Raw genomic sequence first — 252275 nt, 5'->3', positions numbered from 1 at the left:
CTGCAGGGGAAAAAAAAAAAACCAAAAAAACCCCAAATACACATATTTAGCAGTTTGAATTCCCACGGGAAAAACCCATCCTCAAGGAAGCAAGACTTTGGGAAAGGAGCAACATCACTGCCCTGCCCTGGAAGAAACAGCAAACAGTGTCCCTAATTCTGGACAAGTTTTCTCAAAAGCCTTGCAAAGCAAAGAATCAGCAGTAGAGTCTGTGTTTGCCCTAGCAGGTGTCAGGCAGGTGGTGCTGGCTCTGTCCTGTCCCTGCAAGATGCCAGTGCAGGAGCTGCTCCTGCACAGCCCAGCAGTGGGGAAGATGCCAATGCCAGGGGTGTTGGCACCAGAATGGGGAGCCCTGGTGAGAAATGGCAGGGTTTATCCCACAGCCTTTGAGGGGAGAAATTGGATTTAGCCTGTGACTCATGGGGATCCTGCGTGTTACCCAGGGAGAATGAGGATTGTGGCTCACTCCTTCTCTGCTTGCAAGAGGGGCTGGGCTCTGCCTAGAGATGAGAACAGGCTGGGCCGTGCCTGTGCTGCGTGTTCAGGCTCTCCTGCTAGGTGGGGTTTGACCAGGAACAATCTGTGCTTGGGCTCTCCCTGGAGCCACAGTTATTGCTGCCTGGGTTTTGTTTTTTTTAATAAACCTGTAATATGAGAAGCCTGCCCAGGAGAGCAGAGGGATTATTGGCAAATATCACTTCCCATTTGCCAGGCTTCGAGGGGCTTTAGCCACATGGATTATCTGGGAGCAGAGAGAGGGACACAAACCACCGGGATGGGACAGAGCAGAACTGAGTCCTCTTAACACAGGGCTGCAGCAAAATCCCGCAGACAAGTATCCTCCAGCCTCCAAAGGAGAGGGCTGGGTGGGAAGGGCTGTGGAATGCTAATTAGCTTTTTGATATTAATGAATTGGCACTGAAGCAAACAAGCCAGCAACAGTGCCTGGCACAGCTCCTTCTGCCACATCCCAGTCCAGGCAATGGGCAGCCCGCACAAGGGGGCTTGGTGGCACAATCCCTGCAGTGGGGGACAGCCAGGGACATGGGGACCCAAAGAAACAGGGACAGACCACAGTGGGACAGGAACTGCTTAGGGACAATGGCACAGGGAGGATGCAAAGCATGCAGGATGTGAGGGCACACAGTGGGACATGCCATGGTTTTAGTCACCATCACCACAGCTGACACCATGAGATGCCACCACTTGCACAGGGCCACCTCCTCTGCCAGGGGCTTTCTGCAAGGCCAAGGCTGAGTTACTTCTTTGCCAGGTGAAGCCAGCAAGCCCAGGGATGGGGCACCTCATCATCAGCTATGCCAGCAGGTGCTCGCTGGCTTGGAGACCTTCAGGCCAGCATCTGGAGACACAAGGTGTGCAAATAAGTCCTTATACTGGACATCTGCGTCCCAACCCCTTTTTAAGGGCTCCAAAAGCCTATGAGGCACCTAGCAGGTTAACCAAGAGGAGCTACAGGGTGGAGAGCCAGGGGCCTATGCCATGGGTGCTGGGGACATTCTGTAATATTAATGAGCACTATTAAATATTAAATACTGCTGGGCAGTGAGGGGAAGGAGCCTCCATCTTGCTCGGGAACAGCCAGTGACCAACAACTTCTTGTTTCCAATGCTGACAGCTGCTCAGGAAGGCAAAGGGGCTACTCACACATCACTTCCAGCACTCTGAGTGCAAACATGAGAGCCACCCATCAGCAGCTGCTGGATGCACAACCCAGCCACAGTCCCACCACAAGCCACCTCTGAGCTGCATGATGCCAAAACCAAGCAACACAAGCAGTTCTGTGCAGAAGCACCACTTCACCTCTCCCCCTGCCCTTACCGGTGTCTCCACCAACAAGCCCAGCCTGGGAGGGCACCAGCTCTGCCCCAACACCTGACTAACTAAACTCTACTCATCAGCACAGCCCCACGAAGGCCACACCACCTTCCCCTCTACCGCTTTAACCTCTTATAAACCTTCCTGGAAAGGCAGGAATCACTGTGTGCTGTGCCGAGCCACCAGAAGTTGATTAAGCCCTAATTAATTGCATTAAGGTCAGCCAATGTACTCTGTTAAGGAAGAAAGCCAATAATTAAACTCCACGTGTGGTGTGCTTCTGCCATTAGCTCTCCAGGCTGCAGCGGCGACGTCAGGCTCGGCGGGGTCACAGCCAGCGCCGCTCGCCAGCACATGGCGGTGGCAATCGGGGAAATAATTAAGTGCTGGGCATAAAACCATCAGCACTTCAGCTGCCGGGTGACACAACCCACCCGGCAGCGCTGTAGGCAGCGGGGCTCCCCGGGAGGGGACAGCGGGGGGACATTTGGCATGGGGAGCATCCTCTGCAGGGCACCCTGAGGAGGATGCGGCCGTGTCCCGCCAGGCTGAGCCATTTCCCCGGCAGCGCTGGGGGCTGGCGCGGGTCCCTGCCCGGGGAGGGAAACCCTCCGGCTGCCGACAATAGGGTTTTGTGTGGCCCAGACAAGAGCACCTGCCCCGGCGCTGGGAGCCGGCCAGGGCCACCATATGGAGGGGACCTGCCCCTCTCTGTGGCGGTGCTGTCTCGGCATGGGGCCAGTCTGGATGGGATGCAGCCCCTGGCATGGAGAGGAGCCATGCGGGATGGGGCAATGCAAGCCCATCACCACTCCAGCCTGGAAATGTAACCACCAGGCGCAGAGATGATGGATACTAGGTGGGTGTGAGCGGGAGTTTGTCCCTGGCCACGCCAGCCCCAGGTGCTACATGTCCTGAGACACTGAGGGTGCTGCAGGGGACCCCAGTGGAGCCCAGCCTTGAGGCAAAACCTTGCCTGGCCTTGGGGCTTTGCAGCAGAGCAGGAAATGACAGGACAAGGGATGAAGAATGGGATCCCGCGGCACCTGGGGAGGGGAAGGAGCACAGGGCACTTGGGGCTCTGCCCCCTCAATCCCTCCCTGGCAGCAAGCTCATTTAAGGCTTTTCTTTGCTCCCAGCTGAAAAAATAAAGGCCAAGGTAATCTGCCTGCCTGTCCCTCTTTGTCTCGGGGATAATAGCAGCCAGTGCAGTGTGGAGCCCCCCAGGGCTTTGCAGATTAGAGCTTTCAGAGATGTCTACAGTGAGTGCCTGGACAAAAATGAGATGTGGTGGAGGAGAGCAGGACGAAGGGGACCTCACAAGGTCAGCCACTCCCAGCCTACCTAACTGCATCATGCTCTCCTTCCCCTGCCACTGGCCAGGTGGGCAATGGGATGGTAGCCAGGAGATGGGATAGTGGCAGAGTGCTCCTTTGGGCCTCCCAGCTCCAAAGGCTGACCTTATTGAGGGCTGAGTTACGACTATGTCACAGCAGCTTTTTGTTTTATAATTTACGCTTTGATGATTTAGATAATTACACTTCTGAACTGGGGAGGGGAGGAAACAGAGACAAAACCATGTAACCTACCACAACAGTGGTAACTCACCTCAACAGTGAGCTGCTGCTCTTGTCCTCACAATGACTTCTCTGCAAGCCACCTACCGACCCAAAATGACTGGCTGGAGACACGGGAATTGCTGTACAGAGCTGAGCTGCAGCTGGCTTTTCAGTAACTCAAAGGGTCAAGACACGGGATCAAAAATCCCAAACCAATTCCCCTATTTCTCATGAGTTTTGTCTGGCAGGAGGCATCCCAGCCCCAGCAACGAATATCCGCTCAGGAATGTCTCATGTCTAAAAGCACACACAAAAAAGGGGGAGGTGGGAGGAAATCCTACGCCCGGCCTTCTTTCCCTGTGGCCGAGTTCAAACGGTTTTGAGAGGGCAGGCAGGGGCTCGCAGCAGTTGTGCTGGGGCTCAGCAGCGCAGAGGCAGGCAGAGGGAGACGCCATCCCTTGTTCATCGCCCTCCCCGACTCTCTGTCCCTGCTGTGGATGTCCACGGCGGCCCCAGGATGCGGCCAGGCTCCGGCTCCTCATCGTCCCCTGCTCACCCTCCCTCCTTCCCGTCACCGCACACGTCATTCCTCCAAACACAGCCCGTGGAGCTGGCGCGGCCGTACCGACACCGGTGAGCCGGAGGGGCTCGGCCAACGCTCCCCACGGGGCTCGGTGCCTTCCCGTTCTGCTCCCGCTCCGCCCGGGTTTATTTAGTTGGTCATCACCATCGGGTGCCCAAAGCCACAACAGCATGCTCCAAAAACAACTTCCTGGGGACAAGGAAGTGGGTGTTTTGTAGACTGTCGTGTGTGCTTACCCCCTGAAACACCCCGCATGCCCTCTGTGTGCTGCCCACCCCGAGCATCACTTCTTTCCTGCCTTTTAGAGCCAGCCTAGAGGTGAAGAGGGAACCACACAGCAGAGGGGAAGCAGAGACACCAGACAATAAATCCATGGCTAAACCCATGGTCCTCAACAGCCCAACTCTGGGCTCAGCAGACCCCATCGCTGCTCTGCCACCTCGGGGTGCCCACACCTTCCCCTGGGCACCGCATCCCCTGGGCGCAGCACCCACGCCGGCTGCCGCCCAGGGTGATCCACAGCATCCCACTGAAATTCTAGCTCCGGCCTCCGTAGCAGATGGAGATAAAGACAAAACTACTCCCTCGCTTATAAACAAGGGGCCAGATTCTGCCGCCAGCATCCGGCAGGCGATACCCGAGCCAGCGAGGCCAAACGCAGCCACAAAGCGGCTTCACGCAGGGATCGCAGCCGGGATCCGGCAGCCTGCCCGCGGTACGGGGAGCGGGAAGCACAGAGCAGTCCTGGCTTCTCCGCTTACCTGGGGCTGGTGTGAATCCCAGCAGCGCAGGAGGAGCCACGCAGAGCAAAGGCGGCTTGGGGAAATGGGATCCCCTCCTGGGGACAGTATCAAAGACACATGCAAAAGCGAAAATAAAAGATCAACCCCACTCCGTCCCTCATCCCCGTCCCTGCTCCAAACAAAGGCAAACCTGGGCATAGCAGCACATACCTGAAACACAAGCCCCTGAGACCCCAAGCCCCCTGAGACCCCAGGCCGGCTGAGGGCTCCCCAGTCCCCACGGGACCCCCGGGGACCAGCACGACACACAGACCTGAGTGACAGAAGTGCCCAAACAGAGACCCGGGGCCCATGATCAAAATCATGCTGGGAGAAAAACCCACCCTGGGGAAAGCAGCTCCGTGGAGGTACCTGTGCCAGACCGCCAGTGCCCCCAACCGCGGGCCATCCCAACACCGCCCTGCCTGGGAGGTGACAGGTATTTATTGGGGCAAGTGGCTGTCCCCCGCGCTGGGGACCGCGGCTGGAGGGCGGCAGGGGCTGCCATTGGCTCCCGCGCCACCCGGGCAGCATCGCTCTCCAGGGGCTCGCTCTGCCAGGGCCAACTTTACAAGGGAAGCAATTATTTCTTTCTTTCTTTCTTTTTTTTTTCTTTTTTTTTTTTTTTCCCAGCTGAAACAAAGACAAGGGCTTGAGCGAGCAAGAGCACGGATGAGAAAACAGGAGGGGAGGGGGGAGAGTGGGCTGGAAAAAAAAGCCCACACAAACCCACGGATCTTGAAACAAGAGGGAAGGATAAAAAAGAAACCAGAGGCTGCAGAGGTAGACGTAGAGATGGGAGGATGAAAAATTGCAGAGGGAAGAGGCGGCATACGGGAACGGAGTAGGGAGCTCAGCCGTGTCACATGTATCACATCCCCGGAGAGCCACCGGCCACCCCGACTGCACCCCGAGGCCACCCGGGACGATGCGGTGAACCTACAGGGAGTCAGTCCCTCGTGGGCCGGGGCTCTGCAGGGAGAGGAGACAAGGGCTCGGCCCCTCTGGACATGACTCCTGCCGCCCAGGGTGCTTCCCACTCGAGTGGGCTCTCCCCCACAGGCTCCCCCGGCCCCACCAAGGTGGCCAGAGCAGTGACCGCTGGGGAAATGGGGGGCCACAGCGAGCAGCCGAGGGGTCCCCCCGAGGTGTCCCTCTCCCGGATCCACCTGCCGCCCGGCAGCCGGCGCCCGACCCACGCCCACGCCAGCCCCTGGCATCCCCCGGCCTCGCTCTCCGTGGGCACCCGAAAAGCCCCATCACCCCGAGCGGTCCCCGGGACCACCGATCGTCCACCCCGGAGCCTTTCCTCCCCGGCCGGCCAGGCAGCCGCCTCCCTCCCGGCAGGATCCAACCCCGGCTCCGGCCCAGCGCCCCCGGCCAGCGGGGACACCCCCGCGCCGGGCTCCGCCGCCCCCATCCCCGGGGCCGGTGCCGCTCCCCGCCGCTCCTGCCGAACCGAGCCCGGCGCACCTGCCCCGCCGCCCGCTCCCGCTCCGCACCGAGCTCCCCCTGCCCCGGCCGCGCTGCCGGTGCCGCTGCCGGTGTCGGTCCTACCTGCGCGGCGCCGCCGTCCCCGTCTGCAGCCGCCGCCGACTCGCGCTGCCGCGGGGGCGGGCAGCGGGAAGGGGGGGCGAGCGCCCCCTCCCCGCCCCCGGCCCTGCCCGGCACCGGCCCCCAGTCCGGCCGGGGCTCCCCGCCCCCTCCGCAGCCTCCCCCGGCCCCCTCGCCCCCCCCCGCACAGCCCGACATCCCCCCGGGACCCCCCACTCCCGAGGCCGCTCTGAGCACAGGAGGATGTCCCCGGGATGGGGACACAGCCCAGGATGGAGCTCACAGCCCAGATGTGGGCCTGGCGGGGAGAGGCACAAGGGACCCGGGACAGGGATGTCCACCCTGGGAGACAGACCAAAGCATCTCAGGCAGGATGGAGCATCGTCACTGTCCTCTCTCCCGTTCATTCCCACTGAACAGTGGCAGATCCAGGGAAGGGTCTGTGGCTGTCCCCACACCCACGGCAATGGGGTGCTGCAGGTGCACGCTGCACTGGGCCCTGAGATGCACTCAGGTCCCACAAACCACACACGTATGAACATCCCTCAATGTCCTCCAGCTGAGTACTGCCACCTCTGCCAAGTGCTCCCAGGCATGGTGGCTGTCACCCACCCTCCTGGGTAACACCAACTCAGCGGCGACACTGGGGCTGGTGTTGCACCCCGTCCACATACACCCATCCCCCTTTGATGCCTCACAGCTGATTTGGCTCCCTCTTCATCTCTGAGGGCTGGGGCAAAGGTGGCAGAAAAATCCAAGGGAAAAGGGGAAAAATGCAAGGGGAAAGCGCAGATGGCACCAAAGCATGGTCCCATTCATCCCCTGCTCACTCCCAGCCCCACAGTGCTGCTGACTGGAGCGTGGCACAGATGCCAGCCTCTGAGCCATGGTTGTAGAGGTGGTCTTGGGACTTGTGCTAGAAAAGGATGGGGATGGAAGTGTGTGGGAGCTGTGTCCCACCAGTGCCAACCCCCTGGGACAGCTTCAGACTTTGCCTTGACACCCTGGATTCACCCAAGGTCCCCTGCCCCTCATGTCCCCAGTGCCAACCCATGCCATTCCTCTAGTATTAATAAAGACATTAATTAATAGATTGGAGATATGGCTCAGAAATGCCACTTTGCAGCGAGCTGGAAGTGCTGCAATTGGGATCACAGTGATAACAGGTTCAAGGAAGGAGAAGGTAACTTAATGCCAGGGCCAGTGTTTAATACAGGCAATTCCTCCCCAGGCCACTTCTGGAGCCCAGTGCACACTGAGCACAGGCCCGACAAGAAAGGCAGAGTGAGAGATGAGCTGGGTCTCCCGGGAGAGAAGCCGGAGAGGGGAGAGCGGAGCCGCGGCTGCCGCGCTGCACAGAGCTGCCTTTCATTACAAAGGGCCGGGAAGCGGCTCGGAGCTGCCAGCAGCACTGACACGATGCAAGAGGGGATTTTTCAGGCAGATGCAGCAACAAAGGCAGTTAAATCTAGCCAGGTAAGAGGCTTTCGAGGTTAGCCGGCTGTTCCCACAGCACAGGCTTTCTTTTCTTTTTTTCCTTTTTTTTCTTTTTTTCTCTCTCTTTTCCCCCTCCTTTTCTAGGGGGAATTATTTTTGGTAATCCATGTGTTGCTGCTCGTTGGGCGCTGGAGCAGAAGTAAGCAGGTAAGCGGCACTTTTATCCCCAGCCTGGCTTCCCACCACAGCCAGGACTCCAGTGAGGGGCTCTGAGCCTCAAAGGCAAGCGGCAAGGCTGGGCCAAGGCAGCTGGAGTAGCGCTAAGCTCACGGCAGCTGGGAATTCCTTCTCTTTTTTTGATTGAAATTATGGCAAATGGGAAGCTACCTGGAGAGGAGCAGCTTCCACAACAAGCACCTGCTGCACTGGCGGAGGCTGGGTGCGCTAAGGTGTCACTGGGTTCAGGGTGCTGGCACCCACCTGGAGTCACTCACTGCCTGGCCCCTCCTGGCAAGGCAGAGGGGTGCTGGGTGTGGGAAAGCCACCCATGATACCCAAGTCCATCACTCTGCAAGGAGCCCAGCACCCTTGTGTAGGGAGAGGCAGGTGCTGTGGTCCTAGGGCAGGAGGATGCTCCCATCCCTGGCTCTGCAGGGAGTCCAGGTGCTTCAGGAATCTCGGTGGGACATTTTGGAGATGGACCAGGATGAAGCTCAGATCCTGGAGCCTGTTGGAGTCCAGGAGGGTGTTTCTGAAGGGATCTGTGTTCATGGAGATGTGCATGCCAGCCCCAGTTCTCCCTAGGGGAATACCGTGGGCCAGAGTGGGCTGTGCCCTGGGCAGCTGCCTCCCCATAGTCCTGCCAGGTGGAGGATGCACCAGTGGCCTGTGACTCAACACATCCTCCCAGCGCTTCACACCAGCAGGTAGGATGTGTCACGACCCCAGAGGCTGCAATGAGCCGTGCTGGCAGAGGCAGTGCTGGCTCAGTGAGCTGTGCTGCCATGCAGGGACCCACGGCCCCTCTCCACCCCAGGCTTGTGGCCATGACGAGGGGTGGCCACAACTCATCTCCCTGATGGTGCTTGTCATCTCATCCTTCTTCTGGTGGCAGTGCCTCAGACATCACCCTGCTGAGCCCAGAAGACCCTGTGTTGATCCAGCTGGTGCAATGATGTCAGTGCTCCATTCTCTTGAGATGCCTTTGCACCACCCTGGGCCATGTGCTGTGATGGTGCCATGCAGTGCCGGCTGCTTCCCGTAGCTTGTGCCCACACCGTGCTCTGGTTAATGGTGCAACCACACCGAGGTGCCCAGCACCCTGCCCAAGGACCTGAACCCTGCCCCAGTGTCAAGTGAAGGCAGTTGAAAATCCCTTTTCCTCCCCATCCTCCTCCTCTTCTCCCCCGGCCAGCCAGCATCCACTGCCGCAACAAGATTAAACCAATTGCACCGTTATTTGTTTCATATTTAATAAGGGTTTGAGGAGCAGATCTCCCAGCAAGCCCCTGCTATCAATCAAACCCGCACAGAGTCCCCCTTCGCACCCGCCTTTCCAAGAAGAAAGAAAACAAAATTGGTCTAATTTATTATTCATTTGTTCATTAAGCCTGTATTAACCAGATATATTATAACAGAAAACAGGATTGCGCCTTTTGATCAGCGAACTCTCTGCTCATGAATATCCATGAGGCTCCCCGTTACCCCAGCACCTCTCCCATGTGTGGAGCAAGCCGACAGAGGGTGTCACCGGTGGGTGCTGGCACCAGGCTGGGTCCTGGCACGCCACAGGGCTGGGAAGCTGCTCTCAGCTCTCTCTGCTGGCACGGCGTTGGGGATCAGCTGTGCCATCCCGTGGCGCTCTAGAGCTCAGGCACCCATGGGTGCCCACAGCTGGAAGGGAGAGGCCAAGCCCTGCTGGGTGCAGGGGGCCGTGGGGACATGCTGGGGGGCACTGGGGCGATGGGCTCCCCTCCCTTCCTGCCTGGGGCTGAGCAGGAAGCCGAGCAGGTGGTGTTTCCGCGGCGTGAAAAAGCAGCATATGTCCCTGGATCTCTGGCGCGTGGCGGCGGCGGCGATGCCCGCGACTCCCCCGATGCTGCGGGGAGGCACAGAGGGACCCCAAGGTGCCAGTGATGCCCTGCAGGACCAGCACAGGGCTGGAGCAGCATGTATCCCTGCTCCCTGGGGCATCCCCCATGAGCCCCGTGGTCCAGTCTGAGGAGGATGGGCCCGGGCAGGATCGGGACCCTGGGATGTGTTGCAGGGACTGGCTGGCGCTAGCTGATAAGCTCACAGTGACATGCACCCAGAGCCAGCAGCATCTCGGGCAGCAGCGGAGTGTGGAGAGCCATGTCCCAGCCCAGCAGGATGGTGGATCCCAGCCCTGCCCAGGAGCTGTTGCAGCTTGCAGCAGCAATGGGCGTGCACGGAGAAATGCCACATCCGCATGGCTGTCCATGCACCCATGCAGTCCAGCCAGACCTGAAAATAGGTTGGTTTAAAAAATGCATCACTTTGAAGTTATGTAAATGAAAAGCAGCAGCAAACAGAGCATGCTGGCAAAAGGGTTTCCAATTTTTTTTTTCCTCCTCGCCAGCTTCCTCCAGTTAAAATTGGGTTGCAATTCATTAATAAAGGAACAGTTGTACTGAATAAGCTCCCGTGCTTAAATCAGGACAGAGAAGCGTAATTAACCCAGCTCCAGTCTGATGTGATGGAAGAGGAAAATGCTCTTCTGTTTTGGTCCCTTCTCTTAAAAGCCCGCTGCGTTCTCCTGGCCCCTTGGGAACGGAGCTGAGCTTCTTATTTAAAAATGAAGCTCGCAGCCTGACAGAGCGGGTTCATGTATATATATATAAAAGCTGTCATGATGATATTTTATTCATACCCCTCTTCCCCTTCCCTTTGCTTGGAAAATCCAGGAGCAGCCAGCAGGCAGTGTGGAGAGAGAGAAAGCAAGAATCCCCTTTTAAAAGTAAATTACAGATGCAAGTCACATTAGTTGAAGCCCCACGAGGCGGCAGATTCCTGAGTACCAGGGCTGGCCCTGGCGGCTTGGCCATCCCGAACACCACCCATCAGAGAGCAGGAGGGGACAGGCAGGGGGTGGCACCAGGTTTACACCAGCGATTGGTACAAGATGAAGATTTGGCCTCAGTCCTCTAAATGGAGCTACCACCTAAATTACAGCCTAATTACAGACAGGGACACAAGGAGCTCCCACTGGCAGGTCCCATGGGTGGGATTCAGCCCATTGTCCCAGGCTCGAGGTGAGGGGATTCCTTCTCCACCATTATTTCTGGGGCTGAATTTCCACCTTTCCCCACAGCAGTTTGTCTGGATGAGCCAGACGCTGTCCGGCCACCGTCAAACTGGCACATGGCTCTGCATGTTGATGGAGCATCCCTGCAGCTCGGCTTGGCTGTCTGGCCATGCTCCCCCCCTTCCTCCACCACTGCTGCTTCCTCACCTGCTGAAAAATAGCTGGCTGGTTTGGGAAGGCAAACTGTATTTTGGGTGGTCTTTGGGTGGGGAAGAGCTGCCCACAGCAAGAGTGTTTGATTTGCTGTGTGGGGCAGGGAGTCCGGCAAGACAGAGCAGGACAGTGCAGTGCACTGGAACTGGGAGTGCTGCAGGGCTGGCTTGCTGTGAGAGACAGATGCCGAATTCCACATGGGACCAGCCACAGACCCATCAACAACTCCTCTGCTTCTGCTGAAGCCACGTTGTGTCACCTGTCGCTGTCCCTGAGTCACCTGGGGTGAGCTGAGGTGAATGCCAGAGGGATGCAGGCAGTCAGCACCAGTGCTGGGGAGCACTCCCACGGTGGGGACAGGCAGGAGCAGCCCTTAGATGGGGACATGCAGAAGGACCTCTGCAATGGGGAAGTGCAGCAGCACCCCCATGCTGTAGGGCTGCTCAATTCCCACTGAAGCCTGCCTGAAGGGCTCCACACCAAGTACGGAGCTGGAGCAGGGGTGGCATTGCCCCACAGCACCACTGCCCCACGGCACCACTGCCCCCACTCCATCAGGGACATCCCTGGGGACCTTCTCCATATTTCTTCTGTTTCACTCCCAATGCCTGTCCATGTCCACCCCCTGTAGCTCTGCCCTAGGGGATTTTGAGGCTTCAATAGTTTTATTATCCAGGTTGGTTCCCAGAGCACAGGGATGCTGGACCCCGTCATGTACCCGTCATACACGCCATAAATGGCTGGGCTGGCACCACTGGGCGCTGGTGTGGAGGAGCAGGGGCATTGCCAGGGTTCATCCTGCCCTGCCACACACCAGTGAGCCTGGAAATCCTTGGTGGGGCAAACTGAATCCCTGGGGCTGGAGATGTGGGTGATACCAGCCAGGCCTTTTGTAGCAGAGATGTTTCTGGTGAGGAGAAAAAAAAAGAAAAATCAGTGTTTGTTTCTTTCGGAGAAGATTGCTCTCTGCGCGCTCCTTGTATTTAGTTATTATTAAAGGGTTGTTTTGCTGTCAGTGAAAGCCTGCAATTACAGGCTCTCTCTTTTTTTCCTGGCTGTCACTATTCCCCATGAAAGCATTGCCCACAATTTTAGCATTTCTGCATTTCAATGTAAAGAAAAAGAAATCGAGATTTGGGCTGACACTTTCCGTGTGTGCATGACTGGTTTCAAACTCCTCTGATTGTCCCCCCAACCAAAAACATAATTTTGGGGGCTCAGACCAGAGCAGAATGTAACTGTGCACTGGGAGAAACTCTTTGGTCTTTACCCTCTTGATTATTCAACCCATATTCAGGCAAAAAGCTCACAGGAATCCCACCAATGCTGATACTGTGGTCGGGAAGCCAACACCACCTCACGTCCTGCTCCCATAAGAGTGCTGTGCAGAAAAAGATATACTATTTTCATGGAAGGTCCTTATAAATTTCCCTTGGTCGAATAATTAATGGCTGATGGCTAGAAACACACTTTGTGCCCTGTATCTCTCCACGCCAGCTCCACATTTTGCCTCCCACACCATAAATCCCTTCCTTGACCCCGGGAAACATGGGATATTCCCAGCCAGAACCGGCATCCCTGTGGAGCCAGAGGTGCAGCAGATGGGGCAGACCTGGCTCTGCTGGAACCCAAATCCTCAACATTCCTAGAGGAATTCACCCAAAGTTCATGGGGATGCTTCTCCTCTCTCCGAACCCTCCTTCCTGGCTGTATCACCGCTAATCTAATGTGGCTAATTTTAAACGAAGCTGCCCTCCCTTGACATGCATCTCCCCGTGGCATTGAAATTAAATGTAGGCTGTAATTTGGCATTTGAGAAGCGAAAGGGATGGTGGCCCTAAGGGAAAAGATAACAGCTTGGCTGTTTGTGTTAAATAGCTGTCTGCGAGCTTCAAACTGCAGCCGGAGATTCAGCTCACCGCGGGCAGGCTGCCAGCCCCCGGCCTGCTTTTTGGCTACAGCTCCTTCACAGCAGGAAGCTCAGAGGGGGGATCTCAGCCCCGACCCCCCCATCACATCTTACAGGGCATCTGCTTGTTCCCCACCCTCCGTGGCTTCTGCTAAAACTGTCTCACAGGCTCCTTGCTCCAGCTCCAGGGGCCATGGCCACCAGGAAAGCACCAGACATGGATGCACAGCCATGGGGGGAAGGAGAAGTGTGGTTTTTGGGGCATTCTGAACCTGGCATGGGGCAACACAGCCTGGTAGGGGCATCCCAATTCCATGCTGCACCTTGTGTGGTGGTGGCAGCCCATCAGGGACATCCCTGCCAAATGCTGGGCCAGTGTGGATTTGCAGCTGGTGATGCTGGGATTTGGCCTCAGCACAGCACAGAGGTCTCTACGTTGGCTCCAGACCCCAGATCTCCTTGCAGGGAAAGCTGTCTGCCACCTGAGGACTTTGCTTTAAATAAAACTTTGCTTTGCTCAAATCAAATGTTTCTCTTGGCCTGAAACAAAAATTAATTCTAATTTCAAGCTCGCTTTTTTAGAAAATATTTTAATGGATGCTGTTAATAAAAGGGAGACTTTGAGATAGCAATTTCCGCAGCAGAACATGCCTGTTTTGGGGGTAGTTTGTTTTAAACTGGAGAAATTTGCCAAGGCAGTGGGAATTTGCCTGTGCTCCCAGGTTCCCCCCAGTCACCTGTGCAGGGGACACTGGGGCAGGCAGGGGATGAAAGAGGCAGATGTCCCCGTGGCCAGGGCCAGCTGGAACCCAGGGATGGGGCTCCCCAGTGGGGTGGTTACCTGGTGCACCCCACAGCCCTTCTTCTTCCAGGGGAGACCCAGCCCACCCACCTCCATCCCTCTGCCCTCCTCTTCCTTGCCTGCACCCAGTTACCATTTCCCAGGAGCTGCTCGTCCCTCCCAGCCTTTTGTACCGCTTGTCTCCATCCTCCCCTTTGTTTAGCATTTTAATTATTTTAATTACCTTGTTTGCCAGCTTATCGCGGCGCTCAAACCCATCTGTGTGCGCGCGAGCAGACACAGACTTTTATCTGCAGCCCGCCGTCAGCCCCATTAGCATTTTTTACTCCGGCTTTGGTGGAGGAAAGGAGAAATTAGCATTTCTGCCTGGGCCGGTGGGGCTGGCACGGTCGTCCCTCGCCTCACAGGGTCACTTCATTCTTCCCAGAAGAATGGGACTAATTTATCTCTCCCCCCTCCTTGTATCCATTTCAAATGAGAGATTAATAAAATGACAAAGATAAAGCCCAGGCGGGGGTGATGCCTGAGCCCTGCCATGGGGTTTTCCCTCTCCAGGGAGGCAGGCAGTGGTGTTCAGGTGAGGTGGATGCTGGCCCCAGGGAGCACCCTTGGGTCACCAGGAGCAAGGTGTCTTCAGGAAAAAGCTTCTTTCTGTTGAATTTAGATGCCAAAATGCTGGTTGGTGGGGGAGGCAGGGATCACAGGCAGGGATGCTGGACCCGACTGCCAGTGGGAGGGGATGAGGACACGGCTGGGGGCTTCAGGCCGTGGTTAAAGCAGCCAGGCTGCTGCAGTGGCAGGTGCTTTCCAGGTGGGCTGCAGGGCTGGAGCTCCCCACTCTCCCTTAGGGACAAGTGGGAGATTTCACTGCTGAAACCCTCTCCCAGCATCCTCTTAGCACTGCTTAAATGCCTCTCCCAAAGAGGCCCAACCACCCATAAATCTGTATCAGCTCACCTTCAAACGCACTTCAGTGCCCTATTTTCTCTGCACAACAACAAATTAACAGTCCCAGTTTTGGGAATGGCTGCCATCCCCCCCAGCAGGGCTCTCCTGAGTGACCCAACACCCCCTTCTACTGCATCGAAGCATTGCTGTAATCTGCTGTGAGCTGCCTGGGGGAAGGGAGGTGTAGTGAGGGCAAGGCTGGGTGAGCAGTGGTCCCCTAGGGAAAACTGGGCTGCCAGGGGTGTTTATGGATTTCCAGCTCTGCCAAGGAGTGAACAGGGTGGAAAACATCCCATGAAGTGAGGCTGGGGAGCCAGGAGCTCCACCTCAGACAGGATATCTGCAGGGACAGGACACCTCATGGAGAAAGAGCAACCCATGGGGACAAGACGTTCCGTGGAAACAGAAAACCTTTTGGAGAGAGGACATGCATCCAGGTCAGGATACCTTGGGGACAGGATGGTCCTTAGGCACAGGACCATCCTGTGGATGTTTAGGACAGGGTGTTCTGCAGGAATAGGACCCCTGTCCATGACAGGACATCCCTCAGGAACAGGATCCCCTGCTCCAGGATAGGAATGCCTCTTTGGGACAAAAGTACCATCCAGAACAGGATGTCCCTTTGCGATAGAAATCCTCTTAAGGACAGGATGCTCCAAAGGACAGGACAGGTCCTTTGCTGTCAGGGCAGCAGCCAGGACCCTCAGACCCACCTCAACATCTGCTTCTAAACCCTCCTTTAAACACTCAACACACTTAAATGTATGAATAAACGGTCTCACACTTCTGATTTGAGTCATCAGGAAAAATGGAGTGAATTAACCAAATTCCAGAGCAGAAGAAATCTCCTAAAAGCCTGCACACCTTTCCTGTACCCAGCAAAGTGCTTTAAGACCCAGGAAAGGCAATAAAGGCCAATTTATTGATCCCAAATCTGTTAAACAAATGAATCAAAGACAAAAGGATCCATCAGCCCAGAGAGTCTCCAGGGAGACAGGTGGGGTATCCTGTGGGATGGCATGCAGGGACAGTGACCCCAGCAGCCAGGGATCCACCATGTCTGCACCACAGCCTGCCCTGGAAAAGTAACAGGCCAAAGTTTTGTTAAGGTTTGGGCTGCAAAACTTAACAAGAAATTAGAAAGAGAAACTTTACTAAAATAGCTTCAGGAAATCATCCCAGCAAAGGGATGGGATGAAGCACAAAGGAAGGTGGAGGGGCCAAACCCAGGGGAAGGTAATATTGGGACATAGCACCATTCACTGAATCTGCTAAGGTGAGGAGGAGGAGAAGGAGGAAGAACTGCCCGAGTGCTTCAACACAGCCTGGTGCCACTTGCTGGCAAGGCCAGGTTTGGCTGTGTGGTGATGGTGGTGGCATCACAGGGCAGGTGAGAGATGAGCACCAACCCCACAGTGTCCAGCCATGCCATGCTGTGGGAGACAGCCACTTCCTTCACCAACACGTCATCAGCACTGTGCTCCACTGTGGCTGGAAAGGATGGAGGATTCGATCTATAATTTACAGTGATATCCATCTGGGAAGAGACTTGACAAGCCTGGGAGAGCAGCACTGCCCTCCTGGCTCGTGCCCTTCTTTTAATTTAAAAATTCTTTACATTGAGGCATAGTATGAATAAGGGCCAGTGACAGGCTCCATCCCCTCCTACCCTGTCACTGCCTCCTTGGCTTGCCACAGCAGGTCCTTGCTCCCTGCTTTCAGCCTCCCCAGGACACAGCTTGGAGGTGTTGTCTCCTGCACCTTTAACTCAGATGCTCGGGACAGGCTTTCTTAGGAAGCCCCCAGAGATGCCGCAGCTGCTAGGGCCGGGCTGGATGATGCTGGTTGCTGTGGAAACAGCAGGGCCAGATCCAGGGACCGCAGCATTTTCCCTGCACCTGGGACCAGCTCCTCTCACCTAGTTTGCAGCTGGAGAGCACAGGATGCAGGAGAGCTGTTCTGGTGGCACTGGGCTGTACCCAGCCCCAGTCTGCTCCAGTCCCATCTTCTCCAGGGATCGATGGGGTTATGCCTCCCACCCTGTGTATGTCATGCACAGCGTGTTTCATTGCATGGGGTTGCCTGGGATGGACACAGTGCTTTGGACCTGGGCCACCACTTCTCCTCCAGCCACCTGCAGGGCCAGATCCAGCCATCCCACCGGGAACTGCATGGCACAGCCTGGCAGCTTCAGGCCACCATATCCCAGGAAAGTGCACCACCACAGGTGCTCCTAAATGTCACCCAGATCTGGGGAAAGTGGGACACCGTGGGACAAGCCACACAGGGTCCTCCTTAAGTGTAGCCAAAGCCTGCCATCAGCCAGGCAGGTGCCACTGGGTGCCAGGCTGCCACCCATCCCAGGCTCATGCCCTCTCCACTCATGGGCAGCTCAGCTCGTTAGGGATGCTGGGATGATGGAGTATCCTGCTGGAGTAGAGGAAGCCAGGTAAACCTCTCCATCCATCAGGGCCCCCACTTTCTGCCAAGCACATTAGGGGATAATTAAGTAAAAATAGGCCTTCCGACCAGTGTAGCTCATTAAGGGCTAATTAAGTTAATTAGTGCCAGGTGTGGATTGCAGCGCTTGCGCGTGTGGCTGTTGTTTGCTGTAATTGCATTTTCTCAGCAGCTTCCTCCGCCAGGCTGGTGCGCTGCCAACAAGGAAGGGATTCAGTGCCCGCTGTTGGTGCAACACGGGGCAGCTGATGGGCACCCAGCGATGGCACCACACCAGGAGCTGTTAACCCTTCTCTCCCCATGCCCCCTGGGCGGCTCTCCCACCCCAAAGCCAGGGCCTGACCATAGGGAAGCACCCACTGCCCCTGCCTGTCCCTCTTGGTCTGTTCTTCCTCCCTGCATGCAGGGGAGGGACAAGGGTCTGTGCCACAGCAGTCCCCAAAAGCAGCCAGGAAGGCAGGGAACAGCCGCAGGAAGCACTTCCCAAGGACCCAGCACCGAGACCAAGATCTCTGAAGGTGTGTTAAGGTGAATATAGGCAGGAATGAAGCAGCAAAGACAGCCACGTATGCTGGTCATATTGGTGCTGAAAGATGAAAGAGAGATGGTGGAGAAGAGGGTGGGGAGGAAGAGAAAAAGGCGAGAAGGAAGCATGAGAGGGTGAAGAGAAAGACGCCAGGCTCTGATCTCTGCTTCCCACACCCGGGAGCAATTAGAGCTACTCTGCCTGTGCCCCGCAGAGACACTGAAGGGATGAAGATGTGACAAAGACCAGGCTATTTTTTGCTGAGGTTTCTGTCACTAATAAATGGAGACTCTCCCTTGACACGTGTTCCTGTTCCTTCCAGCGTCTGGGCATTTGGCATCCTCCTCCAAGCACAGCCTTGCTGGTAGCAGCCTCACTTGGAGCTGACCCACGCTCCCTCCAGGGAGGCGAGACTCATAAACAGTTCTGTGAAATACGGCTGAAAGCCATTGGAGAGGCTGTGCAGGCACCCCATCCCTCTCCCCATGCCATGAATCAATCCCCAGTGAGGCAGGAGCAAGGCAGAGAGCTCCATCCATAACCAGGATGGATACTGGGGAGCACAGCCAGCATTCTGGGGGGCTGCCATTCCTGCAGCCTCTATCCGATAGAAAGTTCCTGCTGCTTGCACCACTGAGGCATGTGAGATGGGGAAAAGGGAGCTGAAGGGGAGGCGGGAGGAAAGCTGGGTCCTTGCATCCCCACCGTGATGTCTCAGCACCGAGATAATTGCCTGCTGGTGACAGCTGAGGTCAGGCATGACAGATACCTTGGGAAGAGCTCCCGGCTCCGAGACCTCCCTGCAGCAGCCCAGTTCAATACTGGGGTTGAGAGCTAATTTTCCCAATCTCCCCTAGCACAAGCTCTCTCTGCGTGGATCCAGGTTCAGGTGATGATCCTTCCATCATCCCTGCCTTCAAACGGCACACAGCCCCATCAAACAGCTCCACACATGGGCTGTGAGCCCTGGAGAGGGATAGGGAGTAGTAGGGTACCAAGCCTGAAGGGTTGGAGCTCCCATGGGGTGTGGTGAGAACACCCAGGCAGGAGCAGTGCCCACCTGGGGGTCAGTGGGGCACAGATGGACCTTCCCCTGCCCTCTATCGTCCCATGACCAAAGGAGGCTTTTTCACCTTCCTCTCCCTGCTCCTTGCCACCCCATCCGGATGCACCAGGGACGTGCAGAGCACCAGGCAACCCCACTGCATCTGCCATGGGAAAGGGGCTGGTGAGGGAGTGTCTTGCAGCCCCCATCAGATGGCCAGGAGGCCGTGGGCACATCTTGCGCCTGGCAATTCATCCCCACTTCCCCCTGCACTGGGCTCGCTGCAGTGGCACTTAGCTCACCTGCCCCAGTGGTGGGAGTGGGGCAGGGCAGGAGAGCTGAATGTTGGGCATGAAGAGGCCAGGATGAGACATGGAGCCTGATGCCTCCAGCTTGGCACCTGCAGGAGCGAGCATGTGCCCAGGCAGGGGAGCAGGTAGGGGAGCAGGCAGGGGAGCAGGCAGGCAGCGCTCCGAGGCGCTCCGCAGCACCCCTGGCTCCCCTCTCCCCGGTGCCGGGCGCGGGGCTGACAGGATCATTACAGCCGCTATCTGGGCTCATGGGCTCATCCCTCTCCCTTTCGCCTTTTGCATAATGGATAGGCTGTGAGTAATGGGAAATGGCAGCCCAGCCGCGCTTGCTGGCAGCCCCTTAATGAAGAATATGGAAATCTCATCAGTCCAATCAGGCCAGCAAATGAAACTGCTTTCCCCCGCCGATGTGAGCAGAAGGCTAACGACCCGCGCTCCCCGGCTCCATCCCGCTCCCAGGAAGCCCCCCCTTCCCTTCTCCATGTTGACAAGTGAGCTGTGAACTTCATTTTTTCTGGCAAGCAGAGCCCCAGCTCATCTTCCCGGCTCCCCCTCCCCAGGCTTGGGCCAGCAGGTATACCTGTCCTGAGCCTTCCTCTTGCTCCTCAAGGGCTTCACTCCCCACTCATGATGGGTCACCAGCTGGGTGGCACCATCTGCAGGTGCTCCCCATCCCCAGCTCCTGGTCCTCCCTTGTGTCCTCCTGCTGTGCCTGAGCATCCCAGCATCAGCTTTGCCACAGTTGCAGGTGCAAGTCATGATCCCACGGTCGAGATGTGGGACACATCTGGTCTCCCAGCTGCACTCACCTGATACCACTGTGTCCCTGCAAACACTGAGGTCTTTCTTGGGCTCATGTCCATAGAATCCCAGCACAACTGAGCTTCATGGACTTGTGTCTTCTCCTGCAGTGACACCTGCAATGAGCTACAGTGTGGAGAAACCACTGTTTCCTCTCTTGTCTCCCTTGTCCATCACCCACAGCCTTGAGCCTGGTACAGAGCACAGGTCCATCTCCACTCACCTCCTGCAGTATGCACTATCTCCAAGCAAGACACCTGTACAGTGACACTTCTAGTTGTGCCAGAATTGGAGCATCTTCCAATAAACTATAGCCCCCAGTCACACAGGGGCCAGCTACCCTGCTAGGAGCTGGCACCAGCACCCTCCCCACTCTAAACACATCCCACTTCGGTGTCATCTGCAAGCTTGATGATGTACCTTTTGTCTCCTCCTCCCTATAAGCACTATCCTGGTCCTGAGCACTCTGAAGTCCCTCCAATTCAGGTCCCACAGGTTTTGATGTTGCTCTGGGCATCTGAGTTATTGTCTCCATGGAGCTGTGAAAAGCTGTCCATCAGCTTGGCTACTATGGTGGCCTAGAAAAGTGGCTTGTGTATCTTGGTAAGATGTGTGGCTGAGGAAGCCTGACTTTGTCCATAGTGGGGCACAAGGCAAGGTCAGTACTGGGATCTCAGTCTACACTGGGATCTGTACAAGGATGGTCACCTTGGATAAGAACCTGAGGGATGCAGGTTCAGCTCTGCCTCGGCTCACTGCTCAGGCTGTTTACCCAAAATCTGCACCAAGGTTTCATAGCTGGACTTGCCGAGTCCAAAATGTGGCAAAAAGTTAATGTCTGCACAGCAACTCACACCAGCAGGTCCTGACCTCCACAGCAGCATCCTGTGGCCTTTGCAACACTTCAGGCAGGAGAAAGCAGCAGCATCCTCCTCTGCATCTGTCTGCTCCATGGGCAAAGGCAGGAGGCTGGCAGGGAAACGGCCGCTCGCTGGTTTGGGGGAATGTTTAATTATGGGCTTTCACAGCCAGTGTGTAGCTCCTAAACTCATGGTGTGCCTCGGCTCTGAATTTGCCCAGAAGCACCGAGGTGGGTATAGGTTTTAATAAAATCCCCAGCTCTGTGTACACCCAGGGCATTCAGCCATGCAGAAATACACCCACAGCATACGCTCGTGCTACGGCAGAAGATGCTAACTCAGGGCTGGAGGAAACCATTCGTTTCCGTGAGTTATAAGATCATATCTGGAAACACCTCTAACAAGCCAAGATCAGTGCGGCGGCGGAGCTGGCGCTGGTCCCTGGCGCAGGCTGTTTGCACACACCAGTAATGATGTGAACGAGCGGCTGTTCAAGGGGCTGATCAACATCAAACCATTGAAATTAAAGGCTGAGGAGAAGCAGAGCCATAAACATTTATTGCAACGCTCTGCGTATCATCAGCTGCTGATTTGGAGGCAGTGGAAATGTGCAGCTGAAATAATAGGATTTATCGGAGTCTGGGATGAACTGTCCTTGATGGATGGTTGTAGAAGGGAAACAATGTGCCATCTCCAGCACAAGGCCATTCTTAAAATACAGCAAGGGGGTGAGGGGCTGTTGCCTTTATTAACACTAATCCCTCACGATTTTAGAGCTCACACCAGCCGTCAGACCCAACTGCAGCTGGATGAGGAAGCCAGCTTAAATACGATGCCCTGGAATATCCCGGAGGACTGGAAATCAGAGTTGTGGTCTCTAAACGCCAAATGTGTAATTTGCTGGAAAGTTGACACCCTTTCTGTTTCATCTTGATGCATTTTCCATTTGTTTGATCCCCTTTACATTTTTATCTCTGTTCTTCACACAGAAAAAGCAAATCTAGGAATTTCTGCAGCTGCTCTCTCTTTGCTTCCCATTTTTTTGCTGTTGCTTCACTGACAAAACTCAAGTTCATTAATAATGATGCCGACAGTTTGCCTTTTAAAGCAAGCTCCATCTCGTGCCACCCACCAAAGCAATGGAACCCCACCTTTGAAGGGGAAACACAATTGCTGTGCTCCCCCAACATAGCGGGCTAAGGCAGGAACTGATGGCACTCAGCTCTCAGCTGCTGTAATCAAATCGTCTCCTGTCACCTTGAGCACCCTGTAATGCTCCTACAGCTAACAGGCTGGGAGGAGGAGAGGGCTGAGAAAAGTAGTGTCAGAAGAATGTAGGAAGAGAATAATTTGATAGATTTTTTTAGGGTTTTTTTTTCACATTGATCTGAAAATTGAAGTTATGGATTGTTTTTTAAAAGGGAACTTCAGAAAAAACCTCTCTCTTCCTCCCTCTCTCTCTCTCTCTCTTCTAGAAGTGATCCAAGGGAAACATTTCCATGCAAGAGCCTCTGACCTACAGACCATCCAAGGTGTTTTATGCACATCAAAGTACCTAATATTTGAAACAGGAGAAAAACCCAACTTGACTTCATCAGATTTACAAACAAGTTAGCTTTGGCTACATTGAACATCTGTTGCAGGCCCCATGGAGAGGAACTGTCTTGTACCTCTCCTGGGGACCTTTGGGCAAGGCTGGATGCAGAAAGGCCACTGCTGTAACAAACTGGCCCTAATTTGCCCACTAAAAAGAAGGGAGCAGCGTTACTGTTAACCCCTTGTCAACACTCTGGGTCACTGACAGGACAAACCCATCTGGATTGAGGCAAGAGGAAATGCAATACTGTCACTGTCCCATCTGAGACATCCCTGAGAGCCCCAAATTTAGTGCACCATTCATACTTCATTGGTCTCTATACTACCCCCTCAGCACCAGCATCTCTGATAAAATAAGCCTCCCGAGGAGCCTCTACCTCATTTTTCTTGCTCAAATGGGTTGCAGAAGGGACTTGCTTTTGTTTCCACCAACACAAAGCTGAAAAAAACCCTCAAAGCTACATCCGTATGGGATGTGGGTGGTTGGAGAAAAATGGGTTTCCTGCTGCTTTGTATGTCCTAAAGCCTATTAACTGGTACTCTGTCTCTACCACTTCTTGTTTTGCCTGACAGGTTAAGCCCGCGTTGGCTTGATGAGACATTAGTGGCAGAACTTTTCCTGTGCCAGCCTGACACAATTCCCACTCCCACAGTTCCGATGTCCCCGATTGGCTGCTCTTGAAGGCACCATTTGAAGATGTTGCACAACATCTTCTCACTGAGAACTCAAAGGGACCCTGTAACCCTCTGAAGTTTGCAGTGAACTCTGTAGAAACAAATCTGGTTTCTTCAGGGTTGATGCAGCGAGGGACAGAGGCAGAGTGGGGAAGCAAAGACACCTAAGGAGAGGTTTTCTCCCTGTTCAGCTGCTTTGGGCATTTGGCTTCTTCCTGCCCAAGTTCCTCTATTATCAGCAGTGAGAACTGCAGTCCTCATTCTTTCTTGTGGTCCACAAGCACCTTTCTTCTGCTGCACCTCCTAACAGAGGTCTGTTTCTAAGTGCACCTAAGCCTGCTTCCCCTTACCTGCCCTGACCTCTTCTCTGTCCCACAACAAGGAAACCTAAAAAACATGAATGCTAACACTCCTGCAAATGCAAGAAAAGGGACCTTTCCAGTGTGGCTTCACATCTCAGGGTTTCTCAGGAGCCATTTTCAGCACTTCAAGTTGAAGTGCTTTTGAAAAGGAAAATCAATGCTGAGGCAACCTGCCCAAAAATGAGGGGTCAGCAGGGTGGGGCGAGGGAGGTGCAGGTGATGGAGGAGCAGTGGGAGAGTGCCTGCAGTGTGTGATCCCTCATTGTGGCTGAATCACTAACCCTAAACACATAAATCAAACCCAGCTTGGGGATCACGCCTGCAGGCACACTCTGTTTGATCCAGGAAGGCTCATTTCAGCAGCAGCTTTTGGAAAGACCTTGCCAAGGCTGGACAATGGGAAGGGCTGCTGTGTGTTTCTGTTAGCATTGACACATTTGCCCCATTATTCATGGCTGGTCTGCATTTTGCTTCCTCTTGGTTCCCAGCCTAGTTTTTCACTGGGTTTTCATGCCTTTGAGGCAAGCAGCACTGAAATGGTGCCAGTCCTTTGTCAAGAGCCAACTGGGCATACCCTGGGCTTTAGTTTTTGCTGGCAACAGTCCCAGGAGAAGGTGTCCTGTGGTCCTCCATCGTCTGCTTCGCCTCTCCTCTCTGCTGTCCAGCTCACTAATAACTTTTTTAATCTATTAGCTGAATTTGTCTTTAAGTAGACATGATGGAAGAGTGGGAGTCTCAAAGACAAGTGTTAGGAAAACTGGTGTCCGGATCTTTTTCCTCCATCTTCTTGCGGCGCCAACTGAAGTGAAAGGCTATGATGTATGAGCTCACTTTTAATCAGGTAATCCAGCTGGGAGAGAGCAATACCATAACAATCCATTCAGGATTAAAGAAAAGCTTCTGGCAGTGTCTTCCACCATACATAAGACACTCATTGTCTCTGCTATGAGTTGCAGGCCCTTCTCTGCTGGGCAGAGTCCTCCAGGACAGCCAAGCACTGGGACATTGCCATAGCAGGAGCCACTCATTTCTCAAGGGGTCTTACCCAGTCAAGCAACACCAGCTTGGGCTTTATCTTCTGTTTATGCCCCCAGCAGAACTGAACAAAACCCAGTGCCCATCCTTCCCAGCATCCCATCTCTGCCCATGCCTTTGGCTTTGCACAGGTGCCCTGAAAGCAGAGCAGTGTGGGGCAGGGTGAGTGGGAAACACAACTGTGTTGCCAGTGATAGGTCCTCAGAGTCTTCTGCCCAAATTGTGGATTTATTTGTCTTCTCCCAAGACACTGAAGTCTGAAGGCCAGGAAGAGTGTGGTGCTATGGGGTTCTCCTCTGAAATGAGCTGCCTGAACCCAGGCATGCATCTGGTCAAGTCAGGCTAGGGTTTCTCCAGGGGTTCTGGCCACTGCTGGAGCTGTCAGTTGTGCAGGGGGACAAGGGGAAAGATTTGCTTGCCTTTCCTCTATAAAGGCACCACTTGGTCTGTGTCCACATCGCTTCTTCCCTGAAAAGCAGCGCAAGGAAGGTGTTGCTGCTCTCCCAGTCGCTGGCACGAGGAAAGCAAACTGGCTGTCCTTGGCATTTGATATAAGGCTTTCCACAAACACCAGCTAATGGGAATTCCTCAGTGGTGTCCCTGGGAGCTTCAATATTGGATGTCAAGGCAGACTTTTGTCTTCTCAGCAGGCAGTTGGACCTGATGTGTTTAACCCTTTCCAGCCCAAACCAGAGGGCAAGAGACTGAGCATGGCAGGGTCTCAGAGTGGGCTGGGGTCCTGCTCCAGCTCCCTGCTGTGCTTGGCTGCTCCATGCCTCAGCCTCAGCTGCACAGCACTCCTGCTCCTGCAAACTCAGTGCACGTCCAGCTTTGTTTTATTGTCAAGGTGCCTCAGAGCACAGGGATCCAGGAGGATTACTGAATGCCTTGCAACTTGGAGCTGGCAGGCACACGGGGCACGCTGAAGGGTTTTGTTTGTGCCTGGTGAGAGCAGCTGTGGGCAGGAGTGGGTGAGCAGGGAAGTTACCAAAAGAGAAATAAGGAAACAAAAGGGGAGCTGGGGCAGGGGGGGTATGTTTGCATGGGGGAGGGCAGGAATTTCTTTTCTTTGTCGGAAAGTCTAAAGTGCCTTTCTTTAGTGCCTCGGTCGCTGCATGGGGCCTTGGTCAATAACATTCCTCCCTCACCCTGCGGAAGGAGACGGGCCAAGCAAGACACGGCTGAATGAAATTCCTCTCACCTCACCCCGTAAACATCCCAAGAGTCTGGCCCCATTATGGCTGGGTACAAAAGTCTGGGTCCGAGGCCGAACAAAAGGATGGGGAAGAAAGTGCAGGTTGCCAGGGCAACGCTGTCCAGGCTGCCTGGTTTTATCAGCAAGGGGCCTGGGTTTTCTGCCTGAGTTACGGGAATCTGAGGCAATTTATTTCCACCGCAAGACAGAGGCTTTAGAGGGCAGCGTGGTGAGGCTCCGGCTTTGCTTTTGGTGTTCACAGCAGGGCAGGTGAGGTGGGAGCAGCCGGCACAGTCTCCAGGGAAGCCGGGTACCCAGACAGCCGGCAGCAGCCCGGGAGGCATGGGGAGCAAAGTGACGCCCAGGGAGTCTCCTGCAAAGGTTAACACAGAGTGGTGACCCTCCAGGGGGTCCATCCAGCCTGCCCCTTACAGGATGGGAGCTCTGTCCCAGACTCCTCTGCAACATGTGGAGTCTGCTTGTCCCTCTGTTCAGAGTTCATTCATCTCCCTTGACTGAGGATGGAATTCTCCCTGCTTGGGGATCCCAGTACTCTGGCAGGTTGGATTAAATTGGGGAAAACTGGTTTTTTTCCATAGCTTGACAGAGAGGGTTTTAAAGTTTAATTCAGACAGGCTTTGTTATTTGCCTTCCAAATGAAGGTTGATTACTTCTAGGTCTAGTGTTGTCTGCACTAGGGAGGATCTGGTCCACTCCCAGAGAGCATTGAAGTTGCCTCTGGCAGGCTTGGATTGCAGTGGGAACATCTGTAACCCAGTGCCTGATGGTCAGAAGAAGTGGGATTGCTGGGTCCCCCAGCACAGCATTTAGCAAAGCTAATGCAAAACCTTAAAGCTCCCTGAGCCCCTAACTGAGGACTGGATCTGAGACGTGTTGGCTTCACCTTGCAAAGAATAAGTTCAGCTATGGGAAATTCAGTTCCAACTGGATTAATGTCCTCCCCTTCCAGTTTTGGTGACAAGAAACAGAATACTCTAAAGACCTGGAAGCAGTAAGGACAACATAGCAACCGAGCTGACCCAAATCTTATAAAGGGTGTTATTACACTGGGGAAATATCATTCAGACATCCACTCAACATAGTGGCTCTACTGAGTAGCAAAGATGTTCGTGATGTGCCTCCCAGTCAGTCTGAGGAGGATGATAATGCTGGGTGTAGGGTCAACATGCAAGATAGAGAATGACAGTACACAGCCTGAATGGTATAACAAACTAAGATACAAAAGTCAGACATGTTGGTGTGTTACAGCCAGGACAAGCAGGTATTTGTGGTTTCCAAACAAACCAAAATGCCAAAATGCAGGTGCGATGGCAAGGTTTCCACAGGCAGAACCTTTTGAAGAAGAGAAAGAACCACACTGAAGGTTGTGAATGCAGTACCTATTCCTCGTTTGTTTGATGTTTTTACTGTGGGACTTGGGGAGTTTGTAGGATGGGTAGGTAGCATGCAAAGACCTGGAACATAACTTACAGGCCAGCTCGGTTAAACGGCTGGAGCAGAACCAGCTCAGCAGGCCATGGAAAGCATTCGGCCGAGACAGCCTGCTCATCTCAATTCATCTAGACAAATTTCTAGACAAATGCGCCAAGCTGTGCTCAATGGAGTGACGGGGAAATTACTAATTAAACTGAAGATGATGGGATTAGTGGGAAGAAATAGAAGTCGGGCACAGAAGCTGTACCTCTGGACAGAGGCAGTAGCAGGCTAGGCAGAGTTCACCACTGGAGTTTCTCTGGAATCGATCCTGGGATTGATCTTGTTTATTCTCTCCATGAATGATGTTGTCATAAGAAGTGGAAGCGCTTAGGTTAAGCCAGCTGATGACGCAGAAGGGGGAGGCATTGTGAATGCAGAGGAGACAGGAGATCAAACAGAAAGCGGCAGACAACCTTGAGCACGAACGAGTTGAAATTCAAGAGCACGAAATGCAAGACTAATCACAGGGTTGGGTTTTTTTGTGCTAGACAGGGAGTGTGTCAGTTGGACATGACTGAGGAGGAGGTGAACTTCGTTGTAGCAGTCATGGGTGATTATGAACCACCAATGAGCTAAAGGCACAAAAAGGCGAACGAGACCCGAGGGGTTTGGGATATTGCCAGTAGAAGCAGGAAATTATTAATAGCATTTGCGAAGTACTGACAAGACCTCATCTAGCATTGGGTAGGAGTCCTGGACAGGTAGGCTGAATTCATGCCAGAAGCAGTGCAGAAAAATTCTCAGAATTTGATCAAGAGACTGGAGATCCTGTTTCACAAATAAAACAAAAGATGGAAGGAGTTATCTTCTCCACTGGTTTGCTAGTGATGTCCAAGCACACCAGAAATACTTAGCAGTTAGAAAGCAAGGATCCTGACAACCCCTGACACCCTGTGTCCCTGTGTCTCCCACCCACCTGAAACCACCTGAGCACTTGTCCTCCACAGAATGTCTTTTGCAGAGAGACCATATGTACGCTGCTCCTTCCCCCTCCTCGCCTTCGTGCCTGGAAACTGATCCCCACTTCAACTCTAAATAGGCAAAAAGAAAAGGAAAGCCAGTAGACTGGGTCTTTTGTACAGCAAAAGCAGATTAGGGGCCTCCCAGGGACTTGCAGCTTGTAAGAGGGAAGGGCTGAGAGATGCAGGGAGGTAGGGGGGTGGCCCTGCTCTCCCCCACGGACAGTGAAACTCAGACCTGCCTTTGGTCTGCTCCTTGCAAAGTCTTTTTTGTCCACCTTCCTTCCTTCCCCCCCACCCGCCCGCTTGACATTGTGGACCAGCTTTTGGGGGACTAGGATCTTTTCAGTTCCTGCAATGGATTTAATTCCTGAAACGTGTGTCCTGTTCCTCGCTCCCATGCTGAATCAGGAAAGCATTCACCCAAACAAAAGCCAAATCTCCCTCCTAGGGGCAATGAGGAAAAGGGGTCCCTGCAGTGGTCTCTGGTTTGAAGACAAAAGGTTCCTTGGACTATAGACAAGTGGGTTAGTGCCACCATGGATTATAGAAACAGCTGTGAAAGCAGGGATTAGCCACCACCTGTGTGACAAAGGCTACAGGTCTCCATTGCAGGGGCCAGGTGGACACATGGCCGATGCTCTGTGCTACCTGTCTGCCTGAGCTTGACTCTCAAGGTGCTTTCTTTTTTTTTAAATTTGCCTTCCCTCAAATGCAAAGTGCTTAGGCTAGGATGAGCCAGATTTGCCTAGACCCAGGTTTGGACAATCCTGGCCTCTTTCAATTTGAATTGACTGATCCCCTCTTTGCTACAGCCCAAGCCCTCTTTGGCTGTGGGCTGTAGGGAATGACTTGGTGTGGTGTGCACACTAAGGCAGAGCAATGCCTGGGCACAGGCCAAGCACAGACCCTGCCACTGCCACCCAGGCACTGCTCTTTGTGCTGCAGCCTGGTCTGCCAGGGGGCACTGGCTTTCTTAAAGCCTCCTGACCTGAAGGGAAGCTGCAACACCTTTTTAAGTGCTCTGAAATGTTCCACTTGTGGTCTGTCCATGCAGTGTCCCATCCTTTTAGCCCTTCTGGGCTCAAGCTTTGTCCTCTGTAAAAAAGCCATAATGTAGACCCATCCTCTGGCAAGGGACTTGCAAAGCTATAATCATTACCAGTTTTGAAACATTCAGCTATTTTAGTGAACTCAGTTGAAGAGCTTTTTAGGAGACTAATAATTCTACCTCCCTAGCAGAGATTGAATAATGTGCAGTAAATCCTGCCTCAGGCTTCATGCGCTGAACAACACAGTGGAAAAGCCTTGTGAGACTTTTTGCTAATGGTGCAAAGTCTGTCCTGTGTGTGGGATGAATGAGGGTCCCCTGGAAAATAGCTCAGCTGTGGAATTAACACTAAATTTGCTCCAACCAGATTGGCTTGGGCAATTTCATGTGTACAGGGCATCAGGTGCATGTTTTGTTCTGTAACAGTCACCTACACAGTCCTTTTTGTCAAACAGTTTTTGAGTTAAACTTTAAACAAAAAACCTCAGCAGAAGGGTAATCCAACACTGGAACTGTCTGCCCAGGGAGGTTGTGGGGTTGCCATCCTTGGAAATACTAAAAATCTGGTGAGATGTGGTACCAATCAACCTGCTTGAGCTGACTCTTCTTTGAGCCAGGTGGCTGGATGACACGGTGTCCACAGGTTTCCATCAACTTCAACTGTTCTTTAATTTTTAAAAAGCTGTGGAAGGATTATTTAGCCTCTACATTTCATAACACGAGGTTTGCCATGGGAACTGACCATCCAGATGCAAAAGCACTGAGCCTGCAATCCCTTGAGCTGTGGGCAAGGAGACACCCTGCTACCCACAGAGCATGAAAAGCTTCTTCTCTTTGCTTCTTCCATTTGGCCAAGAGAAAAAGACTGGTGGTGGCCTGAATTATGGCACTTGTGGGTTTTTCCTGTTGCTGACAATAACAAGGGGCAGAATTAGTTTCTAGGCAACTGATTTGGTGTCTTTCCAAGGGCCTCTGGCAGTGGGGTTTCTCACTGAGGACCCTGTTTTCTTCCCTTCCCTTTGTAAGCATTACTTGCAACTTGGACCTAAATTGCAGACTACATTCTCCTGGCTGCAGGTTTTCTGACATCCTTGCCTGTGATTTTCAAATCCTCACAGTTCCTTTTTAAACAGGGGCTCTCCTCACAGAAACCCCCAGAGCGGGTGGATCTGCAGGGGCAGCAACACCATGAGAGTGTGGGAGAAATTAAAAACTGGGATGGTGAGGGTGGCAGAAGACAGAGTTGTAAGGTACAGCCCCAGAGAAGGGCATGTGAACTTGATGCTTCTTGTAACCTGGAGTGATAAAACTAAAGGAGAAAGACTGGGAAACTAGGATCAGCACACAGCTTTGACAGACCTTCGTATCTACAAATGCTACAAACTCACTCAAAACAAATTTATCTGAACTTAACCAAGTCCTCATCTTGGATGGTGGTGCTACTGCAGCAGGACCTAAGGCAAGAGGCACCCATGATCTCCTAAATGCCACAGCATATTCCCTGCTAAAACTGGGGCTACCTCACTGCTGAGCCTGCGGCTTCTGAAGGAGAACAAAAACAGTGGTCTTTACCAGATAAAGCTCAATAAAGCTAGGTATTTCCAAGAACAAAGGAAATTAAACTCTCCAGACTGCACTGTAGAAGTGACCCGCAATGTTCTGTGGTCCAAACCTGTGCAGAATTGTAGGTATTATTATTTTAGGCATTGACTTGACTTTCTAGAATCAGAATTATGGATTTTTTTTCCTGGAACTTCACTTTTAGTCTTTCAAATGGAAAATTCCAGAAGAGAAGGAGAACTGACAGGTTTTTAGGAATATCAAGGATCAACTCTTTCCTAGCAGAAGGCAAGCCAGGAGCCAAAGGTGACCCCAGTACAGGCACTGCCCTCACCAGTCAGGGCCCTCTTGTGTTACAATCGCATCCTGGGCAGAGCGGGAACTGGAGCTGGGAATCAGAATGTACAGATCAACCCCAGGGAAGCAGCAAACATACCATTCCATGCAACATGAAATGAGATCTAACAGGGAAGAGGAGAGGGAAGGTGGAGGGGGATCCATTATTCATGAAGGCAACAGTAGTACAACAGAGCTTGCACAGACCCATGCAGTGCTGGATAAGGTTACTGCAGAAACAAGGGTTTGTAATAGCATGCCAACGCTCTGCTTCTTGGGTGCAGAAAGCAGAGAGACATTAAGTCCTTCCTTTTTCTTTCTTTTCCCTTCTCTCTTTTTCCCCTTCCTTTCCCTTCCCTTCCCTTCCTTTCCCTCTCCTCAGATCATGCTCCCCTGGGGTATATGACAGCAGAAACAAGCTTCCTTGGAAAGCTCTACTCACAATCCTTTGAGGAAGATTTGGGAAGTTAGAAACCCATAGAGCACAGGAGGAGGGAGAAGCAGACCCTGGAGACAAGTGAGATCAAGCTTCTCCGCCTCTCACCAAGGCTGATCCTGATTTCCTCGATAGGGAAACCTATCAGGGGCTTGGCACTTGTCTCAAATGACAGCACATGTTTGCTATGGCTCTATGGTTTCTCACAAAGCAATGATTTCTCTTTTTTTTTTTTTTTTTTTTTTTCCCTGTTTGCTGCTCTCTCTTTCTTCTCCTTGCAACCAGAGCCGCTGGCTCCTGTCTGGCAGGCGGGCTTTGGAACAGCATTTACAGACGGATGGGTGAGCAGGTACCTCTGTAACACTGACTGTTACAACATGGAGGACATATCCCAGCAGCTGTCCTGAGGAATTAAACATCCCTGGCTGTTTGGACATGAAACTGGCCTTTGGCTTTGCACTGCTTGGCTTGGAAGAATCCTGAGAGTAAAAAAGAGGGTGAGCCAGAGCTGGATTGATTCACAGAGGAAGGGCTGTAGCATTTATAGCTCATAATGGCATCACCTGCAGTGGTTTATGGGGCTTGTTTATAGGGCTACCTAAACCGTGTATGATGGGCTAACTCTAGCCCTTCTTTCAGGCAGCAATGGTGGCTATTACCTGCATCAGTGTTACTGCTGGAACACAATCAGGTGTGTGGGTCAAGGAAGGGATTGTTTCCTGGGCACTTGGTGGTGTGTATATACAACACAGGTGTTGGGCAGGACAGACAGTGAGGCATTTTGCTTAAACTGGTACATTCCTGTTCATCTTTTGGTTGATGTGTAGGGGAGAGGCAGTGGGGAGAGGATTATCTATCTATTCAAAACACTATCAGATGTTGAATGTGAATATGGACTGTGGGCTATGATCCAGGAGAAAAAAAATCCACCACTCACTTGCAATGCCTTTGTTTTGCCTTGAATAGAAGTAGATCTGAAATCCTGGAGGTGGTAGAAAATGAAGTGTTTCCTACCCTGGGCAGCTTGTGCAAGGCAGAAATGTGTGCAGGCTTGTGCAGTGAGGGTAATCCCTCCACCCAGCAGCTGAGGAGGCAGCAGGAGCTGTAAGCTCATGCTAGCAGCATGGTGGCCCTGGGATTGTGATGCCCTTGTAGTGGCCACTTTGATGGACTAGAGCATGGGCTGAATCAGGCCCTTGTGCAAAAAGAGCTCTTCCTCAGCTGAGGGAGGCTTTGCAGGATCAGATCCTGCTGGTGCTGCAGGAGATGCTGACACAAAATCAGTGCATGTCATCATCAGGCTGTGCCTGGAGGGAGGTATGGCTTGAGCACACTGGCTTGGATCATGTCCCATGTGTAGTACTAGAGCTGCCAGGCACTGCAGCCAGAACATTTAGTGCTCACCTGGAATACATTGCATGATATATTTAGAACGCCTTTTTTTTTCCCATTGTTTTTAATTGCATTCAGCTTTTTTGATATTTCTGCTGGTGGTCGGCCACATGGTTTTGCAAAAAAAAGCCACCACTGAGCAGCGTGTGGGCCCCGTGTCTGCCTGTGAGCCAGGTCCCATCTGGCTGTAATTACTAGCTTCACATCAGCAGAAGAGTGTAATATTTAAACACAAATGTTTGATGTTTGCATAGCAAACCTCAGGATGGAAAGCTCTTGATAATCAGCCTGCAGGGAGGAGGTGGGCTTGCTGCAGGTGAGCACTGTGGTGTGTGGGATGTAGCAAGACTTTGTGGGGTTTTATGGGGATAGAGAGAAGTGCAACACTGAATCCAGAAGCCCTTCATGCCCCACTCTGGGAATAAGCTCCACACAGCATTATAATCCTCATTCTTAGGCAGACGAGCTCCATGCATGGGCTGTGAGCCAGGCAGAGCAGTGTGGTGCAGGGCAGATGACCCTGGCATGGATCTCCTATCTCCTCCCATTCAGGACATGTGAGGAGGTCACTGAAGCTTGCAAAATGGTAGAAGAGCTCCTGAAATCAATACATGCTCCTTGCCCTGAGCAGTAGCCATCAGGATGGGTAACAATGCTTGTTAGGTCTCATCAGCTCAGGGACAAGCTATGCCTGGAGAGCAGGGAGCTGGAGCCAAACTCACAGAAACATGGACAACCTATTGCACTGGCCCCTAAAAATTAAGATAGAGACCTCAGCAGTCATTAGCCACTTTCTCTGGCAGAGATAAGATCCAGCCGGTAATACCCTTCCAAAGAACCTCCCCCTGCTTGCAGTGGACACAGTGTGAGATCTCTTGCATATGGCACTTTGCTTCTCTGCCCTTCAATCCCAATCCTTTGGGGAAGGAAAACAACAAGCTTGTACCTCACCCTGCTCCAATTGGGAGGACAAGTGAGAAAACGGCTTTATCTGCTCCCAGGCACCTCTGGAAGGTGACAGACACGTGTGCTGCCTGCAGCATCCTCTGTTTAGCATTAAGGGCCAAGCACGACCATGCACAGCCTGCCAAATGACAGTCCTGGAGCTGCTGGTCCCTGTGCCACCTCCTGTAGGGTACACAGCACCCTTGTATTGTTCCTGATGGGGAAGAAAAGCCATGCCTGCAGATGGCTTTCGTTCAGGATGCCATCCCAGGGCTAGCAGCTGGCTCTTCCTGAGCTTGTCCAGACAGGGTTCAACCTGTCACAACTTGTCATTTTATAAGTGCAGGAGGCTAGAGCCTAGGATAACAGGATAATAATAGGATAACAAATGCCTCTTCACTGTCTCAGGGGGTTTGGGGACCTATTCTCTGCAGCTTGTACACCCAAGGTGAGCCAGCCCTACTGTCGTCACTGCCTCTGAGGAGCATTGCTCATCTCGACAAACTTTAAAGCTGCATCCTGACAGACCAAAATAAATCAATCAATAAATAAATCGTCCGTCTCGTCTACTGGATTCTGCAGTTTATTTCCTCGGCGCAGATGAAAAATAGTTGGATGCTTAGTAGCTTCATGAGACTAATTATGATAAACGGCCCCATCGCTGCTAATATCCGGACATTAATTCCCAGATGGAGCCGCAGAAAATGTCAGGAATGGAAATGTCAGCTCTCTAAAAGGACCTGGCAGGTATTGAAGTGGGGACTGGAACGTCAGCAGAGGAGGGAGTAGGGGGAGATCTGGGAATTAGCAGGATGTCGGTACACATTTGGAAGCTATAATTCTTCTCACTTGATTGCCCAGTTCCTCCCAGCAATGCCACAACCACAACTTTCTTCGGATTTTGCCTTCTCTGAGCTCTGCTCCCTGTACTGAGGCAAAAGGCTGGCACTCACTAAGCAGGTGACACTTTCTTTGGGCAGAATGAGCTCAGCCTTAAGCTTCAGGAATCTCCTTCCCACTGAGATCCCCAGAAATGTCATTCTGCTCTTCAGGATGGACACACCAGTAATTCCCTTTACAGTGAGCGTGGGGCAGGCAGGCTGACAGGCAACAAAAGGTCACACCCAAACTCTGCTTCCATTCTCCTCTGGGTTTCAGATCTGCATTCATATTTACAGCCTTACAATTATCAGCTATATACAAAAATATGATGGAAAACAGAAAAAAAAACCCCAACTTGCTTGGGGTTTTTTTGGGTTTTGGGTTTGTGTTTTTGTTTTCTTTCCACCAACAGTTTTAAATAATTTCTTGTATTTAGGAAGGCTATTTATGGAGAATATTCTGTGCCAAATGAGAAGGTACTTCAAGAATAGATGGACCAGCCAGACAAATGATATGAATGCCCAGCTACTGACAACACTGTGTCAATAAGTCAGGCTGGCACCTGGTGCAATAAATCAGCAAATGAACAAGTTCAAGACAGCAGGTTTTGAAGCCATTTTATATAAAAAAATGTTGGGTTGTCCTCTTGTGGTGCAAAGTCATGCACTGGTTTTGCTGCTCTGTTCAGCCTGCTGGCTCAGGCCCTGTTCTGTACAGCATCTGAAGTGGTGGTGTTCAGATGATGAACTATTCCAGCTTTCAGCACATGGTTTCCAGTGGAAAAAATCTGAACAGGTTGGGGATTCCTTGATCAGACGCCAGTTGGTTGAAAGAAAGGCTTTTCACAGGAGTCTGTTACTGTTTGTCAGTAAAGGCTGGAATTTTTGCTCAAAGCCAGATTGTTTCAACATTTACCTGCTGAGAGGAGATTTAACATTGAGCCTGACAGGCCTGGTTCAAACTGCAGACTTGAACCAGAATTCTCCACACCCCCCAGCAAGTTCTCTCGTGGTAAGGAGCCAAGATGCCTCTGTCTCTCATGGAAAGCTTGAAGTTCCTCTGGAAGCTTCAGGGGAAAAATTCTAGCCTGTCTAAAAGCAGGCAAGTAATGGGAAAGTAGCTGCACCATATTTGCTGTGGAGCTACAGAGCTCCAAACCTTCTGTGTATGTTCTGACAGATGACCTGTCATCTGCATGAAATCTGGCCACTGGTCTGCCCCAATTTCTGAGGAATTTAAGGGTCTAACTCCTGGGGATTTGGGAGTCAGAGGGTAGGATACTTGGAAGCACCTCTGCCACTAACCCCCTCTAGAATCAGGGTCCCTATAAAGTATATATAGGCTCTTCTTGGAAAAATCTCCCAGCTTACTGGGAGCTTGCTGGCTGACAAGCTCTTTCTGTCCGCAGCCCCATGGAGAACATGGCAGTGTTACATTTGTGGCAGTTCTGACCAATTCAGCTGAACCAATTGTATGAAAATGGCTACTGCAAGCTCCTCTGCCCACCACTGCTGAGATCTCATCACTGAGGCTTGTTTATCTTCTCCATCCTCACTGCTCCTGGCCTCTCAGGCTTGGCCCTGGTAATCCTCACTGTCATCTTCCTCCTTTTTGGACAGCCCCACGCTTTTTGCCTGCTTTCCTTGGGGAAGTAACCTCTGCCTGCAAATTCCCTGGGGCAGCCTTCTGGCTGGGTTAATGGTGTGATCCCCAATGTGAGAGAACACACCCTGGGGAGATGATGTACTGTGGCACAGTGGTGGAGATGAGGAATAAAGTTAACTAACAAGAATGTCACTATCAGAGTCAAAGTCTCATTTGCTTTCTGAAGCAAAAACTGGCTGCAAAGTACAGAACTTGCAGCTACAAACTGCTCACTGGTCCCAGCCTGCCTGAATTCAAGGTAACAGCCTTGTGTCAAGAGAGCTGTTGAAAGCAGCAGGAATATAAAGACAATCTGGCTTGATATTCCCGAGGATCAACCTGCCCCTTCAGGAGAAGTGCTCAGGCAACAAGAAGCCAGACCTTGTCCTGACTCTCCCTGCTTTATGACTTTTTCATGGCTTTGTGTTTTGGGGTTCAATCTGAGGACTTTCTGTCAAATGTACTGTCAGCATTGTCAACATGTGGTGTTTTACTCTAGATTAATGCTGTATCTTGTGTGTGGGAACACACGTAGGTGTGGAGACACAGAAATCTAGGACCTTATTCTCCAGTGGCCTTGTGCTTCAAGGATCATTTACACCTTCAGCAAAATGTGTGGGGGGTGGGTATGGAAACACTGCTAAATCTGATGGGGCCTGCCACCCACGGTAGGGGGGTAGGTGCAAGTGATGAAACAAAACAACCAGCACATCATCTCTGAGGTCCACGGGAGTTGGGATTTTTGCTATTTTATTATTCCTCCCATGACTAAGGGCAGGCTGTTCTCTGTAGAAGAGTGGTTTTGTGTGATATGGGGTTTTCTGAGCTACTGGATTGGGATAGATGCATGAGAGCCAAATGTGTGAAAGTGCAGGGCAGGAAAAGTGGCTCCAACAGCTCAGACCATGTAGGAGAAAAGCTGCTCTCTTCAGCCAGAAAAGAGCCTGAGAGACAGAATGAGCCACTAGCATGTTTCACATATTTCTCCTTTCCAGTGCCAGCTCACATCCTAACACCTACTGAAACGGGTTTGATTCTCATGTCTGGTAAGGGTGTGAACAGAGAGTTCTCTCCCTCCCTGTGAGCCCAGCCTCTGCTAACCTTTGCTCATGCTTTCACTCCAGTGGTGTGACGGGAGACAGGGAGAGTAGTGTTTTTCTTCTCCTAAAACAGCCTTGCACTAAGGAAAATACTGGGTAAGTCACAGACCAGTAGGTTTCAGCAGGGACTCAGGAACCTCTTCTTGGTGAATTATTTTCTTGGGAACTCAGCATCACCTGTAAGTATGGGTGAATCTGTGGCTTCAAGTGAGCCCATGGTAGAAAAGGAGAACTAAGAAGAACTGTCAGAAGGAAGGCAACACTAAACTGTTTGTGCTGGCCTAGCTGGAGACAGGATCTCAGCTCAGACTGATATGAGAAGGTGAAAGCTCAGCTATGCCAACCACCACAAATGCCACTTTGAACCTGCCCTTTGCAAGTGGGTAGGTATGACATTCCCCCACCTGGTCATCCTGGGCTAAAGGAGCACCCATGGAAGCAGGGCACAGTGCCAGCACATCCTGCTGCAACACCTGGGAGCAAGTCTTTGGAGAACAAGAGAGGCCTTTTGAAGGTCAGGGAATGGATCAGTCATGGCAGCACATGGATGGAGAGTAGGTAGCTCACACACCTGTCTGCTCTCTGCTCTGGCCTGGTGGGTTTGTGAAGGCCCAGCCAGTTGAATCATGTGGGTTTTACCTCGTGAGTCGCTGAAGCACTTTGTGGCAAACTTTGAATGCCTGGTCAAAAATGAAGCCCAGCTGGCCACAGGGAAAGCAAGACCTGCTGTGAATCCCAGCCCACTGCAGGGAGGATGAAGCCAGCATGAAATGGATGCACATTTTCCCCACGCAAAGGGCAACGGGGCTCCACCATTGTTTCCTCTCAATCAGAGAAGCCATCTGGGATGTGACTCCAGGGAACTCCAGCAAGAGCTGTAATTATATCAAACATAATTGAGGCAAGCCAGCAGCACTCCTTCCTTAAGTAAAGAGATGAGGCCAGCAATGTGACAGAGGACATACACCTGGGAGTTTCCCCAGCATTCACTGCTTTCAGTAGGGCTGGAAACAGTTCAGCATGGAGTGCAAATCAACCCAAAGACCTCCTTGCTGCATAAGGCTGATCCAGTGAACACCTTGGCAGCAGCTAAGCATTGCTGTTAGGGAACTTGCTTATCTGGAGAAGCTTGTGTTTCTTCTCTGAGGCTCTGCCTGTCCCACCTTTCTCTGTCCAAACCTCACATCCCCTAACATGCAAATTTTCGGATGGCACAACTGCTTCACTACCCTTGACCAACAGGCCCTTTGCCCCCAGCAGGTACCCAGACAGGGAGAGGAGCCAGTGCTCATGGCCTGGGCTCTACTGCCTCCCCACAGCATGCCCCCAATCCTGGTGCCTCCTTGCCTGACCCTCTGCCCCCATGCAAGGCCATGTGGGCATCCCTAGGGCCAGCTTGCCAGCTGCATGGTCCTGCTCCTCTGGCCCTGCTTTCTAGGACTTGCACCTCTCCCAGGTGCAGAGCTGGGAAGCAGCAGGACCTACTGTCAGCCTGCATAGGGCCTGCAGCCATTGGGGGTCTCAAAAGAGCTATGAAGCAGCCCCTGCCCACCTGCCTGCCACAGTCCTCCTGCAGGAGCCTCCACTCATCTCCTGTTTCATCCTTTCCTCCTCCTCCTCTGCCCTTTGTACTCCTTCACAATAGATCTCTTATGGCTTTGCTTTTTTTCTCTTTAAATCTTTTCCTCCCTGCTTTTCCACCTCCTTCCTCCCCACAAAAATAATCCAAACCTGTTCTTCCTCACTCCCCTGCAGGGCTGGCACTGCTTGTCCCTTCTCCACCATTCCCTCTCTGGGGGACCAACCTGTTGGGGCATTCCCAACAGGACTCAATGCCACCTTTCCTTCTATAGGGATGACAAATTCTCCAGGGCCAGTAATCCCCCATCCCCACCCAACATGACGTTTTAGTTCAAGACTTTCATGGGTACACAAGGTTGATTTAGACAAGCCACCGTGCAGCTCTACATCAGCAACCTGCCTGCCCGCACCAGTTTTGGGGATGGGATGGAGGAGGGACCTGCTGGACCTTCCTGGACAGTGGCCAGCAGGCTTGGTAGCTAGCTGGTGCGGAAGGTGGCACTGGGGCAGGGGTTATCCAGCCCCTCACCTTCCTAGCAAGGGGAATAGGGACTGTCCCCAGTGGTACTCGGCGGCTCCTTGGCGGGATGGCTGAGCACCGCACCCTGGGGCTGGCAGCCCTGGAAGGCACGGGTGGCTGGTGGCTCGGTGGCAGTGCTCCACAGTAGTAGCCTCTGCTGGCAGCTCTGCGTTGGCCCTAGTGTGGTGACTCAGTGGTGACTCTGAAATAGCAGGGGCGGCTCTGTGGTGTCCCCGCGGTGGCAACTCAGAGACGCCAGGGGTAACTCCATGGTGGTGACTCTGAGGTGGCTCCAGGGGCTCTGCGATGTCCTTGCGGCGGCAGTTGAGGTGCCCCGGGGGTTTTGCGGTGTCCCCGCGGTGGCTCGGTGGTTGCCCCGAGGTGGCACCAGGGTCTCTGCGCAGCCCCGCGCTGGCAGCCGCAGGTCGGGGCAGCCCGCCTCCCCAGCAGGGCGCTGCCCCCCAGCTCGGGCGTGGCGTTGCCCGGCCCGCGCTGCCCCGCGCCTCCTCCGGACCAGCCCAACGGCCCGCGAGGGGGGAGAGCCGCAGTCTCCAGCCGGAGCCTTCTGCCCGCCCCCTGCTCGCTCCCGTGGCAACGCGTACGGCGTCGGGGCGGACTCGGATCGGTCGGGGCAGACTCGGGCCGGTCGGTGCGTACCGCCCGCAGGCAGGGCCGGGCAGGTCCGGAGTTGCGGGGTCCGAGGAGCGGTTCGGGGGCTGGAGCGGGCCCCGCCGGGCTGGGCCGTGAGGGCGGGCGGGCGCGCAGGTGCGGCTCGTGAGGGAGCCCCTCGTACTCTCGGGACATTGGCAGGGTCGGCAGGGCCAGGATTGCTCGGAGCATTGGAAGCGGGGTGTCCCCCGCGGCTGGAGCACGGGGTGGGCGCTGGCAGCTGCTCGTGGCGCTGCCCCGTCTCCCCATGTCACACGTTAACAGCCCCCGGCCTGCTCCTCCCGCGCCCCGGCGTCTTTCGGAAGCGAAACCGCTAACAGCGTTTCTTTCAACCCTGCTGTGCTTCGTCAGTTACACAAACCCTGCTGGAGTCACGGTGTGGATGGCTGGCGGGGTGTCTGGCAGCACCCAGCGAGGCTGTAGCCCCGGACGGTGCCGCTGAGCCCTGGGCATAACTAGCACCACCGGCCGCCATCCCTTCGCTGCTTCCCCCGCCTCAGGTGGTGCTGGTGTGGTGCTTCCCGTGGAGAAAAGAATGCATCTAAAAACCCAGAGGAAAATCAATTTTAAACCCCTGCAAAATTGTTGGAGGGAATGGGCTGCTATAAAACTCCAAATTGCTTTCAACTCTCTTTTTAAAGTAGGAGAGATTTGAAGTACAGGATAATGTTTAAAGCAGTTTGTTGAGAGTGCATCACCTTGTCTGAGCTTATATTGTATGGCTTAAATTATAGGAAGAAGGAATTTCTGCATGTTGGTGTCCAGATGGTGTAGTAGCTGGTGTTCTGGCTATCCACAGATAAATAAATTTTAGATAAATACTAGATTTCAATCTGCAGTTTTGCTTAGGGGTTAGATGATATTTAAAGTACTATTCTCTTGTTCTGTTGCAATTTTTAGCCATTTTGAGCCTTATTTGAAAGAAAAGAGTCCCATTTTGTCAAAGCTTTGGATCAAAGAATTGAAATAGAGGCAACAGATCAAAAAGCTCGTACCAGACGTTGAGCAAGACATGTGGGAGTTTGACTTCTTGGATGTGTAAAGCCTGAATTTACCGAGAAATTGTAATTATAGTTTTGCCAAAATGACACACAGACACTGTAGCTAATGTTGTGTCAGCAGTGCCATAAGAATATGCTCTCACTTTGAATAGTTCAATTTAGCATAATACATCGTACCTGGTATATCTAGGAAATATGCTTTTCAGGTGTGAGGGAGCATGACTGAGCAGAGACGGGTGTTTCAGCAGCGGGGAAAAGGTTTTCTAGCTAAAGCTGGGACAGTTTGGTGCCAGGCAGATGTTTGCCAGCAAAAAACAGGGAGATGCTCCCAGGTGTGCATGGGCAGTGGGGAGAGAAAGGTTCCTGAAGAGGGCAGAGAAGCTGCTTTCAGGAAGACATCTCATCTCGCCCTGGGTCTGCATGCTGCTCATTCTTTCAGGGGTAGGGAAAGGCTGTTGGTGTTGGAAGCTCGGAAAGAGGGAACTGCTCTGCAGTAAACCACTTGGCCCGGCAGCTAGGCTGAATAAAAGAGAAAGGGTGTCTCTTCTTCTCTTTGAAACCAGCCTGGAGACTATTCCTGAGAGCTGGATGGGACCAGCCAAACCATCTGCTAGCTGCGAGCTCCCCACCATGCTCTGAGAAACCTCCTTGTTGGAAAACCAAGCCACATCCCAGCAGCTGGGGTGGCAGGAGAGTAGGATTCCCTTTGTGCTTAGAAGTTCTCCCATGTCTGCCTCAGCTTTAGTGTGCTCAGACAAGCTGTTTTACTAATTTGTTTAGGGAATTGCTGGGAAAACTTTGGATGCCTAGTTTTGTTCTTTATTTTGAGTGGTGTGTGTCAGGGATTTTTTGTCGTTGCAAACACAGGACCTTCTCTCTGTGCAGCTGGGAGAGCATGACAGATGTTTTTTGATCTGGATACTGAGTAGGGGTTTGTTTTATTTTGACATAAGTGCTCAGGAAGGACTTTGCAGAGGTGTGAGTGAGTACACAGGGAGCAAAGTGGCAAATAATTAGGCCTGCTGTGAGCTGGCTTGGTGCACTTTTCCCCAATCATGGGAACTTGTCCATCATGGGCAGAAGCCATGTTATTTTTGTTCCAGGCGAGAGATTGCCAGTCCTGCTAAACTGGGAGTGGGTTCAGTCACTCACCTTACTAAAGGTTCAGGTGAACCTTGTGTCCTGGAGCTGGCTTCCTTAATTGGATGGGTTTAGGATTCTGGTCATAAGAGGCAAAAGTACAGCAAGTCATGTTGCTGCGTTGCCCTGCTCCCAAGAAGAGGATGCTCAGGTGACACATCAGGAGAGGCACCGCAGGGTTGTTCCGCCTTGCTGCTGTTCTCTGTGCTGGTGCAGGAGGCACGAAAGAGTCCAGCAGTGATTCATCAGGAATCCTTGGATCTTGGCTGATTCCAATCAGTCCTGCTGGGCTGCTAAAATAGATATGGTCAGAGCATAAAATAGCTAATAAAAACAAAATCCTCCATGGAAAATTCATTCTTCAGGGTGTGAGGTTCCAGTTGCCATGCCAAAGCAAAGCTGAGAGGAAAGAGATTTGAGATTTTCTAGCTTGAAGCAGAGGAGGGGGTATTATTGATCTCATCTCCCAGGTCTTTCCAATCTGTTCGTTTACTCCATTTCACTTAAAAGATTCGCATCATGGTAACCTTGATTTATTATCTGATTTCTTTTTTGATTCAACCTCTCAAAATTGTGCACTGGCTTGAGCCTACAGTAATAAGCCAGCACAGTTATTCCCTCTTATCTCTGGCATGCATGTAATGCTTTCTCTGCTGCCTGTACCAGATTCATTCTCACAGACAGCAAGGTGAATTTTTAAAAAGATTGCCCTCTCTCATCAAGAGTATAGGGTGAGCAGAGTGTTCTCTCCATCTAAGAGCAGAGCAGAGAGGGCATGGCAGGAAGGGATCCTGTGGCATTGTCTCCAGGTCAGGATGAGACTCCAGACAAGTACTGTGCCAGCTGCGGCCCACTAGACCAGGCAAGGTCTTTCCACCACCCACCTGTGGGAAGCTGGAAGACTCCTACTGCAGAGGCTTGGCTTCCAGAAGTAAGCAAGGTCCTAGCAAGGGTGCAGGAGACAAACCACTAGTCAAGTAGGGCTGGATGAGGAGTCTGTGTCTAGCCCTGAGCAGGAATTGATCAATAAGCTGTGTTGCCCTCGGAGTACCTTTGAGAGACACTGTGGAGAGCTTTGACTCATAATTTATAGGAATAAGCTACTCAGGTATGTGTACATCATTGTATCAGCGCATGAGTGTGCAGGCTGGTGGGGTTTGTGTCACTTTAGCTGTTCTAATTAGTTACAGTATTCATCTCTGTGTTTAGACAAGCCTAAAATCAAGGGTTGCATTATCCTCCTGCCAGAAGTCTGAAAGCTGTTCTTAATTGGTATCTCTCAGTGCACAAACGTTTTTATAAAATAAAGCTGTACAGCTGTGATATTTGCCTGGACTTGTGTCTCCCAAGGTGGAAGAGCAGAAATTATTTGTGAGTTGAGCAAAAATATCCCCTGCAGGAGGAGAAAGAGGGGAGCTTCTGGCTATATTTTAGTATGTATTAGGCAATGCTTAAACATCTATCATGAATTATTTAAATGAAAGACGCAGACTTTCACCTGGGAGTAGCTGTGTTGGTATCCTAAGCTGTAGTCGACTCCCACTGGAGTCAAGTGTGACAAGATTTTTAAGGGATTCAGGTGCAGCAAAAGTAGTACTTCTCTTGTAGTCCCAGTTTACCCAAATTCTCCTGGCAGCCTTTTGAATGCTGTCACAGATCCGGGAAGCCCCTGCTGCTTAAGGAAAGCAGCTTTTCTTGTGTATACTGCTGGTTTTTCCCCCTCCAAAACCCATCTGGAATAATAAAGCGATCTCTTTCTCCAGGGTTAGTGAGCCATTGAGGCAGCCATGTGAGTCCACCGGCCCCCGGGCCATGAATGCAGTGGTTGGCATCGAATCAGGGGATCAAACCTTCCGTGTTACCCACTCATTGTAGCAAGTCAAGGACAACCAGCACTGTGGGAGGGTGTGGAGGATTGCCAAAGATACAGTGTGTGACAGGATCAATGTCTTTCCACTCATAGCAAGCCCAGGGTTACGTCACAGCATTGTTCTCCAGAGAAGATGGAGAAAGCAAGGAAGGAATTGAGGACTTTTCTGGGTAGGAGCCGTCCCAGTATCAGCAATGAGGCTTCTGCTGATGTCCCTACTGCAGGAGCCTCCAGCAGCGCAGGGGTAAGTGCAAAGAGCAGTTCTTTTTCCAGCACTGTCCTAAAAGGAAAAGACTGATGGTATACCTGGTGTGGACATGTATAGGTTTCATCCCAGGTCCTAGCCCTTCCCTTGCTCAGAGGCCTTTGTGCAAGACCTTGACCTTTACAAAGGGAAGCCCTGAGGCTCATCCCAGTCAGGGTTGTGCTGCCTTCCTCAGTAGCCAGTGACAGCACTGTCACAATTGCCTGGGTTTAGGATGCCTGTATGTCAGGGCAGGCTTGTGGTTGTGACTGCAGGTGATATTTGGTAGTAAAACTAATGACTGGCTGCCTAATCAGCCCCCAGCAGGCATCTTAAGCTGACATCAGGCCACACTCTGCTGACAGATCCCCTGACCTTGTGCACTGGGCTGAACTTTCCAGGTATTTGTGTCTCTGAGCCTTTTCTGACCATTACTCACAGTTTCACTTGTCCATAAAGATCTGGTTAAGTCAGCCTTACAGTCACACTTTCTCTCTGGACCTCTGTGACCCTCACTCACACTGTGCCACAACTGTGCTCTGTCATCTCTGACACTTCTCTCATATTCCAGGGTGCTACTGCTGGCCCCTATGTGTCCCAGTCTTTGGTGAGCCAGGCAGACCTGGAGCCGCACACCCCTAAAGGTAAATACACGCAGAGAGAATGAGGCCATAACTGTTAAAGTTGCCTATAGTGGACATGCTGGGGATTAGGCTTCTGACTCTGCTTTCATTCTCCTCTCAGTGCTCAGGAATGGTGCTGAGCTGCTTGAATATCCAGTGAAAAGTGAATTTCATTTAGAGGTGCAACAAAATGATCTGAGTGGGTGGTAAAACCATGCTTCCTTTTCTCCTGGATACATCCACTTCCCCCAGGGTTCAGGGTGGACTGTGCTGGTGCCTGTGGGAGTTCTGGTCCTGCTGCCAGAATAGTACTGAATTTGTATGTGTTCTTATATATGAAGCCAGCAATGTCCCTTTCCTGTGAAAATCATAGAATCATAGAATATGCTGAGTTAGAAAGGACTCTCAAGGATCATCAAGTTAAACTGCTGGCCCTGCACATGACTACTCCAAAAATGGGACCTGCCTATGAGCACTGTATCTGTGATTTAGGTACCCATAGCCAAAATCATGGTCCTCTCTCATGTATTTATTCTGCACCCAGCTGCACCCCAGAGCAGATTATTCTCCCTAAATGCAAGGGCTCTCTGTGTGTACAGAGCTGCTGGTGCCACCTGCTTACAAGAACTTGTGTCATGGATGCTCAAATATAGGAACAGAGACTGGTTGAAGGTTTGCCAGCACTCTCCTGGCCCCTAGAGCACTCCTGGGGATATGGATCATAGACTGGCAGCGGGTGGGAAGAAAGTGTGTGTGTGAGAGGATTTTAGAGAAAGATGGGAACTGTATATGCCACCCTCCTGTGCTTAGATGTGACATTTATTTTCATGAGTGAGGACAAATGACTGCTTCCTCAAGTGAATCTTGACAAGCTAGACTCATCTTTAACAAGTGGAGACAGAACTCTATTTATGATCTGCTGTTTCTTCAAGGGGGAAGAAGCCATCAGGTTGGAAATGTAAATGCAAATGAAACACTAAGTATTGACATAAATAGTTGATAGTGCACAAAGTGCCATAATGGATGGTGCCATGGATTTGGCAACAATGAAGTGACAAAATTGGAACAGCTGTGCTCCTTGACAACAAATACAAATCAGGGCCATTCTGTAAAGACCCCAAGCAAGAGATGTGCATGAGGATGAAGAGCTGCATTTTAGGGATTCCTCAAAATTATGTTACAGACCATGCAAGTGTTTAAGAGCACATTCATGCCAGGCTAGCTGCCCTCCCCAAGGGAGGGAAGAAGAGAGATGAGCCAGTTAGTGGCCGTTTCCTTTAGTCTCTAAGCAGACAATGTACAAATACAAGGGTTGAGTCAGGGACCATTTAAGAAGGACAAGGGAATGACCTCTTAGAGGACCCTTCCTGTACCTAACCATCCTGAAACGTGTCTGGCTTTAGCATTATTGGCTGCTCTGTGCAATTGCTTTGAAATCAAGGGTCACATCCATGACTCCAGAAGCACATGGAACATGGTGAACAATTGGGTTCAAAGCTTGACATTCAAAATACCCAATTACAAACCAGAACCTTAAGTTTCTCCTTGATAGAGTGTGAAAGTTCATCAAAGGAAAAGCTCTCACTCCACTAAAATCTATTTTTAGTTCAATGCTTAGCTCTGTCTAGGGAATAGTGCTTTTTAAAGCTTGCATGCAATTACTTAATTTAGGTTAAGCTTCAAATTCCCAGTTTGCTGCTGTTCTATTATTTGCAACTTGTTTAGCAATATAAACAGTTTGGTTTATTTATGGGGTAAATGACATGGTTTAATTTCTGCCAGTTCTTGGAAATGTATACTTTTTGCTTAGTCCAAATTTCCATTGAAAACATTTGGCCAAATGGTGAGATTGTTGGCTGTTTAACTCAATTTTTTCTCATACCATTGCTGATGTGAGTGGGTGGTTTGCTTGAGCAAAAGCTGAGAAGAGAAAGGTTTGTCCCAAGGTGTGAACAGGCACTTCAGCAGACAAAGACGACCTGAGCATCTTCTTTCCCTCTACAATATTCTTAAACCCTTTATCACCACCTTGACCAAGTTCCTCACAGCTATGACTGACTCTTGGACTCAGGGCTCCCACAGAGGCAGGAGAATCCCATTCCTTTCTAAGGGTGATGGAAGCTGTCCACTAGAGACAGTAACTTGCCTACTATCATGTCGAGAATCTGTAGCAAAGCTGGAAACAAAGAAAAGCTCCTTAGAGCCAGATTAGTGCCCTGCCTCCTAAAAATCTGCATGACAATAATTGTAAGAGGAGATTTCTTCTATGCCATCATTTTGAGACTGGAAAACCATGATCACATATTGTAGCAGGGAAAAAAGGTGTTTCTTTCTGTTTCTCACTTGATGTCTGCTTGATTTCTCTTACAAATCTAGTGACGTGACTTCTGCAGACAACCCAGTGGACAGCAGAGTACTCCTTTGTGTGTGAATGTAAGGCAAAGTGATGCCTGGTGGTTTCAGACATGTGTTTCTCTTTGTCTCTTAGTCACAAAATTCAAGATACCTGAGAACTTCAGAAGTCTCCTGCATAATCAGATGGTTGGACCATCCACTGAGATCCTCGCTGAGTCAGATTTCCCTGTGCAATCATTTAAGCCCAAAGTTCAGATGCCTTTCAAACGGATTCCAGGGCAAAACCCTCGGAAGGTTGAAGAAGAGAGGTAAGTAACCAGAAAATGGCTAGAGGCATCACTGTGGAATGGATACAGCAGATCAGGGTGTTGATTTTTGCTTTCAAGACATAACATGTCAAAAATCCTTAAGAAAACCTTATCCTGTAAGGCAATGATCTCCAAAGTGCAGCATGCATGCATTGCAGAGGGTGCAAAAGAATTCACTGGGATGCAGGAAGAAAATACTGGTTTTAAATAATGTTTATTCCATCTTTTTGTCATTATTTTTTAAAATTTCTGGTTTTGTGCATGCTCTATAATAGGCATAATAGTACAGTAGTTCATGTGTGTAATTTATAGGTTGGAGTAACTGATCATTCTAGGTCACTTCCACTGAACTATTTTGTGCTATAAATGAAGATATAGATATGAATGCAATGTGTACTAAAAATGTTTTTACTGATAGGGGTGCACAGTAAAAAAGTGGAGGGAATGCTTATAGACACATTCTGTGATTATTTCCTCTTCTGATTTAAACCAGGCGGAGACGGCAGTATCTCACCTTTGATATTGCTGAGCTCTTAGCCAGCAAGGGGATAGACTCCAATCAGCTGATGCCAAGGCACTATGACCCTGACAATATACCACCTATTGAGGAGACAAAAGATTCTGTCTTTCCCATCTACCTCCCACTAAAGGTAAGAGAGTATGTTTGGTACTTGTGATCTGCCTCATTGCTTATACCACAGGAGGTTTCTGAGGATGGCAGGACACTCAGCCAGTATTGACACAACAAGCAGCAAAACAAGAAAATGCTTTGGAGCTGGCTTGGGCCCTGAAGGTTTTCTACAAGATGCAGAGCGTCTTCTGCAGGGTGTCCACTACTTCTGTCGGAACTAATAGTCCTTGAGAGTGCTCCTCACTGTCCTTTGTGTGTCCATATGAAAGGTGTCTCATGTTTCCTTCTGAATGCAGTAGCCAGCAGTATTAGTGCATGAGACCTCTTCAGGTGGTGGGTGGTCTGTTCTCCCTAGGAAAGGGTTGGAAGTACAGATAATGCTGTTTGGGAGAAAATTGTTGGCCGAAGATCAGCACAGCTTTTGCACCTGGGCTTGTTTCCATATTTTGTAGCCCATTTGGGAACTGAATGTTAACGTTTTCCTCTCATAAAAATTTTTATTGGGTGTTTTCTTGTTTCTGAAGTAAATATTAATTTCACTCGTGTCCTGCTTTTTAGGTTTTCGATGATGATGAATATGACTGTCGAACTCCAGAAGAGTGGATGTCACTAGGACTGGAGCCAGGATCTTTGGACAGAAAGCCAGTGCCTGGAAAAGCACTTTTACCTACTGATGATGTACTTGGACATGGTAAAACTTGACTCAGTTACAGTTCAAGTGAGGCAGCACTAACAGTTACAGGCCACTTCAGCAGAAGGGAGCATGTAGTTTCTGATGAATGTAGCTCTGAATAGCAGAAAAGCCATATCTCATTTTGACCAGGCTTGGGCAGTTGGAGCAAGAGAGCAGAGATTTCACTGACTGTCAGTCCTGCCCTGGACTGTTTCCACTTTTTTAGAAGTAGCCTTTGCCTTTTGACTTTCTGGTTTTGTGCCAGGATGTCAGCACAGACGAAATTTCTCTATTGGCACCTAGCTATCTCCATGGAGTTAGGTAACTTGCACGCAGTATGTTTTGCCTGGATTTCAGAGCAAGCGCAGGAAGAGAAGATGAATTCAGACTATAGTGAAATACAAGTAGTAAACCTGGGCCAAATTAATTGAGGTGGACATTGTTTTCCCATTACTTGGAGCCTTCTCAATGAGAAGGCATTACTAAGTGCAGTTTTAGTGATGTCCAGCTGTGGCTGCAGCTCATATTAACATATCTGCAGTAGCTTTAAAGCATGGGAACTGGCATCTGCAGCTCTGGTGCAGCCTCCAGAGGTTTAACTATCTGCAAAACTGAAGCATAAAACATAAGTTCTATGTATCCTTGGGCAGCCAGCATGTGGTGGCTGAGTTCTGCTTCCAGCTGTCTTGGGAAACACCCCACCTGATCGTCCCTCAGGCTAAATGAACAGCATAATGCTGTCCTGACATGTATCCATATTGATATCAATATAGATGCATATGTGTCTGGTGTGTGCAAAAAGTTGAAAATTCTAAGATGTAAGACCTAAGTTTATTATTTAACTGATCACAGCAGAAACTATGTGAGATTGAGATTCAAATGAGCAAATGGATTTGACTGTAGCATCACCACTCTGATCAGGAAAGTCCCTTTGCTGTAGCCTTTGGGAGAATGGACTAACCCTGTTTTAATCCTTGGCTCTCTCAGAGGACCCCAAAAGCCAGGAGTTGATCTACGAGTGGATTGATGTTGGTGTTCTGGATTATGACAAGGAGACAGATCTCTACTTAGTCCATAAAACAGACAAGAAGGGTCTGGTGCGTGATGAAGAAGGAAGACCCATCCTCAATGGAGGAATAACTCCGGAAGGTGTGTTTCAAATAAGGTCTTTTGGGACCTATCATACAGTCTGAGAGCCAGTTCATTACCCATGCTTGTCCTACCTGGAGATGGGAAGGACACCAAGAAGTTAATTCCTTTCCCTGTTATCACTCTTGATCTGTTTAAATTGTCTGAAAAAACTTCCCGGGAAGAGAACTCCACACCTTAGTTTGACACCCTGTTTGAAATTTTCCTTTTGGAGACACCTTTCTTTTTAATCCATCTCCCATCTTTACTGCCTTCAAGTAAAATGTTGGTCTTTCTGGGCCAATGCCATTTTGAAGGGGAATGTGGACAGATTAAAATGAAGTACCCTTCTCTTGAAAGGTTTGGAGATGCTGCTGATTCCCTGCTCCTCATCTCTTGCTGCTCTGAGCTTTGGTCCCTCATGTTGATCTCCTGCAAGCAGCCCAATTATCCTGTCTATCAAAAAGCTGCTGTCAGCACTGCAAGCCATTCTGAGTTTTGTTTTCCCTGCAGACTCTCATAAGCTGTCCTTTCACTTCCCAGGAAGACCTCCATTGTTGCCATGTCAGTACTGGGTGCCACGAGTATGCCTGCAGTTCCTGGCCGAGGATCCCCAGGTGTTTGCGGAGCGCGTGGCCTCTGCCGAGAACCTGCGTAAGAAGACACAGGGGCTGCTCATGTACCACTTGTATGTGGACTGTATGCCCACAGAGGGACCAGATACCATCAGTGAGAAAAGCCTGCAGAGGATGAGGCGCTTGGCCATGCAGACTCCCAGACTGAAGGATGAGGAGAGGTAAAGACATACATGTCTGGGGGCTCAGCCTTCAGTCTGTAAATATTGTGGGACTTCATAGGGCTACAAAACAAGTGTCAGTGGAGGCAGATCTTGAGCAGCCAACTCACAGACTGTGGATCTCACCTGCCTTCCACTCTGTGCACAAGCACAACACTGTATTGCCCAAAGTGGCATCAGAAGTAGGCAGATGGGAGGCCCAGGGACACATGTACAGAATGGGTGGTCTGTCAGTGTTCCCAGATGAAGTAGGTTCCATATGCAGATCCACCAAGCCAAGCTTACACCTGCAGTTAAGTGGCCTTCAACAGCAAGGAGGTTGACAAAAATGGCATGACAGACCTTGCTGTGTCCCTGTGCTTTCAAGGAACAGATTAGTCATTGCTGTACTGATCTGCAGACCACCCTTCGTCTCCAGAGACCCGACTGTTGTCTGCTGGTGACTCTTCTACCTATTAACAGCTGTTAAAACCAATAAAAAAAAGATCTTCATGAGGAGGGGGGGGAAACAAAACAGGAGATCTCCACCTGGATCTAATGGAGTATCTCTTTGTGATGCAGTTCATATCAGGGAGGCATTTTAATGTCCCTGAGCTGATGAATCATGAGCCATTGGTGGTGTTGCTGGGAATCAGCCGTGACTGATTGCCTTGCTCAGAAACAGGAAGGTGTGAAGGGCTGCATGGTCTGCCAGGCTGAACTAAAGAGTAGGAGAGTAATTAGTCTCTGTGAGCAGAAATATAGGGATAAAGAAAAGTACTCTGCCTTCTTGAGGTGAAGGATGATGATTTCCTAAGGCAAGCAGAGCAGGGTTTCAGCACTTTTGTGAGTGTTCTGGCTGAAGAAATGGGCAAGAGGTGTACAGCAGGAGGCAAATGGGAGGACAGCTTGGATAGCCCAACTTTTCCAGACCTGCCAGCTAGTTTCCTCAGTTTGTGGTTATTTCTCCTTCCCTCTGTGATGCTTTTCCCCAGTGGAGATTTTGCTTTGATCTGAAAAGGCACTTAAGAAGGCTACAGTCCTAGTCCTCGATCCCCACTTGCCTCTGCCTTTAAAAGTCCAGCTGATGGCTTTGCTGGCTGCTTCATTGTCTACACAATTCTTCAGATGTATTCTGTGGGAGGTGAGCTTCTGGGTTAGCAAATTTGGGAGGGAGGGAGGGAGTGAGGGGCAGAGTTTGCAGAAAAGCTACAGACATACTTGTGCTCAAACACCATGGGTTCTCAGTGTTATTGTGTCTTGTAACAGCATATTAGACTATATGGGCAGCCTGGAGAAAGAAGTGAAATTAGAGTATAAACACACCATGAACATGGTCAGCTTTGACAGAATCGTCGCTTCCAAACCCCAGATGTTTTCTTATGTCACCCTGCCAGACAAAGAGGAGAAGGAAACACCAGAGAAAGGTAGGGGACACAGTGAAGCAGTTTGAATTCCATGTAGTTACCTCTTGTCTTTGATAGGATTTGTGGTTTTTTGTAGGAACTCTCAAGTTCATGGTAGTGATTATAGCTCATAAGGGGCAGCAGCAGGAGATTATGTGAGACTTTTGAGTATGTCCCCTCCTTTAGGGTATATTTGCATGTTCATGTTACCTCAGTATAATACATGAGAACCATCAGCTAAGCTGCAGTAACTCTGCAAGTGTACCCTTAATGCCTTGAATTTGCATGCGCTTGTCAAATTTATTGGGATATAGGGAAAATGAGATGAGAGGGTCATGCTGCCCTGGTCAGGATCAGCTAATGCTGACCATGCTCTTAGTCATGTGTTAAACAAGTGGCCATATAGGGCTGCAGCTCTTCTTTCCTGCCCTTGGTTTATACACAGATAAGAGTCCTGGTTGGCACTCCAAAGTTTCCTTCCCCCTTCCCCCCCACCAAATGATTGGCAGTGTGATTAGTTTACCACTGTGTTGTGGCTGACTGCCTTACCTTTGCTGTGCCCAGCTGGGAAATGTCTCAGGTGTGGAAGAGGGCTCAGGCTCTTTTAGAGTCCCAAACAGGAGGAAAATGGCCACAGTAAAAGATTTTGGGATTGGGGGGTGGGGGGGTGGTGGTGTTGTATTTTGTGACTTCAGTCATCCAAAGGCTGGAAGGCCTTGAGGTGGTTCACAAGTGGCCTCTCACAGATGAGATGACTCAGCTGTGCCTTGAAGCCTCAGTGGGAAGTTTCTTCAGTTCCAATGTTCTTTCTCATGGAAACTTCATGAGCCAAAGCCTGTGGAAGGTCAGGCACCAAGATAGCCCTTCATCCCCTAGTGGGAGGCTGCAGAAGGTCTCTGCTGCAGAGCAGAGATTCTCTCATCCAGTCCTCTGCTGAAGCTGCTGCATGATAAGGCCTGGGCATTATAGCAGAGTCCTTTTCACAAGTGTTTCCCAAAGGTGCTGTACTCTAAAAACAGAAGCTGCAATGGCTGTTGCAGGCAATAACTTTTTTCCTCTTTTTTTTTTTCTTTCTTTTTTTTCTTTCTTTTTTTTTTTTTTTTTCCTTTTCCACTAGGGCTCTTCCCTATCCCGGACCATCCTTTTGATAAACAAAAAAGTGACTTCAACATTGCCTCACTCCTGACCAGGCCTGAAGTCGTTTATCTCCTTGCAGAGGTGCAAGATGAGTGCAACAAGGTAGCTGTCATGTCTCTGTTTAACACAACCATAACCAAACTTGTCTCTCTGGAGGAGTTTGAAGAGATCCAGACTGAGACCTTCACTCAGGTGAGCAGAGGGAGTGTCAGGGGTGAACACATGGAGCAGCCAGCAGTGCTGTCAGTGTGCATTAGACAGATGCAGCAGCTGCAGATTGATTTTCTGGAAACTGATGAGCTGTCAAAGGAGATGGGCAGGGGCAGGGAGGAATTTGCATGTGCTTGTGAAATTTATTGGGATATAGGGAAAATGAGATGAGAGGGTCATGCTCCCCTGGTCAGGATCAGCTAATGCTGACCATGCTCTTAGTCATGTGTTAAACAAGTGGCCATATAGGGCTGCAGCTCTTCTTTCCTCCCCTTGGTTTGTATACAGATAAGAGTCCTGGTTGGCACTCCAAAGTTTCCTTCCCCCCCCCCCACCCTTCTATTTCTTTTTCTTTATTTCCCTATCCATCCAGCTGCAAGACACAAGATCTTTGATTCCTCCTGAAGCACTCATGGGGGTAGTACTTTTCTACACTCTATATTCTTTATGTACTTAATTAAATTACTCTGCTTCCAGTGCCAGCAGACAGAGTAGGACAAAATTTTGCAACTCTGTGGTAATTCCCACCAGCAGATCTTCGTGTCCTATAATTGAGGGCAGCACATGGCACCCTGGATGTGACCACACGGAGTAGCTTGCACAGGGTTGCACACTAAATCAGTTGCAGGGAATGTGCTGATCCTTCCCAGTCCCATGCTGTTTCAGCTAGGCAGTGTTGTCATCCACTCGGTGACTAAGGTTCTTTTATTACACACAAACAGCAAGCTGCCTGTGGAGCAGAAGTGACACTTGGTGGTATTTTAATAAATTAAAATATTGCAAACTGCTGATGCCCTTGGCTTCTTCTGCTCTTTCTTCTCACTTGTCAAGAGAAGACAACATTCTGTCCTTTACGTGCTCATCATACTGTCTACACAACTTTTTGTGAGGGACCCTGACACAGGCAGCTCCAGGGATACTGCTCTATAGAAAAGAGAACACAAAGGAATATAAATCAGAGAATAGAGCACTCCCACTTTTTAATATAAGGCTTTCTTTTTGTCGGTCTTTTGTCAGTGAAGGAGATGCATGACCAGGTTCAGATGCCACGTGTGTGTGTGTGTGGGTTTGAGAGTTACTTTTAGCTGCCACAGCTCTGAAAGAACAGTTTCCTTTCACAGCAAAGAAAGATCCAGCAGCACCAGTTAGTAGCTCACCTTGCTATACTGCTTTCCCATCAGCCCTTGGAAGATTACTCAGCTTGCTTTTTTCTTTGCCCTAGGTTCAGGAATTTCTCAAGGATACTTGGATCAATACCATAAGCACTGTGATTAAGAGCAGCCTGAAGGATGCAGGCAAAGGGTTCAACCTGGAGCAGAGTAACTGGAATGCCTACCAGAGGTCCAAGCTGCATAAGCTGATGGAGCGCATCAGATTCATGCTTCAGGACTCTCTGCGGTACCTGGTTCAGAAGTCACTCATCAGCTTCACCCAGCTTGTGCTGGATGCTTGCCAGTGTGTCCTGAATTGCTCAGAGGGCATGGAATGGGGTGATGATATCACCAACAGTCCCTACATGTAAGAAAGAAAGAAAAATAAGGGATGGAAAGAGCAGAAAAGTGTAGTGCTGTTGTCTTTTTAACTAGTGTTCTGCAAGCAAGCTGTGTTCTTTATGGGGGCTTTAAGCTGGGCTGTTTTCCCCAATCCTCCACACAATCCTGACACATTCATGGGAGTATGGGAGAAGGACACAGAGCTGGCTGCTCTGTTAGCACAGCTTTCCAGCTGCTGTTAGTGATATGGGGCAGCCCATTATAACCAAGGTCTGCTGTTTTGATGTACTGTTCTAAAGATCAGCCACCTCTAGCGTTCTTGGGGGAGCAAATTGTCACTGCTACATTTTTTCTGAGTGCCAGGACGAAGAATACCAGGAGCGTGGCTGCTTAATTCCATTCTTAGATGAAACCTCAGAATTAGATTCTGACCTGGGATGTCTAAAGAATAACAAATTTAGGTTATCACAATGCCTAAAATTTTATTCCACTGGGTATTGATTTAAGTATTTTTGCATTTTGTGGTATTAAAGAAGGAACATTTAGAAGTGGAAAGGCAGAAAAAAGGAAAAAACCCTGCCACTCACATGAGATCTCTTTCCTTTAAATCAGTAGAAGTCTTGACTGTGACTTCAGCTGATCCTGAGCCATGCTGGTCACATGCAAGCTTGGAGATACTAATATAACTTCCAGAAGGTGCATTTTAGGAGTATAGTGGAGGTACTGAAGGCCTGGTTTGAAGAGCACCTGCAGTTTTTTCTGTAAATCAGCCCCAATTCTCAAGATTTTGGGGATCCTGATATGTTGTGATTGATAGAGAAGAGTTCTCAATGTCTCTACTGATAAATTTAGAGCACAGTGTTTCATGTCTTCATCTGCATGAGACAGTCCTCTTCTCCTCTGCTTTCCTTTCCTGTCTGGGTGGTGTTTTAGTATCAGCACCAGAGCAATACAGTTGTGTATCATTGTCTGAAAAAGCATCCCTGTTCTTTCTTATCTCTTCCCACCACAGGCCTCCAAGGAATCCACTCTTTATAACAGACATTGAGCTAGACATCAGTGGCGTCATCTTCAGCCCCTCTGTGGAAGGCTTTGAGACATCCCTCATTTCTCTGTTCGACGAGGGAATCCTAGCGACTCACAGTATCCCACAGCTGGAGCAGGTGAACACTTCTGCATCAACAGTGATACAGCTGTGCATGTGTCAGTGCATTGCAGCTCAGCACAGACACCTCTGAGCTGGTACTGAGGGATAGAGGTGCAGAAGTGGGTACTTGGGAATTCAGTTAAATTAATCTGGGCACAGCACTGTGCCAATGCAGTTCTGTTCTGATAAGATTTCTTCAATCTCCCCAACCTCATAGCTCTTTTTTCTGGTTGTTTCTGCTTTGGTGCTGCAGGTTCTGTGGACACATGGACATTCTGGTTGCCCTAAGTGCATATGGCTGGTAAAAGCAGACTCATAGAGGAAATTGCACTGTTTCTAGTTCTGTCAGTTTGATGCAGGTCTCTTCTGCATATGCATCCTTTTGTCTGCTACTGTAAAAGCCCTGTCTCCCTAGATCCTCATTCTTTGGGGCAGGGGGCACATAAAACTGATAAAACAATTCCTGACACAATGTAGAAGTATGGACTGCAGGAGTTCCTAAAGCTGCCACCAGAGATTGCCTTGCCCCTCTCCTAAGGAGGCACAGTTAGCTCTGTTAGTCCTGAAAGACCTCTCTCCTTCCTCTTCCAGTACGTATTGGAGAACATGGATATCACAGGCACCCCCATGCTGGAATCAGTGGGTTTGCAGGAGCCAGAAGTGGAAGAGCTACGTGAGGCTCTACGCTCTGCCATTCAAAAGACTCAGATCCCTCTCCAAGCCTACAGCAAGAGATATGAAAAGTTCTTAGAGATAAATAACAATGACATCAATTACTTCCTAAAGTAAGTGGCTTCTGACAAAACCCCTCTGACCCCAGCGACAAGCCTTTGCGGAAGCTGTTGTGTGGATGTGCGTGAGAGTGTGGGGCCTGTTCTGAGACCACGTGCCTCAGATGTGAGATCAGACACTGTCAGAGGCTGCCTTCAGTCATGGGCGACAGTCCATGCTTTTAGAGGACATTGGTGGTGGCACTGGGAATTTCTTCCTGTCTCTGACAGCAGTCACATTCCTGTCATGCTTGTCAGTGTAATTGGAGATATTAATGGCCTTAAAAATGAATCATCCTGTTTGAGAATCCAGTTAGCATACTTGACTCTGACCTCCTTCATATAGTGTCAGCTCAGGCTGGTAGTATTCTGTAGAAAGTAATGTTTTCTTTTGTTTCAACCTCATTGTTTTCGCTGCCTGAAGTCATTGCACCTATGCTGTCCTTTAGTCTCTGTTACTTTAATGGACTTCTGTTTAAGTCTCATGTTTTCTCCAAACAGTGGGAATGAAGCCCTTTTCTCTTTTCTTATTCCAGCTTAATCAATTTACAAATCCCATCCGACAAATTCCTGTCTCTTCCCAGAACACACTGAAGTGCCTGCCCTCCCCTGAAGTGCCTCCTAATCTTGCACTGTTCACACCAGTGCTTTTATTTTGTCTCTCCCTCTCTTCTTGCCATATTTCCTCTTTCATCTCTTTTTTCTACTCCCTTTTCTGCAGCTAAAATATTTTGTGTTCTTTTTCCACTCCACACCTAATATGTACACATATGCCTTATTAATTTCATGTCTGGATCCTTTGAGTGAACACAAGCAGCCTGAATGCTCAAATATTTTTAAGGTCTACACTGCCTTTTTTTTTTTGTTGGTGTTTTAATTTACAGAGGCTATGAAGCACAATTTCCACCTACCCAGGAGGTAATGACAATAGTAAGCACGTACTTGTCTGAAAAGGAGACCCTGGACCACATTCTGCCTAGTTCTATTGTCATTGGCCCTTATCAAGTCAGGATAGAACATATTAGGCATAGTCTGTCTGATAAACACAAAGCACTTGCCACTTCCATGTTGGACATGCTGGCTAAAAACCTCCATGCGCAGGTGCAGAAAGTAAGTTACCTGGTTCAGTGGATTATCTGTCTGTGTCTTGTCTTGTCTTTCTGCTTTTGAAGTCACTGTGTTTTTGTGAAATGGCCAAAAGGCCATATTAATGAGGATATTTTAAAGATCGCACTGGGCTGATTATTTAAAATTATAGGGGAGATATGCAGACTCAACCAAATCAAGTATTAAACGTACTTAATAAATTACATGCCTGAAAGCTGTAGCTCTTGAGATGATATTCTTCAAGACCTTGCCATTTTCCAAAAGTGTGTTGGTGAATTGAAAAAATCTGTCTAGTAGACAACTGGAAGGTCCTTCTGCTTTCTTTGAGGATAACTGGAATATAGGCAATTGCCTCTGCCAGCTGGTTGTCTAAATCTGTTATTATCATCATTTCCACTACATACCTGCAGTTCCTCTTCCTCTTTTTTTGGCAGTCTCATTCCACTTGAGCTCAAATGAGGTGGATGGGAAAAGACTGTAAAAAGAAAAAGACAGAACAGGGCTGTGTACTCATCACTTAAACTACCTTCAGAATGGGAAGTGGGTGGATCATAGGTTTTCCAGTTTGTCTGTTAGCAGTTAGTGACCTTTTGATGGTCTTTGCTGTGTCCTCTCGCAGATCTGTGAGGCATATGAAACCATCAGCACCAAAATGCATGAGAAACCAAACAACATCGAGGAGCTGACTGAGCTGCGGGACTGGCTGAAGGGAGTGCCTGAGCAGCTGGTGGTGCAGGAGGTGGGGCAGGCTCTCCTCTGGACAGGGACATCAGGGGAAGTGAGGAGGAAATTTGCCAATGCAATGTGTGGTGTCTCAGATGCAGAACGCCATTTTTTTACTTGCATGTCTTTGCATGTAATGCCATGAGATTCCTGGCTTTGTATTTTTATAATTCGTAAGATTTGTATTTTTAAATACATGTATCAAGAATTTAAATATCTTTGCAAAACAAAATAGCAGTTAAAAATCTTGCCTAAAATATTTATGTATGCATTTTGCTGCCTTCATGATCCATTCTGCATTTGTGTACTGAATAGCTATCTTCTAAAAATGACTGCTGTTTTCAAGAAAATCTTTCTGTTACTCAGTGCTCAAATTGCTGTTAATATATTTTTTCTAATAGGACATTTTAGTACCGAGTTGTTTCAAAGTTATTTGAAGTGTAAGTCTTTTCCCAGCTGAACAAATGGGGAACAAAGGCATCAAGCTGTAAGCTGACTTGTCCATGCCAATGAGGGAACCGGGAGGATAACCTACAACACTCGATTTCTGTCCAGCACTTTATCCACTAGGCACACTTCTTTTCATTCCCGTAGAACAGACAGTGATGATGGCGCGATCATTCACAGAACAAGGGGTTGTAAATCCATTCCCACTGTTCACACAGCACAGAAGCAGCCCATATCACATTAAGCTTGTGTGACTAACGCTCTTCAAAGGCACTTCATGAAAATGAGGTGTACACCACAGACTTGGAATCAGCATGGTCTAAAGGCATCTACTTTTTGTCTCTTTCTCTCACCCTGTGCAGCAACTGATTGAGGAAGTCATGGAAGATTACAAGGTCTTGGAGGAATTCCTTTACAATCTTACTGAAGAAGATTTCAGTGACAAGTGAGCACAAGGCATTTCTCCTACTGTCAAAGTGGGGCTCTTTGCAGCAATTAGCATTCTCAGTGCTTCAGGGGCCATGTGCCTATCAAGGGCTCCTGCCGAACTTTTAAGTGTCTCTCAGGCTATATGGGCACTGAATTCTTGAAATGAAGTTTGTAGACAAGAAGTGTGAGTTCACGCTGCCTTCTGGCCTGGGGCAAGGCAAACTGGTAGCTATTAACCTGTTTAACATAGTAAAGCCCTTTTCTTTGGGTAGTTTTTTTTTTTTTGTTGTTGGGTTTTGGGTTTTTGGGGGGTGGGATTTTTTTTTGGGTTTTTTTTTTTTGGAGTTGGATTTGTTGGTTTGTTTTTTTCTTTTTTAGATACTTTCAAGGTCTCAAAGTGCACAGTTTAGTCTGTCTAAAACTAAATGAACACTTCCAAGATAGGAACACTCCCAGGGTTTTTTTATAGGACTAGGAAGGAATTTTAACCCTTATTATTACTGCAGCTCTTCTCCAAGCAGCCTCCTCTTAGTTTTATTATTCCAATTGTGGTCTGACTATGCCCCAATAGCAGAGTCAGCTCACAAACACAGCCACAAGGCTTCTTAAAGCCTGCTCAGCTCGGGAAGCCTTTATCTTATGACATGTACTTGGTCCAGTATGTCTGCAACCTGAGTGAGTCTCTTCAGAGAGCTCCTGAGACTAGAAACTTGGGGTACAAGGTGCAAAAACCCCACAGAAACTGCGGGAAAGCAGCTCAGCCCCAGGCCAGCTTGAAACAGGCATGGATGTATTCCCGCTGACCAGACCTGCCAAAGGCAGGACTGGGAAGAGATGGCTGCATCCCCAGGTGCTGGGAGGGGTGTGACCTCCAGTGCAATGTACAAACCTTGTACCTGGCATTGCACACAGGCTGAGGGTCCAAATGGAGGTAGAAATGGGTGGGCTATGGCTGAGCAAGACCCGAGAAGCCTGCCTTGGCATGGGCAGCCGCTTTGTGCAGCCTTTCCTGGATCTACAACGCTCTCCCCAGGGCACAGTGCAGAATCCAGGGCTTCCCTGTATCTGGGTTACGCTGGCCCCTCGCTGCCCTGCTTAACAGGAGACTGCCTTTTTCAGTAGCCCTGAAAAGCCATAAGCCGAGACTCTGACCCCATTTTTTTCAGTTCCTTGCAAATACATTCAAAGACAGGCATTCCCTCTGGATACCAACTGTTATTTTGCTGTCTCCTAGCTTTTCAGCAACGTAGTGGATTTGTTCCTTTTAAAAAGGCCCTCCACTTCTCCCCAGCTCTCTCCAGCTGAATAGCCTAGTCACAAGGACTGCATATCAACAAGACAAGCTGGAAAAAAATGTTTTGTTGAAACCACATGTGTTTCTGTTGTTGTAAAGCTTCCTTGTTTAGTGGGATTTGGCTTTCTCATTCTGTTATTTTCAGCATTTCAAACATATGCTCAAAAAGCTTCTCTCTTTCTCCTATTTTTTTCCTGTTTGTTTTCTTGTATCATGTGAGTGCAGGTGGACAGCCAGTTACTGGCCAACAAAAATGGCTCAGGACTCAGAGTCCATTCGTCTCCAGCACATAGAGGATGAAGACAGATTTCGCAAAATGCAGGTTCTGGATCAGAAGGCATTTCAAGAAAGCCTGGATGATATGCAGGTATTAAGCCCCTGACAATGAACTGTCCATAGAAGGGGGTCTTGAAGCTCTTGTGATCAGCCAGGTGGGAAACTTTTAGATGACGTTTTGCTCAAATGAGTTCTGAGGTGAATACATTGTTGACCAAATATTTACACGCCCTCCCTTGGTTTTTTGTTGGTTTTTGATGAAGAGTTTCCTTTTTGTGTGAAAGACAAAACTCTGCAGAAATACTCATTTTTCATTGAGAAGGTGTTTATACAATGTTCAGCTCTTGGTGCTCGGGCAACACAGGCACCTCCTTTTTATTTCTTGTGTACTCAGTTCCCTGCAGAGCATCTCCTATGATGCGCTGCCATCAAGGGGGAAAATACAGCATTCAGCCATGAAACTCATCTTGTGGGAAAAGACCCTGAAATAATTGTAGAGTTTTGGAGCTGAGATACCTCTGGTGTCTGCTAAAACAGTCTGAATTTTATTTTTTCCTCAGAAACTCTTAAATTCGGGAGAAAAAAGCCATCTTAGAAAGGTGTAATTGCTGACGTAGATTATCTTGGTAACAGGTTCCCAAAATGATAGTACCCCAACACTGGATTAAAAAGCCAAACCAGTAAAAAACAAACCCACACAAAATACCAAAACAAAATCTAAACCAAACAAACAAACCCAAGCCACCAAAACAAAACACAAAATTTATTAGAAAAGCTCTAGATATGTGTTGTTAAACAATTCTTGGAAAAAAACTGAGTCACTAGTAGCTAAAGAGCTATCACTTGCACTTTAAGGGTTCTGTAGCAAATGATAATATAAATTCAGCCTCAAATTTGGGCCCACTTATTGTTCCTATTCCTTGGAGATTAACTATTGTCACAAAGACAAGCAGCTGGTCATCACATTCGCAGTTTTGTCCACCTGACCAGTGGTTACTGCTTATCCTCACCACTTCATCATGGTCTTAACAGAGCTGGAATTGATTTGCGGGAGGTGAAATTGTGAGCATAAAAATCCTGCCTTTGAATGTAATAAAGACAATACCAGGAAGCTGAGATCTCTAGAAGCCACACTCAGCTTCAGAGTCTCAACTCATGCCTGCCTTTTTTCTTGCAGCTGACTGTAGGTGGATTTTCTGTCCAGTCAGATGTTAACCAAGCCCATGAGCTGGCTGGAGATGCAAGGGATGTCCGAAAGCAGCTGAAGGAGCTTCAGGATTTGGCAGTTCTGTACAACAACAGGGAAAGACTCTTTGGCATCAGAGTTACCGATGTAAGTATCAGGTCCAGTACCTACAGGACTCTTCTCTTTGTTGGGATTTCTAGGTGGTAGGTAGAGCAAATAATGAGATATGGCTCCTCAGGAAGAAATCCTTCATGCTGTTTTGGTTTATCTGGGGAACTGCTCCTCAGTCCTATAGAATGACCACACTGCTTCATCGCTCCACTGGACTGCAGAAGAGCTGGTCCCAGGTGAATGTGGAAGGTGCTCAGGGTCTGATATTGTCACTTCTGTGAGGGACTTTGGATGCTCACAGTGAGATCTGAGGGATGTTCATGAGGAGGAATTGGTTGGGGGAGGTCTTGAAGCAGCAGTTAGGATGCATCCGTTTCTGTAAGGTTGTTGCTGCAGGTCTATAGATGTGAATGCGAGTGGTTGCATAGTGGGTGCTGGCAGCTGGCTGGGCTTGGAGTGTGGTGTTCTCCTAAAGGCAACAGTTTATAGAGTTGCAAACATTCATTTTGCTTGTAGCTGCTCAGCTGCCAATGAGTCATTGTCATCCATATCCAGCCAAGTCTGGCTGCAGACCAGAAGTGGAGTTCACATGATCCTTTCCTACCCTTCAGTCTGTGGTTACTTCTCTTTCCTTGTAAGGAGCCAAGTTCCGATATGATGTGTGGTGTGTGCTTTCAGTGACTGTGCGTGGCCTGTCCATCAAAATCACCTCATTCAGCAGGAGAGCTTTGTAGAGGCAAGTGGAGAGAGTGCTTTTCATGCCACACACACGGTGCAGGCAGAGCTCCACTGGATGTGTTTTGACCTGAATGTGTCAAGCCCAGCTCTGCTAGTTGCTATCCCTTGGAATACGTATTGTTGTCCTAGGAGAAGGTAGTATGATATATCCTCTTGGAATACATGTTTTCTCATTCCTGGATTCAGATCCAAAAAAACAGGTGGGCTTTTTTGGCCTTTTGATATGTAAGCTGTCATTTAGAGGTGAATGCACTTGTTGCTTATGTTGTTTTTAATCTCCTTCTAAAGTACAGTGTGCTGTCCAAGATGCTTAAGGAGTTCCAGCCATACTATGATCTCTGGACTACAGTGTCAGACTGGATAAAGTGGAATGAGAGCTGGATGAATGATTCTCTCCTTAAAATTGAAGCTGAGGAGCTAGAAAAGAATGTCAATGAGTCTGTTAAGACAATGGCAAGATGCGTGAAGCAGTTCAAGGATTCACCAGGTAGATAACACGGTCTGAGGAAAGGAAGTTGGTGCATATCAGCATTTTGATGTGAGGCATGTCACAGAGTGCTCTAAACAGGGATTGTCGGGATGTCACGTGTGTATTAGAGACAGCTGGGAAAATGCTAACAAAGTTATTTTTCTTTTTTTTTCCTGGAACTAGGATGATTCACATCTAGATACTAGTTAGCTGCTTGAAGTACCAGTTTGGCATGGAAACTACCAGGCTGCAAATCCCTTTTATGCTTAATTCCCAAGACAGTCCTGAAATAAAAGCCACCCTCTGATGTTGCAGTTAGTATTTACTCATATATATATACGAGTAAATATATATATATATATATTTATAAATAAACTGCAATAATCCAGGCTAGTCACAGAGTGTTCTTATATAGCTCACTGGCTAGACATGTGGGCTTAAGCCCTTGTGCAAGTCAGGCAGGAAGGGATCTTGAAGCTGGGTCTTGCAGGTACTGTTTTCTTGGCCAATCTTATTTTCTCTATTGGCCAATGCGTTTAATGGAAAGCCAGAAGATGTTTTGATTTTGTTATGAATAAAATTAAATTGCAAAATCTGGAAATTATCTCTGCAGTATAATAACAATTTTCCTTCTTGCCTGAATGTGTATGAAATATAGATGATTGCAATTCACATGAAGGTCTTTGACCATTTCTCCTAATAAAGCTAAAATTGAGACTTCAGTTGTAGCTTAACTTCCCATTCCCTGATTCTCAGAGATATATCGGTCATTCTTCAGAGCTAATTCTAAAATCTCCTGCCAGATGGCTTAGATTGAAATATATCTTGCTGTGGGTGATTTTTGATTCATCCTTTTTAACTTGAACTTGCTCTTAAACAATGCCATGAATCAGCCCCAATGGAGGAGGTGATGAGTGGATGCGTGAGTAACTATGAATCATTATGATAAACAGAAATACTAAGAATACCTGCTTATGTTCATTGCAATATTCCCTGGTACCTGGTAATACATTTGTTTTGTCCTTGAGTCTGACTTGCCTTTGCATATCTCCAGCAGGGAGTGTGAGGTGATCACGTACTCGTGAGTGCGCAGTGCAACCATGTAGGGTGCAATAAAAGGAGGCACATGCTGTAGCCAGATTTTGGAAAGGAAGCAAGTCCCGTGTTCTTTGCCTGCCCATTGTGTTACAGTAGCACAAGCTGAAAAAAGGGCAGGATGTGAACAGTGTGAAGACTTTCTAGGATGCCCCCAGAGAGAAAAACCTTTTCCCTCACTTTGTCCTTCCTATGAGGCAGAAGTACATTTGTCTCTAGCATGACCATAGGCTGGCAGGCCGTCTCCTGCACACTTTCCATTTCCAGTGCTGTCTGGGATCCCAGCCTGCTTCTAGCTCCTGGGATGGCCTGAGCTGTGGTGTGAGATAACTTAAAATACATTTCAATATCTTGAAATGGTGACCAGAACTTCTAAAATGTCTACTGGCAGATGATCGTGCTTCAGTCCACATCAAGTAGTTAAATTTGTCTGCTTCTCTTCTTCTGGTGAGCTCTAGCCTAAGGCCCACTTCTGCTTAGCACGGGCTTGCCTGTTAGAGGCTTTTAATAATAGGCAGATCTGCTTCTGGGAGTGGGCTTGAATCCTGGCTCCCAGGACTATAGACAGAGCCTTCATGTCCTCTTTACTTCAACCTGCATTTTCCAGCGCTCTCTTCTGCTGCTTACCTACTCCACACCATGTGACTACATGCACATCAGGCTTTAGACAGCTTCTAGAAGTTCCTTAAGGCAACTTCCTCACACACTGTTGTTGCTGATGTTTTTCTGTTTTTCTCCCTGAAAGACTGTCAGAGTGTCGCCATGGACTTTCGAGAAAAGATGGATGATTTCAAACAATATGTGCCCTTAATTCAAGGGCTGCGCAATCCAGGAATGAGGAGCCGGCACTGGGAGATGCTGTCAAGCCAGATTGAGGCCGATATCGAGCTGGACCCCAGCATGACATTCGGTCGCTGCTTGGAATTGAACCTGCAGGACCACATGGAGAGTGTTCTCAAAGTAGCTGAGACAGCCAGCAAGGAATACGCCATCGAAAGTGTAAGCAGAGAGGACTTGCTGTGTCTCTGCTTGCTTCTCAAATAGGTTTCTGTTGAGCAGGCAGTTGTTGCCTTGGGTGATGTTCCTGTTGTCCCAGAGCGTTAGACACATTCTGCAGTACAAGTAAAAAGGTTGCTGTCCTTACAGAGGGGAGGAATGGCCACACTACTGAGTTCACACCTGAAACGAACTTATTTCATCTTGTGTAGAATTTCAGTTGTGGCATTAATAGCACTGCCTTATGATTGTGTTGATCCACAGCTTGGGTTTCACTCCTCACTATCAGATTAGTGACTGGCTAAGTAAAAATAGATTGATTGTCTGCACTCTGCCATTCAAATGTTATGTCGGGGGAATTAGCTGTGACTGGAAACATAGATGGCAAATCCTTAAACCAGTAAACGTGCAGGGAAAGCTTTCTAGCTCTGGAGATTCATAGGTTAGATAGTCTTTCAGCTTCAGTTCATCAGTTCAGATGTGATCTAAAATGGTCTTGACCTTCTGGCAGTTCTTGTTCTCTGAAATCTCAGGTGAGTTCCTAATGGATAGCTCCCCTTTGACAAAGCTGTCATTAACTCTAGTCATTAATAGGCCCTTTGCTTGCAGCCTCTGTGCATCTAGAGCATAAACAGGCCTGGAGGTGAAATTGCCATTTTTTTGCCTCAAGGTGTTCATTTCTGCATTGGTGTTGAGGTGCTGAACCTGTGGGCAATGCAGAGGAAATGTGCTGTTGCTGAGTGTGTCATGCATAAAATGCACAGCTGCAGTTTCAGGTGGAATCCAGGAGCAAAAATCTGTCATTTTCTACAGAGTGTCATTAAGAGAGTTGTGAAAGCTGGGATAACCATTTGCACAGGTTGTATCTGAAAATTAAATTGCTTGTCTCTCTGTTCCAGGCACTCAACAAGATAGAGAATGAATGGAAATCTGTTTCATTCGTTGTGGTGCTTTACAAAGAAACAAAAACCTATATTCTGAAAAGCACCGATGACATTTCTCAGCTCCTAGATGATCATATTGTCCTGGTTCAGAGCATGTCTTTCTCACCCTTCAAGAAACCTTTTGAGGAAAGGATGAACTTGTGGGAAAGTAAGCTGAAGATGACACAGGTACAGGTTTTTACCCACACATGTGGGTAGGCAGCTGGGCTGTGCTGCCATGCTTGGATGTGGACACGGTGCAGTTGCTGCTAGGGAACTGGAAGCACAATTATCGAGAGAGTATCACTCTTTAGGGAGGAATAGGGCCTGTGAAAGCCCTCTGACTCTAGTAAAAATAAAGCAGCTGTTTTGCTGCCTAATGTGACTCATTTTGGTGGGGCCAGAACTTGCCCATTGCTGTGAATAGTCTTACTGGTCTCTCTAATCATGCTGTGCTAAGTGGACCTCACAGATTGTTACAGACCTTGTGAAATCCATGTTAATCATTCACATCTCAGTGTAGGAAAGCACATGGAAGACTGCTGTTTAAGTAGGATCTGGCAAACTCTGCTAGGACTTGTTCATCAAACCAGTAGCACCCAGCAGGACTCTAACAGCAAAATAGCAGTGCTGTGGGAGAAAAGTTCCAAAACCTTTGGAAAGGGAAATGCTGTTAATTATGAAATGTTAATTATTTGGAAAGGAGATTCCAGCTCCTGACCCTGTAGGTAGATTTTAGACGTGTGAAAGGTCTAAGTGTCCATCACCTCTTTTTTTTTTAACCTCATTTTCTTAACCCCATTCTGGTGCACAGTTTGAATGGCTTTATTCAACAGGTTCATAGCATGGTGTCCTGATATGCTTTTCTTGCGTCCCACCAGGATGTCCTGGAGGAGTGGCTGAACTGTCAGCGTGCATGGCTCTACTTGGAGCCAATCTTTAGCTCAGAGGACATCAAAAGACAGCTCCCAATAGAAAGCCAGCGCTACAACACCGTGGATAAGGATTGGAGGCATATCATGAAGAAGGCTAATGCAAACCCTGAGGTATGTGCCTTGCTGAAACCTGGTGCAGGTATCTGAAACTCCTTGGAGCTGTGTTCGCACAAGGACTGTGTCTTTCAGTCATTGTTTTCGTAATGGTGCGGACAGGAGCAGCACTGTGCTAACTGTGTAGCCTTGCCCAGGGCATCGTGCTGAGTTTCTTCTCTTGGAACTTGGCCTTTGTTCTGGTGTCTGAAAGGACACAGTGCCTTCCACCCCACCAGATTCCTCCTCCTCAACACACAGACTCCCTGCCTCCTATGACTCTTGTAACCTGCTATGGTTGTAATCCATATGGTAACTCCTTCAATTCCTCCTTAAGACCAACTCTGAGTTTTTAGAGCCATTGGTTTTGCCTGGTTTTGTGTTCTGGTAGCAGTTCTGCTTTATTTTGTTTTCCAATCTCCACTTCCCAGGACTCCATCACCACTTGTATTCCATATTACAAATGTTGGTATTTAGGGGAACCCAGAAATGTGCTTGTCTCCATAAAGGCTGTTTACCCTCCTTGTCTACAAAGCAAACACCTCTCCAGATCCCTGAGAATTCCTGTGAATGAGTCATTTAAATCCTATCAGTATCATCACTGGGCAACCCAATTATCTCCACTGCCTTATCTCCCACATGCTCAGAATACTGATGCTTCCTCTGTTACACATTCTGTTCTAGGTGATTTCTTTGTGTCCTGATCCAGAGCTACTGGAGAAGCTGCAAAAGAGTAACCAGCTACTTGAACTTGTGCAGAAAGGGCTGAGTGAATATCTGGAGACAAAGAGAGCCGCTTTTCCCAGGTAACCCCAGATTTCAGTGGGCTAGATCACACTCCCTGGTTCAGAAAATATGAGAGGCTCACTGCAGTTCATTCTGCCAACAAAGAGCAAAACCATCTAAACTTAGGATTTATTCATGACCTGCAAACATAAGCAAAGCTTTGCCTTTCAATGCTGCCATCTGATGGGGAGAAAATAGGCACACACAAATGTGGTGAGTTAAGGGCAGTCTGGCAGCATCATTGCATATCTGTGCCTCAGGATTTGTGTTGGAAGGGTGGGGTAAAATGAAAATCTCTAAGTAACTTTGTCTCTTATTCCTGAAGGAATATTTCTGTTCTTTGATACTCATTTAAACCTTCTTTGCTTGGGAATAACTGACTTCTGCAGGGGGAGAAGTCCTTCTCTACAGATAGAGAAATGGCTGGATGGTGGCTGCTCATCTCCTACACAAATAAGAGATCAGTGAGCAGTCAGAAACAGTGTCTTTAGCAAAGAGCTTGTTCCCCATCTTGCCAGGGCTTAGCCCTTGCTGCTGCAGTAAACAGAGCCTCTCCATGTCTCTCTCTGTGTTTGTAGGTTCTACTTCCTTTCAGATGATGAGCTGCTGGAAATACTGTCTCAGACAAAAGACCCCACTGCTGTACAACCTCACCTACACAAGTGCTTTGAGAACATTGCACAGGTAGGCAAAGCAAGCACACCAGTGGTTTCGCCCACCTTTGGAAAGCTGTGTCATAGAAACTTGGAGGCATTCTGAGGTCTGGAGGAATATTCACATTCTGCTGTATGGAAATGTATCTCCTGGGAACCTGTAAGTGTACATAGGCATTGCAAGATGCTGCCTGTTCTGAAGTGGGATTCAATCAACTTCACTTTAGACATTTCAAAGCCAGGCACCTGCCCATGAGCTGGGTACCCTTAGTTGTTCCTTCAGACAATGCGGGGAGAAAAGGCATCTGCAAAGGGTGACCTAGAGAAATTCACTTAGATATCCATCCTAAGAGGAGAGGATGCTCCCTCTGAAGATGTCTCTCCATCCCACCATGAAGACCAAGACAAATAGCTCTGGCTTAGCTGTCTACTCACAGGCACCTGGTTAGGACGGAATCTCATTCCTGCTGACAGCTCCAGAAGGGACAAGGAACGAGCCTGAGCTGAATTAAGTTTCTGCCTTCATCCTTGCTTAGGAGCTGGAGCTAACCTGGCTATTTTTCCTCATTGTTATTCCTAATAGACTTCAGACTCCATAGCTAGTCACAGCTCGAGCCACCACAATACTCAGAGAGTAAAACCAATCTCCTAGTCATTAGTTTGGAAAAATAGAAAGGAAATTGAACTGGAAACATGGTGCAAAGCCAATGGAATAAATAACGGGACTTTCAGTGATATGCTGGGGCATTGAAGAAGCTGTTAAAATTTTACTCTTAAAACCAGGCACTGTGACATCAAGGGAAATTATTTGAATCTACAGAATTGAGCAGGAGTCAAGGGTCTGAATCCTAGACAGGCGACGAGAAATGTTCATCCTACCTATAATTTGATTTGCTTCACTCAAGTCACACCAGCGATGTGAATCTCTTGTTTTCATACAATCATTTTCCATTGTTTGGAGAGGTCATTTTGCACATCTGTCACACACTTTATTATCACTACTAACAACCAAGTTTGGCACCAGGTTTATAATGAGCAAACACTGGTATAGGCTGGCTGTCCCCCAGGGGCAGGAAGGCAGAGATAGAAAGGAAATCTTCCACTCATATCTCCTGTTGTGCTTCTTCCATTAGCTGAAGTTCCAGGAAGACCTACAGATCACACACATGTACTCTTCTGACAGAGAAGAGGTGCAGCTGTTTACTCCCATCTATCCCAGTGAGAATGTGGAGGACTGGCTGCTGGAAGTGGAGAAATCCATGAAGGCTAGTGTTCGGGACAACATAGAAAGATCAGTTGGTGTTTATCCAGAGGTAAGAGTTTTATCACAGACTGGCAGGTCTCTGATGTGTTGGTTCCAGGTTTGCCATAGAAGTCACCAGAGATGGGGCTGATGAACTTGGGATGTATTCTGCTAGAATATTCTATTCTATTCCACTTTCAAAATAATCCACTTTAATTCAGTTTTATGTCTGTAAGTGCAGAATGGGCAGCTGGGCAAGAAGCTAATGGTCCAGCAGAATGCAGACCCTGCAGACTCCCTCACAGCTTTCCTATAGCATAGAACAGCCCTGCATGAATCCATATCTTTCATCTCTCCAGACTACTTCTTCTTTGTAAGGATTTTCTGCTTCAGCTCTCAAGTCTCACACAGTGCACTAGGGGCTGGTAAAAGTAATCAAGGCACATGAACCATTGATTTCAGTCAGTGCATAGGGGATGCATCTTGGCTCTGCTTTCTGTCTAAAAGCGATGGTGGTGTAAAATTGAAATTTCTAATCTGGGGAGGGAGAAAGACTGAAAAATAAAGAGGCCTCAGATATTTATGTTACTTTTTTTTTTTATTCAGACTGAAAATTTGAAAGTGGGGAAGTTAGAACAGGTCAGAGGAGGCAAAACATTCTTTTGGGTCTCACAGATTCCTGCTCCTCACTTGCTGCTGGCTACTTGAAACTAGTTACTGCAGGTGGCATAGTGGAGAGAGGATACCTCCTGTATCCAGTGGCCAGAGAGCCTGTGCCTGAAGAAGATTTCTTCACAGCAACTGGAGTGGGAAAAAAAAAGGAAGCCTCTTACACAAGAATTTGGTGCTTATTTGTTAATCATGCATCTCAGAGCAAGAGGACATAGAAATAAATATATCAATCAATAACTAAATCATTGTCTTTTCACCTTTTTTCCCCCTTTCTCACACTTATTTTTTTCTGTTTTAAGACTCCACGTACCACATGGGTCTTGCAATGGCCTGGCCAAGTGGTCATTGCTGGCTGCCAGATTTTCTGGACAAAGGAAGTGTCTGAAGCTCTGGAAGCTGGAGATTTGTCCAGCAGGCTTTACCCACAGCTGAGTACCCAGGTATGAAAATAAATGGATGGATGAGATTTTGCCAGATGGAGACTTTTCAATCATCAGACCTCAAACAAATTATAAATACAGCCAGGACAATATTGTAGGGGAAGCAGAGACACAGTTTTGCATAGCACTGTCCAAAACAGGTGAAAAACAAGGTTATCTTCTTAATAATTAGAATATTTGTCATAATAAACCTCAAATAATATACAGGATTAATAATATGATCACCACCTGTACACTATAAAAAGTTGAAAGATAACTCCTCCAGAGTCACCCAAGAGGCCAAAGGTGAAGAACTGAAGTGATGGACAGTGGAGGAAACTGCATCCTTCAGATCAGTTCTGTGCATCAAATCACACCTAATACCTGGGAGTTACTAGTTCTGGACTTCATTGTGGCTCTAACTCTTTCTTTTCACCTGAGCATGGTAATGGTGTAGGCAAAACTCAGCTCTGAGCCAGCCCTGAATAGTATTTGCTTTCTGAGCCATCATTTATACTTCTGACAAGAGAAGAGTCAGAAGTTGCCTGAGCAGAGCCTCTCAGCACATCTGAGATTTTGCATGCCCTGAGTTTGATTGCATTGTGTTGGTACAGAATGGATTGCTTCAGAGTACTTTCCTTTCGTTCCCCAGCTGGCAGATTTGGTGGCCCTGGTCCGTGGGAGACTGTCCAAGATGCAGCGAGCTGTGTTGTCAGCTCTTATTGTGATTGAGGTCCATGCCAAGGATGTTGCAGCAAAGCTGATTGAGGAGAATGTAACGAGCATGAATGATTTTGAGTGGATCTCCCAGCTCAGGTTAGAGAGCACAGCTGCTGAACCTCACCTAGCCTCCCTGGCCAGTCTCCATTGTCCTTACCCATCAGCTGTGTCCATGACAAATGGAAACAGGAGTTTGAGACAGATGTAGTTTTGATGGCATCCTCTTTGGCAATATAGACTAACACACACCATGACGTTTCACTGTGAAAGGGCGTGTTCCTGCCCAAGGGGTGCAGTGCTTGATCTCAGGTCCTGTGAGAACTCCTGTCCACCCTGTTGTGTTACCTTACCCTTTCTTTTCTCAAGATGAAAATCCCTTGACATGCGGGTCTCCAAACCTGCAGGCTGTAATTTCATGAGCTGCTGTTTTGTCTGCCAGGCAGTGTTTATCTTTCTGATGTCATGTTCACTCATCATTAGATACTACTGGACGAAGGGGGACCTGTATATCAGAGCAGTCAATGCTGAGTTTATCTATGGCTATGAATATCTGGGGAACACTGGCCGTCTGGTTATCACACCCCTCACAGACAGGTAAAGACATTGTTTTCTGGGTAATAAGTGCATATTTTTTCTCTTTATTTTGTTTTCTTTTTTGTTGTTTAAAAAAAAGATTGGACATGGCATTCAGTGCCATGGTTTAGTTGCTAAGGTGGTGTGAGGTCATAGGTTGGACTTGATGATCTCAAAGGTCTTTTCCAGTCTAGTTAATTCTGTGATTCTGGATTAACAGGATTAAACCAAGGATCTGACCATGCAGGTCTTACAGCTTAATGTATGTAAATAGAATCCATTTGTATAGTAAAGAGCTACCTGAGATGAGTGCACAGGAGCACCCTGGCATTGGTTGCTACTGTATTCCTAGTGATCAGAGCTCAGACTGATTGCTTTCACTCTCCTAATTCTTAATGTAGTTCTCTGACTCATATAAAATGCCCACCTGATAGCTAAAGAGCTTTTCTAGAAACCAGAAGGTAGTAGCTAGTACTCTAGAATATGCAGCAGAAATAATAGTTTTACCCTTCTGTAACTGTCCTTTTTTCCAGAGAATGAATTTGTAGCCAGTGGCAGAAGGATTTATCCATGCAGGCCCCCATGAATACTAATCAAGGCCACATAGCTCTAACTCCTTTGCAGAATGCTGCATATCTAAGCAGTTTTGTAGAATAATGAATGATGGATTCCTCCTTGTCTCCATCTGGATAGATCATATGTCTCCTTGCTGAAGTCAGTAGTACAAATGCTTTTTTTCATCATCTGGTCTCTTCTTTGTTGTAGGTGTTATCTGACACTTACAGGAGCTCTGCACCTGAAATTTGGAGGAGCACCTGCAGGACCAGCAGGAACAGGCAAAACAGAAACAACAAAAGACCTTGGCAAAGCACTGGCAATCCAAACCGTAGTGTTCAACTGCTCTGACCAACTCGACTTTATGGCAATGGGCAAGTTTTTTAAGGGACTAGCCAGGTACAGTGAAATACTGAGTGTCATTATTGAGGAGTGGTTAGGATACAGGGATTCTGCATGCTGGGAATTGGTGGGTGTTTTTCATAGCAGCTCAAAAGAACAAGCAAAACTCTAGCAAGGCGGTTACTGATTCCTGGAATGAGCAAGGTTACAAAATTCCAGCCAGAAAGGAGGGACCGTTGATCCAATTAAAAAAAGAGAGATAAAAGAAGATCCTTGTTCATTTAAGGCAAAATTAAAATGCTTTGCGCTAATCCACAATGCACTAATCCACCTGTGCAAATGTTTGCAGCTTTGGCCTTTATTTTAATATCATACATGTTAGACTGAGATTCAGCCCACAAGCTGCTTAATCTTAAGAAGAAGAGAATCTGCTGAGAGTATTCAAAATTGAGCAGCCAAGAGAGACTGCACTAAGCCCTGAGGGATCCTCTCAGAGAGGCTTCTCTCTTCTCTACATTTCAAACAGAGCTGGTCCAATTAGTCTGTTGCACACTGGTGAATCTGAATTAGTTACTCCAACAAAAGCTGATACTCTTTTCTCAGATGTTTTCTTTGTAAGTAATTTAACTTCTTTCTTAAGCCATGCCTTGTGGGAAGATCACCTTCCTCATATGCATGCTTCCAGCTTTATGCATAATTTTCCAAACTCTGAAAAATGGACTCAAGAATTGTCTAAACTGTATCTGCTACACTTACAGCTCAGGTACAAACCAGGAATTCAACGTGACACCTCTTTGAAGCTCAAATCTATAACATGCAGAATTTGTCCCAGGCTATAGGATCAGACACTGCCATGGTCACTCATCACATGGCCTGGGATGCGCAGTCAGGACATCCACGGAACCAGGACACTGTGGCTGTGTCACTGTTTGCCAAGGGATATCAGGGCTCTTTTGTGTTCACTTGTAGTCTCTATTATGCCTACCCAGTATATGGATATAATTTCTAGATCTAGCTGAACTTTTGACTGCAAGTTTGTTCCTGTGTGGTGTTCCTGACTCCCTTCATTCTTCCTTCTTTGCCCAGCTCTGGTGCCTGGGCTTGCTTCGATGAGTTCAACCGCATCGATATTGAGGTGCTGTCTGTGGTGGCCCAGCAAATCACAACCATCCAGAAAGCACAGCAGCAGAGGGTATGTAAGGAAAATGTGGATGCAAAGGCAGGCAAAAATGTCTCCACTTGAGCTAGTTCAGACAAGTCCTTGTCTCTGCACACACCTTCATGGAGGACAGGCTTCACTGCTCAGGGGCAACTCAAACAGACATCCTTGAGGAGAGGTTTGAACAATGTCCTAACTGTGGCCCATCATAGCAGTCCATTACATAGTCAACATCCTCAGGGGAATTTTTAACTTCACCCTAGTTTGTGCTTCCGGATTTGCCCACACTCTCACGGGCTGAAGTACCTCTCAGCTTGAGCTGCAGTGCCAGCAGACTTTGGTATGGGGGACACTCTGATACAGATCCATTGAGCTGATAAAAATTGGAGCTGTGATAAAGGCAGCCAGTGTTCTGCCATGAGTTGCTCAGCACCAAATTTGTCTAAATGTGTTAACCAAGCTTTGGTGGATTCACAGAACGTAGTATATGCAGAAAAATGCATATTCGTGCACACACAGAGTTGCATTGTAAAGTGAATTGTTGGCTTTAATGGAGATTCAGCTGTCAGCCAGTCTAGCAGCCAGCCTCTGCTTTGTTCTCTGGAGGCCCAGAAGGGTTAAGACCTGAATCTCCTTGACTTTGGCTTGGAATTAGAAACTTGCTCTCTGTAAATTCTTCTGCATTACTTTATCCCCCATCTGAAATTACTACCTACACAGCTTTAAAAAGGATTTAGGTTTCTCTTTGCCCTCTTTGCCACGAATTAATTCAGGTCTGATCTCTAGTGCAAAATAAATGGAAGGCATTTGTTTACAGCTGGAGGGATAGAAGTCTGTTCAAGAGTAAAAAAAAAACAAAAAAAAAACCCCTATCAGTAAATCTTCCACAAGCCCAGTTTTTATACAGGGAAAAATATTGCTGGTAATACTGGATTCCTGCAGTGGGACCAGACTGAGTCACTACAGCTGCAGGCAGCAGTGTGTGTTTGTGCTTGACAATTTAACTACTAAAACCCATTGTTATCCTCTTGGAAGATTCTGCTACATTATTTAGTTTGCAGGTCAGGCTCTGTTCTTCGAGGGTGATCATCTTTTGAATTTTCCAGGTGGAAACCTTCATATTTGAAGGCACAGAGATCCCACTGGTCCCATCCTGTGCAGTCTTCATCACAATGAACCCAGGGTATGCTGGGCGCACTGAACTGCCCGATAACCTGAAGGTAAGGAGGGCAGGCTGCACAGACAGAAAGAAGAGGTGCAGTACAGGTACTGGATGCTAACTGGACCTGTTAGTGTGTCCATGACAAGGGTTAGAATGTGATCCTTTTGGAAAGTCTCTGGGATTACTCTGAGGTTTGAAACACGTGTAAGGAAATGGCACTGTTCAGATTGCGGTCTGCAGGGATACTGCAGTGGCAGGTGCCAGGCACACTGGTGTCCTCTAAACAGTCTGGGATGAATACTCAGCCTTTTCAGTTTGCTGGGAGAAAAGCAAGAAACTGCAGTGTTTTTGATGTTGTGTTGGATCTGTATGTTCCAGGCTCTCTTTCGTCCCGTGGCTATGATGGTCCCAGATTACTCCATGATTGCTGAGATCTCACTCTACTCCTTTGGGTTTAATGAAGCCAAAGTCCTTGCAAAGAAGATCACCACAACTTTCAAACTATTGTCGGAACAGCTCAGCTCCCAGGTAGATGCCTTAAAGTCCATGAATGTTGTTTGGATGTGGGATTTTCTCAGCCTAGGCATGAAGTACCTGGATGGTTTTCTTAGTGCCTTGTCATAGCATATCTCAGAATGGTCACCATATCCATTCTTCATCTTCCTTCCTTCTCTCTAATTTTCATTTCTGCTCCTATAGCTGGACTTAGATTCATCACAAATCCTAAACAGGATTACAGTGGCAGGATAGTTGAGCCAAACAGCCCTGGCTGATTTTCTTTCCATCTAGGATTTTTCATCATGCAGTTATTCTCATCTTCCTCACTAATAGACTGTACAGATGAGAACTAATTAGTTGTTTGAAGGATCCTGAGAGCAGACTTGGATAAAGGAGTTCTGAAGGCGTAACTCTCATTTTTCTTTTGTTGCCTGCTAACTGAGTGTATGCATAAGTTTACTTCTTTAGGTGGTGCTCCTCTATCTGATGACATCATCTCCTTTGTGCCTTTTTCAGGACCACTATGACTTTGGGATGAGAGCTGTGAAGACTGTCATCTCAACAGCTGGCAATCTCAAAAGAGAGAATCCTGATATGGATGAGGTAAATGTGCTTGTACTTCATGCTGCCATAGACTAATTGTGGCCTTTTCTGTAGCCTCATATGAGGAAAGATCTCTGAAATCCTGAGTTCTAAAATCCTTGCAGGAGCTGATCTGCCTGCGAGCTATCAGGGATGCCAACGTACCCAAATTCCTGCAGGATGACCTCAAGCTCTTCAGTGGTATTGTCTCAGATTTATTTCCAAATATCAGAGAAACACCTATTGATTATGGCATCCTGGAAGAAGCCATCCGCCAGTCCTGCATCCAAGCGAATCTGAAGGATGTTAATGGTGAGTGGAAAGGCTCTCCACAGATCCCTCTGGGCCTGGACTTTTAGTCCAGCATGCTGCTGTAGGAAAGAGATGTGTTCCCATACCCACTCTGCATCATCTTCCTGTACAGGTTTTGTGACTAAGTGTATCCAGCTGTATGAGACCACTGTGGTTCGTCATGGCCTTATGCTGGTGGGACCAACGGGTTCTGGGAAGACAAAGGTATTGATGAAACACTGCGCTGGTTCCAGCAAACCATTGCCTACTTGGTGACGCAGAGGTTTGAGTTTCACAGAAGACCCACACTCTGGCATTTAAAGCTTCTCTCAGATAGAAGTCAGGGCACAAAGATGCTGCCTGTTAGTAATAATTTATAGCCAGGGGGAGGTGCATTACTGGTTCACTCCTTGGAGCTGTGAGATTAGACTGAGGCTTATTAGTTCTGCTGCAGATTTCTAAGGCATTCTTTGACCTCTTGAGGTGCTTCAGGCCTCTTGCACAGGAGATCTAACTTCTTCCTTCCCTGCATGTAGAATGTTTAATTTCTGTGCTTTTATTTCAGCCAGACATTTCCTTACTATGATATAACCCTTCACTATCTCTCCTTTCTCACTGCCTTTTGAATGCAGTTGCTGTGAGAGCAAGTGGCTTTGTCGTTCTGGAGCCATGGCCGTTAACTCTCTGGCTGTCCTGCTTTTGCAGTGTTATGAAGTCCTGGCAGCTGCAATGACATCACTGAAAGGTCAGCCTTCAGCCAGTGGTGGGCATTACGAAGCAGTCCGCTACTTTATACTGAATCCCAAATCCATCACAATGGGCCAGCTTTATGGAGAGTTCAACTTGCTAACGCATGAGTGGTAAAGTACAAAACCTTCTTTCCTTTCTTCCAAACAGAAAACACTTTTCTGATCTTGAGCGTCTTCTCTTCAAGGCTGAGAACCGTTTGGGGTGGTGGCATAAAACCAGAAGCAATCAAGTCCTTATCCCCACCAAGCTACAATAGCTAGTCACGGCGATTTAAGCTGACATCCCTTATTGTGCACTTGGCCCGTCTGCCAGCACATGCTCAGACAGTTCCTGCAGCTCGGCTCTCAGCATTAACTGCAGAACAATAATTCAATAGCTTTGGAGCACATGCCCCTTCTCCTAAGATACAGCAGCTTAAAAACACTTGCTTTGCTTCTGAAGAAAAGTGACCTCTGTACTGCGCACTTGAATTGTTCTGTATAAATACTCTGGTAGCCTTGAATGATGAGGAATGACTTTCAGGCATAAAGAGGCATTTCATTCCCGTTGCTAGGGCTCCTGCCTGCTTACATGGTTTGGAAACAAGAACCAATAGCCCATTTGCCCTCTTTACAGCCAGGTCCTACTGCTTATGTTTCCATATGTGACCTCATGTTGATTTTGCAGCTCACTTTATCCAGAGGCTAGGATATGAGAAGCAGTTTGAATCTCCCTTTGGCCCTGTCAGCCAACACTTGTTTCCAGGCAAAACTTAAGATTGTGTTCTCTAAAATGAGGGAAACAAAACATATATGAAACTAACTACCTCTAGGAAAAGTGCAAGCAAGTAAACATTACTGATACTGAGATCCAATTTAGGATCTGGCACATATTTACTGAAGGACATTTTATAGGAGTTGCAATAAAGCTAAACAGTTTATTTATGATGTGACTCTACCCAAGTGCGGCACACAGGCATGTCAACGTGACAAAAAGAAAAATACAGCAGTCATGTAAAATATATTTACAGACAAATCCATCTGTTTTAATCAGCTGAGCTTTAGAACAGACTGTTTTCTCTTGATCTCAGTAACAATATCCTGGAATTCACTGGTACTATAAAAACAACAAATAATTATTTAATAGCAGGAGTAGAGTCCAGGGTCTGAATGGAAACTGCTCTCCAGGTTTCCATGTACAGATTAAATTCTTGCTATCAACACCCAGCATTCTTTGTGTGTGCTCTCCTGGTCACCAGCTCCAGCACCACCTGGGTTCACAGGTAGCTGAGGATGGGGAATTTCAGTTATAAAGAGGGTAGGGTCATGCTCCTTAGCCTGGATTTATCCTTGTAACCTTGAGAAAAAGAGAAAAAGAGGCACCTCCAGAGAGCAGATAACCTGCCTATGACCTGAACTGGATGCTAGCAAGGCCTCTTCAGAGATGACAGAGATGTTAAAGGGAAGCTTGACATGTTATAGCTAAATGACACAAATTTAAGATCCTCATGCCCAAAGAAATTGTTTCATGGAGTCACTCAGGCTGAGACGTGTCTCAGTAAAAAAAAGAATGAGGTGGGCCTTTTTGTAGCTCATGGATAAGGGAGGCACAGGTATCCTTCAGCACATGAACCAGAGTGAGATTCTGGCTCTATTGCCTTTTCTGGTGGGAATTTTGCCATTTATTTCAGCAAAACCAGAACGGGCCAAGCCCTGCCTTCCTCTCACTTTTCAGGACAGATGGGATCTTTTCCACACTCATGCGTCGGGGAACCACGGCCCCTGGCGACTTCAAGAAGTGGTACATGTTTGATGGGCCAGTTGATGCTGTGTGGATTGAGAACATGAACACAGTGCTTGATGACAATAAGAAGCTGTGCCTCAGCTCAGGGGAAATCATCAAGATGACAGAGGTAACTCATCCCTCCCGCTTTTGCTGCATGTTTTTTGTACTCCTTCCTCCCTGTGCTGAAAGACGTGTCAAGACTGATCAAGTCCTTATCCTTTCTTTCCTTTTACAATTTCCAGAGCATGACCATGATGTTTGAAGTCCAGGATCTGGCTGTTGCTTCCCCTGCCACAGTCTCCCGCTGTGGCATGGTTTACCTGGAGCCCAGTATTTTGGGGCTGGAACCCTTCATTGAATGCTGGCTGAAAAACATGCCAGAGATCATGCAGCGCTTCTCACAGCAGCTGGCAACTCTCTGCAAGAAATTCCTTAAGGTGAGCTACCATGCTGTTCCAGCCTTTCCATGTCAGCTTGGATATCAACCAGTCCAGACTTGTCAAGGCCTGGATTTAAATGCCAGTGTGGGAACATTTCGTACCAGCATAATATCTATCATAGAAACTTCTCTGTTAATTTCGTGGCTTTAATAGAGGTTGCTCACTGATCTCTGTAGATGTGACTAAGTCTTATTGGTCATTATAGTTGGTTTTATTTCATTTTAAAATTATCTTCCAGACAAAACCATCCCTAGTGCAGTTCCATAGCTTACAGTGGAGTACCTCCAGGGAGAGGGTTGTACAAACAAGTCTTGTTATTTCTACTCTGCTGATAAGCCATTATTTTAATGAAGAACCTGGAGCTGCAAAGAAAGCTCTGAAGGGAGCAAACCATTTAACAGCAGTGATAGCACAAGATGCACATAACTGTTGCACAGAACCAAAAGGAAGGCCCAGAGGTTTCTTGGTGTTAAGACTGAACCAAGGGGTTCAGCTCACTTTTTTTCTGTCAAAATAGTGGTAATTGGGATGCAGTTGGAAATGGCAGCATTTTCAGTCACTTTCTCCCTGCTTAACATAACATGAGGGAGGTGAGGAGAAACCAGAACAAGAAGGTAAAACCAAAGAGAACTGTGCTGGGTGGTGACACTGAACTGTCCCTGCCTATCCTTACAGGAGGCCATTGACGTGGTACGAAACTCTGTGAAGGAGATAATTACCTCAACAGACAGTAACCTCACAAGGAGCCTCCTTGTTCTCTTGGAATGTTTGTATCAGCCTTTCATTCCCATTAAGGTAGGTGTTGCTACCTCTATCACTGTTACTTGTGCCTGTAACTCTCCAGGACACTAAGTCATGGAAAGGGTTACTCACCAGAGAACAAGATGTTGGTGCAGAAAGGTCATGCTGTCACTCATCTGTGTGGCAGAAGGCAATACAACATCTAGCAAAGCACAGGTAAACCTGGAAGGATTATGCTCTGCCCACTGAAGGAACACAAGATAAGCTCTGTGCCTACCAGGCTGGAGGGCAGAGGTTCACTTTTATTTATAGCAGAGGGAATTGGAGAATAAGTGGAAAGCAGAGATCAGAGCTATGCAGTGATGCACTTCAGATTGCAGGTCCTTTGAGAATTAGTACTGAAGAAGGCTGGACAATTTTCAAATTAAAAACCTAAGACTAAATTCTTCTCCCAGCTCCTGTTGAGTGACGTTAGTTCAGCAAAGGGAGTCTCTCAAGTACACCAATGAAACAACAAATTTTAATACACAGAATATATTAACAAGGCCTGTGAAGAACTGGCTAGAAAAAGCTACATAGAAGCTGAATAGAATTATGAGCAAATTAAGAAGAGTCTGAGGTTTGTGTATGTTAATTATACCTGAGAATTTTTCTTCTGCTTGTCTCTGGTTCTAAGGGACTTAAGACAATTCCCCGGGAGAAGATTGCTCGTATGGGAGAGCTGATTGAACCTTGGTTTATATTTGCCTTGGTCTGGAGTGTGGGCGCCACGGGAGATTCTGCAGGTCGTGAGGCCTTCAGCACATGGCTCAGGAAGAAGATGGCAAGGGAAAGGGTGAGTAAAGGAAAAGCAGATTTTCTCTCATTATAGAGGAATTAGTAATGAGGAATGGGGATCAGAGCTGAATGCCTGAGGGCTTTGGATGGACTTCCTCTTGGCATCTGGTATGCCACTGTCTCAAAGGGAACCCTGGAGCTGGAAGTTCTGGGAGAGAGCCCCCTGGCCGGGGTACCACCTCATGAATAAAGTCTTCCTTGAAGTAGCACATATCCTCCTGTGAATTCAGCTGAGTGACAGCCAGGTTCACCACAGCTTTATTCTCACAGATCCAGTTACGTTTCCCAGATGCAGGATTGGTTTATGACTATAAACTGGATGATGCTGGGCTTAGCAGTACTGAAGAAGATGTGGATGAGGAAGTCGTTAGAGAGGTAAAATATTTCATTTTTTATTCCAAGCTGGGTAATTTATGATGAGGGACCAGGAAGCAACACAGTCCTATGGGATTTGGTAGAATTTTCTCATCAAGGGCAAATAAGAAAGGCCTATAGGAACCAACAAGAATGTTTAAATCAAAATTAAGCTTTTCATTGAATCAAGAAAACAGTTTCTTGCCTTCAGATTTGTGAACCAGATTTTTCAAAGCTGAGCCAAGAGCTGGTTGAGACCTGAGTGCCTCTGTCAGTGCTCAGGAAAGTGAGAGTGCTCTACAGTGTGGCTGCTGGAGAAGGACAGGGAGAAGCTCAGATGGATAGATCTGTGTTAAAAGCAGTTAACAACAGGAGAAGAGCTATGTGCAGCAGAGTCTGGAGTAGCAGCAAGGCAGACAAATACGCCATCTCTGTCACAAGAGACAGCAGTGTAGGGCATGTCAGGGTCATCTTGACTGACAGTCACCAGACTCTGGACTGAAAGGAATTTAAAAAAGGAGGGAAAATGCTTCCTCTTCCTGAAATCAAAGGAAAAAACCTATATGAGCAGCAGATGCTTAACAGGAGGTGCCAGTGTGGTCTCTGTGGGAAGACCACATGGAGTGGTCAGGAATGTAGATTTTCTCCTGTGTTATCCAGTACTTCCCTGGCAGAACCTCTGTCTCATTGGTATAGTGGCCTCTGGGAGGTTCATCTGCAGCTTCAATCTAGCACAAGGGATCTATGTCTTGTAAAAGTAGAAAACATGTGTCTCTGAGTGCAATACGGCTGGTGGCACCAAACAGGAAGACAGGATCCCAGATAAGCCCCCTTTGGCACTCTGCTGTGGGCAGAATTCCTATTCTTGCAAATATCACAAGTGCTCCATTCCACTGTGATCCCAGTTCTCAGAAGGGAGGGCAGGTATATTGCTGCTGGCTCAGTAACCTCTAACTCTCAGGCTCTGTTTCTCCCAAAAGTAACAAGCCAAACACTCCCAAGCATTGCCATAGAGAAAGGTAAGGGTGGCAAGATTCAACAGAGGGACTGGAAACCTGAATTTCTCATCAGAATCCAAGCTATTACCCAGGGAGCGGTGACAGGGTAAACAGAAATAGTTTTCCTTTTCCTAGAAGGGATAGATGCAACTGTCCCCTCTAAGCAGACTCCAATCTTTCAGGTGCGCTGGGAGGTGTGGCTGGATGCTTCAGCAGAATTCACCATGGTTCCAGACACCAACTTCTGTGACATTATTGTGCCCACAATGAACACAGTCCGAATGGCCTACCTGCTGGAGCTGCTGCTCACCAACTATAAGCCAGTACGTGCCCAGCCTTGTCCTTGAATTTTTTATTCAACCTCTTCCTCTCCTAGTGCTGTCAGAGCTTAACAGCTACCTAATACTTTGAGATTATTTCCCACTCCCACGGATTTGTGTTTCTCTGCTCCAAATCCGTGCTTAAGCATTAAGAGTTCTCCATTCCATCCCCAGACACCATGCCAGCACCCCAAAGGAATATCAACACTCAGTTGTTCAATCAAAATGCAGCAATTGCTAGATAACCTGTCCCCGTCCCTCTTTACCTGTTTCCTACAGTTCCGTTTCATACCATTTCATAATTCTCTGGTTGGATTCCATCCACACCAAGAAATTTTGGTGTCGGGCAGCTGACCTTACTGAAGAAGCTAGCCAAACAGTTCTCTCCCAACCTTTAAATGCCTAAATGAGCAGTAACATGCATTTCCTCCAGCAAACGTCACAGTTCTGGGAAACATACTGCTTGCCTATGGTTATGCTGCATTGCTGATTGTGCTTCTAGGTTCTCTGCATTGGTCCCACTGGCACAGGGAAAACTCTCACAATTATGGACAAGCTTTTGAAGAACTTGCCTAACAAATACATCACCCACTTCCTGATGTTTTCAGCACGTACCTCTGCTAACCAAACTCAGGATCTCATCGACAGCAAACTGGATAAGAGGCAAGATTCTTTTCTATGTGTGCAGAGGCACTATCCCTGAGCTCAGTGTTGCTATCAACAACTATTTAGTTTCATCCCAAGACCTGAAAGGGCCCTGAGCACGCACAGCTGTGGATAACAAGTAGGACACACAGCACATCTGAGCTGGGATTGTGAGAGCTAGTAATAGCTTAATATAATGGCAAGAAAGTGAGACGGATTAGTGAGGGTCTGCAAAATTGCTCCAATTCTAGTTATTCCAGAAATACCACATTTCACAGCACAGGTGTTTGCAAACCCTGGTGTGGGATCTTTACAGAAAGTGATGAAAAGAGAAAATGTGGCTGCCCACCCGCAATCCCACTCCCCACAGTAAACAGCTTCCATTTCACCTCCCTGGTCAGCCACTGGTTTGAAGTTTCCCACAGATTTCATGGGCTCAAGCTTTGCTTTTATTTGCACCCATTTACTCCTTGGCATAGTGCATAAGTAGACAAAATTTCTCTTGTGCTTGGAAAGAAGCCAACACCTCAAACATGGCTCCAGATCTTTTCCATGCAAAGGCCCTTACAAAGGAGTGTATCAAGTGTAAAAATAGATGGAACTATTGACTCAGGAAGGATCCAGAGAAAAAGAAGATGCTTTTGGATCAAGTTAGTAGTACCTTTGCAATAGGCATTGTCCTGTGTCCTGACATGGGTTTTGTCCTTGCAGGCGGAAGGGAGTGTTTGGGCCTCCAGTTGGTCGGTACTTCATATTTTTCATTGATGACTTGAACATGCCCATGCTGGAGCAATATGGAGCTCAGCCACCCATCGAGCTGCTGCGGCAGTGGATGGACCACCGGGGCTGGTACGACCGGAAGCAGATCGGTATGATTCAAATCCTGTGTCTAGAGCTCTTGGCAAAAGTTGGCCTGTTAGATATGTGTACCTGCTGTGGAGATTTGTGGCGAGGGTTTTTTGCTACAACTCAGCACTCATTCCTGATTTTGCACTCTCCAAGGTACTTTTAAGAAGCTGGTAGATATTAATTTTGTCTGTGCTATGGGACCTCCTGGAGGGGGAAGGAATCCTGTCACTCCACGCCTCACTCGCCATTTCAACTACCTCTCCTTCACTGAGATGGATGACAGCAGCAAGAAGAAGATCTTCTCCACCATCCTGGGCAGTTGGATGGGTAAGCCTGCAGAAAACTGCCACCTTCTTCTCATTTTGCAGCTCAAGCTGACGACAATGGAGGTTGGAAGGGGAGGAATTAATACTGATGATCTGATCAAAGTGTTGAAAGCTGGAACTCACAGTAGTCGCTTGAAGATGCTTTAGGGAAAGTGTTTTATGAGGCTTAGCAAACAGAGAGCTCATACACTATTTAGTCTCAGGGCCAAACTCTGCTGGTGCAAAGCAGCAAACTTCAGCTTTGGCTTTCACAGTTGCATATGTTATCCTATAGCCTGGGCCTTTCAAAGAGGATTTTGTTTGTGATGGATGATACAGATATTCTTAACCTCAGCAGGTAAAGCTGGAACTCTTTTTTTTTTTTTTGTCTTTTTCTAGATGGACTCCTAGGAGAAAAAAGTTACAGAAATCCAGTGCGTAAGTAAGAGCAGAAAGATGAGAAAGACCATGAACAGAACAAGCTGGTGGGCACAGCATGGCACAGCTTACCTGTGCTTTCAGTAGACAGACACTTGCCCAGACAGCAGCATTCTGTGGAAGCAGAGCCTTCTGTTACTCTCCATCTGCTGCAGCCTGTGGACAGCTGAGCAGGATGGATATGAGCATGGTGCTACAGCCACCATGAAAAAAGGGTTCATTTGGAGTGAAATGAGTCCTCTTATCCTTGACAGGCTGGGAATTTAGGATCATCTTTGCAAATATGCCCTCATCTGCAAATCTGCCAGTAGAAAGGAGTGAGAATAGTCAGCTATGAGAGAGGCAAAGCAGAGCTTTCTGAGTGCTTGCAATATACATAAGCACCAATACCTGACTGTGATCTCAGGGGCACACTAAAGCATCTAGCTGTGATTTTGAAAGAAATTAAAGGATTTTTGAAATAATGCAAAGAAGTGCAAAATGCTGGGGTGTCACTCTCCAGGAGTGTTTGCAATAAACTTCATTGGGAGAAAAAAATAATTATGGTCTAAAACTGGCAGCTGTATTTAAATCTTGCCAGACTATTGCATAAGAAAATATTCCTCAGTGGCTTTGCATTTGCTGAGCATAATGAATTGCAGGGTGTTTAGCTAAGAGGCACTCACACCTTCTAGCTGAAAAGTAGCTGAGATTTCACTGTGGGAGTGCAAGGAGGGTGAAGGAAAACCTGTCTGGAATATTTCAGGTAGGCATCAATTACCTGTCTGGCAGTACCTCCTCTGTTCCTGGGGGGCATGAAGTCTTCACACCACAGAATCATTGTAAAGCATTCTTCCACCCCCAAATCTGCTTCCCATTAGTTGATAAACCGATTGGCAGCTGACCACTGCAGTGAGCAGGTGTTTGGTCAGATCTCTCACAGTCTCTGCAGAAAAAAAGTGTGTTCCTGCCCAAGTCCTAGCCTCTGCCACTCACTGCAACCGTCCTGCAGTGAAAGGACCTTCTCAGCCCAGAGTCACCATCTTAACTTCCTCTCCAACTTCTTCTGTCTCTGCAGCGGGAGCAGATGCAGTAAAACACTTTAACGAGCCCTTAGTCAATTCCACAATCTCAGTGTATTTGACCATCACATCCCAGCTGCTGCCCACACCAGCAAAGTCACATTATACCTTCAACCTGAGAGACCTCTCAAAGGTGTTCCAGGGCATGCTCATGGCTGAGCCCAGCGCAGTTGAGGTGAGTCCTCCCATCAGCACAGCCCTGCCACCAAGGGCAAGACCAGCAATGTTCTAGTTGAAGCCTCATTGACAGGCCTGCAAATAGGCTTCAATTTGCCATTGAAGATGCATTTTGATATTGCTCAATGGGTGTGGTGGCCTCCCCTTTGGTTATTGCCTGGTACCAGTAGTACACCCCCCCGCCCCCTTCATCATGGTCCTTCCCTGGCATGGAAGCAGGTGAGTGGCCACAGGGAATCAGTGGGACACAGCCCACCCATTCAGGGCTGGATGGAGCCACGGGGGATCAGACAGGGACCAAGCAGGAGCAAAGATTTGTCCTATTACATGCTTCTGTTAGTGGAGGCTTCTGCCCCTTCCACTCTCCTGGGGACATTGCTGTGGCTCCAGCCTGGCCAATAGAGATTGACTGATCGCAGGAAGTACTTAGGACCCTAAGTACTATAGGTTCTGTGCTATCAGCCAAATAAAAGGATCTTTCAAAAAACACACAAGAAAACTGTAAAAATTAAATCAAACTGGGGAAACATAAGAACAAAGAACATAAAATTTAAATCTCTCAAAGAAAGCCTGACATATGGACAAGTGGAGGGGGATAAACTGAAGCTGTAATGAGCTCTCTGCAAAGCAGCTGTTTTGACAAGAGTTGTTTTTGAGAGGAGAAGGGAAAGTAGCTTCCTCCGCCCAGTTCTTTCTCCGCTCCAGCTGCCTTCTAACAGGAGTGCAGATGGCCACATGCTGGGCAGGAACCAGCTTTCCTGACAGCAATGCTCATAACACTTCTCTGCTTCTCTCATGGGGGCTGTTTTGCTGGGATTTCCTACCAGAGCAAAGAGCACCTGCTGAGATTGTGGTACCATGAGAGCTGCCGGGTCTTCCGTGATCGCTTGGTCAGCGAGGAGGACCGGACTTGGTTTGACAGCCTAATGAAGGAGAAGATAGAGGAGTTTGACACCACTTTTGAGGAGGTCATTCCCTTCCAGCCAGTTCTGTTTGGAGACTTCATGGAACCAGGTGCCAATGTCAAAGTATACCAAGCAATTAACAGCCAGGATAAGGTAAGGACACCAGGAATCATGTTGAGAACTACGTTCACATCTTCCCGGTCTTATGTAAACAAAGGAAAGCAGTAATAGTAACAATAGGGGTGCTTTAATTGGAGGTGCCTGAAACCAGAAACCCTCCCAGGGGTCTCCTGTGAAATCCTACCCCATGTGTGGATAGTGCTGTATTTGTTGTGATGGGCAGTTTAGGTGGAACAAGCTGTCTCTGCATTGCAGTCCTGGAGGCAGCCTGCTATGCCAAATCTCCCAAATGAGCCACACTTGGGACTGAAAAGTGAAATTTGCTGGAAAGAAATGGCACATTACCCCCAAACAATACTACTTTTGCCATTAAAGACTCCACAATTGACCTTTACAAGTAATTAATGTTAGTACCAGACTCCCTGTTGGAGAAGATACTGGGAGTACTTGGGTAGTGGTAATTAAGCAAAGGCAATGAGTGGTGCGTTTTGCACTCATTATCAGAAACAGATGATTATTCTGTCGTTTCTCCTCTTGTGATAGCTGTGTGACAAGGACTGGTAATTAACTGAACTTTCCATTCCCTTTTGCAAAGTAGGTAGGCCCGTCCCCCACTGAGGTGAGCACAGCTGAGCCAGCCAGACTTAGAGGCAGCTGCACAATCCCCACTGATGCACACAGGACTTTGGTGTCTAGGCAGGGATCTCAGCACTGTATGAATTCCAGCTGGTGTTGCTTTCCCAGCTTCACAGTGAGATTGCTGAGGGGGTAGGATCAAATCCCTGGTGTCTTCATGCTTCATCTCCTTCTCTGGCCTGAGGGTACTGTTGAAGAGAGCCCTGGGAAGTGCAGGAGAAACTGCTCCTGCAGCTATTCCATGTGATGGCTGGACTGGGAGGGGAGTATTGCTCCTCTACCCATCTGCAGCCAGTGTTGTTTCCTTCCCCAGCACCTGTGCTTTCCAGCCAGGATCCTAACCACAGGATTCAGCAGCAGGCAGTGGTCAGCTATAGAGCAAGGAAACTAACCCAGAGGGAGGCCCTGGAGCAGCATGGATTAGGCAGCCATAAGCTCTTTTATTTTGAACTGCACCCTGCTGTTTCTTCAGGCAAACAGAACTGTTGGGAGCAGCAGACCTTAGTCACTGGCCTGAGTTAGTTTAAGGTCACCATTGAACAGCTGCTGCCACTACCACTAACTAAATTCAGCCCATCCAATGGCACTTCTTTAGAGGACCATGGAGGAGAGCGGCTCCCAGACTCTGTTGAGCACTAGGCTGTGCCCTCCCCTAGTCCAGGCTCTGCCAGCAGACAATAACCTCCCCCCACCCAGTTTTATCTGGTAGCCACAACTGAGTATTTCTATCCACAGATGAAGCTTGTGATTGAAGAATACCTGGAGGAGTACAATCAAAGCAACACCCCAGAGCTGAAGCTTGTGCTTTTCATGGATGCAATACAGCACATCTGCCGAATCAGCCGGATTCTGCGGCAGGCTCCGGGGAATGCTCTTCTCCTGGGTGTTGGGGGAAGTGGGAGACAGTCTCTCACCAGACTGGCATCTCACATGTAAGTAATGCCCTCCCACCTAGGCATGTAATGTGGAACAGCTCCATTGGGGCTGCCTTCAGAGAATCTCTGTTTCTGCCCTTCCCATTGCCAGTTACATGTTTTTCTGGCTGCTGACTCCTCTAATGAGTCAAGAGCTAGGACTCAGTTAACATGCACATCTGCACTCGGTTTCTAGCAAACTCAAGTAACTCTGCTATGTGTAAAACCTGCTCCTGGGCTGGTGGCTGTCCTTGGTGCACGAGGACAAGCGAGTGCTCGGGACTCATTGTAGGAAAATAACTTGCTTGAGCCCTTTCCCCCTGAGTACACAACACATACTGGGAATTGACAGAAGAGGATATTTAAATTTGATGTAACTCCACAGGCTGCTTTTTCCTTTAGGGCAGAATATGAATGTTTCCAGATTGAACTGTCCAAAAATTATGGCATTGCTGAATGGCGAGAAGATGTGAGGACGATCATGATGAAGGCAGGCCTTCAAAGTCTACCCAAGACGTTCCTATTTGTAGACACACAGGTACAGGAGTATTAGCATGGTGGATTCCATCTCAAAAGGAGTCAGAAACACATCACGAAGCTCAATAAATTCCCCTATGGGATATCAAGGAGCTTGACACAAACCAGACACACCTTATATTTCTTCAGTAGCCTACGTTTACCATCTTATAAAAGAGCCCCAGGGAAACTAGAGGTGATGCATTTATTGGTAGAGGGTCGTAAAGCTGTGTGTGACTGGATGGATTCATCTCTTGCTCAAGGAAGCTTCTTTCAGCTCCATCCAAGGGTTTGGTGGGTACATAGATTTTAGACCGAGCTGGCTGAAGCTAAGCACTATGTTGGCCACTGAATTTAGAAGTCCTAAGTAAAATGATTCTTTTTCTTTTCAAAGACAGAGTAGATTTAGGACCTTATGTGTGCCGGTTCCACAGGGTAATGTTGGCTTGTAACTGTAAACTGTAACTTGCTAATGACTAGGCCAATTTCCACTTCTGGAATCACAGTTATGTTCCCCATGGGCTTTTGTACTGCCTTCATTATCATAGGAACCATTCCCTTGTGGCAGAGCCCTAAGCAGTGAGATGAGCATCAGTCAAATGCTACTTGTTCTTGCAGCCTTTTCCCTGCAGTGAGAAGCATATGTGGGAGCAAAGGGGCCCAGGGGGTGCATTTAGTCAAGGAGATGGATGCTGTGTATTTCTGATTTAGCAAAGGTGGAGAGGTGAGTGTAGCGCTGGAGGGAGATCGTCCCACAGACTGTGACACATCCCTACAATTACTCTGTCTCTCACATTGATAAGCTTTTTTTTAATGATGAACTGTTCTGTGCTGGAGGAGCAAAGACCTGGAGCAACCAGGTGTCTGTGGTCTGACTGCAGAGGCAGGGAGCAAGAGCCCGAGCACAATTTGTCTGTAAGGAGACAGGGAATGGGCAGGAGGAGGTTTGTTCTCAGACACACCTCCCCACCCCTGAACATGGCTGTTAAATTGGAAGTGCTGGACAAGAATCAGGGTGTGCCTTTCTGGAGCCAAGTGATCACAGAAATGGTTTCTTACAACAGAGGGTGAGAACTGTATTTATGCAGAAATTATCTCCATGGCATGTGAGACATGACTGTCTTCTGACTTAAGAAACTGCTTTTTTTTTACCTATCATCTACTTAGATTAAAAGTGAATCCTTCCTCGAAGATATCAACAACCTGCTGAACTCTGGTGACATTCCCAACATTTACAATCCTGAGGACGAAGACCAGATCATGACAGCTATGAAGCCTATTGTTCGAGATCTAGGGCAGCAGCCCACCAAGGCCAACTTGATGGCTGCATACACAGCACGGGTTCGCAGCAATATCCACATGGTCCTGTGCATGAGGTATACTTCAGGCTTAGGACTCCGTGCTTTTGATGTTAATTATTCCCTCCATATCCTTTGCTTTGCATCACTGTGTAATGGGATCTTTACTTCCAAGCCCCAGACTTTGGAGGAGGAGGAACAATAGGAATATGGTTTGCATAGCACCTTCCCCTAGGATTAGATACTTTCTTTTGGTGGTCTCAAGATGAAGTTTGAAATTTTCCAGTGTATGATTATGTGTGATTCAGATTAAATACAAGGTACCTCTTCTTTCATGCACCATTGAGCCATTTCTTACAGGCATGTCTTGCTTGAATTTGGGGCTCAGTTGCACCATGTTTATTCATTAATCCAGTGCATAGTCCATAAGCAGCTTGCTCCCTTGCAGGAGGGATACCAGAAGGTACAGGGAATTCTCAGTGCAAGAACAAGTAGAAAAATCAGGACCATGATTCTGGTTTGGTGATGTGATCTCTGCACCCACCTGTTTGAAATAAACATCAGAGCACATTTATTTCTTATCCCTTAAGTGTTCTCCCTAGGGAGGGACCCATAAAACATCACCCTACTACCATCTTAATACTTCCAGAATATTCCAAGGACTGCCAAGGAATGAGCTCAGACATGCACCTTTGGGCATGTCTGAACTTTCCATCCCCTTTTCCCTCCTTCTTTGGGTGTATTCCTGTCCCTCTTATTCTGCAAGGCTTCAGGGTGGTTCTCTAGAAGGAAAGCTATTTGTCCTTCCATTTAGAGCCAACTGTAACACATGTTCTCTGCATGCCTTGCCCTCAGCCCAATCGGAGAGGTGTTCCGCGCACGCTTGAGGCAGTTCCCCTCACTTGTGAACTGCTGTACCATTGACTGGTTCAATGAGTGGCCTGCTGAAGCCCTGCAGAGCGTTGCCTTGTCCTTCCTGAATGAAATCCCACTTCTTGGTAGCGGTAATGAAGATATCAACGGGATGGTAGGTGCCACACTCGAGAATACTCTGCTCCCCCATGTGTGCAGTGTCTCTGGACACATCAAGATAATGGATGCTGGGCACACCTTCAGAAGTGTCCTACCCTGCAACAGAAATGTTCCATGGCAGGGTCATTCAAATGCAGAACTGCATAGCTTTTGTATGCCTTGAAACAGGCTTGGCCACTTGTGGACCCCTCTGTGGCACTGAAGCCCACATGCTGATATAAGATCTGCTCTGACTGTATAGTAGACTGTATAGTTTGGCTCTTCGTAAGCCCCTTTTACTCTCTCTGGGCATTGCATAGCTTTGCCTTTCACATGTTCAGTACCGAATCAGATTGTTTCTTTCCTTTCTCCTTTTAGATTCAAGTATGTGTAGCAATCCACCAGAGTGTGGCAAAGAAGTGCCAGCTGTTCCTAGCAGAACTGGGCAGACACAATTATATTACTCCCAAAAGCTACCTGGAGTTCCTCAGCATCTTCACTTCCCTCATTGGAAAGAAGCAACAGGAACTGAAGATGGCCAAGAACAGGATGCAAGGTGGCCTGGATAAGGTTTGTCCCTCACACCCAGGAGAGCTTTGGGGCCACCCACTACCCACTCTGAAAAGTGTATTTGTAGCTGCAGAGATGCAGTGAGGTGTCCTACACATGTCCTGTGTAACAGGAAAAAACTCAGGCTAAAGCAAGTGAGAGCTATGCCTTCTGCCAGGGCCAGTCATTCTGAAGGTCTGAGTCTATGACAGCTCTAAAAAAATAGTGATCCCCAGTCTTTGGGGACCATACACCTCTGTGTAGCTCATCTCTCAGGATATTCCTTATTAATCTTGTAATTTAAAGTCCTCTAACAGAAACATTGTTCTGCTGCCTGATTGCCATGAGCTTATGAAGTGATGCCCAACATGTGCAGGCACTGTTAGGCACTACTGTTTATGAGCACGCCACAGTGTCAGATTGTTGCTTAAGCAGGGACCAGGGCAAGAACTGCTTTGCACAGTCCAATACTGGGCAGGGAGCACCCTCCAGGGCAGCACAGCCCTTTCCTAGGGCTTTCCATGGCTGCTGCCCCTGCTCTCACTCTGCTTTGCTCCCACAGCTCCTGCGAACAGCAGAGGATGTAGCGAAGATGCAGGAGGAGCTGGAGTCCTCCCGCCCTCTCCTGGCACAGGCAGCCAAGGACACCGAGGCAACCATAGAACAGCTGAAGGTACTGCTGCTGGGCAGCCCTGCCCTTTCTAACTCTGACTGCTCAGACTGGACTGAACACAGGCTGGGGGGGCCTGGCAGGGATTGTGCAAAATCCTTCTTGATCAGAGGTAAAAATACCTCACATTGGCATGGCAGATACTTGTGCAGAGCTGCTCTGACAGCAGGCTCCTGCTGGGGTCCTGCTCTGCTGCTGGTGAGCACCAGTTGTTGCAGAAGCAATGGCTCCCATGCCCCTGTCTGAAACCACTGCACAGGAGTCAGCCAGATGAGCTCCCAGCTCCCAGGCCCTTGAAAACACAGTTTAGCAACACTAGCACAATCCTCAGGTGGCCTGAGCAGCTCTAAGCCAGACTGTTGTTGAGCAGGATCATTGCCCCACAATCCCATCCCCAGGGAACTGATCTAGATGCAGCCTGCCCCACAAGCCCAGACCTCAGGGATCATTACACAGTCACTCATGCCACTTCAGAAGAGGGAACTGTTCTGTGTTGGCTGTCATTGTCTTCTCTCCTTGTGTTCCTCCCTGCCCTTTTCCTACTGTGGGATGGCCACACTGGGACAGAGTTAACAGGGACACTAACATCATGCAGCTCTGCATGCAAAGGGGAAGGAGTCTGCAATCTCCTAAATTCCCACACAGGAGATAAAACTTGGCTATATTCCACATTTCTTTTATGCCTCCTGGTAGTGTTTTAACCCTAGGGACAGGCAGAAGTGTCAGTTTTAGAAACAAACCCCTAAGCTTCTTCTTATTCTTCCATCTCCCTGCAAATTTGCACCCCTATCCATCCTCTACTTGTGCCAACAGGAAAATGGGTAGAACAGCTAATTCCTGCAAGATTAACACAATTCCAGGCACAGCCAGAGCTGGAGCTTGTGGATAGTTCATACAGGTGGACAAAAACCTTCTCTCAGTATAGTGCAGGAAAGGGCATCCTCTGCAGCAGTTAGGTCCCTGAGGTCTGCTGGAAGAAGACACAAGCTGCCAGGATCCTTTCCTAGCAGTGCCAAGCCAAGCTATGCTTCTGAGATTATCTCTGGTGTTGCAGGTAGACACAGCTGTGGCTGAAGAGACAAGAAGTGCTGTGCAGGCTGAGGAGACAAAGGCCAATGAGAAAGCTCAGGCAGCCCAAGCCATTGCAGATGATGCTCAGAAGGACTTGGCTGAAGCCCTTCCAGCCCTGGATGCTGCCCTTGCCAGCCTGAAGAACCTGAACAGAAATGATGTTACAGAGGTAACTGTGTCAAGAGAGAGAGGGTGGCAGAGCTGGGTCTGGTCAAGAACAGCCTCTCCTTTTGCAGACATTCCCTTTCAATAGGCTTGCAACATCCCCAGCCTTTTCCTCCATCCATCCCCCTTGGCTCACTCTGGGCAGCTGCCCCTGCAGCTTGTCACCTTCACTCCTTCAGATGCAAACTGAAGAGCAGAAAGGCAGTCAGTGGCTCCTGGGTGTTCCCAGCATGTTCTGGAGAGACTGTGGAGGAGGGCTCACCCCATGTGTCTGTCCATGCAGGGAAGCAGCAGGTACCACCAAGCAGCCCCAAGTACTGACTGTGCAGCACAGGGACAGAGCTGGCAGCACACTGAACCTGCCAGCTCTTTGAAAAGGGATCCAATACAGGCAGAAAAGAGGCAGCAGCCTGAATTTAAGGCTTGAAATAGGCTAGTGAGAGAAAGAAGGGTGATTCTGAGCCTGCAAGCATCACAACCCATAGCCAAGAGAGCACACTCAATAAGTACAGATTTCACCACACAGGGACAGGCTTATTGCTCTGCAGCTGTGAGTAACAGACCTTTTTATTCTCCCAAACACATACAAAACTCCTTTCCCCAGAAAGTGGGGAAAGACACAGTGTTGGTCCACTTGCCCCCAGCACCCATCCTCTTGTAGAGTTGGTATGAGAAGTGCCTTGTCTATCCAAGGCATCCAGTGCCACAAGATGCATCAATTTCTTACACATCATCTAAACCAGCCCCCTGAAACTCTGTAGTTAAGGAATGAGCTCCCAATTTCTTTTAAACCCAGCTGCCCAGTTATGACCCAAGTAACCTGTCACTGGAGCAGGGACCACCAGAGTTCTCTCCCAGTCCAGAATTAAGGACCCAGCCCAACCAAAAGAGGACACCACTGCCATAGCAGGGAGCAAGGATCCCTTTGACCTACTCCTTTCCATAGGGCAGCTCCCTCACAGGTCCCTTGGAGGGAGCTGATGCCTGCTTCTCCAGCTCCTCCACCACCTCTCTCAGCCGATCCTCATCGCAGTAAAAATACACATAAAGGTTGCGCTCTGTCTGCAGGATGGGGTTCTCCAGAGACTTGCGCTTGACCTCCAAGTCACTCAGGAGGTCTGTCAGCTTTTGATAAAGGTCATCCTGCATGATGGTCAATTGCTGCATCAGCTCAGTGATCTCCTAAGGGACAGAGCCCAAGCTCATGTGAACATGGAGAAATAATGGGATTTTCCTGATACCTGTGGGACAGCTCAGCCCCCCAGAAACAAACTACCCACCCAGCTCTGGCCTCCAAACCCTCCCAGTCCAAGGAGTAGAGGTGGCTTACTGGGACACCTTGGTTAAGGCACCCCAGTCTCAACACTGAAAAGCACATGTGAGGCAGTGAGAATCACCTTTGTCCCATAGCCAGCCACTGCTTCACTGGATGGTTTTTGGCACAAGGCAAGGATCAGGCCAACTTCCCCTCCCTCTGTGGCTAAGAGGCAGCAAAGTCTCCCCTCTCCCCCCTGGGAGAAAGGCAGAGGCCTTCCTGTGCTCACCTGTTGCCACACCGCAAAGCCCAGGGGAGCAGGAGTGCTTCCTTACCGGCGAGGAGAGCTGCAGCTGGTTGGAGCTGTTGTACAGTTGGTGGTAGAGCACCTCGATGGAGGACTCCAGGGCAGACACCTGGGGCATAGGAGCTTCCAGCTGGGCTTCCAGTGCCCTCTTTTCCTGAACCAGCTGGGAGCACTTGACTGCCAGGGCCTCATAGCTGCGAAAGGACTGCTTCTCCTGATCTTTGCCAATCAGCATGTCCCAGAGCCTGTGAGAGGGGACAGCCAGAGCTGTGAGTACAGCATCAGTGCTGAGGAAGAACAGGGCTCTGAGGTCATTGTGCACTGTGAGACTGGGGTGCAAGCAGATGTGGGTCAGCAATGAGAAGACAGCCACTGCTGGTGAGCATCCCACGTCATGGACCTCTGGATAGAGCACCATAACAGACCAGGCTGGCTTAAGAGCCAGTCTGTGACTTCTTTTTAGCAGACACCAACACCAGCTACTCCAGAACTACGTAGGGAAGACTGAGGAGACCCAGTCAATACAAGATGCCTAGCCAGAGAAAGGTCTTGCTCTAAGTACCTTGTGCTTCCTTGTGGCCCAGCTCTCCTTTTCCATGGCTAAAGATTTGCCTCTACACTCTCTACCTTGACATTCTAGAAGAACTTCAGTTCTTTGTACTCATTTCATTCTCCAAGCCCATACTTTGCTTCATCAGTCCAAGCCAGACAGAAAGAAGTAGATCTGGGGAATTTCACAACACCATGGAGTCACAGCGGCTCTTCCCTGGCAGAACGCTGCTAGTCTATGTGGTAGCTTGGGTCTGCTGCCTGGCTCAGCAATTCCCATGTCACTGCCCCATGATCTAATTTGTTCTTCATGCTCAGACGCCCCAGGTCCTTACCGTACAGCAGTGTGGTCTTTGGGGTCTATCCATTTGCGTGGATGACCCTTCTGGGAGCACCTGGCGTCTCTGAAGTAGTTCTGCTGCTTCTGCAGCTTGGTCTGGGATTCCCTCGTGATGGTTTCAATCTTCTTCAGCCAAGCAGCCTTCTGTTCCAGCTCCTTTCTCTCCCATTTCAGCTGGAGCTCCAGCAGATCCAGGCGGCTCTGCTGGCTCAACAGCCATGCAGCTGCCTCCTCCTGCCTGCTGGCAGTGTTCTGGAGGCGGGCAGCTTCCAGGCTGAAGTGCTCATGCAGGACAGGCAGGCAAAAGCGGCAGGCCTCTGCCTTCAGCAGGGGTGGCAGCTGGTGGGTCAGAGTATGTGTGATGTCGTAACACAGGGCATGAAGCTGCCTCTGGAGCTCGGCCTCGACTGCCTGCTGTGCAAGGGGACACAAGACAGGCTGGTGACACTGCACTGCCTGGCTCTGCCACCCCCTCCCAACGTGTCAGCTGTGCTCCAGTGGTCAGCAGGAAGGACTGCCTGTACCACAGGCAGACCCTGCCATTAAGGATGGTGAAGGAATGGGGGCACTGCCCTACCTGGTTATCTTCACGAGCTTCCAGAGTCCTCTGGGCCCATTCCAGTGCAGCACGGGCACCTTCCACTTTTGCTGCTGTGACTATAACCTCCCTACGGGCACAGATATATGCTGTTTTTATTCGGCCCAGCTCCTTCCAGTAGCTCTCTTGGTCCTCCAGTAGCTCAGCTTCATCAGTCCCAAGGTTTTTTGGCGTTGATGTTTTCTTGGTGTCCATCTGCCTGCCATCTCTGTCCTCCTCATGCTCCATGCTCAACACCTCTCTCTCATTCCCCCCCTCCACTAGCAGCTCTGCCTTTGAGCCTTGGACCAATATTCCCCAGTTTGCTGGTGCCACCCCCCATGGTGTCTTTGTGCATTCTTGATAAGGAGCTCCTCTTCTGTCTTCTGGAATTTCACAGTAGGAGTCCATCTGTGTCTCAGCCTCCAGCCTTTCCTGCAGGCTCCTCTCTCCCTGTGCACTTGCTTCCCAAGCATCTGGAGCCTGGAGACTCTCTGGTAGGATCTGCTGGATGAACCTCTCAAATGCATCAGCAGCTTGTTGTTCTTGCTCCAGGTAAGGGCCAAGATCTACCTGGCACAGCAGTGTTGGCAGCTGGCCCATCCCCGTGTTCCCATGACACTCTGACACCTGCTTTGCAGCCTTGCTGACCTGGCTCAAGAGAGCTTTGGTTTTGAAGATCTTCACTTTCAGGTCCATATGAGCCATCCTCAATTCCTGATGCACCACTCTCTCCTCCTCCTCCAAATGCTTCTGCTTCTGCTGTAACTTGTCCGTCCAAGCCAGCAGCTTCCTGTACCTCCAGAGCTGATGGTCATGATAGTCCTTCAGCTCCTGAAGCTCCTGCTGTAGGGCCTCTTGAGATGGCCCCTCATCCACTACCATGCTCGGCAGCCGTGGGACCTGGCAGCACATCTGCAGGGCCTCCTCCAGGGCATCGCCTTCCAAGATGGGTTTGCCTGCAGCCAGCAGGGCCTCAAAAGCCTCCACCTCGGCTGGGCTCAGCACATTCTCCTCACCCACCGTGCTGCAGAACCACTCAGAGAACTGCCTTGCTTCAGGGCAGTCAAAGAGCCACTCAAAGTCCTTCTCACAGAGGGTGTCTGCGTGGGGGTAGATCAGCCTCAGTGTTGCCATAAAGACTGCTGCTCCGTTGACAGTGTCCCGTGGGAAGTCCTGGGAATATCTCAAGCTGAACATGGCAAGGATGGTCAGCACTAGAAGGGAAAAAGCAGAAGTCATCCTCAGAGGTCCTGGCACCCACAGCCATCTCAAGGGTGCTGCAGCAGCACTCCTAGGTGCCTGCATGAGGAGAAACTCAACCAGTCCTTCCACAAGTGCTGAAAATAGCTCATGAGGTGTGGCATTGCTGTGGTGGGGTACAAGGCAAATGAGAGCCCATAAAACAAGGAAGAAAGCCTGTCTGTGTCTCTCTTCCATACAGCCCTGGAACCATAAAGATTTAGCCCCTTTGCTAAGATATTTTCAGCCCATAGGGACACAACTATCAGAGTATCTGGGCAGGCTTTTTCAGCCTACATTTAGTTTGCTCCATGCCCTTTCTGATAACCAGCTTTTCCTTCAAATACCTCTGTCCTTCCTGCCTGTGTATTGCATCCTCTCAGTGTCCTACCTCTGGTCCAGCTGAGGGAGGATGACCGTCCCATCTCCCAAAGAACCAAGTTAACCTGCTGTTTCCATTTGGGTTTTTCAGGTACGAGCCCTACAGCGGCCTCCCCCAGGTGTGAAGATTGTGATTGAAGCTGTCTGCATTATGCATGGGAAAAAGCCCAAAAAGGTGGCAGGAGAAAAGATAGGCACCAAGGTGGATGATTACTGGGAGCCAGGCCGGGCCCTTCTCCAGGACCCAGTGCAGTTCCTGAACAGCCTGTATGATTATGATAAGGTAAGTAGTGGCAGAAGGAAGCTGTGATTAGGATCAGGTATTGCCTCACAACTATCCTTCTCACAGCAGTAACAAGTTGAGCTCCTTGTGGGCAACAGCCTTCAGCAGCACTGAGGATGAGGCTGTATTTGGCCTGGAAGTCCTCATGTCAGTTGGGTGCACTTCATTGCCTTGGGCAATGGGACCTGAACACACAGATCTTCCCATCTGTCCCCCTGTTCTTTCACGTGGAGGAGCTGGATGGAGGTGGCATGGTAAGGGATTTACCCAATCGCACAGTTGTGGCTCCCAGACCTCAACATGCAGCAATTCCTCTTGCTCCAGTGTGATGCCCTAACGACTCTGTCAGGTCCTGGGGTGCTGCTGCCTCTGGGGGAAACCCTTAGGAGTTCAGTGATGAGCATGCTAGAGATATGACTGAGGAATGTCTCTTTCTCTCCCACCATTCTTTGCAGGACAATATTCCAGACACTGTGATCAAGGCTATCCAGCCCTACATTGACAATGAGGAGTTTCAGCCAGCTGCCATTGCCAAGGTCTCCAAAGCCTGTACCTCCATCTGTCAGTGGGTGCGTGCCATGCACAAGTACCACTTTGTGGCCAAGGTCGTGGAGCCCAAGCGGGTAAGAGACTGTGTGACCCAGTTGCTCTGGGTGTTCAGGAAAACAGTACTAGCAGCTTCCTCCTCCAGGAGATGCTGGGAATCACCACATTCTGCAGGTCAGGACATGTCTTTGTCATCCAGGGATTGGATTGACTGAGATACTGAGATAGCAGTAGCTAGCACTTACGAGCTGGCACTTTTATGGAAAACCAACTCTTACTCCAGGGTCTCTGGGTTTTGGGGGAAGAGCCTGACCACATGCCCAACATACCCACTGTTTCCTTGTGCATCTCCCCAGCAAGCATTTCGGGAGGCAGAGGAGGACCTGCGTGCCACTCAGCTGGTCCTTGACGAAGCTAAGAAACGCCTGCAAGAGGTTGAGGATGGCATTGCCATGCTGCAAGCCAAGTATGAGGCCTGCAAAGCCAATAAGGAGGAGCTGGAGATGAAGTGTGAGCAGTGTCTGCAGAGATTGGCCCGTGCTGATGTGGTAAGGGACAGAGCTGGGTTCTGCCTGCTTATGTGGAACAACCCATCTTCAGATCAAGCAGCACAGTAGTGAAAATATCCATGTGCCTGCAGCTCATGACAATGCTAGGCTGAAGCTGCCTGGCCTGATCTCAGCAGTTCAACACAGCTGGAAAGCTAAGCTAGCCAGGCACTGATGTGAAAAGCTGCTGTCCTCCTGTGCACAGCATCTTCAGCTAGCAATGGATCTCCAGGACAGCTGAGACCAGCCCAGTAATCCCAGGATTAAGTGCTCAAAGCCAGGAACAGAATTCAGAATATGTCAGGGGCCACCCCAACCTCTGGTTACCAAAGTCACCTACAGCATTACCCAGAGAGCAGCAGGTCCAGGACACAAGGTTAGACCACACAGCAGCTCTCACGTGTGTTAACTTATCCCACAGCTCATCAACAGCCTGGCTGATGAGAAGGTGCGCTGGCAGGACACTGTGGAGAGCCTGGATGACAAGATCAACAACAGCTCTGGGGATGTGCTGGTTGCTGCTGGCTTTGTGGCCTACCTGGGCCCTTTCACAGTAAGTGTGCAATGTTCCCTGTGAGGCACTCGGTTTGCAGCTCTGCTGTCCTGTCAGGGAGAAAGGAATAGGACACAAGGGTGCAAGATCCCTCCAGGATCTCTCTCCACACGTGCCAGAGGCTGCACAGGGCATGTTTGAATGAGAACAGGAAGGTTTAGATGCTCACAACAGACCAGCTGTAACTTAAAGAAAGGCTATGATGGTGTTTCTTGTGGCAGGCAGACTACCGTGCAGCACTGTCTGAGGAGTGGATGAGGGAGCTGTCTGAAAACAACATTCCTCACTGCAAGGAGGCAAGCCTCATCAGCACCCTTGGAGACCCTGTGGAAATCCGCTCCTGGCAGGCAAGTTGCAAAAAAACCCCAAACCAAACAATACTTGAGGAAGAAGCAGTCTTGGGGAAAGACTAAAACACTCAGCTTACCACTCACTAGGATCACCTGCACCAATGGGCAGCCCCCAAACCAAGCAGCTGATCAAACACCTCCACACTAGAGAGCTGGAATTGCTACCAGGCCTGGGTAGCAGCAATGAGGGCATCAGCCTTGACCTGTAAGGCTTGTCCTTTACAAACTCCAGGCCTAGAGCCAAGCTCTGGCCATAGCGTGCCCAAGCCTGACCCCACAGCACAGCACCATCCCAGGGCTCAGTTGCTGCTCTGGGTTAAGCTGCTGGCAAAGGTACCTTTATCACCATCCTATGTCCACCCACTGGGAACACTCAGGGGCCAGGGCAGCAAGGGCTCTCTCTGGTTACCTAAGTGTGCTACCAGGTGTCCCAACAACTTTTTCTACCCTGTTAGATTTCTGGTTTACCCAATGATGCCCTGTCTGTGGAGAATGGGGTAATAACTCGATTCTCCCTACGCTGGACTCACTACATAGACCCACAGGGACAAGCAAACAAGTGGATCAAGAATCTGGTAAGAGCTGTGGGGAAGAAAGCCAAGTCTGCCAGGATAGGGGAAACAGCTTTCTGTCAGGAGCTATGCAGAGCAACCTCAGGTTTTGGGCTCTAGAGCTGCAGAACCCCACACTATCCCAGCACCAGGCAGGCTCCACATCCACATTCCTCCCATGTGGATTTCCCTTCTGGGGAAAGCAGCACAGGGCAGGAGGAGCCCCGATGTAAGCAAGTGAGGCATCAGATTCCCACTCTGGCTCTCCACTAGCATTCTGGGAGCCTTACATCTTTCACCACACAAAACAACACCAGCATCTCCCATAACAGGACAGAGGGGATCAGAGTTGCATTACCTGGCTAGTGGGCACAGTCCCTGCTGCCAAAGCTCTGGAAACACTGACCACCACCTTTTCTCCAGAGGCACTTACTGCCCTTTTGAAGAGTCAGGGAGGAGGCTCAAGCAGCTGCTCCCATTTTGCTCCCTGAGGGCTTTTCCCACCCACCTGCTCTCACTTTGCAGGTTCTGCCCTGACTTAGCAGTGTGGGGCTGCAGAGAGGTATGGCTCTGTGAAGGCGGTTGTCCCCGTTTGCCACCTTTTCTGCTGCCTCATTGAGCTGTCTCTGGTGCTTGCTGATGTGGGATAAACTTGCCAAAATAGCCAAAGTCTAGTGGAGCATGAAAAGATACTATTTCTGCTGCCCCAGGGAGTTAAATCAGTCCAGTGGGAGGTGTACTGTGCACCAGAGCTGGATGTGAAGGTGGCAGGACACCACAGGAACCTTGCCCTTCCCTGCTGCCTTTCAGGAGAGGGAAAACAGTCTGGAGGTGGGCAAGCTGAGTGACCGGGACTTCCTCTCCACTCTGGAAAACACCATTAGCTTTGGGAAGCCCTTCCTGCTGGAGAATGTCGGCGAGGAGCTGGATCCAGTCCTTGAGCCTGTCCTGCTGAAAGAGGTCCTATGTCTCACCTTGGCAAGAAGGGCAGTGGTTACCTGGCTGAGCTGTAAGGGGCCTTCTGGCAAGGGTGTCATGGGGTGTGGTGCTTTTCTAGGTCCCTGGACAGGCAGAACTCATATGGATGAGTCCCCCTGCCTTGGCCAGGGCTCCAGCATACTGACAGCCTCCTGCACATGCTGGTTTTCTGCCAGCAGGTATCTTTGCCTGGGTGGCAGGGCCATGAAATACAACTGCTGTATTCAGGGTCAGGCCTTTAGTTCTGCAGGGCAGCCTAGAGCTCCTCTGTCCTGTGAGCCTTCAGACTGTCCTCACTGCAGAGCCCAGGGCACAGCAGGATGCCTTCGCTCACAAGAGGTAACCATCCCAGCCTTCCTGTATATGTCCTTCTCTGGTACAGACCTTCAAACAGCAAGGCAGCACAGTGATGAAGCTGGGTGATGCAGTGATCCCCTACCATGATGATTTCAAGATGTACATCACCACCAAACTGCCCAACCCTCACTACAGCCCTGAGGTCTCCACAAAGCTCACCCTCATCAATTTCACCCTCTCACCCAGGTACCTGCTTTTACCTCATTAGTTGCCCATGCTGCTCAGCCTCATTGCTTGCCATCCTCAGACCCTTGGGCCTGTTGCCACCTCACTTGCCACCCTCACTTCCATGGCTTTTGTTGTAGTGGCTTGGAAGACCAACTTTTGGGAGAAGTGGTGGCTGCAGAGCGGCCTGACTTAGAAGAGGATAGAAACCAGCTAATTGTTAGCAATGCCCAGATGCGTCAGGAACTGAAGGACATAGAAGACCAGATCCTGTATCGCCTCAGCACTTCTGAAGGAAACCCTGTAGATGACTTGGAGCTGATCAAAGTGTTGGAGGCATCCAAGCTGAAGGCAGGAGAGATCCAGGTCAGAGGTGAAAAGTGCTCTCCCCTGGAAGCTGTGCATCCCCTGCCAGCACTCCACTAACCATGACATGGCTTCTGTCCTCCAGGCCAAGGTTGCAGTGGCAGAGCAGACAGAGAAGGACATCAACATCACCCGCATGGAGTATGTGCCTGTGGCTGTCCGCTCGCAGATCCTCTACTTCTGTGTCTCAGACCTGTCCAACGTGGACCCCATGTACCAGTATTCACTTGAGTGGTTCCTCAACATCTTCCTCTTGGGGATCCGTAACTCTGAGAAAGCAGGTGCCTGCCCAGAACAGCCCCTTCCTACCCTCTCGCTCACCCCACATCTGCGCCAGCTCTGTGTGTGAGAGCAGCATCTGTCCTTCCCAGGCAGAGTGTGGGTGTGCCTCTGCAACCAGGAACCCAGAGCTGACGTGGAGAGCACTCTCCACATCCCCCGTGACACCCACCACCCTTGTCCGGTTGTTGCCTGTTTTTCAGATGTGCTGGCAGAGCGGGTGGAGAACATCAACAACTACATCACCTTCAGTCTCTACTGCAATGTGTGCCGCAGCCTCTTTGAGAAGCACAAGCTCATGTTTGCCTTCCTGGTCAGCGTCCGGATTCTGATGAATGAGGGGCGGATCAATATGGTGAGCAAGTCACCTTAGTCCTTGATGGGATCCCATCAGGGCAGCTCAAGCACAGCCTGATCAGCCCCTAGAATAGTGTGCTGGGTGGAAAAGAAGCCTTGTTCCCTTGGGGTTGGGGACAGGCTTGGCAGCCTGGTGGGCAAACACAGGGCCTCTGTCTTTATTCAGCTCCCAAGCTGTTGTCTGTGTCTACATGCAGAGCTGCCTAGCCTGAATCACCTGCAGCTTTTGCCAGTTTGCTGCCAGACTGCTGCAAAAGTTAATGAGTTCAGAGGGAGCAGGCGGGGGTTAGCAGAGAGTGGCAGCTGAGCAGTCACTATGTTGATCTCACCAGACCCTCCACCTCACTTACTCCTTGACATACACACCTGGCAGGAGAGCAGCCAGAAAGATACTACAGGATTTTAATTGGATATGGCACCATGTGCCTTGGGCTCAGGTGGGTAGGCTATTATCCATGACCAAATCATATCCTGTTCCCAGGATGAGTGGCGGTACCTGCTGTCAGGGGGGGCTATAAAGGAGATGAAGGACAACCCAGCTCCAGCCTGGCTGAATGAGAGAGCATGGGGAGACATCCTGTCCTTGAGCAGCTTGAAGAATTTCTCTAACTTCGACAACGATTTTGTAGCCAACCTTGAAGGGTTCAGGGCCATTTTTGACAGCCAGCAGCCTCACAGGCAAGTGTCCCCAGCTTTGTCAGCTTAGCTATACTGCACATGGCATCACTGGGAGAGCAAGAGAAGCTGATACATCCACAGTGCCAGCTCTGCTCCCAGTGCAGTGCCACACAAGGGAAAGGATGAGGCGCTGCCTTTGGCTCCTCAGGGGTGACCATTGCTTGCCCAAGGCAGAGCCGCACAATGCCTTATCCCAGCAGCACTTACTGCTTCCCCAGTGGATGCAGTTTCTGTTTGCTTGCTAATGGTTTCAGAGCTACAGACAACAACCTAAGCCAAGGGACTGGAAGGTCCTTGTCCCTTATGAAACCCCAATGGCTGCCTTCAGGCAACTTGGGTACTTCTTGTGGAGTGCGGGATCTGGCACATCCCCCCAAAAATGCACCTAATTGTTTTGCAGAGAGGCTCTGCCCGGGAAGTGGGAAGATGCACTTGATGCCTTCCAGAAGCTGCTGGTTCTGCGGTGTCTGCGTGGAGACAAGATCACCAACGCCATGCAGGACTTTGTGGTGCTGAACCTGGATCAGCGCTTCATTGAGCCGCAGGTAACCAGCCAAGAGAGGGTGCTGGAGGGGACAGGAGTAGAGCAGGAGGCCTTGAGCTTGGGATAACTGGGCCATCAGCATTTTCCAATTGCAGTGAGGGTGTTTGTGCCCCTCTGCAGCCACAGTGTTCCCCCCAGTGCTGGTGAAATACCTATGTCTTAAACAAGGGATAGCCTTTCTAATGCACTCCAGTTAAACCACACTGGGAGGGAGCAGGTACTGCAGAAGTGCAAGGCAACAGTTCGAATGACAAATGGGAAAGTGGTTCATGCCCTGACCCTAACGTGGCTGGAGGAGAACTGTACATGATCCTCACTGAACGTGTTCCTGGCCTTGGCACCCAAGAGGACACTGGTGCATTGGAGGGGAGCTGGAGGCCAGGAAGGCTGAGGAGGTACTGCACGGTTCCACTATGGCCCCTCTACTCTGACCAACTCTGTTGCAGACCACTGACCTCTCAGTCGTCTTCAGGGACACCACTGCCCTGACCCCCCTGGTGTTCGTGCTGTCCCCGGGCACTGACCCCGCTGCTGACCTCTACAAGTTTGCTGAAGAAATGAAGTTCACACAAAAACTGGCTGTCATTTCCCTGGGCCAAGGACAGGTAAGCTGTCAGTGCATACCTGGAACAACAGTGTCCTGGCATTCACAGCAATCTCACCAAACTCCAAGTAGGTAAAATGCAGCACTGTGAAAACATCCTCGTTCCCCAGAACTCTTACTCACCAGCCTTCTTCTTCTACCCCTTGGGGTGGGAGCCACAACCGCTCCCACTACAGTGTCCTCTAACTTCTCAAATCCATCTGCAGTTCTTCGATTCCCTCCACCCTTCCTCACTGTAGGCTTGTAAAAGCTGTTAAAAACCTTTGCTGTGGCATCAAATAGCAAAAATCCACCTGAGCCATGGGGCAAAGCCAGGCCGTAGCTCTGGACAGTGGTCCTTCCACCCAACACCAGGGAGCTGCTTCCCTATCCAGCTCAGCAGGACACAGCCCGACATGGGACAGAGTCTCTGAGTTCTCCCTTTCTGCCTCTGCAGGGGCCCCGTGCTGAAGCCATGTTGAACAGTGCCATGGAACAGGGCAACTGGGTCTTCTTCCAGAACTGCCACCTGGCCCCCAGCTGGATGCCCTCACTGGAGAGACTCATTGAGGGCATTGACCCCAGCAAGGTGAGATGTTTTACTGAGCAGGTGGCCACTCTGAGGATAACAGGCAGGAGACTGGAGCCCTGTGAGGAGCTCACCTCTAGTCCAGTCCCACCCATAGGTTCCTGGTAGAACCAGAGGGTTAATGCAGGAGCAGCTGCAGGGGCTGTGCCTGCACTCTCTGAGCACTTGCTGCCTTCTGGACTTCCAGGTGCATCCAGACTTTCGCCTCTGGCTCACCAGTCTACCAAGCAACCACTTCCCTGTGTCCATTCTCCAGAATGGCTCCAAGATGACCATTGAGCCCCCCCGTGGTGTCAAGGCCAACCTGCTCAAGTCCTACATTAGTTTCACTGATGACTTCTTGAATTCTTGCTCCAAGGTAAGATCTAGATTGTGCTTTGGTTTGCTGTCCCTATTCCATGCCTGCTCCAATGTATGCTTTCCACCTGGATGTTGCTCCTCTCCAGGCACAGATCTTCCTCCCCATTAAGAGATTCCATGTGCTAGAGAGAGGTATTTCTCATAAACTCACATCTACTGTGTGAAGAGCCACTTGGAAGTTTTACTTTGAGAAACAGAAGCAACAGGATTTTGGAGGCCTGGAGTAAGGCACTTGCAGCTCTCTTTAAGCAAGGAACAGGGATGGCCTTCCCCACCACAGCAGCCTGACTGAGATTTCCCCCTCTCCAAGCTCTGGTTGGCACTCCTGAATTGGCACATTCTCTCTGCTGGGTCCCAGAAGGATCTGACTCTCTCCAAGGATGCCTCCTCCCAAGCTGAGTAACTCCTATCCCTGCTTCCTACAGGTCACAGAGTTTAAATCCTTGTTGCTGTCACTTTGCTTCTTCCACGGAAACATGCTGGAGAGGAGAAAGTTTGGGCCTCTGGGGTTCAACATCCCCTATGAGTTCACAGACGGAGACCTCCGCATCTGCATCAGTCAGCTGCAGATGTTCTTGGATGAATACGCAGATATTCCCTACAAGGTGAGAGCTGCTCCTCCTGCAAGGGATCAGGCTCACAGATGCACACGGGATCAGAACCATGGTGGGCTCTCTTGCAGGTTCTGAAATACACTGCTGGGGAGATTAACTACGGGGGTCGTGTGACCGATGACTGGGACCGGCGCTGCATCATGAGCATTTTGGAAGATTTCTACAAACCTGAGGTTTTAAGTCCTGATTTTGTCTATTCCGAATCAGGTATCTACAAGCAGATCAGTACCTCTTCTGACCTCAGTGTAAGTACTCAAGTCACAAATTGTAGCTCACAGATCCAGGGAGATCATCACAGTGTGAAGGGGATTTCCATGCTCTGAAACCCAATGCATTTTCAGGTCCCTGGGGGAATATAAGTTTGTAAGAACCTGGGGATCTTCAGCTGCTCTTGGCCTGACAGTCTGTGTGGATTTCTCTCCAGGGCTACCTCCAATACGTCAAGGGCCTGCCTCTCAATGACAGCCCCGAGCTCTTTGGTTTACACGACAATGCTGACATCACCTTTGCTCAGAACGAGACCTTTGCTCTGCTGGGGGCCATTTCACAGCTGCAGCCCAAGACCATCACGCTGGGAGGCCGCAGCAGGGAAGAGGTGGGTGCCCTAGTTCCTGTCAGTGCTCTGGCACCAGTGCCCAGTGTAGGCAGTGACCACAAGCACCAGCTCTCAGCAGGTGCCACCCTGCCTGCAGGGTGCCAGCAACGGCACTGCCATCCCAGCATTAGCCCTCCCCCTTCTCACCAGCCATAGGGCTAGATTAGAAGGATGCTGCCACTTGCTGCCTTACTTCCAGATCGTGGAGGAGACCTCCAAGGACATCCTGGCAAAGCTGCCTGACCCTATGAATGTGCAGGAGGTGATCCGCAAATACCCACTGCGCTATGAAGAATCCATGAACACAGTCCTGGTGCAGGAGGTGATCAGGTGAAACTCCTGTGGGATCACAGCCTGGGGAACAGCAGAGATGTGCAGGCCAATGCTGCCACCCATCTTTGGGAACCTCAGTGCTGAGCACAGCAGTGAGGTTGGCAGTCATACTAACAACTGTGTTGTCCCAGCCAGGACCTTTGGCTGATCCTGTCTCCATCTGCTACAGTCAGCAATTCAGGGCTGGGGGAGCAGCTGTGAGGCCCCATTGAAGAGAACTGGGGCTGGGGGTAACATGGAGGAGCTTCACACATGTAAAGAGATCCATACCCTGTCTGGGCAGGCATGGGCAATAAACCACTGCACAGAGTCACTCTGCTCCCTCTGCCCTTTCCCTGTAGGTACAACAAGCTCCTGGAGGAGGTTGCTCAAACTCTGAAGGATTTGCTGAAAGCTCTGAAGGGCCTAGTTGTGATGTCCTCTCGTCTGGAGCTGATGGCCAGCAGTTTGTACAACAACACTGTTCCTGAACTGTGGAATGCCAAGGTACATCCCCCAGCCAGCCTAGCTGCCTGCCAGAGCTCACCCAGACCAGGGCAATGGGTCATCAGTCACTCTTGCTGGACTGGGCTGTCTCAGAGGGAGTTTGCTCTTGCTCCCCTGGCATGGAGATGTCTCCTGCCTTGTGCAGCTCCCAGCTGTTCCCAACCCCAGGTCAGGTGCAGGCTGTCCTTGACTGCATTCAGCACCTCCCTCTGTGGGCGCCCCGCAGGCCTATCCGTCGCTGAAGCCGTTGGCATCGTGGGTGAACGACTTGGTGCAGCGGATTGAATTCCTGCAGACCTGGATCAGCCAAGGGATCCCTTCCGTGTTCTGGATCAGCGGGTTCTTCTTCCCCCAGGCCTTCCTCACCGGAACACTGCAGAACTTCGCCAGAAAGTCTGTCATTTCCATTGACACCATCTCATTTAGCTTCAAGGTCAGTGAATCAGGTGAAGGCTCTGAATTTTTTTTGGAATCTCCTGCTAGAAGGCCACAAAGACCCTGACCTGCCCAAGAGATGATGCCACCAGGCTACACAGCTGTCCATGGCCCCATCATCCTCTTAGTTCTTGAATAAGGGATGCCAGACACCTTCCCAAGGCTGGCTGCGGCTTCTGCTTCCCGACCTGCCCACATCCCCCTTCACGAGCTCTGTCCCATGTCGCCCCTGATCATGTGAGCTGCCAAAAAAATGCAGCCCGGCCCCTCTGAGAGCTGGAACAAGCTCTCCTTCGGCAGCGCTAGCTTAACTAAGAGCCGCTTAAGAGGCTCCTTGGCACTGAGCCAGGGACACACCTTAAGCGGGGACCCCACGGGCACTCCTCTGGGCAGGTCATGAAGGAGGCGGTGAAGGACCTGAAACGCCAGCCCGAGGTAGGCTGCTACATCCACGGCTTGTTCCTGGAGGGCGCTCGCTGGGACCCTGTTGCAGGTCAGCTGGCTGAGTCACGCCCCAAGGAGCTCTACACGGAGATGGCTGTCATCTGGCTGGTGCCTGTCGCCAACCGCAAGCCTCCAGAATCCGGCTCCTACCTGTGCCCAATCTATAAGACTCTCACTCGCGCAGGTAGGTGCCCTAAAGACAGATTTCCAGAAGCACTGGAGTTGTACGGGCAGCTAGGAGGGGCAGCCCGGGAGAGGCAGTAGTGAATTCCTACTGCCATACACGGGCATGGAGCAAAAGGTACTGTTGGCAGTGGCCAGCCAGGGAGATTTCTCCTGCTGTGGTTGAGGAGATGGAGCAGCCAGGCACCGTGGCTCTGCAGCAGTGCCCCTGGACAGGCTCCCCTCAAGCCCACAAGCCTGTTTTCCCCAGCCCTGCTCAGACTGTCACCTGGCTTAGGGTGGGGACAAGGGCTCCTGGATGGGGTCACTTGTCTGGTCAGTGTGCAGCAGCGCCACACTCTTGCCCTTGCTTTCCCCATTACAGGCACGTTGTCAACAACAGGCCACTCCACCAACTATGTGATTGCTGTGGAGATCCCTACGGACAAACCAGAGAAGCACTGGATCAAACGGGGCACAGCCTTGATCTGTGCCCTGGATTTCTAGCCAGGAAATGTAGCCAGAGCCCAGGAACCCATTGCAGCTGAGGGCCTGAGCCGGGCTGCTGCTCTTCCTGCCCTCCTTCTGTTGAGGTGAGTCCTGCCCTTCTCCTGTTGAGGTGTGTCAATAAATTGAGCCTGTTGTTGTTGCACTCCCCATGATTACCTCAAATCTCTACATCACAGAAGAGCAGCCAGCAGGGATAACATGGCCTGGAGCTGGTACGTGCTGCCCCCTGCCCCCTTCCCTTGCACACCTCTTCCCTGGCTGGCCATTACAAGATAGCTTTATTCTTTCAGACAGATCCATTATTTACAGCACTTGATATAAGACACAGCAAGAGACGGAAGGATTTTCTTTCCTTCAACAAATACCAAAAGAACTGTTTCATTCCATAGTCAAGATCTGTACACATAGTGAAAAATTCAGTCCTCTCCTCTGGCAGCTCCGTCCCAGGACATCTGTGGCGAGCAGTGCTCATTTCTGATATCTCAGACTTCTGCCAGGCTCCTGGGGGCTGCCAGGAGGCAGTGGACAAGAGGCAGACAGGCTGCAGGAGCAAGCTCTGGTTAGCAGTTAGCCAGGGAGAGGAGGAGCTGTGGGCTCCCTCTACTGCTGGCCCCGTCCCACCTCCACCATTGCAGCAACCAGCCACCTCTCCCCCTGCCGAGAGGTTTCACCAAGCCACATCCAGTGTCCACCCTGGTGCTGTGCACTGCACCACCAAGGACACTACATGCACCTGGTCTGTTCATAATTCACAGGGTTTCTCTGGGGACTGGACCTGGTGCAATGCTGTGTACCCACAAGCACTGCCAGGGCCACAGATCTGCTCCCAAGCAAGAGGCACAGGCCACCCCCAGCACCACCACAGAGGGCTAGGCACAAGGCTCAGCTCCACAGCCAAGCCTACCTGCCCTCCTCCAGCAATAGAGCTGCCATGGCCCACGGGGGAGCCAAGCTACACTGGGAAGGTGTCACCATTGCCAGGAGCTCGACCAGGACTGGGCACGGGGCAGTGCAGTGTGGGGTGGGTGCAGAAGTGGCTCTGTCCTGGAGCCACCTTGCTCAGAATGGCCAAAGCCTGGGTTAGGACCAAAAATTAGTTTGGGAAAGGGAGGGAGAAGGATGGAAAACAGACATGAACATCCCAGGGAAGCACAGAGCTGAAGGCCCAGATGCAGGAGGACACAAGCCACAGCCAGCTGTGGCCAGCATAGCCTCACATGGGTATTGCCAGTGTTCCCACAACACCAGACCCATCCCGAGCTGGGTGGGCTCTTTCCCTCCTGTCACAATCCTCAGCCAGGGCGCTGAGACAGAGGCCACGGCATCTGGGTGCTGCCATGGCATGGTCAGGCAGCTGAGCACTCCAGATTTCTTTCTGCTGCAGGGACTCCTCCAGACAGGTTTTTGCCTTTCACAGCTCAGGCACAGAGAAAAACCCCATTTTCCTTTGTCCCCAGGCTCCACGCAGGTCAAGGGCTTGTCACTGTGGTCCCTCTTCCTTGGGCAAAGGGTAACATAGATCCAAGTGCCCAAAGCCACAAAGCCCAGCTGCTGTTTCTCAGTCTTGGCTCCCTGGCTACTGGCGCTTGGCTTTGTAGGGGCGAGAGCGTTTCCGGCGGTCTGGCTTCCTCTGCTTGTGCAGGCGGCCAATGCTGACTCCCTGCCGCCTGCGGACCGAGATGTTCTGCTCCACGAGGCTGGCCAGCATGCCTGCAGGGAGAGCATACACACTCATGGACCTGGAGTGCTGGGATTATGCATGCCAGATGGCAGCCCTCCCTCTCTCACTTGAAAGCCATCAGTGGGCACCTCCTGGGACTATAAATCAGAAGGACAAAGCAGAGACCTGTGGCTCCCCAAACTGAGCAGTGCCCCAGGCCTGGCAGAAACCCAGAGCTAGGCAGTGTGAGGTTCCCAGGCTCCCAGGAGCTGCTCCACCATGCTCAGTGCAGCTCCCCAGCTGAACCCAAACCCTCTGCCTCATGAGCACAGCTCACCTTCCTGTGCCAGCATGGATATGAAGGTACAGATGAACTCATCATAGTTGTGGGTTCTCCGCTGGTCATCGATCTACAGAGACAAATCCACGAATAATCCACAAGCAGGTGGCAGGAAGAAGGGAGAGTTCAAGGTTAACGGGACAAAGAATTGGCATGCCTGACCCAACCCACAGGCCAAGAAGACTGAAGCAGGAAAGGATGCACCTCCCAGCCCATCTCGGGCCAGTGCACAGCTAGGACTGTCTCCATCCCAGTTCAGATACCAGCATGTTCCACAAAGGGCAGCTGGCAAGACGTGAGGGTGGGCAGGGGAGGCTTCTCTGCAGACTCCCCTCTGCCTCCTATCAGTGCTGATGTTCATCCCAGCACTCTATCACCCTCCCCCAGGTTGTCAGTGCTGCCCCAGGGCTGTGGTCTGTCCTGGTCAGAGCTCTGCCCTGTTGGACTGTCAGTAACAAGGAAAGGACGCTGAACGCTCCTCACCACCATTCTCAGCTGAACCACTCTCCATCCATTTTTATATAAAAACACCCCTGACAAAAGCCTTTGGGGAGCTAAATCAGCAATGCAAACAAGCCACCAATGTACCTTGAACTTCTTCCTCTTCTCTACCTCCTCCTTCAGGCAGGCCTCGTAGTTTGCAATCTCTGCTTCCACACACTTGAGTAGCGCCAGCAGCTCCTAAGGGGATCAAGCAGACCAAAAGTGAACACAGACCCAGCCACAGCCCAGGAGCCAGCAGGGTGAGCTGGCAGGTGTTCCTCTCTGTGCTAGGAAACGGAGGATTCATCAAAGTAAAAACACTGACCAGGGGAAAACAAAGAGATCAGTTAATGTAGGGAATTCACTATGGCCAGTCCCAGGGGAGGTGGGTTCTGCTCCAGCCCCATATACCAGATTTTGGGACAGGGGGAAGGGCTGCCTGTGTGCCAGAAAACTGCCCCAGGGCCTGCCTCCCCTCAGAAACAAAATCTGAAGACTTTCCTTTGGAGTAGCAGTTTCCTGCCAGCTCTCCTCCAGGGAACCCTTGGTGTACTTGTGCTGCCTGAGCCTGGTGCTGTCCCTGGCTAGAGATCACAGACAGGCCGTGAAGTTACCAGCAGACTGGGACTTGGGGATGTAGGGTCTCACCAGCCCCTGGCCCAGAGGAAAGCACAGCAGGCTGAATGTCTCAGCTGCAGAGACAGGGGATGAGCCCACTGCCGAGGCACAGGTCCCCGAGATGACGCAAGGCACAAAACCTGCACTGCCCTGTGCCTTGAGAAACGGCTGCGACGACACGCGAGGGGACAGCGTGCACATGCGGTTCAGTCACTGCCAGCGCTGCTGCGCCTCCGGGTGAGCTCCACGTTCCCAGAGCTGTCGCAGCACAAAACTCACCTTGGGAGAATACTTTTCCCCCCCAGGGTGATCACTGGTCCTGCCAAGTCCCACCTTCTCTTTGCTGTCACTGGCCTCACTGCCCTCCTTCTCCTCCAGTTTGATCGCGACCGGGACCTCTTCACCAGGTTTGATGGAGGAGGGGGAGTTTTTCCCCCCATCTGCACACAGGGGAAGGAAGCTGGAGCTGTTGCAATAGACTGGCATCCACTCCCAAAGTCAAAGGACACTGTCCTGTCACCACAGGCGAGATGCCACCCCCCAAAAGCTGTCAGGCACTTACCTACAGCAGCCAGCGGGCAGAACACACCGTCCTCAGTGAGGTGCAGCAGCCCAGAGCTGACGATGGGCCCCAGGTCCCTGACGGCACGGTTGTAGCGCATGCAGTCGACACGCAGCAGCCCATCCTCCTCGCCAAACAGCACCTTGGAGATGTGGGAGGTGACGGGGCTGGAGGGGCGCGTGGGGTTGGCTGAGCGGATGGGAGAGCGCAGCGGGGAGTTGAAGGCGCTGCCGATCTCCGAGGCAGTATCTGTGCTCTCGTTGCTGGGGGTGGGAGAGGGCTGGGAGTGGGTGACGACTGCCACAGCGGCACCCCCGCCACTCGTCTTGATGGACAGGGGAATGGAAAGATCCTTTTGAGATTCCTTCAGCTTCTCAGCCAGGACGTTGATGGTGTTGGGTTGCAGGACGGAGAGCTGGCCATCTGCAGCCCCTGCCACATGCTCTTGCTTCACTTGCCCTTTCCTCTTGTACCTGCCCAGGAACACAGCAGGGAAGATGAGTAGCTGGTAGAACCAGGTGGGGGCCCAGCACACACACTGCCAGCTCTGTGCTCAGCTGTCCAGGCTCCCTGCTGGGATTAAACAAGGTCTGAAACACTTCCAGGTCACTCCCAGTGCCACCAGCCTCTCTTGCAGCACCCCAGCACCACTGAACCAGTAAGTCCCAGGGACCCTACACTGCTGGGCGGCATAGGGTGCTGTGTACTCCCTGCTCTTCTTCCAAAGCCCCCAAAACACCCTTACTGTGACCCCAACTTCCTGGTCTCTGCAGCAGTCCAAGCACACCAACACTGTCACCAGGAGCTGGACTGGCAATCAGCACTGTGGAACCAAAGTTCCTCAAAGCCCCAAAGCCTACTGCCAATACAGTTACTCTCAGGGCAGCTGAAATTGAGAGTTGACTGTGAAGAGCTACAGAAGGACTTCCCTAAATCCAGGAGGTTAAAAGGAAAATGGCAGGTGAAGAACTATCAAGTGCTAAAGAAAGAGACATGGAAGTCCTTGCTGACAGTTCTGCAAATGTCAGCTCCCCACCCCCTACCCCTTACTCAGCTCAAGCTGTCACCTGATGGCTGAGTTGGTGTTACGAACTTCCTCCTCATCATCATCATCATAGTCATCCTCATCATCCGAGTACTGCTGGTGCTGTCGGACCGGGACCCGGTTACGACCCACTCCTGCTGCAAGATCTTCCTCCTCCTGCAAAACACCATTGCTGAAGGCCTGCTGGCAGCAGGGCAAGAAGAAAGAGCCCAGTGGACACTTCCTTGGTCCAGCCCAACAACAGGACTTGTTCCTTTTGAGAGGTAACAGGGACCCTTCCCTAAGTTTGCTCAGTTGACCCACATTAAGGTTAACCTCCTTTGTCAGGTTAGTCTTGATTTACCCTCTCCCCTTTCAGCCTGGGTTAGTGCTGGGCCAGGCTGGCTGCAAGGCAGGGCCGAGCTTAGGCTGGCTGACAGCTGTGGCCCCACAGAGGTGAGGGAATACAAGGCAAAGAGCTCAGCTTGAATCAGGTGTGCTGCTGGCCTGGAGCTCCGACCTACCTGCATGGGGGACTTGGCATAGTTGTGGTTATCCAGGAAGGCTGGCAGTCTCTGCACAATGGGGTTGGGGTTTGCTGGAGGGGCCCCGTTGATGCCGCTCGCTGACGTCTTTGGCACTGGTTTGGATTTGCTGGGTGGGCTCTGCGTGGCTGCGGGATGGCCCTGGTTGGTGGGTTCATCAGTGCCGTCTGTCACACAAGCACAGCACAGCCTTTCATCACCAGCACTGTCACCTTTTACCCATGTCCTCTACCACCCCTTACTCACCCCAGGTGAGAGAAGAGCTCTTACACTCCTCCAGAACACCACACCCAGCTCCAGCTGTCACCCATGTCCCCAAGCTCCAGTCTTCCTACTTTCAAGCTTCACATCCCTCCAACACCCCCCCAGGCACAGAGGCATTACCACAGCCCAGCACAGTGTGCATAGAGCAAGACTTGCAGAAAAGAAAGTGAAGCTGACAATAAAACTGCCCCCACCTCCAAGTCAGCCAACTGCTGTCACCACCCTGTGCTCACTCCACAGCAGGCCAGGCTGGCAACACTGCTGGTATGAGTTCCTACCTGGATGGGTGTTCTCTGGAGTCACGGTCTTGCTGCTGGCTGGCTTTGCATCTTCAGCAGGCTGAGACTCCTGAGACTTCTGGGTCTGGATCAGCTCAGGCTGAGTTACTCGGATGAGCTTGAAAGCAAATGACATAGAAACTGCATGCTGGACCAGGAATGACCCAAACCACATTCCTCCCACTCAACCACAGCAGAGCGCATGAGGGTAAGCCAACCAAGTGCCCAGGCACACAACCAACAGAGCCACAGGTGAGCTACCTCCCAGGCCTGCAGCAACAGCCAAGCAGAGAGGCTGGTTATCTCCTCTTCCCACAAGACTTTTCCCAAGGCCACACAACCCCCAAAACCAGGGTCCTGGCAGCACAAGTAGATGCCCTGAAAACAGCCTATTCCCTCCTGCAGGCTTGCACTCCCTCAGGGCCTGAGCTGTCCTACCTGCTGCAAGGCCTCCAGCACAGTCTGGCGGTTCATCTTCAGGATGTGCAGTTTGGACTCGTACTTCATCCTCCGGTCGGGCACCACAGCCATCAGGTTGAAGCGGATGTCGTGGTATGGCTCCCTGCAGAATGGCAGTGGGCCTCAGCCATGGGATCGTGGTGACAGCCCTATCCCCACCTCCTGCCTGGTTGTTTAACACCAGCACACCCAAGGCTTCTCCCCAAAACCGAGTCAACCTCACAGTGGCTGATGGAGGAGTGCAATGTTGCTTCAGCTACCACACAAAACATTCCTCACAGTCACAGGTTGGTTGAGGTGGGAACAGACCTGTGAGGGTCATCTGTTCCAGTCCCTGCTCCAGCAGGATCACCCAGAGCTGGTCACTAGGACAACATCCAGACAGCTTTTGAATATCTCCAAAGATAGAGATACCACAACATCTTTGGGCGACCTGTGCCAGTACTGTCACCCTCATGCCAAAGCATCCAAGAGGCCCAGCTCAATACCAGAAGCACCACTCCTCCTATGGACTTGAGCTAATAGGGACCTAACCAGGCTGCTCTTAACACTGTGCAGCATTTGCAGGGACTCTGCATCGCACAGGGAATGAGGCTTCTCTGCATGCTCTGCAGGCAAGAAAAGGCAAGGAGCAGAGCACCTGCATGTCTCCACAGCCAACCTCACTTCCACAACTCAGAAACCACAGTACAAATCCACAGCCAACCTTCTCCATCCCCACTTCCACAACTCAGAAACCAAAGTACAAATAATCCAAGGGAATATGGCAAGGGGCCAGTGCTTGCCCCATGGCCCAGGACATTACCCTGCAGTGGCCAAGCCAATACGCTCCATGATCACTCTCCTGGCTTTGTCTGTCCATTCCTCATCATCTGCCCATGGCCCTGTGACAACAAGACACAGCTGGATTTAGCAAAGCAGGCCATGCTTAAGTAAGCCAAGTAGATGAAGTGGGTACCTTACCAAATGGGCTGACACACAGAAACCTGGCAGGGATAAATAACTGTCTGAAAGACAGAACTGAGTGGTCAAGTGGTAACAGAAGGGAGTAACCTGGGCAGCCCACTGGGATCTGTTGGGAGCTGGTGCCTCAACACACAGTGGCTTTTTGGCACAAGGACAGAGAGAGGAGATAACTTGGTATAGCAAGGGAAATCTTTTCAGAAGTGAAGGACCTCATGACTCTGAGCAACTAGGGAGGAAAATGACAAGGCTGGAGAAACAAAAGCAAGCATTTAGAAGTAACTGCCTTCTAGGCACAGAGATCCCCAGCACAGAGGCTCCAAAATGAACTGTCAAAACTCAGGACACATCTGGGAGTGATTCTCCACTAACACCCGTTAACACTAAGAGGCAATGGAAACAATACATTTGGACACACCAGGTTGCTTTTCACCTGTGTCAACAAGCAGGGACAGGTGGGCTCTTACCGTGGTCAATGGGATAGACCTTCAGCCCATCCAGCTCAAAGAGACGCCCCTTGATGGGGACATAACTGACAAAATGAAAAGCCTCCATGGTCCGCACTGCGCTGATCCCATTCTGCTTTTCCGGCAAGTGCCGCGGCTCTGGCCTGTGAGAGTGAGAAGTCATGAGAGTCTGCCTCCTCCAGAGAGAGGGAGCTGCAGACACCCCTCACTCACCTGGCATGGCTGTTGTGGGCCTTGGCCAGCTCCGGGGCATTGCCGATGGCATAGCCTTTGCTCTGCAGCCAACAGCAAGAGAGGAAAACGGCTGAATAGTGACAGGGAACAAACAACGTACTTCACCCACCACCTCCCTCCCTCCCTCCATCCACAGGACCAGGAGAAAAACCCTCAGGCACACCCTCTGCTCTTCTGAGTTACAGGTAAAGCCCAAGATGGAAAGAGCACATAATTTCTATTGAATAAATTATAGCTGGAGAACAACACAGACTTCACAAAAGGTCTGAAAGGAGGAGAGAGGACTTTTGATTACAGGTGTAATATGACAGAAGGCTCAGAGCTGTACCCAGCCTAAGGGGACCAAGGCTCTGAGCAAGGCAAGGCAGGAATATGAGAGAAAACAGGCAATTCTACTGCAGCATGCAGCCATGGAGGGCAGAGAAGGAGCCAGCTCATTAAGAGCATCAACCCGAGAAGGGAGCAAGGGGCAGAGCCACATGTGCCACCCCTGCACAGCCCTGCCAGATCCTGCCCCTACCTCAGGGCTAAAGCCTTTGGTGAAATCCTTCATGCGGCTCAACGTGGGGCCCAGGTCGACATTGTTGCAGTTCAGGAGGACGCTCAGCAGGGCATGGGTGGCACAGGAATTAGGGATCAGCTGGAGAGTAACACAAGGCCAGATTAACCAGCAGGAACAAGGCAGCCTTTCAACAACTCCTCAGTGTTGACAACAAGCAGTTGAAAGCATTGATACAAGAACTATCCTTGCTTTGACTCAACCTCAGCTCTCACAGGAAGGAAAGAGGTCAGTATCACTTAGTGAGCCTTGCTGTGTCCTGTGAGCATCTGCTCACAGTGCAGGCCACAGTCTCCCAGCCCTCACTGGATTCCCTCCAACCTGGAGCTCAGGGATGACACTCCCAGGAAAGAGGAGCTGTCCTCATGACCAGCAAGATCATTGCAGCCTCTCAGTACCATATTGCTTCCCTGAGCTGTCACAGGAGACACCCCACACACACCTTCCCCCTGCCTGCAGCCTACCTGGTGAGCAAAGAACATGTTATTGACGATGTCATCATCGATCACCGACGTCTCATCCACCAGCGTGGAGACCTTCCTGCGGGACCGGCGCTCCTCAATCCACTTGAACAGGAAGATGAACCCATACACAGGGCTGCAGAGAGAAGTCAGCAGCTGCAGTGCTTTGGACCAAGCACACCAGTGGGGCTGCTCTGCCCGGCACCACAAACCTTCTGTTTCAAACCACAGGCACAGCAACATAGAGAGGAAAAGCAGAAGGACCAGTGCCATCTTTCTGGAAGTGACCATCCCTGCCACAATCCCCCCAGCCTGACGTTACTGAGAACACTTTCCTGTGCCGATGCTCCAGGCTCAGCCAACAATCAAGCTTGAAAACTTTGGGGTTTGACAAGTATTAAGAGGCTGAAGACAGAGAAATGGGAAATTCCCCTCTAGACACTGACTGACCTGCAGAACAGTGCCTGGCCACTGAATGACCCTCCTTTTACACTTACCTTGGATTCATTCTTGAGAGGAGTTCAACAATGGCTTTTAAGAAGCAACAGCCTCAAAGCCTTTTCACAGCAGGAAAGGCAGAAAGCTCAAACTGCAAGCATGCCACCTCTCCATCATGAGAGGGAGATGAATCCCTCAAAGTATGTCCCCCACCTGTCCCAAACCTGATGCAGACTTCCTAGTCCACCACTTACAGCACTGACCTCCATGACAGACAAGCTCACATGGGTCCCTCTGAATGGCTGGCAATGAATTCCCAGGCCCATAGACCTGCTGTTTAACAAAATTCACACTCTCAGGCCTCTGACTTACCCTTGACATTTGCTCTGCAGATCATAAATCTCCTCAACCTGCACTCCCTTGACCCCTGCAGACAAAGAAGAGAACTTGGTGTGAGGCCCATCAGAAAGGACAAGGTAACGTCAGGCACAAAACTAACTTCCCAGAAAGGTTTCTTGGACTTACCAAAATCTTCAACCAGGAGTGTGAAAAGACCTGAAAGGAACAAAACCGACAGGTTACTTCTGGCTGAAGACAGCAGAGAGAAAATCTGCTGTCATCATCCCCTGAGAGTCCCACATGGTCACAGGCCAAGGTGCAGCCAAAAAACCCACAGCAGAGTGGCACCAGGATCACACCGAGGCCCAGCTGTGAGGCTGTTGAGCTCAGATGTGCTCCAACTCCCTTCACCCCTCCATCCCCATCCATCATCCTCTTCCTCAAGAGGACCTGAACCAAGTCTTTCCTGCCAGAGCCCAATGCATCTTGACCTACTGCAAGTGACCTGCCAAGTGAGCAGCAGCAGCGGGAGCACCTAAATGACACACACATGCTTGTAACCAGAGAGTAAAATGGCTGAAGAGATCACAGAAGATTTTAAAAAGAGGTAAGTTCTGGTTTTGTTAGTGAAAGCCACTGAGGAGAAATCCACAGCAGTAGGGGTGCAGGGAAGTCCAAGGGTTGAAAACCTCATCTTCATCTCCCTGTTTCTTTGGGGGAACCACATCCAACAGTCTGTCTCTGCTGACTACAAAATTCAGGAGGATATAACCAAGGATACAGAGACAACAGCAAGAAAACATGAATTATCAGACATCAGCAACTAAGCAGCAGCTGCCACTATGATGCCAAAGCAAAGGCAGTCAGCCCAATTTTCAGGCAGTCACTCTGCACGTGGAGTTAGTGAGTTCAAGAGTGGAATAACAAATCTGCTTTTTTAGCTCCCTTATAAAAGCTGCTGAAAGCCTGGGAGGAAGTCCAGGGAATACCAATAAGGATCTAATCCTGAGAAACATCCCTGTAAGCAATGGATTTAATGACCCTGATGCATGTGGCTCAATTTAGAAGAGCCCAAGGGGCTTCCACACCAAAGTTAAAATTACTAAAACAGGGAGGAAATTTCTGGGAGCAAAAAGTCTTCATTAATTTAGTAGAAAACATTGTATTTCTTACAGAATTACCAGTGAGAAGAAATATGTTGTGGAAATAACATGCTTCAAACCAGTGGGAGCATGCTCACTGTGCCAGGCCATTATACCAAACTCCTGCACCTTCCAACCCCACTTTTTTCTCTGACATATTTCAGTATTTTGCATTACCTCAGCATCCACAAAAGGCACAGCCCTGCTGCTGACACCTCTCCTGGAACACTCAAACACCCATCCCAAATTACATGGGTTGGCTGGGGCACATTCTGTGTCCACAAGCACACATAACACTATGCCAGCAGCCTGGATGTTCCCAAGGCTCTCTTCCCCACGCAGCAGCCAGCCCAAACATGGATCTACTGACCCTTCCTGACCAGTAAAGCACCCAGAGATTTCATCCCAAGCCCCATGGCAAGAGCCAGTGGGAAGATATTCAGCTCATGGGATGAGCTGAAAGCTGAGTGCAGCACATGGGTCAGTCCTATTATCTGTCCCAGCTACCACCCCTGCATCTGAACTGCCACATTTCTAATAAAAACTGCCTCTGCCCAGACAGATTATCTCCCAAGCAAATAACTTTCCCTCCCAGCTGTGAGAATCCAAACCATGTGCTGTGACTTTTTGCCACGATGAAGGACAGAATGGAAATTATTTCAGCATTTTCCAAGTACCAGTAAAGAGGATAGAAAGCAGCAAAACTGGCAGTGACTGGGACACTGATAGCAGACGGAATCCTTTGCTGAGGGCAGGAGACAAGTATAACTCCAGAGGTCCAATTTCCTCACCCACAGCCTCAAAACCTCACCACCCCATCCACGCTACAGCTACTCAGATTATTAAAACAACATTCTGACAATGCTTCAGCCAACATCACCTTTGACCCTTAAATCCCAACCCACAAAACAACTCCGGGACTCCGCTACAGAATCCACCTTCAAGGCAGCGGGAAGGGGATATCTGTGACCCACCTGCTCCCAGCTTCTCCGTGCCAGGCTCTTCAGCACCGCTCCCGCCCTCCTGCACCCTCCTACTCTAGGCCTGCACCGCACATCTCACACCCCAGACTTCACCTGTACGCCCCAACCCCCCAAAACTCGACCTATGCACCCCACAGCCCCAGACCCCCAAAACTTCCCCTGTGCATCCCACAGCCACAGCCCCCCAAAACTTCATCTGCACACCCCAAACGCGCAGCCCCCCCAAACTTTACCTGTACACCTCGCACCCCAGCCCCACCCAAAACTCCACCTACGCACCACACATCCCACCCCCCGAAACTCCACCCGCACACCCCAGACCCCCTGCCTGCCCCTCAGAGCCTCCCTGACCTGCCCCCCAGCCCAGGCCCCGCTCCCCGTGTGTCCCTCAGCGCCCCCTCGCCGCCCCGACCAGTGCCTCGGCCCGCGCCCAGGCCCGCTCCCGTGGCGGCGCCGTGCCCCCGCTCACCGGGATCGCTCTCCAGCTCCAGCCAGCCCTTATTCATCTTCCCGCGGGCCGGGCCGCGCCGCCATGTCCGGCCCGACTACGTGACCCGCCGTCGCTCTCCCCCGTGCGTCACGCCGCGCGGTGACGTTAGGCCGCCGCGACAGGCGGTGGCGGCGGGAGGCGGCGGCGCTCCGCCCCGGGCGGGGAGCGGGATGCCCTGGAAACTCGCTATTCCCGCTCGTAAATGCCGCTGTGCTCTGTCCGGCAGAGCGTGTGCAGGAAGGAGGGATGGCTAGAGTTTATTGCCTCCAAAACAATAGGGTTTGTAACATCTCACTCCTTTGTGTTTTCTGGCGACTGCTAATCCTCTCTTCTCTCCCTTTCTTCTCTGTGTGCTGCTACTTCCTTTAATTGTCTAGGGAATTCGGCTAATGGCACATGTTCATGAGCTTTGTGCCTATAATCCTCTAAAAACTGTGATGCTTAAATACACTTTGAGTTCTGCTCCTGTGCCTTGAAGGAGGATCTGCTCAGTGCAGCACCTCACAGCACTGCTGAGGGTAGAGGCCTCTGCTGGAGTTTGCAATATCCAATACTGTTGGATGGACCCCATGCCCAGTGCTTATAACAAGGTCTCGAAAATGTGCATGTTCAGCAGAAAGAAATAGCAAGAATAATAACGTGAGTGCATCTGCCTGCTGGGTTTGAGGTTTTGTTGTTTGTTAGCTTATGGGGTTGTTTGTTGGGGTTTTTAGGTTTATGAACCAGTATTCTCTGTTGCAAAGGATGGTCTCTCCACTTTGAGTACAATGCCTTGAAACAAGCTCCTGCAATCAGAACCTAGAAGACATTGCTGCTGCTGCTGGGGCTCAGGCTCAGCAGCCTGGGCTGCCCTGTTGAGGAACTGCAGTGAGGAGCTGCAGTGAGGGGCTGTGCTGCCCAGCCTCTCCTCCCAAGCAACTAAAGACAGGACTAGAGGACACAATCTTAAGCTGCGCCAGGGGAGGTTCATGTTGGACATCAGGAAGAATTTCTTCACAGAAGGGCTGCTTAGGCATTGGAATGGGCTGCTGAGGCAGGTGGTGGAGTCGCTGTCCCAGGGAGTGTTTAAGGAAAGGCTGGCTGTGGCACTCAGTGCCGTGGTCTGGTGACATGGTGGTGTTGGGTCATAGGTTGGACTCGATGATCTCAGGGGTCTCTTCCAACCTGATTGATGCTGCGATTGTGTGCTGAGGTGTGAGGCTGCTGGGGCCAGCCCTGAGCTGGCCAGCAGCTCCACTTTCACCGCCTCGGAGGCTGGAAGGCTCCAGGGTGAGCGAGCACCCCTGTGCTGCACTTCCTTAGGAAGTGGGATAAAAATAGGAGCAGGACTGGCGGCTGTGCCTGTCCCCTCTGCACGGCTTTGTTCTGCTGCCGTTCCCACACACACCCCAGCCCCCAGCACTCCCCTCACCCACTCCTGCCCCTGGGACAGCGCCAAGCCCAGGGAGAGCTATTTTCCCTCTGCAGAGACAGAGGAGCACTGTCCTGGATCTGCCCAGGTTGGTGTCTGCTTCCACCCCCCAGGGTGCAAGAGGGCATGTTCATGGTTGTTCAGCCCCTGGAAGTTTCTAGGGACACAGGTTGCCTCAGTTGGCTGATGATCACCAGAGACAAGGCTGGAAGCCTGCAGGACACTGTTCAGCCCTGACAAAATCCCTCCTACTCCAGCCTTAGTGGTAAATCTACCCAGGAGGACCAGGCTCAGCCATCCCAGAGAGTTTCTGGGAGCAGGGACAAGGCCTTTGGAGGACTGTTTGCTTCTGTCTCTGTTCCTGCTCAATTTGAAGCATCGCTGGCCCCAGTGCCTCTTCTGGCCTCTCACAGCTCACCTCAGGGCGAGGTCCCACACACAGCAGAGCCCTTAGGACCCCTCTTGGTGCCTCCCCCAAAATGGGCAGCCCAGCTCCTTCTCTGCAGAGCACAGGGGTCACTCGGAGGCAGAAGGGAGCAGGCATTCCAGCATGGGTCAGTGCAGGCACTGCAGAGCTGTTTAATCCGAGCCCTGAGGAATCAGACTCCTGTCTCTCATTTCTGGCTTTTCACCCAGGTCCCTCCTTGTCTCTGCTTGTTGGCTGTCATTCTCCTGTGCCCCCTAGGCCTGCAGTTATCCAAATCCACGTGCTTGGCTCCCATCCGGCCCCATAAATCAGTGCTACCAGTGCCTCTCCCCTCCCTGCAGGACATGCCCCAGCCTGCCAGCCCCACCACAGCTCTCCCATCCCAGGAGACACGTGGAGTTTGCAGGAGAGGTGGGACAGGTAGCTGGAGAAGGGAGCCAGGACCCCCAGCCCAGCTCCATGGGATAGGGCAGTGCTGCTGAGGGACTTTGCTCCCAGGGAGCCACTGCTGCAGCACAAACACACACACACAGGGAGGAGAGATGATATCACGGCCTGGCTTTGTGTGAGCTATTTAGGGCCTTTAATTATTATTATTATTATTATTTTTCTTTCCCGTTCCTCCAGCTCTGAACAATGCCCGTCCCGGCGGGGCTGCAGTTCACACCATTGTGTGGGGCTGCCCTGCCTCAGGAACGGGCAGATCTTTATCACCCTGGGCTGAGCTGAGTGAGCTCATGTCGGGTGAGGAAAGCAAGGAACACCTTGCTGGTAGCCTGGAGGTGCGCTCCATGCACCTTCCCCCCCAACCCCTGCATTCGGGGGAGGCCCTGGGTGCTGGTTTAGCTCCACCAGGCAGCAGGAGCCCACCCAAACCAGCCGTGTCCCACCTAGCCCTGCAGGGCCACCAACCAGCAGAAACCACCTTGGCTGTGGTGCAGCCCCCCCAAACTGTGCTGGAGCTACCTTCTGCCTGTCCCCACTCCCACCTGGGCACAGTGACAGTAGTGGCATTGATGCCTCTCCCAGTGTTTACCCAGGAACAGGTCTAACCTGCCCACAGCTGTTTGCTTTTCTCCCCAACCCTGTCCAGCCCTAAAACTGTGGCTGTGGGGGGAACGGAGGGGAAGTGGGGAGCTGCACCCAAACACAGGCTGGCACACTGCTGAGCATATCCCAGTGCCAAGGGAAGGTAGGAAGGAGCCCTGTCCCCTAGAGTATACGCTGGGTGGCACAGCGGGTGACAGGGCTCCTCCTGGACACAGAGGCTTTTTGGGATTATGCTGGTTTTCCCCCCATAAGAGCAGGCATCATCTTCCCCAGGCTCTGTGCTGCTGTGGAAAGAGTCTGGAGCCATCAACTGCTCACCACAGCACCACACTTGGCCCCATTATTCATGAAGGGATCCAGCCAGCATCTGGGTGACAGCATGGCCTGGGTGGTACCACACCACCATTCCCCAGCCCACCCAGGGACCATGGCCCCCACCTGCAAGAGCACCTGCAAGAGCACCTGCAAGAGCACCTGCAAGAGCAAGGGAGGCCAAACCACCCATTTGGGAGGTGATCCTGCAGCCACTGAGGGTGACAGGGACCTGCCCATCCACTCCAGCCAGAGGGACCAGGCTGGCAGCACTGCAAGCCACCCACCAGGGCAGGAGGCCACCAGCAGCATGGGGAGCTGTAGCTCGCCCACAGCTGCCGCATGTCCATTACCCTGCCCTCTCTAAGTGGCCGGTGCTTGCCGGGGCACACGGTTCCTCTCGCTGTGGGGTTTGGCTGTCCGTCCCTTCTTGGCCACATCCACGCCAGCCAGCACCAGCTTGGCCTGGGCCAGTTTGCTCTTGCGGTGGTGGGGGCGGCTGCTGCACCAGAGACGGGCACAGTACTCCTCCACCCGCCGCGGGCTTTGGGAGCTGATGAGGTGCATGATGTCCTTGAACCAGGTTTTGGGAGCCTGTGGTGCCAGCCGGGGCTCGGAGCAGAGTAGATGTGCGAGCTCGTCCCCTCGGCCCCGGGGGAAGCTGTGTGCCAGCTGCTCGCTGGCGATCACCTCCAGGGCTGTCTTGGCCACCGTCTGGGTGAAGCCGTGCTCCAGCGTTTTGCAGTAGTAGATGCCGGCGTCGTGCCGGTGCAGCTTGCGGAAAAGCAGCCCGTGCTCCGTCTGCAGGATTCGCTCATCCGTCTTCACCTGTTGGCCACCGCAAGGTTGGGGGCGTTCAGGTCTGGCCCCACATCCCTCCCATGTCCCTGCAAGGGGAGCAGGTGCAGGGGTGCCTCACCTCATCCCGCTGCTCATCAGGGGGCCTCTGGACAAACCACTGCACGCTGGCCTGCGGCGACCGGGGCACGCACTCCAGGAAGGTGCTGTTGTCCTCTGCCCCGTAAAGCACCTTCTCCTCAACGCTCTCAAAATCATCCACTGGGGCCAAGACAGGCACAGGCTTACAGGGAAGGCAGAGCCAGGCTTTCACCTGCCCGGGTGTCAGCCCCCCTTGGCCACCATGTAACTTCATCCCCTTCTCTCCCAGTGGACAGACCCAGCCCCAGCAGCACCCACCTTTTCTTGGGGCGTGCCTTGATCTATGAGATGGGGAGATGAGGGTGCCCAGCCCACCCAGAATGGCCCTAATCCCCTCTGTGTGCTGACGGCTGTGGATGTCAGGACATCCTGGGGCACCTGGAGGAGCCCCTCAACCCCGTGGGCCCCCCAGTCTCTCACCGGTCAGGTTCTGGTCCAGACACTGGTGTGCAGGGTTGCTGTGGTGGGTGCCCTGGCGGCGATGGCGGCGCTTGCCGGAGGGCTGGGAGTGGGTGCAGGCAGTGCCGTCCCAGGCACAGTAGGGATCCCTGGCCAGGCAGCACTCGGCACAAGCCGTGCCATAGGACTCACAGCGGTGCAGCCGTACCTGGGCCACCCCCAGGCTGGAGCCCACATAAAGCATTTGCTGGGGGAGGAGCACCAAGGGGCTGCTGTTGGCAACCTCCATGGGCACAGTGCCCAGGAGCCCAGCCAGGACACCCAGGGCAAGCACCACATGGCTTTGAGAGGCTGGTGACCACAGCTGGTCACCTGCCCTGTCCCCAGCCCCGTGGCCAAGCCACAGTGGTACTCACACGCTTGACGGAGATCTCCATCTGGGTGATGGGCACAGGCATCTGCAGGGGAGGAGAGTGGACATCAGGTTGGCACAATCCTCACCACGGACAGCCCAGCTCATTCAGAGCCACCAGGGCTTGGCGGAGAATCAGGAGTGTTTTGGGGAGGGTGAAAATACCCGCAGCCACCCTCTGCCCGCACAGCCCTGAGACCTTGTAGAGCCCAACAATGCAGTGACAGCCCTGAGCCTCCATACCCAGGTGTGTACCCACCCTGAGCCCACCTCACTGCCCCCTCCCTTGCAAGTAGGCCAATAAATGTCACCTTAAAAACCTGCAGCTCCTCCAGGATGACTTCCTCAGTTGTGGCTGAGCTTGTTTTCTGCAGTACCACCACCTTCAGCACTGAGCCGGCATCTGGGGGCCGAGGAGGATGGAGATGTGAGCACCCTACCATCACACAGCCCAGAGGTGTGCCCACTGAGCCCCAGTTCTGGGGCTCCTTCCTGCACTCTGCTGCTGCTGCTCACCTGTCCCAAGGAAGAGGATGTCGTGCTGCCCGTCCTCAGCCTCCACCCTGTCCACCACGAGCTGGTGCAGCCGGTGGGGCAGGTCAGTCTTCACGAGGAGGGGCCGGCGGTGCCGGGGGTACATGGGCTTGTACATGAGGGGGTGAGCACGGGCAAAGTGCAGCACCTCATCGGGGAAGTCCTTGGTGCTGCTGTACTGCCGCCGCGGCTGGTTGGTGGTCTTGCTGGGACACTGCAGGGACAAGAGGGGACCAGCTCAGCCCAGCCACCCCAGCACCCATCCCTCGTTCCCCCTCCATCGCCTCTCAGAGCTGGCTTGGGTCCCTCCCTACCTTCCAGTTTGGAATCCATCTTTTGCTCTCTATTGCCAGATCTCAGCAAACCACCAGCTGACTTCTCCAGCAGGTGAGAAGATGGGAAATGGCCCCACCACCACCCCAGAAGAGCAGTTGGAGAAGTGGAAGGGACCTGGAGCTGCAGGGAGTCACTCACCACACCCGGCCGTGGGTAGGGCACCCTGCCCTCGTATGCACCCCACTGATGGTGGGGGCTCTCCCGGTGGGCAAAGGGCCCGTTGAAGACCTCCCGGATGTCGGCCATGCGGTACACACAGACGGCAGATCCCCGGAAAACGTGGCTGAAAGGGGACATAGAGTGGGATGAGCAGAGCCGTGCTTGGTGTTGTTGGCAGTGGGAGCACCAACATCCCTGTGCAGACCAGGGGAGCAGCCAGCAACCCTTGGTGACAGTAACGGGGCAGGTCATGGGCAGCTGGATGTCCCCAGAGGCTGGAACAGGACTACCCACCTGACGGTGCTGAATAGGGCATAGATCTCCGGGCTCTTCCCGTCCTTCGTCCTCAGCAAGAATACATCCTCTGGAGATTAATATATAGGGTTTTTCCCAGAATCCCAGGGGTTTCCCAAAGCCATCACCTAATGGACCAGCCCTGGTGAGGAACAGCTCCATGCACCCCTTACCCAGCTCATCGAAGTAGGTATCGATGCCACCAGGGCCAGGGACAGAGCACACCAACCGGGCTTTGTTGAAGGTACTCCACTTGTTGACCAGCACTCTCTGGCCACCAGCATCATTCTGCAGGGACAGGGGGCATCAGGGCCACTGCTGTGATTTGGTACAACCCTGTCCCCCGCAGTCCCCACCAACGTCTTACCACGCAGACGCGCCCCACACGGCTGACAATGGCATGCTCCTTGCTGTCTGCCTCCACCACCTTCTCCGTGAAGAAGAAGTAGGCTTTGTCATTGTCCCGATCATCGTTGTCTGGGATCAAGTGGGCTGCCACAAATTTGGGATCTACAAGCAATAGCCAGCCATGTCAGGTGGGGAGAAAGGGCACAGCCACCACCTCCAGACCCCTGCGCCATGCTGGGGCTGGATGCCAGCCAGGAGCACCCCCAGACCTCGCTGCCCCCATGCCTTTCCCTGCTCACAGCTGGCACGGAGGATGCTGCACCATGGCCACAGATGCTCTGGCCACCACGGCCACAGATGCTCTGGCCATCACAAGGCTTGTGGTCCCTGGCATTAACCCTCCTGGGGGGAACAGAGGGGCAGAGGGAGCTATTACCATTGAGTAAGCGCTGGTCCACCTCTGTGCGCAGGGCAGAGCGTGTCCCCATGCTGCGGAAAACGCCGGGATCACGTCCCAGGAAATCTGCGGTGAGGCCGGCATAGAGCTCCCCACCTGCAAAAACACCCAGCCAGCTCGCACAGGGACCATTCCTGGCCCATGCCCTGGAGACTCCCAGATCCTGAGGAAGACAACCCACCAATGACGGTGCTGGCGAAAGCACGGCTGGGCTCGTGTGGGCACCTGCCCCGGCCGCTCTCCACGCTGCTGGGATCCAGGCTGAAGGTGTGCTGGGGAGGGGAGCAAACAGGTGAGTCCTGGGCTGTGCCTGGCCATGCAGGGGCCAGCTCTGGTCCCTGCCCAGCCTGCACCACACTCAGTGTGCCCAAAGGCCCATCGGGAAGCAGGATCCATACTTTTTGAGGTAGGACTGATCCTATGAGAGTGCGAAGCAGCTGAAGGGACCCACCAGCCCCACTGCTTGCCTGCCTGCCTGGTCACAGTCATCATGGTACAGGCAGGGCTCGTGCTGCCCAGGCAGGGCTCCTGCTGCCCAGACAGGGCCAGGCTGTGAGGAGGGAACAGGGGGCCCTGCCATTCCTCCCCAGCACTGATTTATGAGCAGTGAGTTGAGGGAAGAGAAAACGCCACCCACACGTCAGCCCCTGTCAGGACACCAGCCCCTGGGGACCTGGCTGTGAAGGCAATGCCAAGCCAGACAGGTGGGAAAGCTGGGGAGGGGGTAGCAGAAGGACAAAGGGACAACAGGGTCCTGGTTCCTGACACTCCTCCCCACCAGTATTCAGGATAGAGCAAACTCCACATCCATCCATGGATCCACATCCATGCCATCCCAAGGCCCCTCAGGAGAGAGGCTGGCAATGGGGATCTACATTCTGGGGGTGTCCTGCCAGGGATGCTCAGGGTGGGCCCCCACCACAGTGCTGCCCTACCTCGCCACGGTGCCCCACATAGACGAAGGTGCACATGGGGTGGAAGGCGCCCGTCCCACAGGCCAGCAGGTGTGTCCGGTTGTAGGGATGCAGCACACGGACATAGTTGGCACAGTCGGTCTGGGGGGACAGCAGGGAAGAGGAATGGTCACAGGGTCTTGGTGCCTTGCCACTCCCAGCTCCCTGCCTCTGCCTGGGGCCCTACAACAGTGGGTAAGCCCCAGCTCTGGCTCCCTGGACTGCACCCAGGCTCTCTGCCTCCAGCCAGTGCCAGGGATCTGGGATGGCAGCTTGTACCCACTGACAGGGCTTCATGGACTTCATCTAGGTGGTCTTCAGCCCATTGCAAAAGGACAGAGCTTTTTACTGGTCCTCCTGCTGCCAAGAGCATCCCAGGGGAACCTTGGGATCCAGCTGGCACCTGGGCACCTCCTCTCTGTGAGTACCATGTGACTCACCTTGTCACACAGTCCATGCCAGCCAGGGGAGCAACATCACCTGCCCAGCAAGCTCCAAACCCTGCCCCAAACCCCTGGCGCCCAGGACGTGACCAGATGCAGGGACATCCTTCCCCGTCATGTTCCTGTTCACGCCAGGGATGAAACAAAAGGAGGAAACAGCAGAGACAGAGACCCACAGGCATCCTGGGTTGCCTCCAGAACAGCCGTGGTCGCTGCTGTCTGGAATTGTCCCCTTCTCTGGGGGACAGTAGCAATGACACCACCAGGGCTGGAGACCTGCCACCTCTCTGACTTCACACATTCTCTTCTGGCAGTTCCCACTGCAAAAGGGCTCCCATCTTTCTCCACCATTAGCTTGGCAGCTCCTCCTGGCCAGCATCAGCCCTGCCTTCCCTCCATTGTCCCCTCTACAGCGGGACATGAGGCCCCTCATCTGCTGGGAACACCGCTGCCGAGCCGCCCCGGGGGTTCCCAGCCTCCTGCTGTTTATTTTCCCTTTGCAAAGAGCCTCTAAAATAGCAAGTGAAAAAAATATATGTTCAAGAAAAATAAAAAGTTGAGCCTGCCCTGGCTTGGGTCTGTCGGTGAGAGCTGGTAAAATAAACATAGAGAGCAGAACAGGGACTCCTGGGAGCAATTTGTCTGGGCCAGGGGAGCCTTCGGGACTTTCTCCCTGCCACAGTCCTGTTTCATATCAGGACAGGGGGATGCAAACAGGGGTAAGGTTTAGGGAACAAGGTCACCAAACCTGAGCCAGTTACAGATTTCCCACCACTGATGACGGATGGGGGACAGCCAGGATGGGCCAGGCAGTGTTGCTGGGGTCTGGAGCACAGCATGGGGGTTTTGGTCCCTCCAAGCTCAGATCCCAGAGCCCAGCTATCCCTGCCCACTCATGCAGCCACGCTGGGACACACTGGCCACTGCTCTGTGGCCATGTGGCTGAGCAGAGCCACCAAGACAGGATTTCCAGAGCCTGGAGCAAGCCTCTTGCATGGGCAGGATTGGCCGCTGCCTCCCTGCCTCAGTTTCCCTCATGCACCAGGATTAACTGGCCCCTGAGCCCCAGGGGGCCATCCCTGGCAGGTGACATGGCACAGCCCCAACAGCGAGGAGCTATCTGGCACCAGGGACCCCCAGCTCAGAGCAGAGCACACATGGGGAGAAACTCACCCCTGGGTCCTTTCCCTTCCGAAAACACTCCTCCGTCTGCCCCGGGCGGGGTGGCCAATAGATCTGGAACACAAAGGGTCTGTTGGAGTAGGCAGGGGGGACAGCAGGGACTCAGCCGTGCAAATCCACATCCCCAGGCTGCTGATGGCAAGGGGATGGAGAGAGGGACACAGAGAGGGACCACAGCTCCTCAGAGTCCAGGCAGCCCAGGACTCCCACCCTACAACCCCAGACAGGACCCTTCCTCCTGGGGAGATGAAACCCTGGCAGTCATAGCCCACAGCTGGGCTGGATTTGGGTGGTCATGCTGGGCACGGCTGGAGCTGGCCTGGAAGGGAGTGGGCTTGTGGGTGGCCTGGGGAAAGGGTGCCCAGGGGATAGCAGGAGTGATGGAGTCCATGTCCCCCACAGCCTTTAGCAGCTCTCAGACCCAGGGCAGCTTGGGTACACAAGCCCTTGACCCCACCGCAGTGACCCAGCATGCCAAGGGGCACTTCATTTCCTCCTCCTCTTTCTTCAGCTACAAACAGCCCAGAGCCATGTTTGAAAAACAAAAAGTCAAAGTAGGGAGGGTGAAGGAGGAGGGAAGCCACCACCCAGCACCTTCACTCTGGTCCATCACCTCTCCCACCGAGGAACCAGGAGAGGTCTGGGGGCTTTGCCAGCTGAACCCTGGCACAGCTTGTTGCAATGATGGATCCCTTTAGCTCCTTGACTCTGCAGGTCCAGATGGGGATGGGCAGCATTCACTCTCCCAATGGCAGTTTTTTAGAAGAGTAGGGACGAAAACACTGCTCAGTACCCAGGAATCACTGTTGGGCTGCACCACCAGTCTCCTAGGCCAATGATAATGACTAATTTCCAGCTAATTGCCCTCCAGCCACCACAGCCAGCCTGCCCTTTCCAGGCACTACAAGTTTTCAGAATAATTTTGAGGCACTTGAGATGAGGCCATCCACAAGGCAGGTCTTCTTTCAGGGTGATTTTGCCTGGCTCAATTGGGCACTGACAGGTCCACAGGGAACCAGGGTGGAGACAGAGACCCCAGGGTGTTCAGCTTACCTCCTTGGCATCTGCACTGGCCCCATCCAGGAGCAGGGAGTAGAGCACATCCTTTCCCCCAATGAAGAGCCGGTCTCGATACTCATCCAGGTAGAGGGAACGGAAACCCAGGAAGCCACGGTGACCAAAGAAGAGGACAGAGCGGTTGGAGCCTAAAAGCTCTGCCAGGGAGAGATGAAAGCATCAGCAGGAGCCATCCAGCCGAAAGAGTTCATCTGAGCTGCTGCTTCTGAGTATGCTGGAGTTGTCCTGAAGCCAGCAGAGCTGTTCACAGCCACTCTGGACTGCAGCACCTATCTCCATCCCTTCCTGGAGGCATGGACATCCCAGCCTCAACCTGGCTGGAGTGCTATTCTCTCTGCCAGCCAAGGACAAAGCTGCAGAGCCAACAATCAGCAGGGTCCCAGGCAAGGTTACCACCCCCAGCAAGGTTTGGCTGAACCATCCCAGGCTCTTACCACGGCCATACCACAGCGAGCTGGGCTGTGCCATCAGCCCCAGGCTGGGCTCACAGAGAGTTGAGATGGTGGCGAGACCGGACATGGAGTGGGCGGAAAGCAGGTCCTGTCCCTGCTGGGTGCCAGCCAAGGACACAATAGCAGGCACCCAGCCAGTGCCATGGGGAAACTGCCACACAAAGCCCGCTGCTGCCATTGCCACCAGAGCTCACTGACAGGGAGACGTCCTCCATGGCACAGACCAGGCTCTTGGGGAGAGACACCAGCATGGGGACTGTGTATCCCTGGCATGCACATCACACTCCAAAGCAACAGGGTCTGGCAGTCAAAGCCCCCAGAGCAGGTCCCAGCCTGAATCATGTGGGATGCCAAGGGGACCCTCACAGTGATGACACAGGGCCAGTGGCTCGACTGGTTTCCAGTGGGAAATGACTTCCAGGGTCAGCGAGCCGGCACGGTGGCGCCCACACAGCTGCCACAGCTGCCAGAGGGAGAGGGCCAGAGCAAATGGCTCAGCTTCAGGGGGCTCTGAAAACCCATCCTGACCCCAGGCCAGGCCACTGTGACTGCCAGACAGAGAAAGAGGAAGAGGACAAAGCGCCATTGATGAGCACAGCTCTGTCCCCGAACACCCTCGAGCCTGGAAGACTGCCAGCCACTGCTGCTGACCCCAGGGAAACACCCAGCCTGAGCATCCCCCACACATGTCACCATGAGAGGGGAGGTAGTGCTGGGACAAGCACAGCTGCCACAGGTCAGGACACTGGGGTACCAAGTCCTGCTCTTGCTGGGGGACATTTGTCACTTCCAACAAGGAGGTGCCCAGCAATGCAATGCCCCATCCTGGTGGGAAATGCCTCTTCCAGAGCCTGCAAGGGAGGCAAGGTCCATCTCCAATAGGGGACAACAGACACCTTCACCCCCATCACACACCCCATCTCTGCTCAAGGGCAGTCCCAGTGCCCTAACTGGTGATGCCAGTGGCACAGAGGGATGCAGCCCCAGTGGCTCTATCCTCATCGGGAAGACCCCTGTGCCTGCAAGCAGAGCTGGCTCCAGGCACTGCTGGCCCCTCCACCCACTCTGGTGCCTCCTCCCTGTCCTCTCAGCATCTCAGGTTCTCCCATATCGCTGGGTCCAGCCCAGGAAAACGCTGTCGTCTCCTTCTATTCTTGCCTAGCAATAATATTTTTCCCAGCTCAGAATAACATTGGCAAAGTCGGCAGGCTCCTTTTATTGTTTCAGGCAAGGCTTCCCCTTCTCCCCCAGACCTGGCAAATTCCTCCTGCACCTCGGGTTACACCAGCTCAGGGCGCCTTCCTCTTCAACTCCCCAGGGAACCATGCCATGCCCCACCCATCCCTGGGACACCTTTACCCCAGTGTGGGGTTCCCATGGGAGCCCCCCTCAAGTGGGGGGTCCCTCAGGAGGAACAGGGAGCACAAGGCTGTGCTGCAATGCTCCTGGTCCACACTGCAGCAAAATGCTCTTTCCCCTCTTACATGGCTTGGAAGTCGAAACAAAAAGAAAAGAGTGTCTTGAAGTATGAGACAGAGCTGGGTACATGGCCACCCCTGCACCCACAGTAAAACGCCTGTCCCTGTCACCCCCCAAACGTCACCTCACAGCTAGAGCCACCAGCCACGCAGAGCCCAGGTCGAGGAGCTCTGCACAAACAGCTTCAGCTCACCACAGTTTTAATTTTGCAGGCTCTAATGGCTTTAATTGAAATTTTCTTCTTTTCTTCTTCCCTCGGGGAGAAGGCGGTGGCAGAATTTGTTTCATGGGAAATTTCAGTTTCTGTTTCCAATTTGGAAGACGAACAGAATAATCAGCTTAAGGAGGAAAAAAAAATAAAATAAAAAGCAAGCTTCCAAAGGTGGCTCACTCCCCGTGGGAGGCTGAGGAGCTTCTACCCCGCCCAGGGCTGCTCCTCGCACCTGGGAAACGGCCCCGCACGGCTGGACTTTGTGCTGAAGTGGATCAGACACTGAGCCAGACCCTGAGCCCCACGATTCACCCCTGCCGAGACCCCAACACCTCCTTTCCTGGCTTTTCCTCCTTTCCAAGCCCAGCCCGAGGAAAGCGGATCGCATCACGGGGCAGAGCCGTGAGCCATCCCGGGCTGCCAGGGTAAGGAGGGGGCACTTTCCCGTTTTCCCGTTTTGCGTTCAACAGGGAGGCAGTCCCTGAGGTCACCTACTGTGCCCCAGGACAGAGCAAAGGATGCAGCCAGCCCTGGGAACCCCCAGCCCAGGCAACACAGGAGCAGAGTTTCCCCTGGCACTGCAGCTCCCGGGGCTCTGGAAGTGCTGGGCTGCCCAGGCCTTTCCCCTCTCTGGGAAGGGGGAAGATATGCATTATCCAATTTATTTTATGTTAATTTTTTTTAGAGCAGGTTCGTTGCTTTGAGGCCAGGAGGAGATTGGGGCGCCCCAGGCTCTGTCAAGTTTGGCTGGAGCAGCCCGTGGATTAGGCTGGCAGAGCGGGGGATGCGGCGAGCCAGAGCAGGATCACAAGGAGAGTTTAATTAAAACCAAGCACTGCCCCCGCAGCCCCCCGAGGGGCCCCGGCACCCCAGCACCCGCACCCCAGCGCCACGGGGCTCGGAGGGTGCAGCCCGGGGACCCCCCAGCCAGCCGAGGGCAGGATGCTGAGCACCCACCCCGCCGGGGGACCACCCACACATCGCAGCACCCACCCAACACACAAGCCAAAGCGTGCCGGGGCCAAAACACCGCCTTGCCTCAGTTTCCCCGCGCTTCGCGCGAGAGACCATCCCCCGTGGGAAGCGGCGGGGCTGGCGCGGAGCCCGGCGGCACACCCCCTCGCCCCGTCACCCGGCTCCCCCTTCCTCCTCCTTCTCCTCGGGGAGCCCCACGTCCCGCGTGGGGAGCGGAGGGTGCCGGGCAGCCACCCACCGAAGGCCCAGCCCACCCCGAGCCCCCAGCACAACCTGCCCACCAACCGCACCAAAAACCGCACTCCGGGCGCAGCGCCCGCGGCTGAGGCTCCCCAGGACCCCACCCGGCCCCCGGAGGGGACCCTGAGGACACCCCTTCGTGGACAGCCCCCCACCCGGCCCGCAGCAGGTGCCCCCGGCCCGGCTCACCGCGGTAGGACAGCCGGAGCCGGGGCAGGCTGTGCCCCGCCGCCCAGAGCCAGCACAGCGACAGCGACACAGCCACCGCCGCCCGCATCCCGCAGCCGCGCCCGCGGCCGCCGGTGGCACCGAGCTTTTATGGGGCCGACATCCGACCGCCCCCGGCCCGCCCCGGCCCGCCCCAGCCCGGCCCCGCCATACCCCATCCCTGGGCGGCCGGGATGCGCGGGGGAACGGCCCCATCTCCCGGGGGTACCCCGAGAACTCCGCACAACCCCGAAGTGTCCCCTGCCAGCAACGCTTTAGACTTTACTGCAGTTCCCTTCCCAAGAAGTGACCCTGCCAACACCTCCGGCTCACCCCTGAGGTTGGGGAGCAAGGGAGGGAAGCTGGGGTACCCCAGCCTCGCACTCCTGGAAGAGTAGGAGAGGGCATACCTCCCGAAAAGGATGCTTAGCGTGGTGTGATCTCCAAGCACCAGCAAGCACACAGCTGTCAGCTCACATCTCAAGCCAGGCAAGCTGGAGACAGCAGGCCAGTTGAGGAGAGGGGCTGAGCAGGGTCGAGGGGAGCATGGGGTGCTACACATAGCCCTGGCACACCCACAGGGCAGGGGATGCACTTCAGTCTGCCTGCGAAGGTGGCAACACCCTGGGCAGGGATCCTGGCCAGCGAGGACCCCACAGTATCCACACCACTCCCATGCCATCCTCCCCCAGGGCAGTGGGATCAGTGTATGTGAGACATCAGAGAATCCACACCGGCTTCACCTGGAAGCCTCAGCACACACAGGCAGGTGTGTCCCCCACCAAAAAACCTTGGATTTCCCCCTGCACAGGATGGAGGGAAAGGAGCAGAGGAGCTGGTGGCTTCTCCCTCAGTGCTCCATTGCCACCAGCCTCATCCCTTTTCCCAGACTGGCACAGGACAGCCCCGTTATCCCCAGCCCAACAAGGGTTCCAGCAGCTTTCTTAATTAAAGCAGAGGTCAGGAAGCTGGAGAGCCCTGGCTCACCCCCAACCTTTTATAATGGAGCAGCTTTGTAGGTCCCCCAAGCAGCATAAACCCACCCCAATTTGCTCTGTGGGCCCTTGGTTTCCCCAAGGAACAGCACGGCTGGGACAGATCCAGCACCCTGGGGAGCTGGGGAGCCACACAGGGCTGGGAATGAGCAAGTAGGAGATGCAGCCGATGGCAATTCTGGCACATAAGTGGAGGTACCTGCCCAGACCCGCACACTGCCTGCCCCGACCAGAGGGTCTGCAGGAGCAGCACCATAGCAGGAGCTCTGGAGAGAGGGAGGGAGGGAGCCCAGCACCAAACCCCAAGGCTGATCGGGAGCAGAGGCTGCTCAGCCTACCCAGGCAGGATCTTGTCCGCACTGCTCTCTGCCACGCAATGAGCCCAGGGGAGGAGAAGCATCCCAGCAAACTGCACTGTGCGAGGAAATCCACGGTGCCTGAGTGAGACCCTGTGGGCAGCACCATCATGGAAAGACAGACCACTCAGCTCTGGGCTGTGCTTACCAAGGAGATTTATTGACTTGCACGGAGAAGGTGGGCAGCCCCAGCTCCCCCAGCAAGCAGGCAGGGAGGCAGGAAGTGGCATGGGCAGGCAGAGTGGGGCACTGGCCAGCCCCTCACCACCCAGCCAGTGCAGCCAGACATGGCACAGGCACAGGGAGAGGCACTGACAACACCAGGAAAGGCTGGAGGCACCTGGGCATGAGGCTCTGCTGGCACCTGGCCAAGGGGGACACAAACCCCAGGGCGTCACCATCAGGCCAGCCCTCAACACTGCCAACGTGGCAGGATGCCATCTGCATCCCCAGCATGCTGGCAGGCATTTGCTGTGCCCAGCCCCTGCTCCTCTTTTTAAAGCCTTGGGTCTCTGTGCTTGGCTCCCCCCGTCCTGCCCCTCGCCAGGCACTCAGCCCTCGGTGGGCAGTGGGGGCACTGAGGCCAGGGAGCTCAGGAGGCGAGCGTAGATCTCGATGCCCCGCAGGAAGACCTGCTCGTTCAGGAACTCGTTGTGGTCGTGGAGCAGCACCGGGGTGCGGTTCATGGGTGAAAAGCCAATAGCAGGGTGTCCTGCCTGTAGATGGGGAGGCACAGCGTGAGGTCAGAGCTGGCATGGGCACCACATGCCCCCCTCCACCCGGACACAGCTTCTGCTTAGGGCTGCAGGTCTCACCCCAGGCAGGAGCCCCGTGCAGGGCTGGCATCGCACTCACCGCTCGGATGTAGCGGCTGTCGGTGGCAGCTGGGAAGATCTCAAGCTTGAGCTGCAGCTTCCTGTCAAGTGAGACCCTGTGTCAGCATGGGCACAGGGCCAGCCGAGTCCCCTGTCCCACTCACACCCCGAGGGCAAAGAGACTGTACCAGGAAGTCCCTCAGCCCTGCAGGACACTCAATCCCATCCCTTTTGTGGGGCAAGAGGTGCTTTGGCAAAACACAGGGCTCCCCATCCTAGCCCCTGATATGACCCCTGAGATCCCCAGGGACCACCTGGCTTCCACCAGAGGATGTCCCCCCACCCAGGGTCTTGCCCTTCCTGGGGACACTACTCACATGTCCCTACAGACCCCGCTGAAGGCCTTCCACCATGGGTCCGACTCCTCGGTGGAGGTGATGTGTTGGTCCATGCATTTCTGACAGAGGGAGAGTGCAGATGAAGGGACAAAGGAGTGGGCAGTTGGAAGGAGGAGGGACAGGACAATGTGCACATGTGGCTGAGATCCCTCACCTGGTGAAACTCATAGGTGACACCATCCCCGGCACCACGGCACCATGTGGCCACCTGGTCCTCAAAGGCCTGGGGCAGAGACCAGAGGAGGGGTGTGAACACGGTACTTTCATCCCACCCCCTTCCAGTGTGGGGCTGGCACGGTGCCCACCTTCAGGTCCACGGTGGGTGGGATGCGGATGTCGAAGCTGGCAGCCATCTCAGAGGGCACCACGTTGAAGGAGACACCTCCCTCCAGCATGGTCATGTTGAGCGAGGTGACATCCCCTAGGGTCAGGCTTGAGTCGGACTTGAGCCTCGGGGGATGCAAGGGAGAGTCACTATCTGCCACCTGGGGAGAAGAAGTGCTCCCACACCCCACCATCACACAAAATGGGGAAACTGAGGCACGGAGCAGCAGAGCCAGATCACAGCCTGGCTTGGGATCCCAAGAACCCTCTTCATGGACTGGGTTAAGCCACTGCCATCCCTCTGCCCATCTCCTACCTCTGCTTCTCGCTCTCCCTGAAGGCCAGGAAGGAGTTGATGACTTTGTGCTGGGGAGGGAAGGGCAGTGGGTGAGGACCAGCCCCATGGACAGGCACTTGGCAGCCCAGGGCAGGCATGGAGGGTGCACAGGGTGTACCCCCCCTCTTACCATCTTCTCAGCTGCTGTGTTGCTGATGAAGCGGGACCCATGCCCAGGGCTACCCATGCACTTCACCTTTATCCCTGCAGCAGCAGGTGTAGAGGGAAGGGTTGAGCAGAAAGCCTGGGTTAGAATCAGTGCCCCAGCACCCATGAGAGCCAGGGCAGTGGACACACAGATACTCACACCATGGGCTCCTCTCGCCATAGAAGACACTGAAGGTGTCAGATGGGCTGGCCAGACCTGTGATGGGCACAGACAGAGGGTCAGCAGGGCATGGGGGTGCCATGATGTGCCCCCTCTGCTCTGCCCTGGCAGCACTTCCCCTCCTGACTGGCACTGTGTTGGTCACTGCCCAGGGAAGGATCCCCCAAGAGGGTCCCCGGAAGCATGCAGGATGCCAGTGCCTGAGGGGTGATGCCAACAGGCAGAGTGTGTGCCAAGAGGAGACACATCCCTGTGCCAGCCCTACCACACTCACCCTCATCCATAGCAAAGCCCACATTGAGTGCTTTGAATTCAGGGCGCTGCACAAACATCTCCATGCCCTTGTGTCCGCCCACCTCCTCATCTGTGGGAGAGAGCCTGGCATGGAGGAAGGAACTGGGGCATCCCCCAGCCCACTGCCCCCTGGTCCTCCTTCCATGCCATCAGCACACCCGATGTCCTCAGTCATGGAAGCCTCTCCAGCCTTGAGCTAGGGGAGGTCAAAATCTGGAGAGCCTGGCTGGGCAGTGCCTGGCAGCCATGGGAGACTCCAGAGCACCACCCAGCTGCCAGCCCTGTCTGTACCTCCGAGAGGGGACAGCCTGGGGACTCACCAGGCACAAATGTGAGGTGGATGGTACGGGCAAAAGACTTCCCTTCTGTCTTCAGCCTCCGGATGGCCTCAAGGTACCTGCAAGGCAAGGTGTGGAGGAGAGGGGCTTGTGTGCTCTGAGCTACCTCAGGGCAGGTCAAGCAGTGGCACCTCTGGCCCCAAGGAGCCTGGGGATGGTGGCATCCTGTCCTGCATCACTCAGAGACACCACCAGCACCGTGCCCACCCAGAGAGTGCAGAGCCCTCCACTCACTGGATGGAGACGCACTTCATATCCTGGGCACCCCGGGCATAGATGTTGCCTTGTGAGTCTTTAACTGCCTCAAAGGGTGGGTAGGTCCAGTGCTCCTGCAGGGAAGAGCATCCACGATGGCAGAGGACCACAGGGGGCACCAGTTCCCATGCACCCTGTTGTCCCCTTCATGCCCGTCCCAGCCCTTGCCCTGTCCCAGCACCTCGAAGACGGGCACAACATCGGTATGGGAGTTGAGGAGGATGGAGCGCAGGCGGGGGTTGGTGCCCTGCCAGGTCAGGATCAGCACCACGCGGCCCTGGCACACCTGTGGGATGAAGGCAGGGTGTCACCAGGGTCCAGGATGGGGACAGAAAGGCTTGGACCAGCAGGCTGGAGCCCAAAAGCAGCTTGGGGAAAGTTTCTTGATGCCACCCAGCCAATCACCCCTTTCTCCACTGTGAGAGAGCAGGCAGCAGGAGCAGGCCTGCCTGAACCCCCACAGCCAGAGAGAGCCTGGCTGCAATTCAGAGGAGGGAAAACAAACCCAGCATCTTCCCCTGGTGACCGGGAGTCTCCCAGGACAGCCGGTGCCCGGCAGGAAGGATGGCCCCAGGCAACGTGACCCTGCCAGGTCCCCAGCTAATCATAGCTCAGGCAGCTGCAAAGGTCAGCAGGGAGCAGCCAGAATACTGGCTTAAGGAAGGGCTCAGGTCAGCAGAGGATTACAGGCAGAGGGGATTCACTCCTGTCCAGCTCTGAGTGCAGGCACAGGAACATCCTGGTCACTAAGGACCCAAGCACAGGTGGATACATGGATGGATGGGTGGACAGACTGAAGGCTGCTCCTCAGCTTGCTCACCTCCACTTTTTGGCAGGCCAAGCCCAGGTCAGTGCCAACACGCTCCAGAAACCGGACAGCTGCATCTGAGGAAGAGTGGGGGTGTCCAGAGTTACATTGGGGTCTCTCTTCCCTCTCAGTGCAACCCCCAGGGACACCAACGCCCAATGGAACCAATGGGGTTCCCAGACTAAGGAAAGAGGTGACAAGAGAGGACAGGTGCCTCAGGTCCTGGACACAAGAGATGACCAGGAGCAGGGACAGGAGCAGCTCATCACTGTCCCTTTGGGGTCAAATTTTTCATATTTGAGAAATATGAAAAAATAAAAATTGAAGGGGGTGAGTTCAGGGGGAATGTTCCTCCAGTGGAGTTTTGGGAGCTCCTCACCAATAAAACGTACTTTAGTGGGAAAACATAAATGTTAATAGAAGATCTACACAGAAGGAGATCACCCATCCCAGAGCCAGGGCAGCATGGAAAGGGGAGCAAGGGCACAGGGCTGGAGGAAGCAAACAGCAGCTCTGAGTGCACTTGAGATGTCCCTGCCCCAGCCAAAGGCACCAGCAGAGATAAGGCACAAAGGAGTTTCACTCCTTAACACCACAATCAAAACAGCCCCAGCACAGGACTTGGGCACCTGGGTCCAAAGAGCAGAGCTGCAAAGCCACATTGCTGGATCCCCACATGGCTCCCTGTCCTTCCCCCCATCCTCACCATAGTCAGGTTTGGGGTGGACGGTGTCAATCCTCAGGTACTCTCGGAAAAGCGTAACCGAGGGGTTCTCCGAGGCCCCCGTGCTCTTCCCAGGCTTCCCAGGTGCCATGTCTGGGACGGGGGCTGCAAAGCTCTGGGGAAAGAGCAGCAGGATGGTTAATCACCCACCGGCCCCTCCAAAGTCCGCCAGCATGCTTGGTCGTCACAGAAACCGAAGGGAGATGGGGCAAAGGTCTCCCCCATGTGACTCCTGGGACACTGCCACCATGGGAGAAATCCCCCCCACTTGGGTACAGGGCAGGATGGGGTGTGCCCCCCACACTGTCCTGGCATTCTTCCCCCAAAGCACATGTTCCCATGCCAAACATGGTGCCAGAACAGGCTGTGATGCCCAAGCAAGGGGTGAGATCCAGGGAAGGACTAGCTGGGAGGAAAGGGGGGTAACTAGGTGGGGGAATATGAAGAATAAAAGGGAAGATGGGAATGTCGGGAAGGGGACATGGATGGGGATTAGCCAGGGGTTAGAGGTTGGGGGGACGCTGGGGAGTGCAGGCAGAGAAGGCAGGATGCTGGTATAAGGGGGTGCAGGTAGGGAAGGGGCAACACTGCCTGGCTAGGTGGTGCAGGAGAGCTGCAAGGAAAGGCTCTGGGGGTGCATGGAAATGGGGGTGGTGAAGAGAGACTGAGTGTTAACAGAGGAGAGAGGGACTGGGGGGCCACATCAGAGTGACAGGCTACTTTAGGAGCTGTTTGAGGAGTGCTGGGTGGCTGAAGGAGCAGGAGGATGTGAGGTACTTAGGGGCACATGGGGTACAGCAGGACGGTGAAGGAGAACACTGTGGGGGATTTGGGAGCAGGGGGTGCAGAGAGGCTATGAGGGGTGCAGGGGGACCGTGGTTAAGGGTGCAGGGGTACTGTGGCTGGGGGTGCAAAGGGACACAGGTGGGGTACAGGGGTACCATGGTTGGGGTGCAGGAAGGGGGCGCAGTGGGGTGCAGGGGTACTGCAGCTGGGATGCAGGGACATCATGGTTAGAGTTGTGGGGAGTGCAGGGTCCCGCAGGTAGGGCCGCAGGGTTACTGTGGTTAGGGGGGTACGGGGTGAAGCAGAGGGCAGGCAGGGTACCGCGGCTGGAAGTGCAGGGGGGTGCTTAGGGCTGCAGCAGTTGCATTATCGGGGTGCAGGGGTAGCACGGGCAGAAGGACAGAGGGGTGCTGGATACAGTGGTTAGGAGTGCACGGGTGCAAGATACCATGGTTTAGGAGTGCAGAACAGCGCGGCAAGGGGGTGCAGGGGGGTAGAGGAGGGGTGCAAGAGGGGTGCAGGGTTCCGTGGTGCGGGCTCGAGGCGGGCGAAGGCACCGGGGCACCCACCCGCAGGTGCCGGGCGCTGCTGCCCGGCCCCGCTGCTCGGCCCCCCGCCGCCCCCTGCCCTACCTCGGCGCTGCTGCCGCCGGCGCTGCCCGCCCGGCCCCGCTCCGCCCGCTCCGCTCCGCCCCGCCCCGCCGGCAGCGGCGGGCAGGAGGCGGGCAGGGGCGGGCAGGGGAGGAGCGGGGGGCGCAGGAGGGGCAGGGTGCGCTCTAGGGGCACAGGGCACCCTGCAGCCCGCACGCTAGGGGCGGAGAGAAGGGGCTGGAGCTCGAAGAGCCCCGCGGCGCTTGGGGACACACACAGAAACCAGAGCAGCATCAGTTTATTGGCCTCGTGACAGATGACACCCTTTCCTGCCAGCAAGGGACACCTCCAGTCCCCACCCCCGCCACGCTGGGGATACCCCATGAGGCAACAGCACCCCTCATGCCAGCTGTCTGTGCCTCCCAGTCCGTCGGACGCCCCAGCCCCTCAGCTCGGCAGGAAGGAGGCAGCGCTCACTTCAGCTGGCGCAGGAAGCCCAGCAAGGCCCGGTGGAAGTCCTCTGGCTTGTCCAGGTAGCAAGCGTGGCCAGCACCAGGCAGCACGGCCACACGGTGCTTAGGGAGGTGCTTGAGGTTCTGCAGGGCCTGGGGAGCCAGGCGTGTGTCATGGTCACCATACAGGATCAGGGTGGGCGTCTTGGTAAGGGGAAAGAGAAAACAAGAGCAGCTGTCAGAGGGGTAAATGGCCACCATTCTCCCCCTGGGCTGTGCCCACCTCCATCCCTCAACACAGGGGGCTGCAAAACTGAGGCGAGGCAGGTGCCAGCATCCTCATGAGCTGGGTGTGCACAGGTCCCCGTCACTCACCCCAAAACAGGGCCACCCTCCATGTCCCTTCAGCCAGCTGGCCCACAAGGCTTGCCAGCACCCAGGACACCCCCCAAGAGCCCAACAACGCACCTGGACCTGCTGGTACTGCTCAGCAGTGTAGTCCTTGGTGCCCACGGGTGCAATGGGCACGAAGCCAGCCAGCCGGTCCCCCTGTGCCATGAGGAAAGGCAGGGAAAAACGGCCACTCATGGAGGGGCTGATGAGAACAGGCCTCTGCATGCCCAGCTCCTGGAGAACATGGTCCAAGAAAGTCCTCCGGCCCTGTGCTGTCACCACCATCTCTGCCGACGGTGAATCACCATAACCTGGTAGGGGGAAGAGGGCACAGGATGGTCAGGGGACATTGTGCTGCCTGCAATGATCTCTCCTCACCAAGGTTCAATGGCTTGACAAAGCCTCAGGACACTTGACCAAGCCCCAGGGTTGTACAGTCCCAGCCATCAATGACCCGGGACAGAGATAAATCCCAGGCACACTGCCCCAGGGATCACCAGTGCAGCTATTCAGAGCCGTCCCCAAAGAGGTCCAGAGCCCAGCAGTGTCTAAGGCAAGGGACTGGAGCTGCCCAGCAGGATCAGCTAAGCACAGTGCCATGGTCCTACCAGGCAGATCTATTGCGACCGCACGGTAGCCTTCTCCAGCGAGCAGCGCCAGCGTGCCCAAGGCCTCCCACGTCTTGGAGGTGAACGCCTGGCCGTGCAGGAACAGGACATCGGGCCTGTGTGGGGAACACAGGTGGGAAAGGGTTCAGCAAGGCTGCCATGCCTGCAGCGTCCAGCGACCACGGAGGCTGGTGAAGACTCCAGGGCCTGTCAGCTCCCACCTGCCGGCAGGCTGACCCACCTCCCGGGGCCGCCAGCTCCTGCGGGAACCTCCCTGTAGAACACGGGGGGCTCGCCCGTAGTCATCCCCGTCCGCACGGTGCCGTTGGCCACCCGCCAACCCTCCTTCCCCTCGTCAGGCCGTGAGCGCCGGGCGGCCGGGAAAAAGAGGTACAGGAGCAAAGTGACGACCGTGCCGAGGAACAGCAGCCACAGGCGGCTGCGGACAAACAGCATCTCCGCTCCCGCTGGAGAAGGAGAGCGGCAGCGTGGGGCTGCGGGACCCCAGCCCTGCTGCTCCGGGGGGGAGGGCAGATCCCGGTGCCCGCTGCTCTGCTCAGCTCCGGCCCAGCCGGAGTCCCCCGCCCGGCGCTGGCGGCCCCGCTGGCCCCGGCCCCGGCCCCGCCGCCCCCGGCCCCCCGCGCGGCGCCGTTGCGCCGTCGGACTCCGCCTGGCGGCAGCCCGCGACACCACAGTCGCGAGGGACAGAACGGCCGGGGCTGGTGGTGGATCGGCCGCGGCTCGGCAGAGCTCGGCAGAACTCGGCTGAGCTCGACAGAACTCGGCTATGTTCGTCAAGGGCTCGGCAGCTCTCGGCAGAGCTCGGGCAGGGCCTGGGTTGGGCTCAGTCCGGCTCGGCACCGCTCGGGTTCGGCCCTACAGGGCTCGGCCTGGCTCGGTAGAGTTCGGCAAAGCTCGGCACCGCTCGGGTTTGGCCCTACAGGGATCGGCCTGGCTCGGTAGAGTTCGGCAAAGCTCGGCACCGCTCGGGTTCGGCCCTCCAGGGCTCGGCCTGGCTCGGTTGAGTTCGGCAAAGCTCGGCTCCGCTCGGCAAAACTCGGCTTCTCTTGGCGGGGCAGGGCTGGGCTCTGCCCGGCCCGGCCCGGCTTGGCGGGGCCTTAGCGGTTCCCGGGGCCGCCCCGGACCTTGCGCTCAATGAGGCGGTACCGCCGTTCTCTCGCCCGCCCCGCCGGTCTTTGGCCCCGGGGCGCGGCACCCCCAGCCCTGTGGTGCGGCGGGGAAGAGGCGAGCGGCGGCCAGCCCTGTGCGCGGAGCAGCAGGTAAGGGCTGCAGGCTCAGCACCGGACGGGGAAACTGGAGGGGTGGGCCGGTGAGCTCGCCCTGCACACCAGCGACCCTGCCGGTGCTACCACAGTGAAAGTGATGCCCGTGTGACCTCTCATAGCCTTCCTGCCTTCCTGCCACCGCCGGGCCTCGACGGCGGCAGAAGGCTCATGAGCCCTCCCGTTCCCACCTCTCACCCCACTAAACAGCCCCCCGGTCCGCAGGCATGGCCACCCCGCAGATCACCAAGAGCACTGTCACGGTGCAAGGACAGACCCTCTTCTACCGCCAAGCTGAGCCAGCCCAGGCAGCACCAAAGCTGACGGTGCTGCTGCTGCATGGCATCCGCTTCTCCTCCGAAACCTGGCTGCAGGTGGGGACACTTGCCACGCTGGCCGAGAACGGCTACCGAGCCGTGGCCATCGACCTGCCAGGTAAGGTGTGGTGGTGAGCACAGCCCTGGAGCCAGGTGGGGCAGCTGCTGGGTTTGTGGTGCCAGGTGGCAACCCCAGCAACCTGCTGTGCTCTGCTGGCTTCTTCATGGTCACTGAAGCAGTATGGAGCCTGACAGGCCAGTGCCCTGGCCTGTCAAGCGGCTCATTGTTCTGTCTCCCACGGTTCAGGGCTCGGGCGCTCGAAGGATGCTGTGGCCCCAGTGCCTGTGGGCCAGCCAGCACCGGCGGCGTTCCTGAAGGCCGTGTCGGAGGCTCTGTGCCTGGGTCCAGCTGTGGTGATCAGCCCATCAATGAGCGGCATGTACTCCCTGCCTTTCCTCTTAGAGCACAACCACCTGTTCAAGGCCTATGTACCTGTGGCACCCATCTGCACTGATAAATTCACAGCAGAGCAGTATGCCAAAATCAAAGTACGGCCTGGAAGGGCACTGGGAGACATCGGGGAACTGGGAGGGGATGGTGAAGAGGGGACCCTGGCACCAGGGTAGGGCACGGGAAAGGTCAAACAGGCCAGAAACCCTGTTACCACTGAAAAAGGGGAACTTGATGCTGAAGGAATGTAAATGTGGGGTAGTGGGCAGGGAAGAGGGGACAATTGGAGATCCAGGAGTCTGAGCTTCAGTTTCCCTTTGTCGTACTGGGTGGGGGAGAAGGGCAAGTGTCCTCCCTCCAGGGTGATCCCTGGCCAGGAGGAGCAAGAGGCTGGATGACACTTGGAGGCTCAGGGTGTGTTCCCCCTTTACAGACCCCCACACTGATCGTGTACGGGGACCAGGATGTGGACCTGGGGGAGACCAGCCTGAACAACCTGCGGAACCTCCCTGAGCACCAGGTGCTGATGCTGCAGGGTGCAGGACATGCCTGCTACCTGGACAAGCCCAATGAGTGGCACCATGGACTCCTGGCCTTCCTCCAGCAGCTGAAATGAGCTGGACAGGACCACAGGGCAGGGGGATGTGGCCAGCCCACCCACCCCTCTGCCTGCACATGCACCTTTGTGCCAACCCAGCTGCTCAGCTGGCACCCACACGGCACTGGCCCACACCAGCACCCATCTCTCTTGAGACCAAATAAAGCCCCAAGCTCTGCCACTGCTTTCCTGCCACCTTCATCCTGCTTCTTTTCCACCTTTCCCACCTCCTTCCTCCATGGCCGCTGTCCCACACAGGTTTGGGGGGTGGCAGCAGGGAAGATGCAGCCAAGGGATGGTACATTTGGGGATTGTGGGTGGGTGAGTGCCAGCCTCACTGAAGACCACTCATCACTTCTGGCAAGACCCCCATGAGCCTCAGAGGATGCCCAAGGAGTGTTCAGGGACAGGTAAGTCCCCCAAGGTAGTGACAGCCATGTCCCCAGCCTGCCAGCCTCCTCTTCATCCTCCTCTTCCTCCTCCCACCCCTCCTGGCATGCACCCAAGTCCAGGGTAATCCACAGGGGCTTAAAAGGGAACTGCCAGCCCCAGCAGGCTCCTGCCCACGGCAGCATCCGCCCAGTGCCCTGGGGAGGTGGGGGGTGATTTACCCAACGAGTGCCTGCCATGAACAGATGATGGGGCGGGCAGGGCAGCCTGACAGGCAGACAGGGGGACAAGACCCCTGCCTGCCACCTGCCTCCTCTGCCTTTGGTGCTGCTGCACCGGGCACTCGGGGGCACAGATGGAGCCAGCAGCAGGGTGCCCCCCCAGTGCCCCCCCTTCCCCAAGCTTGCCTGGGCTTTAGCTGCTTACGCCAGGGCCCAGGAGGATTTAGTGGGGGAGGTAATGGGGGGGGCACTTTTCTGTGGGTACAGGATGCCCGTGTGGGGGGCACAAGGTAGTGCCAAGGGTGCAGGAGTTGGTCCCTGCCCTGGCAGTATGGCAGGCCCAATGTCTGGAGCATCCCTGATTCCCCCGATGGCTCAGGTCCTCTGTTGCAGTCCTGCCCCCCATACAGGGGTGCCTCCTGCCCCTCCTGGCACTCCCTCACGGCAGCAGCCCGGGGTGCCAGCGAGCCTTGGGGTGCCAGCTGCCCCATCCCTGCCCGCTCCGGTGTCCTTGAGCCCTCCAGCCCTGCCAGCTGATCGGCTTCCAGGAAAAAAAACACGCAATTACAAAGAGGGGCGATGTGTGAGCCAAAGGGGGGGGGGCGGGGGGGAGAGCCGGGGGGGCCAGGAATGTCCCCAGCGGTGGCAGATGGCCTTACCCAGGGTGCATTGTTCCTTTTAGTGTCTCTTATCCGCTGTAATAGGATCCCGGAGGGAGGGATGTGGGAGAGGGGAAGAGCGAGGGGGGCCCCGGCGTGGACCGGGGTGGGGGCCGGGGCTGCCAGCTTGGCCCTGGCCTGTCAAGCGGCTCATTGTTCCTGCCCCGGGTGTCACTGGGCGCCGCCGGGGACAATGTGGCACTGAGCGGGGCGGCCGGCGGTGGAGGGACGAGGCGCACGGAAAGGTACCCGCCAGGCTTCACTCCCGCGGGGACCAGGGGGCTTGGGGCGGCTGGGAGGGCGAGCAGAGAGAGGTTTCCCCAGGCACGGGGTGGGGGCTTCTTCCTATCGTCCCCTCTCCGTTTGCCACCCGAAGGTGCCCCGAAGGACGGGCGGTGCCCAGCTCGGTGGCTGTCTCAATGCCAAGCCATGGCAGGTGGCCTGTGCCCATCACCGGGGCCTTTGGCGTCCCTGCCAGCCTGGCTCACCTGGGGGAGAGCACCCCCTGCCCGCAGACCCCCTACGCGTTGTCTGTGGCAGGGGTGGACACCCGTGGCCCTGCTGCGTTCCCCCTGTCCCGCCGCCAGCCTCCTTCTTCTTCCCCCGGCAGGGTCTTTGTCCCTGGCGGATTCCTGCTGCCATTCATCCCCGGGGGACTGGGGACCCTAGCCGGCTGCGCGTCCCTGCCGGCACCACACGCAGCTCGGGATGCCGCGGGCAGGGGTTACAACAGGGTGCATCCTTCCCCCTCCGCCCACTCCAGGCTCCCCTGCATCAGGAACGGGAATATTCCCCTTCTTCAGTCTCCACCTTTCTCCAGCCCGCGGTAACAGGAGGGTGGAGACGGGGCGTTCAAACCACCCCAGGGGTGCGAGCCACAGCGCTTAGGGGTTGCGCCCCCCGCCCCTTCCCGTTACTCTGATGCAGGAGATGTGCTGTAGCGGTGACGAGTCCTGCCAGAACCTAAAATAGCTGCCCCCCCCCCGCCATGCCCGCAGACACGGCCCCAGCCCCAACACGGGTGCTTTGTTTCAAAGCTGCTTGGCATCGCCCAGCTTGCCGGGAGCCAGCGGTGCCGCAGCCGCCCACCCGGGCCTGGACACACAGTAATTGTCCTCCTCCCAGGGGCCCTGTCCGCCCCCAGCCACCCGGGCACAGGGTCAGGGGGAAGCCTGGGGTGCTTTGCGGGGTTCAGGGTGCAGCGGCATCAGTCAGTAGTCATCATGCTGTGGTTTGGTTTGGGTGGTACCCATCAGGGAGCTTGCCTCAGTTTCCCCTGGGCCTTTGCGCATGGGCAGGGAGAAAGGAGGAGGAGAAAGAAGATGGCTTGCATAGCCTGTGAGACCACCCAGGCCACCTCTGCTCTCTCCACTCCAGCAAGCATCTGCAAACAGAACCCTATCCCACAGCCACGCTCCACACACGTTGCCCCTTCCTCCTGTATCCATCCAGATTCTGTCTTTGTGCGGGACAGACTGAAGGCATCGCAGGCAGACACATAACAGCAGGTCCCTTTTGGGGGTGTAGGGTGTCCGTGGGATGCCTTGGGGCCATGTGAGCCTCCTCTGGCAGAGGAGGGCACAGTGCTGCCCCTGCCTCAGTTTCCCCGTTTCCCTGCCATAGGATTTTCAAGCTGCAGATCTGGGGGTGGGGGGTTAGCTGGGGCATCCCTCCTTTCTGAAGACAACCATGACCCACAGGCTCATCTCGCCCTCCTGCCATGGCATCGCCGGATGGAGCCAGTGGTGTGGGTGGCAGTCCTGAGGAGACGGAGCTCAGCATCACCCTGACCCTCCGCATGCTCATGCATGGCAAGGTAATGGCAGGGGGCTCAGTGCCACTGAGGGGTCAACGATGCCTGGGGTGAGGGGCCATGCTGGAGCTCCAGCTCCTCACCATGCCCTGTTTTCTTCCCCCGCTCCCACTTTCCCCTGGGAATAGCATTCCCAGAAGGAATTCATTCCCCATCGTAAGCCAGGGAGGGGCACATTCCCATGCCCCAGTGTCACTGGTTAAGTCACCCAGGTTTCGGGCAGAGGAGGGATGTGGCAGGCAGGGAGCTGCCTGCTGACAGTGCCACTCTTCTCTGCCTTTGCAGGAGATCGGCAGCATCATTGGCAAGGTAAGATTTGGGGTCTTGTGTGTCGCCAGCCCTTGGCTCCTCTGGACCTGACCATTCACCCTGCTCCTTTCCCTGCAGAAAGGAGAGACTGTTAAGAGGATACGAGAGCAGGTAAGGGCATGCTGGGGGGCTGCCAGGTCCTGCTGCCTGTCATGTCTGTACCTGGTGGCTCCCATGTGCCTAGCCCCCTAAATCCCAGGTGAAATCAGGCAAAACAAAGCGGCACCCCAGGGAAAGCTCAGGTGTGAAGACATCAATCTTCCCCTATGAAGCTATCCCTGGGACAAGTCAGGAAGCACAGGGCTTGTGACATCCCTAACGGGGTGTGACACTGTCCCCAGAGCAGCGCACGCATCACCATCTCGGAAGGGTCCTGCCCCGAGCGCATCACCACAATCACTGGCTCCACCGACGCAGTCTTCCGTGCTGTCTCCATGATTGCCTTCAAGCTGGAGGAGGTAGACAGCCTTCCTACAACCCCACCAGGTGTCCCCACACCTGCAGGATCCTAGGGGTCTGACATTGCATCCCACATCTCTCACAGGACCTCGGAGCAGGGGGCGATGGGGTGTCAGCAGGCAGAGCACCAGTGACCCTGCGCCTTGTCATCCCGGCCAGCCAATGCGGTTCTCTCATCGGCAAGGCGGGAGCTAAGATCCGGGAGATCCGAGAGGTGAGGCTGAGGGTAGACTGGATGTGGGATGCTTTTTTCTCCCGGGGGCACAGAGCCCTCAGTATGGGGACTGCCACAGGCCTGCAGGGGCTGTGGGAGGTGATCCAGGAGGGGGAGCATCACCCTGCAAGTCCTGCAATTGTCTCTGGGGGCTCAGGAGAGGGACAGGGGAGATAGGAGGTGCTGAGCCCTGGCAGGGAGAGGTTGAGGGACACCACCATCTCCCTTTGCTTCCTGCAGAGCACGGGGGCACAGGTGCAGGTGGCTGGTGACTTGCTGCCCAACTCCACTGAACGGGCTGTCACCGTCTCGGGGGTGCCAGACACCATCATCCAGTGCGTGAGGCAGATCTGCGCTGTCATCCTGGAGGTACCTGCTGAGCCCCATGCCCAGCCCAGAGGGGCATCTGCTATCCACCTCCCCTTCCCCAAGGCTTCCCATACACACTTGGACCCAAACACCAGGGTCCCCCTGTGTGGAAACCCATAGGAGCACCCTGCCTCAGTGCTGCTGGGGGCTATGCTCAGCTTGCTGGGGACATGAGGGGGCAGAGGGTCCATAGGGCTATGGGGGCATTCAGCTTCATCTCTCATCTCCTCCACCTCCTTCCTTCTGTCTCCAGTCGCCTCCGAAGGGGGCCACCATACCCTACCACCCTGGTCTCTCCCTGGGCACCATCCTGCTCTCTGCCAATCAGGTAAGAGGCCACAGCACCTCCAAGGCCAGGAGTCAGCCTCTGCAAGCAAGGGGCAACTCTGGTGGGCTCAGGGTAGTCTCTCTGCCCCAGGGGGAAGTGACTTGAAGACAATGGTCCCCACCTGGCTCCCCACTGATGCCCCTTTTTCTCTCCCCAGGGCTTCTCCATGCAGGGCCAGTACAGTGGGGTCTCTCCTGCAGAGGTGAGTCTGTCTCTGTGGCAGCGGGATCTGTGCCCACCGGGGTGGGTGCTGCGGGAAATGCCTGTCTTGGGAGGCACTAGGACACAGGCAACCCTCTGCCATCACCCCTAACACCACCTTCCTCCTCCTCACACTGCCTGGGTAGGTGACGAAGCTGCAGCAGCTGTCAGGGCACACGCTTCCCTTCGCCCCCCTGGGCCATGCACCCGCCATGATGCCAGGTGAGCATCTCCCATGCTCCCCCCAAGGGGCATGGGTGCCCCTTCTGACCCACCCTGACACCTGGCCCTGATGAAGGGGTTTCCATGCTCTGCACCCTTTCCAGTCCTAGCTTCCCCAGCATGTCTACCTGCTCCCCCAGCAAAACCCTGTCATTGTTTTCCTCGGGACCCTGCATCCACCAGTGCTCCCCAGTCCTGCAGAGGGAGAGCACCAGCACCAAATTATGCCTCTTGCCTATGTCCCTGTCCTCCCTGCCTCTCCCCAGGGATACTCCAGGTTTGTCCCCAGGGCCACTGACTGTCCCAATATGGGGCTGGGGTACGGGCACAGAGCTACTGGAGACCTGCGCCCCTATTGCTAACATCCCTGTCTTTCTCTCCAGGCCTGGATGCCAGCTCCCAGAGCAGCTCCCAGGAGTTCCTGGTGCCCAATGACGTATGTATTGGTCTGGGAATGACGAGAGGGATCACAGCTTGTCCCCACCCATATGTCCCATCCCAGAGGCACTTGGCAGAGGCCAGCACCCACTGGCCCACACAGAGGAGGCTCTGCCAGAGCTTAGGAGCAGGAGGAAGTAGCTGAGGCAGAAGAAAAGGGAAACTGAAACACAGCATAGGGGGAAAGGGTTTGGCCAATGCCAAGGAAAGCCCTTAGCATGTGGCAGCCCAGCAATGCCAGCAAGAGGGACTTGAGTGAGACAAAAAAGCAGGGTCTGCCCAAGGAAAGCAGTGCCCTGCCTTCCCAGTGCTTTCCACAGTTTCACCAACCCTCCAAGATGTAGGGGGTGTCTGGGTGAGCACCTGGGAGCTCCCTGCTTGGCGAGACTGCCTTGGCTGCTTCTGGCTCACCCCATCCCTGCCCCTTCAGCTCATCGGCTGCATCATCGGCCGGCACGGCAGCAAGATCAGCGAGATCAGGCAGATGTCAGGTGCCCACATCAAGATTGGCAACCAGACCGAGGGCTCCAGTGAGAGACATGTGACCATCACAGGGACCCCTGTCAGCATCACCCTGGCTCAGTACCTCATCACAGCCTGGTAGGTGTCAGCCTAGGGGGGGACACATGTGGGGTGCTAGTGAGGCATGGCACTTCTCCAGTACCCCAAGGCAGATTTTGGAGGATACCCCCACCATGGCAACCTCAGTAAGGATGAGCTGGGTGGTGCTTTGAGATCCTGAGGTGGTAGGACTCGAGACCCACCAGATTTGAGCCCCAGCTTTTTAATCCTGCTCAGTGGGATACCCATGATGTGCCATGGAGACATGTGCCAGAAGGGATGGGGCGCACAGTTCCTGCACCCTAAGATTGCAGTGGGAGACCTACTCTGTCACTATGGCACTCAGCATCATCCTTCTTTCTTGCTTCCCCAGCTTAGAGACGGCTAAATCTACCTCCCAGGTGCCACCAGGCCCTGGCTCCATGGACCTTGGCATGGGCTTCTCTCAGCCCCTCACCCCAGGCTCCGGTGCGGCACTTCCCGCCGTCGCCCCAGCCCCTCCAGCCCTGCTGGGCACCCCCTATGCCATCTCCCTCTCCAACTTCATTGGCCTGAAGCCGGTGTCCTTCCTGGCGCTGTCCCCATCCTCTGTGGCAGGTCCCAATGGTGGCACTGCCACCTACACGCCCAAGATCTCGGCAGCCAACGGAACAAAGAAAGCTGACCGGCAGAAGTTCTCGCCCTACTGAACCTCACTGGTGGGTGGGTCAGGGGGTCCAGGGTACTGCTCAGTAGCAGGGACACCTTCCCACCACACACCCTGGCCTCAGCCCCTGCCAGGTGCCCCATGCCCCCCACCCCAGGAAGGGAAGGATCTTCCAGGTGGTGATGCCCGCTGGAGGAAGGGGCTGTTTCGTTGCCTGCTGCCCATCCCAGCAGCGCTGTGCCCCTCTTCCTGATTTTCTGCACAGAGACCATGTGTCCTGGTATTGGGTGGGGGAGCTGTCCCTGCTGGCCTGGGGTCCCTTCTCCCACTGCCCTGTGCTGGCGTGGGACCCCTGCCTCCTGCTCCTCATCCTGCCTGCCCTGCCATCCTGCTCGTGCCCACACTCCATCTGGCACCCAAAAGCCAGGTCCCACTGGATGAGGACTGCCTGGCCTCTCCAGGAGTCGCCCTTCCACTGGCTCTGGTGGGAGGCCCTTCCTGGGCCACCCTGGGGCAATCGCCTCCCAGCGAACCCATCCAAGAGCCAGTCCCTGCTGGCTTGGAAATGCTGTATATATATGAGTCTATATTTTTTCCTCCTTTGTAACTTATCAATGGTTTAATAAAAAGATAAAATTTACAAGAAAATACCAATACCAATAATAATAATAATAATATCCCCCACCCTGGGTGGAGACTTCCCCCAAAGCAGGGGTGGCCCCAGCTCCTGGGTACTTGGGTGGTGGCTGGAAGGGCATCCCTGTGTCTAGAGCGGAATGCTGGCCTTCAGCCCCATCTCTCTGTGGGTCTTCCTGGAGCCCCCTCCCTGCCATGGGACATTTAAAGAGGCCATAGGGCAGCTTTCCCTCAGGCCTGCAGTTACTACTGGAGTAGGGGCATCTCCAACCCACCATGCCAACACCATTCCTGGGGCCTTTGTGGATGGGCTGAGGGTAATGTACCCATGCAACATTCCCCAAAAGGGTCCAGTCCCCTTTCTAGCATTGGGGACCCCATGAGAGTGTCCCCAAACCCTTTAAAAGCAATGAGACTGAAGAGGAACAGCAGCTCCTGATCCCTTCTGGCTGCTGTCGCCCTGAGGCACCCCACGCAGCCACCCCCCCACCACCCTGTGTCACCGTGTCCACCCCAGCATGCCATTGGCCAGCAGCCCAGTTCGGCCGGCACGTGGCACTGCTGGCTGGCCTTCAGCTGGGCAGCTGTGTCCATAAACAGCCTGGCATGGACCCCTGGACAGCCAGGTCCCCCCCAGGGGGATGGTCACTGCCAGCTGAGGGCACAGCCAGGCATGGCCACAGGCATTGCATGCTGCCATGCCAGCAGGACAAACAGTGACACAGCCCTAGCCAGGCCCGTGGGTGTGTCCCTCTGATCAGTGTCACAGGGAGCAGGAGCTCCTCCATTCAAGTTAGTTTTGGGTTAAACAGCCAAGGATGGAGGTCTCCATGACTGCAGGGTGCTCGGGGCCCTGGTGTTACTGGTGTTAGTGGCATTAGCTGGAACATTGCTCATGGGTAGCATGCAAGGGACATATGTTCTTCCCTGCTGACCAGGAGTGCTCCCAGTAGGGCAATGGACATGGAGGTGTCCCATCCCCTGCCCCTGTACAGGAGCCCCATGTCTTGAGGAGAGCCCATCCATGGAACTGGGCTGTGCTGGTGGAGCCAGAGACAATTCCAGCCTGCAGGAGAGAGATGTGACTTCCTCAGATCTGCTACCTTCTCCCAGCAGAGAATCCATCTGCCACCATAGAAGAGGCAAAACTTGAACAAGGACTCCTCCAAATCCATGAGATTGGGTCCAAGCAGGTCTGATGGGTCCCCAGCAGGTCTCTTGCTCAGCACAGTGGAACAGAGCCTCCTTCTCAGCTGCTCTCTTCAGGAACTTGACATGGGTTGGGGAAGCCCGTGGTGGTCTGGTCCAGCCTGTTCCTGGGGCTGGGGCTGATGCAGCTAGTGTGGGTCTCCAGTGTGCAAGTTGCTCTCTGGAGGAACTGCAAGAAGACGTTTTCCTGAACAGAAGCCTCTGAGATGGAAAGACAGAGCTCCTGACCCAGTGGACGGTTAAGACAGCTGCGCCGGAGCCGGGCCAGCTCCTCACGGATTTGGCGGTTCAGCAGCCCATAGAAGAAAGGATTGATGGCAAAGGAGGAGTAGGCAATCCAGGTGACCACCATCTCCCCGTGCACACCACCCACAATGCCAACAATGACAGAGGAGTGCAAGTGGAAAGCAAAGAAAGGAAGCCAGCAGCACAAGAACTGTCCCACAATGAGGACCACGGTGAGGATGGCCTTGCTGCTTCCCAGAAGGCGATCTGGGATCAGCCTGGACAGCATCAGGATCCTGGCGATGAGGATGGTCAGTTGGCTGGTGATGGAGTCACATCGCTGTCGGGGTGCAACTGCCTGTGCCGGCACAGGCGCCTGCTGCAGGGACGCAGTCCGGGCCACACGGTAGATGCTGGAGTAGACACCAAAGATGATGATGGTGGGCAGAAAAAAGCAGGTGATGCTGAAGAGGATCACAAAAACCTTTTTGTGGGCCCCAGGGCTCCAGTGGACTGTGCAGTGGCTGGCGCTGGTGGCCCCATTGCCATGAGGCCACTCCACCAGTGCCAAGACAGTGATGAGAACAGACTTGACCCAAATGAAAATCACTCCAGCCACTGCCAGCCTGATGGTCATCTTGACCTCATACCTCAAGGGGTGGACAATGTAGTAGTACCGCTCCACGCTGATGATAGAAATGGTGAGAATGGAGGCACTGATAAAGCAGATATTCAGGAATATCACGGCCTTGCACTCAGCGATGCTGTAGATCACCCTGCTGAGGCAAGAGGAGCTGGAGATGATCCCCAGGGGCATGAGAAAAATGGCTGAGAGGAGATTGACCACACAGAGGTGGCAGACAAAGATGAACTTCCTGAAAAGAGGCGTTTTGAGGATGATGACCAGCACCACGATGTTGGCCACCAGGGCGGTGAGGGTGAGCAAGATCATGCAGAAGAGGCCCAGCACCTCCTGGGCAATGGAATGCTCGGGGATGTAGAGCAGCTCTAGGCTGTCCGTGGTGTTTGACCCCATCTGGCTCTCCATCCCCCTCCACGGCTAAGCCAGCAGTTCTGGTGCTTGGGCAGCAAGGGCTCTTCCATGTCCCATAGAGGATAACCCCACCACAACCATGGCGGGTACCTTCTTCTTGCCTGTTGGGATGGAAAGCAGGTTGTGGAAGGAAAGAAAAAAAATGAAGAAGTGCCACAGAGAAACACAGAGACAGCCAGCACACTTCTGAGGTGCTGGGGGAGGGGGAGGTAGCCAGAGAAGTCACAGCACTGTGGCTATCCCAGAGCTGGCACCTGGGCTGTTCCCAGCCTGGCCAGGGATAGCATTGCTGGGACCCGTGGGCACCCATGCCAGGCTGATACCCTGTTCCCCTCTCTGGTGGCACCAATACATCCTGAGGAGGGACAGCACAATTTGCCTGTCCCATCCCTCTTGCTCTGGCCACAGGGGACCCCAGGTGGGTGGGATTGAGCGCACCTTTGATCCTGGGGAGATGGGTGATGCTCCTCTCCTTGCCGGGGTCCCTCTTGCTGGTGCTGCTCCCGCAGCAGAACCGGGGCTGCCGGCCCTGTGAGAGGCCACGCTCCCCCTTCCTCGCTCCCGTCACCCGCTCGTCATCCTGTTTGCCTGCAGCCTGCCAGCTGCGGATGGCACCAGCTGTCACTCCCGGCACTGCCTGCACTGCCTGCACCCGTGGCAGTCCCATGGGGACAGCTGCTGGGTCCTAGCAGCCGGCAGGGGCTCAGAAAAGGGAGACCGGGATCCCCAAGCCTTGTGCATCCCCACCCACTGAGTGGATGGACTACAGTCCTGGTCTTTCCACAGGAACAGCCCAGCCCTCAGGCCCCTGGGGCTCAAGGGACAGAGCTACAGGCAGGTCTGCAGCAAATCATCTCCCCTGTCTCATGGATGTTCATGGGGCATTGGGGTAACACAGCTGGGAGATGCCCTTCCCTGGCTTCCTGAGTACCCAGAGGTGCTCAAGGGGCACACGTGAGCACAGAGAGGGGCTTGGCATGTGTGCCAGTTTGGGGCAGGACAGGAGGTATGCCACAAGGCATGGCACTAGAGGGAGGGCAGCCACTCACCCTCAGGATGCATGGATGCTCAGACAGGGCAGCAGATCTTGCTCATCCTCTCTAGCTGTGATGCCACAGGGTGGGCATGAGCTGTGTGCCTTGCTAAGGTGACAAGAGCAGCTGGCTCTGAAAGACACCAGCTTTCATCTGAAGACTGCAGCCTCTCCAGAGCCACCCACTGCCATCTCTTCAGGGACCCACCATCACCCTTCCTTGCTGGCCAGGAAAGCAAGAGCACTGCTCGGCACAAGGCACTGTGCTTTTATTCACAATCAAAGCAAGCTCAGACCCCACACCAGCCTGTCCCTTGCCAAGCCCCAGGTGGGGTGGCCGGAGAGTGGAGATCACTGTGCTCTGGGCTGATGGGTGTCACCAGCTGGTGCTGGGCCAGGGCTGTGGTGCTCCTAGGCACCCTCAGAAGTGGAGCTGAACAAGGTAGCGGATCCGGCACTGGCTTTCCTGGTAGATGAGGTACTCGCTCTGGCTGAAGGAGGAGTCCTTGTAGGCGGGCATGGGGATGGGCTTGCCCTGGCACACCAGCACCTTCTTGCCATCCAGCAGCACCTCATCATCCTGTGCAGGATCTGGGCCAGAAGAGACCCCCCACCACATCAAACCTGAGATCTGACCTCTCTCCCCACCCTGCCCTGTGCCCACCACAGCCCCACAGCCCCCACACCCCTCCTGCCCCAGGCTCACCTGGCTCTGTCTGGCCACAGGCCACGACACTGTCATAGCCAGCAGGTGGCTGATACAGTGTGGGGTTATCGCAAGTGATGCGGTAAGGCTTGCCCAGGGCCACCTCGGCCAGGAACATGATGCCAACACTCTTAGATGTACAGCCCACTGCCATGGGAAAAGACATGTGGATGATAGCACCATCCCTGGTGTTCCCATCTGGTTGTGCCCAGGCCACAATGGGACACAGGGACCAGTTGCCATGGCAGGGAAGGGGCTTGGCATGCCCACAGCTGTCTGGCAGGGGGCATGCAAAGGCAGCCAGGCTCACACAGACCCTGTGGGCATCACGAGCAGCCCTGCCCATCCCAGGATCCTCACCATAGCAGGCTGATTTGCTGTTCTCAGAGGCGAAGTAGATGCCTTTGCCCACGCGCCCGCCCGAGTGGGGCATGATGCGCAGCCCGCTCTTCAGGATGGCTGCCACCACTGCCACATTGGTGCCATGCCAAAGCAAGCGCCGGTGCTCCAGGAGGTCATGGGCCTTGAAACGCTCATCCTGGAGAGATGCAGAGCTAAGGGCTGTCCACAGAGGAAGACATGGGTGCCCAGGGGCAGAGGACTGCCAAACACCTCCACAGTACAGCCCCACTGCCTGGCTGGAGGGGCAGGGGACCAGGTGCCTGTTTGGCCCTGGCCAGCTGGGCTGAATCCCCTCCTGGATGGAGGAGCCCTAATGCAATGCTGGGGTGCAGGGCTTCCCCAGTATGACATGGGGAAAATCACCTCCTCCTCACCTCACCATCTCGGGCCACCTGCCAGATGTTGAGGATGCGGAGTTTCTGCCCAGTCTGCGCCACATAGGTTTGGATCAGCTGCCAGGGGGCAGGCAAGAAAGCTGTGTCACTCCAAGAAGCCATCCCAGCAATGCCCACGGTCCACCTGGCACAGCAGGAACCTTTGGGGTGCCCTCAGGCCTGACATAATTGCTTCCCATAATGGGACACTGTAGCACAAGCAGCACCTGGTATTCCCAGGAAGCTGGGTCCAGCAGGGAGAGCTGGCAGCAGAGCAGAGCATAATCCTGATCCAGCGGATGGACGACTACTTTCTCCTCCTCCTCCTCCTCTTTCACCTTCTGTGCCTGCAGACTTTGTGCCACCTCAATGTCAGCCAGCACCTGGCAGGGACAGAGCAGGGACATCCTCACCGCCAGGGCTGGGCACTGTGCCAGGGCAAGCCCAGCTTCCTGCCAGCAGCTCCTGCCCCACAGGGAAGGGATGCCACCCACTATGTGCTCTGGCATCTCACCAACAGCATGTCCTTCTTGGCACGCAGCAGGTCAGGGGAGTTGATGGGAGGTGGCCGTGCCCGTCCAAAGTTGTGTGGGATGATGGTGTAGAAGCGTGAGGAGAGTTCCTCCAGGCGAGTGGCCTGGGGGGGCTGCTCCCTCAGCGCTGCCTCCAGCTCCTCCAGTGCCTCAAAGCCCCTCGCTATCTGCTGCTTGCTCAGCTTCCCCAGAGGCATCTTCTTCACATCTACAGGGGACAACAGGGTGAACCCATTCATCCTACTCACCCCACAGCTACTTCCAAGTACCTCCAGCATCACCGTGGGCAAGTGTGGGCACTGAGCATGGAGTGTCTACAGTCCCACCAGGTGTCAGGATAGCAGAGGGGATGCTCTAAAATCTGTTAGCATCTCTGCTCCGTTCACCTTCCTACCTGCTACCCCCAGACAAAGCCCATGCCACCCATCAACCCATCACCTCCTACCGATATTCATGGTCTGCATAGCATCCCGGAACATGTCACTGCTGAAGATGAGGGACACCAGGTCTTGTGTGGCCTTGTCCAAGGTGCAGGGCAGCACCCGCTGCTTGCAGGCCTTGTCTCCATCCACGGCATCCACCTGCAGATGCCCCACATCAGCTGCGAGCCTGTGAGAGGCTGTGAGAGCATGGCACCAGGGCTGTCCGTCTCTGTGGGGAGAGCCTGGCCCCCAGGCAGCAGAGCAATGGGCAGGTGCTGCCTCCACTTTCTATGGCCACCTAATAGCTTGTGGTTCTCATTTGGGATGCCCTCCCACTCCGTTTTAAGGCAATAGCCCCAAGTCTCTGCCTGCAGACTGTTTCAGCATGCACCCAGACCCCCCTCAAAACCTACCCCATCCCACTGACCCTCTTGGATGTCCTGGTGTTCAGTGGGCCAGGAGTGCACTATGAGGACCACCCTTCCATGATGACACCCTGGGTGCCCAGAGTACTCACCCTGAGGGCAACCTCCACCTCCTGCCCAGCCCCTGGCTGCACCTCAATGAGCGTGTACTTCCCTGGCTGGGCAACGAAGTTCTCCCTTGTTGCCCAGCTGTTCTTGGTCTTCTCCCGAAACTTCTTCTCAAAGTCCTTCTTGGCAGCTTCCAGGGAGGCACAGGGCATGAGCTTGGACTGGCCCACCTCTCCCTGACAGAGAGAGCCATGGTTAGGACCTTCCCTGCATCCCTGCTCCACCAGCCCCATGCCAGTGGGAGCAGGCAGGGTTCAGGGGGCTCAGCTGTTATGGTGTGGCTGTGGGGCAGCAAGCAGGATCGTGCAGAGCCACCAGCTCAGGAACACACCCCAGAACTTCTTGCTGGGCTGCAGTGACAGGCGCCACATGTCCCAGCCAGGCTGACCATGTAGTGTGGGGCAAGTCCTTGAAGCCCCCCCATTAAAGGGCTATAGCAGGACACTTGGTTGCTCAGTTTGGGGCCAGGGAAAAATGATGGAGCATGACCAGGTTCACCCTCAACTTTTGGGGTTCTGAAGGCAGGGTGGGCACAGCTGAGGTGTGGGGGATGAGCAGCACCAGGGTGGACTCACCACACGGCCCCAGCGGCTCCAGACACTGTAGGCACCATCATGCTCAAGGAGCTGGATGATGTAGAACTTGTTGTTGTTGGCACTGATGTTGGTCTGGTTCAGGGTGCAGTCATAGTCCTCATAGACCTATAGAGAGTGACATGGCCAGGGCTGGCACCTGTGCAGTGTTTGGGGAAGGAGAGGGTGCAGAAATGTCCCAGTGGGAACATAGGGGGGTCTGCAAGGAAAATCGGGGCTGACCCTGCGTCAGCAGGGCAAGGGGTGCTCTGGGACTCTCCCAACCCTCCCACCTACACCCTCCCATCCTTGCCCCTCTGGGTACCTCAGCCCTGCTCTCACCTGGGCACCTGGTGCCGTGCTCAGAGGGCACAGCCCATCAATGGTGGCGGGGGGTTTCTCCTTGGGAGCAGTTTTCAGGGCTGCCAAGGTGGAGCTCCAGTTGTCATCCTCCTCTTGTCCTTTCGCTTTCTTTTCCCTGCCGTCTGGCTGCTTTGAGGAGGATGCAGGGCGCTTGGAAGCCATGACTGAGCCCCCCACCGCCGCGGGGTCAGCGCAGCCTTAATCCCTCAGCAAAATCCTTGGAGACAGCAGAGGGAGAGGCGAGAGTTGGCAGGCTGCACTTCCGGGAAAGTCTGATGGGCTGTGCCTCGCTTTCCCTATGCCTCAGTCCACAGCAGGGCTGGAGGAGGGGATGGGACATCTGTACACAAACTAACTCAGTCTCGTCCCTCGGTCCAGGGTGGGGGGCAGAGCATCTCAGCACCCTGCAGCCCTTGAGGGATCCCAAAGTGTAAAGACCCCAGTGACACAGAGCTGAGGGGGAGTACAGGGGGGCTCAGCTACTTGCACAGCAAATTTGTGTCAGAAGAGCTGGAAGAGGATGGGGGTCTGCTGGAGAGGTGGGGGGAGCCAGGAAAGCCCTGCTGGCCCACACCTCCCCTCACCAGGAACCCCCAGTCCACAGGTATGTGTCCCCAAGGCTTGCCCAGCTCTGTGCCCCCAGGGCCATGCAAGAGAGGAAACCATGCAATGATATCCCCCCAAACATGCAATGCCACCCCACCCAATCCCTCCCAAGACCAGTGAAGTGCTCTGATTTGGGCGTGGGGGGTCTTGGACAGACCCTGTCTCCTATGCCCCCCACCAGTCCCAGCTGCAGAGGGGGTGCTGGGGGCAGCAACAGGGACAGAGGAGCAGGGAGCAGCCGTGTCCTACCTGCTCCTGCTGCCCAGCGCTGCCTGCCGAGGAGCCGCCGAGAGCCTTCAGGCTGGGCAGGCAGCCTGCCCGGAGGAGAAACTTTTTCCCTAGGCAGCAGCCAGGAATGACAGCGGAAACAGCTGTCACGCCTCCGGGTAGCGCACGCACCCTGTGACAGGCCTGCCTGCTGCCTGGCTGCACTGCTGCTGCAGTACTGCCTACCTGCACTGCCTGGCTGTGCCTGTCTGCCTGCACTGCCTGTATGGCCTGTACTGACTGTCTGCCTGCCTGCACTGCCTGTACTGACTGTCTGGCTGCCTGCACTGCCTGGCTGTGCCTGTCTGCCTGCCTGCAGTGCCTGTACGGCCTGTACTGACTGTGTGGCTGCCTGCACTGCCTGGCTGTGCCTGTCTGCCTGCCTGCAGTGCCTGTACGGCCTGTACTGACTGGCTGGCTGCCTGCACTGCCTGTACTGACTGTCAGTCTGCCTGCACTGCCTGTACTGACTGTCTGCCTGCCTGCACTGCCTGTACGGCCTGTACTGACTGGCTGGCTGCCTGCACTGCCTGGCTGCCTGCTCTATGTGCTGCCTGTACTGCCTTCACTACCTGTCTGCTTGTACTGTCTGTCTGTACTGCCTGTACTGCCTGTACTGCCTGTACTGCCTTCACTACCTGTCTGCCTGTACTGCCTGCACTGCCTGTACTGCCTGTCTGCCTGTATTGCCTTCACTACCTGTCTGCCTGTATTGCCTGTCTGCCTGTACTGTCTGTCTGCCTGCACTGCCTGTCTGCCTGTACTGCCTGTCTGCCTGCTCTACGTCCTGCCTCTGCTGACTGTACTACCTGACTGCACTGCCTCTCTGCTTGTACTGACTATGCTACCTGTAACACCTGCACTGCCTACACTGCCTGTACTGCCAAGCAGTCCCCGGGTGAGAGGTGACCCTGACAACACCCTGCCCTCCAGCCAGCCCCTCTCCACCATGCTCTAAGACTAAGAAAACTGTTTTGAAATGGTTAAAGCTGGCACCATTTTTTGTGTTAAATATCTCTTCTTGGGTCCCAATCAAACAGACAGGGCTGAGGGTGAGGTAGTGAGGAGGACCTGACTGCATCCTGGCATTTGAATGTGGTTTGATGTGTTGTCTGCAAACCCCTGCCTGCCTCTGTTGGCACCTGCCATGCTCCGAGGGGGGCTGGTTCTGGCAGGAGTGGTTGTGCAGGAGCAGTGACCAGTGCTGGTGTTGGTGTTGTTGGAAACAATGTAACTTTAAAAAATTTATTTTATCTCTCTAGTTAGTTTTTAACTTGACTTTGCCTGGGGAAAAGGAGTTTTCTTTAGTTTTTTAGGAGATATAGTATCACCCTACGGAGATGGGATTAACATACCACGGATTGGGAGTGACCCCGAAGATAACCAGAAAAATAAAGGCTATCAACAGAACATCAGCAGGACATCAGTGGCTATCGACAAACATCTACTCCAGATGCCACCTCCAGCGGGGGTGAAGACATCTGATCTGGAAAAGAATGATAAGAAAAATTGAAGAATGGAAAATCTAATTAGCATCAGAGGTGAGGAAATTTGGATCCAATGAGAGACTGAATATCGGGGGTTACTCAACTCCGGTCCAATGAACTCTAAAGCAATCTATCTCTATGGGGTTTTGACTGTATAAAATACGGGGGAAAATTCTCTGAAGGCATGTGTTCTTGGAACACTTTCCTAGGCACATCCTGGCCAGCAAATAAAGCAATGCCTGATTCTCTATCACTTCAAATACAGTGTTAGAGGGTTTTTCTTTTTCCCACAGATTCAGTGACAGTGTCATGGGAGGAAGGCAGAGCTGCCCTTTGTGCTGGGAACATGGAGAGGACAATGTTGCTGGGGCCAAAGTGTCAGTGGCTTTGTAGCTCCTGGGCTTGGCCACATGAGCCCAAGCAGTGCAGACAGGGGTACAGCCGTGTCCTCCCTCGTGGGCAGAAGTGATTCAGTTCTACTGAGGCAGGTGCTCTCCGAAGGGACAGCAGCCCATTACAGCTATTTAGCTGTTGACATGCTGGAGGAGCTGGGGTTGTTCACTCTGGAGAAGAATCCAGGATGAACTTAGAGCCCCTTCCAATGCCTAAAGGGCTCCAAGAAGGCTGGAAAAGGACTTTGGATGCAGCATGTAGTGATAGGACATAGGACAACGGCTTTAAACTGACAGAGGGCAGTTTTAAACTGGACATAAGGAAGAAGTGCCCTGTGGCGAGGCACTAGCACATGTTTCACAGAGCAGTTGTGACTGTCCCAGCCCTGGCAGTTTTCAGGGCCAAGCTGGACGCGGCCCTGAGCATCCCTGTCCCACAGGGACCCTTAATGGCGGCGGCCCGCCCGAACTGCATCTCCCGGCGTGCCCCGCGGTGGGCGGTTGCTGCGCATGCGCCCCGCTAGGAAACTTCCAGTCGGCGCGCGAGGTGGCTGCTGGGTAGAAGACGGGTGGTCCCTCCGGCGCCATTTTGTGGCGAGGCTGTGCTAAGGGCTGCGCGGGTGCGCTCGGCGTGTGGTGCCGGACAGTGCTGTGCCGAGTGCCTGCACATCCTGGGCGTCGGCATGGGCTCGGACAAGCGGTGAGCGGCGGCGGGAGGGAGAGGGGAGGCGGGCAGCGGTGGGGGTCGGCGGCGGGGGGGCGAGGGGAGGCGGATAGTGGTGGGGGTCGCGGCGGGCGCTTCACGCTCTGAGCTCGGCCCGCTGTGCCCCGCAGGGTGAGCAGGACGGAGCGGAGCGGCCGCTATGGCTCCATCGTGGAGAGGGAGGACCGCGACGAGCGGGAGTCCCGCAGCCGGCGCAGGGATGACTACAAGCGGTCCAGTGAGGAGCGCCGCGGTGACCGCTACGATGACTATCGCGACTACGATAGCCGAGACTACGATAGCCGAGACTACGACAGCCGCGATAGCCGAGACTGCCGCGACTACGACAGTCGGGACTACGACAGTCGAGACAGCCGGGTCTGCCGGGACTACGACAGTCGCGACAGCCGCGATTGCCGAGACTACGATAGCCGCGATTGCCGCGACTACGACAGCCGGGACAGCCGAGACTACGATTGCCGGGACTACGATAGTCGGGATTGCCGGGACTACGACAGTCGCGATAGCCGAGACTATGATAGAGACTACGACAGCCGCGATTACGATAGCCCTGAGGTGAGCGCGGCGGGCGAGCGGGGTCGGGGGGCCGGGTCCGGCACTCGGGGGTCCGCGGGGCAGAGGGCACCGGGAGCGGGTTCGGTCCTGGAGCGCCGCCCGAGGCCGTGGGGATCAGCCCTGGGCGGGCGGCGAGGTCAGTGTCGCCGTCCGTTGGTGTGGCATTGCGGGGACACGCTGCAGGGGAGCGCGGCGGCTAATCCTGGGCGCTGGTTTGCAGAGGGAGCGGGAGCGCAGGAACAGCGACAAATCAGAGGACGGGTACCATTCCGATGGCGACTACGGAGAGCACGACTACAGGAACGATATTAACGATGAAAAAGAAAGCAAGACCATCATGTTGCGTGGGCTCCCTATCACGGTTACGGAGAATGATGTGAGTAGCCGGGCAGGGCTGTGCCGGAGCGGCTGCTGCCATTTTGTTGAGCGCTGCATCATGGTGGCTCTTCTCCAGCACTGTGGCGCTGCCATTTTGAGTTCTGAAAGCATTTAAACTCTCAGTGTTAAGTAACAGAGGTCAGTTCAATGTTAACCAATTCCTTTCAAACGGAGAAACCCGTGAATACTTGTTTTTTTCCACTCATGTTTGAATGCTTTCCCTAAGAGTGGATTTTTAAACTACCTGCTCTTTGCTGCTTTTCTGTATGGAAGGGAAGAGGCAGATTTTTTTTTTTCTTTACTGCTTCTCCCTGTTGCTGGGAGAGGGGAGGGGAACAGAGACACAGAGGTGACACTTACAAGTTTTTCTGGTCTTCATTGAGGCCAGAACTTGTGACCGATGGGGTCACACACAGTCACCGAGCTCCTCAGCTGAGCACAGCCCCTCACAAAGCTGCTTTGTGTGGGCACAGCTATGGGAGTCAAAATGGCTGCTCCCGAGCTGACGGAGCAAGTACTGACGAGCTTGGTACTTGCTTGTCTAGCGTGTTTAATACAAAGATGTTAAAGCTTTAAGGTTTTTTCTTTATGGTTATTTTTTAGTTTGGGTTTTTTTTTCTTGCTGGGTTATTTTGGTTACTGAGCTGTAAGCCCACAGCTGTTACGTGAGGGGTAAAAGCTGAGCTATCCCAGTTTGTTTTCAGTCAGACTCCGCCTCTGCCTCCGAGGTGTTTATGCATTGATTGCTAGTACAGAGAATGCTTTTGCACCATTTCTACAATGAAATTTCTTTCCAGTTTTTCCTCTTTCTTGTTTTTTTATTGATTTATCTTCCTGATATTGAGGGTTCTTAATCACCATATACTGCTCTAATATTTTCATGAATGCTTAAAATAAAGTGTAGACTCCTGCATACAAATGAGACAGCCCAGTCAGGCATTACACAGTACACTTCAGAACGGCTCTTGCTTCTGAGATATTGATGTAGCTCTACAGTTTTGCAATAGCTGTAACATAATTTACATGGCTGTTTAATTCTGGACTCAGAGTGTAGACAATGCGTCTTGGAACTTACAGTTGAATTCTTAAGTTAACATTACTTCTGGTTGTATACACAATTTTCTTTCTACATTTTTCTTAAGAAAAATCAGCTTGTGTTGCTGGTATTATTTCCAGTCAGCATATAAATGGGCAGCTTTAGATAAATTTTGATTCTGCTGAGCAGCCCTGTTACATGAAAATATAGCTTGAATTCTGTGAAAGCTGCTGAAAAACCTTTTGTCTTCTGCTCTAGATTAAAAAATTAATGTTTCTTTTTCCTCCATGCCTCTGCACAGTGACTTACGTTGTGTGTGTTGCAGCCTAAGCAGCTTTGTTACAGCTGAAGAACTGGCATCTCTTCAGCTTTTTCTTTGATGACACTTTCTTCACAAATCTGCTTTATCCTGAAAAACGGATGGGGATCTGTTAGAGGATGAGATCTTTAGTATAAGGCTTAGGAATGCACTCATCATGGAGCCTTGCAATGCCGGCTTCTTGGTTTTCATTGCTAGAAGCAAAGGGTGTTTAGACATGCAGAGAGAGGGATACCAGCAATGTTACTATTAAAATCTTGGGGTCAAGCACAGTCTGCCAAATACTTCCCAAATAATCTCAGAACACAAGATCATAGGGATTCAGATTCTGGATGATTCAGTGTCCTGAGTGAGGATTACAGTTGGTTTAGTGTATAGCAGAAGATTATGTGGGCTTGGTGGTGCCCATCAGTCCCGTTTTGGGTTCTCAGTAAATGTTTTCTTTGTGCCTGAGATAGTGTTGAAAATGTTATTTTGTGTATCCTCTTGCACGTACTGCAAGGTAGGTTATTTCTGTGACTTCTGTCCGCCAAGTTACAAAAATTTTAACTGTTCAATCAAAATCTCCTGCAGATTCGTGAGCTTATTGAGTCCTTTGAAGGTCCTCAGCCTGCAGACGTGAGGCTGATGAAAAGAAAGACAGGTGAGAGCTCTTAATCCAGTTTTTGACATCGCCTTCCTCTTACCCAGCCCAAAAGAGTATCCAGAATTGTCCCCAAACTGCAAGCACATGCAATAAAAAAAAAAAGGTTTGCCATGGCTAAGGAATGTGGCTTTTTTGGAAGATTTAGATAGCTGGTCAACATGTTAAAAGAAGTCTGTCTACAGGGGGTTTTGTTAACAGGTATTGGTAAGTAATAGTAGTATAAACCCGTTTAATAGTATGTAGTCTCTTGCATGGTTACCCTTAAACATGGATTCAAATCGAGTGAAATGTAGCCAGTTAAGGCAGCTTGGTTCCTTGCCATGGCAAAATAACGAGCAGATCCCAGCAGTTGACGTCGCATTTGTAAAGCTGCTTTGTCATGAAGTAATGAAGCAGTTGGAGAGAGATTCGCCTGTTTTAAAGGAACTGACTAACACAAGTATCCCGTCTATATCTGAATGCTGTCTCTAGGTGTAAGCCGTGGTTTCGCCTTCGTGGAGTTTTATCACTTTCAAGATGCTACCAGCTGGATGGAAGCCAATCAGGTTGCTTCACTCACCAAGTCTAGATATTCCTGAAAATGGAACAAGTCTGTACAGTTTAACAAAAAAAAAAAAAGGTGGAAGGAGTGGTTTGTTCCATAACAATGATTTAAAAGAATAAAAGCTTTGTATATATTAAAATTTGTAACATACAAGGTCAAACTAGGAGAGAATGTTCTGTTTTGGTAAAAGGTGCCATTGTTTTAAATTACTTGGTTTCCATTTAATTGGCTCATGAAGATTTGGCTAGTAGTTGTTAAAAAATCCTAGCATATTTCCACTTGTTTCCTTCTCTGTTGTCAGAGAAAGCACCACAGCTCTGTGTTACGTTGGTATTAACCCTCGAAGAGAAGTGTCAGTTCTTGGCAGTAATCTGTTGCCCCAGTTAAAGAGGGGGAACTGGCTCTTCTGGAGTAAAAACGTTGTTAATTTCTACTCAGTTACACAGAAAGTGAGTTCTCACATCTGTGAGGCTCTGTATTTTGGCTTTTTTTGTTACTGTGACTTGATAAGGAGCCAAAATGCAGTAAGAATCCTCTGATTTGTTTTCCCGTGACATTTTCCTGTGGCACTGCAAACAGTTTCACTTGCTTTTGCTACTTTTTTAAGTATTCATAACCTATTTTAACTACGGAACTTAAAAATACTCTCGAAGTGAGTAAAGTACAGCAAATCACTGATTTCTCTTGCACCTGAATATTTGATACAGTGGTCCCATGACAGCATGACGACTGTTTTTCTGCTCTGTTCATGTTGTAATAAAGAAATGGCACCGCAATGGGCTTCATGGCAGTTCCAGCAGATGGAAGTTGTCATATGCCTTGTGCTGGAATAGTGTTTCGTATGTCCCACACTATGGTTGATTTCCCCCAGCAGAGAGCAGCTTTCAAATTCTGTTTTCCTGACATGCTGCTCAGGAGGGCAGGTGGCTGCAAGGGAAAGACTAATACAATGAAATTAATGCTGGACATATTTTCAGAAATGGATTGTTTTAATATATACAAAGCTGTACTGATGCACAGTTTATTGAAATATACTCAAATTCACTCCAGTAACCAACCACCTTAGTAGTAGGGAAAACATAGCCTGTCCCCAGCAGCCGGGTTGCTGACTGTTAGATGACAGAATGATGTATTGCAACTATGCCAGCAGCCTTGTTTCTATGTGTGCACATCCAGTGAGTGCTGGGCCCTCCAACCCTCCCTCCTGCCGGTAGGAGCAATGGCTTTGCCCTATTTAGTTGTGCAGAATGTGAGAGCCTTATTCATGCTACATGCTAGATCTATGTCAGACCCTGTTATCAGAAACACCACTGGTCCTGACACTGTGGTACCTCTGCAGAAAGCCAACCTGCTAGAAAAATGGTTCTGCCATTGCAGTGTTGGGGTGTGGCCTCTAATATGCACTTCCTCAGATGTGCTTCCACCTGTTTGACCAAAATATGTTGATAGCCATATTTTGAAAGGCCATTCTGCATACCCACGCTTGGCAAAGCGTGAGGCTGAGAATCAAGGCTTCTTAATAGCTGTAAATTCCTAACTCCTCTGAAGTCAGAGTGAGAGGACAGGCTGAAAGCAATATGAACTTTTCCTACCCCTGGAGAAGCTTCACGTGCAGTCTAGTTACTCATTTTGGAGAGCTCCTGCCTGAATGAAGAACACAAACCACTTGTGCAGGCTTCCAATTGAACTGATGCAATAGTCAAATGAAACCACTCGAGTTATGTTTCAGTTGATGGCACTTGTAATCCAGCCTTCAAGAAGTCTAGGCAGGGTCCCTTTGGGAGGAATTACTGTATTTTCAAGGGGACACTTCTGAAGTGTGCTTGGAAAAGTAAATCCAAATGTGGTGGTTTAAAGGTCTGGGGTGTTTGGAGTAGGGGACGAAGTGAAGCAGTCACCTAAGGACATGTCTAAAAAGTTGCTCAGTGCTATACCAGAAGCAAATAGAAATGTGGGGGCAAAGAGACTCCTAAAAATGTGTTAATCCTGAATGCAGCAGATTAAGACTTTGTCTCCTTCGAGACATTTTCTGGTTCCATGTCAGCATTTAGTGTTTGGCAGCTTTTTCAACACTCCCTGATTCCGTTTATCTTTGCTCCACATCCCATTCTCTTACTGCCCTCGTCCTCCTCTCTGCAGGATTGGATGGGCAGGGTGTAGGTGGCGGTGGTTGTCCTCCACATCCTCCCCATATGTTGTCCATTTAATTCAGGAGCACTGATTCCTCCGAAGGGTGCTCTGCCATGGGAAAATGGACATGTGTGTCTCGATACAGGAATAATTGAAACCACTTTTTTTGCAGAAAAAGCTGGTGATTCAAGGGAAGCAGATTGCAATGCACTACAGCAACCCAAGGCCTAAATTTGAGGACTGGCTCTGCAACAAGGTACAATGTGTTTTTTATGGGAGAAATTGTTTTGGCTCTACAGCTCTCCGTTTGCTCAGTGGTTTGAAGAAAGTGACACCTGAATCAAACCTGCTCCTGCTCCCCATAAAGTTAAATTCCTCCGCAGCATGTGCTCCCTTTTAACATTGTGCTTTCTACAGTAGTCACTATGACTGGGATTGTAAGCTAAAGACCACACAGTTAAAATAACTAATTCAGGATGATGAGGGACAAAGTAGCTGGGACATTCTGAAAAGCAGCTGTGGTGCAGATAAGGGTGGCTTTCAATGATCTGGATTATTATGGTGGGTTTAGCTTTACTGTGTTACTTTATGTGAGTGTCTGGGTTTTGTTAGCGTACAGAAAATGCAGCATTATTAAAATTATCCAAGTTCTCACTAGGTTTCTCTTGTTTGTCACAGTGCTGCCTTTACAACTTCAGAAGGAGGCTAAAATGCTTCCGTTGTGGAGCGGACAAATTCGGTATGTTGCCATGATCTCTTTGATTGTGTTTGGTTTTGTGGGAAACTTTCTGGCCAGTGTAGGAAGCAGAGTTCTGTGTAGGTCCTAGACTGGCTTGTGAAATGCTGAGCTTGAAGTGAGTGAGCTATGCCCTGACTTAAAATATTTTCTCTTCTTACAAAGATTCAGAACAGGAGGTACCACCTGGAGCAGCAGAAGCCGTTCAGTCTGTGGATTATTACTGTGATAGTAAGTGATTTTTGGCTTATTCTAGAATGTGAAATGTAAACACAGGTACTAAAAATCCTTCCCGTACCTCAGCCTGCAAGCTGAAAGACTTGAAATACTCTGCAAAGCCATGATGTGCACTGCTAATGTCATACTTTTTCTCCTCAGCCATCATTCTCCGAAACATTGCTCCTCACACAGTAGTGGAATCCATTATGACTGCCTTGTCTCCGTATGCATCTCTGGCAGTCAATAATATTCGTCTTATCAAAGACAAGCAGACTCAGCAGAACAGAGGCTTTGCATTTGTGCAGCTGTCTTCTGCCATGGTGAGGACCTTACTAATGTTCTGGAGAGAAACAGCTGGTTAACTTCCTTCTCTCTCTGCAGCATTTAGAGCCCTGAGCTGTCTGAAGGACTGGCCCCATTCAAGGAGCGTTGGTGAACACAGTGTGTCAAAGCTGATAATCAGTAGCTGCAGTTAGGAGGAAGGTGGTGGAATGTTGGGAGCACATTGAAAAGCTATTTTTGTAGCAGAGTGCTGTTCTGGATTGCAGCCTAGCTTTGTGTTTGGATTGCAAAAACACTGGTGTGGGATCCTACTTCGTTGACAGATTCTAAGATCTGGGGCATACAGTGTAGGAGCAGGTGCATGGAATTAGGCTTCTTCCACCTTGAGAGGAAGGAGGCAGATGTTTCTCAGCAGCATCCAGTGGGAGGGTGAAGGGTCAGCAAAAACATATTCTCAGGGATGCACAGGGGTAGGGCAATAGGTAGCAGCCGTAAATTTACAGGCAGGAAATTGCAGTGAGGTACAAGAAGAGCCTCCTAAGTTTCAGGGAGGTCATAGGCTGGCATAGGGTCCTTGAAGGGCAGTGTATCTCTGTTCTTGGAGGTGGATGTGACACTGAAGGATGTGTAGTGATGGACTTGGCAGTGCTGAGTTAACAGTTGGACTAGATTTTAAAAGTATTTTCCAATGTAAATGATTCAGTTAGTCTGTACATCAGACTTGAGCAGCAGCATGATCTGTTTGGACCTGGTTTAGTTGGAGGAAAGCAAGGCTGTTGGATTAAAACAGGTGCCTGATCTCAGTTTTTGCTGATATCCCATTTTGGAGTAACTTGGGTCTTGATAAAGCTAAGATTTTAGAACATATTTAATATTTAGCGACCCAGGGAAATGCTCGGTATATTCACATGGGCTATTACGTGTGTCATTATGCTCTTCTGCATGTGTGCAATATGAGGAGATGGAGGTGGTTTTACATATTTAGCTCTTTTCAGCAGCTGTACGTGAAGAGGTGAAGTTTTGGGAACTTCTGAATCCCCCTCATTAAACTGCCTTTCATAATGATGAGTATTTTTTGTTGTAGGATGCTTCTCAACTGCTACAGATTTTACAAAGTCTTCAGCCACCGTTAAAAATTGATGGCAAAACAATTGGTGTTGACTTTGCAAAGAGTGCCAGAAAGTGAGTTGCAATAGCAGTCAATTGCATTTTTGGGTTTTTCTTTTTTTTTCACATACCCCTGCCATTCCCTTTATATTGGAGGTTTCTTCTTGTCACCCAGGCTTTCATTGTTTATCTTAACTCCAAAGTTTTGCTTCCTTTAAGTCACTTTGGTTGCATGCAACCTGCTCTTCACTGTCTAGGGTGTCACTGTCTAGGGTCTAGGGTGAAAGCAGCATTCCCCATACCCCTCTTTCCAGTTCTCTGAAGATAACATCATAACTGCTCGTGTGCACAGTGCATCTGTTTCTTTGGAGACCTCCTGACTTGTTACTGACTCTACAACAATGTACCTGATGTTCCTTTACTTGCCAATCACTGTTTTGGTTCATTCATTACATTGTGAATGTTTTATAACTGCCAAGAAATACACGTGTAAAGGCAGACTCCACTCCTTGCATAGGGAGACACTTGAACAAAAAGTAGTACTTACTCAGGTGCCTGATTTTTGTGATTGCAGAGACCTGCTTCTCCCAGACGGTAACAGAGTCAGCGCCTTCTCTGTGGCAAGTACAGCCATTGCTGCAGCTCAGTGGTCGTCCACGCAGGTATAGTTTGTTACTCACAGTCCTCCTTTCCTGAAAATTAAAATGTAGACCATGTAATTGCCCTGCTGGCCACTTTCTTGGTCCGTCTGTTTAATGGTAGATCCAGCCATGACACATCTGGTACACAATCAGTTTGGAGCCTAAGCAATGGGGTGCATGAAATCCTGTAATAAAGCAGTTGACCTTTTCGTCAGTTTTGTCCTTGACAAAAATTACTTTCTTGAATTTCAGCCACAGACTGGAGAGGGCAGCACCCTTGACTACAGCTATCTCCAGTCAGGACAGGATGGATACTCACAGTACGCTCAGGTTGGTAGTAGAGATAGTGCTCTAAGCAGTAGGTTGTCATAATTTGGGGTTGCAATTTACTCACCTTGTGTTGTCCTTCATTTCCCTTTGCAGTATTCCCAGGATTATCAGCAGTACTACCAAAATCAAGGAGGAGTGTTGGACACAGACACAGCTACCATATCAGGTAATGCTTCCAGCATCTGAGAAGCAGTTGTTCTTAATGATAATTTTGCAGTAGTGATAGTGTTTTGCCTCAGCCTTTATGTTACTTTGCTGTGTAAAAGAAGACTTGGTTCATTTTGCTCTCAGGATGTCTGAATGAGGAGGCATCACTAGAGAATTGCAATAGATTTGTTGAAGTGGAGCCTCTCATGCAAGATGAGAGGGAAGCCTCTCTTTCAGACTATTGACAAAGGCCTTGAGCTTAAGAGCAGTGTAAGCAGCACTAACAAATGTTCAGCACTAACAGCTGGAGAGGCCTGGAAGTGCTGACTTTGGGAGCAGAATATTTCCTCCTGAAAAGGAAACTATTCCTTGTCTAGATAGAAAATACCCACTGTGTATCTATCTCCTTTTGAACATTTATTGCCTTGTTTGGCTGCTGAAGCTGGAATTAGTAGCTGAAACTATAAACAAAGTCATTTGAGCCCTAGGATGCAGTACTGTTTTACAAATTAGTTGGCTTATACATTGCTGCTCTCTTTTGGCAGGAGCTCCGGTCACTACCACCACAGCTGCAGTTGTGTCCCAGAGTCCTCAGCTGTATAATCAGCAGCAGACTAACTCACCTGACTCTCCGGTAATTACAGTGCTGATGAATCCTTGCTTTCAAAGCCTGGGATATGTGGCTTAGCTGTAGCCTTTGCTTTTTGAAGTGGGTGGTACAGCAAAGCTTCTGAGTGTCCGTGGCTTAGTCACAGTGCTTGTGGTCATAAGTCACCTGCCATTTCTTCTCTGATGGTTTTGTTCTTGCTAAAGGTGAGTGCCAAGCATGCTGGTGAGGAGGAGTTAGCTGTCATATGCGTGGGGTGTGCTGCACATGCCTTGGCTTGCTGTCCTTGTTTTCTTGGTGACAGATTTTCTAATTGAGGTCTCTGGTTTGGTTTTTTTTCAGACACAGTCAGCACCACCTACCACTAGCACTCAGGCACAGGCGGCTCCTCCGACTGGCGTAGTGCCTGGGACCAAGTACGGTAAGTGCTCGGGAGCTGTTCTTGGGGACAGGTTTCTGTCACTGTAGCAAGAGAGACTCGGCTTAGGCCAAGTGCTCCATCACCGTCTCATGGTGAAGCTGCCCCTGGAGAGCGTTGGCTGCACGGGTGATTAAGAACCCTTTACAGATGTGTCTGCTGTCGTGGCTGCTATAATCTCCGAATTTTACCTGAAATGTAGAAAGATACCTGTCTGAATTCGTCTGGAACCACCATGTCCCACACTTTAATTTTTTTACAGCTGTCCCTGATACTTCCACCTACCAATATGATGAATCTTCAGGATATTATTATGATCCTATAACAGGGCTCTACTATGATCCTAATTCCCAGGTAAACACAAGTTCTTCCCACATGTCTTAACTGTTAAGGTCCATTAGTTCCTTGTATCTCATCATATGAGTGACATTTGAAGTGCACAGCATACCAAATGTTGCAGATAACTCTCAGCAGTGTGTGTAGGGCTGGGACTTGATTTCCCTCTGGTATAGCCCTGCATTTTTCTCTCCTTTTCTTTAATTTTCCTCCACGTTTGGCCCATATAGGATTAGAACTTGTCACAGCCGCTGTAACTGAGCTATTCTGTTGTGGAGTGCCCAGCAAAGTGCACCCAGCTCTGGGCTCTGGTGGGTCGTCTCCTGGGAGAAGCTAAAGGTTCTCCTTAGTGCTGTTGGGCAGAACCGCCTGTGTTTGGGGACAGAGGCTTCAGCCACTTCCTGCCTTTCGACTCCTCTGTGGAGTCTGCAAAACTTTTTTGGACTCTACAAAACGCCTTCCCGTGTGATGCACTAGTGTGAATCAGCTTGCTTGGGTTCTCCCGTGGACACTGAGCTCGTGTGAGTTGTTTAACTGTTTGCCTCTCCTTCCCTCTGGCAGTATTACTACAATGCCTTAACCCAGCAGTACCTGTACTGGGATGGCGAGAAGGAGACCTATATGCCTGCAGCAGAAGGTGTCACGTACCAACAGACAGCTACAACAACCACCACCAAAGAAGTGAAAGAGAAGAAAGAGAAACCTAAAAGTAAAACAGCCCAACAGGTAAAAGACAGAATGGGATCATAACTGGGATAAAGTCTTCTCTGTGGAACAGGATAGTATTTCTCCTTTTTCATGACAAAGGAAGTCCTAGGTTATTTGGTGGGGTGCATGCCTTCAATTCACAGGCATTGTAGGGGGCTGAGGAGAGGTGGAGTTGGCAAGGCTTCAGTGCAGAAATAAGTTCTGCATAGGAGGAGTGCTTATGGAATCCTGCCAGGATCAGTGGGAGTATAACTGAGCCGTCACTTAGAGGATTAGCTTGATAAGAAGGGTTTGTACAGTAAAAGCAGCAGGCTGCGGTATCTTTGAACACTGTATACAGGGAAACAGCTGCACTACATCCAGTGTCCCGTGGTTTAAAAATAAAAGGTAGTGGGTTGACGTGTTCTGAAACTGCATGTGAGATTGAATGCGTGTCATAAGAGATTGATAGCTTTGAGAGGAGCTGTGTGAGCAAACCACTCTGCATTTCAGATTGCTAAAGACATGGAGCGCTGGGCAAAGAGTTTGAACAAGCAGAAAGAGAACTTCAAGAATAGCTTCCAGCCACTGAGTACCAGGGAGGAAGAGCGGAAGGAGTCAGCGGCTGCAGATGCAGGCTTTGCCCTCTTTGAGAAAAAGGTGAAGGTGCTGGCCATGGTGTGTGGTAGGGAGTTGTGTGACAGAGAGCTCCAAGCTCATGGCATTCTTGTCTCATCAGGGAGCTCTGTCTGAGCGACAGCAGATCTTGCCAGAGGTGTTGAAAAACGGGGATGATGAAAATCCTTTAAAGGTGAGTATTGTAGAGAACCTCTAGCCAGTACTTGCTTTCCAACCTGGATTTCCATGGCATCACCTGTAAAAAGTGGTGCTGGTGGTTGCAGTGGTGTGGCACAAGTGCAGTAGGCTGGGTGATTGAGGTACACTGAAGACAGCTATGATTCTTTCTAGCCTCGAGCTCGGTTGAGGTTTTGAGGTTTCTACATGTGCTGTACTTAAAAGCCTTGTTTGGCTAGTGGGAGCTGTCTTGTAGCCTCTGTGGTATTTCTTTCTTCAGAATTGCAGTAGTGTGAAAGCGTGGGCCCAGTAATTAATAGAACAAGGACCCTTGAAACAGAGGTGGTAGAGAAGGCTGAAATACTGAACACCTTTGTTTCAGTCTTCATTGCCAAGGCCAGCCTTTAGGAATCCCTGACCCAGGGGAACATGAGAAGAACAGCTAGTACTTTGAGGGTGACAGAGCACTGGAGCAGGTTTCCTAGAGAGGCTGTGGAGTTCCCTTCCTTGGAGATACTCAGAGGTCATCAGGGCACAGTCCTGAGCAGTGTGTGCTAATGTAGGGACTCTGCTTAAGCAGGGAGATTGGACTCGATGACCTCCAGTGGTCCTGTCCAACCTCAAGCATTCTGTGATATCTTTAGTAATGGGAGCATGCTGTTCCTCCTGTGATGCACATCTGCAGCCTGTGTTCGCTCACTGTGCTGTCTGAACTGTGGTGGCACTGTTGCACTCTCCTTAATGCTGTCTTCCTTTCAGCGTGGCCTTGTGGCTGCCTACAGTGGTGACAGTGATAACGATGAGGACTTACTGGAAAGAATGGAGAATGAGGAGGAGAAGCTGACTGACTGGAAGAAGATGGCTTGTCTGCTGTGTAGAAGGCAGTTCCCAAACAAAGATGCTCTGATTCGGCACCAGCAGCTGTCTGACTTGCACAAGGTAGTTACACTATGTGGTGAGGAAAATACTTCATTGTCATTCAGTGTGTAAAGCAAAGCCATAAGGCATGTTGCTGTTTGGAAAACTCTTTCACTTAAAAATCTGCAAATGGATTGTTGGTCTCCCAGCTACTTTATTTAAGAAGAGCTGTTGTGCATTTCATGTTGTTAAAGTGAATCTCTCTTCTTGTTTCAGCAAAATATGGATATCTATAGGAGATCAAAGCTTTCCGAGCAGGAACTTGAAGCCTTGGAGCTGCGTGAGAGAGAGGTCAGTATTGAGATGAGCAGATGAGTAGCTAATAGAAAACCAGCACAGGTGATCTGTTGAGCTCTCCTTATGCTGACACACGTCACTCGAGATAATCCTTGTAAGCCAACCTCTTTTCCAGTCAAGGTTCAGAGCTCCCCTGTTACATGGAGAGAAGTGTCCCATATCCCACAGCTATAGCTTAGCAGGGGGGGCTCATTCCACCTCTAGCTCAGGGTTGCCAGACTGAGACTAGAAACCTGCAAGTCTCTTCCTGCTCCAGTGCTGGTTCAGATGGTGCTCCAGGGACTTGAATCTGGGGTTCTGCTGTCTGGGGTGTTAGTTTTAGTGGGCTGCAGTCTGCAGTGTTCTGTAGTAGCAGGTGTTTATCTGACTCCCATAGCTCAAAGCTGCACAAAAGTGTCTTGAAACCTGTGCTAACTGTAGTTGCTTTATGCAGATGAAATACAGAGACAGAGCAGCTGAAAGGCGGGAAAAGTACGGCATCCCCGAGCCCCCAGAGCCCAAGCGCAAGAAGGTCTACGATGCAGGCACAGTGTACGTATCTGAAAGTTCCTCAGCAATTGCCTCAGTGCACCTTGAGCTGCGAGGGTAACTTTGTTAACTCACCTCTTCTTCCTCCAGGAATTACGAGCAGCCCACTAAAGATGGCCTTGACAACAGTAATATAGGGAACAAGATGCTGCAGGCCATGGGTTGGAGGGAAGGTTCAGGCTTGGGAAGAAAATGCCAGGGCATCACAGCACCCATTGAGGTAAGTAAAGAGGGGTGTCTCCTTGAGGAGGTTGGTGCCTTTTTTTTAACCAGAAGCACTTGCTGCTGAAGAGCTTTGAAGGAATAAACTGTGCCAGCCGCAGCAAAGCTGCCTTTGTGTTGGTTCCCGCTCATATTTGACCCATCGGATGCTGAAGCAGAAGCAGGGCTGTGCCTTTTTCCCTTTGGCACTTGAATCCTGAGGCACTGTGGCTGCAGTACCCCCGGAAGGGCTGCCCTCCCTCTGGTTGTTGACTTTCCTGGCCTTGCCTGTGCTGTTGGGTGCTGTTCTGTGCAGTTGGGGTGGGGTCAGAGTAGCATGAAGCCAGTGAGGATGGAGTGTTATGTGTGCTCCAGTCTCTTGGTGTCCATGGTGGTATTTATGGCTGTGGGGATCCCAAGGAAAGCTTGGGAAGCTGGCTGGACTGATGGAATTTTTGGTGGTGGTCTGGCTGCTTGCTGCAGAGCTGAAGTGTGTCTCTCTTCCCCTGCAGGCCCAAGTACGAATGAGAGGAGCTGGCCTGGGAGCCAAGGGTAGCTCCTATGGTGTCTCCACGGCGGATTCGTACAAAGATGCGGTGCGGAAAGCCATGTTCGCTCGCTTCACAGAGATGGAGTAACCCCTCTGGCCTGCAAAGCACTTCCTTGTTAGCAAGAACTGACTGTTAAACTCCGTAGCCTTGGTGACCTGGCTGTATTCTGGCTTTGGTTTAGAGTTGACCATTTCATTCCCTTGGACGTTGTTCCCTGCTCAGCATGTAACAAACACTTCCATGAGCAGATTGTTTGAACTGACCCAACTTCATGGTGGAGAGCTGGTTAGACCAAAGGGGATGGCTGATCTTTGTATGGTCTTGTATATAGTGTAATGTATTCCATGTTTTAGTGTGTTGTCCCGGTGCTGCTCCTGCCCTCTGGAGCAGCAGCAGGACCTGTTAGCTGTGCTTTCAAACCGTCTCTGCTCTCCTTTTGTTGTATTGTCTGTCTGGGTTTTTTTGGAGAATTTTCCTGTACATTTTGTATGATACATCTTTGTATAGACTTTTTGAAGACTTTGATTCTAGTTGCCAATTTGGCTCATTTCCAAATGAAATACATCCAAAAATTATCCTATTTCTGTTTCTCGGTGGGTGAATGAAGAATTAAGTTGCCAATGCTACTTGTCCTTTCTGTCATTCTGCTTCTTCTTTGATGAGACTTCATCCTGGAGTCTCCGTTCCATGCAGCTCTCCGCTCGCCTCCCTCTTTTCATCCCTGTGCTGTACCTCGTTCTTGGTGTCTTGCTCACATCTCCAGCACAGATGGTGGCTGGTGGAGCATCAGATCTCTCTGTAGCCCTTCCTTCCATTGCTGTAGGAGCAGAAGAGGACCAGCGTCAGTGTCTGCAGCTGCCCAGGCACCCCCTGGGTGTTACCTGCTGGTCCTGTGGTGGCAGGGGGCTGGCAGAGAGGGCGGTGACACATGTGGCACCTCTGGGGAGGTTCCTGTCAGCTTCTTCTGACCTACTTTGATGTTGTGGGAAGCTGCTGCAGGCTGGGTGATGGGAGGATGAGGTTCACCAGAGGTGTCCTGCAGCTGTCCTGTTACTGCCTTTCTGTTCCTCTGCCTGTGCTTGTGCTGTGTTCACACTCCTCTTCCCAAGAGCCAAGATGAGCCCTGAGCTCTGCCTTTGCTGATGCTGTTGGCTGTGGGTCTTGCTCAACCTCCACACAGAGCTGAGCCAGCTTCTTACTGTCCAGATGGGTATAGGAGGGGGTAGGATGAAGCAAGAGCAGCTTCACCACTCGTGTTTGGTGCAAAGCTCTTCTGGGGGTCGAGGCCAGCATCCTGTGGCTGCTCTTTGGAGTAGGTGAATCTCGCTTTGCTGCAGCTGTTTTGCTGCAGCTGCCTCTGTGCCCCTGTTGCACCGTCAGGCTGCTGCCTCATTTTTGAGGGGTGCCTGGCTAGGGGTGAGCTGAGGTGGGGAATCTTCACCCCTGCCTCAGGACCCGGACTGCAGGGCTTAGGGTGCCTGCCCAAGTCCCCGGGCCATTCCACCAGGTGGCAGGCGTGGCCCGGCTGTGACAGCCTGTTGTGGCGTGTTTCCTCTGTGCAGGGCTGCCGAGCATTGCTGGGGCTCCAGGGCTTCGTCCTAGCGTGTGACATTCCTTCTTCGGCTCCACAGAGGAAGCCGGGTGGCTTGAAACAACCTAGAAGTGCCAGCTCCCTGCCCCAGCTTCCCCACAGAGTGGTGGTAGGGAAGGCAGTCCTGGTGCATTGCGACGCAGCCCCGTGTGCCTGTGGCAGCCTCCTCCGCGCCCCCGTTTGTCCCGGCTGGCGACGCAGCAAAGTGCTTTGCTGCTCTGGGCTGTAAATGGGGGGGGGTCTGTTTCCCAGCAGGTGGGTTCGATGGATCGATAAAGTGCATTTGTGTAGCTCAGCTTCTTCCCAGCCCATCGATCCCTTTCCCAGTGCATCCTGCTGATGAGGGTTGATGCCGCGGGCACGGGGGGAGGGCTGCAGTGGGCACAGCAGTGTTCTGGCTCTGCCTGGCTCCTGTCAGGTTCACTCCCTCCTTGCTGCAGCAAAGTGCTGCCCCAGTGCCAGGAGCTGAGGCAGCCCCAGCTGGTACCTCCCACAGACCAGTTGCCGTGGGGAGACAGTAGCATTCCATGGGGGCACAGGGAGCTGCTTGTGGGGATAACTGCTAGAATGGGCTGCCCAAAGAAGGGTCCCTTCCTGGGGCAAGGCGTGGGTGGAGTCCTGAGCTTGCAGCCACCTGCTCTTGGTTAGATGGGTTAAAGCCCCCCTTCCTGAGTAAAGGCATTGCTGCTGGGTGCCCAGGGAACAGGAGAAGCTGGGGGGGGCGTGCAGCCCCCCTCACTCCCAGGCATGCCCCCGAGCCCCATGCCAGGCACTGGAGCAGGGCACAGAGGCATTGCCGCCTGCCAGCACCCGCACCTCCAATTTAGGCAGCGCAGCGCGGCTGTTCGTGACTGAATGCACCGTGGCCCACTGCCTTCAGAGGGACACAGTGTCCCTACCTCCCCTGGGACCGACCTCTGTGGGGGCGGGAGGAGAAGCTGTGGGAGGGGGCCAGCCCCAGAAGTGTGCTGTGACGAGTCAGGATCTCCCTTAGAGCACGGGGGAGCCGCCTCGGGCATGGTTTGCAAGGCTGCCAGTGCACCAGTCCCACTGGGGCTGAGCAGCTGAGCTGGAACCTGAGGCAGGGTGCCCCAGAAAGGTGCTGAGCCACGGTCAAAATGCTGGGGGGCTGAAGCTGGTCCCTCCAGGAATGCAAAGGGACAGCATACTGGAGAGAGGCTTGTGTAGCTGAGCAGTGGCAGGAGATGCAGAGCAGTCCCTGGATGGTCAGAGCTTCACTGCAGTCGTATGCTTCGGTTTCTCTATTGCTGAGCAGCCACAAGGTCTTTCTGCGGCTGACAATGGAAAAGTAAAGGCACCAAGCCCCTGAGCAGGTGGAGACCCCAGGCTGGGAGGGCAAGAGGAGATGCCCAAAGGGATCCTGTGCCTTTTGCCATGGGCAATAGGTACATGAGAGCAGGATTGCAGCCAGGGACTCCTTCCAGGCACAGGGCAGCTGTGGGATAACTTCTGGGGCCTTGGCTTCAACAGGGCTGCATCTCCCTCCAGCACCTACTATATGCAGAATTTAAGGCCCCTGTTGGTGTGGTTTTAAAGCTGGGGATTTTTCTGGCTGGCTTTTAGCATTATTAATATTAAAACTCCCAAGCCTGCTATGTCCTGGCTTTCCAGGAGGCCTCTAGAGCATTGTGAGCTCCTGCACACTAATTGAGGCAAGGAAACCAGCCAAATCATCAGTGTGAACAGCTTTTCTCCTGAGTATTCCTTAATCGCTGGAGTTACCAACCCGTGGCAGAGCTCAGCACTGTGCATGGCCAGCCCCAGGCCTGCCTTGCTCGCTTGCACGGTCACTGAAATGCTGCTGGCTGGCAGCAACACACCCTTGTGCCACTGGTTGGGGCTGCCAGAGGCCCCCAGGACTGTGGATTGAGTTGGCTTTCCTGCATTCCCCCTGCCAAAAAGCCTCCAGTGCCCAGCAGGACAGGCATGGAGAGAGCCATGACCAAGGACCACCTTGGCTGTGCACATGCCAAGTGTCAGCCAAAGCCAGGCACCCACAGCTCCACGGGGTTTGTATCCTGATGGAGTCTGGAGGGGATCTGAAGAGGGAGGTGATGCTTGCTGCCATGGGAGAGCCTGAGGCAGGGGACATAGGTGAGGTTATGCACCTGTGTGTGCACACAAGTGCTCATGCTCCTCTCCAGGGCCTTTCCCCACTCTGCCACGGGGGATTTAACACAGCTGCTTCCCCTTGTCTTCCCCACCATATTAGTCCATCCTCTCCTGAGCTCCTGAATGTGTCTGAACTACTTTGGAATTGCCCTGGAGTAGTTTTCCCTGTTTTACCCAAATGTCCCACAACCACCTGGCTCTGGCTTAAGCTGTGAGACTGTGGTGGGAGGATGGGCAGGGCCACAGCGCAGCATCCTGCCAGCACACCATGGGTACTGCTGTGGCACCCCAGCAGGCTGTCTGTTTGGGATGCTCAAAGGGCAGGAAGAGGACAGCCGATGGGTAGAGTGCACAGATCAAGAAGGCACCCTGCTCCAGGGTTTCCCCATACCAGCACCCCCTCCTGCCCCTTGGCATGGAACCCCTGTGGCCCTGGACCAGTGGCCATGTCATCCTGGACACTTCCTGCCCAGCCCCACAGTAACAAGGTGGGTGAGGAAGGGGAGGTGTGTTCTTCACCCCTTGGCTGCTCTACTTGGATGCTGTTTTGACCAAGAGCACGGTTCTGGTTTGGGAGCAGCATGGTCCAGGTTTCTCTGCTGGAGTGGAAAAAAAAAAAAAGATGGTTTTAATTGACTCGCCATCTGCAGCAACGTGGACACAATTTGCAGCCCTGGGGGGTGGAGTGGAGGGGCTCTGTTGTTGTTGGAAGAAACCAAAAACAGATGGAGATTGGGATCCTGGGGCCTGGGACCTGTGGCTACATCCAGCATGCTTATCCCCTGTCCAAGCAGCTCACACTGTCCTGAGCCCTTGGGCATCTTCCAACGCCAGACTCTCCCAGGGAAGATGCTCCAGCCTTGCAGAAATGCTGGAACAGGCACATTTGGAGGGTAAAGAAACGGTTTTCCCAGCAGAGGCTCTTCCCTGCCTCCGGCAATGAGCCGTCGATCACCAACCAGGCAGCCCTGGGGCCGCAGCACGCTGGGCTGGAGGCTGTGCAGAGCCCGGGGCAGTGGAGTCAAGCCCCGGGGAGAGAGGATGAGGGGGTTGGGCGGTGGGACCCAGGGGCTGCGGCCAGGCAGTGTCAGCCTGCTGCAGGCAGGGCCCTGGGGAGCCAGGGAGTGAGCCTGGCGATGGGGAAAACCTGAGCCCCCCGTGGGACACCCACTTGCCCCTGGCCCCACAGAACATGACAGGCTGAGTGGGGTGAGCAGCTCAGGCCCTTTGCCAGGTATGGGAGTGGTGGGGGAGCCACTCACCGTCTCCACCGGGAGGCAACTTGGATGGGAGACGATTTCATGTCAAAAATGTTTTCACAGGAATTTGTCACCACCTACAAAAATCTCTTTTCCTCTACCCCGTTTTTTCCCCTTTAACAGCAACCAAACCTGAGGTGTGAGTGCATGCAGGTGCAATTGAGAAACAGAGACTGGGCTTTTTTGCTCCAGTTCCTAAAAAAAATTTATTTGGTGCTAGTTCCCCTCCTCCAAAGCCTGGTTTGGAGAGAGAAACTGCTTCCTGCAACACGAAAAACCAGGCAAGACAGGGACTGCATTTTTCCCAGCATATCCCACTGCTGGTCCTCCCAGGATCCTGTCCTGGGCACCCCAAAACATCTGTCGGCTCTGGTAGCTGCTTAAAACCCATCACCCCCAGCCCCATCCGTCTCCCCTGCGGGATGTGCCCGTAGCATCATTAGCGCTCGTCTAGCCGCCGCCGCGGCGGTTTGAACCCATTTGAAATGCACTTGAAAAGGGTGGATTTGATGGGAGGAATGTGACGGGTTTTTGTTCTCCGAGCCCCTCGGTTGAAGCTCTGCGTAATGAAGAGCTGTGACTTTCACTCGGGTTATTTTGGGATGGACTACTTTTTTTTCCGAGCTGGTGGAAGACCATCAAAGCGGCGCTTTGAAAAATGTCCCAGTGTATAAATAACTCTGCTGAGAGCAGAATAACGCGGGCTCCCGCGCGCGGCGCGCCGAGGCAGACGGCATCTGCCGTGCGACGTTGCATTATAAAAAGGAATTATTCATCCCTTCCTCTAATTAACTGGGTACAGCTCACCCGCGCAGGAGCGATGGCCCGGCATGGGGAGCACTCCCGGCCATGCCAGCAGAGCGGATGCTGCTCCCGGGGTCCCTCCATGTGTCCCCCCCAGGCCCGCATGCCTCTCAGCACCGGCAGTGGGTGGGAGCAGCAGGCTGGTGCTGCCCTGCCATGGTGGGCGAGCTGGTGTGGGAAAACCCGAATCTCTGCGGGACTCACTATCATGGAAAACACCTGATCTGCTGCCTCGGCATCCCTCCCACAGAAATCCAAGCAAAGGGAGCAGGATAGGGGGCAAGTCTGCTAGCTCACAGCTTCCGAGGCTGTGTTTTTTGCTGCTTGGGTCTTGCTGAGGGCCGTGAGTGTTGCATGGGGTATCCCTCGAGAAACAGCCCGTAGCCACAGAAGTCACATGGATCTGACAGAGACTGAGAGATGTATGGTTCAGGCACACCCAAGGGTGGGTTTTCGGGGGATACTGGAGGGATAGGAGCAGCAAAGGGAGCCCTGCACCCCCCACCCCAGAGGGAAGTGGCCATGGTGGCAGCAGCCAGGAAGGCTCAATGCCGCGGCTGTGCCCTGGCAAGGACACAGTGCTTGGGACCTCCCGGGAGGGAGACTAATTTTAGGAGTGCTCCGGAGGGGCTATTTTGGACCCTTTGCTCTGCGTGAGTCACCTGCTATTTTTCAACCCCACTGGGGCTATTTCCGTGGCAGAGTGATTTACATGGACTGGGACAATGCTGCTGGCACTCGCTGGGATCTTGGTGCCTAAAGCTGTGCTGGGTGCACAACCCACGCCCCAAACAGGGTGCAGAGAGGTCCCCAGGCTGCCTGCTGGGGCTTCCTGTAACACCTGCCGTGCCAGGGATGCACACAGCAGGATGGAGCAACCTGGGGCCCATCCCACCACCCTGCCACCTTCTCAGAGCTCTGCATGGTTGGACTTGGAGCTCCTCAGTCCTCTTCCTCCATTGTTTCCTGGGAGAGGTGGATGGGAAGAGGTTGGAAATGGTGGTTGGGTGGTGATATAGCAGGTGGTTATGGGGAGGGAGACATCTCTATCTTGGGTGCTCGGGGCTGAACATCCCTGCTCCCCACCACACTGGGCTCCTCCCTACCCAAAACCTGCCGCTTCGGAGCCCGCCAGGCAAAAACCTGGCTGTTTCGGGGTTGTCAGAGCAACGTGATGCACCTTTCAGTTACCACGGCAACCTCAGCGAGAAGTTTTTAAAATTCAGGCAAGGTAATTTCTCCTCGCACTGTGATTTCGTTATCGCTTGGCTTGCCATTCCCCAGGGAAGCAGCGTCCTGCCTCGCTCCTCTGCCAGCAAGGTGGGATCTCGGAGATAAGAAGCGCAGAGCTGTGAGGAGGGGGAGTGAGCGGGTGCTCTCCCTGCACCCCGTTAACAGGTCTGGCCCCAGAGACGTGGGCTGGTAATTAATGAGCATTGGGAGGGGCAGGTGATGAGCACCTTCAGCTAAAGGAGAGCGGAGAGATGGGCAGGAGGAGAAAAGAAGGCAAGGGTGGATGTCTGGATGGGTGGATAAATGGGGGAGAGGGAGGGATGAAGACAAGGATAGATGGTGGGGTGGATGCCTGGGTGAGTCATGCCACCGTGCGTGGGTGGGTGGATGGATGGATATCTTCAGCTACCAACCAGGTGATGGACAAAGAATCCATCCTGGGGTGGGTCACAGGCCCTGTGTAACCCCTGAGAGTCACAGACTCAACAGCGGGTTGAGCTGCTGTCCCATAATTTCTTCCCATTGGGAGCAGAGCTATTGTTCACCATCCCTTCATCTCCCAGCCCTCAGCAGACTGTAGGTCCCTCTTGTGCTACCCCAGACCCTGTAGAAGTAGGAAGGAGATCCTGTGGCACTGGCAAAACCTTTACAGCCTTGTCCAATCCAGCCCCCCTCCTGTTCACCCCAGCCCAGAGGAGAAACCCAGGACTAATATTATGGTTTGGAGGGTCAGTGAAGCCATAGGGTTGAAGGTCCGTTTTGTGAAGGGAAGGGAGAGGCAGCCACAAACACAGGGCTGCTTGTTCTCTGCCTGCACTGCCCCATGGGCTGCGTGGCTGCCGGAGAGCACGTGGCCCCGAGGAGCCCACTGGCCCCAGCCCATATGTTGTTTATCATAAAGAGCTAACAAGCTTAATTAGGGATGTGTCTGTGATAAGGTTATCAACTCATAAACACTCAGGTCCCCCTGACAGGAGCCCAGCAGCTACTGACTGACCCCTCATCAGAGAGCAGAGTGAATCCGGTCAGGGTGACGCTCACCCCGGAAGGTTTTATTCTGCCTGTGGCACTCGTGGCTGGAGCAGGGTGTGCAGGGCAGCATTGATGAGAGGGAGGAGGCAGAAGGCAGAGGGTTGGATTGTGCTCCAGCAGGATCCTTTCCTGCCTTCAGGACAGGCTCTTGCCCCACCATTAGGTTTCAGAGTGATCACCTTCTGGAAGGGACAGAACAACACATTCCCAGCCCTCCAGATGGAGATGTCCATAGGAACAGCCAGGTTCAAAGAGGGGGTCAGCAGACATGTCTTGTGAGGACATGGCCCCCCAGGGAGAGGCATGGCCAGCAAGAGAGCTGAACAGGGAGGCGGAGTGTGGGAGCTCCTGGCTACGAAGGCGGTGAAGGCTCCTTTCCAGCTCTCTGAGCTTCTCTAGCGAGAATCTGACAGCCCTGAGCAAGGCTCCCCGTCCTGTGGGCTGTTGGCACAGTCTCACCATGCTGCTGGGAGCCGGCTGTTCTGTCCCCTCTGCTGCATGTTCACTCTAGAACCTAATGGTGGGAGCTGAGGGGGCAGCTTTGACAGCGAGTGCATCGTCACGCTGTGCAAGTGTGCATGAGCAGGGACGTGTTCCAGGTGGAAGGTGCTGGGGACAGGATGTAAACAGGGCTGTGGACAAGGCACCAGCTCCAAGGTTTGATATCCACTGCCAGCCCTGTCCTGCAAGGTCTGGCAGATTTATTCTTCCATGCAGGCACCAGCAATTCCAGCGCCCTGGCTCCTTTTGCTAATGGAGCTGGCCCTAGGCGAGGGCTACAGCACGTGGGATGCTCATCTTCAGCCATCTTTCCTGAGGACTCAGGCTGTCACCGTCCCCCGCGGGGGCTGCCATCAGCCCGGGGGCACAAGGCAGCATCTTGTCACTGGTACCTGCTGCAGTGCCTTCCTTAATGACGAGCTCCGCTTGTCTGTCCCCTCAATTAACTCTGCTGTGCCGGCTCATTAGGCTGCACACGCTGAGAAACGCTGCAGCAAAGGGATGCTGCAGTCTCACAGGCGTGCAATTCCCTCTCAGAGATGCACAGGGAGATCTCTGTGTCTGTGGATCTCCCCACAGATGCACTCGATCCTGACCACACACATGTGCTGGCACACGTACACACGTGGGCCTGGACAGACACACTGCTGAGCACGCCTGCTGCAGCAACACCCGCAGCCCTCCACCGCCGGCTCCCCTGCTCCTGCTCTCCCGCTCATTGCGGGAACTGAAGGCAACGGAAAGTTTTGGAGGGAAAGTGCATGGAGCTGCTGTCTCTGGACTGGGGCTTTGCCAGGGTCGATCCCAGCTATGCCCGCCCTGAGCAGAGGAGCTGGCATGGGGTGCATGGGGCAGGATGCTGCCTCGGGCATCTCGCTGCCCCCCCTCCAGCCGGAGGACGTGCGGGCAGAGCGGCCACGTCTCGCACATCGGCCCTGCCCGCGGGCTCTTGGCCTCCGTCCGGGAGGGCAGCAGGTGACGGAAAGCGAGCCCCGGCCTGGAAGGGGATGAAAGGCGGCTCGCAGCTGCGGACACCCGACGCCACCTGCCCGGGCGCGCGGGAAGGATCCGGGATGTCCTTGCTCCCACGGGCAGATCGCCATCCGGCGGAGGCGGTGAGGGCTCTCCAAACACTGAGTGCCCATCAGGCAGCAGAAGAGCCCCGTAGTCCCACCAGCTCCTGGGGCCCTAGATGAACTGTGGCTGGGAATGCCAGAGCCGCCACGTCCTAACCCATGAAACGGGGAGAGGCAACCCGCACCGTGCCTCAGTTTACCCTCTGCCAAACACCTCCCCTCCGGTGAGGAGAGGTGAATGCCTGGGCCGTGGAAAGAGGGGGAAGGTCTGTCCAGACAGCCCACCAGTTAGGACATACTCTGCTCCCTCCCTGCAGCTGAGCGCCAGGATGCTTTCCTGAGAGCAGCCATGCCCCAAGCCCCCTGCTGCCCGGCGGGGCCATCTTCATCGCCACGGGGGTAAATCCGAGCTCTAGGGAAGGCTGAGGAATTTTTGTGCTGGCCACCTGGGACTCACTCCCATCCTGCTCCGGCAGCCCTTTCCCCTCCATCAGCGCCTGCCATGTGTATCCCGCCGCCGCCGCCTCCTCCTGCCTAATCCCCAGCTCCATAAATCACCGCCGCCCCCCCGCCCCGAGCTGCCCCGCGGGTCTGGGGTCTGCCAGCTCGTTTGAAATAGCCAAGACATCCTCTGAATGGGCTGCCCCCAGCCCTCCAAGCCACGGAGGCCACTACAGGGAGGTGGCCACCTCCGCCCCAACCCCGATAGCTCAAGCAGCACTGTCTGGTGCACCCTGTGTAGGTGTCTCCCCACTTCAGTAGCAGCAGCAACTCTGTCACCTCCCTGCTTCTCACACCTCCATCCCAGGGCGCCAGTAAATCCCCTGACCCACAGCTGCCCTGGAAATTTTTTCCTACTGTCTGTCTCCTGCCTTCTCAACAAGTTTGACAGTAGATTCCCCCGGCTCTCAGTGTGCCATCCTGCTGCGTTGCAGCAGCCCAGCCTGTCTCCTGCCTGCCTCCTCTCTCTCAGCGCCCGCCCTCAGCCCTGCAGGACGCCCAAGGATCGGTTCTGCCCGGGAGTCCTGGCTCCGGCATCCCGCTGCCGGGTCACCATCTCCGGAGGGGAGCCCGTGGCTGGTCATTATCCCCACGCCGAGACATCCTGCTGCAACATTCCCGTCCTTGAGGGGGAGAGGAAGGGGGGGGGAAGAAATAGTAAGCCAGTTTTGAAGTCTGTCACCTTCCTGCAAAGCTGGACGAGTCTTAAAATTGCAATCCTGGGAGCTGGGAAATGTGTTTTCTCTGAATTTGTGGCAGGTTTGTAGCTCAGGTGAATGCTCCCGGCTCTGGGTGATTCATCCCAATTTAATTTCCCAGCTGGCTTCGGCACCGCTCGGTGCCTCTCAGCCCCTGACAGCATCTCCCCAAGACATCGAGCCCCCGGGATGTTTTTCTCCTCCATCCGTTCAGTGGTTGGAGCGGGATATTAGGTATATCACATCCTTCCTTTGCCACGGCCGCCCACCTCCCTCCCACGCTCCAGCCTGGAGCTGCCGGTCTGTCCCCGGCTGCTTTGATCGCTGCCCTGCGGGGTCATCCCCCCACGGGGAGCCTGGACATCCCGCCCCCGCTTGATGGGCATCCCTGGGTATCTCCCAGCTCCCTGGGAAACAGCCGAGACAGATGGATCTGTATCTGGCCCCTTCACTGAGTGTTGTGTCACACCAAGTCCTGAGCAAACTTCACTGCCTCCCACGCATGCCCTCTGCATGTCGGGGGCAAAGCCCCAACGAAAGGTCCCCCTGCCTGAGCAAAGGGGGCCTTCTGGGGCAGAACCTCTCCCAGAAAGTGGTGGGGAGCACCTGCATTCCCCTCCAGTGGCTTTTCCAGCCCGGCCTGGCGCTAACCTTCGGTGCAGCAGCAGCTCCCCCCACCCGCCCTCCCTGGTGGGTTGCATATTTTTAGCTGACAAAGACAAGGGAAAAAAAAAAAAGAGAAGGAAGAGAAACAAAGAGGAAAAAGGCTCCTTTTTTGTGGGGTTTTGAAAAAAATGGAAATTACCCTGCAGAGGAGGGGAGAAGGGCCAGGGGGTTTCAAAGCATCTTCTTCTCCCTGGAAGTGATACGGAGAAGATGCTCCAGGCCATGTGGCCTTTAGCGGCTTTGAAGTTCAGGCGGCAGCTGGGGAGGGATGTGGTGAAGGGCAAGGCAGGGAGACAGCTTCCCACAAGGCACGTGCCGGCATCGGCGTCGGCATCAGCTGCCTGGGCCTCCCTTGACCCTCGGCTGTAGCCTGACCTTGGAGAGGTGGCAGCAAGGAGCCAGCCCTGGGGCGATGGAGCTGTGGAAGTGCCGGGAAGTGGTCCCGGCTGCAGGGAGCGATGGGGTGCAGATCCTGCATCCCCTTCTTGGTGCGCCTGCCGGTTGCCACGGCGACCCAGGAGCAGGAGCATCATTTCCACAGGATTTTGCTGGGAAAGGGAGAGGGAGATTGTGCTTCTGGGAGATGGGTGGGGAGTCAGGATGGGGCTCTCCCAGTTCCCTCACTCTCCATAAAGAACCCTTCCACCAGTATTCTTACCACAAACCCGGTATGGGCTGGGCTGACAATCCTTCTTCCACCCCAGAGGGATGCTGGGGTTGGCTGGGCTGTGCCAGGCTGTGACCTTCCATGCATCTGTCCTTGTGGGATGAGGCAGCCACCACTGGACACATCCCAGTGAAGGATCCACTGAGCGATTGCTGAGTCACGCAGCCAAAAATCATCTCCAACTGCCTGGTGCTCTTTCATCCCTGTGAGCTGATCCAGCTCCTGGACCAACTTCTTTGGGAGGACCCACGTGCATGGACGTGTCCCAGTTTCTTCCAGCCCTGGAGCCATACCAGCTGCCTCTGTCCTGTCCTTTCCAGCTCCTCTGTGCACACCAATGCCCACAGCTGTACCACTGACCCACTTACATGGCACAGCAGCATGTCAGGGCTGTGCCACAGAGCTGCTGGCCCCCACCCTCTGCCCATTGCCTTCCCATGTCATGAGAGCCCCTGGACACCTCAGAAAATTGGGAAGTTATCTTAAAACTACTGAGTTATTCAATTGTCCTTTTTACACAGATAACATCAAGCATCCCCCTGTATTTGTGGGGGCTAGAAATGACTCCAGGCACCAGTGAAGAGCAGTCCAGAGACTCTGGATTCTGACTGATGCAGCCCTTGCCCTGAAGATAATGCTTCTCCTGGCCTGGTGGCTTGGCCCCTAGTGCCATGGCCACTGCAGCCATGGGACAGTAGTCCCAGTCATGACCCCAGCCTCTCCCTAAAACAGGAAAAGGGTCTTGTAGCCCTCCAAAATACTGGTATTCAGAAATTTGGTGTGCATGGGGATGTGTTGGAGGGGACACAGCCACATGGTGACACATCCCTGCCACCCTGTGCTCACCCCGTGCTCATCCCTGTGCCCCAGTATCCCTCTACACCAGCCCCCCAGGCACAGGGAGCTGCATGGGCTGCCCAGAGCACCCCATGGCAAAGTAGGGGGCATTGGGACTGGCTCACTGGGACTCAAAGCCACCAGTCCAGGTCTGTTTTCCATCAGCACAGCTCCTGCCCATTCCCATGGCAACATGCAGGGTCACACAGATGTGGTCCCACACCATGCCATGGTCCCCCATGCCTGTGAGTCAAAGGGCATCAGGAATTCTCAGTCCCAGTCAGGCACACCATGGGGATCCTGCTGCTTCAGAGCTTGGGGATGTGCTTGTGGAGCCAGGCTGAAGGATGGATGGGTCTGGTCTCACACAAGGGTAGGTGGTGGCTTCTTTCTCTGGAGCGTGGGGAACTGCAAGGATGGATGTCCTCAGCACTGCCAACCAAACTACAGCTAGGACTGGGCATCCCACTTGTCCCTCTGGATCAGAAACCATCATGGGGACAGAGCAGGATGGTGTCCCCTTGGTCAGGCTTGGTGCAGGCAGCACCAGCCATGCCCTGCCCACGGTCCTGTGCAGGGCTTGTGTGTCAGCACTGTCATCCCAGGCTTCCTGGATTGCAGGACTGAGGTGAAAAGCCTCAGTCCTGGGGGCAGCGCTGACTTCAGCAGTTCCCATTTCAGGAGTCTCAGACTCTCCCAGGCCCATGCCCGCCAACACATCACTGCAGACACTCCCAGGGCACTCATCTTCCCTCCCTCACGATCTCCTCTTGTGCCTGGGGACTCCCAGCAGGACCCGACCCTGCCTTTGTAGGCAGCTATCGATCGCCAAGTGCCTCACCACCATCAGCAGGAGCTGCTCTTCAAATGCCTTTGCCGTCGGCGCTGGGCTGGACATCGATCCATCACCACCTTCTGTGTCCTCGCTGCACCCCTTTCCCAGCAGAGCTCCAGCCAGACTGCTCCCTGCCCAAGAGACTGCTTTTCCCAGTGCCTGTCATGCTCCCAGCATCTCAGCCCCCTGTCCCATGACCCTGCTGCCAGCTGATGCTGCCCTTCTGCCTCAGTTTCCCCAGCAGCAGAGCACAGGGCTCAGTAACCCCACGGGCAGCACCAGCACAGGGCCCGGGCTGGGGGCAGCTCTCTGCCCAGTGCAAGGCACACCTGGATGGCCAAACCTGCTCTGCCAGGGCATAACAGACTCAGTTTGTCCCCATGTCACCCTTGCTGCACCCACTGGGTGCCTCTGCTTGTCCTCTTGCCTCAATGGTACCTCACTCTGCCCCTCTGGGTCAGACCCCTGTGCTGCTGCCAGGGGACCCACTGGGGCACCATCTCCAGCACAACCCCCCGTTGGCTTTCCCAGCTCGTCACGGTGCAAGGCGGAGGAGATGACATCCCTGCTCCTGCCAAGACAAACACGGCGCCTTCCAAACACGCAGGGCTTGGCAAGCCCACGCCTCGGCCATCGATCACCGAGCCCGCCGTGCTCCAGCCCGCAACAGCCCATCCGCGGAGCGGAGCAGGGCAGAAACAGCAGGGAGCTTGGAGGGGTCTCAACAAACCCCTCATGCCTCTCCCAGCACTGCTAGCTGCAGGGTAGAGCATCCACATTTGTACTCTGCCTGGGGCTGGGGGTTTGCCCTGGGCTCCTCACGCCCACAAGGTGCTAGGTGCTGTCAGGGGGTCTGTCCCCACCCCTTAGCACGCAGAGAGTGGCCGGAGCAGGGACAGCTAGTCCCTGGGGTGGCTGAGCCGAAGGGTGCCCTGCAGCTGCTGGCTTAGCCCCAGGCAGAAAGTTGGCCAGAGCCAGCTCCAGGCTCTTACAATAATAAACCCCGCTCAGGCAAGCATTTGTCACTGGGCTGGAGCGGGAAAGGACCAGATATCCCAAACATCTGGGGGAGGGAGCGTGGGAGGCAGAGGGCAGTCAGGGAGGTCCTGGAGAGGCCGGGAAGGGTCTGTCCTCTCCTCAGTGTCCTGGGATGGTGGCAGCAGAGCCTGGCATCACCAAACCAACCCTTCCAGAGGGCTCAATTCAGCCCGGAGGGGCAAATCCTCCTCCTCCCTCTCATCCTATCCCCTGCCGCGGTTCCTGAGCTGGGAGCTGCTCAGGTTTCCGTGCGAAGCTCATGTCTCTGAAAGCTGTAGCGGGGGGGACAGGCATCTGGTGGGGACTGGGGGATGGAGGCTGTTCTCGTGGCATCGCCAGGCTAAGCCATACTGGAAGCAGAGTCTGTGGCACTGCTGTCTCTGTGCACCGAGTTGTACGGATCTCAGCAGCCAGCCTGGGGGGAATCCCAGAGCTGCTGTGCCCTCCTGCCTCCTTTCTGGCCCACATCTGCAGGGGAGATCGGCAGCCGGGACTCTCCCAGGGGCTGTGGCACCCTCCAGCATTGCTTCCTACAGTGGGGTGGGAAGGGCAGAGGGCTGTGATGGGTCAGGCTAGGTCCAGCCTCTCACCTCTCACCCCTCTGCCTCCCCTCCAGGCCTTGCACCATCCCTGCCCTGCAGTACAGCTTCTCTCTTCCCCCATCCTGCATCTGCCATTCCCTGCCACCCCCTGCCTGCATCCCCCTGCCTGTATCCCCCAGACCCTGCATCCCGTTGCCCTTCCCAGCTCAATCTCACCACTCTCCTGTGCTGCCCACGGGGTGGGTGCCCAGGATGGTGCCAGGCTGTGGGCACTCTGGACACCTGGGTGTCCACCCTCCCTGTCCAGCCGGCTCGGGGGGCACTGGCAGTATGGGGGTCGCTCCTGGGAGTCAAAGCTGCGGCGGGCAGCGAGGGGCAGATGCCGTTTCCTGCTGCTGCGGGACAAGGAGAGGGGCAGCAGAGGGTTAAGCAGCGTCTGGCGGCGGGAAGGGGACCGGGAGGAGGGGGGAGATGGAGGAGTTTGTTTAATAGCTGGAGACAAGCTATGCAGCTGTGCAGGTCGGACGGGCCCTGCAGCCCCCGGACCCGCCACCCCCTCCCCAGCCATGCCCGGGCAGGCAGCAGGCAGGAAGGCAGTGCAGGCAGCAGGCAGGAGGGCAGGCAGGCTGGCACGGGACTGGCAGCTGGGGAGCCTCAGCAGGGTTATAAAAAGCAGGAATGCTTCCCCCAGAGCAGGACATGGCAGAGGATGCCTGCCAGCCCTGCAGGGGATGGCAGCACTGCCTGGGAGGTGGCACCGAGGGAACCTGGGGTGCTGGGGGACACTTTGGCACTGCGGCACTACCCAGAGGGCTGAGCAGGTCCTGAAGTCCTTGCGGGCTCCCTGGGGTGGCTGGCAGTGGGCTGGTCCCCAGGTTGGCTCAGACAGGCCACCAAACCTGGTCCAGGCATCTCTGAACTGCTCTGCCGCCAGCATTGCCCAGCTCCCTCCTGGCATCATCGGACTCCCTGGGGACACCCACCCTGGTGCCCGCTGGCATCCCCAGGCTGCAGCAGGTGAGATGGGGACCCCTGGCCCCGAGGAGGAGGCGTGAGACGACAGGCAGGTGGGGGACAGATGGCAAGAGCATGAAGCTGGCACGGGCTGAGCTGAGGCATCCGGGAGCTGCTGGGGGCCTCTGGCACCACCGCACAGCAGGACCAGGAAGGAGATGGGACAGGCTGGGAATGGGGGGAGTGGGCACAGAAATAGGGATGAGGACAGGGATAGGGATGAGAATGGAAATTGGGGTGGGGAAAGGGATGGGAATGGGGACAAGATGGGATGGGGATGGGGATGGGGATGGGGATGGGGATGGGGATGGGGATGGGGATGGGGACAGAGATGGGAATGGGGACAGGAAAAGGGACAGAAATGAGAATGGGAACAAGTGTAGGGATGAGAATGGGGGTGGGGATGGAGATAGAGATGGGGATGGAGATAGGAATTGGGACAGGAACAGGAATAAAGGCATAGAATGCTGGGTAGGTGGTGAGTATCCACCCCAGGCCTGGGGCAGGGGCTGAGAAGGCTAAAAGCAGCCTGCAGAAACTGGAATAGGCAGACAGTCACCCTCAACCATGGCATGGATGTGGCCACGTCAGCACTTCCCATCCCTGGTGTTGGGGAAAGAGCTCACGGTGAGGGGAAGGGTCCGAGGGTCAATGCACGAACAGAGGATGCAGTGACCCACCCCTCAGAGAGGCTTGGAAGTGTAAAGAAGCTGGGGGCCAATTAACCTCACTGGCTAATTAGGACAGGAAGCCACAGGCTTAAACTGCAGCAGGGGAGAAGGAAGTTACGGGAAGGCTGATTTATAACTGTGGGGACTTGGGAGAGTTAATGGCTCAGTTCTGGGTTAATGATACACCGGGAGGTCCAGGACCCTTTCCGTGCCAGCAAGCCATGGATCTTGGGGATGAGAGGGGATGGCGGGGACCCAGCTGCTCCTTTGTGGGTCTCCAGGACACCCACACCTGTTCTGGGGGCCAGATCTTGGGAGGGTGGCCCAGGGCAGGGCTGGGCGCTCCCTCTCCTGCCTGGCATCACCCCAATGCAGCTTGAGGGAGCACCCGCAGCTCCCCCGGCACCAGGCAGGTAGCAGAGAGGGGCTGAGAGCAGCCTCCGGCTGTGGCTGCCCCAGTTTAATTCACTGCCAAATGTGTGTCACCACCCCCAGAACTGAAACCGGAGGCTGCAGCGGAGCCCAGTGGCCCTGCAGTGCCTGGGGGGGCCGGGTGACCTGCCACCACCACAGCCCGGTGTGTCAGGACAACGGCGCAGGGGACAAGGTGCCTCAAAGCATCATCCAGCTCACCAGCTGCCAGAAGAGAAAGTGAGACTGGAAATTCAGGACAGCCTTTGTGTTTGGACCAGATCACGAGAGACTGGGGCTCCGAGGGGAAAATAAAACCTCTCCTTAGAAATTCTTTTATCCCAGGGAGCTCCCGCGTATCGTGTTTCGGGCCATTTATTTGTGCTGCTGACTGGGGCCACTGCTGCTGCCCTCCCGCACACAGAGTGGCTGGTGACGAGAATCCGGTGACAAACTCCTCATTTTTCAGGGGAAGACAGAGGAGATGTGTAAGGGTGAAGGACGGCGCCAGCTTATTTCTGTGGAGTCATCCCTGGGAAAAGAAGTGGCAGCAGGGGGCAGATTCAGTGGGGCTGGGAGCAGATACCCTCTCTGCCGCTTCTCAAGCCCACCAGCGCCTGGGTGACAAGGTGACCCTGCTTGGGTGGAAACCCTGCCCTGCAAACTTTCCCCTCTTCCTGTGGGGTAACTGGGGGAATGGAGAGGCACCGGAACAGGGCAGGGGGCTGTGCTGAGGGGAGGAATTCTTCCAGCAGCAATGTCTGCTTGTGAGTGGCTGCTGCTTCTCTCCATTCCCTGGTCCTTGTGCCGGGATGCTTTGGCTCCCCTTGCCCTGCCCCTATCTGGGAAGCCTGTCTCAGAGGCACATGAAGAGTCTAAGATCAGGGCACTTTCCCCTCCAGCACCCGTTTTTGTGCTTTTTCAGCTTCTTTAATGCCTCGTTACCCCGTTTGGGAGCAGGGTAGAAGGAGAGGCTGCAAACCTGTGGATGGGATTTCTGAGGCCAAGAGGGAAGGTCCTGCTGGGACTGGGGGGCATGGGGCCAAGCTCTGTGGTGATTGCAGGGGGTTGTACCCATGTCTGGGCAAGGAGGCCCTGGCAGGAGCCACCAGCTTGGCAGAAGCAGAGCAGGGGAACTGAGACACATGCCCGGCATTTGGGGGACTCCAAGGTGTCCACCTCAGGAAGAAAGGACCAGAGCAGAGCTACTGGGCTCAGCTGCACAGCGCCTGCCAGTCACTGCCTTGGGTGTGCAGGGGGGACAGTGCTGAGCAGGGATCCCCCGGTGCAGGGGGAGAATGGTGCCAGGAATTGATACCCAGGAGCCAGCAGATCCTGGAGCAGAGGGATGCCAGGGCACAGGTACCGAGCTGGGATCACCCAGGTGCCAACAGGTCTCAGGGCCGCAGGATGCTGTGCAACCAGAGTGGGCAGTGGTCACCTGCCTGTCCTGGGCTGAGGGCCGGGGGTCACCAGTGGGGGTACCCAGGCTGGGGGCGGCAGAATGAGCAAGGTGGGGCCAGGGACGGCGCCCCACTCCCAGCATTTGGAGATGCCGAGTGTGGGAGACGGTTTCTCACCGGAGCCGGAGCTCTCACAAAGCCGCCGACTCGCCGGGGCTCGGCTCCCCGCAGACCCCGCCGCCCCGGGCCGCCCCCCGCCGCGGCAGACAAAGGAGGGACGGCACTTATTTATCCGCCTCCTTCCCGGGACCGGCGGGAAGGTGGCGGGCTGCGGAGGTGCGGCGAGCGACCGGCGGGCCGGCACGGCACGGCGGGGCAGCGCCCGCACCCCGCAACAAAGGGCCGGAGCCGGAGGTGAGCGGCGGGGGCGGTGCCGGGGCTCGAACCTGTGGCCCGGGGCGGTGGGCGTGGCCGGGGGCGTGCCTATGCAAACGACGCCCCCCGCGGCGGGCCCGCAACGGGGCCCAGTGGGGGCCGAGCCCCGCCCGGTGCCCGCCCCGCCCCGCCCGGCGCTCACGGGCCGGGGCCGCGGCGGCAGTCGCGGCCGAGAGATGGCGGGGGGCCGCGGGACCCCGGCGCGGCGCTGAGCCCCGCCGCCCTCCTCACCTCCTCCGGCCGCCGCCGGGACCCCCGCGGAGGTAAGAGCGGCGGCGGGCGGCGGAGCGGGTGCCCGGCGCGGGGGGCGCCCCGGGAAAACTTTCCGCCGCTCGGAACTCGCGCGTGCGGATCCCCCCCGCCGCAACTTGCCGGTGAAGCGGGCAGGTGGGGCGGGGGCCGGTGTCGGCGGTGCGGTGCTGGGACCCCAGCCCCGAGGTGGCGGCGGCACCCGCTGCTTTGGAGACCCCCGCTCTCCGCCTCGGAGCGGGGTAACACCGAGGCGGGGGGGACCCTGCCGGTCCCGCTGCTCCCGGGAGCCGCGGCTGTGCGGGCGCGCCCCGGTCCCGCTCGGAGCTGAGTTCTGTCGCAGGGGACGGACGGGGGCTGGCAGGGAGCTCCCGGGGCATGAGGGTTTCGGCGGGGCTCGGCGGCTAGCGGGTGCCCAGGGAGGGGGTACCGGGGGGCACACACACGCCGCAGAACGCCCGGCACCCTGGAGCAGGCTGCCGGAGCCCGCCACGGTGGGACGCCGAGCCCCGGCAGGACCCCGCGCCCCGGCGGGCTGGGGGTGCGCGAAGGACGCTCGGGCGGGGGGCGCAGGGGACAGCCGGCGCTCCCTGGGGACAGGCCAGGCGTGCCAGAGCGCAAAGTTGTGTAAAGTTATTTCCCGGGTGCGCGGGGCCGCGGTGGACATTTTGCGTTATTATATTACGTTATGTTATTTTTTCCCCTATTTTTCCCCCCTTCCCACTGATGGCATCGCGCGCCGTGGCCGGAGGTGGGCCAGTCTCCTCTCCCACTGCCTATCCTGCCTCTATTGCTTTTCCCTCCCAAAATGTTTCCTGCTCTCTCCCGAGGCCACGGGGACCAGGCGTGCAGGCAGCCCTACCCCTGAGTCCCCCCGGGGTACTCCCGAGGCATCCCCTCAGCCCTCTTTGGGGGTTCGATCCCCAAAAGGAGCCCCTGTTCCAGACGAGAAAACCTTTCCCTAATTGCTTGGGCTCGGCGGCGCTGGCTTGACCAGCCTGGGGAAAGGGGGGAATAAAGCCGAGCGGGATTTTGATCTTCCTGCGGCAGCACAAGCAATGGCCAAACTTTAATTGCTAAAAAACCCCTCCAAGCCCAGACAGCCCGGGGGCTGGAGGGCAGGAATGTGGCCGCTCTCCCCTGGAGTTCTCAGTTTCCCCGGAGTGCAGATGACCCTGGAAATGGAGATTTCCTGGCCAAGGTGCACTCCAGTGGCCCGTTTCCCTTTTTGCTTCCTCGGAATTTGCCTTTCCCAGCCGGGTCTGGGTGCCCCCCACTCACCGCCGGCCCTTTCCCCTCTCCTCGCCCTGCTCTCGCTGCGCTCCCCTCCTCTCCCTCTTTTCCTTTGTTTGCCATCTCGCTCCCTGTCTCTGACGCGTACGCCGCTCCATCCAAATGCAATAGTGGGATTTGCCAGAATTATTTCCTAAAGCTGCCGGGGAGAGGGGGGAGGTTTGGATGGAGGGGGGTTATTTAACTGCAACCAACTGGAGTTTTGGCTGGTGAAGGAATTGGGGGTGCAGGCTGTCCCGGCCTGGCGCTGATGGGAAGGGCAGAGCCTGGGAATGGGTGGGAGAAGGGGGAAGGCAGCCTGAAAAGGGACCGAATGCCAGTACAATGGAGCAGAGCTGGGTGTGCTCAGGGGCAGAGGAGCAAATTGAAATATTTACTGACCCCAAAGGCGAGAAGGAGAAAAAAATACGCAGCCCCAGGGAACAGAGGTGCCACCACACTCGGGATCTTGCCGGGCTGCTGGTGACAGTGCTGCTGCCCTTGCCCTGCCTGGGGCTGGGGCTGGTGGCGTGGGTGCTGTGCACTGCAGGAGAGGCCAGCCAGACCACCCGGGTGGGGTGCAGGATTGCCCCCCCTACAGCTCAGCATCCCTCTCTGGGGTGCGCCAAAGGGTTCCCAGCCATCCATCCGGCTTCTTTGGGTGTGCCTGTCCCCTGTGGGACTGTGTGGCGGCAGCTGGCAGAGCCCTGAAGGGCATGGCTGCAGGGGGTGTCACGGTGGAGACCCCTATCCCCGCAGAACTGACCCCCTTTGGCTGGGCTGGCTGGGCACTCCCCGCATGCCTGAGCCCACCCGGATGCCGTGGCACAGTGCATCCCACCCAGGCGTGCAGCTCCCTGGGGACATGAGGGGCTTTCCACCACGGGCCTCCTCCAGATCCTGCCTGAAGTGCCCTGGAGACCCCCAGGAGGGTGCTGTCTTGGGAGAGGGGTCTGCCCCAGGGTATGGTGCCTCCAGGAGGGGCAGTGGGGTGCGCGGGGGCACTAAGCACCGTGCTGGGGTGCGTGTGTGGCTTGCTGGAGGCAGCTTGGCGGACTCTGCTCAGTGCTGGAGCCCCAGGGAGTCCAGCTGCCTGGCACACAGGCAGGGCTTTTTTTTTCCCTCTTCTTTTTCTTCCTCTTTTATTTATGAAAAAAAATCCTTTTTTTTTTTTTTTTTTTTTTTTGTACGTTCTTGGAATAATGAAGTCCAGATTTCCTTCATGTTGGAAAGATTTGATCCCAGCTCTGCTTGATGTGGCTTTGCTGGGGGCTGGGAGGAGAGGTGGGGAGGCGAGGATTGGGAGTGGGACCCCTCTGGGTGCCAGGGCAGGGGGAGCCAGCCCAGTGGGGAGCTGGGGATGCTGCAGCTGAGGGGGGGTGTGAGGAGGGATGGAGGGATGCTTCTCACCTGGCCAAAGCTCGCTGGTTGGGGTGGAGGAGGGTGCTGTAGCGGGTCTTGCCGCGCTTGCCTCGCCCTGCGTGCTTGGCTGGGCACCAAAAGAGGTGAGGCTGTGGCCCCCCGATTTGTGCCCCCCCACCCCCCAGTCTGTAGAGCGCAGTTCAACCTCCCGAGGCTGGCTTCCAGTCCTCCCCGGAGGATGCTGCGTGCCAGCAGGTAATGGAGAGTGGGATGTGGGGCTTGTACCCCTCAGGGGGTGGTGGGTACAGCGAACTGACATCCCTCCCTCGTGTGCCCTCCTTGGCAGGCTCGGCTCCCCCAGACACCCCTCGATCTCGGCGCCCAGGTGCCCACCATGCCCGTGGTTGGTGTCCTCCTCTGGGCCACCCTGCTGACTCTGGGCTGGCGGGCTGCCCACCCCAAGGACCACAGCTTTGCTACCCCGAGGGTCCAACTCTCCTTCAAAGGTAAGAGTCTGGTTGTCGGAGTGGGAGGCAGGGTGGGACCCCAAGATGGAGGAAACCACGGGTACCCCAGTACAGGCTCCTCCTCCTCCTCCTCCTCTCTCGGGTAGCATCAGCAATCTGCACCCTCAGAAATCTCCGTGGGGATCTATATTCAGGTGTGGCTGAGCTCCCAGTCTGCACCAGCACACACAGTCTTGAGGGGCTGGTAGCCTGCCTAGTCCCCCCAATATGCTTCCTGGTGTGGGTGGATGGCTCCCTCCATCTGGCAAATCTGGGTGCTGAGGTGTGGGAAGCCCCCCCCGGCAGCACCCCGATTCCAGACAGCAGCTTGACGCCGCCCCGACCCCCCCAGCTGGTATTAACGCCTGGGAGCTGGCAGGGAGCCGGGAGAGGCAGGAGGGGAGGGTGCTGGGTGGGGGGAAGGGGCTTAACCCTTTCATACCAGGGCTGCTTAGCCCACCCAGCCACTCTAGGAGCTGTGGGGGGACCCCTGGATCAGCTTTGGGGTGCACATTGGTGGAGAGGTTTGTCCTGAGCTCCTGTTTCAAGGCTGCTGAACAGAGCAGGCTGGGGCTGATGAGGCAAGTCCGAGGGCTGCAAACCCTGAGTGGAACAGAAATTGTCCCTGCTGGGGGCTTGCCTGCTTGGATGTGTGTCAGGAGGTGACAGACACGAGGAGTCTCATGTCTACCTCCCCTTGGAGTCTGTGGGAGAGATGGGGCCATGCTGCCTGTGCCCTTCCTGTGCTGTCCCACTGTGCCTTTGCCCTCTGGTCACCTAGTGAACCTGCGAGCCCAAGGATGTGGTGGCAGAACTGATGGTGAGCATGGCAAAGCCAGGCAGGAGGGGCTGGGGGGCTGACAGCAAACACGGTGAAGCAGCACCAGCCACGGGTGTTACAGGCTGGTCTTGACAGAAAAAATGGCTGGTATGAAGAGTCTGGGGACAAGTCCAGGCTGGAAAGCAGTGAGCAAGTTCCTCCCTAGAGGCAGGCGCCACTTTCCTCTCCAAACAGTCTTTTTGGAGGGTTTTGGGGGCTGCTGGGGCACTTCAGCTGCTGTAGAGATGCTTCCCCACCCTGGCTTGGAACATCTTTTCCTCAGGGCTGTAGGGAGGGGAGGCTCCGGCAAAGTCCCAGCTGGACCTGGTGCCCACTGCCACGGTGTGCTCCAGGAATGAGAGCAATTCCGGATAGGCATGGTTAAGCTTGCTGTGCCACAGGTTAGGAGCTGGTTTGGGGTTGGTTTTTTTTGGCCCCAGCTGGTTGGAGCAATGGTTCCTGGCTGTGCTCATGTCAGAATCTCCAGTCCTTCTTCCTCCTGCCTGAGGTGGTCTGGCAGGGCTCCCTCTGCCCTCACTGCCTAGAAAGAGGATTTGCAGTGGGAGAAAGGCTGATTTGCACTGGCACATGGAGAAGAAATGCCAGCGGTGTGCTGGATCAGAGCACATTGGGATTGGGAAGGGGTGCCACTTGCCTCTTTCCTGCCTGTACTCTGATAAGGGTGGCTGTGGTTGAGAATTTTCCCAGGGTCTTCCTCGAGGACCAGCTTGGGGCCACACACCAAACTGCTGGTGAGCAGCTTCCTGAGTCGATAATCTGCCTGCAGCCTCCCAGAAGCCATAGGACCATGAGATGTGGGGTGACAGTGGCACTCTGTGGATGGTCCAGCCCCTTCTCTTGCCTGGGGAGGCACGGTTGATACCCAAATGCCTGGCCCCAAATCCCCCAGTGCAGCTGCAGGCAGTGGGGTTGGGTGTGATGGGTCTGGGCTAGGGGACACTGGTGTGATGAGTTGGGCTAGGCTCTGCTGTCAGGGATGGGTGTGGTACCACAGGGGACCAGGTGGCCGTTTGTGCAGTCACAGCTTAGGGTGTGAGTCTCCACCACAGCATCCCTCTTGCAAAAGCATCCCGGTGCCTGTGTGGGATCAAGGTGGCCTTGTGGCCAGGGTGCTGGGGAAGGAGCCTCCATGTCCCCAAGTGTGTCCCCCGGCGCCTTGCCTGGGCGGCCGCACTGCCTGGAGCCCTGCCAGCCGCGGGAGCGTCTCTGGGTTTGTTTGCCTTTGCTTGTTATCGCGCGCCAGAGGCTTGTCGCAGCTCCCCGGGGCCTGCGTCATCCTCTACGGAGCCCCAGCGTCTCGGAGTGCATTAAAAAAAATACATCTATAAAATACTGAAGTGATAGGAAAGGGGTGGGAACTGAGCTCCCGTGCCCTGGTGCAGGGTGATGGGCTGGGCAGGGTCAGTCCCCCCATCCCGTCACCCCTGTGGTCTCTTTACGTCTGTCCTCCTCTCAAGGCTTTCCTGTCCGTGTGTCAGCAGGAGGAAGGTGACCAGCATGGAAAGAACAGTGCTGGGAGCGGCTCCGGCACAGCTCCCTCTTGCCAACAGCTCTTCCCAGATCCCAGCGCTGGCCAGAAATAGGGTGGATATTTTTAATCATCTCCGTGCTAACAATTCACTCACTCTGCACACTGCCGTACACATCCTGCGGCCCCCTCTCCTCTGGGCCTTCCTCCGGGCCAGGGGCTCGGGCACCAGAGAGGCTGGCCCATTCCCCACGAGGAGGCAGGGAGTGATGGTGATGATGATGATGGTGATTCATCCCTCCATGTCCTGCTCCCTGTCCAGCGTGGGAAAAGCGTGCGGGAAGGAAGGGTGGGCTCTCGCCCCGCATCATGGCGGGAAGCCCTCGAGGTCAGGGCTCTCCGTGGGGCTTCAGAACGGGAGCCGCTCCCCGCAGCGAGGGGAACAGCCCTGCTGGCACCTCTCGGAAAAGCTGTGGCTGAGGTCCAGCCGGGGGCAGCCCTGCTGGGGAGGGGCTGGGTGAGAGGAAGGCAGTTCCTGCAGGGGAGAAATATTATTTTAAAAAGTATGAATCAAGCATGGAGTCTCCTCTAGGCTCTGCTGCAAGCCCCCTGCATGGCCTCGCTCCTGCCTGCCTCGTGCCTCAGTTTCCCCTCCCACCCCGCTGGCATCTCTGCCGGTGGCCAGGGGATATCGGCACGCTTGATCTGGGCCGGGGGGTGGCAGATGGCTGGAGAGGAGCCCGGACAGGGAACCATGTCTCTGGGGCTGCCCAGGCGCCCTCCTAAGCTGCTGCAGCTGTGGGCACTGCTTGGTGACAGCAGGATGCGATAAACATGGGGGGGCATAGGGGGTGCAAGCAGGGCCAAGGGCTTGGGGACAGCCAGTCCTGGGAACGTGCCGGGAACACTGGCACTGTTGGTCCCCACCCTGTCGTGAATGCCGCATGCTGCTCCTCAGATCCCGTGAAGGTCGGGGGGATGCCGCAGCCCCCTTTCCTGTGCCCTGGGGGGCGGGGACAAGGGGCTGAACCCTGTGACCCCTAAGAGGATTTCCTTGGCTGGGACAGTGGGGGGCTGTGGCAGGGCCCCTCCACCCGCTGGGACCGGCTGCTGCTGGGGCTGAGCTCTCTGGCTCCGGCTGCGAAGCTCCATAAGCTCCTTAAACCCTCCACCCCCAAAAAGCCCTGTGTGATTTCAGCCCCCCCCGAGCCTATATCTAATAAGCTAGTTATCCCGTAAATTAACAATGGTCCTTATGGAGCAGCGTGGCCTTTCCCGGGGTCCTGGCATGGGTGTTCTCCCCAGTCCAGTGCTGCTTGGGCACAGAGCAAAGGGCCTGGAGGAGCCGCTGTTTCCGCCCGGCACCGTGCCCTGCCCTTAGGGGCTGCGGAAGGAAATAATGTCCAAATATTAAACAAAAAAGCCCAAAGAGCAGTGGGTTGGGATACCTCAGCTCAGCTCTGTGCTTTTGGGGTGATTAAAGTATTTTTTTCTGAAGCCAGGCTCTTTCCTGAAGGGGATTTCATGCTGCTGGAGCATCCCCTGACACAGCCAAGAGCCTGGTCACCACCGCAGAGTGATGTTCAGTGCGGATGGGGTCTCCCCTGCCAGCGCTTCTCGCTGGGGCACATCCACCCACCAGCGCTTGGGGCAGGCTGGCCGGGAGATGAATCAGCGGTTTCCGCTGAAAAAAATGTGGGTTTTCTTTTTTTTCTCATTGTTTTTTGGCTTGCGCCCAAGCGGCCGGGCTGCGATGGCTGCGGGGAGCACCCGGCCGGCACCTCTTTCATCCCGAGGGATTTGACCCGGGCGGCTGCGGCACCTGTCCCCTGCCGCGGGTGCCGGCACGGGGCGATGCTCCAGCGGGGCTGGAGATGATCGGGGGTGGAAGGCAGCAAGCGGGAACAGGAGTCATTTCATCTCCCAAGCCCCTGCAAGGCAGCTTCGGTTTCCTCCCACCTGTGAATCGGTTAAATGGGAAAAGAGCTTGGCTGGGGGCCACGGAAACTCTCTTATTACATGTAATTAGCTTAATTACATCATAAATAACCCATCAAGGGGTAGCGGAGTGACGCTCAAACAAATAAGCAATTCTGCTTTCATCGGACGACCCACCCAGCTCTTTGATCAGCCCCAATAACAACAAATGCTTTAACCACGAGAGGGGACACATCCAGTCCTCTATCCCTCTCCCGGCATTGCTCCCCATCCTGCCCCTCTGACGCATATCCAAAAAGCTGCATCTCAAATTTCAAGCAAGGAAAAAAATTAGCAGGGAACATAATCAAAATTTGGGGCACGCTTCTAAATTTGTGGGATAAAACGCTGCAGGATGGAGATGGGATTTATCCCTGCTGTGCCAGGCTCCCTTGGGATCAGTGCCGGGCTTCTCCATCGGCATTTAAAGTGAATTCATTCTCCCCCATGCAAAGAAAAGGCTCCCGAAAGGCGCTGGCTCCGCCAGCCGGGGGGGTAGGGGGGGGGCGGAGTGCGGTTATTGAATATAAACACGCCGTGTAATTTACATGCTAATTATGTTGAATGCGCTACAAGCCCATAATTAGAATCTAATTAGGTGAGAGCGCCTGTAATTGGTTTTGGGGAATGCAGTGATGGTGCACCTGGGGAGGTGACCCGCTCGGGTCGTAATGGCATTAACTCTTCGTGCTGGTGCCCTGGTGATGTTTGGTGGGGTCGGGAGGATTTGGGGGACTGCGGTGGGGTGAGGAGCCCTTCGAGGTGCTCAGTTTGTCGGGAACCCCCAAAATCACCCTTTTGCTTTGGCGGTCAGCAGTGCTCTCCGTGCCAATGACTGACGCATAGGGACCACTCACCCCTGCCCGATGGGGGCCAGTGGTGACAGCCAGCAAGGGTGGCACTGTGGACAGCTGCCGGAGCTGGGAATGCAGCCCGAAATTGGCACTGCAGGGGGAATTTGGCTTTGCAGAGCATGCAGTCGGGCGGTGGTGCCGCGGGCAGAGCAGAGCATCGCGCCTTGCTGCCAGCCCTTGGGCTCCTGGCCGCCGGCATCACCCGAGGGCGCAGGGTAATTACAGCTCAACGCCCAAGGACACAAAACGATTGCGGGCAGGCGAGTCCCGGGGGGCTCGGTGGGGGCTCCGCGGAATGTTGTGAGGGGACGGTCCCCAGGGAGGCCACCCTGGCTGTGATGTCGAGCGGCTCCTGGCTCCGGTGCTCGGCAATTAAAATGGGATTAGGCTCCCGGCCAGCCGGAGAAGCTCTGCCGGTGCCGGGATTGGCGATGGGGATGCAGGAGGGAATATGCTCGTTGGGGCGCATCGGCTAATGAGCCGGCTTTTCCAGCCCGGCCGGGGCCCCTGCCCCACTCCATCCCCAGGGACACCCCGAGGCTGCCGGGGGCGGGTTTGGGGGCACAGTGACAGTGGGGGATTAGGCATTGGGATGGAAGTTTGGCAGGTCAGAGGTTGTGGCTGGGTCTTGCCCGCCTGTCCATCCTCTTTGGAGAGGGCGTTACGGGGCAGCGGGTCCGTCACCGCCCTGCTTTGGGAGTGCCCCCTCTGATCGCTGGGCCGTGGGGGGCTGAATGGAGCCCCCGGTGGGGGGCCAAGGCCCTTTGTGCTACTGGGCCTGTCCCTTGCCCAGTGCTGGAAACGCCCATCCTAGTGGATGTGATATTTGGGGCTGTCACTGACAGCCCTACACCACCAGTGTCCTGGCGCTGCTGGCTCCGCCCCAGGGTCCCAGCCAGGAGGATGACAACAGAAGCATGTGCCCTGGGGATGTTTGGCCTGACGTCCCAAGGCTGGGCAGGGATGGCAGATGAGGGGCTGTCCTGGCATGGGGTCTCCTGCCCAGTTTAACACCCCTTCCTGCTGTCTCTGACTGCTCCAGGCATCTCTGTCCTGAGTGGGAAGCCTGGGAATGGGGTTCCATCATTGGCAGCTGGGGACAAGCTCTTCTGCTCTGTGTCACCCACTGCCGGAGCCACCCTGCCCTTTCCTGGCTGCCGAACTCTGGTCCCCACGGACACCAGCATCCCGCTGAGGGAGGCACCAGCACACACCCAGTGTGGGGCACACAGCTGTACACACACAATGTATGGGCCCATGGGGCAGCTTCAGGACAAGGGACACGCAGGGACCAGACCCAGTGTGCCATGGCACAGGCAGGGACCACTACAGGACAGGCTGGGGACGCCATGGGTGGCATGTGAGCCAGCACCAGCAACAGGGAGCATCTGGAACCCAGATGGGCCAGGCAGGAGGAGGAGCCTGCTGTGGGTGGGTGGGTGAGCAGCTCCCTGGCCCCATCCTTGGCACTGTTTCTCTGCACCTCTGCCATGGCCCCCCTGCCTGCAGCCCAACCTCCAGCGCCTCCCTGTGCCCACTGTGCTCATCCTGTCCGTCCAGCCCTGGCAGAAGGGCAGGCCCCCAGGCTGGGGGAGGCTCATGTCACATCCCATGACGCCGTTTCCCGCAGCCCAGCAGGTTCCCACGCTCTGTGTGTGCACTGGCCTCACTGCCACAGCTGAGTGGGCCCAGCACATGTGCAGGTGTCCCACTGTGGGACTGGGGAGCACTGCTGACAGCTGTGGGACAGAGGGCGTGCCTTGGATGGGAAGAGACCTGGGGGACACCTGTGGGATGTTCCAGTCCCACATGTGGCCAGGAGGTGGGAGGTCAGGGAGATCTGCAGGCACTTGGCCTCCCTCCGGGAATGGCAGCTGGCTGCTGGAGCCCTGCCCAGTGCTGCCTGGAAGCTGGTGTGATCCTTCCTGACAGTGACCTGCAGGATGCTGCTCTGCTTCTCCCCAGGAGGGGGTGTCCCCAGGGCTGCTCCCAGTGCCTGCACAGGGCACTCCTCTGCGTGGAGGCACCAACTCCACAGGGTGAGGATGCTCATTGGATCAGCGTATTATGGATGTGGCATCTGATGGCTGTTGGTGCATCCAAAGAAGATGACAACTCCAAAGAGTATGGCATCTGGGGCAGATGGTATCCCATGAGGGTGACATCCAATGGCTGAGGGTGGCATCTGATGGCTGTTTGTGGCATCCAAAGAGGTTGACACCTCTTAAAAGAGTGGAATCTCCAAAGGGGTTGGCTTCAGAGGCAGATGGTATCACATGGAGGTGGCATCCAATGGCTGTTGGTGGCATCCTAAGAGAGCGGCACCTCCAAAAAGAAGCATATGGGGAAGATGACGTCCCATGGGGATGGCATCTGATGGCTTGGAGTGGCATCCAGGGCAGATGTCATCCCACGGAGGTGGCATCTGATATTTGGGGGTGGTATCCAAAGGGGTGACACCTCCAAGGGGAGGTGTCTCCCAAGGGGTGGCCTCCAGGGCAGATTGTATCCTGTCAGGGCAGGGTGCTCTGTCTTACTCATGCCCCGGTCCCTGCCGCGTGGTTCTTGGCACCGGCCCACATCATCTGCAGCACTTCTGCCTTCCATCTGGCTGCCTCATTGCACTTGTGAATATTCATGACCCTCATTATCCTCTTTTACTCCTTGCTCCCACACTTAGGCTAAAAATAGCTTTCCAAGGGGGGATGGGATGTGCAGGGCGGGGGAGAGGCTCATCCCCTCCCCTGGAGCTGGTTCCTTGGGGTCCCAGCTCCCCCATCCTAGGAGCCAGAGGCTTGGCTGGAACATGGGGTCACGGTGCAGGAGAGGGATGATGCTGGAGATTTTGAGAGCTGTGGTCTCTGGGCTGGGGTAGCAGAGAGCACCTGCCTCCTGCCCATCTCAATGGCAACCTCCACTCCCTTCTGTGAGGTGCTGGGTCTCCTGAGCCCAGGTCCTGATGATTTCTCTCCTGAACACTCTTGGTTGTCCCAGCTGGCCGTGAGCATCTCTGTCATTGTCCCATGTCCTGCGTGGAGGTGGCAGCATCATGGTGTTCATGGAGTGGAAAGTAGGCACCAAGGGACTGGAAGGTGGGCACCTCTTCTCATGGAACATCCTCCAGCAGGGCCCAGGCTTGGACTCAACGATGACACTGGGGAAGATGGGGCTCCCTAGGGTACTGACACCTTCCCCTTTCCCCCTATAGAGCTGAAGGCGACAGGCACAGCACACTTCTTCAACTTCCTCCTCAACTCCAGTGACTACCGCATCCTGCTGAAGGACGAGGACCACGACCGCATGTATGTGGGCAGCAAGGACTATGTCCTCTCGCTGGACCTTCACGACATCAACCGCGAGCCCCTCATTGTAAGCTGCCAGCACAGGGCAGGGTGGAGTGGGTGGAGGGGGGTAAATGATCACTTTGGGGGCCTTTTGGATGCCAGGGCAAGAGCTCAATGGGCATAACTGGTGCTGGTGGGGAAGTGGTAGGGTAAGGTGGGAGCCCTGGTCTCTGTTGGGGTTGGTGTTTCCACAGATCCATTGGCCTGCATCCCAGCAGAGGATCGAGGAATGCATCCTGTCAGGCAAGAACAGCAATGTGAGTAGCCACCATGAAGCCTCTTCTAGTACTGGAGTGGGGCTGGTGGGTGGCACTGGAGGAGACTCATGTCCTTGTGTCATACCCTGGAAAAGCCATCCCCAGCAGCATCTACAGCCATATCAGGATAGAGCGGCACTCCACAGTGTCCTGTCACCCATTCTGTTCCAGCTGCTCAGGTCCTGGAGAGCTTCCTGGGCAAGCAGGAGGCTGAACTCTCCATGCTCTCTCCTCCTATTAGCCTGGGCTGGACGCTCCAGCTTGCCAGCTTGTGGCCTGTACCAGCCCTTGACCCGTGCTCTCCCATGCCACATGCCATCCAATGACCCATTCCATTCCATGCCATGCCCACACCAACCACAGCCCCACCGCAATCTGTAGCCCCCAAGCCTGGGTTGAACCCTTCTCCTCTGCTTCCCAGGGGGAGTGCGGCAACTTCATCCGCCTGATCCAGCCCTGGAACCGGACACACCTCTACGTGTGTGGCACTGGCGCCTACAACCCCATCTGCGCCTTCGTCAACCGCGGGCGCAAAGCCCAGGTGAGGGGCGGGAGGGACAGAGGTGCTGAGTTGGTGCCTGGCACGGTGGTGCTGGCACAGCCACCAGGGGACTGCAGTGGGGTGGGTGCTTGGCTTGGCTCTGCTGGCTGGTGGGGGAGAGTTGGGGAGCTGAGGGTTGGGGGCAAGTGCAGGGTGGGGGCAATGGCAGGCTGGGGGTGACCATGGCTAACGGTGTTGTGCTGCTGCGTGGGGCCAAGCCATCTCTGCAGACCAAGGACTTCTCTTCACACTGGAATTTGGCTGTACTCTGATGGCAGCTTCCACACGACGTGCCCTCCCACCCTGCTGGCTGCAGCCACTGCTGGATCTCCACTGGGACGAGGGATGAGCCAACCCAGCTTCCCACTTGCTACCAGACTGCTGAGCCTCTCACCGTAGATTCCAAGGATGCCTGGCACCATGCCAACACTGATGCTGCACAGGGAGAACCTTGCAGGGATTGTGCCAGCTCGTGTGGCCATGTCAGGAACATCCCTGGATGGATGTCGCCCAGCACCAAGGACCACAATGTGCAGTGAGAGGGTGGCATCAAGGCTGCATGCCACCAGGCACAATGTGTGGCAGACAGAGGAGCACTTTCAGGACAGCCCTGGGAGGGAGCCAGTCGCTGCAAGTAAAAGCATGAATGTCCCAGGGGTCCCAAGTCTTGTGAGGTGTCCATCCCCCCCACACTGGGGTGGCAGGTCCAAGCCTGTGTCCTCTCCTGAGGCTGGAGAGGGAGTCACCAGCCCAAGCCAAGAGAGGATCACGGCGCTGGATATGAAGGATGGGCATCTGCCTCAGAGCCCCCAAGCGTGGCATGGGCTCTGAGAGAGGTGGATGCTGCTCAGGCCATTCCAGATTGGGATTGGATTGGGACTGGTCTGGGGAGTGGCAGCATTTGAGGAGGACAAAGGGTGCTAGTGCAGTTGAGGACAGCACTAGTTGTCCAGCAGAGCCAGTGGCAGTGTGGCAGTGTGGCAGTGTGGCAGTGTGGCAGTGTGGCAGTGTACCAGTGACCCCATGGTGCTCACAGCTTTGGTGCTGAGGCATTGCTCCTCGGCCCCAGAGGAACAAGGTGTCAGGAACAATTTTTGAGCCCCCAGGTGTGAGCCCAGCCTGGCTGCCTGTGGGCAGCCATCTCTCCGCTCTCTCCTACCCCATGCCAGGGCACCCCAGTTCTGTGGGAGAGAGCAGGATCCATCCTGGAGAAGCTCCTGCTTGGAGCCCAGCCTGGAGCATCAAAGAACCCAGGGGGACAGCAGTGCTGCTGCTCAATGAGCATCCATCACCCCAGCTCTTGGGTTTCCCTGCTCACCCCTGCCCTGGGGGGTCCTTCCCCTGCCGGTGCTAACTCTCTGCCCTGCTCCTTTTCCCCAGGGGTTTCCGCCGAGCCAGCCGGGAGGCCGGGAAAGCAGATCCACCGACAGCCCCCTCAGCCCGCGACCAGCACAAAGCAAGGTGGGAACCGGTCTGGGAGCCCGCCGCAGCCGTGCCCGCCTCTCCCCAGGGGCACGCCAGAGCCGCGGGCTCCTTTGTCCCACTGGCATGCATCCAAACCCCGGACCAGGTGCCCCATGCCGTGGGCTTCCCCGCCATCCCCTTCCCTCTCAGTGCAGCATCTCCCGGCCACCGGCCTGGCGTCGGCTTTCCTTCTCTCACTAACTCCTTCCTCCTAGTCCATGTAGGATCCCCCCCGTGGGGGACACTGTCAGGGATGGTGGCTCTCCACCAACTGCTGACTTTGCCTGACTCCAGGCTTGCTGTGTCCCTTGGAAGTGGGACCGTGTGTCAGCAGAGCCACAGGGCTTGGGATGATTCAGGGGAGGATGCCAAGGAGATGTGCGGAAGGTTTTTGGGTAGGGTCTACAGAAACGTTACTGAGCACCTGCTTCACCTTGCCCCAAGAGGGATTTGTGTCATCCTGGCAGGCAACTGCACTCAGGGAGGTGACAGCATCCCTGGCTTCTGGGAACACCCCAGTGTGCAGCCCACCCTGACAGTGTCACCCCCGAGTCTCTCCCCTCCGGACTAACCTGGGTCAGTGCATGGGCTGGGGAGCGCGGGGGACATGGGCATTCCGGTGCAGCCTGGGGCTCCCCCAGCCTCTCAGGTGTTCGAGGGCGAAGGGTGATGCTTGGCAATGAGCATCTCCCCAACTACGGACAGCTCCTGCTGCCAATTCCCCAGTGGCAGCTGGGAAAACGCCACTGCCATATTAGCCCTCCTGAGTCACCCCGGTTTCTCTCTCCCTGCTGGGGAGAGGGTGTGTGTCCTAGCAGGAGCTCCCTGGGTGCTTCCCAGCAGCTCCAGTGCATTTCAAGGTGCATTAGCTGAACAGCAGTGCAAGCACCACAATGGCTCCTGTGTTGCCTGACCAGGAGTGTGAGATGGTGCAGCCAGGGCCAGGGTGATGCTGGAGAGAGAGAGGCTGTCCTTGTGAGGGGTTTGCCCACCTTGGGTGTGGGGCCAGTGTTGGGCAGAGGTGTTTGTGATGGTGATGGTGGCACAGACTGTGTGGTGCAGTGATAGGTATGGTGAAACATGGCTGCACCCATCTGCGGGCCTGGGTGCCAGGAAGAGCTGGTGTGAGCAAACCCTCCAGTGGGAGTTGGCCACAGTGAGATCCCCCCTCCTCCTGTTCTTCCCAGAGCTTGGGCTCTGCCAGGACCCTGCTGGCCTCTCAATGGAGGGTGGCTGTCACCTTGTCCATCACCCATGTGCCAAAGCCAGGGCAAAGGGCCAGTGGGCATCTGCCCCATTTGGTTGCTGAAGGTCCCCCCGTGCCCAGGCTCTCCATGGATGTTCCTGTGCTTCTGCGTTGTCTCAGCTGATGGTGGTCCCTATGCCAGGGTGAGGGGTGACCTGGCTGGGCCTGCCTGGCCCTGTGTGCCCCCAGTTGGCACTAGCAGAGGATTTTGAGCGTGTCTACAGAGGCAGTGTGGGTCCCACTCCTGGCTGGGAATGTGTGATGGTGCTGGGGACAGCCACAGAGAAGGCAGAAGTGACAGTGGGGTGACATCCCCCTGAGTAGACACAGCATCTCACCCTGTGAAGAAAAACACTGGAAAATGGCTTCTGGCAAGAGAAGTACAGTGAGTCCATCAACTGAGCTGTGCTGAGCTGTGCTGCTGGCCAAACCCTGCCTGCTGAAGCTGCTGGAACTGTGTCACCTGGAGCTGGGCAAGTGGTGATGTGCGGCACAGCCAGCTGGAGTGAAGAGGCAGTCAGACGGGAATGTTTTCCCAGACCCGAGAGATGGATGCCCCACTTCAGCCTAGTGGCTCAGCCAAGTCTCCAAGCGGTGGAGGGCATGGAGAAGCACCCAGCATTTTTGGAAGACTTGCTCACAGGAGCTTCAGCTTCTTAGGAGACCTGTGGACCTCGTATGGTCCATCTGCATCTGCCCTCGCTACTTGTGCCATCCTGGAGGAGGCTGCCTCTCCTGGTGGGCTTTGGGAGCTATCACGGGAATGGAGGTGTGAAAGTCTAACCAGCTGCTCTACTTGCTTCCTTCTCCAGGATTATATCTTCTATCTGGAGCCAGACAAGCTGGAGTCGGGCAAGGGGAAGTGTTCCTATGACCCCAAAGTAGACACCGTCTCTGCATTAATAAGTGAGTCCTGTGGCTCCCTGGGGCCAGCGCTGCCTGTGCTGGGCAGGGGCAGCATGCAGGCAAGATGGAACAACTGCTCCCACCAGGAGTAGGGTTCCTGCTCTGCCACCCCTGCCTGCTCCAGTTGGCCAGGCACCTGGCTCAGCAGAGGTGGGGATCATGGTTGCAGACCAGTGACAACTTCCAGAACTCTCTGGGATGGTCACAGGCAGTGGCTCTTGGTTGTCTGGTGGCTACCAGCCAGGTCTGGGGCTGGATAAAGCCTGGGGCACTTAAATAAGGTGGGTGGGTGGATGGGACGAGGTGGGGATCCCTGGCTGACCTCTGCCTTCTGCAGATGAAGAGCTCTATGCTGGCGTCTACATCGACTTCATGGGCACGGACGCAGCCATCTTCCGCACCATGGGCAAGCAGACGGCCATGAGGACAGACCAGTACAATTCCCGCTGGCTCAATGGTGAGTTCAGGTGTCACTGGCCCAGGTGCCCTGGGGACCCTATGGCTCCAGCCACAGAGATGAGACCTGTCATGTGGTACTGCATCCTTCTGCCAGGACAGAGTCAGCAGCCAGCATGAATGGATGGATGGATGATGGATGAATTGATGATGGGTGAGTGGGTGGGTGGATGGATAGATGGATGGATGGTTGACAGCTGACGGATGGATGGATGGATAGATGGATGGATGGATAGATGGATGGATGGATAGATGGATGGATGGATGGATGGATAGATGGATGGATGGTTGACAGCTGACGGATGGATGGATGGATAGATGGATGGATGGATGGATGGATAGATGGATGGATGGATGGATGGATAGATGGATGGATGGATGGACGGACAGAAGATGTACGGGTAGATGATGGATGGATGGATGGATGGATGGATGGATGGAAGAAAGGAAGGAAGGAAGTGCAGGCATAAGAGCAGGGATAGCTGTGTGGGGCAGTGACAGACATGTCTGGAGCTTTGCTGTGCGGTGGGAGCAGACGGCTGCTGAGAGATGGGGCTGGCTCTGCCGGTGTTGGTGCGTGGGTTTCTGCAGTGCTGAGATGTCAACCGTGTCGCCTGCAGTTGGTGACCCCGAACGTTCATCCTGCCCCCCTTGGAGCACCCCTGCCTGCAGGGCAGCAGCTGAGTAAACAGAGCAGAGCAGATGGGATGATCCTGCTGGGCTGGGGAGTCAGCGGGGTGGTAACCCGAAGAGGGGGAGCTGTCAGCGCAGGCTGGGCACCGGCTGATGGATGACAGGGAGAAGCTTCCTGAGAAGCTTCCATGCTGTGTGGTTCCTTCCTGGGGGGAAGACTGGTTCCCACCACCTTGCTCATAGAGCTAATGTTTCTTCAACCTGTCAACCTCAGGGATGCTGCAAGCCCCTCCTGGTGCAGAAGTGATCGCGAGAGACACCCAGTTCCTCAGATGCAGCTCTCATCCTGTGAGCGCAGCAGTGCTTTTCCAGGAGTGCGGTGATGCTGCAGCAGAGGGGATCTCAGCATCCTGCTGTGGCATGGAGCAGGGGTGCCACTGGGCTGATGGTGCCATGCTGTGCTGTGCCATTCCAGACCCAGCCTTTGTGCGTGCCCAGCTCATCCCTGACAGCAGTGAGAGGAATGACGACAAGCTCTACTTCTTCTTCCGAGAGAAGTCAGCTGATGCCCCGCTGAGTCCTGGGGTCTATTCCCGCATTGGGCGCATCTGCCTGGTAGGTGTGGCAGAGGACAGGCAGGGGAGCGGTCAGGGAAGCGGGCAGGGGGACAGGCAGGGCTGAGCACAGGGGTCTTTCTGTTGCAGAATGACGATGGGGGCCACTGCTGCCTTGTGAACAAGTGGAGCACCTTCCTGAAGGCCCGGCTCGTCTGCTCTGTGCCGGGACCTGATGGAATTGAAACGCACTTTGATGAGCTCCGTGAGTGTTCAAAGAGAGGGATGGGAGCATTGTCTACCCCTGCAGGCTTGGGGGGCACCCTGGGCAGAGCTGGGGACCCCCTTGCTGCCCCCTGCCTCTTGCTGTTCCATGGGTGACTGCTCTTCCTGTACCCTGGTGTCTCTGTCCACCTTCCCTATGGTGACACCTCCATTTTTTTGTCTCAAGAGGACGTCTTCATCCAGCAGACTCAGGACACCAAGAACCCTGTTATCTACGCTGTGTTCTCTGCTTCAGGGTGAGTGCTGATCCTCCTGGCACTGTGCAGCAGAGGAAGGGGTCCCAGCTGGGTGGGTATCCCGGCAATGCCACGACAAAAGGTAGCAGCAGGTCCTTCCCCTCAGGTCAGTCTTCAAGGGCTCTGCTGTGTGTGTCTACTCAATGGCTGACATCCGCATGGTCTTCAACGGGCCCTTCGCCCACAAGGAGGGACCCAACTACCAGTGGATGCCCTACACGGGAAAAATGCCCTACCCCCGTCCGGGCACTGTAAGTAACCCCCGGCCACCACGGGGAGGTGAGCCTGTGCCTGCCAGGCAGCTGACACCTCCAGACCCGTGCCTGGATGCTGACTCACCAAGCACTGGTGACATTTGTGCCACAGTGCCCCGGGGGGACCTTCACCCCATCCATGAAGTCGACCAAGGACTATCCTGACGAAGTGATCAACTTCATGCGCGCGCACCCTCTGATGTACCACGCCGTGTACCCCACGCACCGCCAGCCGCTGGTGGTTCGCACCAACGTCAACTACCGCTTCACCACCGTGGCCGTGGACCAGGTGGACGCGGCAGATGGGCGCTATGAGGTGCTTTTCCTGGGCACAGGTACCCACGCAGCGCACCGCGGGGAACGCAGCATGCTGCGGCGCGGCCCCGGAGGGCACGGGCACCACCAGGGCTGGCCAGAGCACGGTGCCCTCCGCCAGGCTAGAGTGGGGTGAGGGGTTCAGACTGCCCCCCACCGAGATCCTTGCCCCTCCTCAAGGCTCCAGACTGGTTCTTTCCCTGTCTCCATGCCCATCCCAGAGATCCTACTGTCATGCCTGGTTCTTCCCTTAGCCCAGTCCCTGTCCCCGAAGCCAGCAATCTGGCATGATACTTCCCATCCTAAGAATGCTACCATCCAGCCTGGTCCTCCCCGTCCTGGTGCCCATCCCAGGGGCCTCATCATCCAGCCTCATCCTTTCCTGACCCTAGTGCCCATCCTGTGTGCTTTCCATTGCCCATGCTAAGCCCACCATCATCCAGCCTTGTGCCTTTCCTGCCCAATTGCCCATCCTGGGGGACACTGTCATCCAGGCTAGTGCCTTCTCTGCTCTAAATGCACAACCCAGAGCCCCCGTGGTCTATCCTGGTCCTTCTCTTGCCCTTCTGCATGTCCCCTGTGCTGCCCTGGATGGTGGCAGTCTCTAGGTACAGGTTGTGACCTGAGCTGGCACACTGCACCCCAGGCACAGCTACCTGCCATGGCAGGGGAGAGATGGGGATGGCCTGGGGGATCCTTCCTACCCACAGCCCCAGCAGGCACCCCCTTCCCAGGCAGGGAGGGCATGGTTGCCCAGGGGCAGCACTGAGCCCTGGGCACTATGGTGTCTTGCAGATCGGGGCACCGTGCAGAAGGTCATCGTTCTCCCCCGGGATGACATGGAGACAGAGGAGCTCATGCTGGAGGAGATTGAGGTGTTCAAGGTAAGGGCTGGTGTGTCCTCCACCCTCTGCTGAGTGTTCTGGACCCAGCCAACCAGCCCCCTGGGACACCAGCCAGCCCCCTGAGATACCAGTCACTCCCTGGGACACCAGCCAGCCCTTTGGGACATCAGTGAGTCCCTTGAGACATCACCAAGTCCTTTGGGACAGCAGCCACCTCTTGAGCAGCTCTGGAGGGACTCAAAGGATTGATCTGCTGCCTGCTGCCCTCTCACATCTCTCCCTGCCTGCTCTGCCTACTCCAGCTGCCTGTGGGGGGTCTGGGGTACCCACCCCAGGCTGTAGGATCCAGGCAGCCACCCCTCCATCTTCATTCCTGCTTCCATCCAGGTGCCAGCACCCATCAAGACGATGACCATCTCCTCCAAGAGGGTAAGTCAGAGCACATGGCAGGGGGCTGGGTGGGCAGATCCCATCACGGGCCCAGCTGTGGCACTGCCCAGCGTTGCAACAGCACCAGAACAGGAGGCACGCAGGGGCCCTGGTGCAGTGGGCATTTGGTAGCATCTCACCCTGTCCTCTTTGTCCCCAACAGCAACAGCTCTATGTGTCCTCGGCCGTAGGCGTGACCCACCTGGCCCTGCACCGCTGTGACGTGTACGGGGAAGCCTGTGCCGACTGCTGCCTGGCCCGGGATCCGTACTGTGCCTGGGATGGCAGTGCCTGCACCCGCTACTCCGCCTCCTCCAAGAGGTACAGGGGAAGCCAGGGAGAGGGTCAGGGAGAGATCTCCCAGTGGCAGGCTTCCCCTCTCACCTCCTGCCTCCTCACAGGCGGAGCCGGCGGCAGGACGTCCGGCATGGCAACCCCATCCGGCAGTGCCGTGGCTACAACTCCAATGGTGAGTGGGGTCTGGGGCAAGGGCCTGCAATGTGGGGCAGCTTGGAGGGGAGGCTGAGGGCACAGGGTGGGAGGTGAGGACACAGGGATTCCGTGGTGGGTTGGTGGTTTTGTGGTAGGGTGTATGGGAAGATACATGGATGAATGGGTGGATGAGCGGATAGATGTGTTAGGGGAGAAGATGAACATGGATGAATGGATACATTGCAGATGAGCACAGATGAATGGATCAGTTCATGGAGGGATGGACAGATGAATGGATACATTGGGGAATGGGACAAACATAGATGGATAGATTGAGGTACGGGGGTTGGAATATGAGTGGATAGATGGATATGTTGGGGAGGAGATTGAACAGATCTGAATGGGTGGGTAGAGGGATGGATGGATGCATGGATGGATGGATGGACACCCAGCAGGTGTGTGGCTGGAGGTAGACAGCACTCCCTTGGAGACAGGGTAGGCAGGGCAAGCGTGCAGTGGGGTGGGGGTGACCTGGCTGCCCGTGGCCCTCTGCAGCTAACAAGAACACGGTGGAGGCTGTGCAGTACGGTGTGGAGGGCAGCACTGCCTTCCTGGAGTGCCAGCCCCGCTCACCCCAGGCCAGCGTCAAGTGGCTGCTGCAGAAGGACAACAGCGACCGGCGGAAAGAGGTAGGGCAGGGCACTGCTCTGGGGGTGCCAGGGGTGCCGGGCACCAGCCGGCTGAGCCGTGCCCCCTCTCCCCCCCAGCTGCGGGTGGAGGGCCGGGTGCTGCGCACGGAGCAGGGCTTGCTGCTGCGCGCCCTCCAGCTCAGCGACAGCGGCCTCTACTCCTGCACCGCCACCGAGAACAACTTCAAGCACACGGTGACCAAGGTGCAGCTCCGTGTCCTCAGCAGCCGCGCCGTCCACGCTGTGCTGGTCCAGGCAGAGACCCCCCCTGGCCTGCCGGGTGCCCCCACTCCCCGCTACCAGGACCTGCTGCAGCTCCTCAGCCAGCCCGAAATGGGACTCCTGGACCAGTACTGCCAGGGCTACTGGCGGCACACGGCCGCCAGCCCCCCGCAGCCGCTGGCTGGCCTCAAAGCCAAGGAGCAGCAGGACCAGAAGAAGCCTCGAAACCGCCGGAATCACCAGCCAGAGACCTATGGGCATACATGAAACCATCATCAGGGACTTTGCTAGCACAGTGGTCTATTTTTCCCCCCTTTTAATATTAAAAATATCTATAAATAAAAATATATATATATATATATATACATCCACGCACACACACACACACACACACACAGACACACATGCTCTCCCCTTCCACGGGAGGTGGTATTTATTTGCAGGTTGTACGTAGTCACTGGGGTGGTGCTAGCCCTACCTCCCAGCCCCAGGGAGGTGCAGGGACCCCCAGGGAGGAGCAGGGACCCCCAAGGTGACTGCAGCCACCCCCACTGGCTTCCCCCTCGCCGAGGACACCGAGATCCTGTTGTGCAGGGACCATGGGTCACTACAGCCACTCTCCCCACAGCTGGGGCATGGCACCGTGCTGGGGGATGGAGGGCCTGGTGTGAGTGGGGATGATGCCCTGGGGAGGGCAGGGAAGGGGAGGCAGGAGGGGAGGCAGTACCAGACAAGGTCTGCCCACTGCAAGCTGGGCATGGTTGTCATAGCTTCATGCCTCAGTTTCCCCACATGGTTATTGAGGAGCAAGCGCTTTCCATTGGGAAGCTGTAGACCACCAGGCAAGCTGAGCAGGAGGGGGCTGTGGGGCAAGGGTATGCAGCCCTGTCTCCTCTCTAGGGGCTTGGCAGGGGAGAGATGGGACCTCAAGGTAGGAGCAAGGTGTTCAGGGAATAATGGGGGCTTGGCCCCAAAGCCTTTGGGTGGAGAAAGGAAGGAGGAGGGGCCGTGCTGATGTAAAACCTCGAGCAGCTGCTGGTGCTGGTGACAGTGGCACCCAGGGGTGTTTGAGGCACCCAGCCCATCAGCCACCCCTTTGGGGCATCCTGGTGGGTGTAAGGGCTGTAAATAGTTGTACATGGGAAACACAGGGGTGACCAGGGCTGAGCAAGTGCCCTCCCTGCTGCAGCCGGGGGCACTCCCAAATAAACACTGGCTTTGGGACAGATGTAGGCGCCTGCGTGTGCTCTGTCAGGGATGGGCCTGGCCCCCACCACCTAATCCCCTGAGCCCTGCCGGGGCACAGAGGGCTGGGCTGAGCTCCCCTGGGGAGCACTGGGTCACTGGTTCTGGGGGCAGGACAGGGGGCATGGGGAGGTGGCAGTACTGGGTGGCACTGCTGGCTGTTGGGGTACACTGGGCTGGGCTGGTGGCTGGCACCAGCACTGGGTGTTGTTGCTGAAGGCACTGGGAGAACTCAGTGTCGGTACTGGAGGCATGGGAAAGTACTGAGAGCAATGGGGAAAGTACTGGAGCACTAGGATATGGTACTGGGAGCACTGGGGAGAGACTTCACAGGGTGGCAGTGGATCATACTGGGAGCACTTTAATTGACACAGGGGTGGTACCAAGCTCCTCTGAGTAGTTCCAGGAGGACTGGGGTAAGTGCTGAAAGGTCCTGGACTGTACTTGGGGTAGTACTGGGGATGCTGGAGGTTGGTGCTGGGCAGTACTGGGAGCACTAGAAATACTGAGGCACTAGGATTTGGTAGTAGGAGCTGGTACTGGGTGCTGGGAGCACTGGTAGGGTAGTGGTAATGGGCTCTAAAAGGGTTGCTGGGGGTTGTCGTGGGCAATACTGGGCTGTACTGGGGCACTCTGTAATGGGATAATGGGGTAATGGAGGTGGTACTGGGCTCCTCTGGGCAGTTCTGAGAGACACTGATGTGAGTACTGGGGAGGCTGAGGCTGTGCTGGGGGAAGTCCTGGGTACACTGGCAGGGTGCAGAGCTGTACTGGGGGTGTCTATGACTGTTCTGGGAGCACTGGGCTGCACTGCTGGGAGCACTGGGCTGTACTGGGGGTGTTCAGGGCTATACTGGGGTTGTACAGGACTGTACTGGGGGTGTTAAGGGCTGTACTGGGGGCGTTCAGGGCTGTACTGGGGGCACTGGGCTGTACTGGGGGCACTGGGCTGTACTGGGGATGTTCAGGGCTGCACTGGGGATGTTCAGGGCTGTACTGGGGATGTTCAGGGCTGTACTGGGAGTGTTCAGGGCTGTACTTGGGGTGTTCAGGGCTGCACTGGGGGTGTTCAGGGCTGTACTGGGAGCACTGGGCTGTACTTGGGGTGTTCAGGGCTGCACTGGGGGTGTTCAGGGCTGTACTGGGAGCACTGGGCTGCATTGGGGGTGTTCAGGGCTGTACTGGGAGCACTGGGCTGCATTGGGCGTGTTCAGGGCTGTACTGGGAGTACTGGGCTGTACTGGGGGTGTTCAGGGCTGTACTTGGGGTGTTCAGGGCTGCACTGGGAGCACTGGGCTGTACTGGGGATGTTCAGGGCTGCACTGGGAGCACTGGGCTGCACTGGGGATGTTCAGGGCTGAACTGGGGTGTTCAGGGCTGTACTGGGGTGTTCAGGGCTGTACTGGGGATGTTCAGGGCTGTACTGGGGGTGTTCAGGGCTGCACTGGGGTGTTCAGGGCTGTACTGGGGGTGTTCAGGGCTGAACTGGGAGCACTGGGCTGTACTGGGGATGTTCAGGGCTGTACTGGGAGCACTGGGCTGTACTGGGGTGTTCAGGGCTGTACTGGGGGTGTTCAGGGCTGTACTGGGGTGTTCAGGGCTGTACTGGGGGTGTTCAGGGCTGCACTGGGGTGTTCAGGGCTGTACTGGGGTGTTCAGGGCTGTACTGGGGGTGTTCAGGGCTGAACTGGGAGCACTGGGCTGTACTGGGGATGTTCAGGGCTGAACTGGGAGCACTGGGCTGTACTGGGGTGTTCAGGGCTGCACTGGGAGCACTGGGCTGTACTGGGGATGTTCAGGGCTGTACTGGGAGCACTGGGCTGTACTGGGGGTGTTCAGGGCTGTACTGGGGATGTTCAGGGCTGTACTGGGGGCACTGGGCTGTACTGGGGTGTTCATGGCTTCACTGGGAGCACTGGGCTGCACTGGGAGCACTGGGCTGCACTGGGATGTTCAGGGCTGAACTGGGAGCACTGGGCTGTACTGGGGATGTTCAGGGCTGCACTGGGAGCACTGGGCTGTACTGGGGGTGTTCAGGGCTTCACTGGGGGTGTTCAGGGCTGTACTGGGGTGTTCAGGGCTGCACTGGGAGCACTGGGCTGAGCTGCGAACTGCGCTGAGCGCTTCCGCCCTCTGGCGGCCGAACGAGGCGCTGCAGGAGAGCCGCGGCGCAGGGAGGAGCGAGCGCTGGGGACAGATGGGGGACACAGGGACACTGGGCTGTACTGGGGTGACTGGGAGAACCCTGCCAAGGCCTGGAGTCACCGGAGGTGGGGACACTGGGGAGTTACTGCGGCGTTCCTGGGGATACTGAGTTTTGCCGGGGCGGCCACGGTGGCAATGCGGAGCACGAGGGACACAAGTGGGGGCACTGGGGAGGCACACTGAGGGACCCAGTGACATTGTGGGGGGCTCACTGCGGTTGGGGTGGTAACACAGAGGTGGCACTGCAGTGCCCCTGGACGTTGGGCAGGGATTTTTTTGAGGGGAGACATGGTCCCCACACAGGTAACTGGAATTGCATAGGGAAACTGGGATTTCTTCTGTAGTTACTGGGGAGGGCTTTGGAAACCCTGGGGAGAGTATGCGGGGATCCATGAGGACATTGTGCAGGTGTTGCTGGAGGGCCTGGGGTGCTGTGGAGATGACATTGAGCTGGCCTGTTGGCCCTGGGAGTGTACTGGTGAGTGGCTGGGCACATTGAGAAGTGCACCTGGGGAGCGTGTGGGCATTAGCGGAGGGTCCTGGAAGAACCTGGGGACACAGGGTGTGGTGACTGAGGATGACATTCGATCACCATGGGGAGTGCCCCTGGGGACACTGGGATGGCTTACTGGGGTGTGACAGTGGGCACTGGTCCAGAGCAGGAGGCTCTGGATGATGAGGACAATGGGGACATTCACTCAAACTGTGACCAGACCCCAGCAGACACACCATCCCACCCCCCAACTCCAACCCCCTGGGGTCCACAACAGAGCTGGAGCTGGGTAGGGGTCCCACATCCTCCAGGGTGGCCGGGTCACTGTCCCAGCCCCAGGGCAGGGACATAGCTGGGGGCCGGTCGGTCTGGGCCCCCCCGGCAGAAGCGCTGACACCGGGAAGCACAGGATTGCTGAGCTCAGCCCGCTGCAGATTGAAGGGGGTTTATCGGGGGGGCCTGGCTTAAGCCCCGGGTGCTGAGCACAGCCCCCCGGTGGGCGGCCCCCCCGGACCTTGGCCCCGTCCTTGTGCCACTCCGGGTGGACGGTGGCGGCAGTGGCGGTGGCAGGCACCGGGAGCGAGCGCTGGAGGCGGCGGGAGGCTGGAGCTCGTTGCCCATCCTGGTGCTGACCTCCAAGGAGCGGGTGCTGAACCATAGGGCCGCGGGGCAGAGGATGGGAGCCGGGGCCAGTGCCGAGGAGAAGCATTCCCGAGAGCTGGAGAAGAAGCTTAAGGAAGATGCTGAGAAGGATGCCAGGACCGTGAAGCTGCTGCTGCTGGGTAAGGGGGAGACAACATCCTGGGGAATGTACCTATCCTTTGTGCATCTCACCCTGACAGCCCACCCAAAGCTCTCCTGAAACTGCCAGCAGCCCTCAGCCCAACCAGCACACCCCACAGCTGCTCCCAAAACCAAACAGCCCATCCAATATTTCCCTGGGCCCCAGATGGAACCCTCAATGTTCCTCTGACTCACCCAGCACCCTTAAAACCAAGCAGCCCACCCCAACATCAGCCCCATTCCCAGGCAGTCCTAAACCTAACCTCCCCATCTCAAGAGCCCACCCAATATTTCTCTGGTGCCTCCAGCACCTTTAAACCAAACCAGCACAGCCCAAGAGTGCCCCCAACAGCCTCTCATTCCCAGGCATCCCTAAAACCAACCAGCCCCTCCCCAGTTAACCACCCAAAGTTTCCCTGATGCCACCCTAAACCCAACCAGTCCAGCAGTCCCCAGGCCCCTCCTCCTAAGCACCCCTAAACTCAGCCAGCCCACTCTAACAGCCCTCTGACCCCCACAGCACCCCTAAAACTAATCAGTCAAACCCAAAAACCCACCCAATGTCTTCCTCTCTCCCTCAGCACCCCCAAACCCAACCAGCCACCCCAACAACTCCTCTGCCCCATTCCCAGGATCCCTTAAATCAGTTCATCCCAACAACTTGCTCCACACACCCCCCCAGGCACCCAAACGCAACGGACCATCTCAACAAGAAGATAAGGTCCTAAGATCCTCTAGCTTCCATGTATCCCCAAACCAAATCAGCCCACTTAACATTCCCCCATCTCCCAGGCCCCCCAACCCCAACCAACCCATCTTAAGAGCCTCCATCAACACCACCTACTAGAACTCCTACCCATCAGCACCCCTGTCCCATCCTCCTAGGGACCCTCACACCCCCCCCATGTCTGTCCCTGCAACCCCCTTGTACTGTGGGTCCCTCCCAGCCCTTCCCTGTCCCCCAGTGGTGCCTGAGGACTGAGGTGCTATGTATGTGGTGGGGCAATGGGTGGCATCACTGTCCTCACAGGCTGGCCCAGGACACATCCCCCTGCAAAGCCGCAAGTTTGGGGCATTGGGTGGTGGGTGGCAGGGTTGCTATGCCACCGTGTCCCCAACCCCTCCCTTGGGTTTATGAGAGTGTCCCCGGCTGAGCTGCTGCAGATCCCATTAGACGCAGCAGCTCAGCCCAGCCTTAATGCCATTGGCACCAGGCTGTAATCCCCCTGCACAGCCTGAGCTGGGGACCTGGCACAGCCAACAGTGCCTGCAGCCATGTCAGGCACCAGGGTTCCCGGTGGGGCTCAGCTGGGAATGTCCATGCTATGGACACCACTGTGACCCGTGTTTTGCCTCCCCAGGAGCAGGAGAGTCAGGGAAGAGCACCATCGTCAAGCAGATGAAGTAAGTGCCGAGGGGGGGTCACTTGACTGTGCCCACCGTGCAATGTGTCTGTCCCACACTGCAGCCATGGGGTGCCACATCCCACTGTGCCTGACTCTGCCCCATGCCACTGCCATGGGGTGCCTCCATCATGTAGCTCAGCTCCATGGCACCCAGCTCAGCTCCATGCCTGTGATTTTCCCTGGCCAGGATCATCCACCAGGATGGTTACTCGCTGGAGGAATGCCTGGAGTTCATTGCCATCATCTACAGCAACACGCTCCAGTCCATGCTGGCCATTGTGAGGGCCATGACCACCCTCAGCATCCAGTATGGGGACACAGCTCGCCAGGTGATGAGTATTCAGTGTTGGGCAGGAGTTCCACCCAGCCCCCAGGCCCCACTGAACCCCTCTGCCTTGTAGGATGATGCCCGTAAGCTGCTGCACCTCTCGGACACCATCGAGGAGGGGACTATGCCCAAGGAGATGTCAGAAATCATCGGGAGGCTCTGGAAGGACTCGGGCATCCAAGCCTGCTTCGACCGCGCCTCTGAGTACCAGCTCAATGACTCTGCGGGCTAGTACGTGGGCTAGGGGGGGTCTGGGCAGGGCGAGGCATCACGGGCATGCCAAACCATGTCTCATGCCCACTGCGTGCCTGTCCAGCTACCTGTCAGACCTGGAGCGCCTGGTGACCCCCGGCTACGTCCCCACAGAGCAGGACGTGCTGCGTTCCCGCGTCAAGACAACTGGCATCATTGAGACCCAGTTCTCCTTCAAAGATCTCAACTTCAGGTGAGGGCCAGGCCCCCAGTGAGGGCTGGTGCCAGGGGCTGGGCAGGGAGAGGGGGTTGCTGACCCTCTCTTGTCCCGCCCAGGATGTTCGATGTGGGCGGACAGCGTTCAGAGCGGAAGAAGTGGATCCACTGCTTTGAGGGGGTGACCTGCATCATCTTCATCGCAGCCCTCAGCGCCTATGACATGGTCCTGGTGGAGGATGATGAAGTGGTGAGGAAGGCTCACCACCTCACATCCCCTCTGCTTTGTCCCCATCATGATATGGGCATCACCACGGGGCTGTGTCCCTCCACAGAACCGCATGCACGAGAGCCTGCACCTCTTCAACAGCATCTGCAATCACCGCTATTTTGCCACCACCTCCATAGTCCTCTTCCTCAACAAGAAGGATGTCTTCCTGGAGAAGATCAAGAAGGCCCATCTCAGCATCTGCTTCCCCGACTATGACGGTGAGTGTGACAGTGGCTGGCAGTGGTGTGGTGCTGGTGGAGGGTCGGGTGCCACCAACCTGCAGGAGTCCCCCACCAGGTGTCCTCAGCACCCCATGCAAGTGGTGCCACATGAGGCTTGCTGAGGGACCACGCAAGGTTTGTCCACCCGAGGGAGTGCTGGGCCAGCACCCTGTGTGGGGTACAGCAGCCCAGGAGGGGACCCCGCTCACTGCCACACCACCAGGCCCCAACACCTATGACGATGCGGGCAACTATATCAAGCTGCAGTTCCTGGAGCTGAACATGCGGCGGGACGTGAAGGAGATCTACTCCCACATGACCTGCGCCACCGATACCGAGAACGTCAAGTTCGTCTTTGATGCCGTCACTGACATCATCATCAAGGAGAACCTCAAGGACTGTGGGCTGTTCTGAGCCCCAGCCCAGCACCCTCTCCCCTGGGGCCCAGCCCCACTGCTGCTCCCACCCCATTTCCTCAACCATCTCCACTTGCCCCAAATCCAGGGATTTGACCTGCTCAGCTCCAAAGTCACCCCTGGGGCAGGGGCAGCACAACCTCACTCCCTCTTCTCACCAACTCTCCCACCAGTCACCACTGTGGGGCCCCCAGTGCTGCTGGGGGCCCCTGGGGGCTCCAAGCTCTGCGAGTACCTGGGTGACCCTGGGTGCTACAGGGTGCTGGATACTTTTGGGTGCTGAAGGTCCTGGGTAACACTTGGAGCTGTGGAGTACTAGGGGTCCCTTGGGTGCTGAGGGTCCCTGAGTACCCCTTGGAGGAAAGGGGTGTTTGGGGTCCTGGGTGTCTCTAGGTACTTGGATCCTGGGGTGTCCCTGGGCTCCCTTTAGAGCTGAGAGGTGCAGGGGGTTCCCAGACGACCCTTGGCACCAGGGAGCCTAGGGGTCTCTGGGTGCCCCTTAGTGCTGGGGGGTCCTAGGTGCCCTCTGAAGCTGAGGGGTGATGGGGTGGTCCCTTTAGTGCTGCTGGGTGTCCATAAGTGCCCCCTGGAGTTGGGGGGTGCTGGGAGTCTCCAGGAAACTCTCAGAGCTGGAGGTCCTTTGGGTGTGGGGTGTCCTTGGGTGCTCCCTGGGGCTGGGAGTTCCTGTAGGTTGCTGGATGTAACGGATGCCACATCTCCCTCTGGGCTACAGGTCACTGAGTGTTTCCGGGCACTGGGTGTCCCCAAGGACTGTGTGATACTGGGGCCCCCTGTGTGTCACCATTCCCCCACTGCAGAGCCAGGTCATGTTATTGTTGTCCCCCCCACCCCACAGACCCCTTGGGGAGAGACTCAGCCCTGCAGCAGCACCCCAGCTCCACCCCCAAAGGTCCCACCACTGCCCTCACCTCCCACAAGCAGGGGCTTCTCCGGCCCTTCTCACACCCCCAGGGACACCCCCCAGCTCTTCCCACAGAGGTGAAGCCCCCCTGCCCACCCCCATGTCACACAGGGCGTGTCAGTATACATAATTTTTCTTTTTTTTTTTTCCTTTCTACATTTTATTATTTCAAACCATGTGAACAATTCGGTAAAACATCCTGTGGGAAAAGCGAGGCCGCAGGCACCGGCTGAAGGGTCCCCCCTAGGCTGGGGGGCACAGCGGGGGCCGCTCTGTACAGCGGGCTCTCCTCGCCCAACGCAACAGCTAGCCCTAAAAACTAGGCTTAGAAAGAGGGGGGGGATAGAGGCAGTGGGCAGCACCCCCTGCCCACCCTCCTGCCCGAGCTGCCCGTCGGGTCGGGGGCAGCGAGGCGGGGTGGGGTGCAGACCCTCCCCCCCAAGGCACACGGTTGGGGGGTGGGCTGGCCACGGAGGACGCCGCCACCACGTAGCACTTGATGCTTTTAAATAGTTTGGTAAAAAGGTTTCTTTAAAAAGCAATCTGGTCCCAACCGGTGTGGTGTGGTTTTTTTTGCATGGTTTTGGGTTTGGTTTTGTTTCTTTTTTTTCCTTTTCTTTCTCCTTTCTTTTCTGGTTTACTAAAAGGAATGTCATCGGTCGTGCTTGTGGCTGGGTGGGCATCCCCGAGGGGACTCTGTGCCCCCCCGTGCCAGCAACACTTGCAATGTAAACAGTGAGAGCACCAGGGCTCAGAGTGAATGAACTGGGGGCTGGAACGGTTCAGGGGGTACAAACCAAGATTAAAACCTTGTCTTCCCTGGAAGGGCGACGCCGGCGAGGAGGAGGAGGAGGAGGATGGTGGGGGGCAAGCGCGTGCAGCAGGGGGTACGTGGGCCCTGCCACCGTGCTGGCACTCAAAAAGTCTCTTTATGGGGTGGGGGCGGAGGGATGAATCCGAAGAGAAGCAGGAGTGGGAGGTGGCGTGGTCCTTCCTTTGCGGCTCCTAAAGAGAGAGAGGTCATGAACAGGGGAGGGTCTGGGGACAGGGCAGCCTGCATCTGGCAGGCAGTGCCCAGCCCAGCCCATCCCTGCAGGATGGTTCATGACCATCCCATTTGTGGAGCCACCACTGGGACCACCACCCACCTGGGCAGTGCTGCCCTCAGAACAGACCACAGTCCTTCAGGTTGTTTTTGATGATGACGTCGGTGACGGCGTCAAAGACGAACTGCACGTTCTTGGTGTCCGTGGCACAGGTGAAGTGGGTGTAGATCTCCTTGGTGTCCTTCCGCTTGTTCAGGTCCTCAAACTTGCTCTGAATGTAGCTGGCTGCCTCATCATACTTGTTGGCCCCTGGGGAGGAAGAGACACTGGGCTGCCCCACAGTGGCCCACAGCCATCAAAGGGTTTGGGCTCAGCTTGGCCCCCCACAGCCCATGTCCTGTTGCCAAATTGAGGTTCCAGAGGCAGGTTAGCCTCACCTAACCCCCACCAGGGCTGCTGTCGCTTGTGTTGGGTCCGCCCACATCTTCTCCCATCTCCTGGGACACCCTAAACACCCCAGACCCCACTTGCTGCCCCAACCCACCACTCCTTGGGCACAGGGGAGCCACCATCTCCATCCCCAGCACCTCCTACTACCCTGCCTGAGGCAAGCCACTGCCCACTGCCCATGCCAGGAGAGCAGGGGGGCACTGAGGGTCCTAGTGGTACCTGTGTACTCAGGGAAGCAGATGGTGAGGGAGCTGTGCACGATCTTCTCCTCAAAGAGGTCCTTCTTGTTGAGGAAGAGGATGATGGACGTGTCTGTGAACCACTTGTTATTGCAGATGCTGTCGAACAGCTTCATGCTCTCATGCATCCGGTTCTGGCAGGCAAGATGACAGCATGAGCTGGGCATGGACCTCCAGGCAGCACCCACCCCACTGCTCCCCAGACTGCCACCCCCATGTTCCTCCCTGCCTGGGCAGGGGATGCCAATAACCCTGCAAGGCTTGGGCCACACTGGCCAGGGCTCTAGTGGCCACCAGAGGAGGGGCTGCTCCCTGAGCACCCAAAGGAGGGGACAGCTCATGGCGCTGGTTCCATCCCCATGACTCACCATCTCCTCATCTTCAGCCAGCACCAGGTCATAGGCACTCAGAGCCACGCAGAAAATGATGGCTGTCACCCCCTCGAAGCAGTGGATCCACTTCTTCCGCTCCGAGCGCTGGCCACCCACATCGAACATCCTGTGGCAGGGAGATGATGCAGGAATGGATGGCAGCTCCTGGCCCCATCGCCCTCATCCATGCCCTGCCTCAGTGTCTCCATCTGCCTGGAGCAGGAGCAGCACCGGTGTGGGCACAGCACAATGCCTCTGCCCCACGGATTTTGCCAGTAATGAGGATATGCCTCGGCTCCTGCTGCCAGGACAGTGTCCAGGCTCATTTCCCAGCTGGAGCAAATCCCGGACAAGAGCTGGGGCAGGATCAGGCCACCCTTCCCAGTGGGTGTCAGTGTCATGCTCCCCAGAGGCCCACTCCAGAGCAGGCACAGCAGGGCTTTGCCAGAGATCTTGGCGCAAGAGGAGGCAAGTGGCTGTGGGCTCAGCAGGATTGCGACAGCACAAGGGCTCAGGGATGATCCCATGTGCCTCTCCTGCCACAGGCAGCAGAGGATGCTCTGCCTCCATGGAGAAGGGCCCAGCAGCAGCATTCCACATCCACTGCCATGCCCACCACCAACCACTTGGCAGACGGGAAGGCTTCCCCACTGGGACACACTGCATTCCCCCCAGACCACCCCAAAGCACTGCCCTGGCAATGCATGACCAAGTGTCTCCACCCCACCAGGGTGGCACAGGGGTCCCTGTGAACCCCCCGCATTCAGAGAGAACCTCAGCAGATCTTCCTGACATCAGCTCTGTTGCCATAGGACTAAATCCCCTGGGATGTGCACAATGCCAGCTTTTTGCCTCGGAAACTGGAGCCCTGATTATTTCCCGTGGGTTTTCTAGTGGAAAGCAACCATGGGGTGCCAGCAGGCAGCACTGCCAGTGCCTGACCCTGAGACCCCAGCTCCTGCCCAGCGCCCTTCCTGCAGCGGAAGCAGCGTCACAGCAGCGGGAGGAGGAATGCCTTCCCCCTTCCCCTCCTTGCCAGAGCCTGGATCCGCCCCCAGGCTGAGCTCTGCAAAGTGTTTTTGAGGCTGTTCCAGCTATTTCAGCGGTTTCCGCTCTCTGAGGCAGCAGTTCCCGCCATGAGCAAACCAGGAGGTGGGGGGAACTCAGTGCATGCAGTGTGCGCCCAGGATCCATCCCAGCATGGGGAGGAAGGGTTTTTTTTGCTTTGGACAAGGCAAAAAGGAAAGGAGTCAGACATACTTGAAGTGCAGGTCCTTGAAGGTGAAGTGGGTCTCTACAATGCCCGTGGTCTTCACCCTGGTGCGCAGCACGTCCTGCTGGGTGGGGATGTAGTCGGCACGGGCTATCCTCTCCAGGTCATTCAGGTAGCTGGGGACAAAAAGGAAAGCTGTTCTGGGAGCTGGACTGTGGGGCACGACCCACCCAAATCTCATGGGCTATCCCCACACCACCCCAGGGTCCCTTGCCCATCTCCCAGCATTGTCCATTCAGGATGGGCTGTGCCAAGCCAGGCAGCACAGCAGGGTGCCCATGCACACCCCAGGGCTACCCCGTGTCCCTGACGGATACAGGCAGGGCAGGACAACAGTGGCCAGGGTGATATGGGACACACAAGATTGAGGGACTGGGGGGCAGTGTGCTGGCACTGGGAGCCAGGCAGAGGATGCAGCCAGGGCTGGGGGCTCGCCCTGCTCTCCTGGCCGTTTGCACAGGGGGGAAATGGCAAGAGGAAAATATTCAGTGCTATGGCAACCAGCCACAGTGCCGGCGGAAACAATTGATGGCGCCGTGCCATTTATAGTCAAAAACACAAAGGGACGGCATCCTCGGAGGAAGCAGGAGGCGGGAGGCCGGAGAGACAGGGAGCAGCACTGTGGGGGGCTGCAGCAGTCCGGAGCTCCCCTGGGGAGCATCGCCTGCCCTGCTGCCCGCAGGGTCCCAGCAGAGGTGGTGGCCAGGTCACAGTGTGCAACATCCACCACGACTGATGAGGGCTGCCGGGGGGGATCAAGGCGGGTTTTGATTTCTCCAGCTCACATTGCTTTAATTGGGTTATTACAAACGGGCTCCTTTAAGCAAATTAGGCTTGTCTTAATTAAGGCATTTGCAGCCCTGTAATCTGGTGAAAGCCAGATTACAGCCCACGAGGCCATACGGATCCTTGGCTCCAACTGCAGCACAGCCACTCGCCAGCTCCTGGGAAACCCTGCAGTGTATCAGGGCAAGGCTGGAGCTGGAGGTGCCCCAGGACCCTGCTGTGGGTGTGAGGGTGGGGGACCTGCACATTACTGCCACAGAGCAGCTCAAAAACAGCCGGAAACACACACGGCCTCCGGCTGACAAAAAACAGGAAACGCCACAGCAGGTCCCTGCACAGCACCACAGGCTCTTGGACATTGCATCAAGACCCGGGGTGCTGATGAGCACCACCCTGGCATCCCAAACTCCTGGAACCCCAAGAGGCAGAGGAGGAAGAGGATGGGGGCTGCTGTGCTGCAGAGGGCTGGGACGCAGTTGGGCAGTGTGCTGGGCATGGCACAGGGCTCCTCCCCCAGGCTGTCCTGTTCCAGCAGCACCGTGGGCACATCACCATCCCTGTGAGATGGCCAAGAGATTGGCCACTGGGCTGGAAAATGGCTGGGGCAACAGCTTGAAGACACTCCTAATTAATGGCTGTCCAACCCCCCGCCATGTGCTAAATGCTCCATAACGGCACTGACTGCGACAGGCAATTGGCAGACACTGTGCAGATACACCTGCTCCAAGTGTGTGTGAGCTGCCCAGCACCTGCCAGGTGTCCTGTGCTCCCAAATCAGCACCCACTGTCAGGGAAATGCCAACACTGGCTGGGGAGTGATGGGGCTGAGCAGACGGGCTGGGGAAGGCGGGTGTGTGCCCATCAGGAGGAAGTGAAAGCTGCGGGTGCTGGGGGAAAGCGCTGACAGGAGCTTCTCCAGGTTTGGTGCTTGCCAGGAGCTTTCCTGCAATCTCTTCACCACAGTGACCTCAGTGCAAAAGAGGGACCACAACAGTGCCATGCATGAGGGGACAGCTGGGGAAACCAGCTTGCCCTGGGATGGCAGCAGTTCCCAGGTGTGCTGGATCACAAGCCAGGCCAGGCTTGGTGGGGTGTTCTTGGAACACCATGAGCTCCCCTCACACTTCTTTACCATGAGGGGTCTGGTTAGAGAGGGTAGGAGAGCACTGTGCAAGCTGAACACAGACTCAGCTGTGTCGCCCTCTCTAGCAATGGTACATTAGGCAGATTAATTTATTTATTAATCTCTTCAAGGATAAACCCAACCAGATGCAGCAATTTATCTACCTAAACACTGATTTGCTGGATAATGCATGACTGTAATGCCAAGTCTTTCTGTATAAAAACAGTTAAAAAGCAAAAGAAAAGACTCCTGAGCATCCTACTCATCCTCTTCAAACCTAAGTGTTCCCAGGGCTTTCCTTGGCAATTTTTCTTGCCTTGATGGCCCATGAAGGGTGACAAGGATGGGCAGGACCCTGGATGTGCTCATGAGTGGGGAGCCAGTGGAGAGCATCTCCTGGGGAAGGGCAGTAGGGACAGAGCAGTGGCAGGAGGGGGATGCCCCTGTGGCCCCCCTCCCAGGATACACAGCACCCCGCCAGAGAAGGAAACAGCTTTCGAAACATCCGCCTTCCCAGTTCTGCTCCGGCTCAGCCCCAGCACTGTGCGGGAAGTGGCAGCACCAGCCCCTAAGCCTGGTGATGAACAGCAGCCCCTGGGGGGATTTTCTGCTGCTTGACAAAAGCACCGTGGCTCAAAGGGCTCAGCTGAGCTGGGCCAGAGGAGGGAGGTACTCACTAGGCAGCAGAGTCGTTCAGCTGGTACTCTCGGGAGCGGTTGAAACAAGCCTGGACCCCATTGTCAGCCCACAGCCTCCGGATGACATTGGCCAGGTCCTCCGGCATGACACCCTGCTCCTCAGCAGTGCAGGAGAGTGCAAACAGCTGCCGAGCATCATCCTGCAGGGATAAAACAGCTTAGCAGTGACATGGACTTAGCAAAGCTCACTCTGCCCCAAAGGACCTCATAGGAGCCCACCACAGAACAGCAGGGATTGGGCTGGGCCACCTTTAATCCTAGCCCAGTTTTGGGTGCATCTGCTTTAGCCCCCAAGAAGCCCCATCCCTGTCAGGCACAGTGGGAGCAGGAGGGCACGCACCGCTCTGGAGGAGTCTCCAAAATCAATCTGCAGGTTCCCCATTGCCTTGATTATAGCCATGATGGACTGGATGGTGTTGCTGTAGACCACGGCTTTGTACTGCCGGCACTCCTCCTCTGAGTAGCCATCCTCATGGATGATCCTGGGGCAGGGAAGAGACACAGGCAAGGTCAGCCCTTTGCGGGGTACCACAGGGTGCTGCTCCCCATCCATGCTCTGTGGCAATACCGATGGGGAGCTTTCCCTGTCTGCCACTGTTTTTTGAGCCCATGGCCAAGGCCTGAGCAGTGTCAGCCGCAGTGACAGTGCAGGGACCACTCACTTCATCTGTTTGACGATGGTGCTCTTCCCAGACTCGCCGGCACCTGCGGAGAAATGAGAAGGCATGAGGTCCTGTCCAAATCTGGGAACCCCTGCCCTACTGGGACACCCCCCAGCCCAGGGAGGGAATGTAGCAGGTGCCTCAACCATTGGATAAGAGGCACTGGCCAGAGCAGATGACGCCTGGACGCACACTGGAAATGTCAGGACCAAGAAGGAGGGAACAAAAGGAGAGCCTGGGAGGCCCTCGCAATAGTTCCCAAGGGAAGAAATGACACCTGCTCTGGGCCAGGAAAATGGCATCAACACAGTAACATTTTCCCTACAGACCTAGCAAGCCACAGCTGACTGGTAATCCTGGCTTTGGCTGAACCTTGGGACTCCCTGTGACAAGGAGGCCAAGGTCTGTCCATCACCTGCCATCCCAGCTCCAGACAGAACCTGAGCTTAGCTTCCACATCCCACCTCCCCTCTGTGCTGGGGGACAATGGAGCACCAGCCCCACTGCATATCCACAGCTGGAGCCAGCAGTGGCCAGGATGCAGGGATGCTTGTGCCACAAGGTACAGGCAGGGAACTCGGGAACAAGTTGCCACCTCCACCAGCCAGCTCAAGCGATCCCAGCGGGCTCAGCCGCCCCCGGCTTGGTTCGTAAATAGCACGCACCTCCCAGGCTGTCAGGTCTTGTGCCCCAGCCTGCTGCGGAGGTGGCTGCCAGCAGGGAAAGCCAATGGCTTTTGGGGTCGTTTTGTTTTTCAGCATCTGAATGCAGGGTTCCATGATTTCAGTGAGACGGCCAGGGTGCCTAAGGTTCTCCTTCCTTCACCCTGTCCCCCCTAGGGATGTCATCCCACACAGGCGATGAGCAGCTCAGCCCAGCCCTCCCTCCACAGGCTGGGAGCAGGGAAGAAGCAAAGTCACCCCGGCTGCAAGAAAGGGGAAGCTGAAAGGGGAAGCTGAAAGGGGCGGTGCATGTCCCTTGTCTCCTCTCTGTGCATGGAGTGTCACGAGATGGATGAATGCCTGGCTTATCTTGCCCCAGGACCCCCAGCAGGATGAGGCAACTTTGGCTGGGAACCAGGGTGGTTCCTGTCTCCAGGTGCAAATCCCAGAGGCTCTCCCAAGCCAAGTCCATCCTGATATCCTCTCACAGCCATCTTGGTGGGTCCCCCCAATGCTGCCCTTGGCCATGGAGCTGCCCTTACAGAGGGCCCCAAGCAGGCCTGTGCCAGCACAGCTGCAGAGGGGGCAGAGAGGTTAAAAGAGAGGTTTAAAGAAGAGGTTAAAAGAAAAAACAGAAAAAAAGCGCAGATTATGCTAAAATTAACTGGAAAAAACAGGGCTCAACGTGCCAGCTGAGACATGGCGGCAGGGAACAAACTCCTTCTGCGCAAGTCCCTGGCCTGAATGCCGCCTAGGTGACAGGCACACATCCCCAGGGACATCACTGTGGGCAGTGCTCGGAGCATGGAGTGCCCTGACGTTGGGCCCATACTCAGGCTATACAGACACTGTATTTATCATCACGAGCACCCTGCTCCATGGTTCCCATGCCATATATGCCAGGGGAGGGGCTCTGCTCAGCTCAGAGGTCACCATTTGGCACAGCAGGAGCTCTCTGGCACTGCCGACCCATCCTCCCCCGGCACCCTCAGGATGCTGACGCGGCTCCCAGCACAGCCCAGCCAGCGCTCGTGGTCAGTGCTGGCAACTCCTGCCTGGAGCTGGGAGCAGGGGGGGAAGAACTCAGCGTGGCCCTTTTTTCCATTAAATACCTCTGGTTTCTGACAACACCTTCCCAGACCACTGGGTCCGGTGGCCAGAGCCAGCAGCATTGAGCCAGTCCTTTCCCAGCGGGTGCCTGGACACAGAAACTGAGGCATGTGGCAAGCAAGGACCCAGCTTATCAGCATCCCTGAGGTGAGGTGCCAGACAGCCGTCCCTGGCTCCTCCTCTGTCTGACCCTGCCTGACATTTTCTCCCCGCCAGGAGGTAACAACCAACCCCCCGGGGCCTCCTGCCTTCTCCCGGCACAGTGGCAGTCACAGGGTGACCATCACCGAGGCTGGCTATTTCCTTGCAAATTTCCCCCACATCTCCCGGCTCCTTCCCTGCTCCCTGAGGAAGGCAGCCATGTTCCCAGTCAGCACCTCTGCCTGCCACCAAGAGATGGCCCAGCACAAGAGCCTGTACATTTGCAGTGAGCAGGAATTTGGGTGTGAATCAATAGTCCCTGTCCCCGCACAGGGGACCCTCCCCAGCCCCCTCGATGAGTGCAGCGGAGGGGAATGGTTTCCAATCCCCGGAAAACCCCAGCTGCCGCCCATTCAGCCCCAAAACAATTCCTGGGCTGGATGCCAACCGCCAGCTTCCACCCTCCAGCCCAGCCCAGGCAGGACAAGGCAGTGTTGGAGGAGCTGTGGACCCCGGTGCCGGCATCAGGGGGGACGGAGACCCCCCCACCATGGGCTGACCTCACGGCTGTGCTTCCGCCAGCCCTGCCTCTCTGCAGGCAGTGCTTGTTCCCAGGGCAGCGCCTGGCAAAAACAGGAGGAGAGCTCTCTCCCGGGCTCATTTCCTCCTTTTTTTTGTTAAAAATAATCTTCAAAAATTTAAAATAAGCAAGCAGCTGCCTGGCTCCAGAACTCCCTGCTAATCCACTGGCAAAAACTTTACTGAGCCAACATATATATTTTGCAGCCCATGATTTATGACGCTTTCTGGGCAGCAGATATTTAATGCAATATATGCACATAGTTCTGGGCAGCACATATGTAATCCCTGTATTTTAAGAACTGGCCGCAGGTTTCAGGGTCCACCTCACTCCGCGTCAGAGAGGGGATTTTCCATTTTTCCACACGGCACCATCCTTTCAAATATTCAGGCATAGATGGAAGCAATGCATGGCTGGAAAATTCTCATTATGGGGGAAAAGCTGGAATTCAATCTGCCAGCGGGTCCAGAGCCATCCCCAGCAGCCAGAGGCCCATCTCCTGCCGCTGTCCCGGCAAGCTTTCCCAGCCTGGCCAACAGCAGCTATTATTTGAACACGGATTTACTGATGGGTTTTAGCTCTGGACAAACCCACCAATCCCTTTCCCTGCAGATGGATGGCAGGACAGAGGACAGCTGCAGAGCCCACCCCCCTTGGCACCTGTGGGGTCCCCACCATCAAATGGGACTGACAAAGGGGTGTATTAAAAGCAGAGTCACCCTAAAGACTCAAAAGTAATAACAAAAAGAGATTCCCCTCGACATTTTCCTTCCTACCCAAAATAGATGGAAAATTGCTGTAAAAATAATCACATTTTTTTAAAACCCCACAGTGACACAGGGCGTTTTTCCCAAGGGCCATCCCATTCCAGCACAGGGCTGGCTGCTTCCCAGAAGGAGCCCGTGCATCGTTGGCTGGTGGAATGCCACGTCCTCAGGCAGAACCTCAAAAAACTGGGGGGCTGCAGACCCCCTGTCCAAGGCAGCTGATAATATTGCAGAAAAAACCCCACACAAAAATAAATAAAATAGAAATAAATCAGCGGCAGGAAGGATGCTCAGGGCACACAAGGAGATGGGTTGGGGATGGTTTCCCAGGGGGAGCACAGAAAACACACCCCCAGTGCCAACAACGGCCACCAGTGTTCACAAGCCGGACAGAACTATCCTTGTATTGGGCTTTTTCCAGGAATCCTGGAACTTTGCTGCTCTGTTTCTGCCCCTGCCATGGCCAGAACAGTCCCTCTACACCTCCACTGTCCCCACATGCCCCCAGGCATGGGTGCCGTTATCCTGTCCATCCTGCCCTTACGGGATGTCCACTGGCACAGCCGGGATGCTGCCGGCACCCGAATCCCCCCGGCTGGGTTTTCCACCAGCGGGATGGAGAATTACTCAGCTCCCCCAGCTCCGGTGATTCAACCAGTCTCCGGCCCGGAAACCTGTGCTCCGGCCTGGAGCAGGAAACCCGGTGGCTGTGGAAAGGCCAGGCCAGCCCTGGCTAGAGCAACAGTGCTTGGGGACACCGTGATCCTAGCCCTGGGTAGGTTCAGACCATGGGACACTTTCTTCCATAAAGCTAAATATATATAGGTGAAGCTACATATATATATATTTGTATGTGTGTGCTTTTTGATACCTAAAAATCAATGTATATATTGCTCTGTATAAAAAAGTAATATGAGTATATATACAAACACACACAATATTTAAAAAATAAAACACATTTTTAATGCACATATGCAAAAATATATGCTAAGCATATACCTATAAGCCTGCTGCTTTCCCTGGGCAAAGCCTCAGTGCTCATCTCGGAGCAGAGGGCAGCTGCCAGCCCATAGGACATCACCAGTGGGGACATTGTGGTGACCCATCTCAAGCCAGCTTCAGGGGGCTGGATGTGGGATCCCTCTGGATCTAACAGCACCGAGTTCTTCCCTGGTCCCCCTCACTGTGACACCTCCTAGCCCGTGGCAAAAAACAGCACTGGGGCTCCCAGTGTGCCCACTGAAGGGAGGACCCAACCCCCTCAAACACCCAGGGCTGAGGAAGGAGGGACAGAAACAACCCCTAAGACAGGACGAAGCACAGCAAAGCAGGCAGCTCACACAGAACCCAGGGCAGTGCAGAGGCCACGCAACCTCCGAAAGTCACAGCTGGTCCCTCCCTTCCTCTATTTTTATGCAAGTTAAAAAAAAAAAAAAAGCTGTTTCCGAGCCCTGCCCCGGCCACTGTCTGTCCCAGGCAGGATCTGGTACAGGCAGTTCCTGCGTGACGTACCCTGGTGCCACCATGCCGATGAGGGCAGTGTCCTCATCCCAGGGTCTGCACCTACAGCAATCCCCTGGGGATCGATGTGATCAAACCACCAGTGCCTCCCCCACCTCTAATGCAGCTGAGAAATCCTTCACTTTCCTAAGCCTCCAAAGATAAGGAATAAGGGGCCTTGAACCCTTTTTTAAGAGTGATCGCTTGCCTGCTGCCAACCCAGCATTCCCCTGGAGCATCTCAGTTCCTGCAGGCAGGGAGGTGGGAAGGCCAGAACACTACTGCCCAGCAGAACCAGCTTGTGACTGAAGGGGTTTGTGTCCTGGCAATGGCGAGGAGCCAACAGTGACACCGAGAGGTGCTGGAAGTGCTGCCATACGGGGCAGATGCTTCAGGTATTTTCAGGTACCAGTGGTGGCTTCTGGCCTCTCCCAGCACAAAACTGTGGGAGATTGCTGGTTTTCAGTGGCAGGGAGGGACACATTCTTTGTGTCCCATGCTTTGGCTGGGGGGCATTGCTTCATCAGGGCCTTCTCCCCATCAGACACTGGAGCTTCAAACTATTTGGCACACACTCAGTTTGCCAGAGCTGGCAAACAGCAGAGGAAAACCTGCAGGCACCAATAGGTACCACAGCAGGAGTGGTGCTGTGCCCATGCCTGTGGAGCCATGTGCCACTGGGGGGTCCTGCCTGCCCCCTCTGCACTGACAGTGTGTCCATCCCTCTCCAGCTCACCCACCATGACAGAGGAAAGGCTCATGACAACGGCACAGAGCTGAGGCAGCTGCAGCAGTCAGCCCCAAGCCCTTTGTGCTCCTACACTCCCGATGCCACCACTACATATCAAGACTGCTGCCTTCCACTCACACCATGCCCTGCCCAGCTGCTGCCCAGTGCCCCAGCTCCAAAGCTCAGCTGCAGGACACCACAAGTTGCCATCAAAAACCAGCCATGTTTGGAAGAGACATCTCCTCTTCACGCCGCAGGTTGATGCAGCACAAAGGGTGAAACTGTTTTTCTCCTTAGTTTTTCCCTCCCTTTTTCTGGAGGAGGCAGGAGGGCTGCAGCCCCCATGGAGGACCCCGGAGCTCTGCCTTGCTGAGAGTGACAAGGAGCTGTGGTGCTCACCAAAACGTATGTGAGGCTTCAGGTCTCCTCAAAGCTTCCCCTGACCATGGGGTAAAAAAATAAGCCATAAGAAGGGTGAGCAGCAGGGAGGTGGGAGCATCCCCCCAGCACTGCGTTCCCATCTCACAGAGGGGATATGTCACAAGCAGCAGCCCCCAGGGAAGCAGTGCTGGCCCCACCTCCCCAGCCGCTCCCTGCCAGCTTGGGAGTATTTTCCGGCCATGGCTCGGCTCGGAAATGGGCAGTGCTGACCCAAGGTTCTAGTGCTATTGACACCTGAACAGCTGCAAGAGGAAGAAAAAAAAATTTAAACGTATAAAAAGATCCATTTTGCTCTATTTTTGGCTTTAGAAAGCAGCTGAGATCAGAAATGCCGCTCGTAAACACCAGCACCAGCAGAAGAGAGCACGGACGTCCTCTTCCTCCTCCTGCCTCCACTTCAGGACAGAACACGACTCAGGAAAGGGATGTCAGCCAGTCCACCCACACCATGATCCCTGTCACCCAGCGAGCCCCCAGCCACTCCTCGGTGATGCTCACCACCAGCCGGATGAACCCCCTCTGGGCACCCAGAGCTGCCAGCACCAGAGTGATCCTGCCTGGATGGTCCCAGAAACCTCCTGAGGCTGGAGGTGCCAAACCCCCTTGGCCAGCTACATCCCCATTACTTCCCACCGTGAAGCAGTAGCCTGAGAGGAGCAGAGCCGGCAGCAAAGCCAGCACAGGAGCAGCTCATGGCAAAGAGCTACCACGTGTTTCTCCACCATCCCACAAATCCCATGGGGTTTCACTCGCCTCACTCTCCCCTCCCCAAAAAAATGTGGGGCAGCGAGTGTGCCCAACCATCAAGCCCCCTAAACAGCACAAACCCCCTCCCAGTATCCCCAGGGCGGGCTTTTCTGCCAGCACATCTCATGCCAAGGCAAAAAAATCAGAATCAAACAAAATTAAAAAAGCAACGCACTCTGATAAAGGAGCATTTTGAGGCGTTAATTACGTATTTCTCAAGGCAGGCAGGGGTTGAGCAAATAAAGGCCTGCCGGATTTCAGCATGACTTCCTGCTGCTGGCAGCTTCCTCTGCTGACAGCAGATGAGCCCAAAGACATTTTCTGTCAGGGATCCCTCTGCCTGTTCCACTGCCCTACGGTGCCGTGGGAGCCTCGTATGCTCCCGCCTCACACCTGGAGCGAGGCTCTCCCTGGGAATTTCGTAAAGGGAATAAAAAGCCCAACTGGGAGTCATTAAGAGAAATAATAAATTAAAATAACGAAGTGGCTGCCTTGCCCGCAGGCACAGGGCAGGGCTGTGAACGCCCTTGGGAGCATCACCAGGGTGCTTTGAAGAGCTCGAGCGGCCCGTTATCGGTACCAAAATTGAGTGTCCGTGGGGCAGAGTGCCCGTGGGCTGTGGGGGGCACTGCCCAAGCCCCCCAAACCCCCAGGGAGAGGAAAGGGTGATAGAGAGGCTCAGGTCTGTCCCCGTGCTCCAGAAGGGAAGGCATGGGGCAGGGGGTGCCTGTTGGCCCCGTTACCTCCACCGCAGCTGGAGGCCAGGGTGAGAGAAGCCCATAGAGGAGCTCAGGGATCCTGGGCAGGTGGGACAGGGTGCCCAAGTTTGCAGGACCTTTACTGGAGAGGGCCATCTGACAGGAGGGTGGGGATGCCTGTGTCCTGAAGGGATATGCCCAAACTGGACACTGACTGGCTGGGGGGACAGTACCATAGTGGGGGAGCAGCTACTTCTGGGGAGAACCCCATAGCCCAGGGTAGGGTGACACCCGCTCCTGAGAGGTACTCAAGGCTTGCTGTAGGGCCAGCACCCCACTGCCAGGGGGATCCCCAAAACCTGGAATGGGGCTGGCATCCTGCACACAGAGGGGTGGGGAAGGAGCCCCACTGTGGAGGGGATCCCCAGGGTCTCCTGTGGGTACAGCACTCCACTCCTGAAGGGAAACCCTGGGAGCTGGGATGGGGTCAATACCCCAGTCCTGGAGGGAATTCCTGTGATCTGGGATGGGGTTAACACCTCACTCCTGGGGGGAAATCCCAAGGCCTCCTGCCCCACTCACGGCGGGGGGAGACGGGACCCAGACGCCTGGGGCGGGGCAGGCCCCCCGCTCCCGGGGACATCCCCGGGGCCCGAGATGGAGCCGACACCTCACCGTGGGGAGATCCCGGAGCCTGGGCTGGGGCCAGCATCCCACTCACGGGGGATCCCCGGGGCGGGGCACTCTCGGCGCTGGTACCCAGGATCGCCCCGGGGCAGCGCGGGGCGGAGGCGGCGAGGCCGCCCGGTTCCGACAGGGCCGGGCCGGGCCGGGCCGTGCGAAGAAGCCAAGATGGGGGGCCCGAGGGTGGGTCCCGGGGGTCTTACCCAGCAGCAGCAGCTTCACCTCCCGCGCCGCCTTCTCGCCATCCTCCCGCAGGTTCTTGTCGATCATGCGGGAGCGCTCGGCGGCCGCCTTGTCCTCGGCGCTCACGGTGCAGCCCATGGCGGCGGCGGCGGCGGCTGCTGCGCGCGCCCGCGGCTCTGCCGGCCCGGCCCGGCCCGCCCCGCCAGGCCCCGCCCTGCGCGCCCGGGGGCGGGGCTAATGGGCGGGGCTAACGGGCGGGGCCGGTGGGGCGGGGCGCTGCCGGGGCGGGGCTAACGGGGCGGGGCCTCCCGCTGCGGGAGCGCGCGCCCCCACGCGGCAGCGCCGGGTAAGGGCCAGGGGTGAGGGCGCGGCGTGTGTGAGGGGACGGGAAGGAGGGAGGAGGGCCGCGGTGTGTCCCGGGATAGAAATGGGGGTGGCACATGGTGTATCCCGGGACAGGCGGGCACCCGCCGCGGTGTGCCTCGGGACAGCCGTGGGGAGGGAGATGGAGTCTGGGTGTTGCGTTTTGGGTCTGGGGTCCTTTGGGTGCAGAGCGGTGGGTGCAGCCGTGGGGACAGTGGTGTGGGTGATGCCGTGTTTCAGGGCTGCTTTCTGCGGAGGTACGGTGTCACAGGGTGGTGGCTCAGACCTGGGGGATCTGTCACCCCTCAGGGTGCCACATCCGCTGCCGCTGGAGGAGGGAGCTCCTTGGCGAGTGCCGGGGCTGGGGGTGCCTGTGACAAGGGATGGGCCAGGATGGGACTGGGCAGGATGGGGCATGTCCAGGTCTGTTCCAGGACAGGAGGTCCCCCCGGCACTTGCCCCATCCCCCAGCTCCCAGGGCTGCCCCTTTAGGAACTAGACCCCCCACACCACCTGAGGTGGGGGTCCAGGTGTGCTCACTGACCCACAGGGCTGGCCCATGCCCAGGTAGCCACCCTAACTTTATGCTAGCCCCACAGCAGCACCTCATGCCCACCCAGGCCACATAGCCCCTCCACACACCCCTTTGGCACCAACTGAACAGGGTGAGGGCAGGCAGGGATGCTTTTAACTCAGAATGCCAGGGGAAGGGATACGGCATCCCCCGTGGGGTCTGCAGGCCTGTGCCCGTGGGCCTGGTGTGGCAGGAGCCGGGCTGTTCCCGTGGGAGCGGGCTGCCGTGCTAATAAGGCTTTGCTAACGAGCTGGCGCTGAGCCCAGACCTGGGGCCGGCAGAGGGGAGCGAGGGGCCAGGGCTGGGGGGGCCATGGGGGCTCACCCCCACTCCGTACTGTGCCATGGGCAAAGGCTGGGGGGCTGGCCCTGAGGGCATCTGGGGTTCCCACTGCCCTGGCATCAGGCACAAGATGCCCCAGTGCCACTTCCCTGGAGCCCTGCTTCCACAGCAGCCCCACTTTCCAGGGATACCACTGCCATGGCAGTTCCACTTAGTGGCGTTCCTGCTCCCACATATCCCACTCCTCAGGGGTCCCATTCCCTAAGGGTCTTGCTCCCACGTGTCCCACTCCCCAGGGCCTTGCTCCCATATGTATTCCATTGTCCTGGGGATCTTGCTCTCACAGGTGTCCTCCCCAGTGGTCCTGTTCCCCGTAGTCTAACTCCCACAGGGGCCCTGCTGCCACGGGGATCCCTGCACATCCATGTCCATGTGTCTGCGCTGTCCTGCTGTATGTCCATGCAGTCTGTCCGGCTGTTCATCCGTGTGCACTAACCCTGCATGTCCGTGCCTGTATGTCCCTGCTGTCCTCACGCAAGTCTGTGCACCCATGTGCCGCGTGTCCATCTGTCCGTGCCACCTCAGGATGCTGTGTGCCGGGTGCCAGCCTGCGTGCTAGCTCCTTGCCCGCCCATGGCAAGTGACGCCCGAGACCTGGGCACATTCACATCTTTATTCTCACCTCTGGCCTCCCGCCACCCCCAGCATAGCCCCCACCAATAATTTACAAGTGTCAGGGGTGGCCCTGGGACATCCAGGCCAGGGACAGGAGCACCGGGGCCACGCTGCAGCTGGCAGTCCCAGGGCGATGGCAAGGGTCCATGGCGGTGCTCCCCAATATGATATGTACATTATACAGAGCTACCCAGAGCAACACAACACATTAAAAAAGATCTACTCTTATGTACAGTATTTATAAAAAGCATCCCAGCCTCCACCACCCCATAAAAAAATACGTCTCTTATGTACTTTGCCGCAGGAGAGACCCCCCCAGCTCCATGCTGCCCACCCTGCCGGGCTGCCCTCCATACAGGGAAGGGAGGCAGGGGGTGGGAGAGCCACTCTCTGGGTTTTGGCATGGTTTGGGGTGTCCCAGCGGCATGGATGGATAGATGGATGGGTGGATGGATGGGTGAGGGCTGTGGGGGTCTGGTGCTGGCTCAGGGTGCAAGGCGAGCAGGGACAGCTTGGGTTGCTGGGGTGCCCATCACCCTGGCATCTGGGCATGCAGACAAGGGGTACCTCTGGAGCCCTGAGCTTGCCCCCAGTGAGTGCTGCCCTCAGGTCCCCCCAAATCCTCCTCATGCCCCTCTGGTGCACCAGGCCCCCGGCAGCTGAGCCGCAGCATGGGCAGGATGCCAGTGGGCACAAAGCCCACGGCATGGGTGCCGCCTCCCCGGAGCAATGTGGCCGGTCCCCAAACATGGCCTAGGGGTCAGCAGGGCCAATCCGCCGGCACCAGGAGCCAACCGTTCCCCTGGCAGGTTCAGGAGTAGTGGGCTGGGTATCACCAGCCACAGCATCAGGACCATGCTTGTCCATAGGGACCAGGGTGCCCCAGTGATGCCAGGGCAGTGGGCAGCATCTCTTTGGGGACTGGGGGATAACAGGGGAGAGGGCAGGTGGCTTAAGCACAGGTGCTGTCACTGGTCCGACCGCCCCGCTGGATTCCAGCCCCCATGGACACTGTTCATCAGGCTCTTGATGCTATCTGGGGGTCCAGGAAAGTGCCCCGGTCCTCGGTCCCCGTGGCAGGCAGTACCTTGCACCCCTGGCAGTGCCCGCTGCTGGCAGCTCTTGGGGTGCAGAAGAGCTCCACTTGACAGCCAGCTCCGGGTGAGGTAGGGCAGTATTATTCTCCCCATTTTACAGATGGGGAAACTGAGGTGCAGAGCAGGGAGGGTGTCCGCTAGAGTACTGGGGGCACAGGACCTGCCCCAGGCTCACTGCCCCGTCCTGGACACAGGCTGAGGAGTCCCCATGCCTGCCACAGCTCATGCCCCCTCACCATCACCACAGGTGATGGGCAGCAACAGCAGAAGTCCCCAGGGAATCCTGGTGGGGCTGCAGCATGGGGGCTGAGCCCGGGGCTGGCTCTCCCTGGGGCACCGGGTGGGTGGGGGGGAGGTTGGCGTGGGCACCCAGTAGTGGCTAGTGGCTGCCACCGCTCTTCCCCCCGCCCGTGGCCCAGTCGATGATGATGAAGCTCAAGCTCATGATCATGAAGACCACCCCGAGGAGGGCAAAGCAGGCAGCCTGTGGGGACAAGGAATGGGCTCAGGGATGGCCGGGGCAACAGGGTTCCCAGCCAGCCTCAGAACCCCGACCCTGTCGCTATCCTTGTACCCCCTGCCCATGCTTACCAATATTTTGGGGGTGGAGCGCAGCGGCTCCTTATCCTTGGGCATGATGCGGATGTAGAAGATGGCAGGGAAGATGAAGATGAGGCAGGGAGCAGAGGTGGCACCTGGAGCAGACAGGCACAGAGTGGGCAGAGGCCTCCCACCCTGCGGCTCAGCCCTGCCAGCCCCACTGCCAGGACAGGTCCTGTCCCCCCCCACCCCCTCCTCACCCCCCTCAGTCCTGGCAAAGCCTTCCAGGAACCCAGGGACACGGTGTGCTGGCACTGTCCCCACACCCCTCCCGCAGCCAGGGCCCTGGCACCGAGCTGAGTGCTGAGCGGGGGGAGCCTGGCTGGAGGGATCGAGGCAAACACGCAGGGGAAGAGCAAGTGCTGACACTGCACTGTGGGAACCAGCCTACCAGGACAGGGATGGGATGGGATGGGATGGGGGATCTACACAACCACCTGGTCCTGGCACACTGTGAAGGGGAAAGTGAGGCACAGAGGGGTCAGTCAAAGCCGAGCACCAGGCCCATGGGCAACACCCCATGCCCAAGGAGGGACAGGAGCAGGGCGTTGCCACCCACCAATCAGGCCGAAGATGCCGAGAATGGAGGGGGCAAAGATGACCAGGAGGTTGATGAAGGTCAGCAGGATCACAGCAATGGTGATGTGGCGGATCCAGCTGAAGTCTTTCCCTTGGAACAGCATCTGCTGGATAGCCCGGCGCACCTGGGGACAGGGACGGGGTATCACACTCCAGCCTTGGAGCCAGGACCCATCCCCTGTCACTGCAGTCCTGCTGGTCCCCATCACCCCTACCCCCACTCCAGCCTTGTCACTATGGCCCTGCAGGTCACCGTCGCCCCTTTCTCTTTCCAAGCTCTGACCCTGATGCCCCAGCAGAGCCTGTCACCCCTTCACAGCCTTGTGCCTATGGCCCTGCCTGTCACCATCACCCCTGCCTCTGCCCCAGCCCTCTTCATGGCACCCAGCATGTCCTGTTCCCCAATCTCTTCATCACTGCCTCAGTATCCCTTATCAAAGCCTGGTGCTGAAGCTACCTGACATTCCTGTGGGGCCACTCACCGGGAACAGGACGATGGGGACGGTGAGGGTGACAGCCGTCAGCACAGCCACGCGCACACACAGAATGAGTACATCAAAGGGGTCCACCTTGTTGTACGTGTGCAGCAGCTCTGACTCCACACGGCCTGTGAACACCATCAAAGAGCTGCTGGGTGAGGCCCAGCACCATCAGCCCCCTGGCACAGGTGTGCCAGCCCCAGCCCACTCCCCGAAGGCTCACCATAAAATGTGAGGTAGCCAAAGAGGGCAGCCAAGAAGTACATGAGATACATGACCGTGATGGATATGTTGGAGATGCACTGCATCTTCTTCTTGGAGGGGCTGCAGGACACGGTGGGATCAGCACAGCCCCATGGCACCCACTGACACCAAGCACCCGCCCAGCGAAGAGGGGTGATGTTAGAGTACTCAGGAGTGTGGGGGGCCTGTGCAGAGAGGGGCTGTGTCCCTCTTCCTGGGCAGTGTGGTGTTTTGAATCACTCACCACCAACCAACCACTCGCTCTCTCTGGCTCATAAGACTCACACCCCAGGGGTAACACCACCCCATCTGGATCATGGCACCCATGTCCCAGGGGTCATACCACCCCACCACCCATTCTGAGTCACATCACACACCTCCCAGGGGTAATAGCACCCACCACCAAGCAACCG

At 54.1% G+C, this 252275-nt stretch overlaps 15 protein-coding genes across 27 annotated transcripts in view; 6 read left to right on the top strand and 9 right to left on the bottom strand.

The window, feature by feature from the left end:
- The first annotated feature begins 40160 nt into the window (after positions 1-40160).
- On the top strand, positions 40161-111712 carry DNAH1 (dynein axonemal heavy chain 1). 2 transcript variants are annotated; one of them, XM_085072806.1, is made up of 79 exons: positions 40161-40306; positions 44431-44581; positions 45153-45225; positions 47693-47867; positions 48361-48517; positions 49057-49189; positions 50159-50320; positions 50843-51095; positions 52344-52501; positions 53598-53809; positions 55050-55345; positions 56333-56483; positions 57059-57252; positions 58122-58347; positions 58964-59083; positions 59877-59959; positions 61463-61604; positions 62691-62846; positions 63837-64035; positions 65858-66111; positions 67008-67220; positions 67913-68077; positions 68744-68865; positions 69424-69529; positions 70632-70811; positions 71713-71853; positions 72485-72648; positions 73033-73146; positions 73891-74079; positions 75109-75214; positions 76288-76401; positions 76722-76871; positions 77358-77444; positions 77549-77735; positions 77848-77939; positions 78420-78574; positions 80178-80355; positions 80471-80665; positions 81344-81463; positions 82086-82244; positions 82517-82621; positions 83781-83921; positions 84421-84581; positions 85275-85432; positions 85566-85739; positions 86117-86155; positions 87213-87391; positions 88221-88451; positions 89790-89986; positions 90371-90506; positions 91652-91860; positions 92638-92809; positions 93172-93363; positions 93905-94015; positions 95067-95252; positions 99991-100182; positions 100638-100805; positions 101085-101276; positions 101698-101829; positions 102051-102176; positions 102635-102754; positions 103541-103690; positions 104091-104251; positions 104371-104596; positions 104682-104877; positions 105079-105230; positions 105714-105910; positions 106311-106455; positions 106901-107059; positions 107495-107626; positions 107814-107984; positions 108412-108591; positions 108669-108845; positions 109025-109195; positions 109395-109525; positions 109870-110014; positions 110241-110447; positions 110843-111077; positions 111441-111712. In XM_085072806.1, the coding sequence occupies exons 2-79, from the start codon at positions 44471-44473 to the stop codon at positions 111560-111562; spliced, it is 12570 nt and encodes a 4189-aa protein (XP_084928932.1). In that variant the 5' UTR covers positions 40161-40306; positions 44431-44470; the 3' UTR covers positions 111563-111712. The 2 variants fall into 2 exon arrangements, with proteins under 2 accessions (XP_084928932.1, XP_084928933.1); XM_085072807.1 differs by having other exon boundaries at positions 40242-40337.
- Positions 95798-101825, bottom strand: LOC146431776 (HAUS augmin-like complex subunit 3). Of its 3 annotated transcripts, none has more exons than XM_085072812.1 (5): positions 101692-101825; positions 98277-99494; positions 97695-98113; positions 96839-97055; positions 95798-96430 (listed from the first exon to the last, which is right to left on the bottom strand). In XM_085072812.1, the coding sequence occupies exons 2-5, from the start codon at positions 99474-99476 to the stop codon at positions 96179-96181; spliced, it is 2088 nt and encodes a 695-aa protein (XP_084928938.1). In that variant the 5' UTR covers positions 99477-99494; positions 101692-101825; the 3' UTR covers positions 95798-96178. The 3 variants fall into 3 exon arrangements, with proteins under 3 accessions (XP_084928938.1, XP_084928939.1, XP_084928940.1); XM_085072813.1 differs by having other exon boundaries at positions 97695-98110; XM_085072814.1 differs by having other exon boundaries at positions 96307-96430; positions 96793-97055.
- Positions 111713-111824: 112 nt separating the features above from the next.
- On the bottom strand, positions 111825-123958 carry BAP1 (BRCA1 associated deubiquitinase 1). Of its 4 annotated transcripts, none has more exons than XM_085072808.1 (17): positions 123797-123958; positions 121446-121475; positions 121293-121347; positions 120486-120618; positions 119983-120102; positions 119442-119503; positions 119229-119371; positions 118604-118682; positions 117778-117901; positions 117340-117457; positions 116777-116964; positions 116296-116429; positions 115229-115701; positions 114946-115106; positions 114154-114246; positions 113563-113635; positions 111825-113275 (listed from the first exon to the last, which is right to left on the bottom strand). In XM_085072808.1, the coding sequence occupies exons 1-17, from the start codon at positions 123888-123890 to the stop codon at positions 113142-113144; spliced, it is 2214 nt and encodes a 737-aa protein (XP_084928934.1). In that variant the 5' UTR covers positions 123891-123958; the 3' UTR covers positions 111825-113141. The 4 variants fall into 4 exon arrangements, with proteins under 4 accessions (XP_084928934.1, XP_084928935.1, XP_084928936.1 ...); XM_085072809.1 differs by having other exon boundaries at positions 115000-115106; XM_085072810.1 differs by having other exon boundaries at positions 123854-123958.
- Positions 123959-126272: 2314 nt separating this feature from the next.
- On the bottom strand, positions 126273-138269 carry SEMA3G (semaphorin 3G). Its single transcript, XM_085072805.1, has 17 exons — positions 138154-138269; positions 134584-134744; positions 133522-133584; positions 131888-132007; positions 131134-131224; positions 130932-131048; positions 130515-130657; positions 130321-130435; positions 130148-130217; positions 129833-129977; positions 129341-129572; positions 129136-129227; positions 128829-128870; positions 128434-128659; positions 127994-128133; positions 127237-127902; positions 126273-127200 (listed from the first exon to the last, which is right to left on the bottom strand). Exons 1-16 carry the CDS (start codon positions 138239-138241, stop codon positions 127438-127440), a joined length of 2310 nt encoding a protein of 769 aa, XP_084928931.1. The 5' UTR covers positions 138242-138269; the 3' UTR covers positions 126273-127200; positions 127237-127437.
- Positions 138270-139656: 1387 nt separating this feature from the next.
- Positions 139657-145668, bottom strand: ACY1 (aminoacylase 1). The gene is made up of 15 exons (XM_085072797.1): positions 145562-145668; positions 144126-144258; positions 143432-143496; positions 142793-142897; positions 142591-142685; positions 142339-142415; positions 141999-142088; positions 141704-141760; positions 141527-141600; positions 141376-141425; positions 141041-141185; positions 140890-140958; positions 140715-140794; positions 140378-140438; positions 139657-140238 (listed from the first exon to the last, which is right to left on the bottom strand). The coding sequence occupies exons 2-15, from the start codon at positions 144232-144234 to the stop codon at positions 140074-140076; spliced, it is 1242 nt and encodes a 413-aa protein (XP_084928923.1). The 5' UTR covers positions 144235-144258; positions 145562-145668; the 3' UTR covers positions 139657-140073.
- Positions 145669-145801: 133 nt separating this feature from the next.
- Positions 145802-147606, bottom strand: LOC146431771 (protein ABHD14A-like). Its single transcript, XM_085072803.1, has 4 exons — positions 147214-147606; positions 146973-147088; positions 146440-146675; positions 145802-146175 (listed from the first exon to the last, which is right to left on the bottom strand). The coding sequence occupies exons 1-4, from the start codon at positions 147426-147428 to the stop codon at positions 145993-145995; spliced, it is 750 nt and encodes a 249-aa protein (XP_084928929.1). The 5' UTR covers positions 147429-147606; the 3' UTR covers positions 145802-145992.
- Positions 147607-147989: 383 nt separating this feature from the next.
- On the top strand, positions 147990-149806 carry LOC146431770 (putative protein-lysine deacylase ABHD14B). 2 transcript variants are annotated; one of them, XM_085072796.1, is made up of 4 exons: positions 147990-148252; positions 148481-148690; positions 148880-149121; positions 149457-149806. In XM_085072796.1, exons 2-4 carry the CDS (start codon positions 148483-148485, stop codon positions 149637-149639), a joined length of 633 nt encoding a protein of 210 aa, XP_084928922.1. In that variant the 5' UTR covers positions 147990-148252; positions 148481-148482; the 3' UTR covers positions 149640-149806. The 2 variants fall into 2 exon arrangements, with proteins under 2 accessions (XP_084928922.1, XP_084928921.1); XM_085072795.1 differs by having other exon boundaries at positions 147993-148252; positions 148466-148690.
- Positions 149807-150943: 1137 nt separating this feature from the next.
- PCBP4 (poly(rC) binding protein 4) lies at positions 150944-157099 on the top strand. The gene is made up of 13 exons (XM_085072800.1): positions 150944-151136; positions 152592-152707; positions 152990-153013; positions 153092-153124; positions 153355-153471; positions 153558-153686; positions 153927-154055; positions 154309-154383; positions 154541-154585; positions 154731-154806; positions 155190-155242; positions 155675-155844; positions 156179-157099. The coding sequence occupies exons 2-13, from the start codon at positions 152612-152614 to the stop codon at positions 156492-156494; spliced, it is 1263 nt and encodes a 420-aa protein (XP_084928926.1). The 5' UTR covers positions 150944-151136; positions 152592-152611; the 3' UTR covers positions 156495-157099.
- LOC146431768 (putative G-protein coupled receptor) lies at positions 157041-160724 on the bottom strand. Of its 2 annotated transcripts, XM_085072802.1 has the most exons (3): positions 160014-160724; positions 159172-159676; positions 157041-158985 (listed from the first exon to the last, which is right to left on the bottom strand). In XM_085072802.1, exons 2-3 carry the CDS (start codon positions 159567-159569, stop codon positions 158337-158339), a joined length of 1047 nt encoding a protein of 348 aa, XP_084928928.1. In that variant the 5' UTR covers positions 159570-159676; positions 160014-160724; the 3' UTR covers positions 157041-158336. The 2 variants fall into 2 exon arrangements, with proteins under 2 accessions (XP_084928928.1, XP_084928927.1); XM_085072801.1 differs by having other exon boundaries at positions 157041-159676.
- Positions 160725-160858: 134 nt separating this feature from the next.
- On the bottom strand, positions 160859-165525 carry PARP3 (poly(ADP-ribose) polymerase family member 3). 2 transcript variants are annotated; one of them, XM_085072798.1, is made up of 11 exons: positions 165369-165525; positions 164493-164730; positions 164154-164279; positions 163563-163754; positions 163069-163204; positions 162605-162831; positions 162318-162473; positions 162091-162168; positions 161675-161852; positions 161315-161461; positions 160859-161199 (listed from the first exon to the last, which is right to left on the bottom strand). In XM_085072798.1, the coding sequence occupies exons 2-11, from the start codon at positions 164673-164675 to the stop codon at positions 161030-161032; spliced, it is 1593 nt and encodes a 530-aa protein (XP_084928924.1). In that variant the 5' UTR covers positions 164676-164730; positions 165369-165525; the 3' UTR covers positions 160859-161029. The 2 variants fall into 2 exon arrangements, with proteins under 2 accessions (XP_084928924.1, XP_084928925.1); XM_085072799.1 differs by lacking the exon at positions 162091-162168.
- Positions 165526-167806: 2281 nt separating this feature from the next.
- RBM5 (RNA binding motif protein 5) lies at positions 167807-182977 on the top strand. Its single transcript, XM_085072794.1, has 24 exons — positions 167807-167965; positions 168100-168544; positions 168765-168920; positions 170851-170920; positions 171395-171468; positions 173770-173853; positions 174276-174336; positions 174499-174564; positions 174712-174872; positions 175919-176016; positions 176516-176603; positions 176835-176912; positions 177006-177078; positions 177605-177693; positions 178009-178087; positions 178347-178438; positions 178982-179146; positions 179621-179767; positions 179847-179918; positions 180662-180841; positions 181037-181111; positions 181551-181648; positions 181736-181865; positions 182359-182977. The coding sequence occupies exons 1-24, from the start codon at positions 167949-167951 to the stop codon at positions 182482-182484; spliced, it is 2724 nt and encodes a 907-aa protein (XP_084928920.1). The 5' UTR covers positions 167807-167948; the 3' UTR covers positions 182485-182977.
- Positions 182978-201868: 18891 nt separating this feature from the next.
- Positions 201869-223740, top strand: SEMA3F (semaphorin 3F). 2 transcript variants are annotated; one of them, XM_085072791.1, is made up of 19 exons: positions 201869-202007; positions 204974-205133; positions 213482-213642; positions 213812-213874; positions 214296-214415; positions 215796-215876; positions 217938-218031; positions 218369-218488; positions 219596-219735; positions 219825-219939; positions 220126-220195; positions 220302-220446; positions 220562-220784; positions 221560-221648; positions 221997-222038; positions 222202-222359; positions 222440-222507; positions 223026-223159; positions 223238-223740. In XM_085072791.1, exons 2-19 carry the CDS (start codon positions 205022-205024, stop codon positions 223646-223648), a joined length of 2346 nt encoding a protein of 781 aa, XP_084928917.1. In that variant the 5' UTR covers positions 201869-202007; positions 204974-205021; the 3' UTR covers positions 223649-223740. The 2 variants fall into 2 exon arrangements, with proteins under 2 accessions (XP_084928917.1, XP_084928919.1); XM_085072793.1 differs by lacking the exon at positions 215796-215876.
- A 4167-nt stretch (positions 223741-227907) lies between these two features.
- On the top strand, positions 227908-231217 carry GNAT1 (G protein subunit alpha transducin 1). The gene is made up of 8 exons (XM_085072790.1): positions 227908-228106; positions 229469-229511; positions 229701-229842; positions 229915-230072; positions 230158-230286; positions 230370-230499; positions 230585-230738; positions 230965-231217. Exons 1-8 carry the CDS (start codon positions 228001-228003, stop codon positions 231153-231155), a joined length of 1053 nt encoding a protein of 350 aa, XP_084928916.1. The 5' UTR covers positions 227908-228000; the 3' UTR covers positions 231156-231217.
- Positions 231218-232209: 992 nt separating this feature from the next.
- Positions 232210-247173, bottom strand: GNAI2 (G protein subunit alpha i2). Its single transcript, XM_085072789.1, has 9 exons — positions 246991-247173; positions 238728-238770; positions 238406-238547; positions 238045-238205; positions 235446-235574; positions 234183-234312; positions 233795-233948; positions 233228-233434; positions 232210-233084 (listed from the first exon to the last, which is right to left on the bottom strand). The coding sequence occupies exons 1-8, from the start codon at positions 247106-247108 to the stop codon at positions 233244-233246; spliced, it is 1068 nt and encodes a 355-aa protein (XP_084928915.1). The 5' UTR covers positions 247109-247173; the 3' UTR covers positions 232210-233084; positions 233228-233243.
- Positions 247174-248848: 1675 nt separating this feature from the next.
- Positions 248849-252275, bottom strand: part of SLC38A3 (solute carrier family 38 member 3) — a 14405-nt gene continuing 10978 nt past the window's right edge. For all 3 annotated transcript variants that reach the window (XM_085072787.1, XM_085072788.1, XM_085072786.1), the window contains 5 exons: positions 251843-251943; positions 251623-251747; positions 251121-251265; positions 250553-250656; positions 248849-250445 (listed from right to left, as the gene is read on the bottom strand). In XM_085072787.1, coding sequence (XP_084928913.1) covers positions 250341-250445; positions 250553-250656; positions 251121-251265; positions 251623-251747; positions 251843-251943 — 580 coding nt within the window. In that variant the 3' untranslated portion in view covers positions 248849-250340. The remainder of the gene's footprint in view (positions 250446-250552; positions 250657-251120; positions 251266-251622; positions 251748-251842; positions 251944-252275) is intronic.

The sequence above is a fragment of the Lichenostomus cassidix genome, chromosome 12 (assembly GCF_008360975.1).
Source record: "Lichenostomus cassidix isolate B80296 chromosome 12, HeHo_3.0, whole genome shotgun sequence".
Lineage (NCBI taxonomy): Eukaryota > Metazoa > Chordata > Aves > Passeriformes > Meliphagidae > Lichenostomus > Lichenostomus cassidix.
Note: the sequence above shows the minus strand (reverse complement) of the source record. Positions and strands in the feature narration are given on the sequence as shown.

What these genes read in the sequence shown, in the direction of transcription:
- DNAH1 (XM_085072806.1), top strand. Translation starts at nt 44,471, where the DNA reads ATGGAGAAAGCAAGGAAGGAATTGAGGACTTTTCTGGGTAGGAGCCGT. An exon ending in GAAGGAAACACCAGAGAAAG is followed by an intron (nt 52,502 to 53,597) that starts GTAGGGGACACA and finishes CTTTTCCACTAG; the next exon opens with GGCTCTTCCCTATCCCGGAC. An exon ending in TTGGCATCAGAGTTACCGAT is followed by an intron (nt 62,847 to 63,836) that starts GTAAGTATCAGG and finishes CTCCTTCTAAAG; the next exon opens with TACAGTGTGCTGTCCAAGAT.
- LOC146431776 (XM_085072812.1), bottom strand. Translation starts at nt 99,476, where the DNA reads ATGTTCAGCTTGAGATATTCCCAGGACTTCCCACGGGACACTGTCAAC. An exon ending in AAGCTCGTGAAGATAACCAG is followed by an intron (nt 98,114 to 98,276) that starts GTAGGGCAGTGC and finishes CCCCTTGCACAG; the next exon opens with CAGGCAGTCGAGGCCGAGCT. An exon ending in AAAGACCACACTGCTGTACG is followed by an intron (nt 97,056 to 97,694) that starts GTAAGGACCTGG and finishes CCCCTCTCACAG; the next exon opens with GCTCTGGGACATGCTGATTG.
- BAP1 (XM_085072808.1), bottom strand. Translation starts at nt 123,890, where the DNA reads ATGAATAAGGGCTGGCTGGAGCTGGAGAGCGATCCCGGTGAGCGGGGG. An exon ending in GGGCGCGGGCCGAGGCACTG is followed by an intron (nt 121,476 to 123,796) that starts GTCGGGGCGGCG and finishes TGTTCCTTTCAG; the next exon opens with GTCTTTTCACACTCCTGGTT. An exon ending in TGCTGGAGGCCTTGCAGCAG is followed by an intron (nt 117,458 to 117,777) that starts GTAGGACAGCTC and finishes TTTGCTTTCAAG; the next exon opens with CTCATCCGAGTAACTCAGCC.
- SEMA3G (XM_085072805.1), bottom strand. Translation starts at nt 138,241, where the DNA reads ATGCGGGCGGCGGTGGCTGTGTCGCTGTCGCTGTGCTGGCTCTGGGCG. An exon ending in CCTACCCACGGCCGGGTGTG is followed by an intron (nt 129,573 to 129,832) that starts GTGAGTGACTCC and finishes TTGTCCCTGCAG; the next exon opens with TGTCCCAGCAAGACCACCAA. An exon ending in CATCCTCTTCCTTGGGACAG is followed by an intron (nt 129,228 to 129,340) that starts GTGAGCAGCAGC and finishes CTCGGCCCCCAG; the next exon opens with ATGCCGGCTCAGTGCTGAAG.
- ACY1 (XM_085072797.1), bottom strand. Translation starts at nt 144,234, where the DNA reads ATGGCACCTGGGAAGCCTGGGAAGAGCACGGGGGCCTCGGAGAACCCC. An exon ending in ATGAAGTGCGTCTCCATCCA is followed by an intron (nt 142,416 to 142,590) that starts GTGAGTGGAGGG and finishes CTTGCCTTGCAG; the next exon opens with GTACCTTGAGGCCATCCGGA. An exon ending in GGGCTTTGCTATGGATGAGG is followed by an intron (nt 141,761 to 141,998) that starts GTGAGTGTGGTA and finishes TGCCCATCACAG; the next exon opens with GTCTGGCCAGCCCATCTGAC.
- LOC146431771 (XM_085072803.1), bottom strand. Translation starts at nt 147,428, where the DNA reads ATGCTGTTTGTCCGCAGCCGCCTGTGGCTGCTGTTCCTCGGCACGGTC. An exon ending in GGAGCTGGCGGCCCCGGGAG is followed by an intron (nt 147,089 to 147,213) that starts GTGGGTCAGCCT and finishes TTCCCCACACAG; the next exon opens with GCCCGATGTCCTGTTCCTGC. An exon ending in AGCAGTACCAGCAGGTCCAG is followed by an intron (nt 146,176 to 146,439) that starts GTGCGTTGTTGG and finishes CCCCTTACCAAG; the next exon opens with ACGCCCACCCTGATCCTGTA.
- LOC146431770 (XM_085072796.1), top strand. Translation starts at nt 148,483, where the DNA reads ATGGCCACCCCGCAGATCACCAAGAGCACTGTCACGGTGCAAGGACAG. An exon ending in CGTGGCCATCGACCTGCCAG is followed by an intron (nt 148,691 to 148,879) that starts GTAAGGTGTGGT and finishes CCCACGGTTCAG; the next exon opens with GGCTCGGGCGCTCGAAGGAT. An exon ending in AGCAGTATGCCAAAATCAAA is followed by an intron (nt 149,122 to 149,456) that starts GTACGGCCTGGA and finishes CCCCCTTTACAG; the next exon opens with ACCCCCACACTGATCGTGTA.
- PCBP4 (XM_085072800.1), top strand. Translation starts at nt 152,612, where the DNA reads ATGGCATCGCCGGATGGAGCCAGTGGTGTGGGTGGCAGTCCTGAGGAG. An exon ending in GCATGCTCATGCATGGCAAG is followed by an intron (nt 152,708 to 152,989) that starts GTAATGGCAGGG and finishes CTGCCTTTGCAG; the next exon opens with GAGATCGGCAGCATCATTGG. An exon ending in AGATCCGGGAGATCCGAGAG is followed by an intron (nt 153,687 to 153,926) that starts GTGAGGCTGAGG and finishes TGCTTCCTGCAG; the next exon opens with AGCACGGGGGCACAGGTGCA.
- LOC146431768 (XM_085072801.1), bottom strand. Translation starts at nt 159,569, where the DNA reads ATGGAGAGCCAGATGGGGTCAAACACCACGGACAGCCTAGAGCTGCTC.
- PARP3 (XM_085072798.1), bottom strand. Translation starts at nt 164,675, where the DNA reads ATGGCTTCCAAGCGCCCTGCATCCTCCTCAAAGCAGCCAGACGGCAGG. An exon ending in GGAGCCGCTGGGGCCGTGTG is followed by an intron (nt 163,755 to 164,153) that starts GTGAGTCCACCC and finishes TCTCTCTGTCAG; the next exon opens with GGAGAGGTGGGCCAGTCCAA. An exon ending in CCAAGAAGGACATGCTGTTG is followed by an intron (nt 162,474 to 162,604) that starts GTGAGATGCCAG and finishes TGTCCCTGCCAG; the next exon opens with GTGCTGGCTGACATTGAGGT.
- RBM5 (XM_085072794.1), top strand. An exon ending in GCGATTACGATAGCCCTGAG is followed by an intron (nt 168,545 to 168,764) that starts GTGAGCGCGGCG and finishes GCTGGTTTGCAG; the next exon opens with AGGGAGCGGGAGCGCAGGAA. An exon ending in TGTGGATTATTACTGTGATA is followed by an intron (nt 174,565 to 174,711) that starts GTAAGTGATTTT and finishes TTTTCTCCTCAG; the next exon opens with CCATCATTCTCCGAAACATT.
- SEMA3F (XM_085072791.1), top strand. Translation starts at nt 205,022, where the DNA reads ATGCCCGTGGTTGGTGTCCTCCTCTGGGCCACCCTGCTGACTCTGGGC. An exon ending in CGCGACCAGCACAAAGCAAG is followed by an intron (nt 215,877 to 217,937) that starts GTGGGAACCGGT and finishes TTCCTTCTCCAG; the next exon opens with GATTATATCTTCTATCTGGA. An exon ending in TGACCATCTCCTCCAAGAGG is followed by an intron (nt 222,039 to 222,201) that starts GTAAGTCAGAGC and finishes TGTCCCCAACAG; the next exon opens with CAACAGCTCTATGTGTCCTC.
- GNAT1 (XM_085072790.1), top strand. Translation starts at nt 228,001, where the DNA reads ATGGGAGCCGGGGCCAGTGCCGAGGAGAAGCATTCCCGAGAGCTGGAG. An exon ending in CGTGAAGCTGCTGCTGCTGG is followed by an intron (nt 228,107 to 229,468) that starts GTAAGGGGGAGA and finishes TTGCCTCCCCAG; the next exon opens with GAGCAGGAGAGTCAGGGAAG. An exon ending in CTGCTTCCCCGACTATGACG is followed by an intron (nt 230,739 to 230,964) that starts GTGAGTGTGACA and finishes CCACACCACCAG; the next exon opens with GCCCCAACACCTATGACGAT.
- GNAI2 (XM_085072789.1), bottom strand. Translation starts at nt 247,108, where the DNA reads ATGGGCTGCACCGTGAGCGCCGAGGACAAGGCGGCCGCCGAGCGCTCC. An exon ending in GGTGAAGCTGCTGCTGCTGG is followed by an intron (nt 238,771 to 246,990) that starts GTAAGACCCCCG and finishes ATTTCTCCGCAG; the next exon opens with GTGCCGGCGAGTCTGGGAAG. An exon ending in CTGCTTCCCTGAGTACACAG is followed by an intron (nt 233,435 to 233,794) that starts GTACCACTAGGA and finishes CTTCCTCCCCAG; the next exon opens with GGGCCAACAAGTATGATGAG.